The sequence below is a fragment of the Oncorhynchus masou genome, chromosome 5 (assembly GCF_036934945.1).
Source record: "Oncorhynchus masou masou isolate Uvic2021 chromosome 5, UVic_Omas_1.1, whole genome shotgun sequence".
NCBI lineage: Eukaryota > Metazoa > Chordata > Actinopteri > Salmoniformes > Salmonidae > Oncorhynchus > Oncorhynchus masou.
The window spans coordinates 72548564-72831800 of NC_088216.1; the positions used below are offsets into that span (position 1 = coordinate 72548564).

Genomic DNA, 283237 nt, shown 5'->3' on the forward strand with positions numbered 1-283237 from the left:
AGCGGTGCGTTTTCTGTTGTCCTTGGCAGAAGCTTGCTGTGACGTGGTGAGGTTGGACCCAGGTGCAGAGAAGAGACCAGACGAGGAATCAGTGGTTAAGGATAAATGTAATCCTTTACTGAGAAACAGTAGCCGCAGGATCACAGTACACCTGAAAAACAACAAACACTAAGGCTCGAAAATTCACTCACTCACAAAACGAAACGAACACACACGGTAAAAAATTCAAGCTTCAGCAAAAGAAAACAGAAAAGACACCTCTTTTAACAGAGAAATCATAACGAGTAAATAGGACACACCTGAGTGTCGTTAATGTCTCTCGGACGGTCTCTGCTGTCCTCTTGTGACAGGTGGAACCATGACACTCAGTCTGTGTAGCTATTTTGTTAGCTATTTATCAATCTTATTGCTTGGGGATATAAGCTGTTCAAGAGCCTGTTGGTGCCAGACTTGATTCACCTGTACCACTTGCCGTGTGGAAGCAGAGATAAGTCTATGGCTTGGATGGTTGGAGTCTTTAACAATTTTCTGGGCCTTCCTACCTTATGTAGATGTCTTGGATGGCAGGGAGCCCCAGTGATGTACTAGGCTGCCTGCACCACCCTCTGTAGCGCCATGCGATCGAGGGCGGTGGTATTGCCATACCAAGCCATGATGCTGCCAGTCAATATGCTCTCAACGATATAGTTGTAGAACTTTTTGAGGATTTGCGGGTCCATGCCAAATTTTTTCAAACCTCCAGAGGGGGAAAGGCGCTGTCTTCACGACTATGCATGTGTCTTTGAACCCTTTTAAGTCTTTAGTGATTTGGACACAGAGGAACTTGAAGCTTGTCATTAATACCAGGAAGTATCTAGAGTCAGTCATCAGTTCGGGCCTCATCACCTTTATATATACTGTAAATGCTAAAGATATAGGACCTTAATTTGATCACTCTCCTGCATGAGAACTTTACTTTTAGTGTATTATTTTAGATTTTAAACAGCTTCTGAAGTTCTTCCACTTAGAAATTTCAGACCAGATTTCCCCTTACGGAAAATGTATATACACCTATAAAGCTTCAATGCCATACAACACTCCTTCCGTGTCCTCCAACTGCTCTTAAACTCTAGTAAAACTAAATGCATGCTTCTCAACCGATCGCCATCTACCACAGTGCCATCCGTTTTGTCACCAAAGCCCCATATACCATCCACCAATGCGACCTGTATGCTCTCCTCGGCTGGCCCTCGCTACATATTCGTTGCCAAACCCACTGGCTCCAGGTCATCTATACGTCTTTGCTAGGTTAAGCTCCGCCTTATCTCAGCTCACTGGTCACCATAACACCCACCCGTAGCACTCGCTCCAGCAGGTATATCTCACTGGTCATCCCCAAAGCCAACACATCCTTTGGCCACCTTTCCTTCCAGTTCTCTTCTGCCAATAGCTGGAATGAATTTCAAAAATCGCTGAAGTTGGAGACTTATAGCTCCCTCACTAACTTTAAGCTTCAGCTATCTGAGCAGCTCACCGATCGCTCACCGATCGCTGCAGCTGTATACAGCCCATCTGTAAATAGCCCATCCATCTAGCTACTTCATCCCAATATATATATATTTTCTTTGCTCTTTTGCACACCAGTATTTCTACTTGCACATCATCATCTGCACATCTATCACTCCAGTGTTCATTTGCTAAATTGTAATTACTTCGCTACTACGGGCCTATGTATTGCCTTACCTCCTTACTCCATTTGCACATACTGTATATAGATTTTTAATATTTTTATTGACTGTACTTTTGTTTATCCCACGTGTAACTCTGTGTTGTTTTTTGTCGCACTGCTTTGATCTTGGCCAGATCGCTGTTGTAAATGAGAACTTGTTCTCAACTGGCCTACCTGGTTAAATAAAGGTGAAATACATCTTTTTCATATATATAAAAAATGTCCATCAGTTATAATCCACATAATAAGTAACACTTCCTGTTGCTGCAGGATTACTTTCCTGCTGTAGCAAACTGGTTCAAATTAAGATCCTACAACTGTATGAGATGTGCTATTGCTTCTGTCATGAATAGGTGCTTCATAGTGAAAATATATTTATCCTTTCTCTCTGGACAGCATCCATTTCCTCACAAAAGCACAAAGTATGACAATTTTACTTGTCTGAAATTCCAGACAGCACACTATGAAACACTTACTTTCTCATTTTTTTAATACAGCTCCTCACATGTCACATTAGGCAGCACTGTGTGGTGGAGTAAATGAATGTATTCATGTTACAAAATATTAACTCATATCTGTAATGAACTCTTGACAGAAATGTCATCAACTTAACTTCTCTGAGTGTCGGCGCAATATGAAGCAACATTAACAGCACATCCATAATTAAGAATTATAGTACTGCTCGATCCAATACACAAAACAAACATTTAGGAGAATGCAAATCTCCATATAAATATTTATGGATCTGTGTTATAGTAAACAGCAGAGCAGAGAAATGATGTGAATCAGCAAGTCTAATGTTGTTGGTCTTGCTCTGAATTTTCACACAATTGTTGACTTGAAAACATAGGAAGTTGTTTGTTTAGCCCCACAGCAGGGGAGCGTTGCTCAATGAATAGAAAACTTTTTCTCCTTATCTGATCAGCTTTCCTGTTACAAAAAAACTGTAATTGATGATGGGGACTTGTTCTCTGCAGCAAATCAGTTTAAGAGGAGATGATTGATGGTGAGAGCAGTTGCTGGGAATAGGCAGCACATCCGTCTTGTCTCTGCCAGGGGATGGGGAGTTATGGAGCTGTCATTTCAATTCACTCCATCACTCCTCTTCTCATCTCTACTCTGCCCAGCTCTATACTGAACTCCTCTGATATCTTCCCCTCTTTTCTGCTTCTCACTACCCTGCACTCCCTCTCATCTCAACCTCCTCTTGTCCTCCTCTGCTCCTGATAGTGAGTGACAGCTGATGACATGGAGGAGTTGAGAACAGAGGCGGCCACTCAGAGAAAACACATAAACCGTGACATTCACTAAAGGTCAACCACTCACTCTGCCAATGAACAGCACTCACTGCACAATGAACAAAGACGGCATAGGTCAGGGTCTCCCAAACTCGGGCCTCAGGAACCCAAAGGGTACATGTTCAGTTTTTTGCCTTAGAACTACATAGCCGACTCAAATAATCAACTAATCATCAAGTGTTGATCATTTGAATCCGCTGTGTAGTGCTAAAACAAAAAACAAAATGTTCACCCCTTAGGATCCCGAGGACTGAGTTTGGGAAAAGCTGGCATAGTTGTAGATATACACATCAAGTACTCACAGACACACTCACTGCACACACACACACACACACATTCACGCACGCATGCACACACACCTACACAAGTTTGCACACACTCACACTGCATATCTTATTGATTGACTTCAGTGACACAGTGCAGCTTTGTCAGGTTCTTTGTAGTTCTTCTGCATGGCAGAGGGATACTACAGTGAACACTGTGCTTATCTAGAATTAACCCCAGACTTCCAGCATTAGAAAGAGCTTGCATCATTATCTTTATATGGAAATGTATGGCATGGAGGTTTGCTCCACATACAAATGGACATACACTACATAGCCAAAAGTATGTGGACATACAAATGGATGGAAGGTGGATTAGGATATTTCAGCCACACCTATTGCTGACAGGTGTATAACAATTGAGCACACAGCCATGCAATCTCCATAGCCAACCATTGGCACTAGAATGGCCTTAGTGAAGAGCCCAGTGACTTTCAACATGGCATCGTCCTTGGATGGCACCTTACCAACAAGTCAGTTCGTCAAATGTCTGCCCTGCTATAGCTGCCCCGGTCAACTGTAACTGCTGTTAAGTGGAAACGTCTGGGAGCTCAACTGCGAAGTCGTAGGCCACACAAGCTCACAGAACGGGACTGCTGAGTGCTGAAGCGCGTAGAGCTTAAAAATCGTCCTCAGTTGCAACACTCACTACCGACTTCCAAACTGCCCCTGGAAGCAACGACAGTACAATAACTGTTCCTCTGGAGCCTCATGAAATTGGTTTCCAATAGCTGCACACAAGCCTAAGAGCACCATGTGCAATTGAACTCTGGAGCAGTGGAAACACGTTCTCTGGAGTGATGAATCCCACTTTACCATCTGGCAGTTGGATGGACTAATCTGGGTTTGGTGGATGCCAGGAGAATGCTGCCTGCCCAAATGCATAGTGCCAACTGTAAAGTTTGGTGGAGGAGGAATAATGGTATCGACTTTTTCATTGTTCGGGCTAGGCCCCTTAGTTCCAGTGAAGGGAAATCTTAATGTTACAGCATACAATGACATTCTAGAGACAATACTGTACTTCCAAACTTGTGGCAACAGTTTGGGGAAGGCCCTTTCTTGTTTCTGCATGACAATACCCCCGTCCACAAAGCGGGTTCCATACAGAAATGGTTTGCTGAGATCAGTGTGGAAGAACTTGCCTGGACTGCGCAGATCCCTGACCTCAATGCAATCGAACATATTTTGGATGAATTGGAACACTGACTGTGAGCCAGGCCTAATCGCCCAACATCCGTGCCCGACCTCACTAAGGTGAGCAGGTGTCCATGTAGTGTGTCATGATGTTGGCCTGTGGGTGGGGTTTATGACCCCCCCCCCCTAAATAGCTTTCTCCCTTTCCTCTCTCTTGACTCTACAGAAGAACTCTTGAAAAGCCTTTGTTAAACATATAGAGTCTGGGAACATCAAAAGGTGGGGGGAAAGGAACCATATTTCGGTAATACAACCAGTTGAAAATATGCGTTGGTACTTAATGAATATGATGCTAGATCAGTTGGAAAGTCTACACATTATCAGATTCACATGACATTGTTGTGCAATTTAAATGTTTAAATATGAAATTATTTGTGAAAAGATGAAATGTCATTCCAAATGAGAGAATTGGTTTTTCATAAAGTTATAGCTCTGCTCACTCAGTGGCCCCGCCCATGTGAAGAGGCATTGGTTATAAACTATGAAACATGCCCTTCTCTCCCCTCCTATATAAAGACCTTGACGAAAATGTAACTTTCTGTTCCAAAGACGTGAGGACGTGAAAGAACAAAAATCACCTAAAGAACTAAAACAACCTCAGCGTGAGCTCTGGTTGAACGACAAGAACCTAACGAAATTAGCATCGAATCTCAATAGGAAGGTGACAGCCTACACCCCGGATGGATGAATTTCACCTATACCAGTCAGAATATAGCATGAGCTTAAAGTATGGCAACTTGGTATGAACTTTGAACTCTTATTCACTCGAGAAGTGATACCTCTTAGCCGTTGAGTTAGCAGCAGTCGCAAAACGTGGGCTAGGAGAGGATGGACAGAGTATCCATCCTACCACGCTCCAGTTCACCACTAGACATTCTTCAGAGGACCAGAGATCCATAAAGGACAAACCGGCCTTCCATCGACAACCAATCTAACGAAGCGCAGCTCAGAGTAAATATTTATTGCATTCTCCTTTTTCAAATAGAATGCATAAGATTCTGTATTTATGATAGCATAGCTTCTCCCTTTGTTACTCAGTCTTCCCGCTCTTTCACTCAAACCCAACTCCCTCTCTTTGTGTAACCAGCCGTCGTATCTGTTACGTCCACCAGGGAAGTTTTCTTTATGACATAATAGGTCCATCAATGTATGATTCATTCTGTGTTTGTAATTCTGTGTGATTCGTTAGGTATATAGTAAATAAATAATTAAACCAAATTTTGTATTGCTGATTCAACTTGTTAGCCAGAGTTTGTGAAGTAACCAAGAATTTACCACTTTCAGATGAGACTAAACAAGGTGACGATTAAATATTGACTGCTATTGATGTAAAAGATTACCAGGTCTTTAAGAGTTTATTCGGAAGATAACAGCTCTATGAACATTATTTCGTGGTGCCCCGACTTTCAAGCTCCGCCTTCTCAGTTCACGATGGCAACACCCACCCGTAGCACGCGCTCCAGCAGGTGTCTCACTGATCATCCCTAAAGCCGACACCTCATTTGGCCGCCTTTCCTTCCAGTTCTCTGCTGCCTGTGACTGGAACGAATTGCCAAAAATCACTGAATTTGGAGACTTTTATCTCCCTCACCAACTTCAAACATCTGCTATCTGAGCAGCTAACAGATCGCTGCAGCTGTACATAGTCCATCGGTAAATAGCCCACCCAATTTACCTACCTCATCCCCATACTGTTTATATTTATTTACTTTTCTGCTCTTTTGCACACCAGTATCTCTACCTGCACATGACCATCTGATCATTTATCACTCCAGTGTTAATCTGCAAAATTGTAATTATTCGCCTACCTCCTCATGCCTTTTGCACACACTTAGACTCTTTTTTTTATTTCTACTGTGTAATTGACTTGTTTATTGTTTACTCCATGTGTAACTCTGTGTTGTTGTCTGTTCACACTGCTATGCTTTATCTTGGCCAGGTCGCAGTTGTAAATGAGAACTTGTTCTCAACTAGCCTACCTGGTTAAATAAAGGAGAAATAAAAAATAAATTTAAAAAATAGTTAATTATTTACCTGATTAGCTTAATCAGGTAATATTAATTACAGAGAAATTATTTTATAGAATAGCATGTCATATCACTTAATCCGGCATAGCCAAAGACACGACAAGTGTATGTCAGAATTAAAGAACAGAGTGTATAAAAGTATAGTATCAAAGATGATCTTAAAAGAAAGAAGGATAAAAAGTGATCTTACAGGGATGGATAGTAATGAGGACATGTAATGAGCAGTGCTCCCTCTACCTAAGTATCTCTCCAATCAGGAATTATCTATGTTGGACCAGACTACAGAGGCTAATGGAGTTATGCCTGCTCTGTCAAAGGGGATTATTAGCATTGGCAGTTCAGTGAGAGTCGCAGTTAGGTTAACTTCAGAGCGGAGCTCTACAATATGATTCCTGTGGATGAATAATGTAAGGTTCAGCGGTGCTGTGTCAGTCTCTGCCTGTCAGCTAAGAGCCTCCTCAACATCCACTGTGCTGTAGGTGGTGGGGGGCTGATTGCGTTGCTGAGTTACGCACTGCATGTGTTGCACAGGTGCATGGTCCACATGCTGTGTGTGATGCTCGTCGCCCATATGTGTCACATAGTGCAAACTTGCCAAATAGGAGATGAGAGAGAGACCCAGCCAAATCATGAGGAAACAAAAAGATAATTATTTTCAATGTGTCAAGTAATTAACAGAAAATCAGAGCAAACTGGAATGCTATTTGGCCCTAAACAGAGAGTACACAGTGGCAGAATACCTGACCATTATGACTTACCCAAACTTAAGGAAAGCTTTGACTATGTACAGACTCAGTGAGCATAGCCTTGCTATTGAGAAAAGCCGACGTAGGCAGACCTGGCTCTCAAGAGAAGACAGGCTATGTGCACACTGCCCACAAAATGAGGTGGAAACTGAGCTGCACTTCCTAACATCCTGCCAAATGTATGAACATAGAGACACATTTTTCCATCAGATTACACAGATCCACAAAGAATTCAAAAACAAACCCGATTTTGATAAACTCCCATATCTACTGGGTGAAATACCACAGTGTGCCATCACAGCAGCAAGATTTGTGACCTGTTGACACAAGAAAAGGTCAACCAGTGAAGAACAAACACTATTGTAAATACAACCCATATTTATGCTTATTTATTTTCCATTTTGTACTTTAACCATTTGTACATTGTTACAACACTGTATATATACATAATATGCCATTTGTAATGTCTTTATTCTTTTGGAACTTCTGTGAGTGTAATGTTTACTGTTCATTTTTATTGTTTATTTCACTTTATATTATCTACCTCACTTGCTTTGGCAATGTTAACATATGTTCCCATGCCAATAAAGCCCCTTGAATTGAGAGAGAGTTGTTAAACAACATAGTTGTTGTCAGGATTTGGCCAGGGTTGTTCCGGTTTTTGGTCACTAGATGCCCCCATTGTGCTTTTTGACCTTTTGCTTTCCCTTGATCCCCATTATTATTTGCACCTGTGCCTCGTTTCCCCTGATTGTATTTAAACCCTTTGTTTCCCTCAGTTCTTTGCTCTGTGTTTGTATGTTAGCACCCAGCCCTAGTATTCTGTGTACTCTTGTTGATCCCGGTGGACGCTCTTGTGGAATTCTGTTTTTTGTTCTTGTTTATTTCTTTTTGAGTATCTTTTGAGGCTTTTTATGCTATTCCTACCACCTTGTGGATTTACTATTTTGTCTTGGAGGATTACCTTGTGGATTACCTTGTTCTTGTGAAATTCATTTTGAGCTTGTGGAGTTACATGTTTTCCTGAAGGACTTCACTTTTTACTTTATTAAATACACCGTCTCAAGTACTGGTGTGTCTGCCTCATCTTCTGGGTTCTGCTGACTATTCATGGCTCAGTTGGTTAAGTGACTGTTTCTCACTCCGGAGACCCGGGTTCGTAACCGGGTCCTGACAGTTGTTTACTTTAGTTGTTTACATGGTGAAGCCCCAAAATTGCCCTCGCATGTGTTTCAGACATAAGGAAGTGGATGGCTGCAAACGTTCTACTTTTAAACTCGGACAAAACAGAGAGGATTGTTCTAGGTCCCAAGAAACAAAGAGATCTTCTGTTGAATCTGACAATTAATCTTAATGATTGTACAGTCGTCTCAAATAAAACTGTGAAGGACCTCGGCGTTACTCTGGACCCTGATCTCTCTTTTGAAGAACATAAAGACCATTTCAAGGACAGCATTTTCCATCTACGTAACATTGCAAAAATCAGAAACTTTCTGTCCAAAAATGATGCAGAAAAATTAATCCATGCTTTTGTCACTTCTAGGTTAGACTACTGCAATGCTCTACTTTCCGGCTACCCGGATAAAGCACTAAATAAACTTCAGTTAGTGCTAAATACGGCTGCTAGAATCCTGACTAGCACCAAAAAATTTGATCATATTACTCCAGTGCTCGCCTCCCTACACTGGCTTCCTGTCAAAGCAAGGGCTGATTTAAATGTTTTACTGCTAACCTACAAAGCATTACATGGGCTTGCTCCTACCTATCTCTCTGATTTGGTCCTGCCGTACATACCTACACGTACGCTACGGTCACAAGATGCAGGCCTCCTAATTGTCCCTAGAATTTCTAAGCAAACAGCTGGAGGCAGGGCTTTCTCCATTTTTATGGAACGGTCTGCCTACCCATGTCAGAGACACAAACTCGGTCTCAACCTTTAAGTCTTTACTGAAGACTCATCTCTTCAGTGGGTCATATGATTGAGTGTAGTCTGGCCCAGGAGTGGGACGGTGAACAGAAAGGCTCTGGAGCAACGAACCGCCCTTGCTCTCTCATACCGTCCCTGGGAGGGGTGCGTCACCTGAGTGGGTTGAGTCACTGATGTGGTCATCCTGTCTGGGTTCTCTCTTTCTTTCTCTCTCTGAGGACCTGAGCCCTAGGACCATGCCTCAGGACTACCTGACATGATGACTCCTTGCTGTCGCCAGTCCACCTGGCCGTGCTGCTGCTCCAGTTTCAACTGTTCTGCCTTATTATTATTGGACCATGCTGGTCATTTATGAACATTTGAACATCTTGGCCATGTTCTGTTATAATCTCCACCCGGCACAGCCAGAAGAGGACTGGCCACCCCACATAGCCTGGTTCCTCTCTAGGTTTCTTCCAAGGTTTTGGCCTTTCTAGTGAGTTTTTCCTAGCCACCGTGCTTGTACACCTGCATTGCTTGCTGTTTGGGGTTTTAGGCTGGGTTTCTGTACAGCACTTTGAGATGTCAGCTGATGTACGAAGGGCTATATAAATGCATTTCATTTGATTCGATTAATGTATTACCTGTTGTGCAGTTATCCAACTCTATATTACTGGAAGTACATTCATATTATTATAGTTGTTTTAGAGCAGGGTAGCTCAATTCCGGTTCATCGAAGGCCCAAAACATTTCTGTTTTTTGTTTCCACCTGGTAGTTAATTGCACTCACCTTGTGTCCCAGGTCTGAATTAGTCCCTTGTTAGAAAGAGAGGATGAAAACCAGAAGTGTTTTAGCCCTCCAGGACTGACATTGAACAGCCCTGTTTTAGAGTAACGACAACGTAAAAGGGCAACGCAAACGTGTTGATTTGAGCACACAATACTGTAGCAACCCAGTCCATCTCCCAAGCTTCAACAATGCAAAAGCCCATGCTGTTATAAAAGAGAACTAGTGACATCTTCTGGACTTAGACCGAACTGTCACAAATAAGAGGAAAGCATGGGAAAAGGAAAATGTAGTAAAGTATACATTTACCCATCAGTTCTAGTAGTAGAAAGATATACATTTTTCTTATATGAAATCCAACCAGTTAACCATTGTCAACCCCATCAAAGTGACTGAGTGATTTGAAAATGGAAGAGCAGCAAGATTTTTAAGCAAGAATTTTTTCTATATCAGTAGATTTTTTTTTAAGCATCTGTTGATGTAATCATTCATTTATACAGTTGTTTGAAGAGCACTAAACATTTTCAACATGACTTAAAGGTTGCTGGATAGACTCCCCGAGCTGACAAGGTAAAAATATGTCGTTCTGTCCCTGAGCAAGGCAGTTAACCCAGGGCGCCGAAGACGTGGATGTCGATTATGGCAGCCCCCCACACCTCTCTGATTCAGAGGTTGGGTTAAATGCAGACGACACATTTCAGTTGAATGCATTCAGTTGTACAACTGACTAGGTATCCCCTTTCCCCTTTCTTGTCATGTAAGACCAGAACAGCAAGAATACTGACCAGCTAGCACCACTAGAGATCACCATTTCTTAATTTTTGTTCTCTTATATTTTCACATCCAGTGTGCCTTTTTACCAATAAGCACAGAGGATGATTTCAGCAGTCCGGGAATAGGGTGAAGTCCAACGCTTCTGTCAAACCAAAACAAATACATGCTGATCCCTGAGAAAACGCTGGTGTCTTTGTTTCTATCATGTCCCCATAAGGAGAAGGAATCTAAAGCCACAGGATCAACTATGACCCTATGATATTATGGTTCATAGCACAGGTCTTACCTTAACCCTAGAATGGTATAACAAGTTCTCTACAGCTGTAATGATTACCACAACCCGAGCCTTCACCCAAGTGGCAGGTCAGTCAGTCACATTTAATGGACGCTATGACAACATAACAACATTCCAGGTTCTATGATTTCCAGTGGCTAAAATACTTTTTCATGAAGCATGTACCACCACTCTGGACCACTGGGTGGTGAAACCTCTCCATCATTATTAAAAAAAAATCTGTGATGCTTGTTGGGGTGGCAGGTAGCTGAAAAATATGTTGGTATGAGCAACGCACTTAAGCCTAATTTACTCCAGGGGCGCCGTACAAAAAAATACAAGTTTTATTGTCAAATACACCGCATTGCTGTTATCTGAGAATGTTAAGGACAACAAACCACTTTTCAGAGTCCTTTTGTTTCACAAGAAGTCTATCTGAACTGTCATAAAGCCTGGTTCTCTATTGTGTTGCCTCTACTCCTGTTCCGGCCTTGTCCTGTGTGTCTCCATTAACGCTATAACCCTGCTCAGGGAGGCTACTTTGCCTCCAGTCACAGATGCCAAGGTAACAGAGAACCATATGGAAGGGTGGACTCATTTTCCTAAAGAATACAGCAATACAGGACAAAATGTGATACTGCTGTGATAGTTTTTTTGAAAGGCATTCAGATTTCATCAACGCTCATCCAATGAATAAGCTCTTGAAAGCAAACTAGCCTTATCAACAGCCATATTTCCATAGTTATGTGTGTTTCTCTCCCCCACCTCTCTCTGTCTCTCTCTGTCCCCCCCTCTATCCCTCAGTACTGCAGGTTCCTGTTAATAGATGTGATTGTCAATGTCTTCCCCTCTTTTATTAGTGGCACTTTTGCAGCACATAGTTTTCATATGTGACGTGTTTGTGTGTGTGGGCGAGCAAGGAGGGTGTGTGTGTGGGCGAGCAAGGAGGGTGTGTGTGTGGGCAAGCAAGGAGGGGGTGTGTGTGGGCGAGCAAGGAGGGGGGGTGTGTTGGGGGCGAGCAAGGAGGGGGTGTGTGTGTGGGCGAGCAAGGAGGGTGTGTGTGTGTGGGCGAGCAAGGAGGTGTGTGTGTGTGGGCGAGCAAGGAGGGTGTGTGTGTGTGGGCGAGCAAGGAGGGTGTGTGTGTGTGGGCGAGCAAAGGAGGGTGTGTGTGTGTGGGCGAGCAAGGAGGGTGTGTGTGTGGGTGAGCAAGAGGGTGTGTGTGTGTGGGCGAGCAAGGAGGGTGTGTGTGTGGGCGAGCAAGGAGGGTGTGTGTGTGTGGGCGAGCAAGGAGGGTGTGTGTGTGTGGGCGAGCAAGGAGGGTGTGTGTGTGGGCGAGCAAGGTGTGGGTGTGTGTGTGGGCGAGCAAGGAGGGTGTGTGTGTGGGCGAGCAAGGAGGGGTGTGTGTGTGGGCGAGCAAGGAGGGTGTGTGTGTGTGGGCGAGCAAGGAGGGTGTGTGTGTGTGTGTGTGTGGGCGAGCCAGGAGGGGTGTGTGTGTGTGTGGGCGAGCAAGGAGGGTGTGTGTGTGTGGGCGAGCCAGGAGGGTTGTGTGTGTGGGCGAGCCAGGAGGGTGTGTGTGTGGGCGAGCCAGGACGGTGTGTGTGGGGGGAGCAAGGAGGGTGTGTGTGTGTGGGCGAGCAAGGAGGGTGTGTGTGTGGGCGAGCAAGGAGGGTGGTGTGTGTGTGTGGGCGAGCAAGGAGGGTGTGTGTGTGGGCGAGCAAAGGAGGTGTGTGTGTGGGCGAGCAAGGAGGGTGTGTGTGTGGGCGAGCAAGGAGGGTGTGTGTGTGTGGGCGAGCAAGGAGGGTGTGTGTGTGTGGGCGAGCAAGGAGGGTGTGTGTGTGTGGGCGAGCAAGGAGGGTGTGTGTGTGGGCGAGCAAGGAGGGTGTGTGTGTGTGTGTGTGAGCAAGGAGGGTGTATGTGTGTGGGCGAGCAAGGAGGATGTGTGTGTGTGGGCGAGCAAGGAGGGTGTGTGTGTGTGGGCGAGTGTGGGCGAGCAAGGAGGGTGTGTGTGTGTGGGCGAGCAAGGAGGGTGTGTGTGTGTGGGCGAGCAAGGAGGGTGTGTGTGTGTGGGCGAGCAAGGAGGGTGTGTGTGTGTGTGGGCAAGCAAGGAGGGGTGTGTGTGTGTGTGTGTGGGCGAGCCAGGAGGTGTGTGTGTGTGTGGGCGAGCAAGGAGGGTGTGTGTGTGGGCGAGCCAGGAGGGTGTTTGTGTGTGGGCGAGCCAGGAGGGTGTGTGTGGGGGCGAGCCAGGAGGGTGTGTGGGGGCGAGCAAGGAGGGTGTGTGGGCGAGCAAGGAGGGTGTGTGTGTGTTGTGGGCGAGAGTGTGTGTGTGTGTGGGCGAGCAAGGAGGGGTGTGTGTGTGTGTGTGAGCAAGGAGGGTGTGTGTGTGTGTGTGTGTGGGGCGAGCAAGGAGGGTGTGTGTGTGGGCGAGCAGGGTGTGTGTGTGTGGGCGAGGAGTGTTTGTGTGTGTGGGGCGAGCCAAGGAGTGTGTGTGTGTGGGCGAGCAAGGAGGGGGTGTGTGTGTGTGGGCGAGCAAGGAGGGTGTGTGTGTGTGGGCGAGCAAGGAGGGTGTGTGTGTGTGGGCGAGCAAGGAGGGTGTGTGTGTGTGGGCGAGCAAGGAGTGTGTGTGTGTGGGCGAGCAAGGGTGTGTGTGTGTGTGTGTGTGTGTGGCGAGCAAGGAGGGTGTGTGTGTGTGGGCAAGCAAGGAGGGTGTGTGTGTGTGGGCGAGCAAGGAGGGTGTGTGTGTGTGGGCGAGCAAGGAGGGTGTGTGTGTGTGGGCGAGCAAGGAGGGTGTGTGTGTGGGCGGCAAGGGGTGTGTGTGTGTGGGCGAGCAAGGGGGGTGTGTGTGGGCGAGCAAGGAGGGGTGTGTGTGTGGGGGCGAGCAAGGAGGATGTGTGTGTGGGGCGAGCAAGGAGGAGTGTGTGTGTGTGTGTGGGCGAGCAAGGAGGGTGTGTGTGTGTGGGCGAGCAAGGAGGTGTGTGTGTGTGTGGGCGAGCAAGGGGGTGTGTGTGTGTGCAAGCAGGGTGTGTGTGTGAGGTGTGTGTGTGTGTGTGGGCGAGCAAGGAGGGTGTGTGTGTGTGTGGGCAAGCAAGGAGGGTGTGTGTGTGTGGGCGAGCAAGGATGTGTGTGTGTGTGGGCGAGCAAGGAGGGTGTGTGTGTGTGGGCGAGCAAGGAGGGTGTGTGTGTGTGTGGGCGAGCAAGGAGGGTGTGTGTGTGGGCGAGCCAGGAGGGTGTTTGTGTGTGGGCGAGCAAGGAGGTGTGTGTGGGGGCGAGCAAGGAGGGTGTGTGTGTGTGGGCGAGCAAGGAGAGTGTGTGTGTGTGGGCGAGCAAGGAGGGGTGTGTGTGTGTGGGCGAGCAAGGAGGGTGTGTGTGTGTGTGGGCGAGCAAGGAGGGGTGTGTGTGTGTGGGCGAGCAAGGAGGGTGTGTGTGTGGGCGAGCAAGGAGGGTGTGTGTGTGGGCGAGCAAGGAGGGTGTGTGTGTATGTGGGCGAGCAAGGAGGGTGTGTGTGTGTAGGCGAGCAAGGAGGGTGTGTGTGTGTGTGTGGGCGAGCAAGGGGGGTGTGTGTGTGGGCGAGCAAAGGGTGGTGTGGGTGTGTGTGTGGGCGAGCAAGGAAGGGGTGTGGTGTGGGCGAGCAAAGGAGGGTGTGTGTGTGTGGGCGAGCAAGGAGGGTGTGTGTGTGTGTGGGCGAGCCAGGAGGTGTGTGTGTGTGTGTGTGTGTGGGCGAGCAAGGAGGGTGTGTGTGTGTGTGTGGGCAAAGGAGGGTGTGTGTGTGGGCGAGCAAGGAGGGGTGTGTGTGGGCGAGCCAGGAGGGTGTGTGTGTGGGGGCGAGCAAGGAGGGTGTGTGTGTGTGGGCGAGCAAGGAGGGTGTGTGTGTGTGGGCGAGCAGGAGGGTGTGTGTGTGGGCGGCAAGGGGTGTGTGTGTGTGGGCGAGCAAGGAGGTGTGTGTGTGTGGGCGAGCAAGGAGGGTGTGTGTGTGGGCGAGCAAGGAGGGTGTGTGTGTGTGGGCGAGCAGGAGGAGGGTGTGTGTGTGTGGGCGAGCAAGGAGGTGTGTGTGTGGGCGAGCAAGGAGGGTGTGTGTGTGTGTGTGTGTGGGCGAGCAAGGAGGTGTGTGTGTGTGTGTGTGTGGGCGAGCAAGGAGGGTGTGTGTGTGTGTGGGCGAGCGAACAAGGAGGGTGTGTGTGGGTTTGGTGGGCGAGCCAGGAGGGTGTGTGTGTGTGGGCGAGCAAGGAGGGTGGTGTGGGGCGAGCAAGGAGGGTGTGTGTGTGTGTGGGCGAGCAAGGAGGGGTGTGTGTGGGCGAGCAAGGAGGGTGTGTGTGTGTGCGGGCAAGGAGGGTGTGTGTGTGGGCAAGGCAAAGGGGTGTGTGTGTGGGCGAGCAAAGGGTGTGTGTGTGTGCGAGCAAGGAGTGTGTTTGTGTGTGTGTGGGCGAGCAAGGGGGGTGTGTGTGGTGTGTGTGTGTGGGCGAGCAAGGAGGTGTGTGTGTGGGCGAGCCAGGAGGGTGTGTGTTTGTGGGCGAGCAAGGAGGGTGTGTGTGTGTGTGTGTGAGCAAGGAGGGTGTATGTGTGTGGGCGAGCAAGGAGGGTGTGTGTGTGTGTGGGCGAGCAAGGAGGGGGTGTGTGTGTGTTTGCGAGGGTGTGTGTGGGCGAGCAAGGAGGGTGTGTGTGTGTGGGCGAGCAAGGAGGGTGTGTGTGTGTGGTGGGCAAGGAGGGTGTGTGTATGTGGGCGAGCAAGGAGGGTGTGTGTGTGTGTGTGTGTGGGCGAGCCAGGAGGGTGTGTGTGTGTGTGTGTGGGCGACCCAGGAGGGTGTGTGTGTGTGTGGGCGAGCCAGGAGGGTGTGTGTGTGGGCGAGCCAGGAGGTGTGTGAGGGTGTGTGTGGGGGCGAGCCAGGGGGTGTGTGTGGGGGCGAGACAGGAGGGTGTGTGTGGGGGCGAGCAAGGAGAGTGTGTGTTTGGGCGAGCAAGGAGGGTGTGTGTGTGTGGGCGAGCAAGGAGGGTGTGTGTGGTTGAGCAAGGAGGGTGTGTGTGTGTGGGCGAGCAAGCAGGGTGTGTGTGTGTGGGCGATCAAGGAGGGTGTGTGTGTGGGCGAGCAAGGAGGGTGTGTGTGTATGTGGGCGAGCAAGGAGGGTGTGTGTGTGTGTGTGGGCGAGCAAGGAGGTGTGTGTGTGTGTGGCGAGCAGGAGGGTGTGTGTGTGTGGGAGCAAGGAGGGTGTGTGTGTGTGGGCAAGTAGGGGTGTGTGTGTGTGTGGGAGCAAAAGGAGGGTGTGTGTGTGTGTGTGTGTGTGTGTGTGTGTGTGTGTGTGCGAGCAAGGAGGTGTGTGTGTGTGTGTGGGCAAGCAAGGAGGGTGTGTGTGTATGTGGGCGATCAAGGAGGGTGTGTGTGTGTGGGCGAGCAAGGAGGGTGTTTGTGTGTGGGCGAGCAAGGAGGGTGTGTGTGTGGGCGAGCAAGGAGGGTGTGTGTGTGTGGGCGAGCAAGGAGGTGTGTGTGTGGGCGGCAAGGAGGGTGTGTGTGTGTGGGCGAGCAAGGAGGATGTGTGTGTGGGGCAAGGAGGGTGTGTGTGTGTGGGCGAGCAAGGAGGTGTGTGTGTGTGGGCGAGCAAGGAGGTGTGTGTGTGGGCGGGCAAGGAGGGTGTGTGTGTGTGGGTGAGCAAGGAGGGTGTGTGTGTGTGGGCGAGCAAGGAGGGTGTGTGTGTGTGGGGCGGAGCAAGGGTGTGTGTGTGTGTGTGGGCGAGCCAGGAGGGTGTGTGTGTGTGGGCGAGCAAGGAGTGTGTGTGTGTGTGGGCGAGCAGGAGGGTGTGTGTGTGTGGGCGAGCAAGGAGGGTGTGTGTGGGGGCGAGCCAGGAGGGTGTGTGTGTGTGGGCGAGCAAGGAGAGTGTGTGTTTGGGCGAGCAGGAGGGGTGTGTGTGTGGCGAGCAAGGAGGGTGTGTGTGTGGGCGAGCAAGGATGGTGTGTGTGTGTGGGCGAGTGTGGGCGAGGAGGTGTGTGTGTGTGGGCGAGCAAGGAGGGGTGTGTGTGTGGGCGAGCAAAGGAGGGTGTGTGTGTGTGGGCGAGCAAGGAGGGTGTGTGTGTGTGGGCGAGCAAGGAGGGTGTGTGTGTGTGTGGGCGAGCAAGGAGGGTGTGTGTGTGGGCGAGGTGTGTGTGTGTGGGCAGGAGTGTGTGTGTGTGGGCGAGCAAGGAGTGTGTGTGTGTGTGTGGGCGAGCAAGGAGGGTGTGTGTGTGTGGGCGAGCAAGGAGGGTGTGTGTGTGTGGGGGCGAGCCAGGAGGGTTTGTGTGTGGGCGAGCCAGGAGGGTGTGTGTGGGGGCGAGCCAGGAGGGTGTGTGTGGGGGCGAGCCAGGAGGGTGTGTGGGGGCGAGCAAGGAGGGTGTGTGTGTGGGCGAGCAAGGAGGGTGTGTGTGTGTGTGGGCGAGCAAGGAGGGTGTGTGTGTGTGGGCGAGCAAGCAAGAGGGTGTGTGTGTGTGTGTGGGCGAGCAAGGAGGGTGGGTGTGTGTGTGTGTGGGCGAGCAAGGAGGGTGGTGTGTGTGTGTGGGCGAGCAAGTGTGTGTGTGTGTGTGTGTGTGTGGGCGAGCAAGGAGGGTGTGTGTGTGTGTGTGGGCGAGCAAGGAGGGTGTGTGTGTGTGGGCGAGCATGGAGGTGTGTGTGTGTGGGCGAGCAAGGAGGGTGTGTGTGTGTGGGCGGCGAGCAAGGAGGGTGTGTGTGTGGGGAGCAAGGAGGGTGTGTGTGTGTGGGCGAGCAAGGAGGGTGTGTGTGTGGGCGAGCAAGGAGGGTGTGTGTGTGTGTGGGCGAGCAAGGAGGTGTGTGTGTGTGTGGGCGAGCAAGGAGGGTGTGTGTGTGTGTGTGTGAGCAAGGAGGGTGTGTGTGTGTGGGCGAGCAAGGAGGGTGTGTGTGTGTGGGCGAGCAAGGAGGGTGTGTGTGTGTGGGCGAGCAAGGAGGGTGTGTGTGTGTGGGCGAGCAAGGAGGGGTGTGTGTGTGTGTGGGCGAGCAAGGAGTGTGTGTGTGTGTGTGTGGGGCGAGCAAGGAGGGTGTGTGTGGGCGAGCCAGGAGGGTGTGTGTGTGTGGGCGAGCAAGGAGGGTGTGTGTGGGGGCGAGCAAGGAGGGTGTGTGTGTGGGCGAGCAAGGAGGGTGTGTGTGTGTGTGGGTTGAGCAAGGAGGGTGTGTGTGTGTGGGCGAGCAAGGAGGGTGTGTGTGTGGGCGAGCAAGGAGGGTGTGTGTGTGGGCGAGCAAGGAGGGTGTGTGTGGGTGTGCAAGGAGGGTGTGTGTGGGCAAGGAGGGTGTGTGTGTGGGCGAGCAAGGAGGGTGTGTGTGTATGTGGGCGAGCAAGGAGGGTGTGTGTGTGTGGGCGAGCAAGGAGGGTGTGTGTGTGTGTGGGCGAGCAAGGAGGGTGTGTGTGTGGGCGAGCAAGGAGGGTGTGTGTGTGTGGGCGAGCAAGGAGTGTGTGTGTGTGTGGGCGAGCAAGGAGGGGTGTGTGTGTGTGGGCGAGCAGGAGGGTGTGTGTGTGTGTGTGGGCGAGCAAGGGAGTGGGTGTGTGAGGGTTTGTGTGTGGGCGAGCAAGGAGGGTGTGTGTGTGTGTGGGCGAGCAAGGAGGGTGTGTGTGTGTGTGTGTGGGGGCGAGCAAGGAGGGTGTGTGTGTGTGGGCGAGCAAGGAGGTGTGTGTGTGTGTGGGCGAGCCAGGAGGAGGGTGTGTGTGTGTGGGCGAGCAAGGAGGGTGTGTGTGTGGGCGAGCCAGGAGTGTGTGTGTGTGGGCGAGCCAGGAGGGTGTGTGTGGGCGAGCAAGGAGGGTGTGTGTGGTGGGCGAGCAAGGAGGGTGTGTGTGTGTGGGCGAGCAAGGAGGGTGTGTGTGTGGGCGAGCAAGGGTGTGTGTGTGTGAGGGTGTGTGTGTGTGAGCAAGGATGGTGTGTGTGTGTGGGCGAGCAAGGAGGGGTGTGTGTGGGCGAGCAAGGAGGGGGTGTGTGGGCGAGCAAGGAGGGTGTGTGTGTGTGGGCGAGCAAGGAGGGGGTGTGTGTGTGTGTGGGCGAGCAAGGAGGGTGTGTGTGTGTGTGTGTGTGTGGGGCAAGGAGGGTGTGTGTGTGTGGGCGAGCAAGGAGGGTGTGTGTGTGGGCGAGCAAGGAGGTGTGTGTGTGTGTGGGCGAGCAAGGAGGGTGTGTGTGTGTGTGTGGGCGAGCCAGGAGGGTGTGTGTGTGTGTGTGGGCGAGCCAGGAGGGTGTGTGTGTGGGCGAGCCAGGAGGTGTGTGTGGGGCGAGCCAGGAGGGTGTGTGTGGGGCGAGCAAGGAGGGTGTGTGTGGGGGGCGAGCAAGGAGGGGTGTGTGTGTGGGGCGAGCAAGGGGTGTGTGTGTGTGGGCGAGCAAGGAGGGTGTGTGTGTGTGGGCGAGCAAGGAGGGTGTGTGTGTGTTGAGCAAGGAGGGTGTGTGTGTGGGCGAGCAAGGAGGGGTGTGTGTGTGTGGGCGAGCAAGGAGGGTGTGTGTGGGCGAGCAAGGAGGGTGTGTGTGTGTGGGCGAGCAAGGAGGGGTGTGTGTGTGTGTATGTGGGCGAGCAAGGAGGGTGTGTGTGTGTGGGCGAGCAAGGAGTGTGTGTGTGTGGGCGAGCAAGGAGGAGTGTGTGTGTGGGCGAGCAAGGGTGGTGTGTGTGTGTGGGCGAGCAGGAGGGTGTGTGTGTGTGTGGGCGAGCCACGGAGGGTGTGTGTGTGTGGGCGAGCAAGGAGGGTTTGTGTGTGTGTGTGTGGGGGCGAGCCAGGAGGCAAGGAGGGTGTGTGTGTGGGGCGAGCCAGGAGGGGTGTGTGTGGGGGCGAGAGGAGGGTGTGTGTGGGGGCGAGCAAGGAGGGTGTGTGTGTGTGGGCGAGCAAGGAGGGTGTGTGTGTGTGGGCGAGCAAGGAGGGTGTGTGTGTGTGGGCGAGCAAGGAGGGTGTGTGTGTGTGGGCGAGCAAGGAGGGTGTGTGTGTGTGGGCGAGCAAGGAGGATGTGTGTGTGTGGGCGAGCAAAGGAGTGTGTGTGTGTGGGCGAGTGTGTGTGGGCGAGCAAGGAGGGTGTGTGTGTGTGGGCGCGCAAGGAGGGGTGTGTGTGTGTGGGCGAGCAAGGAGGGTGTGTGTGTGTGGGCGAGCAAGGAGGGTGTGTGTGTGTGGGCGAGCAAAGGAGGGGTGTGTGTGTGTGGGCGAGCCAAGGTGTGGTGTGTGTGTGTGGGCGAACCAGGAGGGTGTGTGTGTGTGTGTGTGTGGGCGAGCCAGGAGGGTGTGTGTGTGGGCGAGCCAGGAGGGTGTTTGTGGGGAAGAGCCAGGAGGGTGTGTGTGGGGGCGAGCCAGGAGGGTGTGTGTGGGGGCGAGCAAGGAGAGTGTGTGTTTGGGCGAGCAAGGAGGTGTGTGTGTGTGGGCGAGCAAGGAGGGTGTGTGTGTGGTTGAGCATGGATGGTGTGTGTGTGTGGGCGAGCAAGGAGGGTGTGTGTGGGGGCGAGCAAGGAGGGTGTGTGTGTGGGCGAGCAAGGAGGGTGTATGTGTATGTGGGCGAGCAAAGGAGGGTGTGTGTGTGTGGGGCGAGCAAGGAGGGTGTGTGTGTGTGTGTGGGCGCGCAAGGAGGGTGTGTGTGTGTGGGCGAGCAAGGAGGTGTGTGTGTGTGGGTGAGCAATGAGGGTGTGTGTGTGTGTGGGCGAGCAAGGAGGGTGTGTGTGTGTGTGGGGCGAGCCAGGAGGGTGGTGTGTGTGTGTGTGGGCAGGAGCAAGGAGGTGTGTGTGTGTGGGCGAGCCAGGAGGGTGTGTGTGGGCGAGCAAGGAGGGTGTGTGTGTGGGCGAGCAAGGAGGGTGTGTGTGTGGGGCGAGCAAAGGAGGCAAGGAGGGTGTGTGTGTGGTTGAGCATGGATGGTGTGTGTGTGTGGGCGAGCAAGGAGGGTGTGTGTGGGCGAGCAAGGAGGGTGTGTGTGTGTGGGCGAGCAAGGAGGGTGTATGTGTATGTGGGCGAGCAAGGAGGGGTGTGTGTGTGTGTGGGCGAGCAAGGAGGGTGTGTGTGTGTGTGTGTGTGGGCGAGGTGGTGTGTGTGTGGGCGAGCAAGGAGTGTGTGTGTGTGTGTGTGGGCGAGCCAGGAGGGTGTGTGTGTGGGCGAGCCAGGAGGGTTTGTGTGTGGGCGAGCCAGGAGGGTGTGTGTGGGGGCGAGCCAGGAGGGTGTGTGTGGGTGTGTGTGGGGGCGAGCCAGGAGGGTGTGTGTGTGTGTGTGTTTGGGCGAGCAAGGAGGGTGTGTGTGTGGGCGAGCAAGGAGGGGTGTGTGTGTGGTTGAGCAAGGAGGGTGTGTGTGTGGGCGAGCAAGGAGGTGTGTGTGTGGGCGAGCAAGGGTGTGTGTGTGTGGGGAGGTGTGTGTGTGTGGGCGAGCAAGGGGTGTGTGTGTGTGTGTGTGGGCGAGCAAGGAGGGTGTGTGTGTGTGTGTGGGCGAGCAAGGAGGGTGTGTGTGTGTGTGGGCGAGCAAAGGAGGGTGTGTGTGTGTGTGTGTGGGCGAGCAAGGAGGTGTGTGTGGGCGAGCCAGGTGTGTGTGTGTGGGCGAGCCAGGAGGTGTGTGTGTGTGGGGCGAGCCAGGAGGGTGTGTGTGGGGGCGAGCAAGGAGTGTGTGTGTGTGGGCGAGCCAGGAGGGTGTGTGTGGGGGCGAGCAAGGAGGGTGTGTGTGTGGGGAGCAAGGATGGTGTGTGTGTGTGTGTGTGTGGGGCGAGCAAGGAGGGTGTGTGTGCAAGGAGGGTGTGTGTGGGCGAGCAAGGAGGGTGTGTGTGTGTGGGCGAGCAAAGGATGTGTGTGTGTGTGGGCGAGCAAGGAGGGTGTGTGTGTGTGGGCGAGCAAGGAGGGTGTGTGTGGTGTGTGTGTGTGTGGGCGAGCAAGGAGGGGTGTGTGTGTGTGGGCGAGCAGGTGTGTGGTGTGTGTGCACGGAGGGTGTGGTGGGCGAGCAAGGAGGGTGTGTGTGTGGGCGAGCCAAGGAGGTGTGTGTGGGGGCGAGCCAGGAGTGTGTGGGGGCGAGCCAGGAGGGTGTGTGTGTGGGCGAGCAAGGAGGGTGTGTGTGTGTGGGCGAGCAAGGAGGGTGTGTGTGTGGGCGAGCAAGGAGGTGTGTGTGTGTGGGGAGGTGTGTGTGTGGGCGAGCAAGGAGGGTGTGTGTGTGTGGGCGAGCAAGGAGGGGTGTGTGTGTGGGCGAGCAAGGTGTGTGTGTGTGTGTGTGTGTGGGCGAGCAAGGAGGGTGTGTGTGTGTGGGGCGAGCAAGGAGGGTGTGTGTGGGCGAGCAAGAGGGGTTTGTGTGTGTGTGTGTGGGCGAGCAAGGAGGGTGTGTGTGTGTGGGCGAGCAAGGAGGGTGTGTGTGTGTGGGCGAGCAAGGAGGGTGTGTGTGTGTGGGTGTGGGCAAGGAGGGTGTGTGTGTGTGGGCGAGCCAGGAGGGTGTGTGTGTGTGTGTGTGGGCGAGCAAGGAGGAGCAAGGAGGGTGTGTGTGTGTGTGTGGGCGAGCAAGGAGGGTTTGTGTGTGGGGCGAGCCAGGAGGGTGTGTGTGGGGCGAGCAAGGAGTGTGTGTGTGTGTGTGGGCGAGCAAGGAGGCAAGGAGGGTGTGTGTGTGTGGGCGAGCAAGGAGGGTGTGTGTGTGTGGTGTGTGTGTGTGTGGCGAGCAAGGAGGGTGTGTGTGTGTGGGCAAGCAAGGAGGGTGTGTGTGTGTGTGGGTGTGTGTGTGTGTGTGTGTGTGTGTGTGGCGAGCAAGGAGGGGTGTGTGTGTGTGTGGGCAAGCAAGGAGGGTGTGTGTGTGTGTGGGCGATCAAGGAGGGTGTGTGTGTGTGGGCGAGTGTGTGTGTGGGCGGCAAAGGAGGGTGTGTGTGTGGGCGAGCAAGGAGGGTGTGTGTGTGTGTGTGTGTGTGGGTGGGCAGCAAGGAGGGTGTGTGTGTGTGGGCGAGCAAGGAGGGTGTGTGTGTGGGCGAGCAAGGAGGTGTGTGTGTGTGGGCGAGCAAGGAGGGTGTGTGTGTGGGCGCGCAAGGAGGGTGTGTGTGTGTGGGCGAGCAAGGAGGGTGTGTGTGTGTGGGCGAGCAAGGAGGTGTGTGTGTGTGTGGGCGAGCAAGGAGGTGTGTGTGTGTGGGGCGAGCCAGGATGGTGGTGTGTGTGTGTGGGCGAGCCAGGAGGGTGTGTGTGGGCGAGCCAGGAGTGTGTGTGTGTGGGCGAGCCAGGAGGGTGTTTGTGGGGGCGAGCCAGGAGGGTGTGTGTGGGGGCGAGCCAGGAGGGGTGTGTGTGGGCGAGCAAAGGAGAGTGTGTGTTTGGGCGAGCAAGGAGGGAGTGTGTGTGTGGACGAGCAAGGAGGGTGTGTGTGTGGTTGAGCAAGGATGGGTGTGTGTGTGGGCGAGCAGGGAGGTGTGTGTGTGGGCGAGCAAGGAGGGTGTGTGTGTGGGCGAGCAAGGAGGGTGTGTGTGTATGTGGGCGAGCAAGGAGGGTGTGTGTGTGTGGGCGAGCAAGGAGGGTGTGTGTGTGTGGGGGCAAGGAGTGTGTGTGGGCGAGCAAGGAGGGTGTGTGTGTGTGTGTGGGCGAACCAGGAGGGTGTGTGTGTGTGTGTGTGTGGGCGAGCAAGGGGGTGTGTGTGTGTGTGGGCGAGCCAGGAGGGTGTGTGTGTGTGTGTGTGGGCGAACAAGGAGGGTGTGTGTGTTTGTGGGCGAGCCAGGAGGGTTTGTGTGTGGGCGAGCCAGGAGGGTGTATGTGGGGGCGAGCCAGGAGGGTGTGTGTGGGGGCGAGCCAGGAGGGTGTGTGTGGGGGCGAGCAAGGAGGGTGTGTGTGTGTAGGCGAGCAAGGAGGGTGTGTGTGTGTGTGTGGGCGAGCAAGGAGGGTGTGTGTGTGTGGGCGAGCGAAGGGGGGTGTGTGTGTGTGTGTGTGTGTGTGTGTGCGAGCAAGTAGGGTGTGTGTGTGTGTGGGCAAGCAAAGGAGGTGTGTGTGTGTGTGTGTGTGTGTGTGTGTGTGTGTGTGTGTGCGAGCAAGGAGGGGTGTGTGTGTGTGTGGGCAAGCAAGGAGGGTGTGTGTGTATGTGGGCGATCAAGGAGGGTGTGTGTGTGTGGGCGAGCAAGGAGGGTGTTTGTGTGTGGGCGAGCAAGGAGGGTGTGTGTGTGGGCGAGCAAGGAGGGTGTGTGTGTGTGGGCGAGCAAGGAGGGTGTGTGTGTGTGGGCGAGCAAGGAGGGTGTGTGTGTGTGGGGCGAGCAAGGAGGATGTGTGTGTGGGCGAGCAAGGAGAGTGTGTGTGTGTGGGCGAGTGTGGGCGAGCAAGGAGGGTGTGTGTGTGTGGGCGCGCAAGGAGGGTGTGTGTGTGTGGGCGGGCAAGGAGGGTGTGTGTGTGTGGGTGAGCAAGGAGGGTGTGTGTGTGTGTGGGCGAGCAAGGAGGGTGTGTGTGTGTGTGGGCGAGCCAGGATGGTGTGTGTGTGTGTGTGGGCGAACCAGGAGGGTGTGTGTGGGCGAGCCAGGAGTGTGTGTGTGTGTGGGCGAGCCAGGAGGGTGTTTGTGGGGGCGAGCCAGGAGGGTGTGTGTGGGGGCGAGCCAGGAGGGTGTGTGTGGGGGCGAGCAAGGAGAGTGTGTGTTTGGGCGAGCAAGGAGGGAGTGTGTGTGTGGACGAGCAAGGAGGGTGTGTGTGGTTGAGCAAGGATGGTGTGTGTGTGTGGGCGAGCAAGGAGTGTGTGTGTGTGTGTGTGGGGCGAGCAAGGAGGGTGTGTGTGTATGTGGGCGAGCAAGGAGGGTGTGTGTGTGTGGGCGAGCAAGGAGGGTGTGTGTGTGTGTGGGCGAGCAAGGAGGGTGTGTGTGTGGGCGAGCAAGGAGGGTGTGTGTGTGGGCGAGCAAGGAGGGTGTGTGTGTGTGTGTGTGGGCGAGCAAGGAGGGTGTGTGTGTGTGTGGGCGAGCCAGGAGGGTGTGTGTGTGTGTGTGTGGGCGAACAAGGAGGGTGTGTGTGTGTGTGGGCGAGCCAGGAGGGTTTGTGTGTGGGCGAGCCAGGAGGGTGTATGTGGGGGCGAGCCAGGAGGGTGTGTGTGGGGGCGAGCCAGGAGGGTGTGTGTGGGGGCGAGCAAGGAGGGTGTGTGTGTGTGGGCGAGCAAGGAGGGTGTGTGTTTGTGGGCGAGCAAGGAGGGTGTGTGTGTGTGGGCGATCAAGGAGGGTGTGTGTGTGTGGGAGAGCAAGGAGGGTGTGTGTGTGTGGGCGAGTAAGGAGGGTGTGTGTGTGTGGGCGAGCAAGGAGGGTGTGTGTGTGGGCGAGCAAGGAGGGTGTGTGTGTGGGCGAGCAAGGAGGGTGTGTTTGTGAGCCAGCAAGGGGAGGGTGTGTTTGTGGGCGAGCCAAGAGGGTGTTTGGGTGTGGGCGAGCCAAGAGGGGGTGTGTGTGTGGGCGAGCCAGGAGGGGGGGTGTGTGGCGAGCCAGGAGGGTGTGTGTGTGTGGGCGAGCATGGAGGGTGTGTGTGTGTGGGCGAGCAAGGAGGGTGTGTGTGTGTGGGCGAGCAAGGAGGGTGTGTGTGTGGGCGAGCAAGGAGGGGTGTGTGTGTGTGGGCGAGCAAGGAGGGTGTGTGTGTGTGGGCGAGCAAGGAGGTGTGTGTGTGTGTGGGCGAGCAAGGAGGGTGTGTGTGTGTGGGCGAGCCAGGAGGGTGTGTGTGTGTGTGTGGGCGAACCAGGTGGGTGTGTGTGGGCGAGCCAGGAGGTGTGTGTGTGTGGGCGAGCAAGGAGGGTGTGAGTGGGGGCGAGCCAGGAGGGTGTGTGTGGGGGCGAGACAGGAGGGTGTGTGTGGGGGCGAGCAAGGAGAGTGTGTGTTTGGGCGAGCAAGGAGGGTGTGTGTGTGTGGGCGAGCAAGGAGGGTGTGTGTGTGGTTGAGCAAGGAGGGTGTGTGTGTGTGGGCGAGCAAGGAGGGTGTGTGTGTGTGGGCGAGCAAGGAGGGTGTGTGTGTGGGCGAGCAAGGAGGGTGTGTGTGTATGTGGGCGAGTAAGGAGGGTGTGTGTGTGTGTGGGCGAGCAAGGAGGGTGTGTGTGTGTGTGGGCGAGCAAGGAGGGTGTGTGTGTGTGGGCGAGTAAGGAGGGTGTGTGTGTGTGGGCGAGCAAGGAGGGTGTGTGTGTGTGTGTGTGTGTGGGCGAGCAAGGAGGGTGTGTGTGTGTGTGGGCGAGCCAGGAGTGTGTGTGTGTGTGGGCGGACACGGAGGGTGTGTGTGTGGGCGAGCCAGGAGGGTTTGTGTGTGGGCGAGCCAGGAGGGTGTGTGTGGGCGAGCCAGGAGGGTGTGTGTGGGGGCGAGCCAGGAGGGTGTGTGTGTGTGTGTGGGGGCGAGCAGGAGGGTGTGTGTGTGTGGGCGAGCAAGGAGGGTGTGTGTGGGCGAGCAAGGAGGGTGTGTGTGTGTGGGCGAGCAAGGAGGGTGTGTGTGTGTGGGCGAGCAAGGAGGGTGTGTGTGTGTGGAGCAAGGAGGATGTGTGTGTGTGGGCGAGCAAGGAGAGTGTGTGTGTGTGTGTGGGCGAGCAAGGAGGGGTGTGTGTGTGGGGGCAAGGAGGGTGTGTGTGTGTGGGCAAGGCAAGGAGGGTGTGTGTGTGTGGGTGAGCAATGAGGGTGTGTGTGTGTGTGGGCGAGCAAGGAGGGGTGTGTGTGTGTGTGTGGGCGAGCCAGGAGGGTGTGTGTGTGTGTGTGGGCGAACCAGGAGGGTATGTGTGGGCGAGCCAGGGTGTGTGTGTGTGGGCGAGCCAGGAGGGTGTTTGTGGGGGCGAGCCAGGAGGGTGTTTGTGGGGGCGAGCCAGGAGGGTGTGTGTGGGGGCGAGCCAGGAGGGTGTGTGTGGGGGCGAGCAAGGAGAGTGTGTGTTTGGGCGAGCAAGGAGGGTGTGTGTGTGTGGACGAGCAAGGAGGGTGTGTGTGTGGTTGAGCATGGATGGTGTGTGTGTGTGGGCGAGCAAGGAGGGTGTGTGTGTGTGGGCGAGCAAGGAGGGTGTGTGTGTGGGCGAGCAAGGAGGGTGTGTGTGTGGGGGCAAGGAGGGTGTGTTTGTGAGCCAGCAAGGAGGGTGTGTTTGTGGGCGAGCCAAGAGGGTGTTTGGGTGTGGGCGAGCCAAGGGGGTGTGTGTGTGTGTGTGTGGGAGAGCAAGGAGGGGGGGTGTGTGGCGAGCCAGGAGGGTGTGTGTGTGTGGGCGAGCATGGAGGGTGTGTGTGTGTGGGCGAGCAAGGAGGGTGTGTGTGTGTGGGCGAGCAAGGAGGTGTGTGTGTGTGGGCGAGCAAGGAGGGGTGTGTGTGTGTGGGCGAGCAAGGAGGGTGTGTGTGTGTGGGCGAGCAAGGAGGGTGTGTGTGTGTGGGCGAGCAAGGAGGGTGTGTGTGTGTGTGGGCGAGCCAGGAGGTGTGTGTGTGTGTGTGTGGGCGAACCAGGAGGTGTGTGTGTGTGTGGGCGAGCCAGGAGGGTGTGTGTGTGGGCGAGCAAGGAGGGTGTGAGTGGGGCGAGCCAGGAGGGTGTGTGTGGGGGCGAGCCAGGAGGGTGTGTGTGGGGGCGAGCAAGGAGAGTGTGTGTTTGGGCGAGCAAGGAGGGTGTGTGTGTGTGGGCGAGCAAGGAGGGTGTGTGTGTGGTTGAGAAAGGAGGGTGTGTGTGTGTGGGCGAGCAAGGAGGGTGTGTGTGTGTGGGCGAGCAAGGAGGGTGTGTGTGTGGGCGAGCAAGGAGGGTGTGTGTGTATGTGGGCGAGCAAGGAGGGTGTGTGTGTGTGTGGGCGAGCAAGGAGGGGTGTGTGTGTGTGGGCGAGCAAGGAGGGTGTGTGTGTGTGGGCGAGTAAGGAGGGTGTGTGTGGGCGAGCAAGGAGGGGTGTGTGTGTGTGTGTGTGGGCGAGCAAGGAGGGTGTGTGTGTGTGTGGGCGAGCCAGGAGGGTGTGTGTGTGTGTGTGTGGGCGAACACGGAGGGTGTGTGTGTGGGCGAGCCAGGAGGGTTTGTGTGTGGGCGAGCCAGGAGGGTGTGTGTGGGGGCGAGCCAGGAGGGTGTGTGTGGGGGCGAGCCAGGAGGGTGTGTGTGGGGGCGAGCCAGGAGGGTGTGTGTGGGGGCGAGCAAGGAGGGTGTGTGTGTGTGGGCGAGCAAGGAGGGTGTGTGTGTGTGGGCGAGCAAGGAGGGTGTGTGTGTGTGGGCGAGCAAGGAGGGTGTGTGTGTGTGGGCGAGCAAGGAGGGTGTGTGTGTGTGGGCGAGCAAGGAGGATGTGTGTGTGTGTGTGTGTGTGGGCGAGTGTGGGCGAGCAAGGAGGGTGTGTGTGTGTGTGGGCGCGCAAGGAGGGTGTGTGTGTGTGGGCGAGCAAGGAGGGTGTGTGTGTGTGGGTGAGCAATGAGGGTGTGTGTGTGTGTGGGCGAGCAAGGAGGGGTGTGTGTGTGTGTGTGGGCGAGCCAGGAGGGGTGTGTGTGTGTGTGGGGCGAACCAGGAGGGTATGTGTGGGCGAGCCAGGGTGTGTGTGTGTGGGCGAGCCAGGAGGGTGTTTGTGGGGGCGAGCCAGGAGGGTGTTTGTGAGCCAGGAGGGTGTGTGTGGGGGCGAGCCAGGAGGGTGTGTGTGGGGGCGAGCAAGGAGAGTGTGTGTTTGGGCGAGCAAGGAGGGTGTGTGTGTGGACGAGCAAGGAGGGTGTGTGTGTGGTTGAGCATGGATGGTGTGTGTGTGTGGGCGAGCAAGGAGGGTGTGTGTGGGCGAGCAAGGAGGGTGTGTGTGTGGGCGAGCAAGGAGGGTGTATGTGTATGTGGGCGAGCAAGGAGGGTGTGTGTGTGTGTGGGCGAGCAAGGAGGGTGTGTGTGTGTGGGCGAGCAAGGAGGGTGTGTGTGTGTGGGCGCGCTAGGAGGGTGTGTGTGTGTGGGTGAGCAAGGAGGGTGTGTGTGTGTGTGGGCGAGCAAGGAGGGTGTGTGTGTGTGTGGGCGAGCCAGGAGGGTGTGTGTGTGTGTGTGGGCGAACCAGGAGGGTGTGTGTGGGCGAGCCAGGAGTGTGTGTGTGTGGGCGAGCCAGGAGGGTGTTTGTGGGGCGAGCCAGGAGGGTGTTTGTGGGGGCGAGCCAGGAGGGTGTGTGTGGGGGCGAGCCAGGAGGGTGTGTGTGGGGGCGAGCAAGGAGAGTGTGTGTTTGGGCGAGCAAGGAGGGTGTGTGTGTGTGGACGAGCAAGGAGGGTGTGTGTGTGGTTGAGCATGGATGGTGTGTGTGTGTGGGCGAGCAAGGAGGGTGTGTGTGGGCGAGCAAGGAGGGTGTGTGTGTGGGGCGAGCAAGGAGGGTGTATGTGTATGTGGGCGAGCAAGGAGGGTGTGTGTGTGTGTGGGCGAGCAAGGAGGGTGTGTGTGTGTGTGTGGGCGAGCAAGGAGGGTGTGTGTGTGGGCGAGCAAGGAGGGTGTGTGTGTGTGTGGGCGAACACGGAGGGTGTGTGTGGGCGAGCCAGGAGGGTTTGTGTGTGGGCGAGCCAGGAGGGTGTGTGTGTGGGGGCGAGCCAGGAGGGTGTGTGTGGGGGGGCGAGCCAGGAGGGTGTGTGTGGGGGCGAGCCAGGAGGGTGTGTGTGGGGGCGAGCAAGGAGGGTGTGTGTGTGTGGGCGAGCAAGGAGGGTGTGTGTGTGTGGGCGAGCAAGGAGGGTGTGTGTGTGTGGGCGAGCAAGGAGGGTGTGTGTGTGTGGGCGAGCAAGGAGGGTGTGTGTGTGGGCGAGCAAGGAGGATGTGTGTGTGTGTGTGTGTGTGGGCGAGTGTGGGCAGCAAGGAGGGGTGTGTGTGTGTGGGCGCGCAAGGAGGGTGTGTGTGTGTGGGCGAGCAAGGAGGGTGTGTGTGTGTGTGGGCGAGCAAAGGGTGTGTGTGTGTGTGTGGGCGAGCCAGGAGGGTGTGTGTGTGTGTGGGCGAACCAGGAGGGTGTGTGTGGGCGAGCCAGGAGTGTGTGTGTGTGGGCGAGCCAGGAGGGTGTTTGTGGGGGCGAGCCAGGAGGGTGTTTGTGGGGGCGAGCCAGGAGGGTGTGTGTGGGGGCGAGCCAGGAGGGTGTGTGTGGGGGCGAGCAAGGAGAGTGTGTGTTTGGGCGAGCAAGGAGTGTGTGTGTGGACGAGCAAGGAGGGTGTGTGTGGTTGAGCAAGGATGGTGTGTGTGTGGGCGAGCAAGGAGGGTGTGTGTGGGCGAGCAAGGAGGGTGTGTGTGTGGGCGAGCAAGGAGGGTGTATGTGTATGTGGGCGAGCAAGGAGGGTGTGTGTGTGTGTGTGTGGGCGAGCAAGGAGTGTGTGTGTGTGTGTGTGGGCGAGCAAGGAGGGTGTGTGTGTGGGCGAGCAAGGAGGGTGTGTGTGTGTGGGCGAGCAAGGAGGGTGTGTGTGTGTGTGTGGGCGAGCAAGGAGGGTGTGTGTGTGTGTGTGCGAGCCAGGAGGGTGTGTGTGTGTGTGTGTGTGGGCGAACACGGAGGGTGTGTGTGTGGGCGAGCCAGGAGGGTTTGTGTGTGGGCGAGCCAGGAAGGTGTGTGTGGGGGCGAGCCAGGAGGGTGTGTGTGGGGGCGAGCCAGGAGGGTGTGTGTGGGGGCGGCAAGGCGTGCAAGGAGGGTGTGTGTGTGTGGGCGAGCAAGGAGGGTGTGTGTGTGTGGGCGAGCAAGGAGGGTGTGTGTGTGTGGGCGATCAAGGAGGGTGTGTGTGTGTGGGCGAGCAAGGAGGGTGTGTGTGTGAGTAAGGAGGGTGTGTGTGTGTGGGCGAGCAAGGAGGGTGTGTGTGTGGGCGAGCAAGGAGGGTGTGTGTGTGGGCGAACAAGGAGGGTGTGTGTGTGAGCGAGCAAGGGGAGAGTGTGTTTGTGGGCGAGCCAAGAGGGTGTTTGTGTGTGGGCGAGCAAGGAGGGTGTGTGTGTGTGGGCGAGCAAGGAGGGTGTGTGTGTGTGGGCGAGCAAGGAGGGTGTGTGTGTGTGTGGGCGAGCAAGGAGGGTGTGTGTGTGTGTGGGCGAGCCAGGAGGGTGTGTGTGTGGGCGAGCAAGGAGGGTGTGTGTGTGTGGGCGAGCAAGGAGGGTGTGTGTGTGTGTGTGTGTGTGTGGGCGAGCAAGGAGGTGTGTGTGTGTGTGGGCGAGCCAGGAGGGTGTGTGTGTGTGTGGGCGAACAAGGAGGGTGTGTGTGTGGGCGAGCCAGGAGGGTTTGTGTGTGGGCGAGCCAGGAGGGTGTGTGTGGGGGCGAGCCAGGAGGGTGTGTGTGGGGGCGAGCCAGGAGGGTGTGTGTGGGGGCGAGCAAGGAGGGTGTGTGTGGGGGCGAGCAAGGAGGGTGTGTGTGTGTGGGCGAGCAAGGAGGGTGTGTGTGTGTGGGCGAGCAAGGAGGGTGTGTGTGTGTGGGCGATCAAGGAGGGTGTGTGTGTGTGGGCGAGCAAGGGGGTGTGTGTGTGTGGGCGAGTAAGGAGGGTGTGTGTGTGTGGGCGAGCAAGGAGGTGTGTGTGTGGGCGAGCAAGGAGGGTGTGTGTGTGGGCGAGCAAGGAGGGTGTGTGTGTGTGTTTGTGGGCGAGCCAAGAGGGTGTTTGTGTGTGGGCGAGCAAGGAGGGGTGTGTGTGTGTGGGCGAGCAAGGAGGGTGTGTGTGTGTGGGCGAGCAAGGAGGGTGTGTGTGTGTGTGAGCAAGGAGGGTGTGTGTGTGTCGGTGAGCAAGGAGGGTGTGTGTGTGTGGGCGAGCAAGGAGGGTGTGTGTGTGTGGGCGAGCAAGGAGGGTGTGTGTGTGTGTGGGCGAGCAAGGAGGGTGTGTGTGTGTGTGGGCGAGCCAGGAGGGTGTGTGTGTGTGTGTGTGTGGGCGAACCAGGAGGGTGTGTGTGTGTGTGGGCGAGCCAGGAGGGTGTGTGTGTGGGCGAGCCAGGAGGGTGTGAGTGGGGCGAGCCAGGAGGGTGTGTGTGGGGGCGAGCCAGGAGGGTGTGTGTGGGGGCGAGCAAGGAGAGTGTGTGTGTGGGCGAGCAAGGAGGGTGTGTGTGTGTGGGCGAGCAAGGAGGGTGTGTGTGGTTGAGAAAGGAGGGTGTGTGTGTGTGGGCGAGCAAGGAGGGTGTGTGTGTGTGGGCGAGCAAGGAGGTGTGTGTGTGGGCGAGCAAGGAGGGTGTGTGTGTGTGGGCGAGCAAGGAGGTGTGTGTGTGTGTGGGCGAGCAAGGAGGTGTGTGTGTGTGTGGGCGAGCAAGGAGGGTGTGTGTGTGTGGGCGAGTAAGGAGGGGTGTGTGTGTGTGGGCGAGCAAGGAGGGTGTGTGTGTGTGTGTGTGGGCGAGCAAGGAGGGTGTGTGTGTGTGTGCGAGCCAGGAGGGTGTGTGTGTGTGTGTGTGTGGGCGAACACGGAGGGTGTGTGTGTGGGCGAGCCAGGAGGGTTTGTGTGTGGGCGAGCCAGGAGGGTGTGTGTGGGGGCGAGCCAGGAGGTGTGTGTGGGGCGAGCCAAGAGGGTGTGTGTGGGGGCGAGCCAGGAGGGTGTGTGTGGGGGCGAGCAAGGAGGGTGTGTGTGTGTGGGCGAGCAAGGAGGGTGTGTGTGTGTGGGCGAGCAAGGAGGGTGTGTGTGTGTGGGCGAGCAAGGAGGGTGTGTGTGTGTGGGCGAGCAAGGAGGGTGTGTGTGTGTGGGCGAGCAAGGAGGATGTGTGTGTGGGCGAGCAAGGAGGTGTGTGTGTGGGCGAGTGTGGGCGAGCAAGGAGGGTGTGTGTGTGTGGGCGCGCAAGGAGGGTGTGTGTGTGTGGGCGAGCAAGGAGGGTGTGTGTGTGTGGGTGAGCAATGAGGGTGTGTGTGTGTGTGGGCGAGCAAGGAGGGTGTGTGTGTGTGTGTGGGCGAGCCAGGAGGGTGTGTGTGTGTGTGTGGGCGAACCAGGAGGGTGTGTGTGGGCGAGCCAGGAGTGTGTGTGTGGGCGAGCCAGGAGGGTGTTTGTGGGGGCGAGCCAGGAGGGTGTTTGTGGGGGCGAGCCAGGAGGGTGTGTGTGGGGGGCGGCCAGGAGGGTGTGTGTGGGGGCGAGCAAGGAGAGTGTGTGTTTGGGCGAGCAAGGAGGGTGTGTGTGTGTGGACGAGCAAGGAGGGTGTGTGTGTGGTTGAGCAAGGATGGTGTGTGTGTGTGGGCGAGCAAGCAGGGTGTGTGTGGGCGAGCAAGGAGGTGTGTGTGTGGGCGAGCAAGGAGGGTGTATGTGTATGTGGGCGAGCAAGGAGAGCAAGGAGGTGTGTGTGTGTGTGTGTGGGCGAGCAAGGAGGGTGTGTGTGTGGGCGAGCAAGGAGGGTGTGTGTGTGTGGGCGAGCAAGGAGGTGTGTGTGTGTGTGTGGGCGAGCAAGGAGGGTGTGTGTGTGTGGGCGAGCCAGGAGGTGTGTGTGTGTGTGTGTGTGGGCACACGGAGGGTGTGTGGGCGAGCCAGGAGGGTTTGTGTGTGGGCGAGCCAGGAGGGTGTGTGTGGGGGCGAGCCAGGAGGGTGTGTGTGGGGGCGAGCCAGGAGGGTGTGTGTGGGGGCGAGCAAGGAGGGTGTGTGTGGGGGCGAGCAAGGAGGGTGTGTGTGTGGGCGAGCAAGGAGGGTGTGTGTGTGTGGGCGAGCAAGGAGGGTGTGTGTGTGTGTGGGCGAGCAAGGAGGGTGTGTGTGTGTGGGCGCGATCAAGGAGGGTGTGTGTGTGTGGGCGAGCAAGGAGAGTGTGTGTGTGTGGGCGAGTGTGGGCGAGCAAGGAGGGTGTGTGTGTGGGGCGCGCAAGGAGGGGTGTGTGTGTGTGGGCGAGCAAGGAGGGGTGTGTGTGTGTGGGCGAGCAAGGAGGGTGTGTGTGTGTGTGTGGGCGAGCCAGGAGTGTGTGTGTGTGTGGGCGAACCAGGAGGGTGTGTGTGGGCGAGCCAGGGTGTGTGTGTGTGTGGGCGAGCCAGGAGGGTGTTTGTGGGGGCGAGCCAGGAGGGTGTTTGTGGGGGCGAGCCAGGAGGGTGTGTGTGGGGGCGAGCCAGGAGGGTGTGTGTGGGGGCGAGCAAGGAGAGTGTGTGTTTGGGCGAGCAAGGAGGGTGTGTGTGTGTGGACGAGCAAGGAGGGTGTGTGTGTGGTTGAGCAAGGATGGTGTGTGTGTGGGCGAGCAAGGAGGGTGTGTGTGGGCGAGCAAGGAGGGTGTGTGTGTGGGCGAGCAAGGAGGGTGTGTGTGTGGGCGAGCAAGGAGGTGTATGTGTATGTGGGCGAGCAAGGAGGGTGTGTGTGTGTGTGGGCGAGCAAGGAGGGTGTGTGTGTGTGTGTGTGGGCGAGCAAGGAGGGTGTGTGTGTGGGCGAAAGCAAGGAGGGTGTGTGTGTGTGGGCGAGCAAGGAGGGTGTGGTGTGTGTGTGTGTGGGCGAGCAAAGGAGGGTGTGTGTGTGTGTGTGCGAGCCAGGAGGTGTGTGTGTGTGTGTGTGGAACACGGAGGGTGTGTGTGTGGGCGAGCCAGGAGGGTTTTGTGTGGGCGAGCCAGGAAGGTGTGTGTGGGGGCGAGCCAGGAGGGTGTGTGTGGGGGCGAGCCAGGAGGGTGTGTGTGGGGGCGAGCAAGGAGGGTGTGTGTGGGGGCGTGCAAGGAGGGTGTGTGTGTGTGGGCGAGCAAGGAGGGTGTGTGTGTGTGGGCGAGCAAGGAGGGTGTGTGTGTGTGGGCGATCAAGGAGGGTGTGTGTGTGTGGGCGAGCAAGGAGGGTGTGTGTGTGTGGGCGCAAGGAGGGTGTGTGTGTGTGGGCGAGCAAGGAGGGTGTGTGTGTGGGCGAGCAAGGAGGGTGTGTGTGTGGGCGAACAAGGAGGGTGTGTGTGTGAGCGAGCAAGGGGGGGAGTGTGTTTGTGGGCGAGCCAAGAGGGTGTTTGTGTGTGGGCGAGCAAGGAGGGTGTGTGTGTGTGGGCGAGCAAGGAGGGTGTGTGTGTGTGTGGGCGAGCAAGGAGGGTGTGTGTGTGTGTGTGTGGGCGAGCAAGGAGGGTGTGTGTGTGGGCGAGCAAGGAGGGTGTGTGTGTGTGGGCGAGCAAGGAGGGTGTGTGTGTGTGTGTGGGCGAGCAAGGAGGGTGTGTGTGTGTGTGTGTGTGCGAGCCAGGAGGGTGTGTGTGTGTGTGTGGGCGAGCACGGAGGGTGTGTGTGTGGGCGAGCCAGGAGGGTTTGTGTGTGGGCGAGCCAGGAGGGTGTGTGTGGGGGCGAGCCAGGAGGGTGTGTGTGGGGCGAGCCAGGAGGGTGTGTGTGGGGGCGAGCAAGGAGGGTGTGTGTGGGGGCGAGCAAGGAGGGTGTGTGTGTGTGGGCGAGCAAGGAGGGTGTGTGTGTGTGGGCGAGCAAGGAGGGTGTGTGTGTGTGGGCGATCAAGGAGGGTGTGTGTGTGTGGGCGAGCAAGGAGGGTGTGTGTGTGGGTGTAAGGTGTGTGTGTGGGCGAGCAAGGAGGTGTGTGTGTGGGCGAGCAAGGAGGGTGTGTGTGTGGGCGAACAAGGAGGGTGTGTGTGTGAGCGAGCAAGGGGAGAGTGTGTTTGTGGGCGAGCCAAGAGGGTGGTGTGTGGGCGAGCAAGGTGGTGTGTGTGTGTGTGGGCGAGCAAGGGGTGTGTGTGTGTGGGCAAGGAGGGTGTGTGTGTGTGTGAGCAAGGAGGGTGTGTGTGTGGGTGAGCAAGGAGGGTGTGTGTGTGTGGGCGAGCAAGGAGGGTGTGTGTGTGTGGGCGAGCAAGGAGGGTGTGTGTGTGTGTGGGCGAGCAAGGAGGGTGTGTGTGTGTGGGCGAGCCAGGAGGGGTGTGTGTGTGTGTGTGTGTGGGCGAACCAGGAGGGTGTGTGTGTGTGTGGGCGAGCCAGGAGGGTGTGTGTGTGGGCGAGCCAGGAGGGTGTGAGTGGGGCGAGCCAGGAGGGTGTGTGTGGGGGCGAGCCAGGAGGGTGTGTGTGGGGGCGAGCAAGGAGAGTGTGTGTTTGGGCGAGCAAGGAGGGTGTGTGTGTGTGGGCGAGCAAGGAGGGTGTGTGTGTGGTTGAGAAAGGATGGTGTGTGTGTGTGGGCGAGCAAGGAGGTGTGTGTGGGCGAGCAAGGAGGTGTGTGTGTGGGCGAGCAAGGAGGGTGTGTGTGTGTGTGGGCGAGCAAGGAGGGTGTGTGTGTGTGTGGGCGAGCAAGGAGGGTGTGTGTGTGTGTGGGCGAGCAAGGAGGGTGTGTGTGTGTGGGCGAGTAAGGAGGGTGTGTGTGTGTGGGCGAGCAAGGAGGGTGTGTGTGTGTGTGTGTGTGGGCGAGCAAGGAGGGTGTGTGTGTGTGTGGGCGAGCCAGGAGGGTGTGTGTGTGTGTGTGTGGGCGAACACGGAGGGTGTGTGTGTGGGCGAGCCAGGAGGGTTTGTGTGTGGGCGAGCCAGGAGGGTGTGTGTGGGGGCGAGCCAGGAGGGTGTGTGTGGGGGCGAGCCAGGAGGGTGTGTGTGGGGGCGAGCCAGGAGGGTGTGTGTGGGGGCGAGCAAGGAGGTGTGTGTGTGTGGGCGAGCAAGGAGGGTGTGTGTGTGTGTGGGCGAGCAAGGAGGGTGTGTGTGTGTGGGAGAGCAAGGAGGGTGTGTGTGTGTGTGAGCAAGGAGGGTGTGTGTGTGTGGGCGAGCAAGGAGGATGTGTGTGTGTGGGCGAGCAAGGAGAGTGTGTGTGTGTGGGCGAGAGTGGGCGAGCAAGGAGGGTGTGTGTGTGTGGGCGCGCAAGGAGGGGTGTGTGTGTGGGCGAGCAAGGAGGGTGTGTGTGTGTGGGTGAGCAATGAGGGTGTGTGTGTGTGTGGGCGAGCAAGGAGGGGGTGTGTGTGTGTGTGGGCGAGCCAGGAGGTGTGTGTGTGTGTGTGGGCGAACCAGGAGGGTGTGTGTGGGCGAGCCAGGGGTGTGTGTGTGTGGGCGAGCCAGGAGGGTGTTTGTGGGGGCGAGCCAGGAGGGTGTTTGTGGGGGCGAGCCAGGAGGGTGTGTGTGGGGGCGAGCCAGGAGGGTGTGTGTGGGGGCGAGCAAGGAGAGTGTGTGTTTGGGCGAGCAAGGAGGGTGTGTGTGTGTGGACGAGCAAGGAGGGTGTGTGTGTGGTTGAGCAAGGATGGTGTGTGTGTGTGGGCGAGCAAGCAGGGGTGTGTGGGCGAGCAAGGAGGGTGTGTGTGTGGGCGAGCAAGGAGGGTGTGTGTATGTGGGCGAGCAAAGGGGGTGTGTGTGTGTGTGGGCGAGCAAGGAGGGTGTGTGTGTGTGTGTGTGGGCGAGCAAGGAGGGTGTGTGTGTGGGCGAGCAAGGAGGGTGTGTGTGTGTGGGCGAGCAAGGAGGGTGTGTGTGTGTGTGTGTGTGGGCGAGCAAGGAGGGTGTGTGTGTGTGTGGGCGAGCCAGGAGGGTGTGTGTGTGTGTGTGTGTGGGCGAACACGGAGGGTGTGTGTGTGGGCGAGCCAGGAGGGTTTGTGTGTGGGCGAGCCAGGAGGGTGTGTGTGGGGGCGAGCCAGGAGGGTGTGTGTGGGGGCGAGCCAGGAGGGTGTGTGTGGGGGCGAGCAAGGAGGGTGTGTGTGGGGGCGAGCAAGGAGGGTGTGTGTGTGTGGGCGAGCAAGGAGGGTGTGTGTGTGTGGGCGAGCAAGGAGGGTGTGTGTGTGTGGGCGAGCAAGGAGGGTGTGTGTGTGTGGGCGATCAAGGAGGGTGTGTGTGTGTGGGCGAGCAAGGAGGGTGTGTGTGTGGGCGAGCAAGGAGGGTGTGTGTGTGGGCGAGCAAGGAGGGTGTGTGTGTGGGCGAGCAAGGAGGGTGTGTGTGTGAGCGAGCAAGGGGAGAGTGTGTTTGTGGGCGAGCCAAGAGGGTGTTTGTGTGTGGGCGAGCCAAGAGGGGGTGTGTGTGTGGGCGAGCCAGGAGGGGGTGTGTGTGGGAGAGCAAGGAGGGGGGTGTGGGCGAGCCAGGAGGGTGTGTGTGTGTGGGCGAGCAAGGAGGGTGTGTGTGTGTGGGCGAGCAAGGAGGGTGTGTGTGTGTGGGCGAGCAAGGAGGGTGTGTGTGTGTGGGCGAGCAAGGAGGGTGTGTGTGTGTGGGCGAGCAAGGAGGGTGTGTGTGTGTGGGATAGCAAGGAGGATGTGTGTGTGTGTGGGCGAGCAAGGAGGGTGTGTGTGTGTGGGCGAGTGTGGGCGAGCAAGGAGGTTGTGTGTGTGTGGGCGAGCAAGGAGGGTGTGTGTGTGTGGGCGAGCAAGGAGGGTGTGTGTGTGTGGGCGAGCAAGGAGGTGTGTGTGTGTGTGGGCGAGCAAAGGAGGTGTGTGTGTGTGGGCGAGCCAGGAGGTGTGTGTGTGTGTGTGGGCGAGCCAGGAGGGTGTGTGTGTGTGTGTGGGCGAGCCAGGAGGGTGTGTGTGTGGGCGAGCCAGGAGGGTGTGTGTGGGGGCGAGCCAGGAGGGGTGTGTGTGTGGGCGAGCAAGGAGGGTGTGTGTTTGGGCGAGCAAGGAGGGTGTGTGTGTGTGGGCGAGCAAAGGAGGTGTGGTGTGAGCAAGGAGGGTGTGTGTGTGTGGGTGAGCAAGGAGGGTGTGTGTGTGTGGGCGAGCAAGGAGGGTGTGTGTGTGGTGTGTGTGTGTGGGGCGAGCAAGGAGGTGTGTGTGTGTGTGGGCGAGCCAGGAGGGGTGTGTGTGTGTGTGGGCGAGCCAGGAGTGGTGTGTGTGTGGGGCGAGCCAGGAGGGTGTGTGTGTGGGCGAGCCAGGAGGGTGTGTGTTGTGGGGCGAGCCAGGAGGGTGTGTGTGGGGGGAGCCAGGAGGGTGTGTGTGGTGGGCGAGCAAGGAGGGTGTGTGTGTGGTTGAGCAAGGAGGGTGTGTGTGTGTGGGCGAGCAAGGAGGGCGTGTGTGTGTGGGCGAGCAAGGAGGGTGTGTGTGTGGGCGAGCAAGGAGGGTGTGTGTGTATGTGGGCGAGCAAGGAGGGTGTGTGTGTGTGTGGGCGAGCAAGGAGGGTGTGTGTGTGGGCGAGCAAGGAGGGTGTGTGTGTGGGCGAGCAAGGAGGTGTGTGTGTGTGGGCGAGCAAGGAGGAGTGTGTGTGTGTGTGGGCGAGCAAGGAGGGTGTGTGTGTGTGTGGGCGAGCCAGGAGGGGTGTGTGTGTGTGTGTGGGCGAACACGGAGGGTGTGTGTGTGGGCGAGCCAGGAGGGTTTGTGTGTGGGCGAGCCAGGAGGTGTGTGTGGGGGCGAGCCAGGAGGGTGTGTGTGGGGGCGAGCCAAGAGGGTGTGTGTGGGGGCGAGCCAGGAGGGTGTGTGTGTGTGGGCGAGCAAGGGAGGTGTGTGTGTGTGTGGGCGAGCAAGGAGGGTGTGTGTGTGTGGGCGAGCTAGGAGGGTGTGTGTGTGTGGGCGAGCAAGGAGGGTGTGTGTGTGTGGGCGAGCAAGGAGGGTGTGTGTGTGTGGGCGAGCAAGGAGGATGTGTGTGTGGGCGAGCAAGGAGGGTGTGTGTGTGGGCGAGTGTGGGCGAGCAAGGAGGGTGTGTGTGTGTGGGCGAGCAAGGAGGGTGTGTGTGTGTGGGCGAGCAAGGAGGGTGTGTGTGTGTGGGTGAGCAATGAGGGTGTGTGTGTGTGGGCGAGCAAGGAGGGTGTGTGTGTGTGTGGGCGAGCCAGGGGGTGTGTGTGTGTGTGTGGGCGAACCAGGAGGTGTGTGTGTGGGCGAGCCAGGAGTGTGTGTGTGTGGGTTTGTGGGGCGAGCCAGGAGGGTGTTTGTGGGGGCGAGCCAGGAGGGTGTGTGTGGGGGGAGCCAGGAGGGGTGTGTGGGGGCGAGCAAGGAGAGTGTGTGTTTGGGCGAGCAAGGAGGGTGTGTGTGTGTGGGCGAGCAAGGAGGGTGTGTGTGTGGTTGAGCAAGGATGGTGTGTGTGTGGGCGAGCAAGGAGGGGTGTGTGTGGGCGAGCAAGGAGGGTGTGTGTGTGGGCGAGCAAGGAGGGTGTATGTGTATGTGGGCGAGCAAGGAGGGTGTGTGTGTGTGTGGGCGAGCAAGGAGGGGTGTGTGTGTGTGTGTGGGCGAGCAAGGAGGGTGTGTGTGTGGGCGAGCAAGGAGGTGTGTGTGTGTGGGCGAGCAAGGAGGGTGTGTGTGTGTGTGTGTGTGTGGGCGAGCAAGGAGGGTGTGTGTGTGTGTGGGCGAGCCAGGAGGGTGTGTGTGTGTGTGTGTGTGGGGGCGGAGGGGTGTGTGTGGGCGAGCCAGGAGGGTTTGTGTGTGGGCGAGCCAGGAGTGGGTGTGTGTGGGGGCGAGCCAGGAGGGTGTGTGTGGGGGCGAGCCAGGAGGGTGTGTGTGGGGGCGAGCAAGGAGGGTGTGTGTGGGGGCGAGCAAGGAGGGTGTGTGTGTGTGTGTGTGTGTGGGCGAGCAAGGAGGGTGTGTGTGTGGGGGCGAGCAAGGAGGGTGTGTGTGTGTGGGCGATCAAGGAGGGGTGTGTGTGTGGGCGAGCAAGGAGGGTGTGTGTGTGTGGGCGAGCAAGGAGGGTGTGTGTGGTGTGTGTGGGGCGAACAAGGAGGGTGTGTGTGTGGGCGAGCAAGGGGAGAGTGTGTTTGTGGGCGAGCCAAGAGGGTGTGTGTGTGGGCGAGCCAAGGGGGTGTGTGTGTGGGCGAGCCAGGAGGGGTGTGTGTGGGAGAGCAAGGAGGGTGTGTGGGGGCGAGCCAGGAGGGTGTGTGTGTGTGTGGGCGAGCAAGGAGGGTGTGTGTGTGTGTGGGCGAGCAAGGAGGGTGTGTGTGTGTGGGCGAGCAAGGAGGGTGTGTGTGTGTGTGTGGGTGAGCAAGGAGGGTGTGTGTGTGGGATAGCAAGGAGGTGTGTGTGTGGGGCGAGCAAGGAGGGTGTGTGTGTGTGTGTGTGTGGGCGAGCAAGGAGGGTGTGGTGTGTGTGTGTGTGGGCGAGCAAGGAGGGTGTGTGTGTGTGGGCGAGCAAGGAGTGTGTGTGTGTGTGTGTGGGCGAGCCAGGAGGGTGTGTGTGTGTGTGTGGGCGAGCCAGGAGGTGTGTGTGTGGGCGAGCCAGGTGTGTGTGGGGGCGAGCCAGGAGGGTGTGTGTGGGCGAGCCAGGAGGTGTGTGTGGGGGCAAGGAGCGAGCAAGGAGGGTGTGTGTGAGGGGGTGTGTGTGGGCGAGCAAGGAGGGTGTGTGTGTGGGGCGAGCAAGGAGGGTGTGTGTGTGTGGGCGAGCAAGGAGGGTGTGTGTGTGTGTGGGCGAGCAAGGATGGGGTGTGTGTGTGTGTGGGCGAGCAAGGAGGGTGTGTGTGTGTGGGCGAGCAAGGAGGGTGTGTGTGTGTGTGTGTGTGTGTGTGCGAGCAAGGAGGGTGTGTGTGTGTGTGGGCAAGCAAGGAGGGTGTGTGTGTATGTGGGCGATCAAGGAGGGTGTGTATGTGTGGGCGAGCAAGGAGGGTGTTTGTGTGTGGGCGAGCAAGGAGGGTGTGTGTGTGGGCGAGCAAGGAGGGTGTGTGTGTGTGGGCGAGCAAGGAGGGTGTGTGTGTGGGCGAGCAAGGAGGTGTGTGTGTGTGGGCGAGCAAGGTGGATGTGTGTGTGGGCGAGCAAGGAGAGTGTGTGTGTGTGGGCGAGTGTGGGCGAGCAAGGAGGGTGTGTGTGTGTGGGCGCGCAAGGAGGGTGTGTGTGTGTGGGCGAGCAAGGAGGGTGTGTGTGTGGGTGAGCAAGGAGGGTGTGTGTGTGTGGGCGAGCAAGGAGGGTGTGTGTGTGTGTGTGGGCGAGCCAGGAGGGTGTGTGTGTGTGTGTGGGCGAACCAGGAGGGTGTGTGTGGGCGAGCCAGGAGTGTGTGTGTGTGGGGGCGAGCCAGGAGGGTGTGTGTGGGGGCGAGCCAGGAGGGTGTGTGTGGGGGCGAGCCAGGAGGGTGTGTGTGGGGGCGAGCAAGGAGAGTGTGTGTTTGGGCGAGCAAGGAGGGTGTGTGTGTGTGGACGAGCAAGGAGGGTGTGTGTGTGGTTGAGCAAGGATGGTGTGTGTGTGTGGGTGAGCAAGGAGGGTGTGTGTGGGCGAGCAAGGAGGGTGTGTCTGTGGGCGAGCAAGGAGGGTGTGTGTGTATGTGGGCGAGCAAGGAGGGTGTGTGTGTGTGGGCGAGCAAGGAGGGTGTGTGTGTGTGTGTGGGTGAGCAAGGAGGGTGTGTTTGTGTGGGCGAGCAAGGAGGGTGTGTGTGTGTGTGTGTGGGCGAGCAAGGAGCGTGTCTGTGTGTGTGTGGGCGAGCAAGGAGGGCGTGTGTGTGTGTGGGCGAGCAAGGAGGGTGTGTGTGTGTGGGCGAGCAAGGAGGGTGTGTGTGTGTGTGTGGGCGAGCAAAGGAGTGTGTGTGTGTGTGTGTGGGCGAGCAAGGAGGGTGTGTGTGTGTGTGTGGGCGATCAAGGAGGGTGTATGTGTGTGTGTGGGAGCGAGCCACGAGGGTGTGTGTGTGTGTGTGGGCGAGCAAGGAGGGTGTATGTGTGTGTGTGGGTGAGCAAGGAGGGTGTGTGTGTGTGTGGGTGAGCAAGAAGGGTGTGTGTGTGACTGATGCAAGCAGTAGAATCAAATCAAATTGTATTTTTTCACATGCACCGAATACAAAAAGGTGTAGACTTTACAGTGAAATGCTTACTTAGAAGCCCTTAACCAACAATGCAGTTAAGAAAATACCTTTAAAAAAGTAAGAGATCAGGAAAACTAATAATTAAAGAGCTTCCTAGGGATAGCCCCTTTTTTCAATTTTCACCAAAAATGACATACCCAAATTGAACTACCTGTCGCTCAGGCCCGGAAGGGTATGCATATTCTTGGTACTATTTGAAAGGAAACACTTTCTGGAAATGTGAATTGAATGTATGAGAATATAACACAATAGATATGGTTGAAGAAAATACAAAGAAAAAAAAACACCATTTATTTTATGGCAACAGAAAGGTCCCACATCTAGCCATCAAGCTGGTTGTAATTCCGATGGTGTCCACAAGATGGCAGCAGTGTATGTGCAAAGTTTCAGACAGATAACTTGAAGTATGAGCAAACTACATGACATTTTTGTTTGAACTCACCCAGGTACATTTGGGCAAATTGTAAAGGAGACATTTACATTCACATTCCATTTTTCTGCAAGAATATTGACAAATCTGTATACTTGGACTTTGATTTAGCTTTTCCAGTAATAGTAGCCATATTATAAATTCAACATTTGCAAACAACCAGTTTAAGACTTCATAACGCTCCATATTCTTAGCATTTCTATCCAAAAGGAAAAGCCTTGCTGTCGCACAAGGTTAGCAGCTACATTTTGCAACATATATGGGGTTTCCTGTGAAGCCCAGCTCATTGGCTATCTAGCTAGCTTTGTTTGACCCAGAGTGGTGGTTATTTGACAAAGTTACAGTCGATCGAGTGAAGTACGGCCGCGTCATCGGTGTAACATGAAGGCGTCGCTCTCTGACCAAATTTGGTGTCCTATAGGATATACTACACCCCTAATGATATAGTGAAGTCTGGTTACGTTCTAGGCTCTGAGAAAAAAATACGAACATGATTTGACTGGTTGAAACATTGTTTAGGGTTAGATTTTCACAGCTTCCTTCTTTTTAAACTGAACGAATGGAAATACAAAATCGATCGTGCATGCTATATGGACCTTTTTAGAATATGAAAAAGGATTTTATCTAACAAAACGACACTTTGTGTTATCTCTGGGACCCTTTGGTTGATAAATCAGTGCAAGATTTCAGAATGTAAGTAAGTTACACATTACATCTTCAGAGGTGAATTTATCAAACCTACCGCGGTGAAAAAAAGTGTTGTGGTTAGGAGCTCTCCTCAAACAATAGCATGGCATTTTTACACAGTAATAGCTACTGTAAATTGGACAGTGCAGTTATACCTTTCGTGACTCCCAAACCCGCATGCGGGAGCGTAATCATCGGCTGAAACTAATTAGCATAACGCAACAGACATAAATATCCCTAGAAAATATTCCTATTCATGAAAATCACAAATGAAATATTGAGACACAGCTTAGCCTTTTGTTAATCACCCTGTCATCTCAGATTTTCAAAATATGCTTCACAGCCAACGCTAGACAGGCATTTGTGTAAGTTTATCAATAGCCTAGCATAGCATTATGCCTTGCTAGCAGAAGGCAACCTTGTCACGGAAATCAGAAAAGCAATAAAATCGTTTACCTTTGATGAACTTCGGATGTTTTCACTCACGAGACTCCCAGGTAGACAGCCAAAGTTCATTTTTTTCCCAAAATATTATTTTTGTAGGCGAAATAGCTCCTTTTGTTCTTCACCTTTGGCTGAGAAATCGCCCGGAAATTGCGGTCACCACAACGCTGAAAAATATTCCAAATTAGCGCCATAATATCGACAGAAACATGGCAAACATTGTTTAGAATCCATCCTCAAGGTGTTTTTCTAATATCTATTCGATAATATATCCGTTGGGACAATTCGTTTTTCACTAGGACCGATTGGAGTACTGGCTACCTCTATATTTTATGCGAGAATCTCTCTCGGAGCCACCATGTGACCACTTACGCAATGTGGCCGCCTACGGCTATTCTTCAACAGAAACTACGTAACAATGCTGTAGACACCTTGGGGAATACGTAGAAAGCGTAAGCTCGTGGAATGTACATTCACAGCTGAATAGGGAGTCATTGGAACGCAGCGCTTTCAAAATCTGGGGCACTTCCGGATTGGATTGGTTCTGTTATACTCACAGACAATATATTTACGGTTTGGGAAACGTTAGAGTGTTTTCTATTCAAAGCCGTCAATTATATGCATATTCTAGCATCTTTTCCTGACAAAATATCCCGTTTAAAACGGGAACGTTTTTTTTCAAAATATAAAGACACTGCCCCCTAGTACCAACAGGTTTCAAGAAGGAACATCTGTTATTGAAATGAATTCCAGGTGACGACCTCATCCTCATGAAGCTGGTTGAGAGAATGCCAAGAGTGTGCAAAGCTGTCGTCAAGGCAAAGGTTGGCTATTTGAACAATCTCAAATATAAAATATATTTTATATTTTTTGTTTACCACTTTTTTGGTTACGACATGTTTCTATGTGTTATTTCATAGTTTTGATGTCCTCTCTATTATTCTACAATGTAGAAAATAGTAGAAAAAGAAAACCCTTGAATAAGTAGGTGTTCTAAAACTTTTCACCGGTAGTTTAGGTTGTTAACTTTAATTCATAGGCTAGGATGTAGCAACCTCATGATGGGTATAGGGAAAATGTGAGTATCATGAAGTAGACTTAACCCATCAATGTTACATTCAGCTGGCTGAATGGACTGTGAATGACAGTCATCCAATATGCTGTAATAGAAATAATGCCATGATCATGAAAAATAGTCTTCCCTCATCTTAAATGTCATGACTGCCACTGTCCTACATAATACCGGGTGATGCGAACTCCTGGGAATGGTAGGTTGGGGGTCACTGCTTACCAACATTGTTCCTCTATTGACTTTCTGTGCCATCACTCCGGTATAAGATTGCAGGCTTGAATGCAATCAGCCTAGAAAGGGAGGCTGGCTGGCAGATTTACTTTCCCAGAAGAGCGGACCTGCAGGTTTGGCCACAGTCAATCATTTTCCCTCCCACAGGCTATCTGGACCAGGCAGAGACTCTGATGACAGCAGTATTAGTCATGCTGATTTCCATTCATATGAGTTTTTGACAGTGCATATTATTATGGAATATATTACGTTGGCTACTCAGCTTTGTAAAGTCAAAATTCATTAGTGTCCTTTTTCTTTGCTGCCGTTTTGTGATTGTATGCATTACTTACTATATAGCATTTACAGTCTGTGGGGAGCTAACATTGAATAGTCAAATGCTGTTAATTGAGGACTGTCATAATGATGTTGTTAGTATCCTAGAAACCATCCCGAGTTTCTCGTGTCGTTTTTTGTAAAAAGCCTCTGTTTATCAAACAGATTTTCACCGGGTCAAATTATGTCTATCCTGAAATGAACTTGCTATAAATAACATCTCACTTCAACCCACACTTCTACCTCCAGAGGAATGCCAAAGGCTTAATTTGATTTTAAATATAGTTTGCTTAATCCATTAGGCTAACACCCACCTAGATATCTGCTCTGCTATTAACTTGTGGCTTTTGATGTGTTGTGTCATTGCTATAGCGAAGTTGTGCCATGGATCCTCCTTCGTGCACATCATTAGTTGTATGAGGGGCAACGAGGGCACATACAGTGCCTTTGCGAAAGTATTCGGCCCCCTTGAACTTTGCGACCTTTTGCCACATTTCAGGCTTTAAACATAAATATATAAAACTGTATTTTTTTGTGAAGAATCAACAACAAGTGGGACACAATCATGAAGTGGAACGACATTTATTGGATATTTCAAACTTTTTTAACAAATCAAAAACTGAAACATTGGGCGTGCAAAATTATTCAGCCCCTTTACTTTCAGTGCAGCAAACTCTCTCCAGAAGTTCAGTGAGGATCTCTGAATGATCCAATGTTGACCTAAATGACTAATGATGATAAATAGAATCCACCTGTGTGTAATCAAGTCTCCGTATAAATGCACCTGCACTGTGATAGTCTCAGAGGTCCGTTAAAAGCGCAGAGAGCATCATGAAGAACAAGGAACACACCAGGAAGGTCCGAGATACTGTTGTGAAGAAGTTTAAAGCCGGATTTGGATACAAAAAGATTTCCCAAGCTTTAAACATCCCAAGGAGCACTGTGCAAGCGATAATATTGAAATGGAAGGAGTATCAGACCACTGCAAATCTACCAAGACCTGGCCATCCCTCTAAACTTTCAGCTCATACAAGGAGAAGACTGATCAGAGATGCAGCCAAGAGGCCCATGATCACTCTGGATGAACTGCAGAGATCTACAGCTGAGGTGGGAGACTCTGTCCATAGGACAACAATCAGTCGTATATTGCACAAATCTGGCCTTTATGGAAGAGTGGCAAGAAGAAAGCCATTTCTTAAAGATATCCATAGAAAGTGTCGTTTAAAGTTTGCCACAAGCCACCTGGGAGACACACCAAACATGTGGAAGAAGGTGCTCTGTTCAGATGAAACCAAAATTGAACTTTTTGGCAACAATGCAAAACGTTATGTTTGGCGTAAAAGCTACACAGCTCATCACCCTGAACACACCATCCCCACTGTCAAACATGGTGGTGGCAGCATCATGGTTTGGGCCTGCTTTTCTTCAGCAGGGACAGGGAAGATGGTTAACCTCTTGAAACTCCCCATCCCGGATCCGGGATTGTGACTAAGCCTCAGGCTCATTAGCATAACACAACGTTAACGATTTCTGAAAATCGCAAATAAAATTAAAATAATGCGTTTGCTCTCAAGCTTAGCCTTTTCTTAACAACACTGTCATCTCAGATTTTCAAAATATGCTTTTGAACCATAGAAATTGACTAATTTGTGTAAGAGTATGCAAAGCTAGCATAGCATTTTGTGTAGCATGTAGCACGCAACATTTTCACAAAAGCCAGATAACCAAATAAATAAAATCATTTACCTTTGAAGAGCTTCTAATGTTTTCAATGAGGAGACTCCCAGCCACATACCAAATGCAGTGTTTCCTGAAAGCGTCTGTGTGTAGGAGAAATCGTTCCGTTTTCTGTTACCGAAACGAACTGAAAATGCAGTCACCTACAACGTGAAACTTTTTCCGGATTAACTACATAATATCGACCGAAACATGGCAAACGTTGTTTGGAATCAATCCTCAAGGTGTTTTTTCACATATCTCTTCATTGACATGCAGTTCGTGGAAGCTTGCTTCTCTCTCTGTGCCCCATGGAAAAATACTGGCAGGTGACTTTTGCGCACCAATTTCGGCGCAGGACACCGGGCGGACACGTGGTAAATGTGGTCTCTTATGGTCAATCTTCCAACGATCTGCCTACAAATACGTCACAATGCTGCAGACACCTTGGGGAAACGACAGAAAGGGCAGACTCATTCCTCTTGCGTTCACAGCCATATAAGGAGATCATGAAAGACAGAGCCTCAAAAATCCTTGTCATTTCCTGGATGCCAAGTCATCTTGGTTTTGCCTGAAGCTCACGTTAAAGGGCACGCACAGAGAAGATATTTGTATTTCTTCAGAGAACAGTAGCAATTATATGCATAGTCAGCATCTTTTTGTGACAAAATATCTTGTTTAAAACGGGAACGTTTTTCTTCCAAAAATGAAATAGCGCCACCATAAGTGTAAGAGGTTAAAATTGATGGGAAGATGGATGGAGCCAAATACAGGACCATTCTGGAAGAAAACCTGATGGAGTCTGCAAAAGACCTGAGACTGGGACGGAGATTTGTCTTCCAACAAGACAATGATCCAAAACATAAAGCAAAATCTACAATGGAATGGTTCAAAAATAAACATATCCAGGTGTTAGAATGGCCAAGTCAAAGTCCAGACCTGAATCCAATCGAGAATCTGTGGAAAGAACTGAAAACTGCTGTTCACAAATGCTCTCCAACCAACCTCACTGAGCTCGAGCTGTTTTGCAAGGAGGAATGGGAAAAAATGTCAGTCTTTCGATGTGCAAAACTGATAGAGACATACCCCAAGCGACTTACAGCTGTAATCGCAGCAAAAGGTGGCGCTACAAAGTATTAACTTAAGGGGGCTAAATAATTTTGCACGCTCAATTTTTCAGTTTTTGATTTGTTAAAAAAGTTTGAAATATCCAATAAATGTCGTTCCACTTCATGATTGTGTCCCACTTGTTGTTGATTCTTCACAAAAAAATACAATTTTATATCTTTATGTTTGAAGCCTGAAATGTGGCAAAAGGTCGCAAAGTTCAAGGGGGCCGAATACTTTCGCAAGGCACTGTATATCTGACCTTGCAACAAGCATTTGTTTTCCTATTCCTTGAATAGGTTATGCAGTGGCCAGCTCACATATTTTGTTATTGTGGGCGGATGTTGAACAGATAGCTGGATAGGGAGTTTAGGGATTTGATAACTATTTGTTATGGGGGCTGAAGTACTTTGAACTCAATAGCCTGGCCTCTGTGTGGTGGAGGTGATTAGGAATCATGCTCTCATGATGGAGGTAGCCTATTCTCCTGTCCTGGGTTCACTAGCCATGGGAGAGCTATACAGTATCTGCATGATTGGGGTGTTTAGTAGTAGACAAGAAAAAAGACCCTTGGTTTCAACCTCTTGAAAAACATTGACTGTCACGGGTTGTAAATCAATTAAAGATCTGAGACATTTGAGTGATGTGGATGAAAGGATAGAACATCAGTGGTGGGGGAAAGTACCCAATTGTTATACTTGTTTAAAAGTAAAATACCTTAATAGAAAATGACTCAAGTAAAAGTCAGCCAGTAAATTACTGCTTGAGTAAAAGTCAAGAAGTATTTGGATTTAAATATAATTGCTAAAATATACTTAAGTATCAAAAGTAAGTATAAATCATTTCAAATTCCTTATATTAAGCAAACCACATGGCACCATTTTCTTGTTGTGTTTTTATTTACAGAGAGCCAGGAGCACACTTCAACACTCAGAAATATTTACAAATTAAGCATTTGTGTTTAGTGAGGCCGCCAGATCAGAGGCAGTAGGGATGACCAGGGATGTTCTCTTGATAAGTGTGTGAATTTAACCATTTTCCTATCCTGTTAAGCATTCAAAATGTAACAAGTACTTTTGGTTGTCAGGGAAAATGTATAGAGTAAAAAAAAATATTTTCTTCAGGAATGTATTGAAATATAAATAGTAAAGTTAAGTACAGATACCCCAAAATAACATCTTAAGTAGTACTTCAAAATATTTTTACTTAAGTACGTTACATCACTGCAGAACATAATCTCCTCCTTCATGTATTTTGAATGTATTTACAGTAAAAGTAGGGAAAGAGGATTTCTAGAAGTGTTCTCTTATATTTTTATCTACCTCTAAAATAACTATGCTGTGTTTTTTCATATGAAGAGGTACCTCGTAAAATTTTGCAAGACCTATATTTTGATTCATTTTTAAGTGTTTTTTCCCCAAAAGCAATATTTTTTGAATGTACCAATCCATGTTGGTTCCTTGAAATTGCAGGGAAATTGCTATATACTGTGATAGAAAAATTACATACTTACCTGATTTGTTTGATATTAATAGTAAACTGTAACGCTCGTCGGAAGAAGTGGACCAAGGTGCAGAGTGGTACGTGTTCATGATTCTTTATTAAATCTGAACACCAAACAAAACAACAAAGAATAACAATGACAATGAATTTCTACGACAAAACACATTTTTTGTATTTAACAGAAGGCTTTCCTTCCAAAATGTGAGTTTTGAAACAGCCATCATCTTTGATTTTAAGTTCAGTATCACTTTAAATGATCACTTATGTGTCACTTTAAATGTGATTTCCCCCACAATAACAATCTTAATGCTCTTGGCTTCTGTGATTTCACCAGACTTTGATGGCACATAGCAGTACAGAATATAGAAATTGCTCAGCTCCTACATTTGCCTTGAGAAGGCCATCACTGTGGAAAAGAAATAGGGAAAGCAGTAGAAATAGTAACATCTTTAGCAGCCATAGGCTGAAACATAATGTAATACTTTGACTCCTTGGATGTTCACATTTGATAAGGATTTGGTAACGTTTAGGCTTTGAAAGAGAGTGGATAAAAGCTCCACTGTTCCCCGGGCGATTAAGACAGCCCTCCGCACCTCTCTGATTCAGAGGGGTTGGGTTAAATGCAGAAGACACATTTCAGTTGAAGGCATTCAGATGTACAACTGACTAGGTATCCCCCTTTCCATGTTAGGCTATTCTATATTTTTTGTACACTTCAACTGTTACCTTATTTTTGAATAATGCTTAAGAGTAAAATACAAATTGAATTTGAACTTAATGCCTCAAGAATTGTCCTAATAAATGCTATTACTCAAGTGAAGTAGTTTTTGTCAAAGTACAATATATTGAGACCAAAGAAAATATTAACGAGACTATATAAAAGTACTTACAATTTTTAGGGCCTTCCTCTGACACCACCTGGTATAGAGGTCCTGGATGTGTGAAAATTCTCAGGTTTATTATGACACCACACACTCTGAGAAATGTGAACAATGATGAAAAAGGACATAGGCTGAGACAACTCTGCTAACATGTCTTTTTGCCACTCAGGATCCCCATGAACTTGTTGCAAAAGAGCTCTGAGTCTGGAAATACTTGTATATTATGTGTGAAAAAGTAATCTTACCAGCCACACATATTCATAACTTAATTATTTTCAATGGTATTTCTGTAATGAGAGGGAGTGAAAGGTATTTGATTTATCTCCATATACATTCATTAACATGATGCAGCTAATGTAAATTCCATTTATGTCCTGCTGTATGACTGGATCTAGTTACAAAGCCTTCAAAAAGTATTCACACCCCTTGACTTATTGCAAATGTTGCTGTGTTACAGCCTGCAATTAAAATGGATTACATTTAGATGTTGTTTTACTACCACAATACCATAATGTCTAAGTTGAATTATGTTCTTGGAAATTAATACAAATTAAAATCTAAAATGTCTTTAGTCAATAAGTATTCAAACCCTTTGTTATGGCAAGCCTAAATAAGTTCAGGAGTAGAATATGGTTGACAAGTCATATAATACTTGTTGGAGATGGACTCACTCTGTGTAAAATATTAGTTTTTAACATGATTTTTGAATGATTACCTCATCTCTGTACCCCACACATACAATTATCTGTAAGGTCCCTCTATCAAGCAGTGAATTTCAAACACAGATTCAACTACAAAGACCAGGGAGGTTGTCCAATGCCTTGAAAAGAAAGGCACCTATTGGTAGATGGGTAAAAAAAACTGACATTGAATATCCCTTTGAGCATGAGGACGTTATTAACTACACTTTGGATGGTGTATCAATACACCCAGTCACTACAAAGATACAGGCGCCATTCCTAACTCAGTTGCCGGAGAGCAAGGAACCGCTCAGGGATTTCACCATGAGGCCAATGGTGACTTTAAAACAGTAACAGAGTTTAATGGCTATGATAGGAGAACACTGAGGATGGATTAACAACATTTTAATTACTCCACAATATTAACCAAAATGACAGTGAAAAGATGGAAGCTTGTACATAATACAAATATTCCAAAACATGCATCCTGTTTGCAATAAAGCACTGAAGTAAAACTGCGAAAACAAATGTGGCAAAGAAATTGACTTTATGTCCTGAATCCAAATTGTTATGTTTGGGGAAAATCACTGAGTAACTCTCTTTATATTTTCAAGCATGGTGGTGGCTGCATCATGTTATGGGTATGTTTGTCATCGGCAAGGACTAGGACGTTTTTTAGGATAAAAATAAACCAAATAGAGCTAAACACAGGTAAAATCTTAGAGGAAAATCTGTTTCAGTCTGCTTTCCAACAGACACTGGGAGACAAATGTACCTTTCAGCAGACCAATGACCTAAAATACAAAGCCAAATACACAGTTGCTTACCAAAACTGTTTTGACTTAAATTTGCTTGAAAATCTATGGCAAGACTTGACCATGTCTGTTTAGCAATGATAAACAACTAACTTGACAAAGCATGAAGAATTTAAAAACTAATATACAATCCCAGTGTGCAAAGCTTTTAGAGACTTACCCAGAAAGACTCACAGCTGTAATCTCTGCCAAAGGTGACTTTAAAATGTATTGGCTCAGGGGGTTGAATACTTAATTAATCAAGATACAGTATATTAGTGCTTTAATTTTTATATGTATTTTTTTTACAAATGTTCAAATTTGACTTCCACTTACACATTACAGCGTATTTTGTGTAAATAATTGACAAAAAATGACAATTCAATCAATTTGTGGCGGGAAAAAGACAAGGGGTGTGACTACATTCTGAAGGCACTGTAAGTGTTTGTGGAATGCCTTTCGTGCAGCCCATGGCAGGTGTCTGTGACTTACATGGGTAAACCAAGATGGAAAGGAAAGCACTGATTAGGGCTGCTGGAGCGACAAGGCAGCCTGATGGTGCTTCTGATGATGACTCCTGGCACTTTCTGTTTCTGTTGTAATTCCCTGAATGTATCAGTTCGCATCATGGACTGTTGCTTTTTAGAGTGTTGTTGTTGTGTAAACAGTTTTCACCCAGACAAAACTGATATGTTCGAACAGCTCTCAAAGACATGATTGACCTTTACCAGACGCAATGTGACCATATCCTGCTTCCCTTCTATTAATGTTTAGCAGAGGTAAGCCTAATGTACCTGTAATGGTATAAACACAAACTACTTCCTCCATCTTCACTTACCTCACTTTCAAACATCTAGTCTACTTTAGAACTCCCCTGCAATTATCAAAAAGTTCACAGAGGATTCTGCTCTATTGTAGATACTGGACAGTTGACATTCTGGAAGGCTCACTTCTGGGGTTCTAGTAAAAGACATGGGGCTGATCATAGATATACAGTGCATTCGGAAAGTATTCAGACCCCTTGACATTTTACACATTTTGTTACCTTACAGCCGTATTCTAAAATGCCTTAATTATTTATTTTTCTCATCAATCTACACACAATACTCCATAATGACAAAGCAAAAACTGTTTTGTTGTTGAAATATTTGCAAAAAGAATAATACAATAAAATGAAATATTTACATAAGTATTCAGACCCTTTACTTTGTACTTTGTTCAATCAACTTTGGCAGTGATTTTCTCCCATTCTTCTCTGCAGATCCTCTCAAGCTTTGTCAGGTTGGACAGGGATTTGATTCTTGTTTTGATTTGTTTTGGATCTCTTTTAGTCCCCATTTGGACTAATCTTCTAAGAGTCCTTAAACATTAAAATACAATTTATAATACAAACACACTTTCACATATAACACACTATTACAAACATACATAATACTAGCATAATGACCCATTAAATACTCAATCTAAAAAAATATTGATTCTTCATCAACTATAATCCCACAACATTTCCATATACTATATTTAAATTGTTTTAAAATAATGTTTAAATGTATATATTGAAAGGTTTCTAGATTGCTCAGTTAATTTATTCAATTTCTGTATTGCTCTAAATCTAAATGTTATTTTGCCTATTTCTCTTTTCTGTCTGGATAACGCATAGATGGTGGACAATCTATTCCTAGTATTTACGGAATGTCTGTCTCTTACCAACTGAATACCGTTGTGAATAGAACTTGGCCGTTTTAAATGATGTATATTATAAATAAAATAAGCATGTTTTTTTCAATTACCTTGTCGATTGATGACCAACCAAGAACACTGCGCATGACTACAACAGAAGAACCATATCTCCACCTTAAAACAATCCTTGCTGCTTTATTCTGTGCATTCTGCAGTCTCCTAACTTCACTTGATGATGCATTTCCCCAGACCACCGAACAGTAGTTCACCTGACTCTCAATAAATACTTGTGTTATTTGCTGAATAATATTTCCTGGTAAATATTTAGCTATCCTTCTGATTATGCATGCTGTATTGATATTATTTTTTACATAGATTAGTTATTTAAGACGACCATGATAAGCAGTTATCTAGCTGCACTCCCAATAATTTGGTTTCTGCCACTTCTTCAATTTATACTCCTCCCATACTTAATTGTATCCCATGCTGTTTTGGCCTTTTCCTAGTTGAACAGACCCACATAACTTTGGTTTTATTGGTGTTTAAAACATGTTTGTTTTGGCAAACCCACTTCCTGTTATTCTCCAAATCTCCTTGTAATGCCTGCTGTACCTGTTGAACCGATTGTCTTGCTGCATAAATTGTAGTATCATCTGCAAATATAGTAGATTGAGTTTCAACCAAGGCATAGGGAAGATTGTTGGTATATATTAAATAAAGAAGTGGCCCAATGCAGCTGCCCTGCGGTATTCCACAGTTTAACACATTTTGGGAAGACAAATAGCCATTGATATAGGTGGACTGTTTCCTGTCAGTTAGATATGACTGTACCCAATTCAATGCTACCTCCTTAAAACCATAATGCATTAATTTTGTCAAAATGATTTCATTATCCACTAAATCTAAAAATAGTACACCTACAAATGTGCCATTATCCATAGCATTGAGCCACTGATCAGTCATGTCAAACAATGCAGTGGTAGTGGAATGGTTTTTGCGATAAGCATGCTGATTGGCTGTAATCAGATCATTCTTTTCCATGTACTCCCACATTTGTCTACTCACAATACCCTCCAATATCTTACTGCGTGTAGGGAGTAGACTAATTGGTCGACTATTAGCAGGAGTAATGGGTTCTTTGCTGTCTTTCGGAATATGACACAGTTTTGCATGCTTCCATACATTTGCAAACATCCCCTTTTCCAGTGACCAATTAAATATGTATCTCAGTGGAACTGCAATCTGGGGAGCAGCACAGTGAAGCAAAAAATTGTCCATAAGACCATAACCTGTAGATTTAACATCAGGTAATGACTTCAATAGGTTTAACACCTCCTCCACTGACACCGTTTGTAGACTAAAAGAACAGATCTTATTGCTCATAATATGATCATCAATCCATTGGACAATAACATGTTTGAAATAATGTATGTCTACATTGTTGCTCAGTAATAAAATTTTCTGTGTAAAAAAATTGCCAAAATGATTGGCAATATCAACTGGTTTTGTTATTATTCTCCCGTCAACCTCCACACTAGATGGGCATGATGAGATAGATGTACCAAGTAAGCCCTTAACTGTGTTCCATACCTTTTTAGAATCATTTTTACAATCAATAAAAGCATTGTTGTAAAATAACTTTTTTTTCCTTCGATTCAATTTAACTGCATAATTACGTAATGTTCTATAATTCTGTTCATCAATTTCTAATTTTGACTTGGCTGCTAAGACTTTTGTCATATTTCTTTGAGAAAAAGCCTCACCCAGTTCATCATCAATCCATGGAGATGGACGGGCACCAACTGTACTCTTTCTTATAGGGGCATGATGGTCCATTACCTCCATGAGAAAATCAATAAAACATTCTGTAGTGATTTAAATGATTTAAATCATCCTCTAGATAAATCAGCTCCCAGGGTACAGCTGCCAAATCATTTAGAAATAACTCATGATTAAATGTTTTAAAATTTATTTTGACCACAATCCTAGTGGTTTTCTTTGGAACCTTGGTGTTCATGGTTATGGTTACAATATTATGGTCTGTCCAGCCCACTGGCATTGATCTGGCTTTTAAGCATTGCAATGGTATATTACAGAAAATCAGATCAATGCACGTGTCTGAACGATTGCACAACTTAATTGAAGATCTAGTAGTATCATTAACCATTTGTTTCAAACCACAGTTCTTAGCATATCTCATCAATTTTGTTCTATTTTAATTATTGTGATCATTCCAATTTATATTAGAATCCCCCAAGATAAATACATCTCTGTTGCTATCTGTGGCCTTGTCAAACCCAGTACATAAGTCATCCAGACAGGACACCGTAGAGCTAGGAGGTCTATACACACATCCTACCAATATGGGTGCCTGGTGAGGCAGATGTACTTGAGCCCATAGTGCCTCTATTTGACATACATTAAGGTCATCCCTCCTCTTAAAAGGTATATGATTCTGAATATACAGTGCAACACCCCCACCATTCCTATTCCTGTCCCTTCTCAGTAGACAATATCCTTGAATGTTAATTTGCCCATTATTTACAGGTGCACCTTAACGTGTTTCGGTCAAAGCCAAAATATGAATATTATTTAGGTTGACCAAGTTAAAAACATCATGTATTTTGTTAGGAAGGCTACATACATTAACCTGAGCTATATGCAGCCCTTTCCTTATCAAGTGGAGATCAATATAGCATGTATTCATTATAGTTGAAGTTGTCATGATACACTACAACACACAAACTCAGTTTTAAACATTAAATTAAAATAACCAGGGAGTTACTCTAGAGTCCTGATACAGTTGCCCATTGATTTTAAGTTTATCCATCACCATGGAGACTCGTTGATTCAGGCAACGCTTTTCCTTCATGATGGGATATAGTTTTTTTCTCCTTTCATTGATCTCGGTGGGGAAGTGATCATTCATTCCAAAATCAGTGTTTCTGAGTTCTCTCCCCATGTAAGTCGCTCTGGATAAGAGCGTCTGCTAAATGACTTAAATGTAAATGTAAATGTCCTTCATCATTTCCTTTTGGTTAAATTGATCAAAACATGCAATAATAGCCCGTGACCTATTTCCAGAGGCCTTACCTATTCTGTGGACTCTGGAGAAAGTGGCATTACGCACAACATCAGTGGGCAGTTTTAGTTGAGTTGACATAAAGTCTCGGACTGTGTCCTCACAGCCTCTGCTGTTGTCATTCTCCTTATCCCTGAAAGTATTAGATTGTTCCGCATTGATCGACGCTGTACATCAAGCAATGTTTCTTTAAGTTGTTTGTTCTCCCTTTGCACCACCTCCACCTTGCTGTGAATAGAGTCTACAGTACTTTTCAGCTCCGTGTTCTCTTTCCTTAGATCATCAATCTGACGTTGGCTGAATTCGAGACTAGCACATAATGCATTGATGTCCTCTCATAATATATCCAAGATATGAAGTTTGGCAAGCCTTTCATTGATGGATTTTAACAAGTCAACATCCATATCAGTAAACCTCTCCCCACTCGCCACACGCGCCTCCCTCCTACTAGGGCATGGTTTGGTTCCATCGTTGATACCTATTGGCCAACCTGGTTTTGTTGATTTGGTTGGTTGTCCTTAACAACGCTTGAATCCTCCGAAACCAGCGACATGTTTCTTTGAGTTGGTAAGTATCTCTCGTTAATGAATCGCTCAAGCTCTTCAATGGATTCTGAATCATCCAGTGTGTTTACAGACAGAGTTAAGCACACAAACAAACTGTTCAGCCACAGCGGCAGTCACGGAGAGTGCGCTGCGTATTGGAATTTAAATTCTTTCATCTAAGAATTTAAATTGAAGGAACGGCAAAAGCTCAGAGAGAGAAGGTTGTTAACCACAATACATTGTTTTACCCCATATCCCCCACTAAAGCCCACACCGGCTGTCTCTAGCACAAATTCACTACTTGAGCAATATTTCTAAGAATACCAATCTCAATTTCTCTTATCACAACAGAAGAGCAAGTACCTCTGTTACAGAGGTACTGGGGAGTGTCGCTGCACAGCTATTTTCAGGTCTCTCCAGAGATGTTCGATCAGGTTCAAGTCCGGGCTTTGGCTGGAACACTCAAGGACATTCAGACACTTGTCTCGAAGCCACTGCTGCGTTGTCTTGGCTGTGTGCTTAGGATCATCCTGAGGTCCTGAGCTCTCTGGAGCAGGTTTTCATCAAGGATCTCTCTGTACTTTGCTCCATTCATCTTTGGTTTCTTTGGTTTGGTTTCCAGATTTCCTCTAAATGTGACGCTTGTCATTCAGGCCAAAGAGTTCAATGTTGGTTTCATTAGACCAGGAAATCTTGATTTTCATTGTCTGAGAGTCTTTAGGTGCCTTTTGGCAAACTCCAAGCATGCTTTTACTGAAGAGGGGCTTCCGTCTGGCCACTCTATCATAAAGGCCTGCTTGATGGAGTGCTGCAGAGATGGTTGTCCTTCTGGAAGGTTCTCCCATCTCCACAGAGAAACTCTGGAGCTCTGTCAGAGTGACCGCCGGGTTCTTGGTCAACTCCCTGAGCAAGGCCCTTCTCCCCCAATTGCTCAGTTTGGCCCGGGCGGCCAGCTCCAGGAAGATTAATGTGGTTCCAAACTTTTTCCATTTAAGAATGATGGAAGCCACTGTGTTCTTGGGGACCTTCAATGCTGCAGACATATTTTGGTACCCTTCCCCAGATCTGTGCCTCGACACAATCCTGTTTTGGAACTTTACAGACATTTCCTTCGACCTCATGGCTTGTTTTTTGCTCTGACATGCACTGTCAACTGTGGGACCTTACATAGAAAGGTGTGTGCCTTTTCAAATTAATTTTCTACGAGACTCCACAGCTGGAGTCCAATCAAGTTGTATAAACATCTCAAGGATGATCAATGGAAACAGGATGCACCTGAGCTCAATTTCGAGTCTCGTAGCAAAGAGTCTGAATACTTATATAAATAAGATATTTCTGTTTTTTATTTGTTTATTCATTTACAAGAAAATTCTAAAAACCTGTTTATGCTTTATTATTATGGGTCATTGTGTGCAGATCGATGAGGAAAATGTTTTATTTATTTTATAATAAGTCTGTAATGTAACAAAATGTGGAAAATGTCTATTTCCAAATGCAGTGTACAAACGTTACATTATGCATCTGTAATAGAGTGTATAATTAGTTACTGCTTTTTATATGGGAACTGCTCTCAGTCTCCAGAGGCGCTGTAGCTTCACCTCAGGATTCAAGCCAGGGTGAACCTAATAGCTCCAAGAAACGTTCCAGCGAATGACTGCCATGGCTATCGCTGTTAATCCTGACATTAAAGTCTCCAGCATGTCCTCTGTGAGAACAGACATTTTGATCTGTCTCAGAATAGTCTGTTATCATCTGGCCTTAGTGGCCTGTCCTCTCTCCCATTCATACTGAAGCCACCTTCTGATAGGCCTAAGGGGCTGATAAAATGCGTTGGATGTATTCACACATTATCAGATCCGATATTGCCCCCTGCCAGCTTACATGCAGCAGCTCTACCCCTTAGCCTCATAATGGGTTATTGGAGTTTGGACTTAATGGCACTTTCTTGACAAAGCTGTCTTACATGTGTCAGTGTTTTCCATCAGGATTTGGCAGTCTATCATCTACAGTATATATGTTTGCGCAAAATAATAATTCTGGATGTGTAATTTCATTATCATCGACCACAGGGGCTGGGAGAAGTGGGGGAGAGGTCCAAAGTAAGACTACACAGTACAATAGGAACTGCTCTCAATTGACCTTAACCAGACGCAATGTGACCATATCATACTTCCCTTCAATAAACCTTCACCAGAGGTAAGCCTAATATACCTGTAATGGTATAAATCGAGACTACTTCCTCCATCTTCACTTCCTTCACTTTCAACCATATAGTGTACTTCAGGACTCCCCTGCAAATACTTTAAATGGGCAAAAGCTAAAGGAAAAATAAAAAAGTAAAAACTATGTCTAAGTAAATTCAGCTTGAATGTTTTACTTGAATTTGAGTCACCACTAAAGAAAGATCGAACGGACCTTGTTTAGTTGTAAGTGGCAAAGAACTTAGTGGAATTTGATGAAATGGTCTGAGACCCAACCATCTGCTTTCTTTTCTTTCTGTCGATAAAACTGAAAAGGGGACAGAAAACTATTATCAGCAATCTTCTATACTAAAAAATACCAGTCAAGAAGATCCTAGCTTAAGGTAAATTGGAGGGAAAATGTAATCGATTTCTTATTAACCGGCTCTAACCCTTAGCCTCACAATGGGTTATTGGAGCTTGGACTCAATTGTACTTTCTTGGCAAAGCTGTCTTACATGTGTCAATGTTTTACATCAGGATTTAAATACTACAAGTGCTGGGACAGATTGTTCGGAGAGGGAAATTTACATTTACATTTTCACCATTTAGCAGAAGCTCTTACCTAGAGCGACTTACAAATCAGATCACAAATCCAGCAACAAACTGGGTAGATGGATGGTGCCACAAGTTTCAACCAAACCAGTTCCACCTCAGGTGAAGCATTTTATTTTTGCGTGTCTTGACAAGACCTTAGATAAATGGTTTTCTGTCCAGCCAAGAAACCCATTACTTTCAGTGAGCACAGGTGTGGTAAAAGCTAAATGGGCTATGTAGGTGTTTGTACATTTGAACTAAATGAATGAAGAAACGTCCCAGTTAGCACATAACATTTTGGGCATATGTTTCTTAGAGCTTGGTGAGAGCGTGGTTGTCCTATGGCTATTTTGCATACAAACTTCTCACAACTTTCTGGGAATGTTTGGCCTCCTGAGTGGCGCAGAGGTCTAAGTCACTGCAGCGCTTGAGGCGTCACTCCGGGTTCGATCCCAGGTTGTGTGGCAGGTGGCCACGACCAGGAGACCCATGAAGCGACGCACAATTGGCCCAGCGTTGTACGGGTTAGGGGAAGGTTTGGCCGGCATAGATGTCCTTGTCCCATCGTGCTCTAGTGACTCCTGTGGTGGGCCGGGCGTATGCACGCTGACACAGTCGGAAGTTGTACAGTGTTTCCCCCAAAACTTTGGTGTGGCTGGGTTCCGGGTTAAGCAAGCAGTGTGTTAAGAAGCTTGGCAGGGTCTTGTTTTGGAGGACACATGGCTCTCTCCCGAGTCCGTACGGGAGATGCAGTGATGGGACAGAATGTATCTACCAATTACAAATCATGAAAAAGAGGTTAAAATATATCTATCTATCTGGGAATGGTGCATGATAGTTGCTTGGCTTTGGAACATTCTCAGCAGATTTAAGGCACTCGACCCACGAAATATATTTTCTTGGTATTTTATTACTTTAACAGAATGGTTCCTAAAAGTTGACACATGGTTACATTTCATTTTAATTTTAGGAATGCTTTAAGAATGTTCTCCAACTTGGTTTGACATTGAGAATGTTCTCAGATGGTTCAGAGAACGTTAAGACACAACGTTCTTCTGTGAGAATTTCAGTACTTCAGCATAAGGTTTCCTACAGATTTCCTCATGGTTCTACTTAAAGGCATGTTCTAAAAGTGGAAATGTTCCATGAAAGCCACAATAAAACCACATAAAAACCACATTTCCTCACTGCGTCACTTCAGACCTGGGTTCGATCCCGTGCTGTATCACAACCATCCGTAATTGGGAGTCCCATAGGGCGGCGCACAATTGGCCCAGCATCGTCTGGGTTAGGGGAGGGTTTTCCCGGGGGGACTTTACTTGGCTCATCGTGCTCTAGCGACTCCTTGTGGCGGGCCGGGTGCCTGCAGGCTGACCATGGTCGTCAGTTGAACAGTGTTTCTTTTGACAAATTGGTGCGGCTGGCCGGCGAAAGTTAAGAAGCGCTGTTTGGCGGGTCATGTTTCGGAGGACGCATGACTCGACCTTTGCCTCCTGAGCACGTTGGGGAGTTACATCAATGAAACAAGGTCGAAATTGAAGAGAAAAAGGGGAGAAAAAATATATATAATACAAAATTATAATAATAATAACATGTACGTTTCATTCTAAGCATCAACAATGCTCTTTCTATCCTCTATCTTGATCAGTGTGTTCATGTTTGTCAGCCACACCTGATCTTAAAGAGTGCTTGTTCCTTTTAAATGGGGTCTGTTTGAATAGACTAAAATGAACAGCTTTGTATGCATAAAATAACATGGATTGCTAGCTCCATCCTTGTGCCGCAGTGGACTATTTCTATGGACAGAGAACAGGGGTTTATAGGTTTGATGATGCCATGTCACAATAAAAATGTAATGTGTTTATATGATTAATACCTGTCCTTAGAGTTCAACAAAGTTTACCAAAATGAGCTAGCAGTGTAATTTAAAGTCTTATTGAAACATACAGTGAACGTTTTACGGAAGTTATTCAAAAACCTCCAAATAACCTAGAATTTCCATTCTCAGAGCATTAATAAAACCTCCTGGGAAAAATGTTCAAGAACCAGAGAAAAAAACATTCTTAGAGCCTCCCTGCAACTTAAAAATAAACATTCCCAATATAGGCTGAATTTTAAATTCTGTTCTCAGAATGTTTAAAAACTGTTCAATTTTACCAGTCAGGAAACGTAAGCCTTCGTTCCCACAACCAATGTGAAACCAAAAACATACATTCCCACAACTTCCAAGGAATCAAAAGTGCTAGCTGGGTAAGGATTGGGGCCATATGAAAGAGACAAATAATTTATCCACTTGAGAAGCTCTCCAGGCGCCACTCACAAAGCAGGTGGACATGTGATTTTATGTGAGCAGAGCTCTCCTCAAGCTCAAGAGGAATACGCCATTAGTTAATTTCTCAATTCAGCCTAAGGAATGAATTCTCATAATACTGTAATGGGTTACCACAGTACTACGATTATAGGAGAGGTACTGCATTCCTCCTCAAAGTCTTTCACAGACATTTAATGTGTGGTAATTATTGGGTGCCATTTGAACAAAGTTGGCTTTAGTCTTTTGAGCAGACCCCTTTGTATTGAAGCAGCAGAAGTAAGAAAAAAGTACACATCTCATATTGATTCCTCCAGAAAGCATCTGTCAGATCTTTTTTCTCTTTGAATGTCCTTGATTTTCTTTTTCATCTTTTTTTCTTGTTGAATGTTTTCTTGATTTTCTTTTTGACAAGTGTCTCTAGACTAGAATGAGGATTTTCATTAACAACATTGATTGTGGAAATATTTCCGTGCAGACTCACTCATCAAAAACACATGTTGAAATAAAACCTGTGTGTCAAATGTTTGGTACATCCGTATTTGAAGGGCAGTCTGAACAGAGTCCATATATGTTTCAGTTGCTGAGTCTTGAAAGAGCCAGGACAAACTAATCATGCATTACGCTGCAGTATGTCTACCTGATTGATAGGTTCGTATCTTTACATCCTATCTACACCAGACAAGATCAAAGCCGAACAGGAGAGTTGAAAGCAATGGATTATTAAGATGACAACGCAATTTTCTTTGAAAAGTAGCCTTGATGTCAGAGACAGAATGCCTCAAAGTGTGGATCTTTTCATCCCAATCATCAATAATTCCCAACCTTTACCTCTGAAGCTACGGAGATTTAGCTGTAGGTGGATCACTGATGGCTGGAGTTTAAAAATCAAAGTTTATTGCAGTGAAGTGCTTGTGTTACTAGCTCCAGTAGTGCAGTAGAATGTCTCGCAAATACAATACAAATAGACAACAACAAAAAACATATTCCAGAGTAGACACTCCAGAGTAGATATATTAGAGTGAGCATGTGTCACAATCCAGAATAGAAATAGGTGGTGTGTATGTAATTTGGAAGGAAAGTGGTATGTACAGTAGTAAGTACAGTACCAGTCAAAAGTTTGGACACTCCTACTAATTCAAGGGTTTTTCTATATTTGTGCTATTTTCTACATTGTAGAATAATAGTGAAGACATCAGAACTATGAAATAACACATATGGAGTCATATAGTAACCTACCTTTTAAACAAATCTAAATATATTTGATATTTGAAATTCTTCAAAGTAGCCACCCTTTGCGTTGATGACGTCTTTGCACACTCTTGGCATTCTCTCAACCAGCTTCATGAGGAATGCTTTTCCAACAGTCTTGAAGGAGTTTCCCCATATGCTAGGCACTTGTTGGTTGCTTTTCCTTCACTCTGCGGTCCAACTCATCCCAAACCATCTCAATTGGGTTGAGGTTGGGTGATTGTGGAGGCCAGGTCATCTGATGCAGCACTCCATCACTCTCCTTCGTGGTCAAATAGCCCTTACACAGCTTGGAGGTGTGTTTTGGGTCATTGTCCCACTAAGATAGTCCCAATAAGCGCAAACCAGATTGGATGGCATATCGCTGCGAAGACATGAAAACTATGAAATAACACAGGAGGTGTGATGGTTTGGGTGTGCTTTGCTGGTGACACTGTCTGTGATTTATTTAGAATTCAAGACACACTTAACCATTATGGCTAACACAGCATTCTGCAGCGCTATTATTCTACAATGTAGAACATAGTAAAAAATATAGAATAACCCTGTAATGATTAGGTGTGTCCAAACTTTTGACTGGCACGGTATTTGTGACCAGCAGATGAATATCTGTATTCCCAGTCATGTTAAACTCATACATTAGAGTCTGATGAATTTATTTCAATTGACTGATTCCCTGATATTTAATTGTACCTTTATTTAACCAGGCAAGTCAGTTAAGAACACATTCTTATTTTCAATGACGGCCTGGGAACAGTGGGTTAACTGCCTGTTCAGGGGCAGAATGACAGATTTGTACCTTGTCAGCTCGGGGGTTTGACCTTCCGGTTACTAGTCCAACGCTCTAACCACTAGGCACCCTGCCGCCCCTAACCACTAGGCTACCCATATGAACTATAAGTCAGTAAAAACGTTGACATTTTTGCATGTTGTATTTACATTTTTGTTCCGTATATATGATCTGCATATGATAATAGAAAATACACATTTTATTAACCTTTGCATTAATTTGAATTCTTATTTTTAATATTTTTTTTGCTGAACACATTTACTTAATGAAAATATATAAATGGCAAGGAACATGACTGACGTGGACTTGTGCTTTGTGATAATAATCGCTCATTAAAGAGGGATTCAGCAGTCGACACCTGAATAATAAAAATATGATACATGAACATGAATTCTCATTTAGCATGCATAATCTCCAGTCCAATTCAAATGCCATCCCACGGCTCTCCCTCTCCTTTCATTTGTGGACTCCATGTTTCCAAGCTCCTCATGCATTTCATGCATTGGTTATTCATTTTCTTGCTGGTTTTCCTTATGGCGGAGTCTACTCTTCATATTAATGTAGGGTAGGTGTACCCATTAAGCCCACGTAACCATGATTAAGCCCACATGCATCATTGGTTAAAACTTCTTCGGGATCGGTGTTCTGTCCACGGGACAGTTGAGCTAACATAGGCTAATGCGACTAGCATGAGGTTGTAAGTAACAAGAACATTTCCCAGGACATAGACATATCTGATATTGGCAGAAATATTAAATTCTTGTTAATCTAACTGCACTGTCCAATTTATAGTAGCTATTAAAGTTAAAGAATAACCTGATATTGTTTGAGGAGAGTGCACGGTTTTGAACATGAAAAAGTTATTAATAAAAAAATTAGGCACATTTGGCCAGTCTTGATACAAAATTTTGAACAGAAGCGCAATGGTTTATTGGATCAGTCTGAAACTTTGCACATACACTGCTGCCATTTAGTGGCCAAAATCTAAATTGCAACTGGTCTGGAATAATACATTATGGCCTTTCTCTTGAATTTCAAAGATGAATTTTTGTTTTTATTTAATTTATTTTTTTCTTTCTATTATATTTTATCAGATCCATTGTGTTATATTATCCTACATTCATTTCACATATACACAAACTTCAAAGTGTTTCCTTTCAAATGGTACCAAGAATATGGATATCCTGGCTTCAAGGTCTGAGTTACAGGTAGTTAGATTTGGGTATGTCATTTTAGACAAAAATTGGGGAAAAAAGGGCGTATCCTTAAGAAGTTTTAAGAATGATGGAGGCCACTGTGGTCTTGGGGACATTCAATGCTGTAGAAATGTGTTGACTCTTCCCCTGATCTGTGCCTCAACACAATCCTGTCTCGGAACTCTACGGACATTTCTTTTGACCTCATGGCTTGGTTTTAGCTCTGACATGCACTGTTAACTGTGGGACCTTATTTAGACAGGTGGGTACCTTTCCAAATCATGTCCAATCAATTGAATTTAGCCCAGGTGGAGTCCAATCAAGTTGTAGAAACATCTCAAGGAGGATCAATGGAAACAGGATGCACCTGGGCTCAATTTCGAGTCTCGTAGCAAAGAGTCTGAATACTTATGTAAATACGGTATTTCTGTTTTTCCTTTTTAAAACATTTACAAAAATGTCTAAAAACCTGTTTTCCCTTTGTCATGTCATGTGTGCAGCCCGATGAGGAAAAAAATAATTTAATACATTTTAGAATAAGACTGTAATGTAACAAAATGTGGAAAAGGGAGGGGTCTGGATACTTTCTGAATGCAATGTAAGGGGAAAACATTGAGCCCACAAGTACTTTGTGTGCTAGCTAGCCAGCTAGTTAACTTTAGCTAATGTACAGTATCTAACAAGCCAATCAAGGTGCCTAACTAGCTAGCCCACCAGGCGATATTTAGCTAGCTAGCTAGTTAACATTAGCTCACCATTTGTGTAGTCAGACTTTTCTAAGCAGTGACGTGCTAGCTTACCAACTGTCCTTGCCATGGTGCTGGCCTAACATTAGCTGGCAAGTCTGCCTACATGAACAGTGAGTTAACGTTAACTAGCTAGCTAAATATCCCTTCCCTGGTGGGCTAAGGCTAGCTAGGATGTCACCACATGAAAAAGTATGACTAGACAAACAATGAGCTAATGTAACAGTTGTTTAAGTACTATGTGAATTTCACCAGGTTCATATATTAATATGTTGTGTTGATTTGTTATTATGCATGCCTGCATCCTGGGAGAAGGGGAGTGTGTACTTACGTTTTGCCCTGCGTGCTCGTGCTCAAATCATTTTGATGCATTGAAAGGTTGGCAAGCTTTTTCTGTCTTCAGAAAAGTTTGATTCTTTTAAGTACAAAGTCATACACACAGTGTTTTGTTCATGAATAATGATGTATATTTAGAGGTTACTCATAAGTGGATGGTATTGTTAATAAGATGTAATTGTACTTTTTAGGATGCTATCAACATTCCGAATTCAACATGTGGTTAATAGCTAGCTAAAGTATTATCAGGCTATTGTATGTGTGAACGATGGCTAGCTCCTCGGATGATCCCAGTCCCTCCTATTGTGCATCTGTTGTAGAAAGAGTCGACTATTTGCTGAACATATGTGCTCTACAGATGTTTTATTTCCTTTTGGAAGCAGGTATGTTTTATCTATGTAAAACATGTTATGTATAATAAGGAGAGACTGTACTAATTTTTGTATTCAAAAATCATTTTGATGCACTGAGAGAAAGAGTCGACGATTTACTGAACATATGTGCTCTACAAATGTTTTATTTCCTTTTGGATGCAGATGCAAGATGCAGAGAGTGAGTTCTGCTTAATTAAAACTACCTGATCTCCAAAGTCCATGTCTATAGTTTCAATCACCAACACACAACGCAGAGTTACAGTGGTGCCGTATAGCACCAGTTACACTAACATTAACTAGCTGGCTTGCTCACTAAAGACTTGTCAATAAAAAGGTCACACCAGTCATTATGCTAGCCTATGCTGGTTTTCCTTTTACTTGTAAGGAAGGGTAACGTGTGTTGTAAATCTAAATACATTCGGTGGTTATCTAGAAAGATTTCATAAGCACCTAGCTAACCACAGATCTTTACCGGAACCAAAATAGCTTGTTAGCACCTAGCAAACAGAGCTTACCTTATCACATGGCTCCAGCAATGCGTCTAGCTTACAGAGGTCGGAAAATGATAAAACGCACGTGTGCTTATCAGAGTAGTATTTACAATCTGGTAGATAGCACAAAATCATCCTTGCTTCTGATCGACAGAGAGACCTAAGGTTAGCTAGTTAGTTACAAAGGCCGGGGTAATTAAAACAATTACAGTAATTAAGAAAATGCTAAGGTAGGTCATTTGAAAGATGTAAAACAACAACACACGTGATAAATACATGTTATTAATTATTTAAACGAGAAAAGGCTATAATATCTACTAGTTATTCTATTTTACTTTACTTACTAGTTTACTTGCTACTTGTTGCTGAGAGTTCTTTGTGGAGAAATTAGTAGGCCTTTCCCATTTTGCAACGCTGCGTTGAGTGATGACGTCAAAGCTGGCAACATGATGTGTAATTCTGTAGGATAGCCACATTAGCGGCTAATTAGAATTACATTTTGTGGGGGTAATTACAGGCGAATATATTGATTAAAGTTACGTTTTCCTAGAGAAATCTACGTGGTTATCAAAATGTCACGCCATGTTAAGCATGCACGAAACACAGGCCTTATATGAAGTCGTTATAATGTCCCCTATGGAAAAATGTATGGTGGAAAAATGATTGGAACCATTACCATGTTTGACCACTAGGTTTTATGGGTATTTTGACTCATACTGTGGTACTCAATAGACAATAATATTATACAAAGTTAACATTGATGATATTGAGCAATATTTATTTCCATTTACATTCTGTATAAATGGGGTGCTTTTTGTGCTACTGTACCCTTTAAGACCACTTAAGCCCACTTGAGAAATTTACAAAAAAGGCATCTACGTATAACAATGCAAGGATCATTTAACAGTAAATAAGACAAAATTAGATGTGACTTCTTGATATCTTTTATATTGTTGTGGCTCACTAAGCTATGTTGCTACTGTATTGATTGTTAGTACATTACATTTACATTATATTTAAGTCATTTAGCAGACGCTCTTATCCAGAGCGACTTACAAATTGGTGAATTCACCTTCTGACATCCAGTGGAACAGCCACTTTACAATAGTGCATCTAAATCATTTAAGGGGGGTGAGAAGGATTACTTATCCTATCCTAGGTATTCCTTGAAGAGGTGGGGTTTCAGGTGTCTCCGGAAGGTGGTGATTGACTCCGCTGTCCTGGCGTCGTGAGGGAGTTTGTTCCACCATTGGGGGGCCAGAGCAGCGAACAGTTTTGACTGGGCTGAGCGGGAACTGTACTTCCTCAGTGGTAGGGAGGCGAGCAGGCCAGAGGTGGATGAACGCAGTGCCCTTGTTTGGGTGTAGGGCCTGATCAGAGCCTGAGGTCAAGCACTGCGGTGCCGTTCCCCTCACAGCTCCGTAGGCAAGCACCATGGTCTTGTAGCGGATGCGAGCTTCAACTGGAAGCCAGTGGAGAGAGCGGAGGAGCGGGGTGACGTGAGAGAACTTGGGAAGGTTGAACACCAGACGGGCTGCGGCGTTCTGGATGAGTTGTAGGGGTTTAATGGCACAGGCAGGGAGCCCAGCCAACAGCGAGTTGCAGTAATCCAGACGGGAGATGACAAGTGCCTGGATTAGGACCTGCGCCACTTCCTGTGTGAGGCAGGGTCATTACTCTGCGGATGTTGTAGAGCATGAACCTACAGGAACGGGCCACCGCCATGATGTTGGTTGAGAACGACAGGGTGTTGTCCAGGATCACGAAAGGTTCTTAGCGCTCTGGGAGGAGGACACAATGGAGTTGTCAACCGTGATGGCGAGATCATGGAACGGGATGTCCTTCCCCGGGAGGAAGAGCAGCTCCGTCTTGCCGAGGTTCAGCTTGAGGTGGTGATCCGTCATCCACACTGATATGTCTGCCAGACATGCAGAGATGCTACACTCAGTGACGATTCGCCACCTGGTCATCAGAAGGGGGAAAGGAGAAGATTAATTGTGTGTCGTCTGCATAGCAATGATAGGAGAGACCATGTGAGGTTATGACTGAGCCAAGTGACTTGGTGTATAGCGAGAATAGGAGAGGGCCTAGAACAGAGCCCTGGGGGACACCAGTGGTGAGAGCGCGTGGTGAGGAGACAGATTCTCGCCACAACACCTGGTAGGAGCGACCTGTCAGGTAGGACACAATCCAAGCGTGGGCCGCGCCGGAGATGCCCAACTCGGAGAGGGTGGAGAGGAGGATCTGATGGTTCACAGTATCGAAGGCAGCCGATAGGTCTAGAAGGATGAGAGCAGAGGAGAGAGAGTTAGCTTTAGCAGTGAGGAGCGCCTCTGTGATACAGAGAAGAGCAGTCTCAGTTGAATGACTAGTCTTGAAACCTGACTGATTTGGATCAAGAAGGTCATTCTGAGAGAGATAGCGGGAGAGCTGGCCAAGGACAGCACGTTGGAACTAGGAAGTCTTATTCACTACAAAAGTGAATGGTAAGGAACAGCAAGAGTTTTGGAGAGAAAAGAAAGAAGGGATACTGGTCTGTAGTTGTTGACATCGGAGGGATCGAGTGTAGGTTTTTTCAGAAGGGGTGCAACTCTCGCTCTCTTGAAGACGGAAGGGACGTAGCCAGCGGTCAGGGATGAGTTGATGAGCGAGGTGAGGTAAGGGAGAAGGTCTCCGGAAATGGTCTGGAGAAGAAGAGAGGGGGATAGGGTCAAGCGGGCAGGTTGTTGGGCGGCCGGCCGTCACAAGAAGCGAGATTTCATCTGGAGAGAGAGGGGAGAAAGAGGTCAGAGCACAGGGTAGGGCCGTGTGAGCAGAACCAGCGGTGTATTTGACTTAGCAAACGAGGATCGGATGTCGTCGACCTTCTTTTCAAAATGGTTGACGAAGTCATCTGCAGAGAGGGAGGAGGGGGGGAGGATTCAGGAGGGAGGAGAAGGTGGCAAAGAGCTTCCTAGGGTTAGAGGCAGATGCTTGGAATTTAGAGTGGTAGAAAGTGGCTTTAGCAGCAGAGACAGAGGAGGAAAATGTAGAGAGGAGGGAGTGAAAGGATGCCAGGTCCGCAGGGAGGCGAGTTTTCCTCCATTTCCGCTCGGCTGCCCGGAGCTCTGTTCTGTGAGCTCGCTAAGACAGAGAAAGGGGATGTAAGAAGTTCAACACTTTATTCAATTCATTTCAATACACCACATGGATTCATCATGGATTGGGCACAGAAGTTCTCTGATTGCTCTGGTGAATGATAGCTGACAGTGTTGGTTAGAGATGACATGCAAGAGCTTTCTGCAGGAATCTTTAGTCTTAGTGAGGTCTTCTCTGTTGCTAATTAGCATTTCAATTTAGAGTAAATTTAGGTAAATATATTGATAAAACTCACTTTGTCCGAGAGAGAACTACACGGTTATCAAAACATAGGCCTACACCAGACACATACTTAATTTGAAGTGTTTGTAAAATTCACAATGAATGATGGAAACGTGATTGAGCGCTAGGTTTAATGGGTGTATTATGACCGTCCACTATGGAGGACTATAGTGTATATTTACACACCAGACCATTGGTTTCCAAATATTTTATGAGTAAACTTTGATATGCTGTCTTTTTTATCATAAATCACTGTTGTTCCAACTAAGCACAGTATGCTCATATTAAGCCAGGTTTGCATTAAAACACATGGGGATTTTGTGTTGATATCACTAATATTTAATTAATCTGAGCATAAATGTTTTATGCATCTATACATGGTGCCTTTACAAAGATTGAAAAACAATTAACCTCGTATGGCTGCATCCCTTATTAAGAAAATTTAAAGGTCACCAGGCTACACATTACTAAGCACAACTGTCACCATCGTTACGCGCGCCAGCGCCTCATCAGACTCACTTGGACTCAATTACCTGCCTGATTACCTTCCCTATACTGTATATGTCACTCCCTTTAGTTCCTTCTCCAGTTGTTATTGTTCCTGTTTCAATTTCATGTCTGTGCTTTGTGTTGTATCATGGTTCTTGTTGTTAGTTTATTAATTAAATGATTCACTCCCTGAACTTGCTTCCCAGCGCACAGTGTTACACTCTGATGCAGAGAGAGAGAAGAATAAGATCAAATTTCTTTACAAATGAGGGACAAGAAAATGACTATTAGATAACTACTCATACAGTTAGGGCTGAGGAAATGTCATTTTGTTGTCCCTCTTTTATCCGTGTTTACATTTTTGGGTTCACCGCATTCATCTTTGAAATACAACAGAGGGAGATATAAAACTGTCTTCAGACAGGCTTTAAGGAGATAAGTTGAACAAATAAACAAAAACAGTACAGCAAAATGCAAACCAGTTTTGCGATAATTCAGTATAAATGGTTTGCGGTATGGTCTATGTGCATGGTGTCTTATCCACAGAAGTGTGGGTGCAGGTTTTGTTCTAATTAAGCAGTAGCACACCTGATTCAACTAATCAAGTCGTGATTGAAGAATATGATTAGTTAGTTGAATCAGGCGTGCACTGATTGCCAATAACAAAAGTCTAGGCCTAGATTGATCTCTGCAGATACAATTGGACACCCCTGTTATGAGTGCTACTTCCATGATGAATAATAATGATACATAGATTTTAATAACTTTGGGGAGAGGATTATAATTTAAGCATAAATGTCAGTTTAAGTTTTCAACATCTGGAAATTAATTACAAATTGATCATTTAAGAGGTGGGCTTCTTTGTAACACCCATAGGCTTAAAGGGTTCATTCAATACCCATTAAGCCCAATGTGGATTTTCACATATTTTATCAAAGATTTTTCTCTTACATAACAAATATGGCGTATGTCTAGTCATAAAATTTCACATGAAAGATTCATCTCTCATTTGATCTCCAAAAAGTAGAGCAGTATATGTTAGAAATGTCTAAAGGTGTCACGGTCTTCCTCCTCTTCATCTGAAGATGAGAGGCAAGAAGGATCAGAAGACCAAAATGTGGCGTGGTATGTGTTCATGGTGAATATTTAATTAAAGAAAGTACTGAACACTGCATACAAAAACAATAAACCAATAACGACCGTGAAGCTACATATGAGACCTGTGCTGACACAAGCAACTAGCATAGATAATCACCCACAAACAAACAGTGCAACCCAGGCTACCTAAGTATGATTCTCAATCAGAGACAACTAATGACACCTGCCTCTGATTGAGAACCATACTAGGCCGAAACATACAAATCCCCAAATCATAGAAAAACAAACATAGACTGCCCACCCAACTCACGCCCTGACCATACTAAATAAATACAAAACAACGGAAATAAAGGTCAGAACGTGACAAAAAGTATATTTTGGTGGGCTTAATAGGTCAACTTACCCTGCACACTACATATCATTTAAATTCTCCAGTCCTTATATATACAGGTCAATCAACATAGGTAAGTCATGACACTTGTGGTTCAATGAACAGTCCTCATTTAGCTTTTTTTCATAGGGAGTGTTTGCTATGTATGATAATACCATATGTTTTGTAAGCTACATATTTACACAACTTTCCTTCATTACCATTGTCCCATTCTGGTCTTAGTCACTGTCCGCTCCCACGTTGAGATGCATTGACACTGACTTGTTATTTCTGGGATAGCTGGTCATATTCTTCTCTCCTCCTGCTCTCTCAGTATAGTCACTCACTATCAGATCTGAAGTATCATTGACATCAATGTGATACCTTTGTGGTATAATCATGTCACAGAGATTATGTCAGATATGACAGATGTAAAAATAGAGCCTCAAAATACAGCTGTACACTTTAATAGACCAACCTTATGTAAGGCCTCAGAGACACATAACAAAGCAAATCCAGAGCTTCCATAGTCTAGGCTACTATTAAATAACACATAACCTTCCTGTCAATCTGAGCTTCCATAGTCTTGACTACTATTAAGTAACAAATAACCTTCCTGTCAATCTGAGCTTCCATAGTCTTGACTACTATTAAGTAACAAATAACCTTCCTGTCAATCTGAGCTTCCATAGTTTTGACTACTATTAAGTAACAAATAACCTTCCTGTCAATCTGTGCTGCCTCCGCTCCCCTCCAGCTCCCATCACTTTGACGCAAGTGATTGTTTCAATAACAATGATCAGAGAGGCACTAGCTATCTACCTGCTCTCTGGCAGAAGCACCATCTTATTTAAAATCACAGAATGCAGAGTAACTTGACAACTCTCTCCCACATAATCCCATGTCTGCACCTGAGTTTGGGGGCTTGTCTCTTTAGATTGTCTCCTGAGGATGCCAGTGTACCACTAATTAACAATGAGTGGAAGCCATAAGGCAGAGGAGGCAACAGGATTCCAGCACCGGTTTTGATTCTTCTCTTCTTAGTGTCACACAGTTTTCAACCGTTCAGTGTGTGGTACTCAGAGATAGCGTATGTATTAACAGTGCACTCCGTGCCTTATCTGTATTGTGCCTTATGAGTTTAGCTATGACTCTGTTACTGTTGCATCCCCTGTTAAGTTATTGCAATGAGAAACTCGACAGTATAAAACATTATCACAAAGAAGGTTTATTTCCAACATGACAGAGGATATAACTTACCGGTTCCAAGCTGAGTCCATCTGCACCTGCTCAAAGGTAGCACACTTGAATACCATGGCCAACAACCAATGAGGACCTGTCAATAAAGCTATGCACATCCAAACAGATGCACATTTCCAAAACCACGCACTGAACACCAGCATACCATTTTAACCAGGTGTGCATAATAACATGCTGCTTATCTCTCAAACACTACAGTTACTTGTACCTTTCCTTCACTCAGTATTATGCAGTTATAACAAATCTCTAGGGGCACAGCTCTCAGACGTATCTCAACCCTCACACATGGAAACGCCAACATAAAGTGTTTTAACGGGGCGTTGGGCCACCACGTTCCGCCAGAGACATTGATAATGTATGATAATTTGATTGTATTGTTATGGTAGGGGAATAGCTAACTTATTTCAATTTGATGGGAGAGGGGTGCCAGGTAGCCTGCTAGTGGTTAGGGCGTTGGACTAGTAACCAAAAGGTTGGAAGATCGAATCCCCGAGCTGACAAGGTGAAAATCATTCTGCCCCTGAACAAGGCAGTTAACCCATTGTTCCTAGGTCGTCATTGAAAATAAGAATTTGTTCTTAACTGACTTGCCTAGTTAAATAAAGGGAAAAATAATAATAATTTGGAACATAGTAACAACCCACTGGGCAAAACAGGTTGAATCAACATTGTTTCAATGTCATTTGTCAAGATATTGGTGACATGGGATCTATGTGGAAAATACATTGGATTTTCAAAAAGTCATCAACTGGATAGCTGTGGATAGGTGGTGTTTTGAGGAGGAACACACAGCATTATGTCATCATGGTAACCAATTTTCAACATAGACAAACCTTATATATAATATGTTGAATCCAACCTTTGGAACAACGTCATATCTTCAACGTTATATCTACTATCAGAAAAAATAACAATAGGCTGGGCAGCACCTGGAGAGTTGAATAAAATCTAACTTGAAATGCACTTTAAATAAAGTTTGATTTGGTTTTGTCCTATTCTTAAACTTTTTTTGGTTGAGACGGAGATGTAAATCCAAACCGAACTGGAGTTAAAGCCAGACTAAGTCTGTGGCACAGATGGAACTATACAAGCAGAATTTCCATTCCTTCGAATTGTTAGGTTCTAATTCTCAGAGTAAAACAGTCAATAGACATTATGAAAGCTTAACCAAGTTTATTCTTCCCAGAGGATGAATACAGCTACATTAGACAAAAAAAACACCACAAGTATATATACTCCAATTTAGGCACTCTTCCTCTCCAATCCTTACATGTATTATGGTTTGACAGGAAGACGAAGTAATAGTGTAATAAACCATCATTTCTCCCTCAAGGGGATCTGACCTTACCTCAACTTTGACTTATAAATGAACAAACAATCATAATAAAACATGAACAAAAAATAAATAAAACATGATTATAAATGAATGAACGATGGTAACAAAACTTTTACCGGGAGGTTTACAAACTCAGAGACTTATGGCCTCTGATCTATGATCACACCATACACAATCTTATTTCCATCTCTCATCACACAACAGAATGACATTCCAGCTGAAGCTGGTGGCTTCCTCCACTTCAGCTGGAACTGCTTTTAGTTTCTCCACTTTCTGCTTCTGGTTCCTAAGAGAGTGACAGCACAAGACTTGGAAAGCAACAAAAAGACACACAAGGCATAACATTATTAACAATGTGGTAAGCTATGCATAATTATATATGCATGAAAACCAAAGTTTGAGACCATGACAATTTCCACTCTGTCTTCACCTGACTGTATGCCTCCAGGATACTTTTCTGCTGGATTCCACAAAAATGAAAGACCTAAAAGCCTCCTCATGCTTTCGCCCAGTCTTCCCCTTTCTGGCCACAGGTTCTGAGAGGTGTTCCCAAGTCATATCATTTTCACTTTGTTCCCCATCTCCTCCATTTCCACCTGATAGGCACTACATCCTCTTGAGGTAACTCAGCACTGTATATGCTTTCACATCAATGCCTTCAAAATGTTGTTTAGAGTACAATTACCCCCAACGTTTATTCTCTTTCATATGATGCATTAACCAACAAAGCAGCTAACCCAACTAAACAATGATGTTTATAGTAGCTCCCAGCCCCAACCCATTTGCATGTCTTACAGTGGAATCTAGCCTCTCTTTCTCTCCACTTCATCTGTCATGGTGTCTTCAAGCTCACCCATTATGAGCAATGCTCTCACTTCACATGAGAAACTATGCACCCACTGAGGAGAGACATGATCATTACCATTGCAGGTGCTGTAAGGAGTACTGACCAGACCAAAGCTGTCCCAACACCCCCGCCTGGTTTATCTTGATGTAACAGTATAGCTTCCATCTCTCTCTTCACCCCTACCTGGGCTCGAACCAGGGACCCTCTGCACACATCGACAACTGACACCCTCGAAGCATCGTTACCCATCGCGCCACAAAAGCTGCAGGGGGAACAACTACTTCAGGTCTCAGAGCAAGTGATGTCACTCGATAGAAACGCTATTAGCGCGCACCACCGCTAACTACCTAGCCATTTCACATCGGTTACACTGATGTACACTCAATCTCCAGAATTCAGCCCCTTATCTCCTGCTCCTCATGTGCTACTTTAACCTGAGGATAAACACACTGCAACACATGGGTCATTTCCTGACAACATAGACTCTCCTCTTATGGCAAGATGACTAGTTTGTGACATTTGAATAACAACCCCCCTCTGTACTCCCATCGGTAACCCAGTTACCAGTTACCAAGCCATGTGGCATGAGTCTTAATAAACTGATATGCCAACAATGCTACGAAAGTAACCCCTGCTACTACTAACATGGCCCATGACTATAGCCTCTTTTAAGTACAGTCCCTGTAGCAACTGCCATGAGAATAACTACTGCATGTGAAGTGTTTTCTGGCTGTTAGAAATTGGGATAGAATGAATGAGTTGGAAGAATATCCAACCTAACACAACTCATAGTCACAGGTTGCTTGAAAGTTTACCATAGTGTCTGAAATGCCACCACTATTTCGTCTGCTCTCACCATGATCTGGGTATGTTTAATGTTCAATTTAACTTCATAATAGTCCCTATATTGTGCACAGTTAGCTGTCCTCCCTCTCCTATCAGCTTTCTCCTGCAACAATATACATAGTCTCTGGAAATTATACCCCTCTACCACCACAACCTTAATTTATGAATTTATGAGCCCCCACAGATCTCCACTGCAGTCACGTTCCATCCCATTTAACAGCCCTATGTAAACATTCTGTGTCAAACACCTCACCTCCTGCTACAGATACATTTGTACATATAACATTCAATCTAACCCATAACACACTAGTCACTACTCCTAATGCAATTCTACTGTCACGACTTCCGCCGAAGTCGGTCCCTCTCCTTGTTCGGGTGGTTTTCGCCGGTCGACGTCACTGACCTTCTAGCCATCATTGATCCATTTTTCATTTTCCATTGGTTTTGTCTTGTCTTCCTACACACCTGGTTCCAATCCCATCAATTCCATGTTATGTATTTAAACCTCTGTTTCCCCTCATGTCCTTGTCGGAGATTGTTTGTTGTAAGTGTTTATTGTTAATTCTGGTGCGCGTAGGGGTTTTGCCAAATCCAAAACAACAGAAATCCCATAACTAAAATTCCTCAAAACATACAAGTATTATCCACCATTTTAAAGATAAACTTCTTGTAAATCTAACAACAGTGTCCGATTTCAAAAAGGCTTTACTGCGAAAGCACACCATGTGATTATGTTAGGTCAGCACCGAGTTACAGAAAACCATACAGCCATTTTTCCAGCCAAAGAGAGGAGTCACAAAAAGCAGAAATAGAGATAAAATGAATCACTAACCTTTGATGACCTTCATCAGATGGCACTTATAGGACTTCATGTTACACAATATATGTATGTTTTGTTCGATAAAGTTCATATTTATATCCAAAATTCTCAGTTTACATTGGCGCATTATGGTCAGAAAGGCATTGTCTCAAACAAACATCCGGTGAAAGTGCAGAGAGCCACATCAAATTACAGAAATACTCATCATAAACATTGATAAACGATACAAGTGTTAAACATACGAATAAAGATAAACTTCTCCTTAATGCAACCCCACATGTCCGATTTCAAAAAGGCTTTACGGAGAAAGCACAATTTGCAATTATGTTAGGTCTGCACCTAGCCACAGAAATCCATACAGCCATTTTCCAGCCAAGGAGAGTGTCACAAAAGTCAGATATAGCATTAAAATTAATCACTTACCTTTGATGATCTTCATCTGGTGGCACTCCCAGGTCTCAATGTTAGACAATAAATGTTTGTTTTGTTCAATAATGTCCTCTTTATGGCCAAATACCTACTTTTGGTTCGCGCATTTTGTCCAGTAATCCGAATGCTTAAGGCGTGCACTAAGTCCAGACGAAAAGTTTTAAAAAGTACAATAAAAGTAAGTATAGACATGCCAAACGATGTTTAAAAACAATACTCCGGTTATATTTCAACCGGACAAAAGCTTTGTCAATAGGAAAGGAGAAACAAGAAAGGCACATTCCCGAATAGGCGCATGGCTGATGAATGGAAATTTCCACTGGAAACTGATTGAAAGTGCTGTATCTCCTCTTTTTTCAGAGTAAAAGCCTGAAACTGTTATGAACTTGAGTGAAGACCCAAAAGCGGTTTTAACAGAAAACAGAGTTCTTTAATGAAAATACAGGAATGGCATAAATCCTCTTCCAACGTTGTCAGCGGAACAAAAGAACGTTAGTATAGTGCAGGATGCTCCAGCCAGGCAGACTCCGACAGGACAGGACAAGGTGGAAGCAAACGAGACGACAGCTTGCTTCTGGCATCAAAAAACACAAATAAGAATCAGACACTGAAAGTAGCAGGAACAGAGAAAGAAATAGAGACCTAATCAGAGGGGAAGAGAGAACAGGTGGGGAAGAGTGAAAGAGCTAGTTAGGGCAGATGTAGAACAGCTGAGGAATGAGAGACAGAGAAGGTAACCTAAAAAGACCAGCAGAGAGAGAGAATGAAGAGAAAGGACAGGAACAGACATAACAAGACATGACAATACCCCCCCACTCACCGAGCGCCTCCTGGCGCACTCGAGGAGGAAACCTGGCGGCAACGGAGGAAATCATCGATCAGCGAACGGTCCAGCACGTCCCGAGAGGGAACCCAACTCCTCTCCTCAGGACCGTACCCCTCCCAATCAACTAGGTACTGATGACCACGGCCCCGAGGGCGCATGTCCAAAATCTTACGAACCCTGTAGATGGGTGCGCCCTCGACAAGGATGGGGGGGAGGGACGAGCGGGGGCGCGAAGAACGGGCTTAACACAGGAGACATGGAAGACCGGGTGAACGCGACGAAGATAGCGGGAGAAGAAGTCGCACTGCGACAGGATTAATGACCTGGGAAATACGGAACGGACCAATGAACCGCGGGGCCAACTTGCGAGAAGCTGTCTTAAGGGGAAGGTTCTGAGTGGAGAGCCATACTCTCTGACCGCAACAATATCTAGGACTCTTGGTCCTACGCTTATTAGCGGCCCTCACAGTCTGCGCCCTATTACGGCAAAGTGCCGACCTGACCCCTTCCAGGTGCGCTCGCAACGCTGGACAAAAGCCTGAGCGGAGGGGACGCAGGACTCGGCGAGCTGAGATGAGAACAGCGGAGGCTGGTACCCGAGGCTACACTGAAAAGGGGATAGACCGGTAGCAGACGAGGGAAGCGAGTTGTGGGCGTACTCTGCCCAGGGAGCTGTTCTGACCAAGACGCAGGGTTACGAAAAGAAAGACTGCGTAAAATGCGACCAACAGTCTGATTGGCCCGTTCGGCTTGACCGTTAGACTGGGGATGAAAGCCGGACGAGAGACTGACGGAAGCCCCAATCAAACGGCAAAACTCCCTCCAAAATTGAGACGTGAACTGCGGACCTCTGTCGGAAACGACGTCAGACGGAAGGCCATGAATTCGGAAAACATTCTCGATAATGATCTGAGCCGTCTCCTTAGCAGAAGGGAGCTTATCGAGAGGAATGAAATGAGCCGCCTTAGAGAATCTATCGACAACCGTAAGAATAACTGTCCTCCCCGCTGATGAAGGCAGTCCGGTGACAAAATCTAAAGCGATGTGAGACCACGGTCGAGAGGGAATGGGAAGCGGTCTGAGACGGCCGGCAGGAGGAGAGTTCCCAGATTTAGTCTGCGCGCAGACCGAACAAGCGGCGACAAATCGACGCGCGTCACGTTCCCGAGTGGGCCACCAGAAACGCTGGCGAATGGAAGCGAGCGTACCCCGAACGCCGGGGTGGCCGGCTAACTTGGCAGAGTGGGCCCACTGAAGAACGGCCGGACGAGTAGGAACGGGAACGAACAGAAGGTTCCTAGGACAAGCTCGCGGCGACGGAGTGTGAGCGAGTGCTTGCTTTACCTGCCTCTCAATTCCCCAGACAGTCAACCCGACAACACGCCCCTCAGGGAGAATCCCATCGGGGTCGGTGGAGACCTCAGAAGAACTGAAGAGACGAGATAAAGCATCAGGTTTGGTGTTTTTGAGCCCGGACGATAAGAAATAACAAACTCGAAACGAGCGAAAAACAGAGCCCAACGAGCCTGACGCGCATTAAGTCGTTTGGCTGAACGGATGTACTCAAGGTTCCTATGGTCAGTCCAAACGACAAAAGGAACGGTCGCCCTCCAACCACTGTCGCCATTCGCCTAGGGCTAAGCGGATGGCGAGCAGTTCGCGATTACCAACATCATAGTTACGTTCTGACGGCGATAAGCGATGAGAGAAAAACGCGCAAGGATGGACCTTGCCGTCAGAGAGAGAGCGCTGAGAAAGAATGGCTCCCACGCCCACCTCTGACGCGTCAACCTCAACAACAAACTGTCTAGAGATGTCAGGTGTAACAAGAATAGGTGCGGATGTAAAACGATTCTTAAGAAGATCAAAAGCTCCCTGGGCGGAAACGGACCACTTAAAGCACGTCTTAACAGAAGTAAGGGCTGTGAGAGGAGCTGCCACCTGACCGAAATTACGGATGAAACGACGGTAGAAATTAGCGAAGCCCAGAAAGCGCTGCAGCTCGACGCGTGACTTAGGAACGGGCCAATCAATGACAGCCTGGACCTTAGCGGGATCCATCTTAATGCCCTCAGCGGAAATAACGGAACCGAGAAAAGGGACAGAGGCGGCATGAAAAGTGCACTTCTCAGCCTTCACATAAAGACAGTTCTCCAAAAGGCGCTGGAGGACGCGTCGCACGTGCTGAACATGAATCGAGAGAGACGGTGAAAAAATCAGGATATCGTCCATGTAAACGAAAACAAAAATGTTCAGCATGTCTCTCAGGACGTCGTTAACTAGTGCCTGAAAGACAGCTGGAGCGTTAACGAGGCCGAAAGGAAGAACCCGGTATTCAAAGTGCCCTAACGGAGTGTTAAACGCCGTCTTCCACTCGTCCCCCTCCCTGATGCGCACGAGATGGTAGGCGTTACGAAGGTCCAATTTGGTGAAAAACCTGGCTCCCTGCAGGATCTCGAAGGCTGAAGACATAAGAGGAAGCGGATAACGATTCTTAACAGTTATGTCATTCAGCCCTCGATAATCCACGCATGGGCGCAGGGACCCGTCCTTCTTCTGAACAAAAAAAAACCCAGCTCCGGCGGGGGAGGAGGAGGAGACTATGGTACCGGCGTCGAGCGAAACCGACAAATAATCCTCGAGAGCCTTACGTTCGGGAGCCGACAGAGAGTATAATCTACCCCGGGGGAGTAGTTCCCGGAAGGAGATCAATACTACAGTCATACGACCGGTGTGGAGGGAGAGAAGTGGCCTTGGAACGACTGAACACCGTGCGCAGATCGTGATACTCCTCCGGCACCCCTGTCAAATCGCCAGGCTCCTCCTGTGAAGAAGAGACAGAGGAAACAGGAGGGATAGCAGACATTAAACAGGTTACATGACAAGAAACATTCCAGGATAGGATAGTATTACTAGACCAATTAATAGAAGGGTTATGGCGTACTAGCCAGGGATGACCCAAAACAACAGGTGTAAAAGGTGAACGAAAAATTAAAAAAGAAATGGTTTCGCTATGATTACCAGAGACAGTGAGGGTTAAAGGCAGCGTCTCACGCTGAATCTTGGGGAGAGAACTACCATCTAAAGCGAACAAGGCCCTGGGCTCCCCAAACTGTCTGAGAGGAATGTCATGTTCCCGAGCCCAGGTCTCGTCCATAAAACAGCCCTCCGCCCCAGAGTCTATCAAGGCACTGCAGGAAGCAGATGAACCGGGCCAGCGGAGATGGACCGGAAAGGTAGTGCGTGATCCAGAAGGAGAGGCCTGAGTAGTTGCGCTCACCAGTAGCCCTCCTCTTACTGATGAGCTCTGGCCTTTTACTGGACATGAGGTGACAAAATGACCAGCGGAGCCGCAGTAGAGACAGAGGCGATTGGTGATTCTCCGTTCCCTCTCCTTGGCCGAGATGCGAATACCCCCCAGCTGCATAGGCTCAGCATCCGAGCCGGCGGAGGAGGGTGGCAGTGATGCGGCAGGTGGCAGTGATGTGGAGAGGGGAGCAACGGAGAACGTGAGCTCCTTTCCACGAGCTCGGCGACGAAGATCAAACCGTCGCTCTATGCGAATAGCGAGAGCTATTAAAGAGTCCAGACTGGAAGGAACCTCCCGGGAGAGGATCTCATCCTTAACCTCGACGTGGAGACCCTCCAGAAAACGAGCGAGCAAAGCCGGCTCGTTCCAGTCACTAGAGGCAGCGAGAGTGCGAAACTCAATAGAATAATCCGTTATGGATCTATTCCCCTGACAAAGGGAAGACAGGGCCCTGGAAGCCTCCTCGCCAAAAACAGAACGGTCAAAAACCCGTATCATCTCCTCCTTAAAGTCCTGATACTGGTTAATACACTCAGCCCTCGCCTCCCAGACTGCCGTGCCCCACTCACGCGCCCGTCCGGTAAGGAGAGAAATGACGTAGGCGATGCGGGCTGCGCTCCTGGAGTAAGTGTTGGGCTGGAGAGAGAACACCACATCACACTGAGTGAGGAATGAGCGGCACTCAGTGGGCTCCCCAGAGTAACACGGCGGGTTGTTGATCCTGGGCTCCGGCGACTCGGAAACCCTGGAAGTGGGCGGTGGATCGAGGTGGAGTTGGTGAACCCGTCTTGTGAGGTCGGAGACTTGGACGGCCAGGGTCTCAACGGCATGTTGAGCAGCAGACAATTCCTCCTCGTGTCTGCCTAGCATCGCTCCCTGGATCTCGACGGTGGAGTGAAAAGGGTCCGGAGCCGCTGGGTCCATTCTTGGTCTGATTCTTCTGTTATGAACTTGAGTGAAGACCCAAAAGCGGTTTTAACAGAAAACAGAGTTCTTTAATGAAAATACAGGAATGGCATAAATCCTCTTCCAACGTTGTCAGCGGAACAAAAGAACGTTAGTATAGTGCAGGATGCTCCAGCCAGGCAGACTCCGACAGGACAGGACAAGGTGGAAGCAAACGAGACGACAGCTTGCTTCTGGCATCAAAAAACACAAATAAGAATCAGACACTGAAAGTAGCAGGAACAGAGAAAGAAATAGAGACCTAATCAGAGGGGGAAGAGAGAACAGGTGGGGAAGAGTGAAAGAGCTAGTTAGGGCAGATGTAGAACAGCTGAGGAATGAGAGACAGAGAAGGTAACCTAAAAAGACCAGCAGAGAGAGAGAATGAAGAGACTCACATCATGATTCAAAAACAACATGTTAAATATAAAATAAACATATTTGAATAACCAATCAACTTATCCCATAAGGCAATGGTAGAACAAAAAATTGTGTTTATCATTCATTTTATAATTAAATCCCACCTGTTTCTATAATTTCTGGTGAGATTGAGCAGGCCTCACCAGAAAGTCAGGATACAGGAAATATATATTTATTAATATTTCCTCTCCCTTTTCTTTCCCTGTCCTTCAGAAACCATTTCAGAACCTTCCAAATATTTCCATCCTCCTGCATACCCAATTTAAAACTAAATTGAAAAGACCACATAAATCCCACAGTATCAACACCACTAACGCATATTTGTAACTGGTAAATTGTGTGTGCTTGCTGGTGTGTGTGGTAAACCGTAGGTATAAAACACACATGAACAGGCCTTACTTATCTGGGAACTCTGTTTATGGCCTAATCCAGATACTTTTATACTTAATATCACTAACTGCTCTCCCCAATACCACAGTCTAAGGGGACATTCCAAAGAGAGATATCTTCCTCTTCTGGAAAAGAAAGTGTACATTTCATTAGCATTCACTATGCTACATTTTAATCAGCATTCCAAAAGTGTTAAATATAAACCAAATCAATTTTTTATTTGTCACATACACATGGTTAGCAGATGTTAATGCGAGTGTAGCGAAATGCTTGTGACCAAACATGATAATGGTGAATCCACTGTCCTTACTCCAATCATTAAATGGTTGTTTTCAATCCACCCCATAGTATATTTAGCACATTATCTCACCACCGAGTCTAACGATTCACTGCTCTCTTTTCCCCATGATTCTCCATAACCACTTTTTATTTTTTATTTTTTTACCTTTATTTTACTAGGCAAGTCATTTAAGAACAAATTATTTTTTTCAATGACGACCTAGGAACAGTGGGTTAACTGCCTGTTCAGGGGCAGGATGACAGATTTGTACCTTGTCAGCTTGGGGATTCGAACTTGCAACCTTTCGGTTACTAGTCTAACGCTCTAAACGCTAGGCTACCCTGTACCACCATGTTCATGAACTAACTAAAAAAATTAAAAGTTCATTTTAGGATTGGTAACCCTTCGCTAATTCCTCGTGACCCCTCCACTCTTTCTTCCATTCTAGAAAACTATTTCAGAATTAGATGACATAAACTGGAAATCTATTTAATAATAAAACCACATAAAATGTCTCATGAGATAGAAAAAAGTTTGCAAGGAGTGTTTGGCCAGATAATTTAATTTTGTTACCTCTAGAATCCATTCCCCTGGCATTTCGCCTAGATTCTACAACCCAAAATAAAAAAAATTGTGGCAAATGTAGCCAACATCTCATCATATGGAATCTGCAATATATGTTCCCTGGCATCTATTAACAACTTGTGTAACACGTGATCTCGTACATCTTCCTTCACATAGAACTGTAATCTCTATGAACCACTATCGATCGTACCAAGGCTATACACCGATATGTGACATTTCCTCTCCTGCTACTCTCAAAAGGACTTGTTGTTGCTCTTTTGAAAAAGATGCATATGCTTGAATAGAGGCATTTCCTTCGAATGCAGCAGGTTTCAGTATCACCTTACACTCATTCTTCCAATGTCTGATAGTCCCACATCTAAAACAGGGAGCTATCTCCTTACGCTTTGATGTTCCTCGCTACATTTCTTTGTCTTACCTTGGCCATTGAAACTATAGTTAGTGACGTTCCCTGTGGCCCTATTAACCCCTCGTACGTCTGCGAAGTGAGTGGAGTTATATTCCACTCTCACAACATCCTGCTCTATTTCATCCACTACCCCCGCAATTACCGTTTTGATCACAGGGTTCAAACCTGCCAAAGCAGATGTGCCAAAGCAGATGTGCACATTTTATCAATACACTACCATACACAGTCTTTCTGTGGCTGAGTACTCCTACTAATTCCGGGTTTATCAGTTTGTATTTTTTGTTGATAGAATGCTTCATTAAAATCCTCTAGCTCCATATTACATGGAGAAACGGGGCCGTTTGTCGACATTTTATTAGTTATTATTCCCAAACCTCTCCCTTCTATAATACACACCTTCTATTAACTATTCACTTCCCCGGAGAATGGTAATGTTAATTATTAATTTGTCACGGCACTTAATGCCTTGCATTAGAACCTATACTATAGTGTCTGCAAATGTATTACTGGAGAATACAGATGACTTAATGTCATATTCCAGTATTGTGTCTGAAATATCACTGTTGTTGATAAGCCACATTACCAAAATTCTTCACACTTGTCTTCCTATTTCCACATAATCTTTCATGGTTCCCCCTCCCAACCAACCTCTCTCCGTATTGCTACTGCTACTACACGTAACTCAAACAGTGTTTAATTTTTATTTTTTACTCACTAGCTTCTAGAACTCTCATCTTCCTAAAACTCACTAGCTTCTAGAACTCTCATCTTCCTAAAACTCACTAGCTTCTAGAACTCTCTGTCACGGCTGATTTCCTCCTCTTCATCTGAAGAGGAGGTGTAGCAGGGATCGGACCAAAATGCAGCGTGGTAAGTGTCCATAGTTGGTTTTAATGAATAAACTGAAACACTACAAAACAATAAACGAAACGTGAATAAACGAAACGTGAATAAACGAAACGTGAATAAACGAAACGTGAATAAACGAAACGTGAATAAACGAAACGGTACCGTGTGGTGAAACAAACACATACACGGAAACAATCACCCACAAAGTACCCACAGAATATGGCTGCCTAAATATGGTTCCCAATCAGAGACAACGATAGACAGCTGCCTCTAATTGAGAACCAATCTAGGCAACCGTGGACATACAATATACCTAGAAAGGAAACAGCCAGAATAAACATACAAAAAACCCTAGACAAGGACACAAAACATACATTACCCATGTCACACCCTGACCTAACCAAAATAACAAGGAAAACAAAGAATACTAAGGTCAGGGTGTGACACTCTCGTCTTACAAAAACTCACTGCAGCTGGGACTTATGTCCCTTTAAGAGATCTCGCAGGAGAATACCCACACTAGGGACCTATCCTAATATGGAACCTACCCTACACTGTATTGTCACTCCTGGATCTCGCAGAGGAAATTCTCCACTCGGGACCTATCCTTGAAGGAACCCACCCTACACCTTTTTTTTTACCTGGATCTTTCATAGGAAAACCTACACTCAGACCTATCCTTATGGAACCTTCCCTACACCAGATATTTATGACCGGTCGTTACACAATGGGCCTACCGAATAAACTCAGGCTCTCTAGGTCCATATCCTATTTATTTATTTATTTATTTTTTATTTCACCTTTATTTAACCAGGTAGGCTAGTTGAGAACAAGTTCTCATTTACAACTGCGACCTGGCCAAGATAAAGCATAGCAGTGTGAACAGACAACACAGAGTTACACATGGAGTAAACAATTAACAAGTCAATAACACAGTAGAAAAAAAAGGGGAGTCTATATACAATGTGTGCAAAAGGCATGAATGAGGAGGTAGGCAAATAATTACAATATTGCAGATTAACACTGGAATGATAAATGATCATGTACAGGTAGAGATATTGGTGTGCAAAAGAGCAGAAAAGTAAATAAATAAAAACTGTGGGGATGAGGTAGGTGAAAATGGGTGGGCTATTTACCAATAGATTATGTACAGCTGCAGCAATCGGTTAGCTGCTCAGATAGCTGATGTTTGAAGTTGGTGAGGGAGATAAAGGTCTCCAACTTCAGCAATTTTTGCAATTCGTTCCAGTCACAGGCAGCAGAGTACTGGAACGAAAGGCGGCCGAATGAGGTGTTGGCTTTAGGGATGATCAGTGAGATACACCTGCTGGAGCGCGTGCTACGGATGGGTGTTGCCATCGTGACCAGTGAACTGAGATAAGGCGGAGCTTTACCTAGCATGGCCTTGTAGACGACCTGGAGCCAGTGGGTCTGGCGACGAATATGTAGCGAGGGCCAGCCGACTAGAGCATACAAGTCGCAGTGGTGGGTAGTATAAGGTGCTTTAGTGACAAAACGGATGGCACTGTGATAAACTGCATCCAGTTTGCTGAGAAGAGTGTTGGAAGCAATTTTGTAGATGACATCGCCGAAGTCGAGGATCAGTAGGATAGTCAGTTTTACTAGGGTAAGCTTGGCAGCGTGAGTGAAGGAGGCTTTGTTACGGAATAGAAAGCAGACTCTTGATTTGATTTTCGATTGGAGATGTTTGATATGGGTCTGGAAGGAGAGTTTGCAGTCTAGCCAGACACCTAGGTACTTATAGGTGTCCACATATTCAAGGTCGGAACCATCCAGTGTGGTGATGCTAGTCGGGCATGCGGGTGCAGGCAGCGATCGGTTGAAAAGCATGCATTTGGTTTTACTAGCGTTTAAGAGCAGTTGGAGGCCACGGAAGGAGTGTTGTATGGCATTGAAGCTCGTTTGGAGGTTAGATAGCACAGTGTCCAATGACGGGCCGAAAGCATATAGAATGGTGTCGTCTGCGTAGAGGTGGATCAGGGAATCGCCCGCAGCAAGAGCAACATCATTGATATATATAGAGAAAAGAGTCGGCCCGAGAATTGAACCCTGTGGCACCCCCATAGAGACTGCCAGAGGTCCGGACAGCATGCCCTCCGATTTGACACAGTGAACTCTGTCTGCAAAGTAATTGGTGAACCAGGCAAGGCAGTCATCCGAAAAACCGAGGCTACTGAGTCTGCCGATAAGAATATGGTGATTGACAGAATCGAAAGCCTTGGCAAGGTCGATGAAGACGGCTGCACAGTACTGTCTTTTATCGATGGCGGTTATGATGTCGTTTAGTACCTTGAGTGTGGCTGAGGTGCACCCGTGACCGGCTCGGAAACCAGATTGGGATTCGAGATGGTCAGTGACCTGTTTGTTGACTTGGCTTTCGAAGACCTTAGATAGGCAGGGCAGAATGGATATAGGTCTGTAACAGTTTGGGTCCAGGGTGTCTCCCCCTTTGAAGAGGGGGATGACTGCGGCAGCTTTCCAATCCTTGGGGATCTCAGACGATATGAAAGAGAGGTTGAACAGGCTGGTAATAGGGGTTGCGACAATGGCGGTGGATAGTTTCAGAAATAGAGGGTCCAGATTGTCAAGCCCAGCTGATTTATACGGGTCCAGGTTTTGCAGCTCTTTCAGAACATCTGCTATCTGGATTTGGGTAAAGGAGAACCTGGAGAGGCTTGGGCGAGGAGCTGCGGGGGGCCGGAGCTGTTGGCCGAGGTTGGAGTAGCCAGGCGGAAGGCATGGCCAGCCGTTGAGAAATGCTTGTTGAAGTTTTCAATAATCATGGATTTGTCGGTGGTGACCGTGTTCCCTAGCCTCAGTGCAGTGGGCAGCTGGGAGGAGGTGCTCTTGTTCTCCATGGACTTCACAGTGTCCCAGAACTTTTGGAGTTGGAGCTACAGGATGCAAACTTCTGCCTGAAGAAGCTGGCCTTAGCTTTCCTGACTGACTGCGTGTATTGGTTCCTGACTTCCCTGAACAGTTGCATATCGCGGGGACTGTTCGATGCTATTGTAGTCCGCCACAGGATGTTTTTGTGCTGGTCGGGGGCAGTCAGGTCTGGAGTGAACCAAGGGCTGTATCTGTTCTTAGTTCTGCATTTTTTGAACGGAGCATGCTTATCTAAAATGGTGAGGAAGTTACTCTTAAAGAATGACCAGGCATCCTCAACTGACGGGATGAGGTCAATGTCCTTCCAGGGTACCCGGGCCAGGTCGATTAGAAAGGCCTGCTCACAGAAGTGTTTTAGGGAGCGTTTGACAGTGATGAGGGGTGGTCGTTTGACTGCGGCACAGTAGCGGATACAGGCAATGAGGCAGTGGTCGCTGAGATCCTGATTGAAGACAGCGGAGGTGTATTTGGAGGGCCAGTTGGTCAGGATGACGTCTATGAGGGTGCCCTTGCTTACAGAGTTAGGGTTGTACCTGGTGGGTTCCTTGATGATTTGTGTGAGATTGAGGGCATCTAGCTTAGATTGTAGGACTGCCGGGGTGTTAAGCATATCCCAGTTTAGGTCACCTAACAGAACAAACTCTGAAGCTAGATGGGGGGCAATCAATTCACAAATGGTGTCCAGGGCACAGCTGGGAGCTGAGGGGGGTCGTGTCAGGCGGCAACAGTGAGCGACTTATTTCTGGAGAGATTAATTTTCAGAATTAGTAGTTCGAACTGTTTGGGTATGGACCTGGAAAGTATGACATTACTTTGCAGGCTATCTCTGCAGTAGACTTCAACTCCTCCCCCTTTGGCAGTTCTATCTTGACGGAAGATGTTATAGTTGGGTATGGAAATCTCAGAATTTTTGGTGGCCTTCCTGAGCCAGGATTCAGACACGGCAAGGACATCAGGGTTAGCAGAGTGTGCTAAAGCAGTGAGTAAAACAAACTTAGGGAGAAGGCTTCTGATGTTGACATGCATGAAACCAAGGCTTTTTCGATCACTATAAATGTTCAGCCTACGATTCTCATCTCCCCAAGATGTCAAAATGAGTGGACACAGGTGTAGGAACAGTGCCTACCTTGTTGTTGCCAGTCCACTGATCTGGACTCTCTGGTTTGACTACAAATCGAAGTGAACCCTGCTCCCAGCGCCAAGTGTTGAGTAAAACACTCAACAAACATTATGAAAGCTTAACCAAGTTTATTCTTTCTAGAGGATCGATACAGCTGCATTAGACAAAACATGTTTCTACCACCACAATATATATACTCCAATTTAGGCACTCCTCCTTCTCTCCAATCCTTACATCTATTATGGTTCGACAGGAGGACAAAGTAATAGGGTAATAAACCATAAATTCTGACCTGACCTCAACCCCTCATTTGCCTAATCCACAGATGTCCACCCGTATTCCCTATATCAATCCTATGACTTCCTCCCGTCCACCCAGCACATTCCAAAGTCATCTGGCTCCTACAGATAACCATTAACTTCTGATGTAAAAACAGGTCTCTAGGATAGCAATGTTCCAAGTTTAACCCATAATCCAACAAAATGTTGATATTTGGTTGCGTTGACAACCAAACACAATTCAATATCACTTTTGCAATAACCTGTTGAATTGTTGACAAGTTAACAAATTATATGTCCGATTCATGTCTCCAATTCAACCAAAAATGTAAGTTCAAGAATAGGACCAAGGCAGTGGCTCAGAAAGAATTATCCAAGCACTAGATATGTCCTTTAATTTTTATATTTGGTTGGGTTCTCAACCAAACACAATTCAATATTACTTGTGTAATACAATAAATAGCCTAAAGTTAAGGCTATCTTACAAACTAATGTAAGTGTCACGTTCTGACCTTGATTTCCTTTGTTTTGTCTTTATTTAGTATGGTCAGGGCGTGAGTTGGGGTGGGCAGTCTATGTTTGTTTTTCTATGTTTGGTTTCTGTTTCGGCCTAGTATGGTTCTCAATCAGAGGCAGGTGTCGTTAGTTGTCTCTGATTGAGAATCATACTTAGGTAGCCTGGGTTTCACTTTTGAGTGGTGGGTGTTTGTTTCCGTGTGAGTGTTTGTTGCCACACGGTACTGTTTCGGTTTTCGTTCATGTTCACGTTTATTGTTTTATATTTCATAGTGTTCAGTTTATATCTTATAATAAACGTTATGGACACTTACAACGCTGTGCATTGGTCCTTCTCGCTACACCTCCTCAGAAGAGGAGGAGGAATGCCATTACAGTAAGAGTACTTATTCAACCTTAAAATGAGCAACACATCCATGGCCATATTTTGAGGTTACTGTAACTATAAATGTCTTATGTAATCATAGAAAGTGTGCATGTTCAAGATTGCATGCATAGGTCGCAGGTCTGTGGAGATCTTCACAATAATATAATAATCTGTGCAGAATCACTTGGACCATTAATGTTTAATGTAATCTCAACTGCAATCAAGGTCATTTGGTTGTGCTATTAGTTGAAGCACAATGATAACACATTCAGTTGCATAAGTTGTAACGGCATTCAGAGGAAGAAGGTGAAGACCAAGGTGCAGCGTGGTACGTGTTCATATTATTTATTCTTTCTGAACACTGAATACAAAATAACAAAAAAATAGCCGAAACAGTTCTGAAACAGTTCTGATAGTTCTGGATGGGTATTACTCCGCGGTGGCGGTTCTGTTGAGGGACGTGGACCCCGCTCCTCTTCTGGCTCGGCCCACTTTAGTAATGCCTCTGGAGCGGGAACCCTCACCGCCGACCCCGGACTAGAGGACGCCACTGGACTGATGGGCGAGTCTGGAGTGGGTGGCGCCTCGGGACTGAAGGGCGGCTCTGGCGCATCTGGACTGACGGGCAGCTCTGGCGCATCTGGACTGACGGGCAGCTCTGGCGCCTCAGGACTGACGGGCGGCTCTGGCGACTCAGGACTGACGGGCGGCTCCGGCGTCTCAGGACTGACGGGCGGCTCTGGCACCTCTGGACTGACGGGCGGCTCTGGCGACTCTGGACTGACGGGCGGCTCTGGCGGCTCCGGACTGACGGGCGGCTCTGGCGGCTCCGGACTGACGGGCGGCTCTGGCGGCTCCGGACTGACGGGCGGCTCTGGCGGCTCCGGACTGACGGGCGGCTCTGGCAGCTCCGGACTGACGGGCGGCTCTGGCAGCTCCGGATTGACGGCGGCTCTGGCAGCTCCGGATTGACGGCGGCTCTGGCGGCTCCAGAATGACGGCGGCTCTGGCGGCTCCGGACAGGAGGACGGCTCTGGACTGACGGGCGGCTCTGGCGCCTCCGGACAGCAGGGCGGCTCTGGCGGCTCCAGACAGGAGGGAGACTCTGGCGGCTCCGGCCTGGAGGGAGAACCTGGAGGGAGGAGACGGAGAGACAGCCTGGTGCGTTGGGCTGCCACAGGGCCCACCAGGCTGGGGAGACCTACAGGAGGCCTGGTGCGCAGAGGAGGCCCCGGATGGACCGGGCTGTGGGGGAGCACTGGAGCTCTGGTGCGCAGCTTTGGTACCACTCCAGGCTGGATGACCACTTTAGCCCGGACCCTCCAGAGTGCAGGCACAGGTCGAACCGGGCTGTGGGGGAGCACTGGAGATCTGGTGCATACCACTCATAACTCTCCCTTAGGCTCCATGCCCACATTCGCCAGGCACGGGTGGCGCGCAGGCATAGGGCAAACTGGGGACTTGGCTCAGGTCTCTCCCCTGACTCCGCCAATCTCCTCGTGTGCCCCCCCCAAAAAACATTTTTTTGTGGCTGCCTCTCGTGCCTGATGCGCTACCGTGCCAACTCCTCGTAGTGTTGCCGCTCAGCCTTAGCTGCCTCCAGTTCCTCCTGCGGACGGCAATACTCCCCAGCCTGTGCCCAGGGTCCCTTGCCTTCCTGTATCTCCTCCCACGTCCATTTCTCCAGATAGCGCTGCTCCTCCTTACCACGCTGCTTGGTCCTTTGGTGGTGGGTGGTTCTGTAACGGCATTCAGAGGAAGAAGGTGAAGACCAAGGTGCAGCGTGGTACGTGTTCATATTATGTATTCTTACTGAACACTGAATAAAAAATAACAAAAGAATAGCCGAATCAGTTCTGACAGGTGCAACAAACACTAAACAGAAAATAACCAGAAACATACAAAGCAATCTACGGTCAGGGCGTGACATAAGTACAAAATATCTGCCATTAAATTCCCATTTGGACTTTCTTGTGCTTTTAAATGGTGGACAGCTCAGTGATAACACATTCTAGGGGACCTTCAAAGCTGCAGAAATGTTATGGTAGCCTTCCCCAAATCTCTGCCTCGAACACAATCCTGTCTCGGAGCTCTACAGACAATTCTTTCAACCTCATGGCTTGGTTTTTGATCTGACATGCACTGTCAACTTTGGGACCTTAGATAAACAGGTGTGTTTCTTTCTAAATCATGTCCAATCAATTGATTTTACCACAGGTGGACTCCAATCAAGTTGTAGACACATTTCAAGGATGATCAATGGAAACAGGATGCATCTGAGCTCAATTTCGAGTCTCAGAGGAAAGGGTCTGAATCCGTATGTAAATAAGGTATTTCTGTTTTTATTTTGAATACATTTGAAAACATTTCTAAAAATCTGTTTTTGCTTTGTCATTATGGTGTATTGTGTGTAGATTGAGGGGGAAAATGATTTCATCCATTTTAGAATAAAGCTGTAACACAACAAAATGTGCAACAAGGAAGGGGTCTGAATACTTTCAGAATGTACTATAGATAAGTATTCATCCCAAGTATTCAATACATGTTAGAATCACCTTGGGCAGCAATTACAGCTGTGAGTCTTTCTGGGTAATTCTCTAAAAGCTCTCTACACCTGGATTGTGCAACATTTGCCAATTATTCTTTGCAAAATTCTTCAAGTCTGTCAAGTTGGTTGTTGATCAATGCTCGCCAAAGATTTCCAAGTCTTGCCATAGATTTTTAAGCCGATTTAAGTCAAAACTATAGCTCGGCCATTGTCTTCCTGGTAAGCATCTCCAGTGTAGATTTTGCCTTGTGTTAGGTTATTGTTCTGTAGAAAGGTGAATTAATCTCCCAGTGTATGGTGGAAAGCAGACTGAAACAGATTTTCTTCAAGTATTTTGCCTGTGCTTAGCTCCGTTCTTTTTTATCCTGAAAAACTCCCCATTCCTTAACAGTTACAAGCATACCCATAACATAATGCAGCCCCCACTATTCTTGAAAATATAGAGAATGGTACTCAGTGATGTGTTGTATTGGATTTGCCCCAAACATAACACTTTGCATTCAGAATAAAAAGTTAATTGCAAACAAGATGCATGTTTTGGAATATTTTTGTTGTGTATGAGCTTATTTTCACTCAGTCATTTAGGTTTGTATTGTGGAGTAACTGCAATGTTGCTGATCCCTCCTCAGTTTTCTCCTATCACAGCCATTAAACTCTGTAACAGTTTTAAAGTCACCATTGGCCTCATGGTGAAATCCCTGATTGGTTTTCTTCCTCTCTGCCAACTGAATTAGGAAGGACACCTGCATCTTTGTAGGGATTGGGTGAATTGATACACCATCCAAAGTGTAATTAATAACTTTACCTTGCACAAAGGGATATTCAATGTCTATTTTTTTTTTTACCCATCTACCAACAGGTGCCCTTTGCGAGGCATTGGAAAACCTACCTGGTCTTTGTAGTTGATTCTGTGTTTGAAATTCACTGGTCGACTGAGGGACCTTATAGATAATTATATGTGTGGGGTACAGAGATGAGGTAGTTAATCAATAATCATGCAAAACACTATTATTGCACACGGAGTCCATGCAACTTATTATGTTACTTGTTAAGCACATTTTTACTCCTGAACATATTTAGGCTTGCCATAACAAAGGGTTTGAATACTTATTGACTCAAGACATTTCAGCTTTTCATTTTTTATTAATTTGTAAACATTTCTCTAAACATAATTCCACTTTGACATTATAAGGTATTCTTTGTAGGCCAGTGACCCAAAATAATCTCCATTCAATCTATTTTAAATTCAGGCTGTAACAAAACACATTGTGTAAAAAGTCAAGGAGTGGGAATACTGTATGCTTGAATTCTCCTGTGAAATTTCCATTACATCTTAGTAATATTCATACCTACCCTTATGCAATGAATGGCATAATTTGAACGTAGTAAACATGAGGCATTTCTTATTAGAAAGAATCCTGTCTGACAAGTGGTTGTTGTTAAAAAACATATATTTCACAAATATCAGTGTGATGGTAATGGGTCCAACATGAGCAATGCATTTCTGTCTCATTAATGATCCGATTAAATATGGAGAAGGGAACATTGGAACACCAACAGATGACATCCAACATTGATGAACCAATCTGATTCACAAAGTAGCCTGCGTATGTCATACATCAAGAGATGATTGCTATTCCCTGCCATTTTCAAGACATTGTGTGCTTTGTCTGTGTCGCACAACCATGGAATCGATCATACGTTATTTGTCTTTGTTCGTTTGTTCGTTGTATTTCTAAAAATAAATCACTTTCAGCTGTCCTATTTTGCCTGGGGATCTTAAATTTATATCTCATTGCATTATACAACCATCACCTCAACGGGTCATGGTACAGTCAGCTACTGTATTGTGTTTAGCTGTGCTCAGTCCACTGTGTTCAGTCCACTGTGTTTAGGCCACATAATTGATTTAGCTTTCAACTTTCAGTTTCAGATTAAACAATTACCTCCTAACTGTGCAATGACACCTGTACATTGCCCAAAGTGATGTTATTTACCTATCACAATACTCTGTTCATATGTATTTGATAAAGCAAGTTTGTCATAAAAATAATAGAATTGGTAGAAGATATTGAGAAAATAACATTTTGTTGGAGATATTTAAGACAATAAAGATTTGATACAAGGGTGTTAGACAGTGTGAAATGTAATGTTACAAATATTCTGAAAATGTTTGTTTTATATTATTTTTGTCTTTCATTATATCACATACTCTAACAAAACCATACAAATTAAACCAAATGTAATGAATACATCTCGTTAACACTAACACTATCTATCAGTCAGTGCTACACTCCCCATGTTCCCACTTCTCCACTGGTTTTGTTTTCATGCGGTACTCATGATTGTTATCACAGCATGGAAATACACCTCTTTGGAATTGCAATGAGATACATTAGTGGAGCCTAAATACAAAGTAAATCTAAAACACTGTGTTTAAAGGCACTCATTAGAGCTAGCTAGTCTTACTTTACTATGTTGACGATTAGATTTGTTTGGGGTTAATTAAGCCATCTATAATAACCTTTGTACACATGCAATCATTGGTATTTACAAATTACTATTGCATTTTAGCAAATAACGGTGATTGTTGGTTTAATTTGTATTTCTAATCAAATATATTCTGTGCAGCAGATTTTAATGGAATAGCTTTCAACCATAATGTGTGAGTCATCCCTTTTACACGCTTACTTTTGTAAGGTGGCTGGTGTGAGTGAGTGAGTGAGTGACTGAGTGACTGAGTGACTGAGTGACTGAGTGACTGAGTGAGTAAGAGAGACCAACAGACAGACAGACACAGACAGAAAGAGAGAGAGAACATTACGAACGTACATGTGTGTACTGCAGTATGTGGTTTGATTTCTAATACAGCTTTGATTCCACTCCCCAGGACGTCTTCCTGAAGGAACAGACTGATTAACAAAGTAGTCTGTTTGTCAGGAAGCTGGATGATGATGGACGGTGTGAATGCTTTAGCAGAAAAGGTCAAAGCTGAGACCTGAGACAGCTGCCACACTGGAGAAATAACAGATCACAGGACACTGGGCTCAACACACACCCTACTGCTCAAAGGCTTTTAATGCACCAGTCTTCCAGTGTTATGAAGTGGGACTGGACTAGATTCATTGAGCATCCTTAATTCAGGATATTGAAACATGATGAGAACCTCATTCTCTTTTAGATTATAATGTGCTGTGCATGATCGTTTTCAAAACATCTCAGAGAATGGACCATGGTATGGTAAAATAACAGTTCCAGAATATTATAATCATGACCATGGACCATACTATATTTTCAACACACCTTCAATGCACGACTACAACAACAATATTTTTTTATTAAGCTAGGCCTACTGAGTCAGTGTCAGATTTAGCTGAAGAAAACAAACGGCTCTCATCATACTGTCCAAATTCAGTATTTAAGTTCATGGTACATCGCTTAACTTCAGTTTAGAAGAGCTAAGGCATTGGTTAGGTGATGGCTGAGTTATTCATATGTGGCTAGTTGCAGGGGGAACATTTAAAATGAGAAAATGCCCCGATTCATTATTAAATTAAATCAATTTTTGCTCCATGAAGTAATCCAACAATGTATACATCATCTTGTTTATTTTTGATCCTCTCTCATTAATAAAGCCAGGTGAGTGACATTCAAAGCAACGCTTGATTTCTTAGTTTCGCTCATGATGTGCAGCCCTTTGGGCTGGACACCCACCTGTCTCGGACTTCGAGAGAATATCAGAAATGGACAAGAGGATGGCGTATACATTGTTGGATTACTTCTTGGAATTTTTTTAAATTTAGTAACAGAGCATTTTCTCAACTCAAGTGGTTCCCCTGCCACTAGCCATGGGATTTCAGAAAACACAGGTGACTTCCGAATTGAGAACAAAGAAAGTATCACCAAGTAAAGGTTGGTTAAGAATCTGCTTACTGTTAAATAGCAGCGTTTTGAACAGCCATCACAGCTGATGATGAGAGCCGTTTCATTAGAGAGCCATCAACTAGATAGAATTGTGGATGGGCCATAGTGAGAAAAAAAGTTTAGTGCCTAGGTCCATCACAATTTTAATAATGTGGGAACCAAAGAGCTGATCAGACATTACATTGAGGATTAGTTTGAATCCATATTAGGTTTTCAAATGCCATGTGAATGCTCAGCAGGGACTCCAGTTAGACCGTGATTTGGCAGAATAGGCAATTCATGTCTCAACCATATCCTCTGGAGCTCATTACAGAAACGTTTAGTATATTTTCTATGCCTTTGAGTAATTATTAATGGTTCACAGAAAATCTGTGAAACCTATTGTTATTGTTAGATTTTTTTGGTCAAATAACTCAACTATAGATAGGTAAAAAAAAAAAATGGGGGGCACACAAAAACAAGAGGCCATGAGTAACTTGGTAAAAAATAATAGCCTATAGGTGACGCTGTTATAAGCATTCTCAGTTCGACCCTTTATATCCACCACCCCGTTTTACCTAGAGACTTGAAACTTTGTATGTACAGTTGAAGTTGGAAGTTTACATACACTTAGGTTGGAATCATTAAAACTGTTTTTTCAACCACTCCACAAATTTCTTGTTAGCAAACTATAGTTTTGGCAAGTCAGTTATGTCATGGCTTTAGAAGCTTCTGTCAGGCTAATTGACATCATTTGAGTCAATTGGAGGTGTATCTGTGGATGTATTTCAAGGCCTACCTTCAAACTCAAAGCTTCTTTGCTTGACATTACGGGAAAATCAAAAGAAATCAGCCAAGACCTCAGAAAAAAGATAGATAGATAGACCTCCACAAGTCTGGTTCATCATTGGGAGCAATTTCCAAACACCTGAAGGTATCATGTTCATCTTTACAAACAATAGTACGCAAATATAGGCACCATGGGACCACGCAGCCGTCATACCGCTCAGGAAGGAGACGTGTTCTGTCTCCTAGAGATGAACGTACTTTGGTGAGAAAAGTGCAAATCAATCCCAGAACAACAGCAAAGGAACTTGTGAAGATGCTGGAGGAAATAGTTACAAAAGTATCTATATCCACAGTTATACGAGTCCTATATTGACATAACCTGAAAGGCCGCTCAGAAAGGAAGAAGCCACTGCTCCAAAACTGCCATGAAAAAAGCCAGACGGTTTGCAACTGCACATGGGGCCAAAGATGGTACTTTTTGGAGAAATGTCCTCTGGTCTGATGAAACAAAAATAGAACTGTTTGGCCATAATGACCATCGTTATGTTTGGAGGAAAAATGGGGAGGCTTGCAAGCTGAAGAATGCCATCCCAACTGTGAAGCACGGGGGTGACAGCATCATGTTGTGGGGTTCCTTTGCTGCAGGAGGGACTGGTGCACTTCACAAAATAGATGGCATCATGAAGGTGGAAAATTACGTGGATATATTGAAGCAACAATTCAAAACATCATTCAAACTTAATTTGAGAAGAGCTAAAGCATTGGTTAGGAGATGGCTGAGTTATTCATACATTAGTAAATCTGATATTATGTGTCCATTTAAATCTTTTGTAAATCCACTTCACAATGGTCTCCACTCTAAATGTTTTAGCATCATCAAAGGGGATCCCGAGTGGCGCAGCGGTCTAATGCACTGCATCTCAGTGCTAGGGTTAGGGTTAGTGCAAACTGGCTCCTATGGTTAGGATTAGCGTAAACTGGCCCTCTAGGCAGAGTTCCTCTGTCCAGTGTCTGTGTTCTTTTGCCCATCGTAATCTTTTCTTTTTATTGGCCAGTCTGAGATATGGCTTATTCTTTGCAACTCTCCCTAGAAGGCCAGCATCCGGGAGTTGCCTCTTCACTGTTGATATTGAGACTGGTGTTTTGCAGGTACTATTTAATGAAGCTGCCATTTGAGAAGTTGTGAGGCATCTGTTTCTCACACGAGACACTCTAATGTACTTGTCCTCTTGCTCACTTGTGCACCGGGGCCTCCGACTCCTCTTTCTATTCTGGTTAGTGCCAGTTTAGGCTGTTCTGTGAAGGGAGTAGTCCACAGCGTTGTTCAAGATCTTCAGTTTCTTGGCAATTTCTCGCATGGAATAGCCTTCTATTTCTCAGAACAAGAATAGACTGACGAGTTTCAGAGGAAAGTACTTTGTTTCTGGCCATTTTGAGCCTGTAATCGAACCCACAAATGCTGATGCTCCAGATAATCAACTAGTCGATAGAAGGCCAGTTTAATTGCTTCTTTAATCAGCACAACAGTTTTCAGCTCTGCTAACATAATTGCAAAAGAGTTTTCTAACCTTTTAAAATGATAAAATTGGATTAGCTAACACAACGTCACATTGGAACACAGGAGTGATGGTTGCTGATAATGTGCCTCTGTACGCCTATGTAGATATTCCACTATCAATCAGCCGTTTCCAGCTACAAATAGTCATTTACAACATAAACAATGTCGACACTGTATTTCTGATCAATTTATGTTATTTTAATGGACAAAAACAGTGCTTTTCTTTCAAAAACAAGCACATTTCTAAGTGACCCCATACTTTTGAACAGTAGTGTATGTTGATTTTACTGTGTATATATCATGTAACCAGCTCAATGATTGGATGTTAAAATTCATGCCATGAGATTTAGAACATCTCTGAATCATCATTAGCCTTATCTCTATGTTCAAATGTACACGTGCAACAAGGTTTCTTAACATTGTCAGTAGGCCTATTTACATATTTGTACACAGCTCCCAGTCTATATTCATTTTTCAGAGTTAAAAAAACAAACAGATGTGCAACAATATTTTGTTGTGTATGACATGTACATAAATAATTATATTTTTTCCCTAAGATATGGATGATCTTAGAATGACCTGTATATGGAATATGCTCTTTATATCTACAGTTGAAGTCAGAAGTTTACATACGCCTTAGCAAAATACATTTAAACTCAGTTTATAACAATTCCTGACATTTATTCCTAGTAACAATTCCCTGTCTTATGTCAGTTAGGATCACCACTTTATTTTAAGAATGTGAAATGTCAGAATAATAGTAGAGAGAATTACTTATTTCAGCTTTTATTTCTTTCATCACATTCCCAGTGGGTCAAAAGTATACATACACTCAATTAGTATTCGGTAGCATTGCCATTAAATTGTTTAACTTGGGTCAAATGTTTCGGGTAGCCTTCCACAAGCTTCCCATAATGAGTTGGGTGAATTTTGGCCCATTCCTACTGACAGAGCTGGTGTAACTGAGTCAGGTTTGTAGGCCTCCTTGCTCACACACGCTTTTTCAGTTCTGCCAACAAATGTTCTATAGGATTGAGGTCAGGACTTTGTGATGGCCACTCCAATACCTTGACTTTGTTGTCCTGAAGTCATTTTGCCACAACTTTGGAAGTATGCTTGGGGTCATTGTCCATTTGGAAGACCAATTTGTGACCAAGCTTTAACTTCCTGACTGATGTCTTGAGATGTTGCTTCAATGTATCAACATAATTTTCCTCCCTAGTGATGCCATCTATTTTGTAAAGTAGACCAGTCCCTCCTGCAGCAAAGCACTCCCACAACATGATGCTGCCACCCCGGGGGTTCACGGTTGGGATGGTAGTCTTCAGCTTGCAAGCCTCCCCATTTTTCCTCCAAACATAACGATAGTCATTATGACCAAACAGTTCAAATCAAATCAAATTTTATTTGTCACATACACATGGTTAGCAGATGTTAATGCGAGTGTAGCGAAATGCTTGTGCTTCCAGTTCCGACAATGCAGTAATAACCAACAAGTAATCTAACTAACAATTCCAAAACTAATTTCTTATACACAGTGTAAGGGGATAAAGAATATGTACATAAAGATATGAATGAGTGATGGTGCAGAGCAGCATAGAGATACAGTAGATGATATCAAGTGCAGTATATACATATGAGATGAGTATGTAAACAAAGTGGCATAGTTAAAGTGGCTAGTGATACATGTATTACATAAGGACGCAGTAGTTGATAGAGTACAGTATATACGTATACATATGAGATGAATAATGTAGGGTATGTAAACATTATATTAGGTAGCATTGTTTAAAGTGGCTAGTGATATATTTTACATCCTTTCCCATCAATTCCCATTATTGAAGTGGCTGGAGTTTAGTCAGTGTGTTGGCAGCAGCCACTCAATGTTAGTGGTTGCTGTTTAACAGTCTGATGGCCTTGAGATAGAAGCTGTTTTTCAGTCTCTCGGTCCCAGCTTTGATGCACCTGTACTGACCTCGCCTTCTGGATGATAGCGGGGTGAACAGGCAGTGGCTCGGGTGGGTGTTGTCCTTGATGATCTTTATGGCCTTCCTGTAAGTTCTATTTTTGTTTCATCAGACCAGAGGACATTTCTCCAAAAAGTACGATCTTTGGCCCCATGTGCATTTGCAAACCGCAGTCTGGCTTTTTCATGGCGGTTTTGGAGCAGTGGCTTCTTCATTACTGACTGGCCTTTCAAGTTATGTCGATGTAGAACTCGTTTAACTGTGGATATAGATACTTTTGTACCTATTTCCTCCAGCATCTTCACAAGGTCATTTTCTGTTGTTCTGGGATTGATTTGCACTTTTCTCACCAAAGTACGTTCATCTCTAGGAGACAGAACGCGTCTCCTTTCTGAGTGGTATGATGGCTGCGTGGTCCTATGTTTATACTTGCGTACTATTGTTTGTACAGATTTACGTGGTACCTTCAGGCATTTGGAAATTGCTCCCAAGGATGAACCAGACTTGTGGAGGTCTACAATTCTCTTTCTGAGGTCTGGCTGATTTCTTTTGATATTCCCATAATGTCAAGCAAAGAGGCTTTGAGTTTGAAGGTCGGCCTTGAAATACATCCACAGGTAGACCTCCAATTGACTCAAATTATGTCAATTAGCCTATCAGAAGCTTCTAAAGCCATGACATAATTTTATGGAATTTTCCAAGCTGTTTAAAGGCACAGTCAACTTAGTGTGTGTAAACTTCTGTCCCACTGGAATTGTGATACAGTGAATTATAAGTGAAATAATGTGTGTGTAAACAATTGTTGAGAAAAATAACTTGTGTCATGCAGAAAGTATATGTCCTAATCAACTTGCCAAAACTATAGTTTGTTAACAAGAAATTTGTGGAGTGGTTGAAAAATGAGTTTTAATGGCTCCAACCTAAGTGTATGTAAACTTCCGACTTCAACAGTATACATCAAGCTCTATCAGCCAGAGAGAGCGCTGTGCCGCTTGTTTCATCTGGATATGGAAAGGCTTTTAAAACTGATGTACAAGGAGCTGACCACAGTGGCTTCTTCTTGTATGGAGTCCTTAATGTCCGACTGGCTAACACACACCGCCATGAGCCTCTTGGGGAGCTTCCCGCTGAAGAGCAGGTAGATGCAGGGGTTTGCACAGCTGTTCAGACTTGCCAGAAGCATCAGGATAGAGAAAGTTGCAGCTGAAATCGATATTAAAACACAGAACACTATTATCAAGTAGCAGCATCCTGATTTAATGTAATTCTATACATTTTAGCATAGGCCTACCCCAATAGAAGATAAATAAATTAAACCTATGTTGTAAAGTTTTAATTCAGGCATTAAAACATTTGACAATATGATTGAATTCTAGTAGAATTGTAATTTTTTCTGAATATTGAAGAGCACTTACTCTCAGTGGGTGCTTGGACATCCCAGACAGACCACAGCTGGACAGTGAAGAAAGGAGTCCAACAGATAATGTAGACAAAAACAATAACCACAGTCATCTTCACGGTCTTAATCCTGGCTTTGGACACTCCAGCAACACTACTGGTCCTGGAGTGCAGAGGTTTGTTGACAATTTCCGATGCTTGATGTGTTTTCATGTGAAAGTTGATTTGAACAGCTCGGCAAATACGCACCTGGCAAACGATAACAGTTAAGACTGGCAACACAAATATCACCAGAGTGGTCCAGGTCACGTAAGCTTTTAGTCCCCAAGGTTTGATGAAGTCAGCCCAGCAGTCATAGACACCAGGCGCAATTTGAACTCGGGAGAAGATGAACAGTTGAGGGAGACTGCCGAAGAGGGACACGGACCATGCAACGCACACAGGCACGTTCCAGCTCGCTCTGCGCCTTTGGAAAGTCACCATGGGGTTACAGATGGCTTGGTAGCGATCAATGGTCATCACTACAATCATGTAAGTGGAGGCAAACATGCCAACAATCTGCATGTATTTCACCAGGCGGCACATTATGTCAGGACCAATGAATCTGTCCGTTACATCCCACATCAGCTGCGGACAAACTTGGAAAAAGGTGACCACCAGGTCTGCCAGGCAAAGGTGAAAAACAAAGACGCGCATCCTCGACAGCTGCTTCCTCCGCTTCCACAGCACCAATAGCAGTACAAAGTTTAACATTGCGGCACTGAAAAATATGATGCTCAAAAGGGCTATTTCAACTCGAGCCAAGCGCTCATCACGAGGCACATCTTCTGCCAATTCCGTTTCCAAACTTATATTACTATTGTTTGAATTAAAGAAAGTCATAATTTATCTACAAAATGACACAATTTTAAGATAAAAACTCAAATAATTCGGTCCTTAAGTTAATGTTCACGAATAGTTCAAATACAACCTATCAACTGCACAGCATATCACAATAACCAAAATCTGCCTTGGAAAATGTATGCAACTGAATTACAAATTTCCTTGTGAAAATGTACTCATAATTATTAACAGACAAAAGACGTTAACTGTTCTACAGCAATTGTTTAAAGGATAGACCTAGAAAACGTCTTGACGCGCGAAAACTTTGGAGGTGGAAGTCACCAAGTGCGCGCAACGATGTGAATAGAGGAGAGTCGGCAGCAGCAAATTATTTATATATATTGGATGCGCAGCAGGAGGGAGGGGCTATGCTTCTGCGTCTTTACAATAACGCCTTCTATACATTTTATAAATAAATTATACATCTGGAAATGTTATACCGGTACTCACTGCAAAAGGCAGAAAGTGGCATGCAATAGTGCAACATGATAGGACTAATAGGCATCACACAGTAAGCAGCATATATATATATATATATGAATATCAAAATTAAGTAGAATACCATTTGTATTTTAGTTCAAGTCAAGCTTGGGCTTTATTATATGTGTCACTTAAGTATCATCCTTTCAAAGTTAGGCTATAGTTTAACCTTTTACACACCATCTGCTTTATCTATGAAACATTAATTAAATAGACTAAATATTTAATAAGAGAAAACACACAAAGAAACCACACTATACACAAACTGATTTCACCCTCAAGCCATTTGATGAGTTGTCAAAAAAAAAAAATCTAAATTCCTGGAGTGATGTTTTTTCTCAGCCCATGAAATACAGATTTATTCAGTTCACTATATTGGTCAAAGAAGACCGGCTTTCTGAGATATGATTATAGGGCATTTAAAACAATTACACATTGCTCATTAGCCTTTCATTGCTCAAATCTCTCCAATCACCGTTGAGAATTGGCAAAATATCCAGTTTTCCACTTAATCGTATTGACTGAATCCCAACAGCAGACTGGCCAATCTCAAAGGAATTGCGGGGCAGGAAATGTACAAAATAATAGTTCTGATATCAATAATGCCACAGATGTTGAGATACTGCAGTGGCTTAGGTTGATTACAAACTTTCTTCATAAGGACAGCGGTGCAGCTGAGAGCATAATACCTAAACTAAGTGCCTGCACTGGGCTAAATTAGTTGAACACAGTAAATATGATTCAGTCCTTGTGGGGTTTCTTTCTCATTCTCATATTCAACACTGTGTATGAGGGGGTAACACCTGATACACACTGGAATTATGTCTTGTTAACATGACAAAGCAGTTCGTCTTTGTCCATCTGGTAACGGCTCCTTTTCCACACGTCTCGTAGGTTCTGTAGGGTAGTACCGATCTCCTTGCCTGAGGTGATGCCCATCTTCCTCAAGTCATGCCCACTCACGGGGAAGCGAGGAATGGACCATCTGCTCATCTCTGCCAGTAACTTGTCCTCTCCCTGGTACTTGAGCAGTTCACATACTTTACTCTGAGCATCCACCTCCCGACTCTGCAAACAAGATACATTGAAATGATCTATCAGACCATGTGGTTCTGTCAAGATTGGGCTTCATACACTCAGTTCCAAAAAGGACACCATCTTGACAGTCTTAATTTAAATACAGTAAGTGGTATTACATCAACTCATTTTGACTGTGCTTACATCGATGATAAAGTCAGTGTAGGGCTTCAGGCTGTCTGGATCATCCTGGGACTTATGGAGGTCATGTCTGTGTTTGACCAGGAACAGACCCAGGTTCTTCTCCTCCCTGGAGACCTTCAGCCTCAGGTCCATCTTCTCCACATCCTGGGAGCAGCGGAACAGGGCTGACAGAACAGTCACGGGCTTGGGGGAATGGTCCTTCACATGCTGCCAGATCCGCTTCATCTCCTCCACGTCGCCCTCTGCAGGTAAACCTTGGAATAAAAGTATAACTCTTACACAACTACAATAACATCTAAAAATACCTATGCTCTAGCTGAGAACATATCTAGTGGTCTGTCAACGGGACGGCCTAAATATAGTGCTTTGAGGTATGCTTTATGTAGTTGGTTGCATGGTTACTATAATTGGTTGCATGACTCCCCATAACATTGTTCTTAGCAAACAGGGCTTTCTCCCTCACCTATGTACTGAGCCAGGCCCAGCTCATACATGACCTTTAGTAGGTGGGCAGCATGGTTACCCACCACCATCTTCTTCAGCTCAACCCAGATGCGCTCCCCTGATATGGCTGCCAGGCCACGGGCGTTTTCCCTGATGGCCTCCAAGGTGGCAGGGTCATGTTCCGCTGCCTTCACTGACACCCGGCCATAAAACCTGGGGGCAGACCGGGGGATATACACAAGTAAGGACAGAAATAACATGCAGAAACCCTCACATACTAAAGTTTAATTTGTTAATAGCCATAGTCAAGTCCAACAAACACCAGCCCCATTTATACCCCAGACAAGTCTAGATTACCTGAAGTATCGTAGTATTCTCAAGTAGTCCTCCTGAATCCTTTGCTCAGCACAGCCAACAAACTGAACCTTTCGGTTCTTGAGGTCCTCATATCCTTGGAAGTAATCATATAGGGTCCCATCTAACCCTGTTTGGTCAGAAATCAAATAAGACATGTTTTATCCCCCCTTCTAATGTCAAGTTTGGCATTCATTTCAGAAGGGGTGAAAATATACTATAAACACACCTAAAAACATGGAGTTGATGGTGAGGTCTCTACGCTCGGCGTCTTTTTGCCAGTCTGTTGTGAACTCTACCTCTGCATGACGTCCATCCGTCTCAACATCTACACGCAGTGTGGTCACTTCAAAGTTCTCATTGTGAAGCTAGAGATGAAAAGACAAATGTCATGTGTTTTAAAGCAACAAACACACAGACCTACTGTACAGCAGAATTCACGCTACATTGACTTTTAACACTTCACCCCATCGTAACAAAATCAGACTGTAGAAAGAAATGTAGTGTAAGAGAACATTTCAGCATCCAAAATGTGAGACTGATGTGATCTGGAATATTTGTGTATAGCTGGTGAAACTGCACATCAATCTTGGGTACTCTTACTCGAGCAGTGATGGTCCCATGCTTCTCCCCTTTATTGTTGATCATCCTGATCCCTGCATTCTGGAACATGCTCTTCATCTCCTCTGGTGTTGCTGTGGTTGCAAAGTCCACATCCTCTGGCCGCTTCCCAGACAAGAGGTCCCTCACAGCACCCCCTGCTATCCTCAGCTCAAACTTGTGCTTCTCAAAGATCTCTATGGAGAAATACAGTGGGGCAAAAAAGTATTTCGTCAGCCACCAATTGTGCAAGTTCTCCCACTTAAAAAGATGAGAGAGGCCTGTAATTGTCATCATAGGTACACTTCAACTATGACAGACAAAATGAGAAAAAAAATCCAGAAAATCACATTGTAGGATTTTTAATGAATTTATTTGCAAATTATGGTGGAAAATAAGTATTTGGTCACCTACAAACAAGCAAGATTTCTGGCTCTCACAGACCTGTGACTTCTTCATTAAGAGGCTCCTCTGTCCTCCACTCGTTACCTGTATTAATGGCACCTGTTTGAACTTGTTATCAGTATAAAATACACCTGGCCACAACCTCAAACAGTCACACTCCAAACTCCACTATGGCCAAGACCAAAGAGCTGTCAAAGGACACCAGAAACAAAATTGTAGACCTGCACCAGGCTGGGAAGACTGAATCTGCAATAGGTAAGCAGCTTGTTTTGAAGAAATCAACTGTGGGAGCAATTATTAGGAAATGGAAGACATACAAGTCCACTGATAATCTCCCTCGATCTGGGGCTCCACGCAAGATCTCACACCGTGGGGTCAAAATGATCACAAGAACTGTGAGCAAAAATCCCAGAACCACACGGGGGACCTAGTGAATGACCTGCAGAAAGCTCAGACCAAAGTAACAAAGCCTACCATCAGTAGCACACTACGCCGCCAGGGACTCAAATCCTGCAGTGCCAGACGTGTCCCCCTGCTTAAGCCAGTACATGTCCAGGCCCGTCTGAAGTTTGCTAGACAGCATTTGGATGATCCAGAAGAAGATTGGGAGAATGTCATATGGTCAGATGAAACCAAAATATAACTTTTTGGTAAACAACTCATCGTGTTTGGAGGACAAAGAATGCTAAGTTGCATGCAAAGAACACCATACCTACTATGAAGCATGGGGATGGAAACATCATCCTTTGGGGCTATTTTTCTGCAAAGGGACCAGGACAACTGATCCGTGTAAAGGAAAGAATGAATGGGGCCATGTATCGTGAGATTTTGAGTGAAAACCTCCTTCCATCAGCAAGGGCATTGAAGATGAAACGTGGCTGGGTCTTTCAGCATGACAATGATCCCAAACACACCGTCCGGGCAACAAAGGAGTGGCTTCGTAAGAAGCATTTCAAGGTCCTGGAGTGGCCTAACCAGTCTCCAGATCTCAACCCCATAGAAAATCTTTGGAGGGAGTTGAAAGTCCGTGTTGCCCAGCAACAGCCCCAAAACATCACTGCTCTAGAGGAGATCTGCATGGAGGAATGGGCCAAAATACCAGCAAAAGTGTGTGAAAACCTTGAGAAGACTTACAGAAAACTTTTGACCTCTGTCATTGCTAACAAAGGGTATATAACAAAGTATTGAGAAACTTTTGTTATTGACCAAATGCTTATTTTCCACCATAATTTGCAAATAAATTCATAAAAAATCCTACAATGTGATTTTTCTGGATTTTTTTTCTCCTCATTTTGTATGTCATAGTTGAAGTGTACCTATGATGAAAAATACAGACCTCATATTTTTAAAGTGTGAGAACTTGCTGACTAAATACTTTTTTGCCCCACTGTACAGGGCTCCCTTGTGCAAGCGTTCTCTCAATGTCCCGGTTTAAATAAAGGTTCATAATATTACAAATCACTAAGTAGAGAAAGGGGTTATTTTGAAACTCCTGAGGATAAACTTATTCTGAGCAGTTCTCATCTTCCACTTTCTGCTTGTGAGGTTAAGTGCCACTGACCTAGACTTTGATATAGCCAAATTGGTTGGTAGTAAACATGTACCTGCTCTCACCTGCTATGCCATTCAGTCCATCGCTGAATAAGGACTTGAACTCTGTAGTCTTCAGCTGCATGGTGAAGAGACTTCTGACACTCCAAGTGAGACGACCTCTGCTAATCACCACAGAATTCAGGATTCTCCCCCACATCTAGATACTGTCGTTGAGCAGAGCAAGTCAATGTTAGCTATAGCTAGCTGTGGTTAGCTAACTAACGTTAAATATTATTGTGCAATTGCAGTGAATTCACTTGTGGGGGTTGCCACACACATTCAGCTAGTTTAGAGACCAAACAACTATCGTAATATTATTATTACAGCTAGTAGCTGGTTAGCACAGAAATTTGATTCCATGTTCCACTAGCTATTGCTAGATAATTTAGCAAACTGAAGCGAGCATATCGGCTCTTGTAAGCGACATATATTTAAAAGTACATCTGGTAAAGTATAATTGTATCATCATGCAGCTGGCTATTAATCTCATATGGACAGACCTGCAATAAAATATGAATAATTGCCCTTCTTTGGGGATGTTGGTAGAAACATTATTCCCGTTCCATACTTGTTCTGCTACAGCAGGAAGTGTACTTACTTTCACCACAGGAAGTCGCTGACTGTGACCAATAAGAGTGAGATTCGTCATAAAAAAGGGCGGGGTACAGAAGAAACAACGCGCGATTTCATTCGAATAATTTTTTGTTTGAATTACTGTTACTTTGTTGCAATTTATTTGACACTTTTGGCCTCATTCACTTTGTTACTACAGTTGCGCAATGTCTAGTAGCGTAGAACATTCCCCCCCTAAGTACTAATGCCATAATTCCACTTGTCAGCTCATTTTGACTGAGCGAGAGAGAGATGAAAATACTGTAAATACATGTTTTTTATTTCACCTTTATTTAACCAGGTAGGCTAGTTGAGAACAAGTTGGTTGATGTATGGTTGATAACTATTTTAAATTGATTCAATATATTACTCTAAAATCAATTAACTGTTATCAGAGAGATTATAAAACGCATTTTCAGCACGCTAGATAAATGACTCCGTAGCCTCTGATCAGACCATTCATTGATCTATGGGTTCTACAGGGTGGTACTTCGAAAGCTATCGCGAGAAACGGAACATTTTTTTATTTAGTGACTGTTGAATCTGATCTTCTGTATGCTGTAGCCTACAACAAGCCAATATTAGACGCTCTTCACACAGTAGCCACATGGCTAGGGTAGAACTCACACCGCTGAAACCCTGGGACGATTTCTTCCCAGGTTCCGACCGATTTGCTAAACCAGACGCGAGAGATTTACCTAGATGGAACAACAGGGTTGTCAACAACTTGCTTTATTATCAGACAAACTATTTTGCAATGGCTATCATTGTTTTCCTTATTGTGGGGTAAGTAGCATGAGACACTGTCCACAATTTGTATCGAGAACATTAAATATCTGGTGTGTCATACTACACTCAGGTTAAAATGGGCTGGGTGGTATATTAAACGTGCAGAAATCACGCAGCCATTTCCTGTTTGCTAAAATTTTAATAGTTTGCCTAATTTCAGTTTATGTGATTAATAAACAAGCAATGTATAGTGTCGAGAATCATTGTAGCTTCAAAACTGCAGTATAATATATTTTCAATACCAGGAAATAGTATTTTCAGCTGTTTGGAGCTAGTTTACAAAATCGAAAGTAAAAAGACAAACTAAACATAAGGACGGGAAGCATATAAATACTGAACATTTAATAGATATACTGCTTCTTAGACTTGCTCTATAACTTTCATTTTTATGTGAATCTGGTCAGTCGCCCAAAAAGTTACATATTGCAGCTTTAAGTGTTGGGAAATCTGATTTACTGTAGTTCACCATCACTAGTTCTAACAGTTAACATCAATTAAAATTACAGTCTTGGATTCGTTTATCAGCTAAATGACAGCCGCTCCTTGTTTTGGTATACATTGTTAGGTTTTTCTTGTTTGTGTGTGTATGAACAATAGAGTATTATTTGGGATATGATAGGGTAAAACAGTTGTGCTATTGAGCTGAGCCATTTATAAGTTCTTAAAGAATAATTTTATCTATGGCCATTAAACAGATTCTCAGATCCCAGATTGCACCTTTAACTAATGCCTGAAATTAAAGTTGGGTCTCATTAGCTAATTATGGATGCAGGGACTCACTTTAAAGTCAAAACATAGGAGCTGCCCATAGCAGCTGTTATGGCACTATGTGGCTACTATGCATGATGTTGATGTTCCTCCAAACGTCACTCTGTAGGTACTGATCCTCTATTGCCAAACACGTAGCTCCCACCTGGGTGATGCAATGGCTGCTGAAAAGCACACAAAAAGCCACTACATCTTGGCAGTGGTTAATCTCTGGATGCAGCATGCAGTCCTTGTTGTGGTTATTCCCAACAGATGAAAGCCGGGACTGCATTATTTAAATTCAAACAGCCATCTAGCTAGCTATTGCAAATGCAATGCTTTTCTATGTATGCTATCACATTAACATTTCATTTATTTAATTTCACAATGCTTTTAGAAAATTAATATAAACCCTTGCTAGTGTCTAATTTGTTATTTTTTTCTAGAATTGCTCAGATTTACAATGTGTAATTTCACAAATGGTGGTATCCTGTCATGACTGCATAACTAACAATTGATCACCAAAATCACTATAGAGGAAGAATTTTTACTTTAAAAATGTGGATTCAGTTTTTCAAAAAATTGTCATCTTTTGGCAAGGCCTACTTGGTTATGATGACACACCGCTGCTATGGTGGTCAACTACTAGACACCTAATCCCTGCTCACTTATCAGCTGCTGTTCTAGATCACAGGGATATGAGAAACAGCTGTCGTTATTCACTGGAGGTTGGGCAAAGTTCACTATTGGAGTCGGAAGACATAACGTCCAGGAGTCATATTATCTTAAACAACACTCTTGAATGAAGTTTGAGACAAACCATTAGAAATGATAACATTCCTAACATTGCACCATAGGGCTATGTCAAAACTACTTGCTGTGTAAATGTCCCACTCATCCTTCAGTGGGTTATTCTTTTGTAGATTCACTTCTGTAACATGTCATCATAATCTTTGAAATTGCTCTCATTGTGGTTGTTATTGAAACATCTTTTGTATAAATATTTGCATTTGGGCTAAAAAAAAGTCACGTTGATGTGTTGACAACCTATCACCACTAGATGGTATCCATGACTACATGAAATATCAACTGTTCCACCCACCCAGTCCTCTCATTATGTTGTGATATGTGTTTCCCTGCAGGTTTCTCAACCCTATGGGGATGTTCATGGGCATGGCAGTGGTGTCGCTGGTCTTCCTGGGCTCAGTGTGGGCTGGAGAGAATAAGGCCATGATCAAAGACTTTAAGAGGCAGAACCCCACATTATTTGTCATGGCAGTGATGGTAGCCAGCTACTTTCTTATGTCTCTCTTCGATGGTGTCATGGTCTTCATGTTTGGGATCACATTTCCTATTCTCTGTAAGTTTAACGGTTTGGTATTAAATGTTTCTTTAAGTTACACCACAATTATACCATTGGTAAATAAATAGGCAAACTTGAATTGAAGCTATTCCAATTTGAAAATATCCTGGAGTTATTACTTACATTGGTGTTTTTACATTAGTGCAAATTAAGGGTATTAATCTGCTTCTATATATTTTGACTTCAGTGATCTTTGGACACGCCTCACTTCGACTTCGCAACATGAAGAATAAACTGGAGAATAAGATAGAGGGGGCGGGCCTGAAGAAGTCACCAATGGGTATTCTACTGGAGGCGCTGGGCCAGCAGGAAGAGAGCCTGCAGAAGATCCAGGAGTTCCTTGAGGGGAAACCCAAGGAAGGATGAACTCTACACAGAAAACCAACAACACACACGCCACAGTCCCTATATGTTGTCATAGGTCCCCTATCACATCCCTGGCCTCTGATTAATGGGAACGCGTTCCTTTGCACACCCCCTTTTAATGTGCAGTCTCAATGCATTCAATCAATGTTGGATAGAAATCATTGTAATACATGTTTGAACACTTCAGCTACAAACCGTATAGCCTATCTCGCATGCAGGTGTTTGTGTGTTTGTTGGCTTAGTCTAGAGAACATGTGTTGAAAACCAAAGCTTTCATTTTACTTCAGAATATTTGTTCCTCTACCCAGAACTTGTCAGAACCCTTCTTTCAAGTAGTGATGACAGCATCTCGATACTGGCTCACATCCTTGCTATGCAATGTTGCAAACAAGTTGCAAATTACTATTCCTTGTTGAATGTATTTGTGTGTGTAGGTGGGCAAATGTTTCCAAATCCCACATGCAATATTTACTCAACCTGTTCATGCTTTTTGACTTTTGTAAATATAACAAGAGTGAAAACATTGTGGTGTTAAAAGCACATCTGTGACCTGACAGATTGAGGTCACTTGGTTTGAAAAAATAAACAAACAGAACTATGTTTTATTGTTCCATTAATGAATTCAGTTCTCGCAAATGAAGTGGTAGTGAATTAGGTTTTTTAAACGCTGTGGATTCTCTCTCTGAAGTGTATACAAACATTGTAATGTGAAAATTCTGATTTGTGGAGAGTAGAACTTTACTACCTTTATTTCTAAGCTTTACTGCTTTTTTGGTTACCGTCTTCAAAGGATCTGAATTATTTAATTAATGCTTAATTATTTTGAATTAAGAGAATCTGACAGGCTTGCCTATGAGAGGCTGTGAAATCACTGTGGATGATTAATTATTGTGAAAAATAAATATATCACTGCCAAACTATTCTGAAGGCAAGAAAGTATCAAGTGTTTTATTTTATACAGGGTATTTTTCCTCACTAAATTCAAAGGTGTATTTAACTACAACATTGGATGGAAAGTAGCCCTACATTTTACTCTTATAAAATAAGAACCGGACTAAAGAACCAAGCCAATGCTTTGTGTCCTGGTGCATATGAGAGAGATGTAGAACTTTAATGTGGTGTATTTCATAATCACATCAAATGGTCTTTAAACAAGAATATGATTTTAGAACTTCAAAGTAATAAGGGGTACTAACCTATGTCCATCAGCATTCACTCAGCACCTCACACTATCTAATCTCCATAGTACCTCCAAGGTTATGGATGACCTAACTTCTCCCTCCTCCCCACTTGTCCCAATGCTAATCAATAGACTGCAGTAGATTATAGTGAAGAGCAGAGTACTGCACAGTCAGTGACAGAGTGGATTCATCTGCAGTCACTCGCTTCCCAACCCCTAAACCTTCTCTGGATTGCGGTGTCAGCTACTTCAACCAGGCTCACATTGGAAATGTATTACAAATCCCAAAGTGGGCTCTCTCTATTGCACTCTCCACTTAGACATCTTGCACATAAAGTTTTTAAGAAAGGTTTATGATTTACAAAACAATAGTCTTTGGGGGTGTGTGTGCATATGGGGGAGAGAGAGATAAAGACAAAGTAGAGGGCAGGAGCTGATGACCTCAGGTGCAGTGCTTTAAGTTCATGTTCAGCTGCAAAGCCTTATTTGAGCTCTCAGAGAACTGATTCATGTCCCCTCCTGCAGTACTATTCCTTCATGCAGACTACATTGATCAACCTGGGAGCACACGAACGCACACGGCCCAGCGGCAGTAAACCCAAGTAAAGTCTAGTCTCAGAGCAGAAAATACAGTGGAGGCCCTTGTTCTCTCTCTCCCCTGCAGCTGTTGTACTTATCCACACAAACATAAGTGTCTGTTGTGTGCAGCAGCTCACCCAACAGGCATGTGTCTTTGGTCTATTGCCTCCTGATCTGAACAGACGTGAAGTGTGAGGCTTTAAGAACAGACACATTACTCTGGCAAGGAGCCTGGTGAGGAAACATCCTTTGTGCTGCAGAGACTCTCAAAAAACACAGGAATCTTTGTTGTAGTGTGTTTGGAATATTTCAACCTGGACATAGGGGTAGACGTAACATAGTAAATGTAAATCTGGGAAACTACAATTAGAATGATATGTTATGTTTCATATGGTATGTATTAATTTGAGGATTTCCATTATCCATTTTGTATGATATATTACAAATTGCAATTCTTACAATCTGTTAAGAATTTCTTGTGGCTAATATTAGCTAGATGGCTAACGCTAGCTCAGTGGATAATGTTAGCTCGACTAGGGGTTAGGGGTTAGGTGTTAAGGTTGGGGTTAGGTTAGGTTAGGAGTTAGGTTACATGGTTAGTTTTAGGGTAAGGGTTAGCTAACATGATAAGTAGTTGCAAAGTAGGTAAAAAGTAGTAAGTAAAGTTGTTAAATAGCAAAGTTGTTAAATAGCTAAAATGCTAAACTTGCCCGTGATGAGATTCAAGCACGCAACCTTTGGGTTGCTTGACGTTCATGTTATACGCCCACCAATCCATCCACCACGACCAACCACCCTACTTTTGTTTTTGCCTTAAGTAACCTTCTGTCTTATGTAACCATACCAAATGTTACATATTGTACTAATTTGAATGTCCCAGATTTAGGTTTACTATGTTATGTCTACTCTGAGACCTGGATGAATAATTTCAACTTGGATTCAACAGTGTTATCTAATTGGTCATCACTGTCAGACCATGACCACACCAACAGGTGTCTTTTAATTTCCTGTATGAATATATTTGACCACAGTTGGCTGGCATGTAGTTTGTATTTAGCATTTTGACACACTGTGTTTTCCTCATGTGCTGTTACTGGTTTGAAGATTACATCTGTCTCTTGTTCTCTTTGTTGCAACAACTCAGTCGTTGGCATGAAAGGTAGTAATCCAGCATAACGCAACATTCATTAAGTGTCAGCTAATCCAGGCACACTTCAACCCTGTGAGCTGGCTGTGCATCCGTTGACCCATCATGCTCCCCGGCATGCTTGGCTTGCCTTGCCTGGGGGCTTTGGGATGGTTAAGCTGGTTAGCCTCATCATCAGTCCAACAAACAATCTGTCATTCACCAGCTTTGTGCTATGGGGTCTCTCATCGTAAAGCGTGATGTTCACTGTACAACACAGAGATGATGACCATAACAATCCTGTCAGTCTGTTATATCCTGATGAGAACACTTTAACCTGCAGAGGAGATATCTCTACCCTATATTACTCATGGGAAGGTTATACATGATCTCATGAACAATGAACTCCAAGCTCCAGCTATCCACTCCAGCTATCCACTCGTCAACTATAAGGAGTATACCACTGGGCAAAAACTGGTTGAATCAATGTTGTTTCCATGTCATTTCAACAAAAAAATGTAATGTGATGATGAAACAACATGAAAAACAGATTGGATTTGAAAGAAATTCATCAAAGTGAGGGAATTTTGTTTTTTTTCACCAAATGTTTAACCTAAATCCAATGACATGGTGAATTTTTTGATGATTTCACATTGAATTCACATTCGTTGATAACTCAACCAAATGCAAATCAAGGTCTGTGCCCAGCGGGATTGTTCCCTGAGCAGAGATAGGATCTGCTGCCCTGAGGCATGATGACTTACCATCCTGACTTATAGTTGCTTTAAGCTGAGCAGGGTTAGCAGCAGGCACGGTCTAGCCAAACGTGGGACACATACCTGCATTTGACATCGGGGGAGTGTGCTTGTGGTGTATAGACATACAGAACATAGGGAGCCAATTGTTTGTGTAGTTGTGTGTCAGCTGGAACAGCAGTAGTGATATTCTAGTGCAGCTGGTGTCTGGGGATGAAGCAGAGAGAGACTGGGGAAGACAGCTGCAGAAGAATGTCTGTCTCTCCCTCCCTTTCTCTTTCTCCCTCTCTGTCCAGGGTAAACTCAAGGACTTGGAAACCTCTGAGACCTACCCAGAGTTCACTGGAGTTTAGAAGCATAACACTGTGAGGAGATAAGAGTTGAAATCGGAAGTTTACATACACTTAGGTTGGAGTCATTAAACCTTGTTTTTCAACCACTCCACAAATTTCTTGTTAATTAACAAACTATAGTTTTGGCAACTTGGTTAGGACATGAAACTTAATTTTTCCAACAATTGTTTACATACAGATTATTTCACTTATAATTCACTGTACCACAATTCCAGTGGGTCAGAAGTTTACATACACTAAGTTGGCTGTGTCTTTAAACAGCTTGGCAAATTCCAGAAAATAATGTCATGGCTTTAGAAGCTTCTGAAAGGCTAATTGATATCATTTGAGGCAATTGGAAGTGTACCTGTGGATGTATTTCAAGGCCTACCTTCAAACCCAGTGCCTCTTTGCTTGACATTATGGGAAAATCAAAAGAAATCAGCCAAGACCACAGAAAGAAAATTGTAGACATCCACAAAGTCTGGTTCATCCTTGGGAGCCATTTCCAAACACCTGAAGGTACCACGTTCATCTGTACAAACAATAGCACGCAAGTATAAACACCATGGGACCACGCAGCCGTCATACCGCTCAGGAAGGAGACGCGTTCTGTCTCCTAGAGATGAACGTACTGTGGTGCAAAAAGTGCAAATCAATCCCAGAACAACAGAAAATGACCTTGTGAAGATGCTGGAGGAAATAGGTACAAAAGTATCTATATTCATAGTAAAACAAGTCCTATATCGACATAACCTGAAAGTAAGCTCGGCAAGGAAGAAGCCACTACTCCAAAACAGCCATAAAATAGCCAGACTACGGTTTGCAACTACACATGTGGACAAATATCGTACTTTTCGGAGAAATGTCCTCTATTCTGATGAAACAAAAATAGAACCGTTTGGCCATAATGACCATCATTATGTTTGGAGGAAAAAGGGGGAGGTTTGCAAGCCGAAAAACACCATCCCAACCGTGAAGCACGGGGGTGGCAGCATCATGTTGTGGGGGTGCTTTGCTGCATGAGGGACTGGTGCACTTAACAAAATAGATGGCATCATGAGGGTGGAAAATTCTGTGGATATATTGAAGCAACATCTCAAGACATCAGTCAGGAAGTTAAAGCTTGGTTGCAAATGGGTCTTCCAAATGGACAATGACCACAAGCATACTTCCAAAGTTGTGGCAAAATGGCATAAGGACAACATAGTTAAGGTATTGGAGTGGCCATCACAAAGCCCTGACCTCAATCCTATAGACAATTTGTTGGCAGAACTGAAAAAGCTTGAGCGAGCAAGACGGTCTACAAACCTGACTCAGTTACATCAGCTCTGTCAGAAGGAATGGGCCAAAATTCACCCAACTTGTGAATGTGATGAAATAAATACAAGCTGAAATAAATCATTCTCTCTAATATTATTCTGACATTTCACATTATTAAAATAAAGTGGTGATCCTAACTGACCTTTTTAAATGTCAGGAATTGTGAAAAACTGAGTTTAAATGTATTTGGCTAAGGTGTATGTAAACTTCAGACTTTAACTGTACATACAACCCAAGCTGTTGAACCAGAGTATTTATAAACAGCACAGGAATTAAATCTTCCACATGTATTGATCACATATTTTGCTTTAAAGCAGTATCGAAATACATCGGATGTAGTGATTACAATTTGGTGGCCATATCTAGGAAAACCAAACGTTCAAAAGGCTGGACCTAATATTGCGTATAAGAGGTTCTGCAAGAGGTTTTGTAGTGATTCCTATGTTGATGATGTAAATAATATTTGCTGGTCTGTGGTGTGTATTGACGAGCAATCAGATGCTGCACTGAACACATTTATGAAATTGCTTACTCCAGTTACTAATAAACATTCACCCATTAAGAATATGACTGTAAAAACTGTTAAATCCCTGTGGATTGCTCAGGAATTGAAAAATGTTGTGGTTGAGAGGGATGAGGCAAAAGGAATGGCTGCATAAGCTTTTGGCAAACCTACTCCAAATTGAGAAATCATGTGACTAAACAGAACAAAAAGAAGAAGAAACTATACTATGAAACAATGACAAATCATACAGTATATAAACCCAGCAAAAAATAAACGTCCTCTCACTGTCAACTGTGTTTCTTTTTTTGCTGAGTTTAGTAGCACAGTAAAAAGCTTTGGAGCAGCTTAAATTAAATTTTGGGCAAAAAGGCAAACTCAGCTCCATCATTTATTGAATCAGATGGCTCATTCATTACAAAGCCAACTGATATAGATTTTTTTCATTGGCAAGATGAGCAAACTCAGGCATGACATGCCAACAACAAATACGGAACCAACACATCCAAGTAAAACCGACCAAATTATGAAAGACAGAAACACATTGTGATTTTGAATATTGTAAAGTGAGTGTGTGAGTGTTGTCTATCAATAATGACAAGCCACCTGGGTCTGACAACTTGGATGGAAAATTGCTGAGGATGATAGCGGACGATATTGCCTCTCCTTTCTAACATCTCTTCAATCTAAGCTTACAAAAAAGTGTGTGCCCTCAGGCCTAGAGGAAAGCAAAAGTAATTATGCTACCTAAGAATAGTAAAGCCCCCTTTACCGGCTCAAATAGTTGACCAATCAGCCTGTTATCAACCGTTGGTAAACCTTTGGAAGATGTGTGCTTTACCAGATACAATGCAATTTTACAGTAAATAAATTAACAACACACTTTCAGCACACGTATAGGGAAGCTCATTCAACATTCACGGCACTTACACAAATGACTGATGATTGGCTGAGAGAAAATGATAACAAAACGATTGTGGGAGCTGTTTTGATAGACTTCAGTGCGGCTTTTGACATTATCGGTCATAGTATGTTGCTGGAAAAATGTATATGTTATGGCTTTACACCCCCTACTATACAGTGCCAACGGAAAGTATTCAGACCCCTTGACTTTTTCCACATTTCATAACGTTACAGCCTTATTCTAAAATTGATTAAATGAAGATAAAAAAGCCTTAGCAATCTACACACAATACCCAATAGTGACAAAGCAAAAACAGGTTTTATATAAGTATTCTTGAGATGTTTCTTCAACTTGATTGGAGTCCACTTGTGGTAAATTAAATTGATTGAACAGGATTTGGAAAGGCACACACCTGTCTGTATAAGGTCCCACAGTTGACAGTGTATGTCAGAGCAAAAACCAAGTCATGAGGTGAAAGGAATTGTCTGTAATGCTCCGAACAGGATTGTGTCAAGGCACAGATCTGGGGAAGTGTGCCAAAACATTTCTGCAGCATTGAAGGTCCCCAAGAGTGGCCTCCATAATTCTTAATTGGAAGAAGTTTGGTACCACCAAGACTCTTCCTAGGGCTGTCCGCCCGGCCAAACTAAGCAATCGGGGGAGGAGGGTCTTGGTCAAGGAGGTGACCAAGAACCCGATGGTCACTCTGACAGAGCTCTAGAGTTCCTCTGTAGAGATGGGAGAACATTCCAGAAGGACAACCATCTCTGCAGCACTCCACCAATCAGGCCTTTATGGTAGAGTGACCAGACGGAAGCCACTCCTCAGTAAAAGGCACATGACAGCCCGCTTGGAATTTGCCAAAAGGCACCTAAAGACTCTCAGATCATAAGAAACAATATTCTCTGGTCTGATGAAACCAATATTGAACTATTTGGCCTGAAAGCCAAGCGTCACGTCTGGAGGAAACCTGGAACAATCCCTATGGTGATGCATGGTGGTGGCAGCATCATGCTGTGGAGATGTTTTTCAGCAGTAGGGACTAGGAGACTAGTAAGGATCAAAGCAAAGATAAACAGAGCAAAGTACATGAAGTCTTGAGCACTCTGTAGCAGGTTTTCAGACTGGGGTGAAAGTTCTCCTTCCAACAGAACAACGACCCTAAGCACACAGCCAAGACAACTCAGGAGTGGCATCTGGACACATGGAACTCTATTCCACATCAAGTAACTCACTCAAGCAGTAAAATAAAAATTATAAAAATACACCTAATGGAACAGAGAGGACTGTGAAGAGTCACACACACACATACTATACACCTAGATGGTGTGTTGTAGTACAGTGTCATGACGTTGCCTCTTTGGGTGTGGCGAGACCCATCCCCCTCTCCCTGCCTCCCCCTTTCCTCCATCAACTAGGCTGCTGTTGCCAGAGAGACGTCGTAAATTCCTGAGGATTTCCTCATGGACACACAGTATAGAGAGAGTACATTTTCATAGAGAACAAAGGAATTACTTCCACCTCACAGAACTTGAGGTACGAACAAATTTCATGTTCCGGAGAAAGTATAAAAGATCGGTGAAGAATCCAGCTACGAACTGGTCCGTTTGTTACAACTTGGGGAAGCTCATGGGAGACGGTGTGGCCACATTACCATAACGATGTTTATATAATAGCCTCAGATATGAGGTTTACATCTAATTGTTGTATAAGATGAATGAGTGAGTATGATACTGTTTACACAATTGTACAATGTGATTTTGGACTGTTTAATGAATGAAAACTCAAAAAGGGAATTGGATTGAACTAAATCAGAGGACCGCCCCTGAGCCTAGTTAGGGACAGGCGTCCTGGGACAGCCCCTTTCTGCAATTCCGAATAAAACCCAACTTTGAGAAATTATCACCAGACCATGTATTTCTCCATTAGGAGGGGACAAAGGTTGTAGACCATTGCTGAATCTTTAAGCCATACTACGTGGTTAAACTCTTAGACAATCGATACCGACAGAATAAGAACAAGTCTTTGATATGAATTACTAGTCTGCAGCTAGGAATTTGGTATCAATGAACGCGAAGAACGACAACCGCTGAAACATGCATTCTATAAGAAATGAATGCATGTCATTCTGAACTATCCCCTCTAACCAAGTCACAGAGAGAGATATGAAACTCTCCAACAGAAACAAACTTTTCACCAGCGATCAAGACGACACACTGAGCGTGAATATATATATTGATTGCAATTGTTCCCAAATGAGTGAGCGTTCATGTGCAAAGGATTAGTATTTCAATTGTTATAATTATCACTCTGTAGTGACTTCTTAGTCGACCCCCACTTCCCCTTTTGTCTAACAAGCCGCCATGCCCGTTTAGCCCACTAGGGCACATTCTCTTATCATTTCTTGTAACTATATTTACTGTTTGTTTGTGCATTTCTGTGAATTACTTAGTTAGTAATAAATAAATGATTTAAGACAATTGATGTATGGATGACTCATAGTGAAGACTGGGGTTGTGCAGTTTACTACGTTTACAATTTACTACGTTTGGAATGAGACTAACGTGAGGTAAAGTAAATAATTAATTAATTCGAAGACTAATTGATCAGATAAAATATCTGAAAAGTTATTTTAGGAAATTATAACTTTAATCTGAATATTTTTTACCTTTGTGCCCCGACTTCCAAGTTAATTACAGTTACGTGATTAATCAGTTGATCGCGTAATACTAATTACAGAGAATCTTTGATAAAAAAACTATAAGTCTTCAATTTAATGATAGTAAAGACACAACAACAGTAATGGCCAGTAGGCACACACTTAATGTATTGTGATATCTGTTGTAAAAATGTATGTTTACATTATTATTTTTAAATAATGTATGTTACGTTCCCCAGCAAGAAACCAAATAACGTCACTCAAACAGAAGGGGGAACTAACAAAAAGTCATTGACAACAAACAAAACAAAACAGATGGAGTTTTAGGAGGGGTTCTAAAAGACACTCATGGGAGTCTCCACTGACAGATGACTAGCAACAACAACTGGAACCTGAAAGACACCCACCATGAGTGCCCACTGAATTTGCCCAAGAGGCAAACAAAAGAAAAACCCACAACTTAAAGATAAGAAGCAAACCAAAACGGTGGAGCAAAACAAAATCAGATAAAATATTGTTTGTCTAGAAAAATACGGCGAGTCAGCTAAAGGTGTTAACCCTCCGCATCTATCAAGACAACTTAAATAGCACCTGGGCCAGCACAGGTGAAACACCTTTCCACTAACGAGATGGCAAATAGCACAGGTGTAACACATACTGACAAACAAGCTGACATCAATCAGTGCGCCCTACGTGCTATACGTGCTAACAAGCTATACGTGCTAATGCTAACGGGCTATACGTGCTAAAGTCCAACCTTGAAACATAAATGGAAAAACCAATGCTTGTAACAGTATATTACTGCCTTCATTTTTGCTGGACTCCAGTAAGAGTAGTTGCTGCCTTGGGGTCACATACTCATCCACACGGAAGAGTAGAGGCTCCATGTTCAGGAATCACACTCTCACTACATGGAGTATTGACTATCCAGTGAGGTGAAACCTTCAGAATGTAGAAAGAAATGTGATAAATAGAGCCGAAACATTTCCGCAGGTTGGCATTATTGGAATGACTCATGTACTGGAGGAAGCTCTGCAAGGTAGTCACTAGCTGCCAGTCATAAAATATTATTTAAAACCTAACCACACTGCTAACCTTATGCCTAACCCTTATCTTAAATTAAGACCAAAAAGCACATTTTTCTTTTCATTCATCTTTACAATATATAGCCAATTTTGACATTGCAGCTGGCCCATCTAGTGGAAATTGCTCAGTTCAGCCTCCAGGACAAGATCAAATCAAATTAAAGTTTACTGGTTGTGTACAGTTTTGCACATTTTATCACAGGTGCAGCTAAACTCTTATGTTTCTAGCTGTGTACAGATTCACCCCAATAAATGTCAATCTGCCTCATTTCCCAATGAGCATGACAATCATATGTACATTTCTATCTGAATGTTCTTCAATGTTGCACCCTCCTAAACGGGCCCAGGTTTAGTGCGGTTGACTTTAGCTTGTCATACGTGGGAAGGACAGAGTGGGCGTCTGTCTTTAAACAAACTGGTTTTGTCTGGTTTACAGCTTATGCAGAGACAAAACTAGTTTGACTACACAGAGGTGAGAAAATGGAGCCAAAACCTGAGGCTAGCAACAGGTGCTTACAGCTATGCCACTTTATACTCTGCTACTCTGATATAGGTCAATCAAATGTATTTATAAAGCCATTTTTACATCAGCAGATGTCACAAAGTTCCATACAGAAACCCAGCCTAAAACCATAAACAGCAAGCAATGCAGATGTAGAAGCACGGTGGCTAGGAAAAAAACCCTAGAAAGGCAGGAACCTAGGAAGAAACCTAGCGAGGAACCAGGCTCTGAGGGGTGGCAAGTCCCCTTCTGACTGTGCCGGGTGGAGATTAGAACAGTGTGTGGCCATTAAGGCCAGATTGTTCTCCAAGATGTTCAAACGTTCATAGATGACGAGCAGGGTCAAATAATAATCACAGTGGTTGTAGAGGGTGCACCTTGTCAGAACATCAGGAGTAAATGTCTCTTGGCTTTTCATAGCCGGGCATTCAGAGGTTGAAATTGCAGGTGTGGTAGAGAGGTAGCACGTCCAGGTCAGGGTTCCATAGCCGTAGACAGAAGAATGAAGCGGCAGCACAACCAGGTGAACTGGGGACAGCAAGGAGTCATCAGGCCAGGATGTCCTGAGGCATGGTCCTAGGGTTCAGGTCGAGAGAGGGGAGGGAGAGAGAATTAGAGGGGGCCAACACAGGGGCCCCTCAGGGGTGCGTGCTCAGTCCCCTCCTGTACTCCCTGTTCACTCATGACTGCACGGCCAGGTACGACTCCAACACCATAGTTACATTTGCCGAAGACACAACAGTGATAGGCCTGATCACCAACAACAACGAGACAGCCTATAGGGAGGAGGTCAGAGACCTGGCCGTGTGGTGCCAGGACAACAATCTCTCCCTCAACATGATCAAGACAAAGGAGATGATCATGGACTACAGGAAAAAGAGGACCGAGCACACCCCCATTCTCATCAACGGTGCTGCAGTGGAGCAGGTTGAGAGCTTCAAGTTCCTTGGTGTCCACATCACCAACAAACTAACATGGTCCAAGCACACCAAGACAGTTGTGAAGAGGGAACGACAAAACCTATTCCCCCTCAGGAGACTGAAAAGATTTGGCATGGGTCCTCAGATCCTCAAAAGGTTTAAAGCTGCACCACCGAGAGCATCCTGACCGGTTGCATCACTGCCTGGTATGGCAACTGCTTGGCCTCCGACCGCAAGGCACGAGAGGGCAGTGCGAACGGCCCAGTATATCCCTGGGGCCAAGCTTTCTGCCATCCAGTACCTCTATACCAGGCGGTGTCAGAGAAAGGCCCTAAAAATTGTCAAAGACTCCAGCCACCCTAGTCATAGACGGTTCTCTCTGCTAACACATGGCAAGTGGTACCAGAGTGCCGTCTAGGTCCAAGAGGCTTCTAAACAGCTTTTACCCCAAGTCACAAGACTCCTGAACATATAGTCAAATGGCTACCCAGACTATTTGCTTTGAACCCCCTCCCCTCTCCACACCGCTGCCACTCTTTTGTTATCTATGCATTGTCACTTTAATTAACACAACCTACATGTACAGTGCCTTGCGAAAGTATTCGGCACCCTTGAACTTTGCGACCTTTTGCCACATTTCAGGCTTCAAACATAAAGATATTAAACTGTATTTTTTTGTGAAGAATCAACAACAAGTGGGACACAATCATGAAGTGGAAGGACATTTATTGGATATTTCAAAGTTTTTTAACAAATCAAAAACTGAAAAATTGGGCGTGCAAAATTATTCAGCCCCTTTACTTTCAGTGCAGCAAACTCTCTCCAAAAGTTCAGTGAGGATCTCTGAATGATCCAATGTTGACCTAAATGACTAATGATGATAAATACAATCCACCTGTGTGTAATCAAGTCTCCGTATAAATGCACCTGCACTGTGATAGTCTCAGAGATCCGTTAAAAACGCAGAGAGCACCATGAAGAACAAGTAACACACCAGGCAGGTCCGAGATACTGTTGTGAAGAAGTTTAAAGCCGGATTTGGATACAAAAAGATTTCCCAAGCTTTAAACATCCCAAGGAGCACTGTGCAAGCGATAATATTGAAATGGAAGGAGTATCAGACCACTGCAAATCTACCAAGACCTGGCCGTCCCTCTAAACTTTCAGCTCATACAAGGAGAAGACTGATCAGAGATGCAGCCAAGAGGCCCATGATCACTCTGGATGAACTGCAGAGATCTACAGCTGAGGTGGGAGACTCTGTCCATAGGACAACAATCAGTTGTATATTGCACAAATCTGGCCTTTATGGAAGAGGGTCAAGAAGAAAGCCATTTCTTAAAGATATCCATAAAAAGTGTTGTTTAAAGTTTGCCACAAGCCACCTGGGAGACACACCAAACATGTGGAAGAAGGTGCTCTGGTCAGATGAAACCAAAATTGAACTTTTTGGCAACAATGCAAAACATTATGTTTGGCGTAAAAGCAACACAGCTCATCACCCTGAACACACCATACCCACTGTCAAACATGGTGGTGGCAGCATCATGGTTTGGGCCTGCTTTTCTTCAGCAGGGACAGGGAAGATGGTTAAAATTCATGGGAAGATGGATGGAGCCAAATACAGGACCATTCTGGAAGAACCTGATGGAGTCTGCAAAAGACCTGAGACTGGGACGGAGATTTGTCTTCCAACAAGACAATGATCCAAAACATAAAGCAAAATCTACAATGGAATGGTTCAAAAATAAACATATCCAGGTGTTAGAATGGCCAAGTCAAAGTCCAGACCTGAATCCAATCGAGAATCTGTGGAAAGAACTGAAAACTGCTGTTCACAAATGCTCTCCATCCAACCTCAAGGAGCTCAAGCTGTTTTGCAAGGAGGAATGGGAAAAAAATTCTCTCAATGTGCAAAACTGATAGAGACATACCCCAAGTGACTTACAGCTGTAATCGCAGCAAAAGGTGGCGCTACAAAGTATTAACTTAAGGGGGCTGAATAATTTTGCACGCCCAATTTTTCAGTTTTTGATTTGTTAAAAAAGTTTGAAATATCCAATAAATGTCGTTCCACTTCATGATTGTGTCCCACTAGTTGTTGATTCTTCACAAAAAATACAGTTTTATATCTTTATGTTTGAAGCCTGAAATGTGGCAAAAGGTCGCAAAGTTCAAGGGGGCCGAATACTTTCGCAAGGCACTGTACATACTACCTCAACTGACCGGTGCCCCCGCACACCGACTCTGTACTGGCAACCCACTGTATATATTGTTCATTTTTACTGCTGCTCTTTAATTACTTGTTAATTTAATTTCTTATTCTTGTCCGTATTTTTTGAAACTGCAGTGTTGTTTAGGGGCTCGTAAGTAAGCATTTCACTGTAAGGTCTACACCTGTTGTATTCGGCGCATAGCCCACAAAGATCTCCTTCACCGTACAAGCTTAAGGGGTTAACATCTTTTGTGTCAGGCATATTTAATCCCTCTAACTTGTCCCTAGCAAGTGTAGGGAGATACTGTGGTGATGGTTAGAACAGAAGTAGTAATTACATAGTCTGGTGGGAAAGAGGTTGAAAATGTTTGTCACAGTCACATTGAAAAACATCCCAATCCAAAGCCATTCATCTGACACATACTGAAACTGATTTATTTAGGGGGGGGGGGGGGATAATAGCAACGTAAAATAGTCATTATCGTCCTGAGCTCTTTAAGTTCATTATCTTAAGTTAAAAAAAGCATTGTACTTTCTTTACGGCTCTCGATCCTGTGTTTTACTGAATCAGTTACAGGAGATTTGTTTTTCAGTTCTTCTCAGATCCTCAACAGACAGTCATCACAACCATTTTATAGACTAAAACATGAATAAACTGAGGACGTAGCTCAAAATATTTGTTTTAATTCAAACGCATTTCAAATTATACAAACGACTAAGAACCAGCTTGACAAAGGTGATGGTTTACTATTCATAACATGCTTCTTAAAATATATAAAAAATGCTCCAAAAACAGTTCTGTACAATCTATTTACATTATCAACATGTACATACAAATTCCTTATTGAGAGAAATCGAAAGCACCAGTCCATGGATTCCAGCATGGGATGCAATAAGCATTTAAAACTGTCATTTTGTCTCACTGCATTGAGCAATAAAATGAAGCCATGTAATAGAGTGGACACATTACATAACTGGCATTGATAGTGTTAACATGGTCTTTGAAAGTAAAAAAGCTGACATGGTTGAGTCTAGACCTTAATGGTTAGACTGAAGCATTTGGCAGTAAAGATGATCAAATTACTGAGAACAAGAGAGAGGTCCAAATACTGTGTTAAATGGCTGGGGCAAAAAGACTGACAACCTAAGAATAGCACAAAGTGCTGTACAGTATCTACAAACACTATCATAGAATGGGCTCTAGAAATCAGTAGTGACTGGAGAACGTTTCAGCAGGTCGCCATTGCTAGTCATCTTTACACTCAAAATCCAATTTCAATCCTTCATTTCAACATTTAAAAGTGTCAATATTGGAGAGGTCTGTCATTGTAATGGTGAGCATAAAGCTTGCCCAATTATCGATCTTGCAGGACAAGTCATGTTCATTATCCTCCATCCTCATGCCAGCCTCTCAGGCTAACCCAACCAGCCACAGCACCAAGTGCAACTCAGTGCACAGACAAACACCCCCCCTAGCAATCCAGAACATTCAGATCAGGTGACCGTGTTGTAATTCTGCTTTCAGAGAGCGTACGCAGGTGGACCTACTTTGTTTGGCAATTCCTTGTATGAGAACTCAAATCAGCTGTACTTAGACTTAAGGTCCTCCCCTGTGTGAATTCCACAGTGGTTGATATTTGATTCTTTCCATACAGAAAAACAGGTAAGTGCAGTCCAAGGCACATGTTAGTGTCACAAAGTGGAAGTTGAGAAAGTTGATGGCCCTGACTGCTACACTATAGTTCCAGGTTTGGAGGAGCCCTCATGCCAGTAAAGTCTCTGGTCATCTGGATCCAAGCTGCAGTTCGTTTGGCTGTTGATGTAGGTTTCTGTTTGGTTCACATCTACATTGGGTCTGCAACACATACAGGATGTATACAGGTTAGGCTAGCAACAAAAAACTGATAATACAATCCAAGAAAAGAGACATCTCCACTGGTGAAAAGTTATTTGAGTAATTTAACCCTGGGCTGTTACTTCATTGGAACACAGCACTGGAGAAATTAAATGGAACACTCCACCTTTAAGAGAGTTATATCCCAGTTTCAAAATGGCAGGTGTTAGTTAGTGTGTTCCACCAGGATTAAACTATTCACACACCTTAAAACAAAGCAGATGGACAGATGAACAACAAGCATCAAACACACGCAGCATTCAAATATCCAAAATGCAGGCTCACTTGCCTTCTTCCACAGATACCACCACTTCCAAAGCTGCTGCCCCACCACCACCAGTGTACACCACCATAGAGTAAAGAGTACTAGGACAACCAAAGCAGTCTTGTGTTGTTGTTTTTTTACTGCCACGCACAAAATGAGTCACCACCAACACCATATAATCTGTGGCGGTAGTTTGTTTCTTCTCTCACCCTTTATTTAGCGCGGGTGTTTAATTTCGGTGGTCAGAACTCAGTACCATGACAGGCACCAGCATTAAACCTCTCTAATGACCCTGTAGCCACTGCTGGCCCCGGCACCAGTCTATCACAGCTCCTCCACCCATACCCTGCTGTGGGACATCTGTGCACGAGAGGGTCAAAGGTCAGTGATAGTGATAATGGGGTGGGAGAGGAGACAGCGGGGGTAACTGACAGTCTAAGTGGTGTATGTCTATGCACACCCCTTAAGAGGTGACCGCTGGATGACAATTTGGTATGGCAGCTGAAAGAGATGGCAGAAATGAACAACAATCATAAAAGCCATGCAGTTCCCTTATCATAGAGAGGGAGAGAGAGACAGCCCAAACAAACAGCTTTGATACTAATTGAAAAAGAGAAGCCCAAAGCACAGACCAGGACATTGTTTAAGCTCACTTTTTTTTTTAAAACAAGCAAGCAATGAAGTCACGCTGAGGACAGACTGGTAGCTGGTTACTTACTACTATCGTGGGCTACACTTAGCAAAGGAGACTTTACTAAGCTTCTGGCTTCTGTAGCTGTGGGACTGCTGCAGGGGACTGGAGCCCTGGCCCCGGGCCCAGCCGGAGCCCACAGCCAGGGGAGGAGGAAGGAAAGGAGGAGAGGTGGTGGAGGATAAAGAGCTAGCAGGGACAAAGGCACAGTACCTCTGGCCATCAGGGATGTACCAAGAGCCCTTAGAGTGCTGGTAGGAGGAGCAAGAGGAGCCATATCTATGAAGAGAGCAGCCCAGTGGACAGTTAAAGCAGGAGAAGAAGAAGAACCATTCCTAAGGCCAGTAAGATGAAGAGCTAACCACTGGCTGCACAGACAGACGCTATAATCAATTTCAAGCAGCCATGCTAATTGGCCTGCAAGTGAGTGAGCACCAACTATCAAACTGTTTCCAACACTTCTGGGACATATCATGGTCAGCAAGGGAATGTCAGACACACAGGTCACAATGGTGTGTGGCCGATAAAACCAAAGAGAAGCTTCATTTTTTCCAGCGAGCATCCATTCTCCACAATGACACAGTAGTGTTTAGCTCCATTGTTAATTAAGTAGGATCAGGGACAGCCAATCAGATACGGAGCTGAATTGGGACTAAGAATAAATTCCCTCACCTGTTGTGGGCGTGCTGGCTGTAGTGAGCGGTGCCGTAGGAGGGGTAAGGCGGCTGCACCGGTAGGGGCATGTGGAACTCTGACATACCCCCTCCTAGGTGACCGCGCCAGCCTCCTGCTGTGGAGGACTGCTGTGATGAGACTGGAACAGAAACCACAACAAAGAAAAGTTACAATAGGATAATTTATCTCTGAGATATAGAACGCAAATGAGTGACTGAATGTTAGCATTCATTGACATGCTGGAATGCAGAGAAGGCTGATGCGTGTCGTTTTGCATTCCTCATTTAAGTGAAACCAAATAATTGCCTTTGACGGACAGACAGGAATATCATTCTGTTTGCATGTGAGATGAGGGAGTTTGCAGGCTGTCTGTACCTGAGGAGTAGGATGTGTTCCTGCTGTAGGGAGCTGGCATGGTCTGGTAACCCAGGCTCTGCTGGGAACCCCTCTGGTTGTAGTCGTAAGTCTGTGGTTGCTTGTGGCTTGCACTGCGCTGGTACCAGCCTTTCAGGTGCTCTGCCACCAGCGCCTTCTGGATGTTCTTGGTCAAATGTTCCGTCCTGGGCAGAGCTTGACGGTTCCTGGGCGGCCTCAGGGTGGCGTAGGGGTTCTGAGCCATACTGTCCATCTCGTCGTCACCATAGCGACTGCTGTACACATCATGCCCGTGGTTGGCCGGCGCGGCGTGGTATGAAGGGTTAACGTTGTAGTGACCCTCTAACTCGTTGTTGTACATGTAGACTCCATTAGAGTAGGGCTCTGGCTCTGTGTAGCTGGGGTAGCCCGTCACATAGTAGGCCGTGGTGGTGGGTCGTGGTGCCCGGGGGGGCTGGTATGTGTTGTAGCAGGCATCAGCCTGTGCCAAGTTGGGCATGCTGCCCGTGTTGGCGTAGATGTTGCCCTTCCTGCCACGCCAGCGGTCCCTGGGGCGGTGGGTATGGTTCCCAGGCACTGTATACTCCGCGCTGGATTGGCTGGTGTAGGATGAGCCATCGTCCAGGACCTCTGTGCTGTTGCTGCGGCGGAACGGGACGAACGCTGGCGCCGGGGGTGTGGTCTCTTGAGACTGGGACTCCAGACTGCCACTCCGCTGGCGGAAATGCTGGGGGTCGTCATCTGACCTGGAAACAAACAACATCATGATGAACAACATGATCCTCCTTCTTATATACAGAGTTAGATTGATCACTACCTGACATAGGGTTAGAAATCCCATCCAGAAGTTATACAGAGGACAAAGGTCTAGACAGGACGCTAGTCTAATTGGGGCTCTGTATGTGAGGGGTGTACGGAGGTCATGGAGGCCAGGGCCTGTATTCACAAAACATCTCAGAGTAGAACATTGGTGCTGAGAACAAACATTTTACTCCTACTCTTATGGGTAAAAATAAAAGCTATACATGAAGCCTCTTTAGTAATAAGAGTCCCACCTAGTCGACATATTTAGGACACTTCATGAGCTGTCCTAAACAGTTAAGAGTTACCAGCAGGTGTCTTGATAACGGAAAAATGCAGCAAGTCAGTGGTTCCTGTTTTGATATTTCTACATGATCAACTCATAAATAATCTAAACCTACATGCAACAGTACCTCTTCCACTTTTGATAATGATTTCTTATGAGGCCTATTTCACATGATACACCTAAATAAATAATGTTTTTCTTTCACTTATTGAATTACCTACAATATGTCATTTGAAGTTATCCCTTTGGAGCGCAACATGTGTTGTTGAAACAGTCTGAATTGGGCATGCTTTAACGTTTGGCAGTTGAATTCGTCTTGATCCTAGGGTTATGTTAACTTGATTGTGTTCAATGAAAGTTAGACCTTTTAAACGCTGTATGCGACATTATCGGCAAGTGACTTGATGCCCACTGTGCCAAAAAGATTTAGAGTCGTTAGACAGGAGTGACAAGTGTATTGATAAAACAGTTTTATTGTGAACATTCAGCTGTTAACAACAACCGGAATTTGTTAAAAAAGCCTTATGCATGCCAACATATTAGGCAATAATAAAGAGTAGGCAAAGTGATCGTGTCAGGCTAAAATTACAAGCATTTTGACCAATGCAAAATTGGTTGTCTGAATGGTGCTATATAGTTCACAGAGGACTATGTCTCATCGCGATTGGCTATTCCCCATCATTTGCAACATGTCAATGAGCGTCATCACTATCTTTACTTTGCGGTACCTTGAACTGTTGTGATTAAAGTTTAATCATTTTTACAAGCTGATTTTACTCCTGGCTCAGAGTTTGTCTGAGCAGTCTTTTAACATTGTCCTAAAATCTGCTCTGAGCTGGGAGATTCTTTGTCTTAAAACAGGTTTGAATAGGATTCCTAGGACCTTTCTGAGATGCTTTGTGGATACCGGCCTGACCTACCTGAACTGGATGCTGCTGTAGGCATTGCGGGTGAGGAGGGGGGTGGGAGGCATGCTGTGTGCAGAGGCAGGCTTGTGGCTCGATAAGGCATCTTGGTGATTGTAGTGGAAAGGTTCCTGGACTTCGCCATAATTTAATCTGAAACACAGATAAGAACCATGCTTTTCACAGACTTGACTTCCTCAGGGTTGAGCTTCTACCTTGATTACACGGCCTCTCCCTCTCCTCACCACTCAAAACATAATATTAAAGCTGTATCCTTGTGTGCAGGGATTTCAGTCATCATTTTCACCTGGATGACTGTGATTTCATAGGTCATTGATCTTTCTCTTCATGGAACGGTAAACAAATAACATTACCAAACAGTAGCAGTAGAACTCCTGCTCTCCTCTCTCCCAGCAGCATATCATCCAAGTCATTTGGTAAATGTTCACGCAGTGAGCGAATACGTTCAAATTCAGAGTTTCCAGAGCAGCTTTCCGGTCCCAGACTATTTTCCCCTCCTTGGGATTGTGGTTTCTTCCTTAGCAGGCAGAGACATGCTTACTGCTGTCTATTTCTTTTTTTACATGGAGCGTGTTGGGGCTGATAAGAGAAGGTTGTGGGGGCAGCAGGAGAAGAGGCTGGTAGGAATGCAGGCAGCTCTCCCTGGTTCTCCTCTACAGGTCTATACACGCTGCTGCTCCCTGGGCCCCAAGAATAACAGTCTGAAACAGACTGGGTAACAAAACAACCCAGAGCCAGGAGAGCTGTAGCCAGTGGCCAGGCCCGTGCAAGAGCTCTTACCTGTTGTTGGGGCTGAGGTCCTGGGACTGCTCGTGGGCTGAGGCCAGTCGGTCAGACTGGTAGTGGAGGCTCAGGGTTTCTGAGTGGTGGGGCCGGGGAGAGTACTGCACAGAATGGGACTGTTGCTTTTGGCCTCCCAGATCCTCGTCTAAAACACACAGGTGAACAGAAGGAACTGTCATTGTCACAGCCTGCTAAAAGCTATGGGGATGCTACAGATGTGAACAGAGAATTTAGCTAATGTATGTATGATATAACCTCCGCAGCACTCACCATCGTCCAGAGTAAGACTGTCGGACAGTGAGCTGAGTTCTGCAAGGTTCACATCATCTGAGAAAAGGGGAGAAATGGAGGTTAACACATGCTTGTGTTGGGCTTTTCATTAGAGGCCACATCTGATAAAAACCCATGTCCTGAAGTCTTCTTTCTTTCAGACTAGTACAGACAAGGTGTTTCTGACAGGAATTGTGATTCCTCAGTATGCTACAGTCAATCTAAACTGTGTTATCACTATGACTGTATGCAATGTCTGGCTGTTGGTATGGTGTGGTGTAGGCTACCTGCTATGATTATTGATGCTCTCTGGGTAGGCTTTTTGCCCATCTTGATCCTGTATTTGTTGATCTCCTCCTCAATCTCCTGCAGCTTCCTCATGGCGTCCAGGCAGTTCCTCATCCTCTTCTTCTTCACCGTCTTACAGAGCTCAGCCTCGTTGGCTAGTTTCTTGGCCGCTTCCACGATCTTCTGCTGCAGGGCAAACCTGCTCTCCAGGTTTCTGAGATGGGGATCCTGCAGGACAAGAAGACACAGTAGAAACAGATGAGATTAGTAACTTGCACACAGGCACGCAGATCAGTGCAAAAGGGATTTTCACAGAATAAAAGAAGCATATTCATCACTAGACTTCCTTATCCTGGTCGTATATAGAGAATGTCCTCCACACACACACACACACACACACACACACACACACACACACACACACACACACACACACACACACACACACACACACACACACACACACACACACACACACACACACACACGCGCGATTAAAATGTTGCATTACAATGTCAGTCAAGTCTAAGATTTATTAGCCAAAAGAACACATAATATTTATGACAGCCAGTGCTCCCATCCTGTGACTCCTATACTAACCGCATCATAGGGAAAGAGGTCGTCCAGTTTGAAGGCTGTCCCCATGCGCCGACGCACCACGGGGGGCTTTTCACCCGAGTCCAGAGGGTACTCTTTAGGCAGCCTGCCTGTCAGCTCCTGGAAAAACAAAATGAGAACAATCAGCAGTGATATAATCTAATTGAAATTATTTAATTCAAGTACCGATGAAGATGCTTACAGCTTCTCGCAGGCAGATCTTCTTGAGCTCCTCTAGTTTCTGAGTCAGAGAGTCCTGCAAGTCCTTCTCTTTATTCTTCAGGTCAGCAATCTTCTCCTTCTTTAACTCCTCGCTCACATCAGAGTCTTCTGACCCTGCATCAGGCAGACATTCTATTAAAACCATTATGATCACTTTAATCTCATCTAATCAGCATTTGTCTTTTTGAAGTCAATAGGACCGATATGTCCGTCAAGCATTGTCCATTGTTAGCTCATTGTCTACCTGCTGAGATGAGGGATCTGTTGCTGGCCATGATGAGCTGGTCTTTACTCTCCATGCTGGACAGCTTACTGATCCTGGGCGCTCCAATCTCCGTCAGGTCCATGGCGATGTCACCCAAACGTCTGGCCGTGGTAACTTTGGACTGGAGAGAGAGGGGGAGGGGAAGAAGGAAAAAGAGGGAGACAGTAACAGTCACACACCAGTATTTATTCTTAAATGACTTCACAGAGAGATAAGAGCCCCATTTGATGCTTCAGCCCAGGCTGGGAACGAAGCCCTCTCTCAGCACAATTCCTGGATGAGCACCATCTGCTTCTGAAAGGCTGAAACCCACCTGACTGCAGCCACACACTCATTCACCCCTCGGAGCAACTATCATAACTCACACTCAGCTTGTGTAACGACAGTAATGTAAAATAACCCACCAAAATATGCATCATCAAAACAAACACGTAAAAAAATGTCCTTCTGTGCTGATTCATCAAATAGAGCAGCAAGGAAAGTCGACATGAAATCAAGAATCCACACAGCTATGCTTAGGCTATTCTAAGAACACTATAATATACATCAATTAAAATGATACATTAGGCCTGTCCCAGACAAAAAAAATCTTGGTCGATCAAGAGTCGTCTGTTCTTTCGACCAATCGATTGGCTATTCAGTAGACTATTCTTTTGACCAATCGATTGTGCTGGGCCTGGCTCAGACTTGCTGCACTGTGTTAAAAAAATAAAATAAACAGTGAGTGACTAACTAGCACCTGTTGTCTCCCTCTCCTCCCTGCTGCAGTCACCCCCACAGAACATCAGTGTTTATAGTGTTGTCTCCCTCTCCTCCCTGCTGCAGTCACCACCACAGAACATCAGTGTTTATAGTGTTGTCTCCCTCTCCTCCCTGCTGCAGTCACCACCACAGAACATCAGTGTTAATAGTGTTGTCTCCCTCTCCTCCCTGCTGCAGTCACCACCACAGAACATCAGTGTTAATAGTGTTGTCTCCCTCTCCTCCCTGCTGCAGTCACCACCACAGAACTTCAACAGTGTTTATAGTGTTGTCTCCCTCTCCTCCCTGCTGCAGTCACCACCACAGAACATCAGTGTTTATAGTGTTGTCTCCCTCTCCTCCCTGCTGCAGTCACCACCACAGAACTTCAACAGTGTTTATAGTGTTGTCTCCCTCTCCTCCCTGCTGCAGAACATCAGTGTTAATAGTGTTGTCTCCCTCTCCTCCCTGCTGCAGTCACCACAGAACATCAGTGTTTATAGTGTTGTCTCCCTCTCCTCCCTGCTGCAGTCACCACAGAACTTCAACAGTGTTAATAGTGTTGTCTCCCTCTCCTCCCTGCTGCAGTCACCACCACAGAACATCAGTGTTAATAGTGTTGTCTCCCTCTCCTCCCTGCTGCAGTCACCACCACAGAACTTCAACAGTGTTTATAGTGTTGTCTCCCTCTCCTCCCTGCTGCAGTCACCACCACAGAACTTCAACAGTGTTTATAGTGTTGTCTCCCTCTCCTCCCTGCTGCAGTCACCACAGAACTTCAACAGTGTTTATAGTGTTGTCTCCCTCTCCTCCCTGCTGCAGTCACCACCACAGAACTTCAACAGTGTTTATAGTGTTGTCTCCCTCTCCTCCCTGCTGCAGTCACCACCACAGAACATCAGTGTTTATAGTGTTGTTGCTGCAGTCCAGTGTTAATAGTGTTGTCTCCCTCTCCTCCCTACTGCAGTCACCACAGAACTTCAACAGTGTTTATAGTGTTGTCTCTGCCTCAACTGTGTTAATAGTGTTGTCTCCCTCTCCTCCCTACTGCAGTCACCACAGAACCCAGTGTTTATGCTGCAGTCACCACCACAGAACTTCAACAGTGTTTATAGTGTTGTGTCCCTCTCCTCCCTGCTGCAGTCACCACCACAGAACTTCAACAGTGTTTATAGTGTTGTCTCTCTCTCCTCCCTGCTGCAGTCACCACCACAGAACTTCAACAGTGTTAATAGTGTTGTCTCCCTCTCCTCCCTACTGCAGTCACCACAGAACTTCAACAGTGTTTATAGTGTTGTCTCCCTCTCCTCCCTGCTGCAGTCACGACCACAGAACTTCAACAGTGCAGTGTTGTCTCCCTCTCCTCCCTACTGCAGTCACCACAGAACTTCAACAGTGTTTATAGTGTTGTCTCCCTCTCCTCCCTACTGCAGTCACCACCACAGAACTGCAGTCAACAGAACTTCAACAGTGTTTATAGTGTTGTCTCCCCTCCTCCTACTGCCAGTGTTAATAGTGTTGTCTCCTCTCCTCCCTACTGCAGTCACCACCACAGAACTTCAACAGTGTTTATAGTGTTGTCCCTCTCCTCCCTACTGCAGTCACCACAGAACTTCAACAGTGTTAATAGTGTTGTCTCCCTCTCCTCCCTACTGCAGTCACCACCACAGAACTTCAACCGTGTTTATAGTGTTGTGTCCCTCTCCTCCCTACTGCAGTCACCACAGAACTTCAACAGTGTTAATAGTGTTGTCTCCCTCTCCTCCCTACTGCAGTCACCACCACAGAACTTCAACAGTGTTTATAGTGTTGTGTCCCTCTCCTCCCTACTGCAGTCACCACAGAACTTCAACAGTGTTAATAGTGTTGTCTCCCTCTCCTCCCTACTGCAGTCACCACCACAGAACTTCAACAGTGTTTATAGTGTTGTCTCCCTCTCCTCCCTGCTGCAGTCACCACCACAGAACATCAACAGTGTTTATAGTGTTGTCTCCCTCTCCTCCCTGTGCAGTCACCACCACAGAACATCAGTGTTTATAGTGTTGTCTCCCTCTCCTCCCTGCTGCAGTCACCACCACAGAACACAGTGTTAATAGTGTTGTCTCCCTCTCCTCCCTGCTGCAGTCACCACCACAGAACATCAACAGTGTTTATAGTGTTGTCTCCCTCTCCTCCCTGCTGCAGTCACCACAGAACTTCAACAGTGTTTATAGTGTTGTCTCCCTCTCCTCCCTACTGCAGTCACCACAGAACTTCAACAGTGTTTATAGTGTTGTCTCCCTCTCCTCCCTGCTGCAGTCATCACCACAGAACTTCAACAGTGTTAATAGTGTTGTCTCCCTCTCCTCCCTGCTGCAGTCACCACAGAACATCAGTGTTTATAGTGTTGTCTCCCTCTCCTCCCTGCTGCAGTCACCACCACAGAACATCAACAGTGTTTATAGTGTTGTCTCCCTCTCCTCCCTGCTGCAGTCACCACCACAGAACTTCAGTGTTAATAGTGTTGTGTTTAGTGTTTATAGTGTTGTCTCCCTCTCCTCCCTGCTGCAGTCACCACCACAGAACTTCAACAGTGTTGATAGTGTTGTCTCCCTCTCCTCCCTGCTGCAGTCACCACAGAACATCAGTGTTAATAGTGTTGTCTCCCTCTCCTCCCTGCTGCAGTCACCACCACAGAACTTCAACAGTGTTTATAGTGTTGTCTCCCTCTCCTCCCTGCTGCAGTCACACCACAGAACTTCAATAGTGTTTATAGTGTTGTCTCCCTCTCCTCCCTGCTGCAGTCACCACAGAACTTCAACAGTGTTTATAGTGTTGTCCTCCCTGCTGCAGTCACCACCACAGAACTTCAACAGTGTTTATAGTGTTGTCTCCCTCTCCTCCCTACTGCAGTCACCACCACAGAACATCAGTGTTTATAGTGTGTCTCCCTCTCCTCCCTGCTGCAGTCACGACCACAGAACTTCAACAGTGTTAATAGTGTTGTCTCCCTCTCCTCCCTACTGCAGTCACCACAGAACTTCAACAGTGTTTATAGTGTTGTCTCCCTCTCCTCCCTGCTGCAGTCACCACCACAGAACTTCAACTGTGTTAATAGTGTTGTCTCCCTCTCCTCCCTACTGCAGTCACCACAGAACTTCAACAGTGTTTATAGTGTTGTCTCCCTCTCCTCCCTGCTGCAGTCACCACCACAGAACTTCAACAGTGTTTATAGTGTTGTGTCCCTCTCCTCCCTGCTGCAGTCACCACCACAGAACTTCAACAGTGTTTATAGTGTTGTCTCCTCTCCTCCCCTGCAGTCACCACCACAGCAGTGTTAATGGTGTTGTCCCTACTGCAGTCACCACAGAACTTCAACAGTGTTTATAGTGTTGTCTCCCTCTCCTCCCTGCTGCAGTCACAGTCACCACAGAACTTCAACAGTGTTAATAGTGTTGTCTCCCTCTCCTCCCTACTGCAGTGAACTGCAGTCACCACAGAACTTCAACAGTTTATAGTGTTGTCTCCCTCTCCTCCCTACTGCAGTCACCACCACAGAACTTCAACAGTGTTTCCCACTGCAGTCACCACAGAATAGTGTTAATAGTGTTGTCTCCCTCTCTCCCTCTCCTCCCTGCTGCAGTCACCACCACAGAACTTCAACAGTGTTAATAGTGTTGTCTCCCTCTCCTCCCTACTGCAGTCACCACCACGAACTTCAACAGTGTTTATAGTGTTGTGTCCCTCTCCTCCCTACTGCAGTCACCACAGAACTTCAACAGTGATACTGCAGTCACCACCACAGAACTTCAACAGTGTTTATAGTGTTGTCTCCCTCTCCTCCCTGCTGCAGTCACCACCACAGAACTTCAACAGTGTTTATAGTGTTGTCTCCCTCTCCTCCCCTGCAGTCAACAGTGTTTATAGTGTTGTCTCCCTCTCCTCCCTGCTGCAGTCACAGAACTTCAACAGTGTTTATAGACTGCAGTCACCACCACAGAACTTCAACAGTGTTTATAGTGTTGTCTCCCTCTCCTCCCTGCTGCAGTCACCACCACAGAACTTCAACAGTGTTTATAGTGTTGTTCCCTGCTGCAGTCACCACAGAACTTCAACAGTGTTAATAGTGTTGTCTCCTCTCCTCCCTGCTGCAGTCACCACCACAGAACTCAACAGTGTTTATAGTGTTGTGTTGTCTCCCTCTCCTCCCTGCTGCAGTTGAACATCAACAGTGTTTATAGTGTTGTCTCCCTCTCCTCCCTGCTGCAGTCACCACCACAGAACATCAGTGTTTATAGTGTGTTGTCCTCTCCTCCCTGCTGCAGTCACCACCACAGAACTTCAACAGTGTTTATAGTGTTGTCTCCCTCTCCTCCCTGCTGCAGTCACCACCACAGAACTTCAACAGTGTTTATAGTGTTGTCTCCCTCTCCTCCCTGCTGCAGTCACCACCACAGAACTTCAAACAGTGTTCAACAGTGTTTATAGTGTTGTCTCCCTCTCCTCCCTGCTGCAGTCACCACCACAGAACTTCAACAGTGTTTATAGTGTTGTCTCCCTCTCCTCCCTGCTGCAGTGTCAGTGTTAATAGTGTTGTCTCCCTCTCCTCCCTACTGCAGAGAACTCAACAGTGTTTATAGTGTTGTCCTCTCCTCCCTGCTGCAGTCACTTCAACACCACAGATAGTGTTGTCTCCCTCTCCTCCCTGCTTCACCACAGTGTTTATAGTGTTGTCTCCCTCTCCTCCCTGCTGCAGCAGTCAGTGTTTATAGTGTTGTCTCCCTCTCCTCCCTGCTGCAGTCACCACCACAGAACAACATGCAGTGTTCAACAGTGTTTATAGTGTTGTCAGTGTTTATAGTGTTGTCTCCTCTCCTCCCTGCTGCAGTCACCACCACAGAACATCAGTGTTTATAGTGTTGTCTCCCTCTCCTCCCTGCTGCAGTCACCACCACAGAACTTCATCAGTGTTTATAGTGTTGTCTCCCTCTCCTCCCTGCTGCAGTCACCACCACAGAACATCAGTGTTTAATAGTGTTGTCTCCCTCTCCTCCCTGCTGCAGTCACCACCACAGAACTTCATCAGTGTTTATAGTGTTGTCTCCCTCTCCTCCCTGCTGCAGTCACCACAGAACATCCAGTGTTTATAGTGTTGTCTCCCTCTCCTCCCTGCTGCAGTCACCACCACAGAACATCAACAGTGTTTATAGTGTTGTCTCTCTCTCCTCCCTGCTGCAGTCACCACCACAGAACATCAACAGTGTTTATAGTGTTGTCTCTCTCTCCTCCCTGCTGCAGTCACCACCACAGAACATCAACAGTGTGTATTGCGCTGTCCATGTTGCTGAAGTTACAACATAATTACAGATATTTCTGACTGAAAAGTTATATTCTCAAAATGCCTAATTTGTTTAGGAAAAACATTCCCTATTCCCTCAACACTTGCTCTCCTTACATGACACATGTTTGCATCACATGCACGTGACCAATAGGGTCTGACTTATAGCATATCATAATATGTAGGCCGTCATTGTAGTAGGCCGTCATTGTAAATAAGAATTTGTTCTTAACTGACAAGCCTAGTTAAATAAAGGTTAAATACAAAATAATCACATCAATAAATTGGTTACAACAAACTCCTAACACAGAATGGATGCAGAGGAAGTGACAAATAAACTCGATACCAGGGAATGTTCACCCGTTGCTTATTAGGAAAGGGAAATTCAGACGTGTGGAATAAATTTGACTTGTTTTTGGGACAATTTGGAAGAGTGTAAACAACACTAAATAAGTTATAAATAATACCAGAGGCTGGTCTAACAAACAAATATTGTAAAGCATTTAATACAGCATAGTAAAGATTTTTTAAAGCAGAATCTTTGAAATTGCTTATCTAACATGGTTGCGTGAGGCTTGGTGCACACAGAATCAGTAGGCTATTAACATAAACATCCAGCAGAAGAAGGATCAGTCTTATTTCACATTTAACAGCTAGGCTGTTGATTATAGACCTAATTAAGTTGGGGTTTCCTTTCTCCTCACTTTTCATAGACAATTAAGTCAAGGGCTGTTTTTCTGTCTCCTAACCACTGCTGCCTCCGCCGCATTGTTCTCAACACCAATATGCTGGTTAGCTTTGCAATTATGCACATAGCAACATGGCTAGGAAGCGCACTGATATTTTTCAAAACCACGGACAGCGACCACTATCCAACGTGGGAGAAAGCGCATTTGTTAGAAAATACATTTATTTTTTTGTGTTGCACCATTATTCTTACATAATATAACCATCATTTCAGTAGCATGTCTTACACTGATGGACTGTGCCATCCCAACAATGGATCAGTCCACTCAGACAGGTGTCTTGTACTCCATGATTTAACAAAAACATTTTTTGCTACTGCTCGACTAAAGAAATCTTGGTCGACCAACAGCCGATCGACCAAACAATCGACCAGTCGACTAAATTGAGTCAACCATAAGAAACATGTTAGCAAACAGAGGAGTAAAGGTTAAGACAAGGACAGTAGCACTCAGATGTGGAGTGGAGTGAGAAGGAGCGTGGTGGGGGTGACAAGGCCCTGATAAGGCTGGGAACAGCACAGAGGCACAGATGCAGGTAAGGGGATGAGGGTAGGAGAAGAGCAGTAGTGCTGTGCTGCTGACACACTCACTTTGCTCTGCTTCCTGTCCAAATAGAACTGATGCTGACTGATGGCCATCACCCAGATGGTCTTAATCAGAGAGTGGCTGGCATACCACGTGTGAATGACCAATCCAGTCTGCCCGAAAGTACGCCTGGAAACTATCCTTCTGCGGATAAAAAGAGAGACAGACACAATTGTAATCCCTCATGTTACTGCTAGGTAGGTTTAATTTCATCTCTTTAATCCAAACTCACAACACAACAACTGAATACCTGGATATCTAACTATAGATACACTTTTATAACATGATGGGTACTGATATCAGAATCATACACAATCAGAGATTAGAAAACAATTCCTTGCATAAACTAATCTCATGACTGGTTCTGTAATTCAATACATTGATGGGGGAGAGATGCAGTGTTGGAACAGAGATGTTTAATTCTAACCAAGGTGGCTAGCAGCACCATATTAAACATGTGATACAGCACTGAGGCTGGACGTGCTGTAATGTCCTGAGAACACTGACTGCAGCAGTCCTTTACAGCAAGAAGGAAGGCCTTCATTCGACACTAGCAAGATATTGTATTGGAGTCAGCTCATTGACACTAGGCTCTGAAATTACGCCTGTTATGATTCAGAAAGGCTAGGATCAGAATAGAAGACAACAGATTCCTGGGTTGAGTTCAGTAGGCACTGAACATTTTGAGGTGCTAAAGAAACTGACCCTACAGAACACAACCCAGGATGACTATATGCATCCAGTGTCTGTTCCAGCTCACCTGTCAGGGTCGTTCACCTCTACAGCAAATTTCTTCTCACGGAAATACAAATTCTCCAGCTGCTTCCACTGAAACAACTGCAGAGAGAGAAAACAGGACACACCACTTAGTAAATAGTCCACTGGACCATGCCCTGTTTGAGTGAGTGGCAGACCTGGAGAGATGTGCTTTGATACATCCGTATTTATTCCAAGCGGCTTGAGGCATCCGATGTGTGGACCATCTAAACTCAAACACAATGCCACTAGCATGGAAAGACACTTGTTTAGTCCCAGATACACCAGCCTTTCTCAACGTTAACAATAACAGTAGCAGCTGTGCACAGAGGACAGCCACTCAGTCAGGTGGAATTTACTTACTACTCATTAATGAAGCCAGTGTAGAGAGCAAGACTTGCCTAGCAAGAAGCCTCTCATTTCATTCTGTCCTGGAGGGAGAGCACTGAAAACAGGAGGAGGAGTGGGGTGAAACATCTGCATACAGCAGAACCGGGCTTTCTTTAGAGAGATTTGGAGCTCTTTTCTCTGAGAGCGATGGACTCTCCCCTGGTCTGGCTGTGTGAGAATCCACCACTGGCACCAGGGTCTGGGGTGTAGATTTATGGCAGAGGGACTTAATAAACATTCTCTACCAGGTACTGGCAAGCCAGGCAGATAGCCATAGCTCTAAATAATAAAACACATGACCCTTGACTACAGTCCTCAGCGAGAAATCTAAACGATATCACAAGCAATCCAGCCCATGATACTGTGTACTGCTCTTTTTTTTTACCCCTCATCCCCTATGGACTGAGAACTGATTTTAGTACATTGAAGTCTTGGTAAAAATGTTAATAACACAATAGGGAATCGTATTCTTCTAAACAGGTTCTACATGTTTCCAGTATAGTATACACCGCAGTCACTGCTTTACAACTGTGGATTATACAGCACATTAACATACAATTACTTACAGGTAACCCAAAAACAGAATGACAACAGCAACTCAACTGAATATATCCTGAACTACCTAGTCTGGTAAAAGGGGGCTTACCAGGGCAGGTTTTAGTGCTTTTTAAATCCCGGGTGAATTATCAGGGTGGTATTGAATCCCCTGGCCAAGTTTCCAACAGGGCTAGAGCGTCCTTGAACAATACATTCATCTGTTCTCAGGCAGCCAGATAGGTGTTGCAAGAGTGTCAGCTGAGCAGGCTCCGCCTCTCTCCTCCCATTCCCTCTGACATCACAGACACCTCACTCTGACCTCGCCCACCTTGCACTGCTCTGCTCTCTCTCCTTTCCTCATGAATTCGCTCTGTGTAACTCACTCCTTCTCTCCCTCTATCACAATCTTCCTCCTCAGTCAAACCAGATGGACAAGTTGTGCATAGAGAGGTATTCAACCTCCTCTCCTCTTCAGGGAAAATACCATTATGACCCCCTTTCTTTCAGTGTGTTTCCCTTCATCCACAGATCTTAGATTAGCCCTCCACAGTCATAACCCTTTGTGATGTGTTATCTGGGTTCTAAATACCATTCCAACCCCTGTTGTTCAGAGTGCTATCAATTCCAGCCTCCCACCGCTCCCCAAGACAAATATTTCAGGAATCTACTACTTTGGTCTAATCATTAATAGCGGGCCCCTCTTCACCTCCATGTGAATACAGGACAGCTCTCAGTCAGCTCTCAGAACTGGGCCCAAGCTGACAAGGAAGAATCTCTCACTACACCTATAAAGTCCGTTATTAAAACCAAAGGAAAATGTAAAACTAAATTTCTGCAACTCACAAAGCAAATGCTGTAGCCAATAACAGTGTATTAGATGTCAATATTTCATAAGATGTTATTTCATGCTTCAAGTAAAGTGATCCAGACCATTTCTACATTGCTGCTCCAGCCAATACTGTAGGCCTAGCCTAATCAATTAGATCCCCAGTATAACTGTGGATTGGGAGCATGGTAATTACTGAACAATGGGAACCAGCAGGCTCCACACTTCCCACAGACTCACCCCATTGTGTGGGACACCCCTCTCTAATTCACAAACCCCCTGGATACTTACTACAGCACATTCAGAAAATAAACAGATAACACACATTTACATAACTAGATCATTAGACAGTTTCAAAACACCACACATACACACATAACCATTTTAATGAGTGCTCATGTATGGCCGAAGGTAGTAAGTGCCAAAATATATCAAGGATGTGTGACACACCTTTAACTCTGATCACAAGAACCCACTTACTATTTGGACAGAGGAAACAGTCCAAGCCAGTGCTGCCAAATTGCATTGCAGAGAAACCACCACCAAAACTAAACATGAGGTGAATGGTAGAGAGACAGTCCAGTCATCTGGAGAACAGAACAGTAGTTCCCCATTTCAATCTCGTTTATTTCAGATGTTAGCGGTTTCACTTCTCATTAGAGCCCATGCCAAAATACCTGTGGTTTGAGATATTCCCAGAACATTCTGATGCAGACCCAACCCTGAACCCACAACAACCTCCCCAGACTACCCCAGGCCCTGTGACGCGATGGAGGAATCCTCTGAGGAAGATAAATAAAGTGTGTCAAAGGTCGGGACTTACACGCAGGAAGAGAACCACCACACCCTTCTCATACAGTCACATGGCACGCTGGTTCACTGAACATTTCCAGCAGAGGCATGACGAGAGAGAATGCTACAGTCCACTACAAACACACACATTAATTAAGGCTCTGGTTTTAACCTATTATATACCTATTGTATATTTTAGCACCCGTATAAATATTTGAGCAGCCTTTTATTGTTCCAAGATAAAAAATTAATGGTCTAATCACATATGATTATTACCATTACAGAAATTATTTTACCCTTAATGAGCTGTGCTTACATTGGTCTTATTGGTTGACCATATAACTGGACCTGCAAGTGATTGTAATACAAGTAAGTGTTAAATTACTTGCTGATAAGAGGAAGAGAGAGATGGACTGAAACAGACAGAGACACAGAGAGAAAAAGAGAGATAGAGTGATAAAGCCCTTTGAATTGAAATTGAGAGAAAGAGCGAGAGACTGAAACAAACAGACAGAGACACACACAGAGAGCCAGAGCAAGAGAGAGAGCACTCTCTATATCACAGCCATTTGCTCCTCAGACCATCTTAGAAATAACTTTTAATTTAATGTACGGCCTTTGTATAAAATGTGGTGCTCTAGCATACATTTTATTCTCCTGTTGGTTACTATTGAGATTTTGGAAAAAGCCCCAGTTCTCTTTTACCCAACAGACAGGGATAGGAAGTTGTGGTTCATCCCATCCATTAAGTTGTGATAAAGCTGACAAGAGGTTAAACTACAGTAGCTTCTTTCAGCGCATGTCACTGAAGTCTGGGAAAACGTCAAGAATCCCAAGATCCCTCACAGGACGATTGGAGTGCTGCAGTGGGATTCCTTTTCTGCAGCCCCCACTTCAAGACCTCCTCAACCCCCCCACCCTTCAAGACCCACTCAACTCCCCTTCCAAGCCCCTCACACCCTTCCAAGCTTCTCACAGACCCCCTGACAAGGTGATTGTGTTTTATTGCTTGATCAATTGTTTGCTCTCTGAGAGAAACACACACACAATGACAGGCAGCTTTGCATAATGAGCACAGCATGCTTGGAGAAGGGCAGACGGGGGCTGCGATGAATACAAAGGTCGCCAGCCTTGATAGGAAGCACTATCAATATTCTACCATATGACAGGCCCCTCTAGAACAGCAACAAGAGTTGTGCACTTTAAAAAAAGCATATGTCAAAAGTCCACCGTTTCACCAGGGGTCTGCTACGGAGGAGTTTTGGCATGAGTGCTCCCTCCCTCCATGTGTGGTTGGTGGGCCTGTGTAGAGCATAGCTCTCTCTCAGAGCTGAGCCCCTCACAGAGACCGCCCAGGCTGGCTTGGTGCCGGCTCATCCAGCCCCAGAGCCCTGCCTGCTCCCCATCCTGCACCATAATTACACCTTCCACTGGAAGGGCTGCTGAGAAAGGAGCAGGGATACGCTGGGTTTAATATATGGGACACACCCAGTAATGCCTTGGCATTCACTGGAACAGCATTCCCAGCTGTGTCAACATGGATCCAACATGTGAACAGGTAAGAGACATAGTAATGAAGTGGGCGGAGGAAAACACACAAGAATAAATTGTAACTTTTTTACATTTAAGGCCAAAACTGTAACTTTAGGTTTCATATTGGGAATCACAGTCGTGATTATTTCAATCACACCCTAAATGAGGAATGCCACAATCTTATCACCATAATCCAGATACTATCACACCCACGTTGATCTCAACTTTCCCTCCCTTTACCTTGGCCAAGAACACAAGCTTTTTGTTGCCATTATTTACAGTTTGGTGGATTATTAACCAGAGTGGAGCTGGTTGTTCAGTTAGACCATAAGGAGAAACAAGTCACAGAAGGCCAACCTACCTTCCGAGGTTTCAACTTGTCCTGTAAATCGTACTGTCCAATGCCTTTATAGCTGACTCCCAGCCACCACGGCAGACCCTGCTTGTCCTGTTGGGAAGGCAAGGCAAGGCACACCAGTCATTAGGAGCAGCTTAAGTGGTACATTTTTAAAAGAAGAACAGGCCATTACTGTGACAATTACCCCATTAGGCTAGCAGCACTAGCAACACAAGGAGAGATCAAATGCATTGAAGCAGCTCTAAAAAGCTACAGACCGAGTCATTTTAACAGCAGCGTTTGATGTGCTCAGACACCCTGCTTTAATGAGTGAGGTAGGAGAGCGGGGCTGGTGGGGCTGAGGCTCTGGGAGTGAGAGAGTTTCTGAGAGAAGGATCACTCAATCATTATTTAACTAAGCACAGAGCCTGATAAAACAGCCAGCTAAGGTCCCTGCCCAGCCTCCAGAGGGAAAACGGCTGTATTTCTATCTGAACACACAACTTTTTTATATTTTAAAAATGCTAGCTAGATGGGAAAGCAAACATGAAAACAAATGTACAGATGTTTGATGTCCTACTGTAAGATACAGGGTTGATTTCTCTCTTACCTTTACTGGATAATAATGAACTCCATATGTAGGGAGGGACTCCACTAAGGCCAAATACCTTCAAAACGGAGAGGGACGCGTAAGCAGGAATTCAGGCAGTTACACTTCATCACCGTCTGTGAGTGGCTGCTCTACAGAAGTTTGAATGGGCTTTAAGACCCAGTCAGTCATTCACCAGACAGTCATTTACAGTGGAGAAGCCATCGATTTCTTTACAGGGCCTTGGAGAATAAATTGATCAAGTCAAGGGCACAAATCATACAGCCGTGTGTAAATGACCTCGCTAGGCTAAGCCCTCCCAGGGAAAACAGAGTGGACCTCTGTCACACATGGCTGCCCAAAGCATAGTAAAAGTTTGCTGTCCCCTAATTAATGACACATTCTGGCAGTGTGACAGCAACCCCTTTTAAACAAAAAACAGGAGTAGACGCTACAGAGGACTGCAGAGTGTGTTGGACTGATGAACGTGCTAAACTAGAGGTCCACAGCAGCTCATTTCCTCCATGCACTTGACTTACCGCACAATTGCTTGCCCTCTGCTGAGGCCCTTCAGGTTCTCATAGTGCTCGATCACTCGGTCTTCACTGTAATAGAGAAAAATAAAAGCCGAAATGAATAAGCCATTACTGATTGTAACATATCCCCAAACAGAGACAAGTGGTGAGACAGTCCTTCCCTGACACACATCGTTCCTGTTCGTGGAAGAATTCTGTCTGGCCTACTGGCCTGACCATGGTTCTTATCTCCTCTCAACTCACACACACAGCCCTGTAATTCCAATCTGCCCATTAATCCATACAGCTGCTGTTCATCAGTGGGCTGGGCTGCAGCCTCAGATGAATGCTGAGGCAGAAGAACAAGATGCAGCAGCATACACTCAGACAGACACAGGAGCTGTTAACAAGCGGCTGGCCCTGCCGTCTCGTTCTCTCCACCTCCTGTCTAGCCCAGCTCCCATGAAGACATGATGAAGTCGGCACCACCCTGGCTGTTCATGATGCAGCCAGACGTAATTAACACAGAGCACTAATTAATACAGCCCATCTGAGATAAACAGCCTGGCAGGACTCTGGGTGTACCTCCACCTCGCTGCCCACACCAGCTCATCTGCATGGGAAAATAATTGCTTTGTGCATCCAGGTGTTAGCTACAATTAACAAGCCATTTGATGAGGATAGGGACGGGTTGAGGGGAGGATTGGTATTGACAGGACTGCGGTCTGATATCTATGGAACTGTGTGTAATCCAATTGGATTAATACCCCTTGTGCATTTGTGGTTAAAGTGTTGTTAATGTGGCACTGCTTACCAGTATACCAGGGAGGGGTGCTCCCTCAGGACTCTAGTGGGTAAAACCGGGAGCTTGTTCAGGTCCGACCTGGAGCTTTCAACACTGTAAATACAGAAGGATTGAGACATAATGATCAACTGAATTAATTCACAGCAACAGTAACAGTTGTATCTTAAAAAGGCTCATTTACATCTCCAATAGGACCAGGGGGCATTTTAATGCTCCATAATAATAACACTGCTGATTGATCAAAAGTTCTTATTACTGTCATTACGCCTTTATTAGACTTTCATTACACTAGTAGACTGTCATTACACAAGTAGACTGTCATTACACTAGTAGACTGACATTACACAATTAGACTGTCATTATTACACCAGTAGACTGTCATCACACAATTAGACTGTCATTACACTATTAGACTGTCATTACACTAGTAGACTGTCATTACACAATTTGACTGTCATTACACTCGTAGACTGACATTACACTATTAGACTGTCATTACACTATTAGACGGTCATTACACTAGTAGCCTGTCATTACACTATTAAACTGACATTACACTATTAGACTGACATTACACTAGTAGACTGTCATTACACTATTAGACTGTCATCGCACTATTATACTGGCATTACACTATTATACTGGAATTACACTATTATACTGGCATTACACTATTATACTAGCATTACACTATTAGACTGGCATTACACTATTAGACTGGCATTACACTATTAGACTGGCATTACACTATTAGACTGGCATTACACTATTAGACTGGCATTACACTATTATACTGGCATTACACTATTATACTGGCATTATACTATTATACTGGCATTACACTATTATACTGGCATTACACTATTATACTGGAATTACACTATTACACTGGCATTACACTATTATACTAGCATTACACTATTAGACTGGCATTACACTATTATACTGGGATTACACTATTAGACTGGCATTACACTATTAGACTGGCATTACACTATTAGACTGGCATTACACTATTAGACTGGCATTACACTATTATACTGGCATTACACTATTATACTGGCATTACACTATTATACTGGCATTACACTATTATACTGTCATTACACTATTAGACTGGCATTACACTATTATACTGGCATTACACTATTATACTGGCATTACACTATTATACTGGCATTACACTATTATACTGGCATTACACTATTATACTGTCATTACACTATTATACTAGCATTACACTATTATACTGTCATTACACTATTATACTGTCATTACACTATTATACTGGCATTACACTATTAGACTGTCATCATACTAGTAGACTGTCATTACACTATTAGACTGACATTACACTATTAGACTGTCATTACACTATTATACTGTCATTACACTATTATACTGTCATTACACTATTAGACTGGCATTACACTATTATACTGTCATTACACTATTATACTGGCATTACACTATTAGACTGTCATCATACTAGTAGACTGTCATTACACTATTAGACTGTCATTACACTATTATACTGTCATTACACTATTATACTGTCATTACACTATTATACTGGCATTACACTATTATACTGGCATTACACTATTAGACTGTCATTACACTATTATACTGGCATTACACTATTAGACTGGCATTACACTATTAGACTGTCATTACACTATTATACTGTCATTACACTATTATACTGGCATTACACTATTAGACTGTCATCATACTAGTAGACTGTCATTACACTATTAGACTGACATTACACTATTAGACTGGCATTACACTATTATACTGGCATTACACTATTAGACTGTCATTACACTAGTAGACTGGCATTACACTATTATACTGTCATTACACTATTAGACTGTCATTACACTAGTAGACTGACATTACACTATCATACTGTCATTACACTATTATACTGTCATTACACTATTAGACTGTCATTACACTATTGGACTGTCATTACACTATTATACTGTCATTACACTATTAGACTCTCATCATACTATTAGACTGTCATTACACTATTATACTGTCATTACACTATTATACTGTCATTACACTATTAGACTCCCATCATACTAGTAGACTGTCACTACACTAGTAGATTGTCATTACACTATTAGCCTGTCATTACACTATTATACTGTCATTACACTATTAGACTATCATCATACTAGTAGACTGTCATTACACTATTAGACTGTCATTACACTATTAGACTGGCATTACACTATTATACTGACATTACACTATTAGACTGGCATTACACTATTATACTGTCATTACACTATTAGACTGTCATTACACTATTATACTGTCATTACACTATTAGACTCTCATCATACTAGTAGATTGTCATTACACTATTATACTGTCATTACACTATTAGACTATCATCATACTAGTAGACTGTCATTACACTATTAGACTGTCATTACACTATTAGACTGGCATTACACTATTATACTGGCATTACACTATTAGACTGACATTACACTATTATACTGGCATTACACTATTATACTGGCATTACACTATTATACTGGCATTACACCATGTAATTACTACTCTAGATCTCCATGATAACCATCTCTGAGTTCAATAAACCCCTATATCCAATAATAACCCCAAATTAGTTCTACAGAGCAGAACACAGGGGACAGAGATCATGTGAAATATCAACATTAAAATGTTTTACAAATTGTCATTGATGCGTTGTACAGAACAGGTCAAGTCCCACATCATATAGGAAGAAAGTGATAACCAAATCAAAATAAAAAAGTGGACTGGACATTTTTCATATTTTTATCTGGCAGACTATTGATGCATTCCAACAGACTAGGCTTAATATCCACTTTGGTCTTGTCAAAGTGTCTCAATAGAAACAGATAAAGGCCCTTTTAATTAACAGAGGAAATTGAAATATAGTTCTATCATGTCAAGGCACAGTTCCAGAATGGGATGGTAATTATGACTCACGAGTAAATGTTTTTCAATGTTATCACACGTGCATTCTTTGAGGTGTGTGTGTACAGTACAGGCGTTGACCTCAATCTTTGCATGCCAGTGTAAAGAGTGTGAGATAGTCCTACCATAAGTCATTTACCATACAATTTCATAAACACACAATTAAGAACTCATGTAATCATAAATGCCACAGGTACCTCAAGTCTGGAGGTGATCTCATACACAGCAATAGAAAATGACCTCTCTGTATTAACTGTGTTGTATGTCACTGTCAAGGTCTGAGATAGTGAACTATGAGTCACTCCAACACAAGATGGGGAGCATTTGCTCTACAATTACTGATCGACAAAGAGGGCTATGACTTGGCAGGCCAGAGCACTGGAGCCCGGAACAAAAGCCATTCACCAGTTTTGGCAGCCCATGCAGTGTTGAAAGGTAGTGTACAACTCACAGAGGAGAGCTTTTCAAAAATAGGACTTGGCCTCTCAGACAGGACTCAGACCAGTAGATCCTTCATATCTGTATCATGTTCTAAACTACTGGGACAACATAGTATTCTTATGTTTTGGTATTTTTTCATTGAAACTATTTAATGTAATAACTACTGAAGAAAATCAACAAAAGAAACTACAAAGCAGGAGCTGAACTTTTTAAAATATGTCAATTGCAGTTTCTCAATGATCTCCAAAGTGAAATGAAAAGAACTAAACCATCCTTAGAATGCAGAGGCCATAATGATCTAGTAATATGAACCTGCTCACTCAGTAGAAAGGTAAAACACTACAGAGAGAAAGCCACTTGAATCATTGTTCCCTAGATAGCTGCCTCCTGGAGGTTCACTAGTCTCTGCTGCTATGGCAGTTAGTTCACTGCTGTGGAGTTGGATGGCATACATTTTATAGGGCGCTGGGGATGGTGTTGTTAGGGTGATCTACTATGTAGCCACATTGCACTGTCAGCTATCTGGAATTCATTACATGTCCTGTGACGTGGGCTGGGGGCAGCTCCTCCACCCTGCCAGCCAGCAAGGGGGTTGGCTAAACACTCATACAGTAGGTCAGCTATTTCAGTGGGCTGATAGTAAGTCCCTGTTAAGGAAATGCAAAGAAAGAGACCAGGATATCCCCATTGCTGTGAAATTCCCAGTAAAAGCAGGTTGGGTCTACATTTGAGTGAGTAAATTGACAGTGTCAGGGGTGCTGTAGCCTATAGGCATAATGGTTTATACTAACAACATTTAACTGGGATGTGACCGTTATCAGCTGAAAAGCTGAAATTACATGGTGATATTACACTGCATGTCATCTAGGCTACTACATTAACACTGCATAACATCAAAGGTAAAATGATAACCCCTAGAATACATGTTTTTATTCCCCTATATGCACATAATCCCAATGAACATGCAAAGTCAATCCAAGACTAGAGGCACAACAGGAAACTATAAAGTGATAACTCAGCAGGGGGGCCGGCTTTGACTACAGAGAAATGACATCACAATGGTTAGTATTTGACGCCCAGCAGTCTACTGTGGCCTAGTGCGGACTGCACTCCTGAAGCTCATCCCTTTTAGAACAGGCAGTACATTTGAGGAGTGGGTTCTCCCTAACTCCTACACATCTAATCTCAGAGCTGCAGGGCCCTTTGCAATGTGTGTCTAGAGCTGCACATGTTTTATGAGAGGATTTGCCAACCTTCCTTATCCAAAAAGGTAGAAATTAAAACCATCAGAGAGGAAAAATATGTATTACCGTAATTGCTGGACTATTAAGCGTACCTGAATATAAACCGCACCCAGTGAATTATTAAAAAATATGTATTTTGTACATAAATAAGCCGCACATGTCTATAAGCCACAGGTGCCTACCGGACATTGAAACAAATTAACTTTACACAGCCTTTAAACGAAACACGGCTTGTAACAAAAATAAATAGGCTTTAACGAAACACGGCTTGTAACAAAAATAAATAGGCTTTAACGAAACACGGCTTGTAACAAAAATTAAAACAGTAGCCTACCAAGAAAGTCATTGGTCACTATCTTCCTCCTCCTGTGAACTGAAACCACTGAAGTCATCTCCTTCGGTGTCGGAGATGAATAGCCTCAGAATTGATTCATCCGATGTTGGATCGTTTTCATTGTCGCTCTCGTCACTTTCATCCGGAGGCAAATACCCCTCTGAGCTCATGCTGCCCCTTCAACACGCAGCAGTCCAGCCTTTCGAAACCCGTTGATGACAGTGGATTTTTTGACAATGTTCCACGCTGTCAGGACCCACTGGCAGACTTGACCATAAGATGCTCTTCGCCTGCGGCCCGTTTTAGTGAAGTATTTCTCCCCACTTGTCATCCAAGACTCTCACTGAACACGGAGCGCCACCTTAAATGCACGATTTACACTGATGTCGAGTGGCTGCAAATACTTTGGGCCATCTGCTTTTCGTCCCTCTGAAAGCTTTTATTGTCTTTTTGCACTGTCAGTTCCTCACGCTGCTGTTTCCAACGTCTTATCATCGACTCATTAAGGCCAAGCTCCCGTGCAGCAGCTCTATTTCCTTTTCCAACAGCCAGATCAATCGCCTTCAACTTGAAAGCTGCATCATATGCATTTCTCTGTGTCTTTGCCATGATGAGGGTGACAAAATTACTACCGTAATCAGAATCATGGGAAGTTTGAGAGCGCTCGATTTACATCACATTATGTGACGGTGCTCAGTTTTTTGGCGGCATGAATCTTGTGAAAGCGGGAAAAATCCATAAATTAGCCACGACATTGTATAAACCGCGAGGTTCAAAGTGTGGGAATAAAGTAGCGGTTTATAGTCCGGAAATTACGGTAGTCTAAAAACAACCCAGGAGAGAGTAGGCTGGGATATATAGTTGGACAGGCTCCCATCCACACTAATTTTACAGACTTTGTTGGCAGGGTCTGTTTTGTTGTGCTTTCAGACAAGACAAAGTGCAACTGAAACATTAACTGACGAAGCTGCCTGACACCTCAGGGCTAAACAATCGGAAAACGCACCCTTAATATACTGCAACACAAGGCCGTGAAGGGCTCCACTGGGCATCCTGAATACTATACAATGAACTGAAGCTTGCCCGAGAAGTGGGATATAAAAAACAGGTGCTGCTGAAATTAGAGTTTTGCGAGTACAAAGATAAGACCTTGATGTAGAAACAAACTGCATTTTAAGCATCAAATATCACAGTGTGCATTTACACAATACATTTCCTTACAGAGCAGATCAATGCTTCTGTGTTCAGATAGGCCTGATTCCCAGCGGTCTCTAGGAGACCCAAGCTGGGGATAACACCCAACAGGTTCAACCTGCACAGTGCTCGTTCACTTTGACAGACAGGACAATATTTCCTGATTACCTCAGCCCTCTCTTCTCCACCTGATGACTAAAATAACAAACCTTATCACCAGGTCAAGCCTTTCAGTGCTTTATCTCTCCACCAAAACACATTAGGCTTTGTAAAATATACATATATATATATATATATATATATATAGATACAGTTGAAGTCGGAAGATTACGTATACCTTAGCCAAATACATTTAAACTCAGTTTTTCACAATTCCTGACATTTAATCCTAGCAAAAATGCCCTGTCTTAGGTCAGTTAGGATCACCACTTTATTTAAGAATGTGAAATGTCAAAATAATAGCAGAGAGAATGATTTATTTCAGCTTTTATTTCTTTCATCACATTCTCAGTGGGTCAGAAGTTTACATACACTCAATTAATACTTGGTAGCATTGCCTTTAAATTGTTTAACTTGGGTCAAATGTTTCAGGTAGACTTCCACAAGCTTCCCACAATAAGTTGGGTGAATTTTGGCCCAGTCCTCCTGACAGAGCTGGTGTAACTGAGACAGGTTTGTAGGCCTCCTTGCTCGCTCAAGCTTTCTCTGTTCTGCCAACAAATTGTCTATAGGACTTAGGTCAGGGCTTTGTGATGGCCACTCCAATACCATGACTTTGTTGTCCTTAAGCCATTTTGCCACAAATTTGGAAGTATTCTTGGGGTCATTGTCCATTTGGAAGACCCATTTGCGACCAAGCTTTAACTTCCTGACTGATGTCTTGAGATGTAACTTCAATGTGTCCACATAATTTTCCTCCCTCATGATGCCATTTTTTTGTGATGTGCACCAGTCCCTCCTGCAGCAAAGCACCCCCACAACATGATGCCGCCACCCCGTGCTTCACAGTTGGGATGGTGTTCTTCGGCTTGCAAATCTCCCCCTTTTTCCTCCAAACATAACGATGGTCATTGTGGCCAAAAAGTTTTATTTTTGTTTCATCAGACCAGAGGACATTTCTCCAAAAAGTACAATCTTTGTCCCCATGTGCAGTTGCAAACCGTAGTCTGGCTATTTTCATGACGGTTTTGGAGCAGTGGCTTCTTCCTTGCCGAGCGGCCTTTCAGGTTATGTTGATATAGGACTTGTTTTACTGTGGATACAGATACTTTTGTACCTGTTTCCTCCAGCATCTTCACAAGGTCCTTTGCCGTTGTTCTGAGATTGATTTGCACTTTTCTCACCAAAGCATGTTCATCTCTAGGAGACAGAACCCGTCTCCTTCCTGAGAGGTATGACGGCTGCGTGGTCCCATAGTGTTTATACTTGCGTACTATTGTTTGTACAGATGAACGTGGTACCTTCATGCGTTTGGAAATTGCTCCCAAGGACGAACCAGACTTGTGAAGGTCTACAATTGTTTTCAGAGGTCTTGGCTGATTTCTTTTGATTTTCCCACAATGTCAAGTAAAGAGGCATTGAGTTTGAAGGTAGGCCTCGAAATACATCCACACGTACACCTCTAATTGACTCAAATGATGTCAACTGGCCTATCAGAAGCTTTTAAAGCCATGACATCATTTTCTGAAATTTTCCAAGCTGTTTAAAGGCACAGTCAACTTAGTGTATGTAAACTTCCGACCCACTGGAGTTGTGAAACAGTGAATGATAAGTGAAATAATCTGTCTGTAAACAATTGTTGGAAAAATTATTTGTGTCATGCACAAAGTAGATGTCCTAACCGACTTGCCAAAACTATAGTTTGTTAACATGAAATTTGTGGAGTGGTTGAAAAGCAAGTTAATGACTCCAACCTAAGTGTATGTAAACTTCTGACTTCAAATGTATATATATATATATATATATATATATATATATATATATATATATATATATATATATATATATATATATATATATATATATATATATATATATATATATATATATATATATATTTCTGGGGGGGATGAATGATTGTTATCGGTATCTTGTGCAGGCAACAACAATCTAATTCAAGCCATATTTAGACTGAACAAGATAGGAGGGGGAAAGGAAATTCAATAGCCAGGACAAACAGAAAGCAATTGAGGTCAGGTTTGCCAGAGTATAGAGCCTATAGCTTTTGGCTACTGAGGAATGGACTTGAAAACAATAAAACACTGACCAGGAAAACCGGATCTAGATACATCACGTTGTATGTTCTAAAGATGCCGTTATCGTTGAGTAATACATCATTATAATATATAAACAGTCACAGGTAAAGCAGATATGTACAGTGGTTCGTCCTTTAAAAAGTTGCAGCGTCCAGCAGCACAGCAGAATTCTATGGCACGTTTTTTAAGTGCCAACCACTGGTACCATTAATGCTAGTTAGTGCTAGTTTGACCACCAGAGGGCCTCTTTCAGAAGCATTTGATAGCCTTCAATAGTGGCTGTAATAGAGAATTTAAAGCATTTTTTGTAAGAATATAATATATGGGACTGATTGAGAAATTTGGCTTAATTAGTTTGATTAATATTATGGTGTTTCTATTCCCCAAAAAACTAAAAACCCTCTGGGTTTCCATTAGGATGGAATGGAAAATATGGCGATGTAAAACGTGACAGTCGGGAGTAGGCTACAGTGCTGGGCTATTTAGCTAAAGAATCCCCATGTCGTAAGGGCACGTGGGAGACCGGGGTTCAATTCCCTGATGGGGAGGAAGGAGTAGGCTGTCCTTGTAAATAAGAATTTGTTGTTAACTGACTTGCCTAATTAAATTAAGGTTACACTAAGCGCATAACATTTCTACACAATCATTTTAGTCTAACCAATACCCAAACGGAGATTCAGTCCCCCAAAAAATCTCATTGATTTATAAAGACCAGTCCCCATGCTTGACACAAAACGGTGATAAAATAGTTGAAGGCTATTGCTTCAAATCCTATTGCTTCCAAATTCAATATGCTCTTTAAATAAGACCTACACCACATTTACCAGCAAATTACTCAACACTAGTGAGACTCATGTCGCCTATGGTGGGCCTACAATACATCGAAAAATATGACGTGACTCTCCGTCGATAATTACATATAGAGGATTGGAGGATTCTAAATTAAACCATAAGCCGCCTCATGGGTATCAAAATACAGAGAGGTGTTGGTAAAGGTATATTGTCCTGATAATAGCTCATAAATGGGCTATTATAATACTGTACATGGTGTCCAGGTCACGATAACCAAAACATGTATTTATTAAAGACCATCAGAAAGACTCAGCTTTATGTAGGTGCCGGCTATTTATTGATCCGTTATTTTACCAGGTAAGTTAACTGAGAACACATTCTCATTTGCAGCAACGACCTGGGGAAAAGTTACAAGGGAGAGGAGGGGGATGAATGAGCCAAATGTAAACTGGGGATTATTAGGTGACTGTGATGGTTTGATGGCCAGATTGGGAATTTAGCCAGGACACCAGGGTTAACACCCCTACTCTTACAATAAATGCCATGGGGTCTTTAATGACCACAGAGAGTCAGGACACCCGTTTAACATCCCATCCGAAAGACAGCACCCTACACAGGGCAGTGTCCCCAATCACTGCCCTCAGGCATTGGGAAATTTTTTAGACCAGAGGAAAGAGAGCCTCCTACTGGATCTCCAACACCACTTCCAGCATCATCTGGTCTCCCATCCAGGGATTGACCAGGACCAACCCTACTTAGCTCCAGAAGCAAGCCAACAGTGGTATGCAGGGTGGTATGCTTCTGGCTATATGACTGTGCCATCAACTTGATAATATATAACGATATTTTGGAGGTTATTTCATTTTCAAAAAAATGAAAGTCAGCGATTATAATCTGAATAAAGACCAAAATAATATTTGTAAAGGCCAAAACATTTATTTCTGTTTTTAGAGGGAGAAAAACGCTGGGCCAATTGTGCGCCGCCCTATGGGACTCCCAATCATGGTTGGATGTGAGACATAATAATAATAATACTTAACTTAGGACCTAACTTAGAAATACATTTGACGATAGAATTCTCCCCCTATCCTCCATCTAGGTAAGTTATTATCCAGCTACCTGCTAGAACGTTTCCCAGGTCAGTGCCATTATTAGTGCAATTCCCCTAAAATTGTTGCTCTATGCTGCCCAGTGTGGTGGGGTGGGGGTCCACCACCCTTTCCTAGGTCAGGGCTAGGTCTGTCTTCTGTGTGCGGATCTGCGGCGCATCCCGTGCCTTGAACCTTGTGCGCTTTCAGTGGATACAGCTGAGAACTGCAAGGCAGTCCCATTGTGCTTCACTCGGGAGCCATGACCAATATATATTGTCCTGCTAATAACAGGGTTAATATCATATCTGTGAGAATATCCAAGGGGCTTTTATATCATTCTAAATTAATAATAATCGCTTTGTTTAAAAAAATAACAATATTTTGGAGATGATAACGTAACATTAGCAAGAAAAAGGACATTCTTGAACATGGGGTGACACATTGTTACTCATTTGTAAATAAATATGTTATTCAGAATGATGAATTTCTGTTTTTAGAGGGAGAGAAACCAAAAACCTAGAGTCATCTCAGTTGAGGCCAGCACAGGTATTGAACCTGCATCTGTAGCAACACAGCTTGCACAGCTATGCAGTGTCTTAGACCATTGCGCCACTCAGGTGCTGTACAATGTGACTGGTCAGGAGTGGCCTACAGTACTACAGTAAGAGGAAAATAATCCTAACAAAATAAAATAAAAACCTTAGTGTAACAACAGTTTTAGTAAGTAATACTGAAGTCGTGCACAATTAACAGTTTCTATTTAGTTTTATGTCGCCCATTCATTGTCCGTCAGAGACACAGTAGGACCCAAAAGCATAATCAGTGCTCTAACTCCCCCTTGCACTGGTCTGGAGCAATGAAGTGGTGACACAGGGTACCGTACTAAACCACAAATTACCTCCAATACTGCAGCATAATTGCATAACTTTTAGTGGAGCAACCACTGTAGAGATTTTGAATATCAGATTCCAGCTCAGTTGAATGTCAAAAGAAAAACATCAAGGCCCTCATTTATTTATTTTTTTACCTTCATTTAACTAGGCAAGTCAGTTAAGAACGAATTGTTATTTACAATGACAACCTACCCTGGACGACACTGGGACAATTGTGTGCCGCCCTATGGGACTCACAATCACAGATGAGTGTGATACAGCCTGTGATTGAACCAGGGACAGCAAGGACTTGCACTAAGATGCAGTGCCTTAGACCACTGCGCCCTCGGGAGCCCACTAAGATAAAAAAGAAGATAAACTAAGATTAAAAAATAAAAAACGAGCCAACGTGGTAAAACAACCTGGACCCTTTTTTTCAATTTTCCCTAAATTGACATACCCAAATCTAACTTCCTGTAACTCATGCCCTGAAGCAAGGATATGCATATTCTTGTTATCATTTGAAAGGAAACTAGAGTTCGACCGATTAATCGGCATGGCCGATTATAATTAGGGCAGATTTCAAGTTTTCATAACAATCGGTAATCTGCATTTTTGTACGCCAAATACATTGCACTGCACGAGGAGACTGACCACCTGTTACGCGAGTGCAGCAAGGAGCCACGGTAAGTTGCTAGCTAGCATTAAACTTATCTTAGAAAAAACAATCAATCTTAACATAATCACTAGTTAACTACACATGGTTTGATGATATTACTATTTAACTAGCTTGTCCTGCGTAGTATATAATCAATGCAGTGCCTGTTAATTCATCATCGAATCACAGCTTACCCGCCAAACGGGTGATGATTTAACAAGCGCATTTGCGAAAAAAGCACTGTCGTTGCACCAACGTACTTAACCATAAACACCAATGCCTTTCTTAAAATCAATACACAAGTATATATTTTTAAACCTGCATATTTATTTAAAATAAATTCATGTTAGCAGGCAATATTAACTAGGGAAATTGTGTCACTTCTCTTGCGTTCAGTGCAAGCAGAGTCAGGGTATATGTAGCAGTTTGGGCCGCCTTGCTCGTTGTGAACTGTGTGAAGACCCTTTCTTCCTAACAAAGATGTAATTAATTTGCCAGAATATTACATAATTATGACATAACATTGAAGGTTGTGCAATGTAACAGCAATATTTAGACTTGTGGATGCCATCCATTCGAGAAAATACGGAACGGTACAGTATTTCACTAAAAGAATAAACGTTTTGTTTTCGAAATGACAGTTTCCCGATTTGACCATATTAATGACCAAAGGCTCATATTTCTGTGTGCTATATTATAATTAAGTCTATGATTTGATATTTGATAGAGCAGTCTGACTGAGTGGTAGGCGGCAGCAGGCTCGTAAGCATTAATTCAAACAGCACTTTCCTGCGTTTGCCAGGCAGTTCTTCGCAATGCTTGAAACACAGCGCTGTTTATGACTTCAAGCCTATCAACTCCCGAGATTAGGCTGGTAATACTATAGTGCCTATAAGAACATCCAATACTCAAATGTATATAAAATACAAATAGTATAGAGAGAAATAGTCCTATAATTCCTATAATAACTTCAACCTAAAACTTCTTAACTGGGAATATTGAAGACTCATGTTAAAAGGAACAACCAGCTTTCATATGTTCTCATGTTCTGAGCACGGAACTTAAACGTTAGCTTTTTTACATGGCACCTATTGCATTTTTACTTTATTCTCCAACACAATACTAAAGTGCCTATAAGAACATCCAATAGTCAAAGGTATATGAAATACAAATGGTATAGAGAGAAATAGTCGACACGTCCTAATTCCTATAATAACTACCACCTAAAACTTCTTAACTGGGAATATTGAACCACCAGCTTTCATGTGTTCTTTGTTCTGAGCAAAGAACTTAAACGTTAGCTTTGATATATGACACATATTTCACATTTACTTTCTTCTCCAACACTGTGTTTTTGCATTACTTAAACCAAATTGAACATGTTTCATTATTTATTTGAGACTAAATATATTTTATTCATGAATTATATTAAGTTAAAATAAAAGTGTTCATTGTTCATTCAGTATTGTTGTAAGTGTCATTATATATATAAAAATCATCCGATTAACCGGTATCAGCTATTTTTGGTCTCCAATAGTCGGTATCAGCGTTGAAAAATCATAATTGGTCGACCTCTAAAGGAAACACTTTGAAGTTTGTGGAAATGTGAAAAGAATGTAGGAGAATATAACACAATAGATCTGGTAAAAGATAATAAAAAGGAGAAGAAAAAATAATAATAATTGTACCGTCATCTTTGAAATGCAAGAGAAAGGCCAACATGTATTATTCCATCCAAACTGCAATTTAGGTTTTGGCCACTAGATGGCAGCAGTGGACGTGCAACGTTTTAGACTGATCCAATGAACCATTGTATTTCTGTTCAAAATGCTGTGCACTCTCCTCAAACAATAGCATGGTATTCTTTCACTGTAATAGCTACTGTAAATTGGACAGTGCAGTTAGATTAACAAGAATTTAAGCTTTCTGCCCATATCAGATATGTCTATGTTCTGGGAACCTCGTGCCAATCGCATTAGCCTACATTAGTACAACGTCCCGCTGGGGACCCACCGACCCTGAAGAAGCTTTTAAGGTCATTCCACCTCAGAAAGCTGAAGAGGATTTCGACACCCATTTCAGATTGTTCTGAAAACGTTCTCTAGTTGGAAATATATAAGATTAGCATTCCTGAAACATTATTTTGTTGAAATACTGGACTATTCAAGGAAAATTGGTTTGAAGAATTAGGTTGCTAAGAGAAGAACAAACTGAATTGCTTTCATGGAGGACTGGCTTGACCACACTATTTATTTTCATCATGAGAAAAAGCTATCGGTTTCTACCAAAGGTTGCAAAAAAACGTCGAGTCCTATTTATTAAAAACAAGATACCAGCAAAATTGATCAAATGATGTGGTGGCAGTAGCAGGAACAGTGGCATCTAGTGGGCAGAACTTGGTACTTTCAAAGTCATTTATGGTACAGAATGTAAGCGACTTCAATGGCTAATTTCTTTGAACAGGGGAAGAAAACCATCACCAGATTACAGGGAATACATTACAAAGGTTGAAGAAGCAATACACCAAGCAGCAGCTCCATACTACTTATCAGACAGAGAGCTGATACTTTATACATTAGGTACTATATTTATTGAAGATGATAAGAATCCTATGAATTAAAATGGCCAATTTGGGTGAAATCAATTTGCTTAATTTCTCATAGAGCAAATGATATTTCAACAAAATAATATTTCAGGAATGCTAATCTTATGGGTTTCTAACTACAGAAACCATTTCAGAATAATTTGAGATGGTGGGTGACATGGCTTGCTGAATTGACACAGAATGACCCTGAAACTTTCACAAAAACATCTTTAATGAGTTAGCCCCAGTAGCATACCAGTTGTACTCTTCCATAGGCCTACATGTTTTAGAATGTCCTTTTGTAAGTAGCCTACTGTGGCTGACAAATGTGACAGAGTGAGTAACTTAATGGTGCAAGCTGAAGCAATTTATGATATTTAACTAAATATGTATGCAGATAAGTGATCATTTTGATCTAATAATAATAATAATCTATTAGTGTGAGTGACTTACCTTGTGTAGTCTCCTTTGGCCTCCTGGGAAACAAAATAGTACCGTTACATGTTAGAATAATTAATATGCATCAAGTACTAGCCTGGAGGACTTATTAAAACATTATCAATACGTCATCAAATCAAATTGTATTGGTGACATACGCATGGTTAGCAGATGTTAATGCGAGTGTAGCGAAATGCTTGTTAATAAATCATTAATAAGTCTTCAACGATATTTAGGACCACGGTAACACTTTTCAAGCTTACTCAGCTTTGAATAGTATTGACAACAAAACATCTTATTGCACACTATAAGAAGTACAATGATTTCAATATTGAAGTAAAAACGTAGCTGCACATCACTCACAAGACGATTCCTGAAATTAACTTATTTTAACAGCGTGCATGACAGTGTTGATTCAGTTTATATTCAAATCGCTGATGAATTACCAGTCACACAAGCTACAAAAATGCACTTACCTGCAAAGCATATGCAGCTAATTTGAAAACATTTTCACTCTCAACTTCGATGATCCCCTGTCGTTAAAAAATGAGAAAATGTGTTATAGTGTAAAAAAAAAACAAAGGTACCACGTTCGAACAGTAGCACTTGACTTAACATAAATATCATTCCCACCAGTACGTACCTCAACGCCACAGTTACCGTCTGAACCAATGTCAATGAAAAACGGTTGTACGTATTTAAGGTTGATTCGGAATCTTAAAAGTTATTCATATTCTTCATCGACGTTCGGAACTAAATATTGTTGCGTAGACTACATAATAAAGTACATACAATAGCTACACAAAGCCTCTATAACCACAGTTATTTATACATTTAACCACCTAATCATCAAAATGGTACATTCTACGAGCAAGTTCACGCTCCTCCAGTGTTGAAAAAAAATCGTCCTGGGCACTGATCTGTATGGTCCTGGAGCGTATTCATTACGCCAAATCTGTCTCAAACCATTTCCTAAACGGAAGCAAACGGGACGAAACGAGGAGATACCTACCTGAATTTGTCCAACAGAATCTCTCGTTTTGCTCTGTTTGCTTCCGTTTAACATCCCTGGGGGTCCAAAACGGAAACAAACAGAGCAAAACAAGAGTATATATTGGATACATTCAGGTAGGTACATCCCCGTTTTTCAACAGAATTAGCACAATGAATGCACCCCTGGCAAGTTGTCAGCATTATATCTAAGATGGTGGATAAATGAAGATAATTCACTCAAGTCATTTACAATTTAAAAAAATAGTTAGTTCCTGTCTACCTAACGGTGTGTGTCTCCCATAGACAACAACGCAATAGTAGCTGGGTGTGGTCTTCTTGGTTCTTACGCTGCGTTCAAAACAACTGGGAACATGGAAAAATAAGAGGTCAAATCATAACGTCATAACAAAGTAACTTTGTGTTGTTGTTTTTGTCGAACTGCTTTGCTTTATCTTGGCCAGGTCGCAGTTGTAAGTGAGAACTTGATCTCAACTGGCCTACCTGGCTAAATAAAGGTGAATAAATTACATTTTTTTAAATCAGGTCAGAGAGTTGGAAATATAGAAAGAAGCCTGAGTTCCTGAGTTGTAATGACCGTTCAAATAGATTTTTCCCAGTCAGAGCTTATTTTTCTTCAGAGTTCCCAGTTGTTTTGAATGCACTGAAGTTGGAAGTCTGAGATTGACTAGTTCTCAGTTGTTTTGAAAGTGGCGATTGAGCCCCATAGTGGAGGTGTCATTGTAAAAGAAAGTATGTCCTGCTTCTCTCCTCTCTCCTCTCTACCTAACTTGCCCTCGCAATCCCTTCAGTTTCCCATTCGTTTGGCTGCTCAGCCTACCTTAGTTATACCTCACCCATCATAGCCCTGCTATTCCTAAACAATCAGAGAGCTTGGAAATGCACATCTGGACACTGCATCCGCCCACTCAGTTCAGAGTGTTATCATCAATCGAAGAGAGAAGATGCACATCTGAGGACTTTTTATTATCGACAGTAACATGAATGTCATAGTGGTGTGCATGCATCGAAATAAACACAACAATAAGACTTCAAGTCATTCAGATTACCCCAATCATATAAACATCTTCAAATGGAAACAGCTGTGTGTGTGTGTGTGTGTGTGTGTGTGTGTGTGTGTGTGTGTGTGTGTGTGTGTGTGTGTGTGTGTGTGTGTGTGTGTGTGTGTGTGTGTGTGTGTGTGTGTGTGTGTGTGTGTGTGTGTGCGGTGGTGACTATCAAATCAAGGGTACAGTGATGGGCCTCAACATCATGTTCTAACCGGACTGCACTCTAGTTGGCAGAACCAAACCAAACAACATTAAGTACAGTTGAAGTAGCCAAATATATTTAAACTCAGTTTTTCACAATTCCTGACATTTAATCAGAGTAAAAAAAATCTCTGTCTTAGGTCAGTTAGGATCACCACTTTATTTAGGAATGTGAAATGTCAGAATAATAGTAATAATAATTTATTTCTTTCATCACACTCCCAGTGGGTCAGAAGTTTACATACACTCAATTAGTATTTGGTAGCATTGCCTTTAAATTATTTAACTTGAGTCAAACGTTTCGGGTAGCCTTCCACAAGCTTCCCATTCTTCCCGACAGAGCTGGTGTATCTGAGTCAGGATTGTAGGCCTCCTTACTCGCACACGCTTTTTCAGTTCTGCCCACACATTTTCATTTTCTATAGGATTGAGGTCACTCCAATACCATGACTTTGTTGTCCTTAAAAGCCATTTTGCCACAAATTTGGAAGTATTCTTGGGGTCATTGTACATTTGGAAGACCCATTTGCGACCAAGCTTTAACTTCCTGACTGATGTCTTGAGATGTTGCTTCCTCCCTCATGAAGCCATCTATTCTTTGAAGTGCACCAGTCCCTCCTGCAGGAAAGCACCCCCACAACATGATGCTGCTTCATGGTTGGGTGGTGTTTTCGGCTTGCAATCCTCCCCCTTTTTCCTCCAAACATTATGGCCAAACAGTTCAATTTTTGTTTCATCAGGCCAGAGGACATTTCTCCAAAAAGTATGATATTTGACCACATGTGCAGTTGTAAACCGTAGTCTGGCTTTTTTATGGTGGTTTTGGAGCAGTGGCTTCTTCCTTGCTGAGCGGCCTTTCATGTTATGTCGATATGTTGATATAGGACTCGTTTTACTGTGGATGTAGATACTTTTGTGCCTGTTTCCTCCAGCATCTTCACAAGGTCCTTTCCTGTTGTTCTGGGATTGATTTGCACTTTTCACACCAAAGTACACTCATCTCTAGGAGACGGAACGTGTCTCGTTCCTGAGCGGTATGACGGCTGCGTGGTCCCATGGTGTTTATACTTGCATACTATTGTTTGTACAGATAAACGTGGTACCTTAAGGCGTTTGGAAATTGCTCCCAAGGATGAACCAGACTTGCTGGTGAAGTGTGCCTTAAATTCTAAATAAATCACTGACAGTGTCACCAGCAAAGCACTCCCACACCATCATACATCCTCCTCCACACACATTGGGAATCACACACGTAGAGATAATCCGTTCACCTTACTCTGTGTCTCACAAAGACATGGCGGTTGGAACCAAAAATCTCACATTTGGACTCATCAGACCGAAGGACAGGTTTCCACCAGTTTAATGTCCATTGCTCGTGTTCCTTGGCCAAAGCAAGTCTCTTCTTCTTATTGGTGTCCTTTAGTAGTGGTTTCTTTGTAGCAATTCAATGAAGGCCTGATTCAAGCAGTTTCCTCTGAACAGTTGATGTTGAGATATGTTGAGATATGAACTCTGTGAAGCATTCATTTGGGCTGCAATTTCCGAGGCTGGTAACTCTAATGAACTTATCCTCTGCAGCAGAGGTAACTCTGGGTCCTCCTTTCCTGTGGCTGTCCTCATGAGAACCAGTTTCAAATCAAATCAAGGTCCTGGACGGCAGGAGTGATAAACTGGGCTGTACGCACTATCTTCTTTCGTGCCTTGCAGTCGGAAGCCGAGCAGTTGCCATACCAGGGGGTGATGCAGTCAGGATGCTCTCAATGGTGCAGCTGTAGATATTTCTGAGGACCTGAGGACCCATGCCAAATATTTTCAGTTTCCTGAGCGGGAATAGGTGTTGTTGTGCCCTCTTCACGACTGTCTTGGTGTGTTTGGACAACAATAGTTTGTTGGTGATGTGGAAACCAAGGAACTTGAAGCTCTCATCCTGCTCTACTACAGCCCCGTTGATGAGAATGGGGGCGTGTTCGGTCCTCCTTTTACTGTAGTCCACAATCATCTCCTTTGTCTTGAGGGTGAGGTTGTTATCCTGGAACCACATTGCCAGGTCTCTGACCTCCTCCCTATAGGCTGTCTCATCGTTGTCGGTGATGAGGCCTACCACTGTTGTGTCGTCGGCAAACTTAATGATGGCGTTGGAGTTGTGCTTGGCCAGTCATGGGTGAAAGGGAGTACAGGAAGGGACTGAACATGCACCCCAGTTTTGAGAATCAGCGTGGCAGATATGTTGTTACCTACCCTTACCACCTAGAGGCGGCCCATCAGAAAGTCCGTGATCCAATTGCAGAGGGAGGTGTTTAGTCTGGTCCTTAGCTTGGTGATGAGCTTTGAGGGCACTATGGTGTTGAACGCTGAGCTGTGGTCAGTTAACAGCATTCACATAGGTGTTCCTTTTATCCAAGTGGGAAAGGGCAGTGTTGAGTGCAATAGAAATTGCATCATCTGTGGATCTGTTGGGGCGGTATGCAAATTGGAGTGGGTCTACAGTTTCTGGGATAATGGTGTTGATGTGAGCCATGACCAGACTTTCAAAGCACTTCATGGCTACAGACGTAAGTGCTACGGGTCGATAGTAATTTAGGCAGGTTACCTTGGTGTTCTTAGGCACAGGAACAATGGTGGTCTGCTTGAAACATGTTGGTATTACAGACTCGGTCAGGGACAGGTTGAAAATGTCAGTGAACACGCTTGCCAGTTGGTCAGTGCATGCTCAGTGTACATGTCCTGGTAATCCGCCCTGCGGTCTTGTGAATGTTGACCTGTTTAAAAGTCTTACTCACATCGGCTACGGAGAGCGTGATCACACAGTCATCCGGAACAGCTTAGCGCTTGATGGTTTTTGCAACTGCACTTTAAGAAACTTCCTAAATTCTGAACATTTTCCAGATTGACTGACCTTCATGTCTTAAAGTAATGATGGGCTTTCGTTTCTCTTTGCTTATTTGAGGTGTTCTTGCCATAATATGGACTTGGTCTTTTACCAAATAGGGCTATTTTTTGTATACCAACTCTACCTTGGCTCAAACGCATTAAGAAGGAAAGAAATTCCACAAATTAACTTTCAACAAGGCACACCTGTTATTGAAATGTATTCCAGTTGACTACCTCATGAAGCTGGTTGAGAGAATGTCAAGAGTGTGCAAAGTAATCCTCAATGCAAAGGGTGGCTACTTTGAAGAATCTATAATATATTTAACAACTTTTTGGTTACTACATTATTCCATATGTGTTATTTAATATGTTTGATGTCTTATTATACAATGTAGAAAATATTACAAATAAAGAAAAACCTTGGAATGAGTAGGTGTCCAAACTTTTGACTGGTACTGTAGATGGGAGGCATTGAGGGGAGCTAACAGCTGGGACTAAAAACAAATAAAAAAAGATACTAATGTAAAATATAATGTGTCAGTAAAATGTATATAGTAAGCTGTAAGTAGAAGCCTAAGTATTGTTGTCCATTAATTTTACTCCAATTAGGGGAGGGGAGGTAGGGTTAGGGGAAAAAAATTAAGAAGGAAAATATATGTGTTTTAAATACAGTATATATAAAAAATATTCTTAATTAATATTCTTATTTATATTAAAATGGATCTACCCCCTAAATAGCAGCAGCGAGTCAAATAAGTTAGTGCAAAAAGGGTCAATGCAGATAGCCCGGGTAGCTAGTTTAACTATTTAACAAGCTATATAGCAGTATTTTGGCTTGTGGGTAGAAGCTATTCAGGCTCCTGTTGGTTCCAGACTTGGTGCATCGTTACCACTTGACGTGGGGTAGCAGAGAGAACAGTCTATGACTTGGGTAGCTTGAGTCTTTGACAATTTTAAGGGCCTTCCTCTGACAATGCCAGGTATAGAGGTCCTGGATGGCAGGGAGCTTGGCCCCCATGATGTACTGGGCCATACACACTGCCCTCTGTAGCGCCTTGCAGTCGAATGCCAAGCAGTTGCCATATCAAACGATGATGCAGCCCTTCAAGATGCTCGCAATGGTACAGCTGTAGAGGGCCCCTGCCAAGTATTTTCAGCCTCCTGAGGGGGTAGAGGCGCTGTCGTGCCCTCTTCACAACTGTGTTGGTGTGTGTGGACCATGATAGATCCTTAGTGATGTGGACACAGAGGAACTTGAAGGTCTCGACTCGCTCAACTACATTGGCCGTGCTCGGTTCTCTGATTCCTGTAGTCCACAATCAGCTCCTTTGTCTTGCTGACGTTGAGGGAGAGATTGTTGTCCTGGCACCACACTGCCAGGTCTCTGACCTCCTCCCTTTAGGCTGTCTCATTGTCGTCGGGGATCAGCCTACCACATAGTATCGTCAGCAAACTCAATGATGGTGTTCGAGTCGTTCGTGGCCATGCAGTTGTGGGTGAACAGGGAGTACAGGAGGGGACTAAGCACACACCCCTGAGGGGCCCCCGTGTTGAGGGTCAGCGTGGAGGATGTGTTGTTGCCTACCCTCACCACCTGGGGTATAATTGTGTAATTACACAAATATAAATGTATGTTCATGTAATGACAAACAGTATGAGTGCTATTGATCATTAATCAATCAGTCTGCCAAAATCAAATTGCAATAAAACATTGTAGATGGTCAAAAGTCAGCTTTCAAAAGTCAGACTAATAAGGAAAGTGAAGGGTGGGTGCACCACTCAACCCATTACAATCACTGCTGTGTGTGTGTGTTTGTGTGTGTGTGTGTGTGTGTGTGTGCACGCATATGTGTAAGTATAGGCTAATATGTGATGTATGTGTAACGGCTGTCGTGGGTTGAAGGTGAGGACCAAGGTGCAGTGTGGTACGTGTTCATCTTTTTATTTTGAACTGAACACTGAATAATAAAACAACAAAGCGCATGAACGAAACAGTTCTGTCTGGTGCAGACACAAAAACAGAAAACAACTACCCACAAACACAGGTGGGAACAGGCGACCTAAGTAAGGTTCTCAATCAGAGATAACGACAGCTGCCTCTGATTGGGAACCATACCAGGCCAAACACATAGAAATACAACACACAGAACAAACATAGAAATGAAAAACATAGTGAATGCCCACCCCAACTCACGCCCTGACCAAACCAAAATAGAGACATAAAAAAGGAACTAAGGTCAGGATGTGACAGTATGTGTGTCTGTATGTGTTTGATATGTAAGACCTGTTTCTCCAGCTCCATCATCCAACATGTATGGTAGATGATTTCCTCCTGTTAATTATCACAAATAGTATCTAATATTTTACAACAATACAGTTCATTTCTGCTACTCTGGCTGTGTGTGGCATGCGAAATATACACAGGTTTCTGAGGGGAGGCAGTGAATCAAGATATTGTTCTTGTTCATGTTGTTAAAGTGAAGCGTTTCCAAAATAAAGCCCTGACTCAAATTATATTTTGGAGGATTAGGGAACTATTTGATGCTCATTGTGTTGAAGAATGTAGAATTAGAGTACATAAAACAAAAGTGGGAAGTTTCTGTGAAGTCAGCAAGTGAAGTGAGTTTAGCCCCATGAGTAATGAACTATGTACAGAACAATTACTCTTAAGACTGTTTTTGAAAGAGCTTGAAATAATGAATTGTAATGGCCTTCAATTTAATAGTGTCCAGTCAAACAGGCACTCCTTACAAAACAACTGTCTTCTGTAAATGATGTGTAGACAAAATAACTCTGGCCACCAACTGTGTTTTGGGCCCACCTTGCTTGTTTTAAGATGTTGACATCTGGAGCCAACTTTCAGTTCCAGCAGCAACTCATCCTACCAACTAGAATGCCCCACAATGATTCCACAGCAGGAACTGTTGTCTTGTAATTCCATTTATGGGATTATATTTTCACCCAAATGATCACAGGTCACATAATTGGTTTATGTCTGTGCATGCAGTGGATGAGCCCAAACAGAGTAAGCACATTATTTGTGCAATGGCATGGAAATTGAAGGACAGGCTATGGAGGGCTGATTCGTGGCATGCTCAATACAATCATATTGAATAACAAATGTAAGAAAAATGAGTTACATCCACTTACATTGAAGACTGACGATTTGGCATTTAGGAAAAACAGCTCCACTGTTGTATTCTCTTTCAAAAATGTTATCTTCTCAATATAAAACCTGTAAAACACATAATGTAAATCATATGGAGTACTTGAATAAGGGTATATAGTGCCCCCCTTCCAATTTCAGAACATCTTCTTATTGCAGATTGTCACATTAGTGCCATCTACTGGACATGAGTCTCTACATATGATCCAGGTTACAAGTTTCATTTAATTTAACTAGGCAAGTCAGTTAAGAACAAATTCTTATTTTCAATAAGAGCCTAGGAACAGTGGATTAACTGCCTTGTTCAGGGGAAGAATGACATATTTTTATTATGTTTTATTATTTTTTATAACCTTGTTAGCTTGGGGGACCTGATCTTGCAACCATTTCAGTTACCAGTCCAACGCTCTAACCACTAGGCTATCTGCCACCCCTACAATAACTGTACCTCCGATTAACGCTGATTAACACTGGGGGTAGTCACTTTAGTAGCTCTTTGAGCCTTCTCTTGGGCAACATTGATAGATACCTCACATTTTCAGATGGATTTTCAAATAAACTATATGTAGTCTAGCTCTCAAAGAGGAAGGGTTGTCTATGGATTAAAGTGTGTAAGATACACTGTAAGATACACAAGATACACTGTCAACGTCTAAGACGGATGCTATGTTTTTGATAGAGTACACTTTGGGTAGCCGGCTACTACAGTATGGTGGTTCATAATGTAGGCTACCAGCTGAGAGGCAGTGAGAGAGATCACTCACCTGACCAGGAACTTGAGCTCCAGTGGACCAGTCTTTTTCGTGAAGTCATGATCCAGGACCCTGCGATCCAGCTGGAGCCATTTACTCTGACCACTGGGGAAGAATACGAGCAGATGCTACACCGTTAACTATGATGTCAACTGCTAGACGGATACAGAGTTGTCTCACTTGTGTCATGGAGATGCATGCAATCAGCAGCAGGAAAAGGAGCTAAACCGGTTTGCACCCATTCACAGTATTTTGTACCTGACACCACAAGATTGAAAATACATCAATGAACTAGAATGTAGTTACAGATGTACTATCTTAATTTGATCTGTTTCTCACAGCAGGAAAATAATACTGCAGCAACAGGAATTGTGAATTATTATGTGTATTATAATGAATGGACATTTATGTAGGGGTTGATACATATTTTGTTAGAATGAATAAAGTCTGACATGTTAAAGTAGAAATTACAAACTTTAGAAACATTTTTTAAACTTTGAATACACTACAATTTGCATTTCCTTCGACAACAGAGTGATCAAATTAAGATAGAACATCTGTAGGACTTGTACGTACGTGTCATTAATGAAGGATATTCCAAAATACTCCTTCTCCTTCAGGTTAAAGTGTGAGGACACCAAGTCTAACAGATCCCGGGACAAGAGCTTCGGCTAGGAAAATGAAACCAGTATAAATGAACACAAATTTATGAAGTGTCCACACTAGAGTGTAACATCACAGTGAACAACATTAGAAGTACGGAGGTTGAGGATGTGTGAAGGGTGGGTACCTGGACCATTAGGTCCAGCTTCCTGTCGTCCAGGAGGTGCACCTGACACAGCCGGCCCTCTGTCATCTGTGGGAAGGGAACAGACATGATGAGATCCCCTGGAATAGAGATGGGCAACTTGCGGCATGCCCCCTGTTGAAGGCCCGCGCATCAATCCCCCCTACCAGGGAAAGACACTGCACAGGATTCATGTCAGTGTTGACTCTCAAGGCTGCTTGATTATGGCAAAGGGTTGTGTTGAGGGAAAAACATGTGGCTCCCAACTGGTTAGGCTGGCCTGGCCTCTGTGGTGGAAAGTGACCACAGGGTGGAAATAGAAGTTCTGGGCTGGTGTTAACTGCAGTCTACCAGGATATTATATAGACTACTTTTTTGCTTTGGTTTTGAACACATTAAATCTAATTGAAATTACTGACTTATGGGCATGTCTGGACAAAGTATTTTATTTACTGTCACTCACTTAAGCGGATGACATGGTTCTGGTAGGACTCTTTTTTAAAGATGCTACGTCAGATGGGGACAGCTATTTTAAACAGACCAACAACCTTAAAAAATGGTGCTGGTCAAGTGCCTGTGGTCGACCAAAGTAATTGGTAATCGACCAAAGGCACATTTGAGCAGTCTGTTCCACAACCAAAAAGAAGGCACTGGTGACCCCACCCACCCTCTACCACCTCAGTTCGAGAGGATTGCCTCTGGCCGGCACTTCAGAATGCCCTTGGCCAAGAAGAATGTGTTTATACATTAATTCGTTCCTTGTGCTGTTGGACTACTAAATGCCAAGTAAATTGTATCATTGCATTTGGGACAGGGGTCGGTTGTGAGTGAATGTATCAGTATCCTTCATGTTTTTAGTGTATACAACATAATGGTCTGACTGGTTTAAATGTGTATGATGTGAGAATGTTTGCATATGTGATCCTTTTAATGGAAGGTGATGCCAAAGAAAGTTTAATTATATTCTATTATGTAAACTCTATTTTTCTGAAGTCAAACTGTAGTTTCTAGGCATTTCAAAAGCAAGTTGAATCTCTAGAGATGATTCTCTTGAGAATTCAAGCCCTTTCGGAATGGTTCAATAGCCCACTTATATAGCAAAGACCAAGAATCTTAATCAGAAACACAAGCATTGATTACTAGATGACAAGTTTTTATAACACAGAGAAAAAAAACTATAAGACTTGTCTTCACAGAACAACATAGGATTGTGTGTCATCCGTATTAATAGAGAATTTTTATAGCTGTTCATTACACAATCTCCATTGTCTAAACAGGGATTAGTCACTATAGTGATTGTGGGGGTTGTCAAGTGCATGATCCACACTACGGTGCATTTATCAATGCTGCATTGTTACGGACAAATGACATCCAAGCATACAAAGAGGCCAGTAGATCCATGGTCTAAAATGTGTTAGTCTTCCAACATTGTTTCATGGGATGAAGTGAGACAATATTAGTACAAATTTTGAGTTAAAGTATTTTTAAAAATCAAGTATCTCCAACATGCTGCTTTCCTGAGGACGGCTCACCTCTCACAGTCCTGGGCGACTTTAACCTCCCCACGTCTACCTTTGACTCATTCCTCTCTGCCTCCTTCTTTCCACTCCTCTCCTCTTTTGACCTCACCCTCTCACCTTCCCCCCCTACTCACAAGGCAGGCAATACGCTCGACCTCATCTTTACTAGATGCTGTTCTTCCACTAACCTCATTGCAACTCCCCTCCAAGTCTCCGACCACTACCTTGTATCCTTTTCCCTCTCGCTCTCATCCAACACTTCCCACACTGCCCCTACTCGGATGGTATCGCGCCGTCCCAACCTTCGCTCTCTCTCCCCCGCTACTCTCTCCTCTTCCATCCTATAATCTCTTCCCTCTGCTCATACCTTCTCCAACCTTTCTCCTGAGTCTGCCTCCTCAACCCTCCTCTCTTCCCTTTCTGCATCCTTTGACTCTCTATGTCCCCTATCCTCCAGGCCGGCTCGGTCCTCCCCTCCCGCTCCGTGGCTCGATGACTCATTGCGAGCTCACAGAACAGAGCTCCGGGCAGCCGAGCGGAAATGGAGGAAAACTCGCCTCCCTGCGGACCTGGCATCCTTTCACTCCCTCCTCTCTACATTTTCCTCCTCTGTCTCTGCTGCTAAAGCCACTTTCTACCACTCTAAATTCCAAGCATCTGCCTCTAACCCTAGGAAGCTCTTTGCCACCTTCTCCTCCCTCCTGAATCCTCCTCCCCCTCCCCCCCCCTCCCCTCTCTGCAGATGACTTCGTCAACCATTTTGAAAAGAAGGTCGACGACATCCGATCCTCGTTTGCTAAGTCAAACGACACCGCTGGTTCTGCTCACACTGCCCTACCCTGTGCTCTGACCTCTTTCCCCTCTCTCTCCAGATGAAATCTCGCTTCTTGTGACGGCCGGCCGCCCAACAACCTGCCCGCTTGACCCTATCCCCTCCTCTCTTCTCCAGACCATTTCCGGGGACCTTCTCCCTTACCTCACCTCGCTCATCAACTCATCCCTGACCGCTGGCTACGTCCCTTCCGTCTTCAAGAGAGCGAGAGTTGCACCCCTTCTGAAAAAACCTACACTCGATCCCTCCGATGTCAACAACTACAGACCAGTATCCCTTCTTTCTTTTCTCTCCAAAACTCTTGAACGTGCCGTCCTTGGCCAGCTCTCCCACTATCTCTCTCAGAATGACCTTCTTGATCCAAATCAGTCAGGTTTCAAGACTAGTCATTCAACTGAGACTGCTCTTCTCTGTATCACGGAGGCGCTCCGCACTGCTAAAGCTAACTCTCTCTCCTCTGCTCTCATCCTTCTAGACCTATCGGCTGCCTTCGATACTGTGAACCATCAGATCCTCCTCTCCACCCTCTCCGAGTTGGGCATCTCCGGCGCGGCCCACGCTTGGATTGCGTCCTACCTGACAGGTCGCTCCTACCAGGTGGCGTGGCGAGAATCTGTCTCCTCGCCACGCGCTCTCACCACTGGTGTCCCCCAGGGCTCTGTTCTAGGCCCTCTCCTATTCTCGCTATACACCAAGTCACTTGGCTCTGTCATAACCTCACATGGTCTCTCCTATCATTGCTATGCAGACGACACACAATTAATCTTCTCCTTTCCCCCTTCTGATGACCAGGTGGCGAATCGCATCTCTGCATGTCTGGCAGACATATCAGTGTGGATGACGGATCACCACCTCAAGCTGAACCTCGGCAAGACGGAGCTGCTCTTCCTCCCGGGGAAGGACTGCCCGTTCCATGATCTCGCCATCACGGTTGACAACTCCATTGTGTCCTCCTCCCAGAGCGCTAAGAACCTTGGCGTGATCCTGGACAACACCCTGTCGTTCTCAACCAACATCATGGCGGTGGCCCGTTCCTGTAGGTTCATGCTCTACAACATCCGCAGAGTACGACCCTGCCTCACACAGGAAGCGGCGCAGGTCCTAATCCAGGCACTTGTCATCTCCCGTCTGGATTACTGCAACTCGCTGTTGGCTGGGCTCCCTGCCTGTGCCATTAAACCCCTACAACTCATCCAGAACGCCGCAGCCCGTCTGGTGTTCAACCTTCCCAAGTTCTCTCACGTCACCCCGCTCCTCCGCTCTCTCCACTGGCTTCCAGTTGAAGCTCGCATCCGCTACAAGACCATGGTGCTTGCCTACGGAGCTGTGAGGGGAATGGCACCGCAGTACCTCCAGGCTCTGATCAGGCCCTACACCCAAGCAAGGGCACTGCGTTCATCCACCTCTGGCCTGCTCGCCTCCCTACCATTGAGGAAGTACAGTTCCCGCTCAGCCCAGTCAAAACTGTTCGCTGCTCTGGCCCCCCAATGGTGGAACAAACTCCCTCACGACGCCAGGACAGCGGAGTCAATCACCACCTTCCGGAGACACCTGAAACCCCACCTCTTCAAGGAATACCTAGGATAAGATAAGTAATCCTTCTCACCACCCCCCTTAATGATTTAGATGCACTATTGTAAAGTGGCTGTTCCACTGGATGTCAGAAGGTGAATTAACCAATTTGTAAGTCGCTCTGGATAAGAGCGTCTGCTAAATGACTTAAATGTAAATGTAAATGTAATGCTCCCTGCTTTTCTGCTCCTTTTCTGTGCCTGTCTTTGTCTACCCCAAAAGCCCCCTTTACCTACAGTAACTCCATTTCAAATTCACCTTAGCAAGACATCTAATGAGCTACTGCTCAGTCTGAACCCTATCCCAAAATCATTACACCACAGTTCACTGCAAAACAATTCATGTTCCTTACTTTAGTAGCGTGGAAGTAAAAGAAGACCCACTGGGCACAGACATTGGTTCAATGTCATTTTCATTGTAAAGACTTGGAAACAATGTTAATTCAACCAGTCTGTGCCCAGTGGGAAGTTATGTTGGTGACTACCTATCCTAACTAGAGGTCGACCAATTAATCGGCATGGCCGATTAATTAGGGCCGATTTCAAGTTTTCATAACAATCGGTAATCGCCTTTTTGGACGCTGATTATGGCCAATTACATTGCAATCCACGAGGAAACTGCATGGCAGGCTGACCACCTGTTACGCGAGTGCAGCGTCAAAACAACCTTGTGGCTGCAAGGAGCCAAGGTAAGTTGCTAGCTAGCATTAAACTTATCTTATAAAAACAATCAATCTTCACATAATCACTAGTTAACTATACATGGTTGATGAAATTATTAGTTTAACTAGCTTGTCCTGCGTTGTATATAATCAATGCAGCACCTGTTAATTTATCATCAAATCACAACCTACTTCAACTTCGCCAAATGACTGATGATTTAAGCACATTCGCGAAAAATGTACCCAAACTATAAACATGCCTTTCTTAAATGCCTTTCTTAAAATCAATACACAGAAGTATATATTTTTAAACCTGCATATTTAGTTTTTTTTTAAATCATGTTAGCAGGCTATATTAACTAGGGAAATTGTGTCACTTCTCTTGAGTTCAGTGCAAGCAAAGTCAGGGTATATGCAACAGTTTGGGCCGCCTGGCTCCTTGCGAATTGTGAACTAATTTTCCAGAATTTTACATAATGACGACAATACATTGAAGGTTGTGCAATGTAACAGCAATATTTAGACTTATGGATGCCACCCGTTCGAGAAAATACGGAACGGTTCCGTATTTCACTGAAAGAATAAACGTTTTGTTTTCGAAATGATAGTTTCTAGATTTGACCATATAATGACCAAAGGCTCATATTTCTGTGTGTTATATTACAATAAAGTTTATGATATGATATTTGATAGAGCAGTCTGACTGAGTGGTGGTAGGCAGCAGCAGGCTCGTAAGTATTCATTCAAACAGCACTTTTCTGCATTTGCCAGCAGCTCTTAGCAATGCTTGACCCACAGCGCTGTTTATGACTTCAAGCCTATCAACTCCCGAGATTAGGCTGACAATACAAAAATGCCTATAAGAACATCCAATAGTCAAAGGTATATGAAATACAAATGGTATAGAGAGAAATAGTCAACGCATCATAATTCCTATAACATCTACCACCTAAAACTTCTTAACTGGGAATATTGAATAACTGGGAATATTGAACCACCAGCTTTCATATGTTCTTTGTTCTGAGCAAGGAACTTAAACGTTAGCTTTTATATATGACACATATTTCACTTTTACTTTCTTCTCCAACACTGTGTTTTTGCATTACTATTATGTTAATTTAAAATAAAATATTTCATTGTTCATTCAGTATTGTTATAATTGTCATTATTGCATATACATATATAAAAAAATTGGTCGATTAAATCGGTATAGGCTTTTTTTGGTCCTCCAATAATCGGTATCGGTATCGACGTAGAAAAATCATAATCGGTCGACCTCTAATCCTAACCATTTTTTTAACAAGTGTCAGGATGGACCGCTGAAGAAAGCAGTGTTTTGGAACATTTTCCAAATTTGACAGAAATATACATAGTTAGAACATGTCTCATTTGTTCATGAACAAGATCCAATAAATTACTGGACGCTTATATATAACGTGCAACTCTAAACATTTTGGGTGTGCACCAGCTCATGCTTTTCACTAGACTATGGGTGTGTTCATAAATTCCCTCTGCCAGAGAACGAATTCAGAGTGTAGTCAGATTGTCAGTTCGTTAATTCAGAGCGTTCTGACCTCACAACGGCAGTCAAGCACCCAATCTAACTGGCTAAAGTTAGCTAGCATGCTAGCTACTTCCAGACATAAATGAGAGAACACCTCACTCTGACAATTTTTCCTAACAATTTTTTAACAAGTGTCAAGATGGACCGCCCCTCACATAAGGCAGAAAGGCTAGAGGCCATGGCTTTAGAGAGAGGTTGACCCGCAGGTTTAAAGGAAGATAATGTGATGTGTAATAGCCATGCCAGAGAGGTCATCCCCCTAAAGGCCTGTCATTGGGGCGGGGCGTTCCAGCCGTGGCCTCTTCACACGACCTCCAGCCACTGACCTACATAGGCTTAGCTCCAACTCTGCAGCATTAGGCCATGCCTGTAATTGACTGCTTATCAGGCTTATTGACATATTCTCACTGATTACCATCTCCTAACACCAGCTATCTTCACTGACAATGTAATTTAGCTTTTAATGGTAGTTCATAAACAACCTTCCTAATTTGAATTCTTGACATTTTTTTTTACATTTGGAACGAAAATGTATATAGTCAGAGGATGTCTCATTTGTTCATGAACAAGATCCCATTCAGGTGCTCCAACAAAAGACAGCACTTCAAAGACAACCTTCAAAGATCAAAAGACTGGCCGTGCTGCTTCCTGATGACTTCCATATGTGCAATGAGACCCATGTTAAACCTGTCTCTGTGACTCATAAAGAAACACCCTGTCCTGAGTCCTCACAGGCACAAACAGTAAACTTTCACCCAACAGACAATCTATCAAATACAATATGCAATTCTAAAAGTCCAATTAAAAAGTGGTACCCTTTGGATATGCTTCATAGTTATAGCCACAATGTGATGGTTATTCTACAGACTCCAGACAACTCCTGACAGATATATACATATACAGAAAGCAAGGTGTAAAACAGTATCAACAAGACAGGTCAAATTAGAATATATATTAGTTCATGATCTTGCTCCAGCCACCAGTACATCCCAGTCAGCAGCTGGCACAGTAGCTGTCAACATAGTTGTCAATAAAAACCACATTGATTAGAGCTGCATGTACAGAACAACTTTTCCCCTGGAGTAAAGGGACTGATTGGTAACACAGTCCCAGCGTACCTGATAGAACTCCCCGAGCTGCCACCATGTCTGTAGGAAGCGGCGGGTTGGCATGATCCCCTGAGAGGACCACCTTCTGAGGTTCTGCTCTGCCAAGCTCCACACAACCTTGCAGGTTGATGCCAGCAACTCCTCCACTCCAGACATGAAGCCCAGAGCCATGGCTGTCACTTCACCGCTCACTCACTCACTCCCAGAGACCAGACTGAGATACCCTGTGCCCGGCACAGTCTCTCTCTACTGATGAAGTTGTAGAAAGTCTGTGATGCTTGAGAGATGCTTGAAAGGTAAGCACACTACTCTGTCTTCTTGGCCCAAGAGAATGTACGCTGCTGAGTAAAACACCAACTTCACTCTGCGTCTAGAGGATGTTGTGACTCAGAATGTCAATGCCCTGGAGGAACATCAGTAGTAGTCTACTACTACACACACGCTTTACTATGTCTCCCTGCTGATGTAATCTGTGAGAGTCACAGCTCTGGTCTAGAGAGACTGGAGTTGTAGAGCTGGAGTGGAGTGACACGCCATAGGGTGAGCTCCCAGCCTTCTGCCCTGGGCCCTGGTCCAAGACAGCCTGACTCTCACTGAACAGAGCCACAGAGAATCAGAAGCTTGGTCTGCAGTGCACACCACATAAACACACTTTACACATACATGCTGTACCTACACTCACAGGCAGACTGACAGACAGCTCAGTCACTCCATCCCCGCCTCATAAACACTCTATTTTCTTTCTGACTTACAGCTTAGTCTTTTTCTTGAGGTTTTCCACTCTGTTGGTAGCTTCATTTTAGACTCTAGTTGTTCCTTCATTAGGGAAATGGATCACCTGTAATGCTAGTGTTACACGCCATTTGGAAGGTTCAGAGAGTGGAACGTCAACCATATGACAGTTAAGACCAAATAGAGGCAGCATACAGGAGTTCCAGAAGCTGTGATTTTTTTTTTGCCAGGCAACCGCCATCTCAATGATCTTGCTTGACACACACCAATTTATAGGCACTCGCCAGACATTACAAATCAATCACTAACATCCAATTCCTATCCTTTATCTAATAATGGTATTAGATATATAATATCACATTAGATATAAGATATTGCTATATAATAGTGTGAAATAGCGTGTGTAGATTTGAGTGATTCAGGATGGTTTCTGAAGGTCATTCATTTTCTCTGTACAGTACTCTGGGTGCAATTTCCCGAGGACAGTAGCCGTCTACACCCATCATATTCCACACTACTCCACATATTCCACACTACTCCACATATTCCACACTACTAAAAATACTAAAACTAAAACAGTCATTTTTTGGAAATGGTTTAATGTTGGAACCTACATGTGACATCAGAATGTAACGGATATAGCTTAGGTGTCACGTCCTGACCTTAGTTCCTTTTTTATGTCTCTATTTTTGGTTTGGTCAGGGTTGGGGGTTGAGTTGGGGTGGGCATTCTATGTTTTTGTTCTATGTTTTGTATTTCTGTGTTTGGCCTGGTATGGTTCCCAATCAGATGCAGCTGTCTATCGTTGTCTCTGATTGAGAACCATACTTAGGTAGCCTGTTCCCACCTGTGTTTGTGGGTAGTTGTTTTCTGTTTTGTGTGTCTTCACCTTACAGAACTGTTTCATTTCGTTCACTCTCTCTCTTTGTTGTTTTTTGGTTATTGCAGTATTCAGTTTATTTATTAAAATTAACATGGACACTTACCACGCTGCGTTTGGTCTGATCCTTCCTATTCCTTATCCGAGGAGGACAACGATCGTTACAGAACTACCCACCAAAAAGGGACCAAGCAGTGTGGTAAGGATGAGCAGCGCGATCTGGAGAAATGGACGTGGGAGGAGATATTGGACGGCAAGGGACCCTGGGCACAGGCTGGGGAATATTGCCGCCCCAAAGAAGAACTGGAGGCAGCTAAAGCTGAGCAGCGGTGATATGAGGTAAGGCAGCGTAACAGGCACGAGAGACAGACCCAAAAAAATGTTTTGGGGGGTGGCACACGGGGAGATTGGCAGCGTCAGGCAATAGACATGAGCCAACTCCCCGTGCTTACCGGAAGAAGCGTAGTACTGGTCAGGCACCACGTTATGCAGTCAAGCGCACGGTGTCGCCAGTACGTGCTCATTGCCTGGAGCGCTATAGGCCAGCCCCCCGCAAGTGACATGCGAGAGTGGGCATCCAGCCAGGGCGTATTGTGCCGGCTCAGCGTGTTGGTCTAGGGTACGCCGTTTCGGCCCAGGGTATCCTGCACCGGCTCTGCGTGCTGTGTCTCCGGGGCGCTGTTAGGGTGCAGTGCGCCCTCTGCCTGCGCTCTGCCCGTACCAGGCGAATGTGGGCATTGAGCCTAAGGGAGAGGTGCGAGTGGTATGCACCAGATCTCCAGTGCTCCCCCACAGCCCGGTTCAACCTGTGCCTGCACTCTGGTGGGTCCGGGCTAAAGTGGTCATCCAGCCTGGAGGGGTGGTGCCAAGGCTGTGCACCAGGGCTCCAGTGCTCCCCCACAGCCCGGTCTATCCGGTGCCTCCTCCATGCACCAGGCCTCCTGTAGGTCTCCCCAGCCTGGTGGGTCCTGTGGCAGCTCCACGCACCAGGCTGTCTCTCCGTCTCCTCCCTCCAGGTTCTCTCTCCAGTCCGGAGCCGCCAGAGCCGCCCGTCAGTCCGGAGCCGCCCGTCAATCCGGAGCCGCCAGAGTCGCACTTCACCCCGGAGCCGCCAGAGTCGCCCTTCACTCCGGAGCTGCCAGAGTCCCCCTTCACTCCGGAGCTGCCAGAGTCGCCCTTCATTCCGGAGCTGTCAGAGTCGCCCTTCACTCCGGAGCTGCCAGAGTCGCCCTTCACTCCAGAGCTGCCAGAGTCGTCCTTCACTCTGGAGCTGCCAGAGTCGCATCCCCTCAGTCCAGAGGCGCCCCTAGTATGGAGGGTCTTCAGTCCGGGGCCCGCACCCGAGCCGCCGCCGTAAAGAAGGCCCACCCAGACCCTCCCCTTTAGAGTCAGGTTTTGCGGCCGGAGTCCACACCTTTGAGGGGGGTACTGTCACGCCCTGGCCATAGGGAGGCTTTTATTCTCTATTTTGGTTAGGCCAGGGTGTGACTCGGGTGGGCATTCTATGTTCCTTTTTCTATGTTTTTTTGGATTTCTTTGTTGTTTGGCCGGGTATGGTTCCCAATCAGAGGCAGCTGTCTATCGCTGTCTCTGATTGAGAACCATACTTAGGTAGCCTGTTCCCAACTGTGTTTGTGGGTAGTTGTTTCCTGTTTTGTGTTTTGTCACCTGATAGGACTGTTTCGTTTTTTCGTTGTTTCACCTTTGTTATTTTGTGTTCAGATTAATACCATGCTGCATTTTGTTACGATCCTTCATGTTCCTCATCAGACGAGGACGAGAATCGTTACATTAGGAAAAGTGGGGAAAGATTTCCATAGTGTAGTTACTTTTGATATCAAACATTGAAATTTGAAATACCTTGGGAAAAAACATACTCATATTCTTTAATTTATTTTGAATATTTTTACATTCCTTTTAGCAAAGAAGGATGTGCATATTTCCCCAAAGAGCCATACACCATTCTGACAGAAACTGAAGAAAACAAGTGAAAAGAGATAAAATGTGTGGACCTATACGTTTTTAGTTGAGTCAAACTAGCGGTGTCTCATCTGGCAACAATAGCTTGCTGTTTGTTTGTGCGTTCTGAGTCTCATAAAACCTTAACACGTTTGCAGTGAGCACGTACAGAACATGTCGCAAAGCCCTCTGAACAACATCCGAGGGATTATCTGAATTAAACAAAGCTGAATCATGGAATACTCGTAACAAATAAAGCATTTAAATAACAAATAGTTAAAGAGCAGGCATCTATTAACTCATCTATGGAAAATGTATCTCGTATCATCTATTCCCACTGCCAATTGTCCTGACTGGAATGACATGCATGATTGTTGAATCTTTTGGACTTCATGTGTACAGTCTGATAATTTATGGTAGTTTCCTAGCGCAGTAAAGACAAACACTTATTGAACTAAACAATCACCCAGGGTAAAATCCAACTGCCATTTTTGCAATAACATATCTATTGCAGATGAGACACAAAGTATGGCACTGCGGTCTAGCTTTAACATATACAGTAGCTGCATTATGACAAGACCTTCAGAAGGAATTCAATGATTCTATTTCGAGGTGACAACCATAAATTATTTTGTATTTAAGATTTCAAATAGTTTAATCAAAAAGTTGTTTGATAAAAACATCTAATGACAAAACCTAGGTATTGATGATTGAATGTGTGTATTAGGGGATGACTGGATTTGGATAGATCCATTTCAGGTTCTGACCTTCCTACCTGTCCTGACCCTGTACCTGCCTAACATCCTGTACCTGCCTGACTCTGATTTGGATTACGACGCTTTGCCTGCCCCTGTAATAAACTCTAAGACTTGTACTATCTGCCTCCTGTGTCTGCATCTCGGTCTTAGCCTGAGCCATGATAGATATAATTCACTAGAGGCCCACATTGAAGCTATACAAGAGTGCAGTGGGGGAGGGGGGTGTATTCAATTAATCATGTTGCTTATGACACACACACAGAGTGGTAACAACTATGAAGACCACAGCTGTGGTGGACACAATACCATCGTTATCACCAATATGCTGTATGTCACCATATTTAGCAACAAAAAACAAAGAGTACAGAGTTTTTGCCTGTGTCCACTAGACAAAGTAAGCACTTACAACATAAAACCAGTGCAGAAGCTATAGATGGCATCCTTAACTGTCAATAGAGTGGAGGGTTCCTGTGATATTACATGAAAGTGTGATATCACATTCCCTCTGGCCATGTCTCCTGTCCCATTCTATCCAGAGACTTGGACCAGGCAGTAGCCAGATGATTCCCTCCACAGGGAGAGGAGTAAAGGTCTGTTTGCTTGTATAACACACACGGACATGCAGGGGCTGTCTTCCATAGAGAGACAAAGGAACAGCCAAAACACACACATGTGCACACAGCAACCCGAGAACACAGAAACGCACACATACACACACCCACTCACCCACACACCGCCCGCGGGTGCCTGCTATTCACAACTGATATCCATGTGTGATGTGTTTCATTGGGCGGTGGTGGGGTAGAGGTAGGGGTGAGACCAAAACAAGAAACCGTTTGTGAATTTGCAGACAGAGGTGATCCCAGGGGAATGAGAACCGTCGAACACTCTCACCTCTCATAGGGAGAACCACTCTTTATCTATTCCTAAAATCATCTGTCTGCAAGAATCCATGTCTCAAGAGGATATTCTATTCAGCTCTGTAAATGGATGCCCCAGGCCAGTTTGACATTTCCCCTCACACTAGTCTTGCTTGGCCGATCTTACAGTGCAGTGCAGGGGAATGAGACTACCCTCACACAAAATCCAAACCGTCAGTTAATCTGGGCCTTTTGAAGAATGGCGGTGATACAATGCAGAGGTGTGTAGGATATTTTCTGCCACAGATCTGTGAAACCTTAAATATTTCCTTATATTCCCTGATGAGAAAGAAAGAATAGATCTATCCTCTCCTCTCACTCCTCTGGTTGTTGATACATTGTGAGGGGACACAGGTGCTCCAGCTGTCTCTCTCACTCTGATTCACCCATCTGTTTCCATAATGAGAGACCCGCTAGAGAGGCTGGTAACACTGACTGCAACTCTGCTCTCAGCTGTAAACAGCATGACCTCACACTCTGGCCCACTCTCCTCTCTGAGGTCACTCTCGTAAACACTTCACTGACAAGCCCCCTCCAAGTCATCTGCTCCACAGAGGAATCCATTTATTTGAATGATGATTATTGTTGTCATGACTTCAAGAGTGTGCTTTACCATCAATTGCATTTTTTTTCTCCTAATGAGTAGAATACAATCAATTGCGGAGAATGAAGTCACTGCTGACTTGTAATTCATACTGCAGTTGCCAGACAACACCAGTAGGCAGAGTAACATCACACTACTAGACCAGACTCCACTACTGAATATCTATAAGGCAGTGGTCAGTCTACAACTTTCGTCCTTTTGTTTTAGCCCACTGAATCAGGTGTGTTAGTCCTGAGCTGGAACAAACCCCTGCACATCCTGTCGTTCTTTAAAACAGGTGTTTGAGTTCCCTGATTTGTAAGGAGTACATTTAGTGCTGAGAATGTTCAGCCAATCATGTCCTGGGTGTTACCTTTATGACAATCATGTCCTGGGTGTTACGTTTATGATAATCATGTCCTGGGTGTTACCTTTATGACAATCATGTCCTGGGTGTTACGTTTATGATAATCATGTCCTGGGTGTTACCTTTATAACAATCATGTTCTGGGTGTTACCTTTATGACAATCATGTCCTGGGTGTTACGTTTATGATAATCATGTCCTGGGTGTTACCTTTATGACAATCATGTCCTGGGTGTTACGTTTATGATAATCATGTCCTGGGTGTTACCTTTATGACAATCATGTCCTGGGTGTTACGTTTATGATAATCATGTCCTGGGTGTTACCTTTATGACAATCATGTCCTGGGTGTTTATGACAGTCATGCCCATCCTCCTCTCATGTTCCTAAAGCGTTCTCATCTGATTAGTGAGTCCTTTGAGGAGATGATTACACACCACAGGCATGCTCTGGTTCTGGTACTGAGGCAGCGGATGTCTGTTTCAATATAGATACCTCTCAGTCCAATTCCATAACTCATCAGTTTTAATAGGCTTGGGTCTGTAGAGAATACAATGAGAGCATGACAGTACAGCCGGTGCTACCGAGATCATCACACGTCTGTGTCCCCGAGCTAATTTCATTAGAATGTCAATTACCATGTGCAGTAAACGCTCAGTTAATTGTCTAAAAGAGGATGGCCTCCTACAGTAGCAGACACACAGCTCCAGCACAGGGCAGGGTAACATCTGTTAACACACAGCTACAGCTGACAGGCAGGCAGGCTGGGACAAGAACACACAGAGCACAGTACGGCTGACAGGGCACAGCCCCATGCCACATACAGAGATACAGCTGTCAGGCAGGCTAGGACACAGACACATATAGTACAGTAGGACTGACAGGGCACAGGCCCATGCCACATACAGAGATACAGCTGTCACGCAGGCAGGCTAGGACACAAACACATATAGTACAGTAGGACTGACAGGGCACAGCCCCATGCCACATACAGAGATACAGCTGTCAGGCAGGCTAGGACACACAAACACATATAGTACAGTAGGACTGACAGGGCACAGCCCCATGCCACATACAGAGATACAGCTGTCAGGCAGGCTAGGAAACGAACGCATATAGTACAGTAGGACTGACAGGGCACAGCCCCATGCCACATACAGAGATACAGCTGTCACGCAGGCAGGCTAGGACACAAACACATATAGTACAGTAGGACTGACAGGGCACAGCCCCATGCCACATACAGAGATACAGCTGTCAGACAGGCTAGGACACAAACACATATAGTACAGTAGGACTGACAGGGCACAGCCCCATGCCACATACAGAGATACAGCTGTCAGGCAGGCTAGGACACAAACACATATAGTACAGTAGGACTGACAGGGCACAGCCCCATGCCACATACAGAGATACAGCTGTCAGGCAGGCTAGGAAACGAACGCATATAGTACAGTAGGACTGACAGGGCACAGCCCCATGCCACATACAGAGATACAGCTGTCACGCAGGCAGGCTAGGACACAAACACATATAGTACAGTAGGACTGACAGGGCACAGCCCCATGCCACATACAGAGATACAGCTGTCAGACAGGCTAGGACACGAACACATATAGTACAGTAGGACTGACAGGGCACAGCCCCATGCCACATACAGAGATACAGCTGTCAGGCAGGCTAGGACACAAACACATACAGTACAGTAGGACTGACAGGGCACAGCCCCATGCCACATACAGAGATACAGCTGTCACGCAGGCAGGCTAGGACACAAACACATATAGTACAGTAGGACTGACAGGGCACAGCCCCATGCCACATACAGAGATACAGCTGTCAGGCAGGCTAGGATACGAATACATATAGTACAGTAGGACTGACAGGGCACAGCCCCATGCCACATATAGAGATACAGCTGTCAGGCAGACAGGCTAGGACACAAACACATATAGTACAGTAGGGCGAAGGCAAGGCAAGGGCCGCATGGTGGACAGTGTTAGCATTCCATTTATTCGCAGAGATGACACCCATGACATGCCTTCAGTGACAGGGACAGTCCCATGGCTTTACACGGACTCCTGACTGCTGCCTCTGTTCCAGGATATCACATTCCAGTAGTGGCATTTTGTAGTTATAATTCAAATATGAGTGGATTAAAATAAATAAATACAATAATGTAAAATAATCAAGTCTAGTTATGCATAAGTGATTGATTATTATTATGCTACGTCTCATACGCTGTAGTGTTTGTGTTTACCAAATTAAATGGATTTTGATCACTTTTACTCTTCCTCACTGCTTTAATATGCTCTTCCTATTCAGACGGGTGGCTTCATATGCACACATTCTGCATTTAATCAACAGGGATGAACCTATAGATTCTGAGAGGGCTGTATCTTCTCCCCTCTGTGAGCTCTTAAAGTCACACCACCATGTCTGTGAATGAGAGGTCCACATTATACTCCTTGATGAAAGTAGTCAGTACATCTTTGTAATACACACACAGGACATACCCGATTATACCCAATTAAAGCCATGTGATTAAGCTCTAGTTGGTGAATGTGGAGAGAGAGAAAAGCTTTTTGTGTACTGCCGGGCGGTAGAGTCAAGCCCGGCTTTGTGCAGCATGGCAGGGGTTGGAGGAGAGGGGCCTGGGGGTCTGGACTGCCACCACCGTCCCATTGAGATGTCTGATGTGGGGCCTGGTTCTCTGCACCCTAGGACACTGCTCTGGGGCCTGCGGAAGGCCCTGGCCTGTGACAAACATTGTGCGTGCATAACCCAGATGCCACTGAGCTGAAGGGGCTGAGGGGGTGAGACAGTGCCCATGGTGTCAGTCGCACACTGTCTGACCCTATCAAATAAGCCCATGGCCCCAAGGGATTGTGGGTGCTGCTGAGATTTTCAAAGGCAGCAGTGGTGGAAAAACTATCCAATTGTCATACTTGAGTAAAAGTAAAGATACCCTACTAGAAAATGACTCAAGTAAAAGTGAAAGTCACCCACTAAAATATTAATTGAGTAAAAGTCTAAAAGTATTTGGTTTAAATATAGTTAAGTATCAAAAGTAAATGTAATTGCTAAAATATTCTTAAGTATCAAAAGTAAAAGTAAATAATTTCACATTCCTTAAATAAGCAAACCAGACAACACAATTTTCTTGATTTATTATTTTACGGATAGTCAGGGGCACACTTTATTTTATTTATTTATTTTATTTCACCTTTATTTAACCAGGTAGACTAGTTGAGAACAAGTTCTCATTTGCAACTGCGACCTGGCCAAGATAAAGCTTAGCAGTGTGAACAGACAACAACACATAGTTACACATGGAGTAACAAATAAACAAGTCAATAACATAGTAGAAAAAAGTATCTATATACATTGTGTGCAAAAGGCATGAGGAGTTAGGCCATAGGAGTGAATAATTACAATTTAGTAGATTAACACTGGAGTGATAAATGATCAGATGAACATGTGCAGGTAGAGATACAAGTGTGCAAAAGAGCAGAAAAGTAAATAAATAAAAACAGTATGGGGATGAGGTAGGTAGATTGGGTGGGCTAAATACCGATGGACTATGTACAGCTGCAGCGATCGGTTAGCTGCTCAGATTGGTGAGGAAGATAAAAGTTTCCAACTTCAGAGATTTTTGCAATTCGTTCCAGTCGCAGGCAGTCCACCATGCGGCCCTTTCCTTGCCTTGGCCCTACTGTACCATTCACACACTGATGACATAATTGACAAATGAAGTATTTGTGTTTAGTGAGTCCGCCAGATCAGTGTGGGAATTGAAAAAATTATGTCTGCTAAGCAATCAAAATGTAAAGCATGCTTTTGAATTTCAGAGAAAATGTATGGAGTAAAAAGTACATTATTTTCTTTAGGAATGTAGCGGAGTAAAAGTAAAAGTTGTAAAAAAATCTATAACTTAAGTAGTACTTTACTTAAGTCGTACTTTAAAGTACTTTACACCACTGAAAGGCAGAGCTGTTAGAGAGAGAAAAAATGACCTGGAGCTGCAGGGTTTTAATATGATTTGCAAGAGATGGAGTACATGAATGGCTGCTCTTAACATCTCTGCGGGGGTCCTAAGAGACAGACAAAGAGAGGGGGGAAGAGAGAGAGAGAGATAGAGAGAGAAAGAAAGAGATTCATATAACATGTATGCTGATATCTCATGCTTGATTGTCTAGCTCCTCTAACGTACTGTTTCTGTTTAGCTTGTCTACGTATTCATGATTGAGGAATTTACTTTATTCTATAAATGACATGAGTGTCACGCTATGCCTGTTCAACAACACATCACTGTTCAGTCATGTTTAAAATCTCTTTTTCTTTTTTCATTTTAGTCAACACAAAAACAAAAAAAAATCTGTGGAGAAACTTAATTTTCCTTTGAGCCAGCCCTTGTTAAACAAGTTTGTGCTGCCTGGTTTTTATTTAAAGCTATATATTCAGCAATAACATTGTCCTTGTTCAGTAAATATAGATGAATTACCACCACCATGCATCCAATTTCCAGAGTAATGTGAATGGTGCCCAGGGGAAGGTCTTTAGGGACTTTAGTGAAAAGGTTATTCTGAATGCTACACCAACTGTCGAGAACGCAGTGTTGTAGACACACACAGTGGACGTGTGTCGCATTATCAATGCAAAATATCTATACTTCGAAGACCTATAAAACCAAATATCTCGCTCCAGTTAAATCCTACAACCCAACCCAGTCTTATCACTCACTGACTTATTTGATGCACTTTCTTGTACATCCTTTAGAGAGTGTTTGTCAGTTGATAACTACCATAACTACTGGATAATGTAATGAGACCCTCTGGTGACTTAAGCTGATCACTGTCAAACAATCCTCTAACACTACATAATCAGAACAATTGCACAGCTTTATCAAGCCAGCAAAACAGTTGTTGGGAAGACCTCCCTGACTTAGAGGGACAATGAAAACCTCAGAACTCTACCACTACAAATTTGATAAGGAGTAAGGACTTTTCACTATGTGTGGATTTTATAGACAGAACAGACCCTGAGGCATTATGGGAAAAAGGCTAGTGGATACCCAGCAGTCACTGTGGATTACTCACCATTGGTCCATTGGAGCAAACCACCAATGTGACAGAGGACCTCTCAATATGTCATAGTGTGAACACTTATGCCAGGGTCTGTCTATTCCACTTAGGAGGCAAACTGAGCTCATGGAAAGTCAGGATTTGGCATTGAGTTGTGCTTTGGTGGGGGTTGTATATGCAATGGTGTGTATTCATGGATATAAAAGGAAGCCAGGCTACCACAAATATTTGACCAATAATAACATTTAAATTATAAAATAATGTATCTTTTGTCTCTCTGGATTGTCATCATTTTTCTGTAAATTCGCAAGTGGTTGAATCTCACCTGAGAAATCATCAGAGCAGGGGAAACAGCACCCCTCTTTCTTAGTATGTGTAGACCATGTATCTGATGCTGTCTGGAATAAAAGAGTATGACATGTTGGCGCCGTAGTATTTCAATAATTGATGCCAGCAAGTATTTGGACTCCCTTGATCATTTTTAAAAAATAAAGTAATTAGCCAATCAGAGTTGAGCTGAGCTCAACTGTAGGTTGTTCTGGGGCAGCAAAACACCCACCAAGGGTGGCCAGTTTGGATTTGGCTTCCCACCAATAAAATCACATCCTGAGCAAAACGTACATCATTGTCAGTGTCTGTTTCTTGTCTGCTTGTGTTGATGTCCTGCAGTAGCGAGCTTGTGTTGATGTCCTGCAGTAGCTAGCTTGCTAAATCAACCCTTTCCTAAGCCATGGACGGTAATGGGGATTTGGACTTGTGGTTATGACTTAATTCTATGTAGAGGCCAATGATTATGATGGTGATTCTGATTTAACCATATATTAAAATATTGTGCCACTGGTCTGAGATGATTGAAGTTCAATATGTAGCCTACTGTAGATGTAGCCTAGTTGGCTCACATTAGCTAGCTAGCTAAACTAGTTGGTTCATTGTTGCCCATGGGAGGAAGTTAGGCTTGCAAGCAATTTAGTTAGATTGCCTATGGGAAAAAAACTAAAGGCTTACAGAGCCATAGACCATTTGCCAACATGAAAGAAATTAGGACAGCATTGGTGTTCAACAAGTCTACAAGTAGGGTGAGTGCCCCAAAATATTTTTTCTTGCGCGAGCACGCACACATAGACAGACAGAAGTACCATGAACAGCCACATGATATTTTGGTATCTTTAAGTTTGTTTTCAGTGTATTGAAGTAAACATATATTGCCTTGTTGATTTGATGATGTGTACGTTGAAATGGTGCTGGAATAGCAGAGGCAGTACTCCTGTTGTCTTTGTGCTGACTTGCGGTAACGCCATGGTTCTAAATCAGTAGTTAGTAAACTGTTACATGCAATATTCGCTTTGTGACCGTCACTGGACAGATGTTGGTCTTCGGTTTTGTGATGAAACAAACGTATGTGTAGTTGAATTTATTCCACCACTGGGTCACTGTTGTCTTTTTGTTGTCACAGACTTATTGTATATCACAGTGGCGTATGAACAAATGGGTTATAAAACAAACAATGCAAATATCACAACATAGGTTTCTTTACAGTGGTGTAAAGTACTTAATTAAAAATACAGTACTTGAAAGTACTATTTAAGCAATTTTTTGTGTATCTGTAGTGTACTATTTATATATTTTTTTTACTTTTACTTCGCTACATTCCTGAAGAAAATAATGTACTTTTTACTCCATACATCCCTGACATCCAAAAGTACTTGTTACACTTAACATGTTTAGCGAGCCTGGAAAATTGTCCTATTCAAAAACTTATCAAGAGAACATCCCTGGTTATCCCAACTGCCTCTGATCTGGTGGACTCACTAAACAGAGAACATCCCTGGTTATCCCAACTGCCTCTGATCTGGTGGACTCACTAAACACAAATGCTTTGTTTGTAAATTATGTCTGAGTGTTGGAGTGTGCCCCTGGCTATCCGTAATTATAAAAAATAATAATAATTGTGCAGTCTGGTTTACTTCATTAATATAAGGAATTTGAAATGATTTATACTTTTACTTTTACTTAGATACTGTATATGCCGATGACATGCTGAGACATCGACATGCATTTCTTTATGTCAGATGGCTTTTGGGTCTGCTTTACAGATAGACGTACAGAAAGAGGGTAAATTGTACATTTTCTATCAGAATATTTTGCATGAAGATAAGCATTATCTTGTCAGATTATAGGAGAAACTCTGGTAGGCCTGAAACAGTCTTCCTCACCTCTTGTGCACGATCCAGCTTTACAGCCGAGCACACTGCCACTGTATCAGGTTTGTTTCAATGTCCAGGTCACAATATCAGGGGCTGTACTCAACAGCATTGACTGAAAACATTCATTTACACTGTAAGCCAATTATTGTACGTGACTAAAGTGTATTGCCATTTAGAGACCAATGCACACTGATGGAAGAGGTGAGTGATAACAGGCCATGGTGCTATGAAGGTGACTGACTGCTGCTGGCTACCTGCTCAGTGGCTTGCTGTGTGGAGGGGAACAGGACAGGTGGCCTCTAATGAGGGAGGGAGGAGGGCTCATATAACACAACATTAATGATGCAGGGCTCATCCACTCATGGATGACACATTGTCTTCGATCTGCCAGACAGCACTGAAATGACTTCTAAATCCTCAACATATGGCCTACACCTTTAATGAAAAGTGCCAATATGAGCAAACACAGAATATAGAAAATAAGAATAAAGAGGACACTTTAGGCTTTAGACAAGCTATTGAGGAGAAAACTAATATATATATTCAAGCAATAAGGCCCTATGAGGTGTGGCAGTGTATATGTAGAAGAAAAAGAAACGCACACCTATTTAGGCGAGGTGCTGGCTAGCGGAGTAGAAAACTTGAAAATAAAAGAGAGCCGCACACTCTAGGAGCTCAGATGCAAAAATGTAATTACCAACGTCGTTGGTAATTACATTTTTGCATCTGAGCTCCTAGAGTGTGCGGCTCTCTTTTATTTTCAAGTGGTACTGTATATGGCCAATATAGCAAGGCTAACGATTGTTCTTTGCACGACGCAACTCGGAGTGCCTGGACACAGCCCTTAGCTATAGTATATTGGCAATATGTAACAAACCCCCGAGGTGCCTTATTGCTATTATAAACTGGTTACCCAAAGTAATTGTAGCAGTAAAAATAAATGTTCTCATACCTGTGGTATACGTTCTGATATACCACGGCTGTCAGCCAATCAGCATTCAGAGCTAAAAAAAACCAAGGTTATAAATGTATATATATCACAGGTTCAGAAGGCTCTTTAGCAAGCGAACCATCTCTTTACCAAGCCATCCCCTCCAGCTGTAGCTCTGTGAAACACACACTTGGGGGTTGAATCACTGAGCAGTATTGATTACTCTGGTCTCATGGCTGTGGGATATGTCTGCTGCCTGAACACGGCTGCTTCCATGCTCTACATACACATCACTATTGCTGCTTCAGTGAGAGAATAATAGCTGCTCATCTCAGGTCTATCCGTCCATTACCATCCCCCCCATTCAGCACAGTCCTCTCAGTGGTCATTATAATTCAGGCCCTCAAACACAGCTCCTAAATAAGCACTCCAGCTCCTCTGGTGTGTGATGTGTGTGTCAAATTAAATAGTTTTTGTCACATGCTTAGTAAACAACAGGTGTAGACAAATAGTGAAATGCATACTTCCAGACCCTTCCCAACAACTCAGAGAGAAAAATATTGAAAAAAAGAATAGGACAAGGAGTAAATAAACAATGTTTAATAATAACAGATACATATACAGTGGGGTAAAAAAAGTATTTAGTCAGCCACCAATATTGTGCAAGTTCTCCCACTTAAAAAGATGAGAGAGGCCTGTAATTTTCATCATAGGTACACTTCAACTATGACAGACAAAATTAGAAAAAAAAAGAAAAAAAAATCAGAAAATCACATTGTAGGATTTTTAATGAATTTATTTGCAAATTATGGTGGAAAATAAGTATTTGGTCAATAACAAAAGTTTATCTCAATACTTTGTTATATACCCTTTGTTGGCAATAACAGAGGTCAAACGTTTTCTGTAAGTCTTCACAAGGTTTTCACACACTGTTGCTGGTATTTTGGCCCATTCCTCAATGCAGATATCCGCTAGAGCAGTGATATTTTGGGGCTGTTGCTGGGCAACACAGACTTTCAACTCCCTCCAAAGATTTTCTATGGGGTTGAGATCTGGAGACTGGCTAGGCCACTCCAGGACCTTGAAATGCTTCTTACGAAGCCACTCCTTCATTGCCCGGGCGGTGTGTTTGGGATCATTGTCATGCTGAAAGACCCAGCCACGTTTCATCTTCAATGCCCTTGCTGATGGAAGGAGGTTTTCACTCAAAATCTCACGATACAGGCCCCATTCATTCTTTCCTTTACACGGATCAGTCGTCCTGGTCCCTTTGCAGAAAAACAGCCCCAAAGCATGATGTTTCCACTCCCATGCTTCACAGTAGGTATGGTGCTCTTTGGATGCAACTCAGCATTTTTTGAGTTGAGTTTTTACCAAAAAGTTATATTTTGGTTTCATCTGACCATATGACATTCTCCCAATCATCTTCTGGATCATCCAAATGCTCTCTAGCAAACTTCAGACGGGCCTGGACATGTACTGGATAAGGCAGGGGGACACGTCTGGCACTGCAGGATTTGAGTTCCTGGCGGCGTAGTGTGTTACTGATGGTAGGCTTTGTTACTTTGGTTCCAGCTCTCTGCAGGTCATTCACTAGGTCCCCCCGTGTGGTTCTGGGATTTTTGCTCACCGTTCTTGTGATCATTTTGACCCCACGGGTTGAGATCTTAGATCAAGAACAGCAAGGAAATGACTTTGTCAACAGTGGCCAGGAGTTGATATTGCTTACTTGATTTAAAAACTATTGTTAGAAAACTAGCCATGTACATATGTGAATATTTTAATATTTTGCTTCTCATTCCAGATCGAGGGAGATTATCAGTGGTCTTGTATGTCTTCCATTTCCTAATAATTGCTCCCACAGTTGATTTATTCAAACCAAGCTGCTTACCTATTACAGATTCAGTCTTCCCAGCCTGGTGCAGGTCTACAATTTTGTTTCTGGTGTCCTTTGACAGCTCTTTGGTCTTGGCCATAGTGGAGTTTGGAGTGTGACTGTTTGAGGTTGTGGACAGGTGTCTTTTATATTGATAACAAGTTCAAACAGGTGCCATTAATACAGGTAACGAGTGGAGGACAGAGGAGCCTCTTAAAGAAGAAGTTACAGGTCTGTGAGAGCCAGAAATCTTGCTTGTTTGTAGGTGACCAAATACTTATTTTCCACCATAATTTGCAAATAAATTCATTAAAAATCCTACAATGTGATTTTCTGGATTTCTTTTCTCATTTTGTCTGTCACAGTTGAAGTGTACCTATGATGACAATTACAGGCCTCTCTCATCTTTTTAAGTGGGAGAACTTGCACAATTGGTGGCTGACTAAATACTTTTTTGCCCCACTGTACATGTAGTAAGGTGAAGCGACTGTGTGTGTGTGTGTGTGTGTGTGTGTGTGTGTGTGTGTGTGTGTGTGTGTGTGTGTGTGTGTGTGTGTGTGTGTGTGTGTGTGTGTGTGTGTGTGTGTGTACGTGTGTGTACGTGTGTGTATACATGTTTGTGAGAGAGAAAGATGGAGAGGTATAGTGAGAAAGAGAGTAGGATAGTAATAAAAAGGAGAGGGAAACAGACAGGGTAATTACAGGAAGGATCATCGACAGCTCTCACAGCTTGCAGGCAAAGCAGCAGGATAGCATTCACAGCCAGCACAGAGCAAGAGCTAAACATGGGTTCTGCTTTGCTGTTATTCTCATTTTCTAAGCCTCAGAGCAATTGAGTGCTGGTCTGCAACGCAGAGGAAGAGACCAAACATAACCAAATGATGGTAATGTGCTTTCTACACTGTGGTGTGGCTCTTAAGGGAACTACAGTAGATACAGCCTCAGGGCATTCCTCACAGCACAACCATTGCCTACTGGGACACAGGTTGCTCTATAGCTCAGGCTCCATCTTAGATCTGCTAGAAACAGTCTTCCTATACAACACAATATCCTCTGAGAGGTGAAAAGTGACCAGAATTTACACAAACAATGGTTTGCCAACAAAGCTAGCTACATTGATCATTCTCAGAGTTCCCCTGCAATGACAGATTTCCTCTTCTTCGTCTGAAGAGGTGTAGCAAGGATCGGACCAAAATGCAGCGTGGTAATTGTCCATGTTTTAATAGTATATACTGAACATGACAGAATACAAAATAACAAACTTCATATAACCGAAACAGTCCCGTGTGGCACAAGCACTGACACAGGAAACAAACACCCACAAACCAACAGTGAAACCCAGGCTATCTAAATATGGTTCTCAATCAGGGACAACGATAAACAGCTGCCTCTGATTGAGAACCATATCAGGCCAAACACAGAAATAGAAAAAACATAGAAACACAAACATAGACTGCCCACCCCAACTCACGCCCTTACCATACTAAATAAAGACAAAACAAAGCAAACAAAGGTCAGAACGTGACATCCCCATAAATAGAGGGAAACTTAAATCAGTTCTAAATCAAATCTCTATCAACCCTAGACCTACTCCAATTTGCATGTGTAACCAGAGGAAAAAAATTCTAGATCACCTGTACTCCACAAAGTACAGACGCGTACAAAGCTCTCCCTCGCCCTCCATTTGGTAAATCCGACCACAACTCTATCCTCCTGATTCCTGCTTACAAGCAAAAATTAAAGCAGGAAGCACCAGTGACTCGGTCTATAAAAAAGTGGTCAGATGAAGCAGATACTAAACTACAGGACTGCTTTGCTATAACAGACTGGAACAGGTTCCGGGATTCTTCCGATGACATTGAGGAGAACACCACATCAGTCACTGGCTTTATCAATAAGTGCATTGAGGACGTCATCCCCACAGTGACTGTACGGACATACCCCAACCAGAAGCCATGGATTACAGGTAACATTCGCACTGGGCTAAATGGTAGAGCTGCCGCTTTCAAGGTGCGGGACTCTAACCCGGAAGCTTACAAGAAATCCCGCTATGCCCTGCGACGAACGTTCAAACAGGCAAAGCATCAATACAGGACTAAGATTGAATCATACTACACCGGCTCCGACGCCCGTCGGATGTGGCAGGGCTTGCAAACTATTACAGACTACAAAGGGAAGCACAGCCGCGAGCTGCCCAGTTACACGAGCCTACCAGACGAGCTAAATCACTTTCTATGCTCGCTTCGAGGCGAGCAACACTGAGACATGCATGAGAGCATCAGCTGTTCTGGACGACTGTGTGATCACGCTCTCCGTAGCTGACGTGAGTAAGAACAGGTCAACATACACAAGGCTGCGGGGCCAGACGGATTACCCGGATGTGTGCTCCGGGCCTGTGCCGACCAACTGGCAGGTGTCTTCACTGACATTTTCAGCATGTCCCTGATTGAGTCTTTAATACCAACATGCTTCAAGCAGACCACCATAGTCCCTGTGCCCAAGAACACAAAGGCAACCTGCCTAAATGACTACTGACCCGTAGCACTCACGTCCGTAGCCATGAAGATCAGCGTCAACTCACCATCAGTACGACCAAGAATATGTTTTTCGCGACGCGGATCCTGTGTTCTGCCTTACAAACAGGACAACGGAATGGATCGCATGCAGCGACCCCAAAAAACGACTCCGAAAAAGAGGGAAACATAGCGGTCTTCTGGTCAGACTACGGAGACGGGCACATCGTGCCCCACTTCCTAGCATTCTTCTTGCCAATGTCCAGTCTCTTGACAACAAGGTTGATGAAATCCGAGCAAGGGTAGCATTCCAGAGGGACATCAGAGACTGTAACGTTCTGTGCTTCACGGAAACATGGCTCACTGGAGAGACGCTATCCGATGCGGTGCAGCCAACGGGTTTCTCCACTCATCGCGCCGACAGAAACAAACACCTTTCTGGTAAGAAGAGGGGTGGGGGTGTATGCCTTATGGCTAACGAGGCATGGTGCGATGAAAGAAACATACAGGAACTCAAATCCTTCTGTTCACCTGATTTAGAATTCCTCACAATCCAATGTAGACCGCATTACCTACCAAGAGAATTCTCTTTGATTATAATCACAGCCGTATATATCCCCCCCCCAAGCAGACACATCGATGGCTCTGAACGAACTTTATTTAACTCTTTGCAAACTGGAAACCATTTATCCGGAGGCTGCATTCATCGTTGTTGGGGATTTTAACAAGGCTAATCTGAAAACAAGACTCCCTAAATTTTATCAGCATATCGATTGCGCAACCAGGGGCGGAAAAACCTTGGATCACTGTTACTCTAACTTCCGCGACGCATATAAGGCCCTGCCCCGCCCCCCTTTCGGAAAAGCTGACCACAACTCCATTTTGCTGATACCTGCCTACAGACAAAAGCTAAAAAAAGAAGCTCCCACGCTGAGGTCTGTCCAACGCTGGTCCGACCAAGCTGACTCCACACTCCAAGACTGCTTCCATCACGTGGACATGTTTCGTATTGCGTCAAATAACAACATTGACGAATACGCTGATTCGGTGTGCGAGTTCATTAGAACGTGCGTTGAAGATGTCGTTCCCATAGCAACGATTAAAACATTCCCTAACCAGAAACCTTGGATTGATGGCAGCATTCGTGTGAAACTGAAAGCGCGAACCACTGCTTTCAATCAGGGCAAGGTTTCTGGTAACATGACTGAATACAAACAATGCAGCTATTCCCTCCGTAAGGCTATCAAACAAGCTAAGCGTCAGTACAGAGACAAAGTAGAATCCCAATTCAACGGCTCAGACACAAGAGGCATGTGGCAGGGTCTACAGTCAATCACGGACTACAGGAGGAAATCCAGCCCAGTCACGGACCAGGATGTCTTGCTCCCAGGCAGACTAAATAACTTTTTTGCCCGCTTTGAGGACAATACAGTGCCACTGACACTGCCTGCAACGGAAAAATGCGGTCGAGGTGAGTAAAACATTTAAACGTGTTAACCCTCGCAAGTCTGCAGGCCCAGATGGCATCCCCAGCCGCGCCCTCAGAGCATGCGCAGACCAGCTGGCTGGTGTGTTTACGGACATATTCAATCAATCCCTATACCAGTCTGCTGTTCCCACATGCTTCAAGAGGGCCACCATCGTTCCTGTTCCCAAGAAAGCTAAGGTAACTGAGCTAAACGACTACCGCCCCGTAGCACTCACTTCCGTCATCATGAAGTGCTTTGAGAGACTAGTCAAGGACCATATCACCTCCACCCTACCTGACTCCCTAGACCCACTCCAATTTGCTTACCGCTCAAATAGGTCCACAGACGATGCAATCTCAACCACACTGCACACTGCCCTAACCCATCTGGACAAGAGGAATACCTATGTGAGAATGCTGTTCATCGACTACAGCTCGGCATTCAACACCATAGTACCGTCCAAGCTCGTCATCAAGCTCGAGACCCTGGGTCTCGACCCCGCCCTGTGCAACTGGGTACTGGACTTCCTGACGGGCCGCCCCCAGGTGGTGAGGGTAGGTAACAACATCTCCTCCCCGCTGATCCTCAACACTGGGGCCCCACAAGGGTGCGTTCTGAGCCCTCTCCTGTACTCCCTGTTCACCCACGACTGCGTGGCCACGCACGCCTCCAACTCAATCATCAAGTTTGCGGACGACACAACAGTGGTAGGCTTGATTACCAACAACGACGAGACGGCCTACAGGGAGGAGGTGAGGGCCCTCGGAGTGTGGTGTCAGGAAAATAACCTCACACTCAACGTCAACAAAACTAAGGAGATGATTGTGGACTTCAGGAAACAGCAGAGGGAACACCCCCCTATCCACATCGATGGAACAGTAGTGGAGAGAGTAGCAAGTTTTAAGTTCCTCGGCATACACATCACAGACAAACTGAATTGGTCCACTCACACAGACAGCATCGTGAAGAAGGCGCAGCAGCGCCTCTTCAACCTCAGGAGGCTGAAGAAATTCGGCTTGTCACCAAAAGCACTCACAAACTTTTACAGAGGCACAATCGAGAGCATCCTGGCGGGCTGTATCACCGCCTGGTACGGCAACTGCTCCGCCCTCAACCGTAAGGCTCTCCAGAGGGTAGTGAGGTCTGCACAACGCATCATCGGGGGCAAACTACCTGCCCTCCAGGACACCTACACCACCCGATGTTACAGGAAGGCCATAAAGATCATCAAGGACATCTACCACCCGAGCCACTGCCTGTTCACCCCGCTATCATCCAGAAGGCGAGGTCAGTACAGGTGCATCAAAGCTGGGACCGAGAGACTGAAAAACAGCTTCTATCTCAAGGCCATCAGACTGTTAAACAGCCACCACTAACATTGAGTGGCTGCTGCCTACACACTGACACTGACTCAACTCCAGCCACTTTAATAATGGGAATTGATGGGAAATGTTGTAAATATATCACTAGCCACTTTAAACAATGCTACCTTATATAATGTTACTTACCCTACATTATTCATCTCATATGCATACCTATATACTGTACTCTATATCATCGACTGCATCCTTATGTAATACATGTATCACTAGCCACTTTAACTATGCCACTTTGTTTACATACTCATCTCACATGTATATACTGTACTCGATACCATCTACTGTATCTTGCCTATGCTGCTCTGTACCATCACTCACTCATATATCCTTATGTACATATTCTTTATCCCCTTACACTGTGTATAAGACAATAGATTAGGAATTGTTAGTTAGATGACTTGTTGGTTATTACTGCATTGTCGGAACTAGAAGCACAAGCATTTCGCTACACTCGCATTAACATCTGCTAACCATGTGTATGTGACAAATAAAATTTGATTTGATTTGATTTGATTTGAAAGGCTGGTAATGGCTCACATCAACACCATTATCCCAGAAACCCTAGACCCACTCCAATTTGCATACCGCCCAAACAGATCCACAGATGAAGCGATCTCTATTGCACTCCACACTGCCCTTTCCCACCTGGACAAAAGGAACACCTATGTGAGAATGCTGTTCATTGACTACAGCTCAGTGTTCAACACTATAGTACCCTCAAAGCTCATCACCAAGCTAAGGATCCTGGGACTAAACACCTCCCTCTGCAACTGGATCCTGGACTTCCTGACAGGCCGCCCCCAGGTGGTGAGGGTAGGTAGCAACACATCTGCCACGCTGATCCTCAACACTGGAGCTCCACAGGGGTGCGTGCTCAGTCCCCTCCTGTACTCCCTGTTCACCCACGACTGCATGGCCAGGCACGACTCCAACACCATCATTAAGTTTGCTGACGACACAACAGTGGTAGGCCTGATCACCGACAACGACGAGACAGCCTATAGGGAGGAGGTCAGAGACCGGGCCGGGTGGTGCCAGAATAACAACCTATCCCCCAACATAACCAAGACTAAGGAGATGATTGTGGAGTACTGGAAAAGGAGCACCGAGCATGTCCCCATTCTCATCTACGGGGCTGTAGTGGAGCAGGTTGAGAGCTTCAAATTCCTTGGTGTCCACATCAACAACAAACTAGATTGGTCCAAACTAGAGGTCGACCGATTATGATTTTTTTCGACGCCGATACCGATACCGATTATTGGAGGACCAAAAAAGCCGATGCCGATTAAAAAAATATGTATTTGTTATAATAACAATTATAACAATACTGAATTAACACTTATTTTAACTTAATATAATACATCAATACAATCAATTTAGCCTCAAGTAGATAAAAAAAACATGTTCAATTTGGTTTAAATAATGCAAAAACAAAGTGTTGGAGAAGAATGTAAAAGTGCAATAGTGCTATGTAAGAAAGCTAACATTTCAGTTCCTTGCTCAGAACATGAGAACATATGAAAGCTGGTGGTTCCTTTTAACATGAGTCTTCAATATTCCCAGGTAAGAAGTTTTAGGTTGTAGTTATAATAGGACTATTTCCCTCTATACCATTTGTATTTCATTAACCTTTAACTATTGGATGTTCTTATAGGCACTTTAGTATTGCCAGTGCAACAGTATAGCCTCGGTCCCTCTCCTCGCTCCTCCCTGGGCTCGAACCAGCAACACAACGACAACAGCCATCACATCGAAGCAGCGTTACCCATGCAGAGCAAGGGAAACAACCACCCCAAGGCTCAGAGAGAGTGAAGTTTGAAACGTTATTAGCACGTGCTAACTACCCAGCCATTTCACTTCGGTCACACCAGCCTCATCTCCGGGGTTGATAGGTTTGAAGTCATAAACAGCGCAATGCTTGACGCACAACGAAGAGCTGCTGGCAAAACGCACGAAAGTGCTTTTTGAATGAATGTTTACGGCCTGCTTCTGCCTACCACCGCTCAGTCAGATACTTAGATACTTGTATGCTCAGTCAGATTATATGCAACACAGGACACGCTAGATAATATCTAGTAATATCATCAACCATGTGTAGTTAACTAGTGATTATGATTGTTTTTTATAAGATAGGTTTAATGCTAGCTAGCAACTTACCTTGGCATACTGCATTTGCGTAACAGGCAGTCTCCTTGTGTAGTGCAACGAGAGAGAGGCAGGTCGTTATTGCGTTGGAATAGTTAACTGTAAGGTTGCAAGATTGGATCCCCTGAGCTGACTAGGTGAAAATCTGTCTTTCTGCCCCTGAACGAGGCAGTTAACCCACCGTTCCTAGGCCGTCATTGAAAATAAGAGTGTGTTCTTAACTGACTTGCCTAGTTAAATAAAGATTAAATAAAGTTGTAAAAAAATATATATAATAATTTGTTTTTAAATCGGCGCACAAAAATACAGATTTCCGATTGTTATGAAAACTTGAAATCGGCCCTAATTAATCGGCCATTCCGATTAATTGGTCGACCTCTAGTCCAAACACACAAAGACAGTCGTGAAGAGGGCACGACAAAGCCTATTCCCCCTCCGAAAACTAAAAAGATTTGGCACGGGTCCTGAGATCCTCAAAAGGTTCAACAGCTGCAACATTGAGAGCTTCCTGACCAGTTGCATCAAGTTGCATCGCCAACAAGGAAAAGGTCCAGAGATGCACTGCCTGGGGACTGCTTGTAAACCGCCAACAAGGTAAAGGTCCAGAGATGCACTGCCTGGGGACTGCTTGTAAACCGCCAACAAGGAAAAGGTCCAGAGATGCTCTGCCTGGGGACTGCTTGTAAACCGCCAACAAGGAAAAGGTCCAGAGATGCACTACCTGGGGACTGCTTGTAAACCGCCGACAAGGAAAAGGTCCAGAGATGCTCTGCCTGGGGACTGCTTGTAAACCGCCAACAAGGAAAAGGTCCAGAGATGCACTACCTGGGGACTGCTTGTAAACCGCCAACAAGGAAAAGGTCCAGAGATGCTCTGCCTGGGGACTGCTTGTAAACCGCCAACAAGGAAAAGGTCCAGAGATGCACTACCTGGGGACTGCTTGTAAACCGCCAACAAGGAAAAGGTCCAGAGATGCTCTGCCTGGGGACTGCTTGTAAACCGCCAACAAGGAAAAGGTCCAGAGATGCACTGCCTGCGGACTGCTTGTAAACCGTCAACAAGGTAAAGGTCCAGAGATGCTCTGCCTGGGGACTGCTTGTAAACCGCCAACAAGGAAAAGGTCCAGAGATGCTCTGCCTGGGGACTGCTTGTAAACCGCCAACAAGGTAAAGATCCAGAGATGCACTGCCTGCGGACTGCTTGTAAACCGCCAACAAGGAAAAGGTCCAGAGATGCTCTGCCTGGGGACTGCTTGTAAACCGCCAACAAGGTAAAGGTCCAGAGATGCACTGCCTGCGGACTGCTTGTAAACCGCCAACAAGGTAAAGGTCCAGAGATGCACTGCCTGCGGACTGCTTGTAAACCGCCAACAAGGAAAAGGTCCAGAGATGCACTGCCTGCGGACTGCTTGTAAACCGCCAACAAGGTAAAGGTCCAGAGATGCACTGCCTGCGGACTGCTTGTAAACCGCCAACAAGGTAAAGGTCCAGAGATGCACTGCCTGCGGACTGCTTGTAAACCGCCAACAAGGTAAAGGTCCAGAGATGCACTGCCTGCGGACTGCTTGTAAACCGCCAACAAGGAAAAGGTCCAGAGATGCACTGCCTGCGGACTGCTTGTAAACCGCCAACAAGGTAAAGGTCCAGAGATGCTCTGCCTGCGGACTGCTTGTAAACCGCCAACAAGGAAAAGGTCCAGAGATGCTCTGCCTGGGGACTGCTTGTAAACCGCCAACAAGGAAAAGGTCCAGAGATGCTCTGCCTGTGGACTGCTTGTAAACCGCCAACAAGGTAAAGGTCCAGAGATGCTCTGCCTGCGGACTGCTTGTAAACCGCCAACAAGGAAAAGGTCCAGAGATGCTCTGCCTGGGGACTGCTTGTAAACCGCCAACAAGGAAAAGGTCCAGAGATGCTCTGCCTGTGGACTGCTTGTAAACCGCCAACAAGGTAAAGGTCCAGAGATGCACTGCCTGCGGACTGCTTGTAAACTGCCAACAAGGTAAAGGTCCAGAGATGCACTGCCTGCGGACTGCTTGTAAACCGCCAACAAGGAAAAGGTCCAGAGATGCACTGCCTGCGGACTGCTTGTAAACCGCCAACAAGGTAAAGGTCCAGAGATGCTCTGCCTGCGGACTGCTTGTAAACCGCCAACAAGGAAAAGGTCCAGAGATGCTCTGCCTGGGGACTGCTTGTAAACCGCCAACAAGGAAAAGGTCCAGAGATGCTCTGCCTGTGGACTGCTTGTAAACCGCCAACAAGGTAAAGGTCCAGAGATGCTCTGCCTGGGGACTGCTTGTAAACTGCCAACAAGGAAAAGGTCCAGAGTTGCTCTGCCTGGGGACTGCTTGTAAACCGCCAACAAGGAAAATATTCCTGTTTACACAACTGACATTGTGAACCATGTTCACAACAGTTGCCTTCTCAGTGAGACTGGGAGCACAGAGGGCAATATGTACAAATAATTTGAGATTTTTCTGTTTGCATTGTACAGTGGCAAGAAAAAGTATGCGAACCCTTTGGAAATACCTGTATTTCTGCATAAATTGGTCATATAATTTGATCTGATCTGCATCTTGGTCACAACAATAGACAAACACAGTCTGCTTAAACTAATAACACAAACAATTATACATTTTCATGTCTTTATTGAACACACCATGTAAACATTCAGAGCAGGGTGGAAAAATTATGTGAACCCTTGGATTTAATAACTGGTTGACCCTCCTTTGGAACCAATAACCTCAACCAAACTTTTTCTGTAGTTGTGGATCAGACCTGCACAACGGTCAGGAGGCATTTTGGACCATTCCTCTTTACAAAACTGTTTCAGTTCAGCAATATTCTTGGGATGTCTGGTGTGAACTGCTCTATTGAGGTCATGCCACAGCATCTCAATCGGGTTGAGGTCTGGACTCTGACTGGGCCACTCCAGAAGGCGTATTTTCTTCTGTTGAAGCCATTCTGTTGATTTCCTTCTGTGTTTTGAGTCGTTGCCCAAAGCAGCCCCAAACCATGATGCGCCCTCCACCATACTTTATAGTTGGGATGAGGTTTCGATGTTAGTGTGCTGTGCCTTTTGTTCTCCACACAGTGTTGTGTGTTCCTTCCAAACAACTCAACAGTAGTTTCATTTGTCGACAGAATATTTTGCCTGTAGCGCTGTGGAACATCCAGGCGCACTTTTGCAAACTTCAGACAAGCAGCAATGTTTTTTTGGACAGCAGTGGCTTCTTCCGTGGTGTCCTCCAATGAACGCCATTCTTGTTTAGTGTCTTTTGTATCGTAGATTCATCAACAGCGATGTTAGCATGTTCCAGATGATTTCAGTTAGACTTTAGCTGACACTCTAGGATTCTTCATTACCTCATTGAGCATTCTGTGCTGTACTCTTGCAGTCATCTTTGCAGGACGGCCACTCCTAGGGAGAGTAGCAACAGTGCTGAACTTTCTCGATTTATAGACAATTTGTCTTACAATTTGATGAACATCAAGGCTTTTAGAAATACTTTTGTAACCCTTTCCAGCTTTTTGCAAGTCAACATTTATTCATCTTAGGTCTTCTGAGATCTCTTTTGTTCGAGGCATGGTTCACATCAGGCAATGCTTCTTGTGAATAGCAAACTCAAATTTTGTTAGTGTTTTCTATAGGGCAAGGCAGCTCTGACCAATATCTCCAATCTCGTCTCATTGATTGGACTCCAGGTTAGCTGACTCCCGACTCCAATTAGCGTTTGGAGAAGTCATTAGCCTAGGGGTTCACACACTTTTTCCAACCTACACTGTGAATGTTTCAATGATGTATTCAATGGAGACAAGAAAAATACTACAATCTGTGTGTTATTAGTTTAAGCACACTATGTTTGTCTATTGTTGTGACTGAGATGAAGATCAGATCAAATTTGACGACCAATTTATGCAGAAGTCCAGGTAATTCCAAAGGGTTCACATACTTTTTCTTGCCACTATATGTACACTGAGTGTATAAAAAATAGAGAACATGTAACAGCGTTCTTCGTTTGTCGCAAGAAAGTCGGACCGAAATGCAGCGTGTTGGTTACTCATGTCTTTAATGAAACAAATGACGATACATGAAATAACTTATAAATACAAAAACAACAAACGGAACGTGAAAAAACCTATACAGCCTGTCTGGTGAACACTAACACAGAGACAGGAACAATCACCCACGAAATACAAAGTGGAACCCAGGCTACCTAAATACGGTTCCCAATCAGAGACAACGAGAATCACCTGACTCTGATTGAGAACCGCCTCAGGCAGCCAAGCCTATACAACACCCCTACTCAGCCGCAATCCCAAATACTACAAACCCCAATACGAAAATACAATATATAAACCCATGTCACACCCTGGCCTGACCAAATATATAACGAAAACACAAAATACAATGACCAAGGCGTGACAGAACATCTTCCTAATATTGAGTTGCACCCCCCTGCAACATGTAAAGTGTTGGTCCCATGTTTCATGAGCTGAAATAAAAGCTCCCAGAAATGTTCCATACGCACAAAAAGCTTATTTCTCTCAATTCTTTCACTGTTAGTGAGCATTTCTCCTTTGCGAAGACAATCCATCATTATGGCATATCAAGAAGCTGATTAATCAGCATGATCATTACACAGGTGCACCTTGTGCTGGGGACAATAAAAGGCCAATCTAAAATGTGCAGTTTTATCACACAACATAATGCTACAGATGTCTCAAGTTTTGAGGGAGTGTGCAATTGGCATGCTGAGCTCAGGAATGTCCACATGAGCTGTTTCCAGATAATTTCATGTTCATGCCTCTACCATAAGCTGCCTCCAATGTAATTTTAGAGAATTTGACAGTACGTAAAACCGGCCTCACAACCGCAGACTATGTGTAACCATGTTAGCCCAAGACCTCCACATCCCGTTTCTTCACCTGCGGGATCGTCTGAGACCAGCCACCCGGACAGCTGATGATTTTCACAACCAAAGAATTTCTGCTGTCACAAACCATCTCAGGGAAGCTCATCTGAGTGCTCGTTGTCCTCATCAGGGTCTTGAACAGTTCGGCGTCATAAACATCTTCAGTAGACAAATGCTCACCTTCGATGGCCAGTGGCATGCTTGTGAAGTATACTCTTCACAGATGAATCCCGGTTTCATCTGTACCAGGCAGATGGCAGACAATGTGTATGGCTTAATGGGGGCAAGCAGTTTGCTGATGTCAACATTGTGAACAGACTGCCCCATGGTGGTGGTGGGGTTATGGCATCGGCAGGCGTAAACTACGGAAAACGAACACAATTGCATTTTATCAATGGCAATTTGAATGCACAGAGATACCATGACAAAATTCCACAGGCCACAATCAACAGCCTGATCAACTCTATGTGAATGAGAGATGTCGCACTGCATGAGGTAAGAGATGGTCACACTAGATACTAACTGGTTTTATGATCCACATCCATAACTTTTATTTTAAGGTATCTGTGACCAACAGATGCATATCTGGGAGTTTTTAGTATGCCTCGCCAAGAAGGGCACCTACTGCTAAAAAAAGTCAGACATTGAATATCCCTTTAAGCATGGTGAAGTCATTAATTACACTTAGGATGTTGTATCAATACACCCAATCACAACAAAGATACAGGCGTCCCTCCTAACTCAGTTTTTGGAGAAGAAGGAAACCACTCAGGGATTTCACCATGAGGCCAATGGTGACTTTAAACAGTTACAGAGTTCAATGGCTGTGACAGGAGAGAACTGAGGATGGATCAATAACATTGTAGTTACTCCACAATACAAACCTAATTGCCAGAGTGAAAAGAGGGAAACCTGCCCAGAATACAAATATTACAAATATATGCATCTTGTTTGCAACAACACAAATAATACAAGTAACACAGCAAAACATTTGGCAAAACAAATAACCTTTTGTCCTGAATACAGTGTACATTTGGGGCAAATCCAATACAACACATTACTGAGTACCACTCACCATATGTTCAAGCATGTTATGGGTATGCTTGTAATTTTTAAGGACTGGGGTATTTTTCACTATAAAAAAGAAACAGAATGTAGCCAAGTACAAGCAAAAAACCTGGTTCAGTCTGTTTTCCAACAGACACTGGGAGATGAACTCACCTTTCAACAGGACAAAAATATAAAACACAAGCCCAAATCTACACTGCTTACCAAGAAGACAGTGAACGTTCCTGAGCGTTGAAGTCTTGACTTAAATCAACTTGAAAATATATGGCACGACCTGAAAATTGTTGTCTAGCAACGAACAACAATCCATTTGACAGTTGAAGAATTTTGAAAAGAATAATGGGCAAAAGTTGCACAACCCAGGTGCAACATTTGCCCTTATAGACTTACCCAGAAACATTCATAGCTGTAATCAATGCCAAAGGTGCTTCTACAAAGTATTGACTCAGGGGTGTGAATACGTATGTAAATTAGATATTTATGTATTTAATTTTCAATAAATCTGCAAGAATTTCGAAAAACAATTTTTACATTGTCATTAGGGAGTATTGTGTGTAGATGGGTGATAATGTTTTTATTCAATCCATTTTGAATTCAGGTAGTAACACAACAAAATGTGGATTAAGTCAAGAGGTATGAGTACTTTCTGAAGACACTGTACATATGAAGTGGGTAAAACAGTATATAAACATGATTAAAGTGGCCAGTGTTCAATGACTATGTACTGTATATAGGGCAACAGTGACTAAGGTTCAGAGTAGAGTACCGTGTGTAAATTGTTAAAAGGCATCCTTGTGCATAGAGTTGCATGTTTTTTTAAACTTTGCAATCATTGGTTTCTGTTTGGCATGCATTTTAAAGTGAAAAATCGGAGTCTCCGGATTACTTTGTTACCGTGGAATTGATTAGCACTGCTTTGGGGCATAAACTTACATTAGAACCCACCATAATCAAGTTGAGTAGCCACACTATTAGGCCTATTCATAAAAGTAAGCATACTGAAGCACAGACAAACTATTTCAAACTCTAACAAAGTACAGAATTTTAAAAAGAGAGATGCCATCAATTTAATGCATCATTCCTTTTCTTTCCTATTTTGTCTTTTTGTGAAAATCTGTACGCAGTAAGGGGTTTAGAGTATATCCTGTAGACTGGGTGGAAAACCTGTTCAACAGGACCTGCTCACTCTGTCAGATGACACCTGCATGACTACAGAATCTAATAACTACCAATCCTCCTGCTCTATGTGCATGAAAAACATTCAAATGATATGTGTGTGAAAAACAGAAAAAGCTGATAACCAAATCTCAAGACAAAAGAAAGGCTGGGTCTAAAGGTGGGAAATTATAATAACCCTATTCTCAGACCCAGGTTTCTGCATGTGTCACCTTTGTAGGCTAAGTTACATATAGACAGAAAAGGTTTCTACTGTTTACTCTATGAAAGGCTGGTTTGTTTGAATGGCTCCGTGAATTAATGTATTCTGATGAGCAAATAACTCTTATCTGTGCTGGCTGAGCACCCAGCCTGGTCTCATAGACTAGACGTAACATAGTAAATGTAAATTCAGATACTCAAATTAGGGAAAGGGGGATACCTTGTCAGTTGTACAACTGAATGCATTCAGCTGAAATGTGTATTCCGCATTTAACCCAACACCTCTGAATCAGAGAGGTGCAGGGCCTGCCTTAATCAACAACCACGTCTTCAGCGCCCAGGGAACAGTGGGTTAACTGTCTTGCTGGGGGCAGATGACAGATTTTTACCTTGTCAGCTCGGGGATTCGATCCAGCAAGCTTTGGGTTACTGGCCCAACGCTCTAACCACTAGTATGATATGTTATGTTTGGTATGGTTCCAGAAGACAGATGGTTACTTAAAGCAAAACTAAAGTAGGTGGTTGAACGGGGTGGATAGGTGGGTGTATAACGCACATTTCTATCAACCCAAAGGTTGCGAGTTCGAATCTCATCACTGCAACTGTTCAACTACTTAATACTTTTGAGCTACTTTCAAACTACTTAGCATGTTAGCTAATCTTTATCCTAACCCTAACCCCAACCGTAACCCTTTTAGCTAACCCTTCCCCTAACTTTAACCCTTTAACCTAACTCCTATACTTAATCTTAATCCTAACTCCTAACTCTAACCCCTAGCCTAGCTAACGTTAGCCACCTAGCTATAATTTGTAACATATTGTTCATTGTGCAAATACATAACACATAGTACGTTTTGCAAATTTGTAACATATAGTTCATTGTGCAAAATCATAACACATAGTACGTTTTGCAAATTTGCAACATATAACACAAATTGGGCGATGGACATCTACAAATTAATACATAACATACGAAATGTAACATAAAATAATAAAGGGAGTGTTTTAGATTTTAAGTACAGAATAATACAAAATGCTCTGAGACCAGGTTGGAGCACCAGCAATGGAATCTTAGGTGACAGTTAATAGCTTTATTGAATTGGAAGCACTGACCCCATTAAAACCAACTGAACATCCCAGACTGAAGTAAACAAAATGCTGTCCTGCTTTTGTACTCTAATGTAGTGTGTGCGTGTGCGTGTGTGTGCGTGTGTGTCTGTGTATATCTGTGTGTAACACTTATTTTATGAGCCTCTAATTTAATATTGTCCCCTTTACAAACCAGACCCATGCAGTGTAGTGACAGGGACAGGACAGGCACATTAGCACTGCCTGTCCTCAGCATGTACAGCTATTTAAACTACCTTAGGTAACTGAGTGAACTGAGCTGCTGAGGTAAACTGAGGTTTATTAATCAAACTTTGTAGGCTACCAATCTATCTTGTTCACAGTTAGTTGTGGCTTTTCTGTCCTATAAAGTTGATGCTTTGAGTAGCCTATCTGTAGCCTACAATTCATTACAGTCTAATTCCTCTTATGGGCCTATTTTGGTACTTGAGTCCAGAGTGACACAAACCCCATACAGGATATCACATTCTTTCTCCCATTGTTTGTCTTTCCCAGGAAACAGGAAACTCAGGCAGAAGTTGTGAGTCTGTGACTTTAAAACCTGTTTGTTTGTGTCTCAGCCTGTGTGTGTGTGTGTGTGTGTGTGTGTGTGTGTGTGTGTGTGTGTGTGTGTGTGTGTGTGTGTGTGTGCGTGCGTGCGTGCGTGCGTGCGTGCGTGCGTGTTTGTGTGTGTGTGCGTGCGTGCGTGTATGTGTGTTTGTGTGTTGTCTGTTATGTCTTTATTGTCCCTCTGGATGAGGTATTGACATAATCAACACCCTGTGTGCATGTTAGCAGCAGCATGTCTATTAGAAAACAAGCGTACACTTGTTTTGGTTTGATACCTCAGTCGGTCATCACCTGAGAGCAGCTGTGGGAGTAAGTAAATGAAGGTGATGGAAAGAATTGCATCTTATCTCTTTCTTGAGATAAAGAAATAAATGAACATTACTTCCAATGATGAAATGGCAAAAACTAAATACAACCTATAAACTAGGGAATACTGATTACTGTATAAGTGTCTAGGTACAATAGGTAGGCATATTCATGCTGTTGGCTACCAGAGTGTTTAAAATAGTTTTAAGTGCATAACATGTGCCAAGTAATGCACAATGCAACAAGATAAAGGATGAGAACAGAGTGAGATATCAGAACAATTACGAGCTTGTTTTACATAGGTTTACTTATTGTTGAAGAAAACAATAGTGTAGATTACAATGCAGATGAAAATATAACTTATACCATACATCATATGATATGGGCATGGCACAATTACAGATGGTTGCCAGCCCAATCAGTATTGCTTTTGATAAACATAGCTTCAGTTACCATCAAAAGCATGATTGATTCGTTTTGAAAAGAAACTGGATAGTTCCTTACCTTTTTTTTATTGTCGCTGTTATGGTCGAATTGAACTTTTTGTATGAACAGAAGGTTTTTTTTACCGGCAGCGATAAAAACAAATCATTCCACCGGCGTTCTCTCCGGCTGTAGCCCACCAAAACGAATAAAGAACGTAAAATTAACCGCTGCTCTTTCGCTAGTGATCCATGGGGCCAGAAAGCGAAGCTGTCTACTAGGTCCGCATATCCTTATCGTCCACAGTCCCATCCATTCACTCTCTGCCTCCTCCCCTGTATCCTTCAGCCAATTCAGAGAAGACGAATTTCCCACTATTTATTCTGTGCCAGTGCTGGCATGACCTGAACAAATGCACGGTCCACGTACAAGCGATGCGGGACCTGCTGAACTATAGTCCATATAAACAAAGCTCTGTCAGTCTCTGCTCTGCAAACGTAGCTCTACATTTGTATTTTATATTTATTAATGGCAGCAACTACTCTTCCTATGGACCAGCAAAATTAAGGCAGTTATAAAAACAATTAAACATTACAATACATTTACAACAGATTTCACAACATATTAAGTGTGTACCCTCATGCCACTACTCTACTACCACATATCTACAACACAAAATCCATGTCTACCTGTGCATAGTGAGTATGTTATTTTGGGTTTGTATGCATGTGTCTGTGCCTATGTTTCTGTTGCTTCACAGTCCCCGCTGTTCCATAAGGTGTATTTTTTATATATTTTTTTACTTCTAATTGTACTGCTTGCATGAGTTACTTGATGTGGAATAGAGGTCCATAGTCATGGCTCTATGTTGTACTGTGTGCCACCCATAGTCTGTTCTGGGGACTGTGAAGAGACCTCTGGTGGCATGTCTTGTGGGGTATGCATGGGTGTCCGATCTATGTGCCAGTAGTTCAAACAGACAGCTCGTGCATTCAACATGTCAAGACCTCTCACAAATAGAAGTAGTGATGAAGTCAATCTCTCCTCTGCTTTGAGCCAGGAGAGATTAATGTTAGCTCTCTGTGTAAATCTAAGGGCCAGCCGTGCTGCCCTGTTCTGAGCCAATTGCAATTTTCCTGTTCCTCTTTGTGGCACCTGACCACATGACTGAACAGTAGTCCAGGTGTAACAAAACTATGGCGTGTGGGACCTGTCTTTTTGATAGTGCTGTTAAGAACGAAGAGCAACGCTTTATTATGGACAGACTTCTGCACATCCTAGCTACTGTTGTATTAATATGTTTTGACCATAATAGTTTACAAAAGTTTTATATTTTTTTATTGTATTTATTTAAACTTTAACTAGGCATGTCAGTTAAGAACAAATTCTTATTTATGATGACAGCCTACCCAGGCCAAACCCTAAACTGGATGACTCTGGGCAAATTGTGTGCTGCCCTATGGGACTCCCAAACACAGCCAGTTGTGATACAGCCTGGAATTGAACCAGGGTCTGTAGTGATGCCTCTAGCACTGAGCCACAGTGCCTTAGACCACTACGTCACTCGGGAGCCCCCCACCAAGTAGTTTAGGCGCCCTCAACTTGCTCAATTACCACATTATTAATTTCAAGATTGAATAATGTTTTAATTGAATGTAGGATAGCTAGAGGGGTTTAAATATTTACGGAACTGTAAAATGTATTCATGCTGGACATTCAAACTAGTTAACGTTGGAACAAACATTGCATTCATCCTTCAGTTGTCGGAGAAATAGCAAGCCCACTTGATGAAAACAACCTTGGGGAGCCAACCTCTCAAGGTATTGATGCTAAAGAGATGAATATGTATTTTGGTAACCAATTCAGGCCACCATAGACCTACACATAGCTAGACATACCAAAACCCCATAGAATACAAAAAACCCTAGACAAGACAAAAACACACATACCACCCTTGTCACACCCTGACCTAACCAAAATAATAATGAAAACAAAGATAACTAAAGTCAGGGCGTGACTATGCTGCTGTTCTCTCTTGAGCACAGTGATAGTCTAACCAATGGGGTAATACGTTTTTTAGACTAAGTCTGCAGAAAGTTCAATTTTTATGATGATTAATCTATTAGTCAAAAAAGGAAGCTACTAGAGTTATCATGAAAATTATAACATTGTTAAAATGATGAACAGGCCCATTACTAAAAATAGAAATTGATTGAGTAGTACTTGGTCAGTAGAATTTATGGGAATGTGCAAAATGCATATCTTTCAACTGACAGAATTGTGGAACAAGTTGTATGGGAAAGGAAGGGAGTGCCAGATCATTGTGGAGTCACTGGAAACTGAACAATGGAAAAACTCTGAAATCCCCAGAAACTGCAGGACTAGGAAATGGGAGGAATTGAAAAAATGACTAGGTTTACTGTAAGGTAGCTCAACCAGGTCAAAGCGTTAACAGACAAACTAAAGGTGGGTGGTGCCCTGTTCTCAATCTCACCCTTGCATACCCATTTAAAACAAAAGATTATCATTTGTGTCTAGGCAACCTACTGGTGTGTACGGAGACAAAATGTTTAGTTCAAAGCCTAAATTAGTCACACAGGGGACTGCCTCACCCCCATCCCCCATTTTGGGGGATTTCTGCTTGCGAGTGATTAGGCTTAACCCAGTGCCATGTGTGCACTAAGCATCTCTACCCCCAAATCTCAGCCTGGCCTCAGGTCCCATGGCGATTACCACAGAAGGCCTTGTCACTTTGACACTTCCTATATCTGTCCTATTCATGATACACAAAATAATATATAGGTTGCAAAACAATTTTCTTTGTATAAGGATGGAGCCAATTTTCCAAAAGAAAAAGAAAATCAGTCTGGTCATTGATGAGAAAGAAGGTATTGGCTACAGAGTAAAACCTCTATTAAATTCATATTGTACATAAATAAGAATAAGACCTATTTGTCCAGGTATGAACAACCAAAAGCCTCACCATACAAGTATTTATTTATAAGCTAAAAATGTACAGGTCCCTTGAGATGAAAAACAAAACAAATAGAAAACTGAATATAGATAAATAACTTGTACAGTAAGTCATATTTTGATAGTTATTCTTCTCAAAATAACTAGCAGAGATATCAACCGCTGAAGTGGAGGGATCATTGTTTTAGGGGAGATTAACACCATGAATATTAAATAGAGGGGATTATGTTCCATCAGTGACCCTCATGGAGCAGATGTTAACATGGAGAGGAGGGATAACCTCCTGGGACATGATGGGGGCAGGAGAGACCCGGAGCTGATCCACACTATGCCAATCTCCTTCGCAGGGCCGTTGTCAGTGTGTCAGTGTGCATCCCATCACCATGCATCTCCAAGTATCTGTCTCCTATTACAGGCCTCAGGCCAGATTAACTCTGTCAGCCACTGCCATTAGACTTGACCTTGGTTAACTGGTAATATGATATTTGATGCTCAGACATCACCTCTCATTAACTTTGCAAATCACATTGTTTTCTGTGTTTTGAACTTGTTTACATCCTTAATATAAAACAAAGGACACAAGAAGAATTGCGGGTGTGGAACCATATGGGCTAGTGTCTATATGGGCTATAGACATCCCATCTCATACAGCAGAGCAGCCGAAACAGGTCGACTATATAATGGTATTGTATTAATACAGCCACCAGCACTCATTCTGCTTGTTAATTTCTTTGGAATGAAAGGACAATTTTAGTATTTTCCAGGTCACAGTGAAATAATCCACCATTAGTCTCTCTCAGTTTTGTTCGCCCATCCCCTATCCCCCATCCCTCATTTAAAGATGAGGTGTCATGTGACTGGGGGATACTGTGGAGGAAGCTTGGGGGATTTTTGTTTGTGAATTTCCAGTTTTTCTTCCGTGTGTCTCTCTGTAACTCTTGTTCCACATTTTCTTAGCTAAAGCCATATTAGCATATTAGCATATAGTTGGATATCATTGTAAAATGTATTATTAATTAACTGACTTGCCTAGTTAAATAAAGGTTAAATAAAAATGAAATACAAAAACAACAGCACTGTTCATTTCCTGCATATATTTCATAACGAAAGTTAACAAAATGCAATATTAGAAAAAATATATATTTAAGACCAGACCATGTGACATAGGAAGAGTTCGTTTTTGTGTTAATTTGGAAAAAGTGCAAACATTCTTACTCTAGAAAACACTTTCAAATACAATTTTAACATTAACGACTATTCTAAAACATTAATAGATTTTTTATAATATTTTCAAGCTACGTTTTTATCCTGGTTTTGATGACATCAGTTTGTTCAATATTTGTACAGCGATAACAGACTTGAGTGGATAATCCTGGACTTCCTCTTGATTTACACTACCATCTAGTGGATTTAATGCACAGTCTGTATGTACACTAATTGGCACAGTAGCCTAATATCTTAATTTATGCCAGAAACATTTTGGTATAGTATTCTAGATATTAAAATAACAATATTGTAGAATATCTTTTGTTTGTAACGTGTATAAATTGCATTATTTTAGCTGGCTTTCGTTTTCTCTGTATATGCCTAATCATCACCACTGAGGAACGTCACAGAAAACAATCAGCTGTTTATTTTATTTGGCGCCATCTAGAGTGTTCAGAGTACATGACTGCGGAAAATAACATGTTTTCAAATGACAGTTTATCAAATTTGTTTAGGATATTTGTATTTTAGCCATTGTCGATACGTGCGAAAGTTTCACGGGGAAAGAATGCCATCAGACTCAGGAATTGTTCCAGATGTTGAGGTCGACGAAGATTTTCAGGACGAATCCAAAACGTTTAACGAGTTGAAAAGCAAGTCCTTGAAAAACAGGTCAGTCCAGATGTTTACAACCTACTGCCTGCCCTGGAGCTGGATGAGTATGATGATGATTCATTTATGAATGTTCTTTATAATTGCTGATAGACAGATCTGCACATTCAGACAAAATGTTTCACCAGAAATGTGAGATTTTATCTCTAAACCTTTCAAGCAACTTTCCTGACATTTGAGCAACATCTTGTGCAGATACCATGCTACTTAAATAAAACATCATAACCCAATAATCCATTGCATTTGGGGCCACCAGGTTTAAGACTAAAGCAAAACAGATATGTATCCCTGTATGCATATTTCCCACTCTGGATTTTCAGTGCAGATTAAGCTAAATTTGTCAACACCGTGTAGTGCAGTAAATCTGACAGAGAGGCTCATTAAAGTGCACATGGTTTGTTGATGTTTTCAAATATATAAATGTGTCTAATTAGCTACAATTGTGATGGATCATCAGAGTAAGTCTATTATGTCCCTCTGGGCACAGACGTCAGTTCATGTCTGTGCCAAGTTCACGTACATTTGGTTGAGTTGTCAACTAACGTGAATTCAACATGAAATCAACAAAAAATGTCACTATGTCATTGGATTTAGGTTAATAATAGATGTCTGTGGAAAAAAACAATGAGTTTTCCATGTTTATTCAATGTCATCAGATTTTTGTGTTGAAATAACGTGGAAACAAAGTTGATTTAACCAGTTTTTACCCAGTGGGTGTAACATGTACATCATGGGCCATTCTCTGTTTGGACTGTAGGTAGCACCAAAGTGGAGACAACATGTGACTCATTTACTGAACTGCATTACCCCTGGAATGAAGACCTTGTCTGAACACTGCTCTCCAGTGTTCATCCAATTCAATGCTTCAAGCACTGGAGCTGAGCATGTTTCACATTTCTTTCTCCCTCTCCTTTCTCTGTAGTAAATGTACATCACTGAAGTGTAGCAAGTGTATAATTCTGTCCAGCAGAATTGCTGAAACCTTATTGATATACATGAATCTTTATCATGATAAAATAATGAATATGGCCGTTGTGTGCTTATCAGGTTTGTACCTTTGTCTTAAGATTGACCAGAAGTGTGCAGAAAGTAAAATTGGCACCCATAACCAAATCTCACATGGCCACAGATGTTAAAAGACTGGTATTGTCATGTGGTATCTCAGATTGTTCTGGGAGGAAGGATGTTTGACATGCACAAATATTTTCAGAATATCCTGGCATAGAATCACCTTTTTATCAGAGCAGACGCCCTTTTTGCAGAGACAGTTATCCCTGTTGTGAATGGGCCCTTTTTGCAGAGACAGTTATCCCTGTTGTGAATGGGCCCTTTTTGCAGAGACAGTTATCCCTGTTGTGAATGGGTCCTTTTTGCAGAGACAGTTATCCCTGTTGTGAATGGGTTATCCCCCTTTTTGCAGAGACAGTTTATCCAGAGACAGTTATCCCTGTTGTGAATGGGTCCTTTTTGCAGAGACAGTTATCCCTGTTGTGAATGGGTCCTTTTTGCAGAGACAGTTATCCCTGTTGTGAATGGGTCCTTTTTGCAGAGACAGTTATCCCTGTTGTGAATGGGTCCTTTTTGCAGAGACAGTTATCCCTGTTGTGAATGGGTCCTTTTTGGGTTATCCCCCTTTTTGCAGAGACAGTTATCCCTGTTGTGAATGGGTCCTTTTTGCAGAGACAGTTATCCCTGTTGTGAATGGGTTATCCCCCTTTTTGCAGAGACAGTTATCCCTGTTGTGAATGGGACAGTTATCCCTGTTGTGAATGGGTCCTTTTTGCAGAGACAGTTATCCCTGTTTTGAATGGGCCCTTTTTGCAGAGACAGTTATCCCTGTTTTGAATTTTTGCAGAGACAGTTATCCCTGTTGTGAATGGGCCCTTTTTGCAGAGACAGTTATCCCTGTTGTGAATGGGCCCTTTTTGCAGAGACAGTTATCCCTGTTGTGAATGGGCCCTTTTTGCAGAGACAGTTATCCCTGTTGTGAATGGGCCCTTTTTGCAGAGACGGTTATCCCTGTTGTGAATGGGCCCTTTTTGCAGAGACAGTTATCCCTGTTGTGAATGGGTTGTCCCGTCCGGCACCTTATTGTAATCGCTATTCAACTGATCCCACAGTGATGCTAACATAATGCTTTGTGTTGTCAAGCTTGCTCTGACAGGCCTCCCTGTCTGGGTGGTGTATGAAGGTGTGGTCCCTTATAGGAAAGATGCAGATTGAGAGAGCAGGAATTTGCCCCAAGGGATTGAGATGACATGTCTGTGAGCTGTACAAACATGTGACATGGATTCACTGAACGGGAAGTGTCTGTATACTCACCTGAGGCAGTCAATGAAACTGAAAATGTTCAATGAGATCAGTCATGTAACTACTTTCAAAATGTACATGTTTGCTATTTAAGGCTATGCAATTTGGTTACATGAATGCAGAAATGTGAGTGAGATCTTCTGTACATGTAGTGTATACAACACAGAATGTCTTGATGATTTTGTATGGATTCAATTTGGTTGATTATAATTTCTACTCAATCATATTCCCCTCTAAGGTAAACTGTACTGAACCAGTATGCTATCTGATACTCTCCTGGGTTTTTGTAATATTACAGCATTTTATACATTAACGTAAATGTATTACAGTATATTATCTGTGTACTTGTGAAGTGAACACAAGATGGTGCTTTAACTCCCATTACTAAAGTGTTCCAAAAACACATTTTCATGTAATCACGTGATCTTGTCTGGCGTTAATTTGATAACATGTGATAACATGAAACTATACATGTGATAACACGTGATCACATGTGAAGTGTTCCAAAAACACGTTTTCACATGTTTTCACATATGATGTTGCATCTGAAATCATGTGATTTCCCACATGTGAAATCAGACGTAGATTTTCATGCCTCATAAAGTAGTGAACAGATATTCTAGTACACTAAAATATCTAATTAGTTACTTCCTTCAGAGATACTGTGCATTTGCTATGAACCAAATTGATATGCCAATGCGAAGACTGGTGTTACTTGGCGTCTTGTGTATGTGTTGCGCAACAATCTTGGTTTGGTTTGTGTTATGGCATTACCTTCCACTCCTTGCTTTATTTAACTGCTAATGATTACCTTATTTTGCTGGGATTTCCTTTAGAATAATATCCTTGAAACAAATGTTATTGCAAGAGAGATACTATATAGGCTCGGGCCTATTCAGTATTCACCCACTGCATTTGGATACATGCAATAGCACTTCTGTGTACCTCTCCATAACTTAAGACCCTACATGCCATTAGCTTACTTATTTGGCAGGTTTACATGTTGTCATCTGTGATATTGTGAAATGGCATGTGAATTATGAAATGGATGGCAATGCACTGATAATAATAAGTTGTGGACCAGGATCCTACAGAGTGATTCATTTTTATCTCAAAGTTATTGAACTATAGTAGAGGACTTTACTATAGTAGAGGATTTCCACTCATGCAACAATAGGAAGGTGAAACATTTTACTAGAGTCTGGAACAGAGAACATTTTATTTTTATACTGTTACTACATGGAAACAGTTGAATCACAGCCCATCCTTCCTGTTATTCTGTGACCACAGGCTGTACTAAATATATTGAAATAAGTGTCTTGGAAAATGTGTACTTTGAGATGGAGACTCAGATATTTTAGTAAAAATCACAAGGTCTTCCAAAGATATCTTTAGGATTGTTTTGCAGCAATTATTTAGAAACACCATGTATTTTTATGAGTTTAGTGTCTCAACATGTATTTTTACGAGTTTAGTGTCTCAACATGTATTTTTTTTACGAGTGTTTTGTGTACGGCTGTGTGTTTTATTGTGTGCATGTGGTGTGTATCTGAGACAAACTGATCATTTACTAGGTCAGAATGATGAACAGTCATATTTCAAAAGAAGCAAGTCAATACATTTGCGCTGCAGGATACAAACTGTTTGCGTTTACATGTTTTTACAGACATGTATGTTATTGCAATAAATATAGTGTTACCCAAATTTTTCCCAACGTGAAATATGGTTGGAGGGAGTGTATCTGGATTTATTTAACATGTTTAGTGTAAATAATCAACATTATCAATGAAAGTATCACAGCTAATTGCATGTAAGGCGTATTACCTCTAGACATTCAACGATACTTCAGAAAGCAGAGTGGGGATCTGAAAGTGAGACATTATTGTGTCATAACCGGAAGTACTGCCATCCTCTTGTCCTTTAAAAGGACCCTAGGTTTTAAACCACATACATATTGATGTTAGTCTCAAAAGAGCCACTGCCAATCATGATAATAAAAAGGTAGGACATTATCAACTGTCTTTCATGAAATACATTATGATACCTAATCTACAGAGTGTAATCTGCTCATACTTAACAATATTTAGGCTATCTGACACATTATTATACCTTGCTTTGTAATTGCTTTGAGAGTTTACTTCTTCCAGTTTCGATTCAACATAACTTCTGGGGTTATCTAGTTTTATTGGTTGGAACCACTTATTGATGCATGCATGCTTAGTGCTAACACTTTCACCATTGCCATATCTACCCAATTGGCAACACTTGATGATTTGTGGCCAAGCCACGCGCACACAGGGTAATCGTTTACTCTGGTTTACTATTGTTTACTATGGAGGAAATGGCTGGAGAACATTGTGTTTTATCTAGCGGCATGGGACATTGAGGTCAGTCCTCCCCTAGTTGTCATGCATGCTTGTTTTTCTTTGATATTTTATGGGAAGAAACAACTTCGTCAATTTTATATTTGAATACTGAATTGGTATCCCCAGTGTTAGTTGCATGTGCTCCCAAATTCTTCTTGCTACGTGCTTTTACCAATATTATGATTCTTTAAATATATATATATATATATATTCCAGGTGTAAATCTATGATATTGCCCGAGCATATTTGGTTCTCTTCAACCAGCCTTTTGAAGGATTGTCCCTGGCTGCAATTTGATACTTTGTAACTGCTAACCAGACCAGAAAATGTATGTTAGTGAATTGGCAAAAGCCACTCTAGTGATATATGGAACAATAACTGCATTGTTGCATATCTATACATTTCACAGTGTCTCAATACATTTCAAATATCTCAATTAACATGTTGTGCTATTTAAATGTATTACGATTAGGAAGTAGATTAAACATTGAGACATTATTGCATTGTGATGTGCTTAATTGGATCATTCTGTCACCAGACCTTTTTATTAGCTTAGCATCCATAATTAGCATCCATAATAATTATTATTATTTAATGTGTGGGACACACTGCTTTTACAACCTATTCTATAATTATAAATGAATCGACTGATCAGTTCAACCTAATACTACATGGTGGCCTTGCTAATTTAGCAACAACAACAAAAACTATTAAGCAGTTTCAAAAGACTTCTGGGTTTTTGCTCTATGGAAAGCTGGGACTTTTAAGAACACTCTCTACGATGCCCACGCACTTCACAGGACTCGTGAAAAAGTCACTGTAACTGTGAGGTAAGAAATGACTGAATATGATTTTTGGGGACCAGGGTTACATATGTAACTTTTTTTTTTTTTTTTTTTTAGCTTTCCTATATCTCTCAGACACCTCAAACCATACTTCCTTTTGATACGTTTTGGGATTTAAAAAAAATAGCAATGTATGAATGTTATTCAGTGCGTTTCTATGGGATAATAGCAGTAAAGCCAAATTCAATGTTTCATCAAAAACATTTATTTTATTTATTAATGGATACCTACAGAGTTCCTAAAACTCAAAATCAAATAGCTAAATGGTCCAGCTTACTAGATAACACCATCTAGAGGCTTAGACTCTTAGGGGTTAAGGTTTTGTGGCTATGGTCAATGATGAGGTCAGTCAATCACAGCCTGAAGATTACCCTATATATGCTAGTATGATAAATGTTTTGTTCGGAAGGAACGGACCAGTCAGGCCATACAGAATGCTGTTGTCCCCATAAGGCACAATGATGATTTGATATTTGGTTTGGTAAATTTCTGTACCCTCTCCCTGATGTCTCTCTGTACCTTAAGTGGCCACAAACTACACAAACTTCATGTCTTTGGAAAGGCCTTTATCAACGTATGTATAGTTACTTTAACTGTATGTCCATAGACGAGAGCCAGAGGACTCTTGAATTCTGTGTGAATAGTAGGGCGGGAATTGCCCGGGAACTCACGATGCGATATTATCACGATACTTAGATTCCGATACGATATGTATTAATTGCCAGGGACCTCACGATGCGATATTATCACGATACTTAGGTGCCGATACGATATGTATTAATTGCCAGGGACCTCACGATGCGATATTATCGCGATACTTATGTGCCGATACGATATGTATTAATTGCCAGGGACCTCACGACGCGATATTATCGCGATACTTAGGTGCCGATACGATATGTATTAATTGCCAGGGACCTCACGATGCGATATTATCGCGATACTTAGGTGCCGATACGATATGTATTAATTGCCAGGGAACTCACGATGCGATATTATCGCGATACTTAGGTGCCGATACGATATGTATTAATTGCCAGGGACCTCACGATGCGATATTATCGCGATACTTAGATGCCGATACGATATGTATGTATTAATTGCCAGGGATCTCACGATGCGATATTATCGCGATACTTAGATGCCGATACGATATGTATTAATTGCCAGGGACCTCACGATGCGATATTATCGCGATACTTAGGTGCCGATACGATATGTATTAATTGCCAGGGACCTCACGATGCGATATTATCGCGATACTTAGATGCCGATACGATATGTATTAATTGCCAGGGACCTCACGATGCGATATTATCGCGATACTTAGGTGCCGATACGATATGTATTAATTGCCAGGGACCTCGATACGATGCAGGGATCACGATTATCGCGATACTTAGTATTAATTGCCGCGATATTATCGATATGTATTAATTGCCAGGGACCTCACGATGCGATATTATCGCGATACTTAGGTGCCGATACGATATGTATTAATTGCCAGGGACCTCACGATGCGATATTATCACGATACTTAGATGCCGATACGATATGTATTAATTGCCAGGGACCTCACGATGCGATATTATCGCGATACTTAGGTGCCGATACGATATGTATTAATTGCCAGGGATCTCACGATGCGATATTATCACGATACTTAGATGCCGATACGATATGTATTAATTGCCAGGGATCTCACGATGCGATATTATCGCGATACTTAGATGCCGATACGATATGTATTAATTGCCAGGGATCTCACGATGCGATATTATCACGATACTTAGGTGCCGATACGATATGTATTAATTGCCAGGGATCTCACAATGCGATATTATCACGATACTTAGATGCCGATACGATATGTATTAATTGCCAGGGACCTCACGATGCAATATTATCACGGTACTTAGGTGCCGACACAATATAATTCTCGCGATTCTTGCGTTTCGATCCTACAATTTTATTGCGATTTGATGTTTCAAACATATTACTCACTATATGTCTGCTGCAGCGAGACAAGAGAGCACATGAGAACATTTGTTTTGATCAGTCATCGAAATAAAATTGCTGAAAACATGTTGGCTCACGATTTAAAAAGAAGATGGAGAACAAGCTATAGGATGGAAAATACCTGCTTTTGGCACAGGAACAGCTGACTAGCGCTAGCTAACACTGCCTAGCATATATATCTTTTTTTTTTACAAATCGATACTTGAAATCAAATTATCTATATTATAATGCAAAAGTAGTATTGTGATCTATAACTGTTGTCTAGACATTTATGTTGGGGCTATAAGATGATGAAGCCTCCACTGTGCTGTAGTATGTGCATGGTAATGCTAAGTGATAGTTGCAGACCGTGGCTAGATTTGACATGACTTGCTAATTAGTGCGATTATCACACAGATGCACGGGCTGAGAGGCTTTGCAGTGGTTTTATCAAAAGAATCACTTACCTAGGGAATGCCTCGTCCTGACAGCGCATGCACTGCCACATCCATTTAGGTTTGGGATGGGCAGAGTCCGTCTTGAGAAACATATTGTACATGTATTTCATAGGGGAGATGAGAGTGGATGGAGATTATAGTGATAGATGGAGAGGAATGACTTATTGCTCATATATGCAATGGTCGAGTCTAATCTTAAAATGCTGATTGGTTAAAACATTTGTATTTATGCCTGTGAGTAAGAGTGCATTGTTTTATTAAACTAGATGTGGAGTCTTGTTCCAAGCCAGTCTGCTGTTGCCACTTGCCAGGTCTCTGAGATTATATGAGCATGTGTTGGAAGCATGAGAAGGAGGATATGTGAAAGAGGTACAGTGCCTTACGAAAGTATTCGGCCCCCTTGAACTTTGCGACCTTTTGCCACATTTCAGGTTTCAAACATAAAGATGTAAAACTGTATTTTTTTGTGAAGAATCAACAACAAGTGGGACACAATCATGAAGTGGAACGACATTTATTGGATATTTCAAACTTTTTTAACAAATCAAAAACTGAAAAATTGGGCGTGCAAAATTATTCAGCCCCTTTACTTTCAGTGCAGCAAACTCTCTCCAGAAGTTCAGTGAGGATCTCTGAATGATCCAATGTTGACCTAAATTACTAATGATGATAAATACAATCCACCTGTGTGTAGTCAAGTCTCCGTATAAATGCACCTGCACTGTGATAGTCTCAGAGGTCCGTTAAAAGCGCAGAGAGCATCATGAAGAACAAGGAACACACCAGGCAGGTCCGAGATACTGTTGTGAAGAAGTTTAAAGCCGGATTTGGATACAAAAAGATTTCCCAAGCTTTAAACATCCCAAGGAGCACTGTGCAAGCGATAATATTGAAATGGAAGGAGTATCAGACCACTGCAAATCTACCAAGACCTGGCCGTCCCTCTAAACTTTCAGCTCATACAAGGAGAAGACTGATCAGAGATGCAGCCAAGAGGCCCATGATCACTCTGGATGAACTGCAGAGATCTACAGCTGAGGTGGGAGACTCTGTCCATAGGACAACAATCAGTCGTATATTGCACAATTCTGGCCTTTATGGAAGAGTGGCAAGAAGAAAGCCATTTCTTAAAGATATCCATAAAAAGTGTAATTTAAAGTTTGCCACAAGCCACCTGGGAGACACACCAAACATGTGGAAGAAGGTGCTCTGGTCAGATGAAACCAAAATTGAAATTTTTGGCAACAATGCAAAACGTTATGTTTGGCGTAAAAGCAACACAGCACATCACCCTGAACACACCATCCCCACTGTCAAACAAGGTGGTGGCAGCATCATGGTTTGGGCCTGCTTTTCTTCAGCAGGGACAGGGAAGATGGTTAAAATTGATGGGAAGATGGATGGAGCCAAATACAGGACCATTCTGGAAGAAAACCTGATGGAGTCTGCAAAAGACCTGAGACTGGGATGGAGATTTGTCTTCCAACAAGACAATGATCCAAAACATAAAGCAAAATCTACAATGGAATGGTTCAAAAATAAACATATCCAGGTGTTAGAATGGCCAAGTCAAAGTCCAGACCTGAATCCAATCGAGAATCTGTGAAAAGAACTGAAAACTGCTGTTCACAAATGCTCTCCATCCAACCTCACTGAGCTCGAGCTGTTTTGCAAGGAGGAGTGGGAAAAAATTTCAGTCTCTCGATGTGCAAAACTGATAGAGTCATACCCCAAGCGACTTACAGCTGTAATCGCAGCAAAAGGTGGCGCTACAAAGTATTAACTTAAGGGGGCTGAATAATTTTGCACGCCCAATTTTTCAGTTTTTGATTTGTTAAAAAAGTTTGAAATATCCAATAAATGTCGTTCCACTTCATGATGGTGTCCCACTTGTTGTTGATTCTTCACAAAAAAATACAGTTTTATATCTTTATGTTTGAAGCCTGAAATGTGGCAAAAGGTCGCAAAGTTCAAGGGGGCCGAATACTTTCGCAAGGCACTGTACATATTATGAAGGTAGCAAGCAGGTGCAGTTATATCTAGGAACTACATGTATAGGATCTTAATTTGATCACTCTTTGGTTGATAAGAATTTTCCTGCAAGATGAGCAGAAATGCAGATGAGCTTCGTGATTTACATAAATTCACTAAGAACCCGCACTAACTTAAAAAAAATATATTTATTTAACCTTTATTTAACCAGGTAGGCCAGTTGAGAACAAGTTCTCATTTACAACTGCGACCTGGCCATGATAAAGCAAAGCCGTGCGACAAAAACAACAACACAGAGTTACACATAAACAAACGTCTAGTCAATAACACAATAGAGAAATGTACGTACAGTGTGTGCAAATGGAGAATATTAGGGAGGTAAGGCAATAAATAGGCCATAGAGGCAAAATAATTACAAATGAGCAATTAACACTGGAGTGATAGATGTGCAGATGATGATGTGCAAGTAGAGATACTCGGGTGCAAAAGAGCAAGAAGATAAATAACAATATGGGGATGAGGTAGTTGGGTGTGCTATTTACAGATTGGCTGTGTACATGCACAGTGATCTGTAAATTGCTCTGACAGGTGATGCTTAAAGATAGAGAGGGGGATATAACTCTCCAGCTTCAATGATTTTTGCAATTTGTTCCGGTCATTGGCAGCAGACAACTGGAAGGAAAGGCAGCCAAAGAGGGTGTTGGCTTTGGGGATGTCCATTGAAATATACCTGCGGGAGCGCGTGCTACAGGTGGGTGTTGCTATAGTGACCAGTGAGCTGAGATAAGGCAGAGCTTTACCTAGCAAAGACGTATAGATGACCTGAAGCCAGTGGGTTTGGAGACGAATATGTAGCAAGGACCAGCCAACGAGAGCGTACAGGTCACAGTGGTGGGTAGTATATGGTGCTTTGGTGACAAAACGGATGGAACAGTGATAGACTGCATCCAATTTGCTGAGTAGAGTGTTGGAGGGTATTTTGTAAATGATATCGCCAAAGTCAAGGATCGTTAGGATAGTCAGTTTTACGAGGGTATGTTTGGTAGCATGAGTGAAGGAGGCTTTGTTGCGAAATAGGAAGCCGATTCTAGATTTAATTTTGGATTGAAGATGCTTAATGTTAGATTGGAAGGAGAGCTTACAGTCTAACCAGACACCTAGGTATTTGTAGTTGTCCACATATTCTAAGTCAGAACCGTCCAGAATAGTGATGTTGGTTGGGCGGGCGGGTGCGGGCAACAATCGGTTGAAGAGCATGCATTTAGTTTTACTTGCATTTTAAAGCAGTTAGAGGCCATGGAAGGAGTGTTGTATGGCACTGAAGTTCGTTTGTATACAGAATGTATACAGAATGGTGTCGTCTGCATAGAGGTGGATCAGAGAATCACCAGCACCAAGAGTGACATCATTGGTAAATACAGAGAAAAGAGTCAGCCTGAGAATTTAACCCCCATAGAGACTGCCAAGGGTTCGGAAAACAGGCCCTCAGATTTGACACACTGATCTCTATCTGAGATGTAGTTGGTGCAGGGGGTGCAGAGCTGTTGGCCCGGGGTAGGGGTAGCCAGGTGGAAAGCATGGCCAGCCATAGAAAAATGCTTATTGAAATGATCGATTATCATAGATTTATCGGTGGTGACAACGTTTCCTTGCCTCAGTGCAGTGGGCAGCTGGGAGGAGGTGGTCTTATTCTCCATGGACTTTACAGTGTCCCAAAATTTTGGGAATTAGTGCTACAGGATGTACATTTCTGTTTGAAAAAGCTAGCCTTAGCTTTTCTAACTGACTGTGTATATTGGTTCCTGACGTCCCTGAAAAATTGCATATCGCGGGGGCTATTCGATGCTAATGCAGAATGGCACAGGATGTTTTTGTGCTGGTCAAGGGCAGTCAAGTCTGGGGTGAACCAAGGGCTAAATCTGTTCTTAGTTCTACATTTTCTTCAAGGGCATGCTTATAGATGGTGAAGAAAGCACTTTTAAAGAACAACCAGGCATCCTCTACTGAAGGAATGAGGTCAATATCCTTCCATGATACCCGGGCCAGGTCGATTAGAAAGGCCTGCTCGCTGAAGTGTTTTAGGGAGCGTTTACGGACGCAGGCAATGAGACAGTGATCGTTGAAATCCTGGTTGAAGACATTTGAGGTGTATTTAGAGGGCAAGTTGGTCAGGACAATATCTATGAGGCTGCCCATGTTTATGGATTTGGTGTTGTACCTGGTAGGTTACTTGATCATTTGTGTGAGATTGAGGGCATCTAGATTAGATTGTAGGACAGCCTGGGTCTTAAGTATATCCCAGTTTAGGTCACCTAACAGTACAAACTCTGGAGATAGATAGGGGCAATCAATTCACATATGGTGTCCTGGGCACAGCTGGGGGCTGAGGGGTTCTATAACAAGCAGCAACAGTGAGAGACTTATTTCTGGAAAGGTGGATTTTTAGAAGTAGAAGCTTGAATTGTTTGGGCACAGGCCTGGATAGTATGACAGAACTATGGAGGCTATCTCTGCAGTAGATTGCAACTCCACATCCTTTGGCAGTTCTATCATGTCGGAAAATGTAGTTGGGGGTGGAAATTTCAGTATTTTGTGGCCTTCCTAAGCCAGGATTCAGACACGTCTAGGACATCCGGGTTGGCAGAGTGTGCTAAAGCAGTGAATAAAACAAACTTGGGGAGGAGGCTTCTGATGTTAACATGCATGAAACCAAGGCTTTTACGGTTACAGAAGTCAACAAATGAGAGCGCCTGGGGAATTGGGGTGGTATTGGGGGCTGCAGGGCCTGGATTAACCTCTACATCACCAGAGGAACAGAGGAGGAGTAGGATAAGGGTACAGCTAAAGGCTATAAGAACTGGTTGTCTAGTGTGTTCGGAACAGAGAGTAAAGGAGCAGATTTCTGGGCTTGGAAGAATAGATTCAATGCATAATATACTGACAAAGGTATGGTAGGATGTGAGTACAGTGGAGTTAAACCTAGACATTGAGTGACGATGTGAGAGGTTTGTCTCTAGAGGCACCAGTTAAGCCAGATGAGGTCACCGCATGTGTGGGGGGTGGGACAAAAGGGCTATCGAAGGCATATTGGGTAGGCCTGGGGGCTCTACAGTGAAATAAGACAATAATCACTAACCAAAACAGCAATAGACAAGGCATATTGACATTAGGGAGAGGCATGTGTTGCCGAGTGATCATAGGGTCCAATGAGTAGCAATAGGTGAGTCAGGGAGCCGATTCAGTAGTCGCTACTATGCTAGGCGAGCTGGAAACGCGGCGATTCACACAGCTAGCGGGTCGGGGATAGCAGATGGGCTTTCGGCGACATCGCAACGGAAGAGCCTGTTGAGACCACCTCGGACGATTACGCCGGCATACCAGTCATGATGGATTGGCGGGGCTCCGTGTTGGCAGTAAAGGGTCCAGGCCAATTGGCAAAAGAGGTAGCCCAAGAATTAGCTGGTTAGCCTTCTTCGGCTAGCCGGGAGATGGGCCTAGCTCGAGGCTAGTTCAAGGCTTACTGGTTCTTGCTTTGGGACAGAGATGTTAGCCAAGAGTAGCTACTCTGATTGCAGCTAGATAGCTGCGATGATCCGGTGTAAATGTTCAGAGCTTGCGGTAGGAATCCGGAGATGTGGTAGAGAAAAAGCAGTCCGATATGCTCTGGGTTGATATTGCGCTGTGCAGACTGGCAGGTTTTGACCGAGCTGAGGCTGGCTGGTGTCCGAGTTAACGGTGAAGACCGCTAGCAGTGGCTAACTGACAACTAGCTAGTAGCTAGTTCGCTGGCTAGCTTCTGATGGGGGTTCCAGTTCTAAAGTACACTGCTCAAAAAAATAAAGGGAACACTTAAGCAACACAATGTCAATCACACTTCTGTGAAATCAAACTGTCCACTTAGGAAGCAACACTGATTGACAATACATTTCACATGCTGTTGTGCAAATGGAATAGACAACAGGTGGAAATTATAGGCAATTAGCAAGATACCCCCAATAAAGGAGTGGTTCTGCAGGTGGTGACCAGACCACTTCTCAGTTCCTATGCTTCCTGGCTGATGTTTTGGTCACTTTTGAATGCTGCCGGTGCTTTCACTCTAGTGGTAGCATGAGACGGAGTCTACAACCCCCACAAGTGGCTCAGGTAGTGCAGCTCATCCAGGATGGCACATCAATGCGAGCTGTGGCAAGAAGGTTTGCTGTGTCTGTCAGCGTAGTGTCCAGAGCATGGAGGCGCTACCAGGAGACAGGCCAGTACATCAGGAGACGTGGAGGAGGCCGTGAGAGGGCAACAACCCAGCAGCAGGACCGCTACCTCCGCCTTTGTGCAAGGAGGAGCAGGAGGAGCACTGCCAGAGCCCTGCAAAATGACCTCCAGCAGGCCACAAATGTGTATGTGTCTGCTCAAACGGTCAGAAACAGACTCCATGATGGTGGTATGAGGGTCCGACGTGCTTACAGCCCAACACCGTGAAGGACGTTTGGCATTTGCCAGAAAACACCAAGATTGGCAAATTCGCCACTGGCGCCCTGTGCTCTTCACAGTTGAAAGCAGGTTCACACTGAGCACATGTGACAGACGTGACAGTCTGGAGACGCTGTGGAGAACGTTCTGCTGCCTGCAACATCCTCCAGCATGACCGGTTTGGCGGAGGGTCAGTCATGGTGTGGGGTGGCATTTCTTTGGGGGGCCGCACAGCCCTCCATGTGCTCGCCAGAGGTATCCTGACTGCCATTAGGTACCGAGATGAGATCCTCAGACCCCTTGTGAGACCATATGCTGGTGCGGTTGGCCCTGGGTTCCTCCTAATGCAAGACAATGCTAGACCTCATGAGGCTCCAATTCCAGACCTCCATGGGTTGATAAATTTGATTTCCATTGATAATTTTTGTGTGATTTTGTTGTCAGCACATTCAACTATGTAAAGAAAAAATATTTAATAAGAATATTTCATTCATCCAGATCTAGGATGTGTTATTTTAGTGTTCCTTTATTTTTTTGAGCAGTGAATAAAAATAGCAGATCCGTACCGCATTTTAGTGAGGTGGGTTGCAGGAGAGTATATTCAGTCCCTAAATGGAAAGTATGATTGAAATATATATGAAAAAAACAGAGGAAAACAGGACACAGGCCGGGACAAGACAAAACACACGTCTGACTGCTACGCCATCTTGGAACACAATGAACACACAGAAATATTAATATTCCGCTTTGCATGAAGCCTCAGTTCATTAATAGCCTAACCTCTGATCAAGCAACATTGTGGACTCAACATTTAAATCCTGTTGCTGCAGGATTATTTTGCTGCAACAATAAAGGTCAAATTAAGGTACTACATCTGTAACTGCACCTGCTTGCTACCTTTATACTATTTACCTCTTTCACATATCCTCTTTCTCATGCTCCCAACACATACTCATAATGCCTCTCTCTACCTCCCTCTATCATTGAATTGTATTCTAATATGATGTTTGTTTAAACCTGGATGGCTCAGAATAATGCAATCAGCCTATCACTGTGTGTGTCCTGATTGACTGTGACTTCCTCCCCACCACTGCCCTGCTCTGGTTGGGCCGTGGCCTGCAGTGATCCTCTGGACCAACATGGGTTCCCCAAGCCCCCCCAGAGCCCCACAGTGCTCCCCGCAGTGACTTCACGTGTCCTGCTCCACCAGCAGCTGATGCGGGACCAGGTCCAGGAGCAGGACCAGCGGGAACAGAGAGAACAGAGAGAGAGGAGCACCAGGCACCCCTCACACCATCTCCTGCACCCCAGCTGCCCCCAGACCTCTTCCATCAATGTCACACTGCCCTCCAACCTGCCCACTGTGACCCATGTGCCCATGGAAGTCCTCAAGGTAAGCCGTCTATAGTGCCAGGCAGGTAATTTTGGACACTCTCGTTCACCCCTCACTAGAGGAGCTGCCAGAAGGTAGGGGTTCTCATCTGAAACTTTTACTGATAAATTCCTAGGTACATGGGTTCCTATTGTTAGTGCTGCAGTGGAATTGTCTTTCAGTGGCCAGTTTTTCTGAATTTCATTTAGATCCTTGATTAAACGTGATTACAAACAGATTACAGTTTATAGCATTTTGTTTAGATTGTTAATTTAACTAGGTTATGCTACAGAAATTCTGGTGACGGTGCCACTTTAAAACTAAAAATTATAGCTCTTTAAGACTGAACTGTGTTAAATCCATAGCGGGGATTATCTCTTGAAAGAATTCCTCTGTTTCCAGACATTCAACATGTTTAATCCTATTTGCTCCACTACATTGACATATTTTCATTGCTTTGATTTCTGGTATGTCCGAGTGGATTCTAAAAACTGATATTATGTTTCTGTAATGAGACAGAGGATGTTACTGATGTAGAAACCAATGTTTTCCCAAGCCAACTCTTAGGAATCAACAACGGGTAAGATTTGATATTCTCTACATTGCATGTATTCGTTGTTTTATTTGACTGTCACCAATCGTCGTGATAAATGATTTTACAAAGATGATCCTTGTAGATTTACAACCCATTGTTATTTGTTGCCAAATTCTCCTGATCAAACGAACCTACTGCATGGACAATGTACAGTATGTGATTGTTATAAACAGGAAAGGGGGTCAAGCAGGAACTCTCTGCGTTTCAAATGTGTCAAATCATAACATCCTAGCAGAATAAGATTGGCTCAGTATTGGACACTAATAGCATGTATTTGTCTGCCATATGTCTAAGTAGTTATAAACTGTATGTTTATTTTTGCTTATGCTGGTTGACTGATTGTTTGGCAGTGTTTCCTCTTCTACTAAATGCTCCACCAGAGATGAATATTCAGAGATATGCATGTGCTGCTGTTGTGGCTAATAAGATATTTGAGTAAAGAATCTAGCAATGTTATATAGATGTAGGATCTTAATTTGACCTATATTGTCACAGCTAAATAATCCTGCAGCAACAGGATTTTAATATTTACTCCATAATGTTGCTTGAGCGGTAGTTAGGCTATTAGCTGGACAAAATTAGGCTATATGAAAAGTGCAATACTGTTAATATAGCTGTGTGTTGGTGTGTGTTTTCAGTAAATCACAAAGCTCATCTGCACTTCTCAGCAACAAAAGAGTGATCAAATTAAGATCCCACATCTATAGGTGTTCTGATCGAGGTGCTATTGGTAAACAATGAGAGATCTACTGTATGTGAGCAAAGTATCCCCTACTAACTGCACACGTGGCACACAATCGTTTTTAGGAGAAATTATGTGCAAGTTTTTGATCTGGAAGTATTTTTTAAACATTTGTATATTCTACTTACATTCTGATTATCAGTGTAGTCTGAGTAGTGACCAACAGAATTTGCCCACATTTGATAGCCTTGTATCTCCATTCTGCTGCAGACTTACCAGACGTCTTATTTCTATTTGAGTCACACAGTGGTTGTGGCCCCACCCTACTACAACCTTGCAAAACACGTTGGTTCATGTTTTGTTTTGATAAATGTTGTTTTTTCAAGTTTCTTTGGTTTTAAGATGGTTGTAATATATTCTGAAAATATTGTACATTTTACATTCAATAACGTTAAAACTGAGCTGTGAGGCTTTACTGGAGCATCAAACTGTTTCCAGGAAAGCTTTGGGGTTACTAACTGGAGAAATAATTAACATTAAAGAGGTTATTAGATGTGTAGGGTTTTCTTTCATTGTAAAAATTACCAACCAGAATCTAAAGACCTTGGTAAATGCATTGTGGCAGTTTGAACTTGACCTGGCTATGCTTAGATTAACAGGGTCCCACCAAAACTATGCAGGCAGGCAAAATTAGCTTAGAGAGGTACCAGGCAGAGCCGCTGGGCCATGAAAGTGAAAACATTAAGCTCAGATGAGTTTGTCTAAAGACCGAGGAGACCCTTAATTAGCAAAGTTACCTCTGACCCCGCAAGAAACTAGTAAGAACTCAGTTCAGGGATCAAGACAATGGCAGGCACAGAGTTTTACCACACAGAGACCACTAAGTCAGCAAAGAATGCTCGTAATTAGGCCCAATACTTTCATTCTTGAGCTTGTTTAAGAAGAAAAAACTACTGCATTGAAATAATGATCATAGGTTAGTATCCAATGAGCTCAAAATTGTCAGACACATTATCACAGTTAATGTTTGAAATTTCAGGTAGCACATACCAATAATACAATTTCCTAGTTACTATATGAGTGACCCTTAATAAAATTGTTAATGTCATGAAAACCTGGTGGTTCATAAGTCCTCTCCCCTAGGCTGTGTTTAAGCAGGCAGCCCAATTCGGTTATTTTTTCCATTAATTGGTCTTTTGACCGATAACATCTGATCTTTTCACATGAGATATTGTTTTTCTTCACAAAAATATTAGAATTGGGCAGCCTGTCTAAACACAGACCAAGAAGACTACAATCCTACTTATTGGATTCCAAGTGAATATTACAGGAGTCTTAAAAACCCAACTGCTCACTAGCCACTATAAATACAATATTTCATAGGTACATATAGCCATTTGGGTACAGACTTACAATAAAGTCTAGCTTAACCTCGGTACTGTACACAGTACATTTGCTTGTTGATTCTCAGTGGTTAATGTGATTTTCAAACTTATCTGGTGTTGGGTACTCAAGAAAACACATTCATCACTCCAGAGAATGCTTTTCCACTGCGCCAGAGTCCAATGGTGGCGAGCTTTACACCACCAACCAACTCTTGGCATTGAGCATATTGATCTTAGGCTTGTGTGTGGCTGCTCGGCCATGGAAACCATTTCCTCAAGCTCTCGAGGAACAGTTATTGTGCTGACATTGCTTCCAGAGGAAGTTTGGAACTCGGTAGTGAGTGTTGTAACTGAGGAAAAACGATTTTTACGCCTTTCAGCACTCAGCGGTCCTGTTCTGTGAGCTTATGTGGCCTACTCCTTTGCGGCTGAGCCGTTGTTGCTCCTAGACATTTCCACTTCACAATAACAGCACTTACAGTTGACGGGGAAGCTCTAGCAGGGAAGAAATTTGACAAACTGACTTGTTGGAAAGGTGGCATCCTGTAAGGTTTGCATGTTGAATGTCACTGAGCTCTTCAGTAAGGCTGTTCTACTGCCAATGTGTTGACTATGGAGATTGCATGGCTGTGTGCTTGATTTCATACGCCTGTCAACAACGGGTGTGGCTGAAATAAGGGGTGTCCACATACTTTTGTATATATAGTGTATGTACACACATATATATATATATATATATATATTATCATATGGCATCCACTCAGCTCCTCAATTAATGTAAGACCATTCTGAAAAAATATCTACTCTTGTCTTTTTTCAAATCAGTTATCGGGCAAAAGGGAACATTCCAATTTCTTTCATACACAAAAGCAAGTGTAAGTACTGTAAGTTAATAGTTAAATTAGGAGAATCACTTGAAACTAGAACAGACAAACACGAACAGACAAATGAGAAAAAAAAACTAAAAGCAACAATTGTTCTTATAGACATTATCTGTGTTCCAAGGGATCTTCTACAGAATGTTCAATCAAACCTGTGCTGCAGTTATACAGACTGAGGAAAGATCACATTGTTCATGTGGGCTGAATATGTACACTTAGTACAATAACAATAACAATGTGTACAATAACAATGGGGGTTTTATTAGGGCTTATCACTTGAGAGTCATATTTTCTGTTTGGTTCTGACCTGTAGAGGCTATGGTAGTGCTGTGGTGGTTAGTGGTGGGTCGTGGCGGGTAGTGCAGAATTAGGATTAGGGGCTTTTAGGATGATTATCACAGCTTGACATCAATAAGGTATTTTGTAACCATTGAGCTCCACAAAGCTTCACCTGGGTGGGCACAGTAGGAGTCGTAGAGGGCTGAACTGGAAGGGGACTCAGTCTAAATACTCGAAATTCATAAATCATCTAAATTCATAAACTATATTGATTACATATCAGATGAAGTTGGCCAGACTGCACTAAGTGGAGATGCTTTCCATACAGTTGACTTTTAAATACCATCAGATTTAGCTCCACGTGCAGAGTAGACTTGCTGTCTTTTCCCTCCCTCTGATAGTTGGTAGTCGGGTTGAACTTTGGAAATGTTCAGCTTGGGGCCTAGTGTGGAGCTGCATAATGCTTTATCATTGTGCTCCTCATTTTGGTGAGCCCAGCTCTGAGGTTTAATGCTTTGTCAAAATCCAGCAATGTGAAAAAGGTCTTTGTTTCAACATAGTTCAGTAAGAAGACCAACATAACTCTGGATTTCTGAGGACTTTCTTCCTACAGATTTTGGATCTTAATTTGATCACTCTTTTGTTGCTGAGAATTTTCCTGCACCACAGGAAATGCAGATGGGCTTCGAGATTTACATAAATTAGCTGAAAACCTGCACTAGCACACGGTTATATTAACAGTATTTTAGCCTACTTTTGTCCAGCTAATAGCTTTACCACCGACCAAGCAACATTATGGGCTAAACATTTAAATCCTGTTGCTGCAGGATTATTTTACTAAAACAATACTGGTCAAATTAAGATCCTACATACAGTATATTGGATCTTAATTTGATCCCTTTGGTTCCAGGAGGAAAATAATCAGTGCCATTTATTCAAGGAGGCCAAAGGAAGCCAGGCTTCCCAAAAATTTGACCAATGCATTTTTTTAAATTATAAAACCATTTCTCTTTCGTCTCTATGTGTTTTCATAATTTTCCTTCAATTAGCAATTGGGTGTATCTATAACACAGGAGAAATCATCAGAGCGAGTGAAACAGCGCCCAAAAGTATGTGTAGCCCATGTATCTGATGCTGTCTGGACAAAAAGAGTATGACATGTTGCCGCTGTAGCATTTGATGGATGGATGCCAGCGAGCATTTGGCTTCCATTGATAAAACATTGAGAAACAATTTAACCATTCAGCGTTGCATTGAGCTAAACTGTGGGTGATCTTGGTGAAGCAAAACGTCCCCCAAGGGAGGCCTGTTTGGATTTAGCATCACACCAATCAAATCACATCAAAAGCATATGTTTCTGGTAGCATTTGATGTGTTGATGTCCTGCTGTAGCTAGCTAGCTAAATCTTTCTTTTCCTAAACCATGAATGGAGATGGGTATTTGGACTTAGTGTTTTTACTTAATTCTCTGTACAGGCCAATGATTATGATAGCCTGGCCTGAGATGATTGAAGTGCAATATGTAGCTTAGATGTAGTAGGTACACGTTAACTAGCTAGCTATCGAACTTAGCTGGTTTTTGCCCATGCAAGGTAGTTTGGCTAGCAAACATTTTGGCATGGGACTAGTATTACTATATAACGTTATGTAATTATTATCCCAGCATATTCCTTTTTCCAGTGGATTATTCGGAAGGGATCAGTTTTACCAAACTAACCCTGTAATATTGTTTTTTTCCTCATTCAAAATTGATCGTTATGATGAAGCATGGAGTGTAATGGCGTTCTTCGTTTGTTGAAAGAGAGTCGGACCGAAATGCAGCGTGGTGGTTACTCATGTCTTTAATGAAGGAAAAACGGAACGATACATGAAATAACTAATAAATACAAAAAAACAACAAACGGAACGTGAAACCTATATACAGCCTATCTGGTGAAACTACACAGAGACAGGAACAATCACCCACGAAATACACAGTGAAACCCAGGCTGCCTAAATACGGTTCCCTATCAGAGACAACATCAGAGACAACAAGAATCACCTGACTCTGCCTCAGGCAGCCAAACTTAAACTAAACACACCCCTAATCAACCACAATCCCAATGCCTACAAAAACCCCAATACAACAACACAATAACATAAACCCATGTCACACCCTGGCCTGACCAACTAATTAACTAAAACACAAAATACTAAGACCAAGGCGTGACAGAACCCCCCCCCCCCTAAGGTGCGGACTCCCGGACGCACCTCAAAACCATGGGGAGGGTCCGGGTGGGCGTCTGTCCATGGTGGCGGTTCCGGCTCGGGACGTGGACCCCACTCCATAAATGTCATAGTTCCTCCCCTTCGCGTCCTGGGATAATCCACCCTCGCCGCCGACCATGGCCAAACATGGTCTTCACCCAGAACCCCACTGAACTGAGGAGTAGCTCGTGACTGAGGGGCAGCTCGGGACTGAAGCAGCTCGGGACTGAGGGGAAGCTCGGGACTGAGGGGCAGCTCGGGACTGAGGGGTAGCTCGGGACTGAGGGGCAGCCCAGCACTGAGAGGAAGCCCAGCCAGGCAGTAGAATCCGGCAGATCCTGGCTGGCAGTTCTGGAAGAGTCTGGTTGACTGGCGGATCTAGAAGAGTCTGGTTGACTAGCAGATCTGGAAGAGTCTGGTTGACTAGCAGATCTGGAAGAGTCTGGCTGACTGGCGGATCTGGAAGAGTCTGGCTGACTGGCGGATCTGGAAGAGTCTGGTTGACTGGCGGATCTGGAAGAGTCTGGTTGACTGGCGGATCTGGAAGAGTCTGGTTGACTGGCGGATCTGAAAGAGTCTGGCTGACTGGCAGATCTGGAAGAGTCTGGCAGATCTGGAAGAGTCTGGTTGACTGGCAAATCTGGAAGAGTCTGGCCGACTGGCAGATCTGGAAGAGTCTGGTTGACTGGCAGATCTGGAAGAGTCTGGCTGACTGGCAGATCTGGAAGAGTCTGGCTGACTGGCAGATCTGGAAGAGTCTGGCTGACTGGCAGATCTGGAAGTGTCTGGCTGACTGGCGGATCCTGGCAGACTGACGGCTCTGGCTGCTTCATGCTGACTGATGGCTCTGGCTTTTCCATGCTGACTGGCGGCACTGGCTGCTCCATGCAGATTGACAGCTCTGGCGGCGTCTTACAGACTGACAGCTCTGGCTGCTCCATGCAGACTAACAGCTCTGGCAGCTCCTTGCAGACTGGCAGCTCCTTGCAGACTGGCAGCTCCTTGCAGACTGGCAGCTCTGGCTGCTCCATGCAGACTAACAGCTCTGGCAGCTCCTTGCAGACTGGCAGCTCCTTGCAGACTGGCAGCTCCTTGCAGACTGGCAGCTCCTTGCAGACTGGCAGCTCCATGCAGACTGGCAGCTCCATGCAGACTGGCAGCTCTGGCTGCTCCAAGCAGACTGACAGCTCTGGCTGCTCCATGCAGTCTGGCAGCTCTGGCTGCTCCATGCAGACTGGCAGCTCTGGCTGCTCCATGCAGACTGGCAGCTCTGGCTGCTCCATGCAGACTGACAGCTCTGGCTGCTCCATGCAGACTGACAGCTCTGGCTGCTCCATGCAGACTGGCAGCTCAGGCTGCTCCGAACAGGCAGGAGGCTCCGGCAGCGCTGTAGAGGAGGAAGGCTCTAGAAGCGCTGAACAGGCGGGAGACTCCGACAGCGCAGGAGAGGGAGAAAGCGCTGGCTGCGCTGAACAGGCGAGGCGCACTGAAGGCCTGGTGCGTGGTACTGGAACTGGTGGTACTGGATCGAGGACACGCACAGGAAGCCTGGTGCGGGGAGCCGCCACCGGAGGGCTGGTGTGTGAAGGTGGCACAGGATGGACTGGACCGTGAAGGTGTACTGGAGAGCCTGAGAGCAGATCTGGCACAGGACGTGCAAGGCTAGGTAGGTACACAGGAGGCCTAGTACGTGAGGCTGGCACATTTTTCACCAGCCGACTAACACGCACCTCAGGACTAGTATGGAGCGCTGACCCAGGTGCCATTAAATCCCCGACACGCTCCGTCGGACGAATCTTGTACTTAAAGCACCAAACTAGCAACTCCCTCATTACTCTCTCCTCCAATTTCCCCATTAACTCCTTCACAGTCTCTGCTTCGCTCACCTCCACCACCGGTTCTGGTCTCCTCCTTGGCTCCTCACGATAAACAGGGAGAGTTGGCTCAGGTCTGTCTCCTGACTCAGCCACTCTCCCTCTGAGCCCCCCCCCCCCAATACATTTTTTGGGCTGATTCACGGGCTTTCCTCTGCGCTGTCGTGATTGCCTCTCCAACTCCATTCTCCTATAGCCCTCTTCGCACTGCTCCAGCGAATCCCAGGTGGGCTCCGGCACTCTCTCTGGGTCGACCGCCCACCTGTCTATTTCATCCCACGTCGTATACTCCATGCTTCTGCTGCCTATAACGACCTCCCTTCGCTGCTCCTGCTGTCGCTGCCTGCTAACACGCTGCTCGGTCCGTGTGTGGTGGGTGATTCTGTAACGGCGTTCTTTGTTTGTTGAAAGAGAGTCGGACCGAAATGCAGCGTGGTGATTACTCATGTCATTAATGAAGGAAAAATGGAACGATACATGAAATAACTAATAAATACAAAAAAACAACAAACGGAACGTGAAACCTATATACAGCCTATCTGGTGAAACTACACAGAGACAGGAACAATCACCCACGAAATACACAGTGAAACCCAGGCTACCTAAATACGGTTCCCTATCAGAGACAACAAGAATCACCTGACTCTGATTGAGAACCGCCTCAGGCAGCCAAACCTAAACTAAACACACCCCTAATCAACCACAATCCCAATGCCTACAAAAACCCCAATACAACAACACAATAACATAAACCCATGTCACACCCTGGCCTGACCAACTAATTAACTAAAACACAAAATACTAAGACCAAGGCTTGACATGGAGGCTCTTTATTTTTATTTCACTTTTATTTAACCGGGTAGGCTAGTTGAGAACAAGTTCTCAATTACAACTGCGACCTGGCCAAGATAAAGCAAAGTAGTGCGACAAAAACAACAACACAGAGTGACACATTGGATAAAGAATCATACAGTCAATAACACAATAGAAAAATCTGTATACAGCGTGTGCAAATGAATTAAGGAAGTAAGGCAATAAATAGGCCAATAGTGGCGAAGTAATTACAATTGAGCAATTTACACTGGAGTGATATATGTGTAGATGTGGATGTGCAAGTAGAAATACTGGTGTGCAAAAGAGCAGAAAAACAAAAACAAATATGGGGATGCGGTAGGTAGTTGGTTGGATGGATGGGCAATTTACAGATGGGCTGTATACAGCTGCAGCGATCGGTAAGCTGCTCTGACAGCTGACGCTTAAAGTTAGTGAGGCAGATATAAGTCTCCAACTTCAGTGATTTTTGCAATTCGTTCCAGTCATTGGCAGCAGACAACTGGAAGGAAAGGCAGCCAAAGGTGGTGTTGGCTTTGGGGATGTCCATTGAGATGGGAGTGTTGTATGGTGTTGAAGCTTGTTTGGAGGTTTGTTAACACGGTGTCCAAAGAAGGGCCAGATGTATACAGAATTGTGTCATCTACTTAGAGGTGGATCAAAGAATCACCCGCAGCAAGAGTGACATCATTGATAGATACAGAGAAAAGAGTCGGCCCGAGATTTGAACCCTGTGGCACCCCCATAGAGACTGCCAGAGGTCCGGACAACAGGCCCTCCGATTTGACACACTGAACTCTATCTGAGAAGTAGTTAGTGAACCAGGCAAGGCAGTCATTAGAGAAACCAAGGCTGTTGAGTCTGCCGATAAGAATACGGTGATTGACAAAGTTGAAAGCCTTGACCAGGTCGATGAAGACGTCAGCAGGGCAGGATGGATATAGGTCTGTAACAGTTGGGTTGTGTCTAGAGTGTCTCCCCCTTTTAAGAGGGGGATGACCGCAGCCACTTTCCAATCTTTATGAATCTCAGATGATACGAAAAAGAGAGGTTGAACAGGCTATTAATAGGGGTTGCAACAATGGCAGCAGATAATTTTAGGAAGAGAGGATTCCAGATTGTCAAGCCCAGCTGATTTGTAGGGAACCAGATTTTGCAGCTTTTTCTGATATCAGCTGTCTGGATTTGGGTGAAGGAGAAGCGGGGGGGGGGGGCTTGGGCCAGTTTCTGCGGGGGTGCAGAGCTGCTTTCCGGGGTTGGGGTAGCCAGGCGGAAAGTATGGCCAGCCATAGAGAAATGCTTATTGAAATTCTCGATTATCATGGATTTATCAGTGGTGACAGTGTTTCCTAGTCTCAGTGCAGTGGGCAGCTGGGAGGAGGTACTCTTATTCTCCATAAGAGAATACAGTGTCCCAAAACTTTTTGGAATTAGTGCTGCAGGATGCAAATTTCTGTTTGAAAAGCTAGCCTTTGCTTTCCTAACTGACTGTGTGTATTGGTTCCTGACTTCCCTGAAAAGTTGCATATCGCGGGGACTATTAGAAGTTAGTGCAGTACGCCACAGGGTGTTTTTGTGCTGGTCAAGGGCAGTCAAGTCTGGAGAAACCTAGGTATATCTGTTCGTAGTTCTACATTTTTTGAAAGGGCCATGCTTATTTAAGATGGTGAGGAAAGCACTTTTAAAGAACAACAAGGCATCCTCTACTGACGGGATGAGTCCAAAATCCTTCCAGTATACCCGGGCCAGGTCGATTAGAAAGGCCTGCTCACAGAAGTGTTTTAGGAAGCATTTGACAGTGACGAGGGGTGGTCATTTGACCTCGGACCCATAACGGACACAGGCAATGAGGCGATGATCGCTGAAATCCTGGTTGAAAACAGCAAGAACATGTTTACGGATTTTGGGTTGTACCTGGTAGGTTACTTGATAGTTTGTGTGAGATTGAGGGAATCTTGCTTAGATTGTAGGACTGCCGGGGTGTTAAACATATCCCAATTTAGGTCACCTAGCAGTATGAACTCTGACGATAGATGTGGGGCAATCAATTCACATATGGTGTCCAGGGCACAGCTGGGAGCTGAGGGGGGTCTATAACAAGCGTCAACAGTGAGGGATTTTTGTCTGGAGAGATGGATCTTTAAAAGTAGAAGCTCGAATTGTTTGGGCATGGACCTGGATAGTAGGACAGAACTCTGCATGCTACTTCTACAGTAGATTGCAATTCCGCCCCCTTTAGCAGTTCTGTCTTAAGCCAGGATTCAGACACGTCTAGGACATCAGGGTTGGCGGAGTGTGTTAAAGCTGTGAATAAAGAAAACTTAGGGAGGAGGCTTCTGATGTTAACATGCATGAACCCAAGACTTTTACAGTTGCAGAAGTCAACAAATGAGAGCGCCTGGGAACACACAAGGCCTGGGTTAACCTCTACATCACCAGAGGAACAGAGGAGTAGGATGAGGGTACGGCTAAATGCTATAGGAACTGGTCGTCTAGTGCTTTGGGAACAGAGAATAAAAGGAGCAGATTTATGGACGTGGTAGGATAGATTCAGGGCATTGTGTACAGACAAGGGTATGGTAGGGTGCGAGTACAGTGGGGGTAAACCTGGGCATTGAGTGACGATGAGAGAGGTTGCATCTCAGGAGGCGCCACTTAAGCTAGGTGCGGTCTCCCCATGTGTGGGGGGTGGGACAAGGGAGCTATCTGAGGCATGTTGAGCAGGACTGGGGGCTCCACAGTAAAATAAAACAAAAAGCTGCCCTAAACCACAGTATATTAGAGAAAGTAGAAAGGCGTAAGGCAATCACAGGTGTTGATTGGGAGAGCTAAGACAACAACGGGTGAGACAACAACTGGTAAACAGCTAGGACAACAACAACTGGTAAATGGCGATGAATGGACAGAGAGGGTCAGATAGCTACACACAGGGCCTGAGTTTGAGGCTGGGGCAGACAGATAAACAAAATGAAGTACCATGTTAATGAACAGTCCAGCAGGCATCAGCTGTGTAGCAGAGTGATCATTGGGTCCTTCTAGGCGTAAAGATATTTAAAATGTCTAGTGAAAGCCTAATATTGGCCTAATGACCTTCAGTTTGGAGAAAGTCAAAATAATAATCCATATCAATAAGAACCATGAACTGTAACCATTTAATTCAAATTAAATCAAATTGTATTTGTCACAAAGCCAAATACAACAAGAGTATACCTTACAGTGAAATGCTTAACCAACAATGCAGTTCAGAAAAATAAGTATTCATAAAGTATTTACTAAAATAAACTGAAGTAAAAAAAAATAAAAAAAAATAGAAAAATAGAACAATAACAAATAATTAAGGAGTAACAATAAAATAACAGTAGCTAGGCTTTTGATTAGCTGTTCTTATGGCTTGGGGGTAGAAGCTGTTAAGAAGCCTTTTGGACCTAGACTTGGCGCTCCGGTACAGCTTGCCGTACAGTAGTAGAAAGAACGGTCTATGACTAGGGTGGCTGGAGTCTGGCAATTTTTAGGGCCTTCCTCTGACACCGCCTGGTATAGAGGTCCTGGATGGCAGGAAGCTTGGCCCCAGTGATGTACTGGGCTGTACGCACTACCCTCTGTAGTGCCCTTTTGGTATCTTTAAGTTTGTTTTCACCGTATTAGACCGTATCACCGTATTGTAGATTTGATGTTTAAATGTTTAAGTTGAAATGGTGCTGGAATAGCTGAGGAAAGACCTTAGGTTAAGTATAATTTGTCAACACAGCTAACTAAAAAAAGGGTACGAGCATCCACACTGGAGGAAAGTTTATTGTTCTACAGTAGGCCTACATCTGTCAATCGACTGATGGCCCAAATCAGTTCATCAACTCAGCCAGGGAAACACAAACAGTAGGCTAGCCAATTATAGGTTTTCACACCTTGCATTATGTGGATAGGCTAACGGGTAGCCTACAGAATATAGCCTATTGGAATATAATCAATTAAAAAGGGCCTATTGCAACCATTATTGGTCACCTCATTACTGCTCCAGATGATGTCAGTGTTACCTTGACATTAGTCCTGCTTTCAACCATTCTTTCAACATATGTTCACCCTCTGGTATTGTAATCGGACCAACTGAGTCCTTTTTTAACTATGGGTGATTTTTCTACTTGCCAAGCATTCCATACAATATAAATAAAGTATTTCCTTGTTTACCATGGCAATGTGTAAATAAATCAAGGGGATTGAGGTATTCATGCCAGAAGGATGTTGGCTGGAATCTAACCCACACCAGGCCTGTATGTGCAGGATGTAGGCAGTGGCCCTAATCATTAGACCACCCCAGGTCACAATTGAACAGAATATTGACCATAGCAAACACTTGACACTTGTATGTCATAGCCTATTGGAGACCAAAATATATCTTGTGTTATTAAGCTTCATAAAATGATGGTTGTTGAGAGTATGGCTGCATTTCAGATGTATTTTTGTACATTTGAATGTATCAGTAGGAGCTATGTTTAGCGTTTGAGCAAGAGAGAACATTATTTTGATTGCAAGCACTGATCCCAATGGTAGCATTGCCTTTTAATTTTTTTACTTGGGTCAAACATTTCGGGTAGCCTTCCACAAGCTTCCCACAATAAGTTGGGTGAATTTTGGCCCATTCCTCCTGACAGAGCTGGTGTAACTGAGTCAGGTTTGTAGGCCTCCTTGCTCGCACACGCTTTTTCAGTTCTACCCACAGATTTTTCTATAGGATTGAGGTCAGGGCTTTGTGATGACCACTCCAATACCTTGACCTTGTTGTCCTTAAGCCATTTTGCCACAAATTTGGAAGTATGCTTGGGGTCATTGTCCATTTGGGGACCCATTTGCGACCAAGTTTTAACTTCCTGACTGATGTCTTGAGATGTTGCTTCAATATATCCACATAATTTTCCTCCCTCATAAAGCCATCTATTTTATGAAGTGCACCAGTCCCTCCTGCAGCAAAGCACCCCAATACATGATGCTGCCACCCCCGTGCTTCACGGTTGGGATGGTGTTCTTCGGCTTGCAACCCTCCCCTTTTTCCTATAAACAACGATGGTCATTATGACCAAAAAGTTTGATTTTTGTTTCATCAGACCAGAGGACATTTCTCCAAAAAAGTATGATCTTTGTCCCTATGTGCAGTTGCAAACCGTTGTCTGGATTTTTTATGGTGGTTTTGGAGCAGTAGCTTATTCCTTGCTGAGTGGCCTTTCAGGTTATGTTGATATAGAACTTGTGTTACTGTGGATATAGATACTTTTGTACCTGTTTCCTCCAGCATCTTCACAAGGTCCTTTACTGTTGTTCTGGGATTGATTTGCACTTTTCGCACCAAAGTACGTTCATCTCTAGGAGACAGAATGCGTCTCCTTCCTGAGCGATATGACGGCCGCATGGTCCCATGGTGTTTATACTTGCGTACTATAGTTTGTACAGATGAACGTGGTAACTTCAGATATTTGGAAATTGCTTCCAAGGATGAACCAGACTTGTGGAGGTCTACAAAACAAAATTGAGGTCTTGGCTGATTTCTTTTGATTTTCCCATGATGTCAAGCAAAGAGGCACTGAGTTTGAAGGTAGGCCTTGAAATAGATCCACAGGTACACTGCCAATTGACTCAAATAATGTCAATTAGCCTATCAGAAGCTTCGAAAGCCATGACATCATTTTCTGGAATTTTTCAAGCTGTTTAAAGGCACAGTCAACTTAGTGTATGTCATTTTCTGACCCACTGGAATTGTGATACAGTGAATTATAAGTGAAGTAATCTGTCTGAAAACAATTGTTGGAAAAATTAGTAGATTAAGTAGATGTCCTAACCGACTTGCCAAAACTATAGTTTGTGAACAAGAAATGTGTGGAGTGGTTGTTAAACGAGTTTCAATGGCTCCAACATAAGTGTTTGTAAACTTTCAGACTTCAACCGTAACTTTGAAAGATTGAGTCTGTGATTTTGTTGTAGGCAGAGCCAGAGCGCAATGGAGTAGAATTCTATTGGCGGGGGTAGCACACTAACAGTCTTCCAATCACCAGCAAGTGAATGCGCTTTTCAGATCACAGTGCACAGTTTGTTTCTATTCTTTGCTAGTTAATGAGTTATTAGTTATAGATAAGTATAGGTCAGCAATGGGGAGTTACTGCTTCCTACAACAGTACAAAACCTGAAGGCTACATTTCATGCTGTCTTTGAAAAGCCAGTCAGGTAAAAAGCTTATGTCTTTAATTAAAGAGGCAGTTTTATATTTTGAGACAGACTTGAATTTGCAAATAAGCTAATAGGCAGATTTTCTGTATGGTAATAATAATACATTTTATTTTGTAAAGTGATTTCTTGCATCATACAACACAATGCAATTTACCGTCCCCTAGTTGGCCCATGGTGTTACAGACCAAGTAAAAAATTATGAATTAATACCAAGCCCTTCATAATGTAAAAACGTTTTTAGTATCATGCAATGTAGACGTGCAATGAACACCACATATAGGCTACTGTAGGCTATATCGTAAAAATCAAAAGCTATTTCCATTTGAAAATGTTATGGGATTTGCTCCATTGGTTTTGTTGGTAGGCCAACATTATACTCAAATAGCCACAATAGCCTATTGGCTACTGTCGAAAACTGTAAGGGTACAGCTCCAATGTTCACTGTAAACGCGCCGGAAGTTGCACAAAATTCTCTCAAGTTTCCGACCACAAGGCCTACAATTTGCTCAGTGCCCCCAAAAATTAGAGGGTACATTGCTCAAAATATATGGCATTTATCAGACACAATTTACAGTCATGCGTGCATGCGTTTTACGTATGGGTGGTCCTGGGAATTTAACCCAAAATCTTGGCATTGCACGTGCCATGCTCTACCAACTGAATTACAGAGGACCAGCTGAGGCGTGATGGGAGATATGGTTTCAGATTTGATAAATGCATTGCAGCCTCCACTTTTGATTCACCGAGTAGTTTAAAATATACAGTGGGACAAAAAAGTATTTAGTCAGCCACCTATTGTGCAAGTTCTCCCACTTAAAAAGATGAGAGAGGCCTGTAATTTTCATCATAGGTACACTTCAACTACGACAGACAAAATGAGGAAAAAATCCAGAAAATCACATTGTAGGATTTTTAATTAATTATTTGCAAATTATGGTGGAAAATAAGTATTTGGTCAATAACAAAAGTTTATCTCAATAATTTGTTATATACCCTTTGTTGGCAATGAGAGAGGTCAAATGTTTTCTGTAAGTTTTCACAAGGTCTTCACACACTGTTGCTGGTATTTTGGCCCATTCTTCCATGCAGATCTCCTCTAGAGCAGTGATGTTTGGGGCTGTTGCTGGGCAACATGGACTTTCAACTCCCTCCAAAGATTTTCTATGGGGTTGAGATCTGGAGACTGGCTAGGCCACTCCAGGACCTTGAAAGGCTTCTTACGAAGCCACTCCTTTGTTGCCCGGGCGATGTGTTTGGGATCATTGTCATGCTGAAAGACCCAGCCATGTTTCATTTTCAATGCCCTTGCTGATGGAAGGAGGTTTTCACTCAAAATCTCACGATACATGGCCCCATTCATTCTTTCCTTTACACGGATCAGTCGTCCTGGTCCCTTCGCAGAAAAACAGCCCCAAAGCATGATGTTTCCACTCCCAAGCTTCACAGTAGGTATGGGGTTCTTCAAATCAAATCCAATTGTATTTGTCACATACACATGGTTAGCAGATGTTAATGCGAGTGTAGCGAAATGCTTGTGCTTCTAGTTCCGACAATGCAGTAATAACCAACAAGTAATCTAACTAACAATTCCTAAACTACTGTCTTATACACAGTGTAAGGGGATAAAGAACATGTACATAAGGATATATGAATGAGTGATGGTACAGAGCAGCATAGGCAAGATACAGTAGATGGTATCAGGTACAGTATATACATATGAGATGAGTATGTAAACAAAGTGGCATAGTTAAAGTGGCTAGTGATACATGTATTACATAAGGATGCAGTCGATGATATAGAGTACAGTATATACGTATGCAAATGAGATGAATAATGTAGGGTAAGTAACATTATATAAGGTAGCATTGTTTAAAGTGGCTAGTGATATATTTACATAATTTCCCATCAATTCCCATTCTTAAAGTGTCTGGAGTTGAGTCAGTGTCAGTGTGTTGGCAGCAGGCACTCAATGTTAGTGGTGGCCTTGAGATAGAAGCTGTTTTTCAGTCTCTCGGTCCCAGCTTTGATGCACCTGTACTGACCTCGCCTTCTGGATGATAGCGGGGTGAACAGGCAGTGGCTCGGGTGGTTGATGTCCTTGATGATCTTTATGGCCTTCCTGTAACATCGGGTGGTGTAGGTGTCCTGGAGGGCAGGTAGTTTGCCCCCGGTGATGCGTTGTGCAGACCTCACTACCCTCTGGAGAGCCTTACGGTTGAGGGTGGAGCAGTTGCCGTACCAGGCGGTGATACAGCCTGCCAGGATGCTCTCGATTGTGCATCTGTAGAAGTTTGTGAGTGCTTTTGGTGACAAGCCAAATTTCTCCAGCCTCCTGAGGTTGAAGAGGCGCTGCTGCGCCTTCTTCACGATGCTGTCTGTGTGAGTGGACCAATTCAGTTTGTCTGTGATGTGTATGCCGAGGAACTTAAAACTTGCTACTCTCTCCACTACTGTTCCATCGATGTGGATAGGGGAGTGTTCCCTCTGCTGTTTCCTGAAGTCCACAATCATCTCCTTAGTTTTGTTGACGCTGAGTGTGAGGTTATTTTCCTGACACCACACTCCGAGGGCCCTCACCTCCTCCCTGTAGGCCGTCTCGTCGTTGTTGGTAATCAAGCCTACCACTGTTGTGTCGTCTGCAAACTTGATGATTGTGTTGGAGGCGTGCGTGGCCACGCAGTCGTGGGTGAACAGGGAGTACAGGAGAGGGCTCAGAACGCACCCTTGTGGGGCCCCAGTGTTGAGGATCAGCGGGGAGGAGATGTTGTTACCTACCCTCACCACCTGGGGGCGGCCCGTCAGGAAGTCCAGTACCCAGTTGAACAGGGCGGGGTCGAGACCCAGGGTCTCGAGCTTGATGACGAGCTTGGAGGGTACTATGGTGTTGAATGCCGAGCTGTAGTCGATGAACAGCATTCTCACATAGGTATTCCTCTTGTCCAGATGGGTTAGGGCAGTGTGCAGTGTGGTTGAGATTGCATCGTCTGTAGACCTATTTGGGCGGTAAGCAAATTGGAGTGGGTCTAGGGTGTCAGGTCGGGTGGAGGTGATATGGTCCTTGACTAGTCTCTCAAAGCACTTCATGATGACGGAAGTGAGTGCTGCGGGCGGTAGTCGTTTAGCTCAGTTACCTTAGCTTTCTTGGGAACAGGAACAATGGTGGCCCTCTTGAAGCATGTGGGAACAGCAGACTGGTATAGGGATTGATTGAATATGTCCGTAAACACACCAGCCAGCTGGTCTGCGCATGCTCTGAGGGCGCGGCTGGGGATGCCGTCTGGGCCTGCAGCCTTGCGAGGGTTAACACGTTTAAATGTTTTACTCACCTCGGCTGCAGTGAAGGAGAGACCGCATGTTTCCGTTGCAGGCCGTGTCAGTGGCACTGTATTGTCCTCAAAGCGGGCAAAAAGTTATTTAGTCTGCCTGGGAGCAAGACATCCTGGTCCGTGACTGGGCTGGATTTCTTCCTGTAGTCCGTGATTGACTGTAGACCCTGCCACATGCCTCTTGTGTCTGAGCCGTTGAATTGAGATTCTACTTTGTCTCTGTACTGACGCTTAGCTTGTTTGATAGCCTTGCGGAGGGAATAGCTGCACTGTTTGTACTCGGTCATGTTACCAGACACCTTGCCCTGATTAAAAGCAGTGGTTCGCGCTTTCAGTTTCACGCGAATGCTGCCATCAATCCACGGTTTCTGGTTAGGGAATGTTTTAATCGTTGCTATGGGAACGACATCTTCAACGCACGTTCTAATGAACTCGCACACCGAATCAGCGTATTCGTCAATGTTGTTATCTGACGCAATACGAAACATGTCCCAGTCCACGTGATGGAAGCAGTCTTGGAGTTTGGAGTCAGCTTGGTCGGACCAGCGTTGGACAGACCTCAGCGTGGGAGCTTCTTGTTTTAGTTTTTGTCTGTAGGCAGGTATCAGCAAAATGGAGTCGTGGTCAGCTTTTCCGAAAGGGGGGCGGGGCAGGGCCTTATATGCGTCGCGGAAGTTAGAGTAACAGTGATCCAAGGTTTTTCCACCCCTGGTTGCGCAATCGATATGCTGATAAAATCTTTGGTCTTGTTTTCAGATTAGCCTTGTTAAAATCCCCAGCAACGATGAATGCAGCCTCCGGATAAATGGTTTCCAGTTTGCAAAGAGTAAAATAAAGTTTGTTCAGAGCCATCGATGTGTCTGCTTGGGGGGGGGATATATACGGCTGTGATTATAATCGAAGAGAATTCTCTTGGTAGATAATGCGGTCTACATTTGATTGTGAGGAATTCTAAATCAGGTGAACAGAAGGATTTGAGTTCCTGTATGTTTCTTTCATCGCACCATGTCTCGTTAGCCATAAGGCATACGCCCCCACCCCTCTCTTTACCAGAAAGGTGTTTGTTTCTGTCGGCGCGATGCGTGGAGAAACCCATTGGCTCTCCAGTGAGCCATGTTTCCGTGAAGCAAAGAACGTTACAGTCTCTGATGTCCCTCTGGAATGCTACCCTTGCTCGGATTTCATCAACCTTGTTGTCAAGAGACTGGACATTGGCAAGAAGAATGCTAGGGAGTGGTGCACGGTGTGCCCGTCTCCGGAGTCTGACCAGAAGACCGCCTCGTTTCCCTCTTTTTCTGAGTCGTTTTTTTGGGTCGCTGCATGCGATCCATTCCGTAGTCCTGTTTGTAAGGCAGAACACAGGATCTGCGTCGCGAAAAACATATTCTTGGTCGTACTGATGGTGAGTTGACGCTGATCTTATATACAGTAGTTCTTCTCGACTGTATGTAATGAAACCTAAGATGACCTGGGGTACTAATGTAAGAAATAACACGTAAAAAAAACAAAAAACTGCATAGTTTCCTAAGAACGCGAAGCGAGGCGGCCATCTCTGTCGGCGCCGGAAGTACATTTGGACGCAACTCAGCATTCTTTGTCCTCCAATCACGACGAGTTGAGTTTTTACCAAAAAGTTATATTTTGGTTTCATCTGACCATATGACATTCTCCCAATCTTCTTCTGGATCATCCAAATGCTCTCTAGCAAACTTCAGACGGGCCTGGACATGTACTGGATAAAGCAGGGGGACACGTCTGGCACTGCAGGATTTGTGTCCCTGGCGGCGTAGTGTGTTACTGATGGTAGGCTTTGTTACTTTGGTCCCAGGTCTCTGCAGGTCATTCACTAGGTCCCCCCGTGTGGTGCTGGGATTTCTGCTCACCGTTCTTGTGATCATTTTGACCCCACGGGGTGAGATCTTGCGTGGAGCCCCAGATTGATGGAAATTATCAGTGGTCTTGTATGTCTTCCATTTCCTAATAATTGCTCCCACAGTTGATTTCTTCAAACCAAGCTGCGTACCTATTACAGATTCAGTCTTCCCAGCCTGGTGCAGGTCTACAATTTTGTTTCTGGTGTCCTTTGACAGCTCTTTGGTCTTGGCCATAGTGGAGTTTGGAGTGTGACTGTTTGAGGTTGTGGACAGGTGTCTTTTATACTGATAACAAGTTCAAACAGGTGCCATTAATACAGGTAACGAGTGGAGAACAGAGGAGCCTCTCAAAGAAGAATTACAGGTCTGTGAGAGCCAGAAATCTTGCTTGTTTGTAGGTGACCAAATACTTATTTTCCACCATAATTTGCAAATAAATTCATTAAAAATCCTACAATGTGATTTTCTGGATTTTCTTACCTCATTTTGTCTGTCATAGTTGAAGTGTACCTATGATGAAAATTACAGGCCTCTCTCATCTTTTTAAGTGGGAGAACTTGCACAATTGGTGGCTGACTAAATACTTTTTTGCCCCACTGTATATATGTTAGACACACTGAACAAATGTTCTGCCTTCTGCATTCATTAGTATTTTTAGTGTTAGTGCTATACAGTACATCGCTGAACTCATGACACATTTATAGATTCTGCGCCTCTTGACCCTACGGCAGGATGTACAGTATCAGACCTCCCTTGTTTAATGGACTTACATTGTCATATCAAGTTTATCTGAGATCTCCTAGTCCCATACCAGGCTATGATAAACCAGCTCTGTGAGTTTACGCTGCTGTACACATAAGCTCTTTTGTTCATAATTTAGGCAAGTGCATTTTCTTAATCCCTCATAAATTGGACAATGTTTGCCATTCTGGGCAGAGAAGGGTTACATTCTTGTTAACTTCTCTTGCCACAGGCCCAATAGCACACAGCACAACCCCTGGTCTAAGTAGAAGACGCCTCTTTGTCCGTTTGCCATCCTCTTAGCTGAGCAGCCCATGTCATCACAGCAGCTCCCACGCCTGCAATGTCAGAGGCTTGTAACTATGGGCTGGAAGGCTAGAGAGCAAGACCCAGTGCCTTGGGGCTTTGATGGAACCCAACACATAGTGGTCAATTAAACACTCACAAAGTCTCTCTTGTTTTCAATGAAGAGCTGTCTTTCACAGATACGCATTCAGTGTTTTGTCTGGTCTCAACAACTTCCACGCTGTATCTCTCTGCCACTCTGTTCACCAAATCTCTACCTCCTTGACACATATCTTAACCCTGCATCTAAGAAACAAAGTCCAAGGGAAGAAGGGGTGAATAAGAGTATATACATCCCATCTGTGAAATGGTTTAAAGGCACAATCTATAAGGCTTTCTGCTGTTGAAGATAAATACCCAATGATTTTTTTATGAATGTAATTTATACAGCACATGACTTATGAGCTTTGTACTTAGCTGTTTCTATGAATGTGAGATAAGCTCGGGTTTCCCCTGTCCCATCCCTCAACTGACCAAACAAGCTGGCAGTTGCAGGCGGTTTAAAATTCAGATTGGTCCTAAAAATGATTTAATAGTCACCTGTACAGTGGGGCAAAAATGTATTTAGTCAGCCACTAATTGTGCAAGTTCTCCCACTTAAAAAGATGAGAGAGGCCTGTAATTTTCATCATAGGTACACTTCAACTATGACAGACAAAATTAGAAAAAAAAAAAGAAAATCACATTGTAGGATTTTTGATGATTTTATTTGCAAATTATGGTGGAAAATAAGTATTTGGTCAATAACAAAAGTTTATCTCAATACTTTGTTATATACCCTTTGTTGGCAATGACAGAGGTCATTGCTGATGGAAGGAGGTTTTCACTCAAATTCTCACGATACATGGCCCCATTCATTCTTTCCTTTACACGGATCAGTCGTCCTGGCCCCTTTGCAGAAAAACAGCCCCAAAGCATGATGTTTCCACCCCCATGCTTCACAGTAGGTATGGTGTTCTATGGGTGCAACTCAGCATTCTTTGTCCTCCAAACACGACGTGTTGAGTTTTTACCAAAAAGTTCTATTTTGGTTTCATCTGACCATATGACATTCTCCAAATCTTCTTCTGGATCATCCAAATGCTCTCTAGCAAACTTCAGATGGGCCTGGACGTGTACTGGCTTAAGCAGGGGGACACGTCTGGCACTGCAGGATTTGAGTCCCTGGCTTCTTGTTGTATTACTGATGGTAGGCTTTGTTACTTTGGTCCCAGCTCTCTGCAGGTCATTCACTAGGTCCCCCCATGTGGTTCTGGGATATTTGCTCACTGTTCTTGTGATCATTTTGACCCCACGGGGTGAGATCTTGCGTGGAGCCCCAGATCGAGGGAGATTATCAGTGGCCTTGTATGTCTTCCATTTCCTAATAATTGCTCCCACAGTTGATTTCTTCAAACCAAGCTGCTTACCTATTGCAGATTTAGTCTTCGAAGCCTAGTACAGGTCTACAATTTTGTTTCATAGTGGAGTTTGGAGTGTGACTGTTTGAGGTTGTGGACAGGTGTCTTTTATACTGATAACAAGTTCAAACAGGTGCCATTAATACAGGTAACGAGTGGAGGACAGAGGAGCCTCTTAAAGAAGAAGTTACAGGTCTGTGAGAGCAAGAAATCTTGCTTGTTTGTAGGTGACCAAATACTTATTTTCCACCATAATTTGCAAATGAATTCATGAAAAATCCTACAATGTGATTTTCTGGATTTTTTTCTCATTTTGTCTGTCATAGTTGAAGTGTACCTGTGATGAATGATGATGAAAATTATTATGAAAATTACAGGCCTCTCTCATTTTTTAAGTGGGAGAACTTGCACAATTGGTGGCTGACTAAATACTTTTTTGACCCACTGTATGCATTTCATCCTTTGTGGCTCAGTTGGTAGAGCATGGTTATTGCAATGCCAGGGTTGTGGGTTCGATTCCCACGGGGGACATGTATGAGAAATGTATGCACGCTCTACTGTAAGTTGCTCTGGATAAGAGCGTCTGCTAAATGACTAAAATGGAAATAGTTTGCATTTACTTTTTTTTCTACCCCAACAACAGTATAACATTACCATTCTTATGATCACAATGTACAGACCACAACTTCAGCATAAAGTATTTAAAGAATGTGTCACTTCTGCTCCTGCTCCTCTCCTCCGGTGTACGACGTCGCCAGAGTACAAACCACCGGTCCTGGGATTCATCATTACGCACACCTGGCACTCATCATTATGCGCACCTGTGAATCATTATGATTCCTGGACTCCATTATCTTCATCATTTCCTCCCCTTTATACACTGCTCAAAAAAATAAAGGGAACACTAAAATAACACATTCTAGATCTGAATTAATGAAATATTCTTATTAAATACTTTTTTCTTTACATAGTTGAATGTGCTGACATCAAAATCACACAAAAATTATCAATGGAAATCAAATTTATCAACCCATGGAGGTCTGGATTTGGAGTCACACTCAAAATTAAAGTGGAAAACCACACTACAGGCTGATCCAACTTTGATGTAATATCCTTAAAACAAGTCAAAATGAGGCTCAGTAGTGTGTGTGGTCTCCACGTGCCTGTATGACCTCCCTACATCGCCTGGGCATGCTCCTGATGAGGTGGCGGATGGTCTCCTGAGGGATCTCCTCCCAGAACTGGAATAAAGCATCCGCCAACTCCTGGACAGTCTGTGGTGGTGCAACGAGGCGTTGGTGGATGGAGCGAGACATGATGTCCCAGATGTGCTCAATTGGATTCAGGTCTGGGGAACGGGCGGGCTGCTGACACACTCCAGCCACATGAGGTCTAGCATTGTCTTGCATTAGGAGGAACCCAGGAACAAACGCACCAGCGTTACAAGGGGTATGAGGATCTCATCTCGGTACCTAATGGCAGTCAGGATACCTCTGGCGAGCACATGGAGGGCTGTGCGACCCCCCCAAAGAAATGCCACCCCACACCATGGCTGACCCACCACCAAACCGGTCATGCTGGAGGATGTTGCAGGCAGCAGACCGTTCTCCACAGCGTCTCCAGACTCTGTCACGTCTGTCACATGTGCTCAGTGTGAACCTGCTTTCATCTGTGAAGAGCACAGGGCGCCAGTGGCGAATTTGCCAATCTTGGTGTTCTCTGGCAAATGCCAAACGTCCTGCACGGTGTTGGGCTGTAAGCACAACCCCCACCTGTGGACGTCGAGCCGTCATACTACCCTCATGGAGTCTGTTTCTGACCGTTTGAGCAGACACATGCACATTTGTGGCCTGCTGGAGGTCATTTTTCAGGGCTCTGGCAGTGCTCTTCCTGCTCCTCCTTGCACAAAGGCAGAGGTAGCGGTCCTGCTGCTGGGTTGTTGCCCTCCTACGGCCTCCTCCGCTTCTCCTGATGTACTGGCCTGTCTCCTGGTAGCGCCTCCATGCTCTGGACACTACACTGACTGACACAGCAAACCTTCTTGCCACAGCTCGCATTAATGTGCCATCCTGGATGAGCTGCACTACCTGAGCCACTTGTGTGGGTTGTAGACTCCGTCTCATGCTACCACTAGATTGAAAGCACCGCCAGCATTCAAATGTGACCAAAACATCAGCCAGGAAGCATAGGAACTGAGAAGTGGTATGTGGTCACCACCTGCAGAACCACTCCTTTATTGGGGGTGTCTTGCTAATTGCCTATAATTTCCACCTGTTGTCTATTCCATTTGCACAACAGCATGTGAAATGTATTGTCAATCAGTGTTTGCCTTCTTGAGTGGACAGTTTGATTTCACAGAAGTGTGATCAACTTGGGAGTTACATTGTGTTGTTTCAGTGTTCCCTTTATTTTTTTGAGCAGTGTATGTCACTCTCCCAGGTTCACTCACCAGTTGGTGTTGTTCTTGTGTATCAGCGTTATGCCTTATGTTAGTGTCGTGTTCTTGGTTTTGTTGTTTCATTAAAACATTTCACCTGCTTCCGACTCACCACCCCATCATTAAAGAATAGTCCAAAGAAAGTAAACATATGTTTTTTGGGGGAGATAAGGTTTTGCCAGGACTGGTGATATGAAGCCTGAAGTGTCATTTAGGATTTTATCATGGGGCATGAACCTCTCTTGTGTCCATTGACTGGTTTCTGGTCCAGTTTTATGCTCTAGACTGCATGGCACCAGGGCACCCTAATGTCAAATTTTCATGGAAATACAAGATTAGTGGCAGCCTGATGCATGTGAACACTTATGTCTCAAGTTCGGATAAGACCTCAGAGTATCCCATTTTAGGCAAAGGGGCTATCATCCAGACAACAGACAGTTTTAACATAGAGCAAGAAAGGGTCTGCAGGTCAATAGTAGGGCTATGATACCCTACAAGGATTTCTGAAATAAACATAATAGTTACATTGTCTCTCTGATTAGAAGAATGTGAGGTGGTAATGTATAGTAAACTATACTTTAAGTTACTTTAGTTGGAGAATAACATTTGTTCAATGCAGTTTGATAAATAGTCAAGAGTTTTTCCTCAGCAGTGTGTACAAGTAGTTATACAGGGGCCAAGGGATCATGGCAGCCAGTGGCTATAGCCATCAATGTAAGCCCATGTGCTCTCTGCAAGTAGGTGATAAACCTCCGTCTCGCGAAGAGGCTATAAATAAAAGAGGGGTAAAGTCGCTGTGGGGAGAGGAGGAATACTGCTCTTCTTCACGTATGTGTCTTAACCCAAAGGTTTGGCTGAAGGAAAAGGCCACAAAATGAGGGCGGAACAAAGACGTCCTCTACTATGTTAGCACAAAGAGATCTTTCTCTGGGTTATTATCGGTGAAGGTTCTGCCAGGCCGTAGGGCACTTCCCTTGCATGTGCTTCACCTCTCTATCTCTATCTGGAAGGCCGTTCCTCCACTCCAAGTCACGGTTTCCAGTAATCCCAACAAAGGCATGATACTGTTTAGGAGGGAATGGTAGACCTTTACGTTAGTTAGAGCGGCTATTGACATCGCTTTATCTCGTGTGAGGATCCTCATAAATTTGGACTCACTGTTGCGCAGTTCCTTCACCAACTTGTTCACCTCCCATCCGTGGAAGGGTTCACAGATTTGGCACTATCAGCACAGTCATTTTGTATACTTCTCTAGTCAATTAAATAAGTATGTAGTTGGGAGACATCCATGGGGAAATATGCATGTTCAGACCAGCAGTTTAGTGTGTTGTAATGACTGGGCTTCTATCCTCATCTCTTTTTTTCAGACAGAGAAAGACACATTTGATTTTTTTGGTTTACACTTTGACCCATTCAGAACAATGTTTGTCTCTTTGACATAATGGTGTACATCGCTGAACAGCTTAGTAAACAGAAGTTCCTAAATTAGAAAGGACATTCTATGTTAAAGATATTGAGCTCCATTTTTATTTTCAAGGGTTATTTCCAAGAATTATGTCTCGACTAGTGCAGCATATTATGGTGTGCATGGCTCGAAGGGCATGCAGAACTTAAAGATCCAATGCAGCTGTTTTTATCTCAATGTCAAATCATTTCTGGGTGACAACTAAGCACCTTAGTGTGATTGTTTTCAGTTAAAATGTTCAAAATAAACAAAATAGCTTCTTAGCAAAGAGCAATTTCTCAAGCAACACATTTGCTATGACTGTCTAGGAGTGGTTGGAGAGGGGAGGGGAATACTGAAAACCAGCTGTTATTGGCAGAGAGGTTTGGAACTCTCTTTCTTATTCTATTCTATTCTATGCTATTGGAATTATCTTTTTTATTATATTATATTGGAACTCTCTTTCTTATTCTATTCTATTCTATTGGGACTCTCTTTCTTATTCTAATCTATGCTATTCTATTGGAACTCTCTTTCTTATTCTAGTCTATGCTATTAGAACTCTCTTTCTTATTCTACTCTATGCTATTCTATTGGAACTCTCTTTCTTATTCTACTCTATGCTATTCTATTGGAACTCTCTTTCTTATTTCCTATTAGATAATTTTGCACCTGATGATAACACCAGGCAGGCCAAAATTCCATCCTACCAAAACAGGCAGAAATTTCAGGTGCTCTTTTTAAACAGCTCTTACACTAAAAGGGCATTATTATCATTTTTACAAATTCACAATATTATTACAACCTGTGGAAATATATACAGTGGGGCAAAAAAGTATTTGGTCAGCCACCAATTGTGCAAGTTCTCCAACTTAAAAAGATGAGAGAGGCCTGTAATTTTCATCATAGGTACACTTCAACTATGACAGACAAAATGAGGAAAGAAAATCCAGAAAATCACATTGTAGGATTTTTAATGAATTTATTTGCAAATTATGGTGGAAAATAATTTTGTATTTGGTCACCTACAAACAAGCAAGATTTCTGGCTCTCACAGACCTGTAACTTCTTCTTTAAGAGGCTCCTCTGTCTTCCACTCGTTACCTGTATTAATGGCACCTGTTTGAACTTGTTATCAGTATAAAAGACACCTGTCCACAACCTCAAACAGTCACACTTCAAACTCCACTATGGCCAAGACCAAAGAGCTGTCAAAGGACACCAGAAACAAAATTGTAGACCTGCACCAGGCTGGGAAGACTGAATCTGCAGCAGCTTGGTTTGAAGAAATCAACTGTGGGAGCAATTATTAGTAAATGGAAGACATACAAGACCACTGATAATCTCCCTTGATCTGGGGCTCCACGCAAGATCTCACCCCGTGGGGTCAAAATGATCACAAGAATGGTGAGCAAAAATCCCAGAACCACACGGGGGGACCTAGTGAATGACCTGCAGAGAGCTCGGACCAAAGTAACAAAGCCTACTATCAGTAACACACTATGCCGCCAGGGACTCAAATCCTGCAGTGCCAGACGTGTCCCCCTGCTTAAGCCAGTACATGTCCAAGCCCGTCTGAAGTTTGCTAGAGAGCATTTGGATGATCCAGAAGAAGATTGGGAGAATGTCATATGGTCAGATGACACCAAAATAGAACTTTTTGGTCAAAACTCAACTCGTCGTGTTTGGAGGACAAAGAATGCTGAGTTGCATCTGTAGAACACCATACCTACTGTGAAGCATGGGGGTGGAAACATCATGCTTTGGGGCTGTTTTTCTGCAAAGGGACAAGGACGACTGATCCGTGTAAAGGAAAGAATGAATGGGGCCATGTATCGTGAGATTTTGAGTGAAAACCTCCTTCCATCAGCAAGGGCATTGAAGATGAAACGTAGCTGGGTCTTTCAGCATGACAATGATCCCATCACACCGTCCGGGCAACGAAGGAGTGGCTTCTTAAGAAGCATTTCAAGGTCCTGGAGTGGCCTAACCAGTCTCCAGATCTCAACCCCATAGAAAATCTTTGGAGTTGAAAGTCCGTGTTGCCCAGCAACAGCTCCAAAACATCACTGCTCTAGAGGAGATCTGCATGGAGAAATGGGCCAAAATACCAGCAACAGTGTGTGAAAACCTTGTGAAAACTTACAGAAAACGTTTGACCTCTGTCATTGCGAACAAAGGGTATATAACAAATTATTGAGATAAACTTTTGTTATTGACCAAATACTTATTTTCCACCATGATTTGCTAATAAATTCATTAAAAATTCATAAAAATCCTACAATGTGATTTTCTGGATTTTTTTCTCTCTCATTTTGTATGTCATAGTTGAAGTGTACCTATGATGAAAATTACAGGCCTCTCTCATCTTTTTAAGTGGGAGAACTTGCACAATTGGTGGCTGACTAAATACTTTTTTGCCCCACTGTATAAAACACAAGAAAATCACACTTTGGACTGCACTGGGCCTTTAACAAACTTGTACAATGGTTAAATAAACCTGGAACAAACATATTATTGTGGTTTTTCGGATAAATCCAAGGGCTACAATGTATAAAGGACGATAAAGAAAGATTAATTACTGTATAGTGCTACTGGTCAAGCATGTGCCTTGTGGAGTCTTTCTAAGTTTTATTTATGTTTTGCTAAGGGTTCCTTCTTCATTCTCAGTATACACAGTCTTTGTCAGGTAGATCTGATTGGTCAGTGGTGAGGGTGTGGTGTTAGACTTTATTTAACTAAGGCAATAGACAGTGATATGTGCACAGTCTGCACACACATGTATCTACATTCTGTGTGATATTTTAAAGAAGTGCATTCAAGCAAAACAATACTTTAATGTATGACAACTTGATTACTATGACCTGTGTGAAAGCATGTATGTATAGGCATCCACTGTATGTGCTTAAGGGTGCAAGGAGTGGCAACATAATATACTGTTGACAGGTAGCTAGAGAAGAACTACATCTAATTACTAATAGTAGTGTGGAGAGAGAGAGCGAGAGAGAGAGATGTGTGCAACATCACACGTGTTGGCTCCAGGCATGACGCCTGCTGTATAACTCTAAATTACTGTCCCAGAATAATGGGCCAGCTTTGTTAGAATAGAATGGTCAGATGTGAGCTCAACATTTATGATAATAGATTTTGGAGGAAAGGGTGTTTCTAATGAGGATTTTTGGAACGATTTGTAGATTAATTGTTTTGATTTATTTTTATTCTACAAGTTTTGGTTGCATATTCCTCTATACTAAAAATGAATAGTTCTATAAATTAGCTAATATTTTCTTTGTTTTTTGCATAGTGGAAATCCCAGTGGGCATATAGACTCACACTTTGCTCATAGCTTCTATACACATGCAGAGACAGGCCAAAACCAGTCAAAACCAATGATCTTTCTATAGAAGGGTGTGAGAGTGAGAATATGCTGTTTATATGAATCTTAACTGATTCATTTATATACAGTACAGTTGCCCCTTGTGTTAGATACAACTACTTATATTGTCTTTATTTATTTATATTTGACATGGTTTTGGAACCATGAATGGCCATGTGTCTTCTGAAAACCAGATATAACAAATGTCACTAAGCAGTGTTGAACTTTATTAGCATACAAGCCTAGTGATCTGGATCAACTATTGAACTTTGGCATAGATTAATGTTCATGTTAATGTTCCTAATTACACAGTTATATTTGTTTCTGGTAATGTCATATTCCAGAGGTTTCAAGTCAGCAGTGATTCCATTATTGTGCCATGCCTGTGGCACATTTTTTGTATTTTTAACCCTAGTGGCCTCTTAAGTGGCAGACTAAGTAGGAACTGGCTATGACTTAGTTGACTAGTGGATCCTGGCACACCATTTGCGAACCACTCAGACTAGCGCTTAAATACTTAACACCAAAAGTTGGTAGGGGGATGGACAATCTGTTTAAAAATGCTGCTACATTTTGGGATTTATCTTTTCATATGCTCTATTTGTAATGGAACAGTGGTGTCAATTGTATTCCGTGTTCTCAGAACAAATTATGTTTTATACTAGATGAGCGGAACTAAAGATGAAACGTTAGTTAGCCGTGAGCGAGTTTCAGTTTGGAGACTAGTAACCCACCAGCAGAAAGGGTCCTTTGTGAGACAGAGATGTTGACGTCAAATGAACCCTGTGAAGACATAAATTCTCAGTTTGACTAGAACAACACAACACAGAGAGGATGAGCCCTGGTATCCTCCCCCTGTCTCCTAACTTACATAACTCATGAGGGGTTTTCCTTTAATAAGTTCAACTGACCAAGTCTGTCCTCTTATTTTCATGTTAGCCCTGTGTCCACACAGTTGACTGACCAGAACAAGGGAATATCTGATACATACTATCATACAAATTACAATATGTTGGAGATGCTTGAATACAGCCATTACCAGGTGAGATGTGCTACTGAACTGTTTTTTTTTGGTTTGGTTTTCTATCAGGATGCAGTATTATTATATTTATAGTATATTACAATACTATGTTTGTTCTGAGAATTTGAATAATATAACAGAAATGTTCACTAATCAATGACAATGTCCTAAGTGTGTTGTATAATTGACTGTCATTGAGTAATATAAATAAAGAGGCATATAACTGGAGGCGCTGATTGAAATGATTCCGTCCATTGTTTCTGATTGTGTCACATCCATGTGTGTTGATCTTCGGGCATGCATTCTAGTCTGAAAACCAACCCACACAATGTCAAAGATCTGTATTGTGAGACAACATTTTACAAAGCCACATTTCAGTGGATAACTATGTGTTTCCATAGGATAAGATGACTACCTCAATACTGACATTGAATAAAACTGACTTCTGAAAAATGTTAATCGCCTTCCATGTCTCTCCTTTTCCCCCACCAAGGTACAGACACATCTGGAGAACCCCACCAAGTACCACATCCAGCAGGCCCAGAGGAAGCAGGTGAGGCAGTACCTGTCCACCACCCTTGGGGGTAAGCCTGGCAGCCAGGCCGGAAGCCTGCAGTGCCCCAGCCAGCCCCCGGAGCACGGGATGCCCCCCGGCCCAGGCAGCAGTGCCCCCAACAGCCCCATGGCCCTGCTGACCCTCAGCTCCAACTGCGAGAAGGAGGTAGGCATAACAGAGATGCCACAGAGATCCAATGTACCATTCACCCTGGTTTCTCATTTGGATTTCACAGTGGATTTATAACTAACTTCATGAGAATGGCAAACTGATTACAAAATACATGTAGATTTCTGGTACATCTTTCAATGTTGTTTATCAGAACATTATTTTAATACAAATCTGGTACTACTATATAGGTTGGTTTCGAATGTGTTTTCCATCATTATTACAGATGGATGATGTCATCGATGACATTATTAGCTTGGAAACAAGTTATAATGAGGATATTTTTGGACTTATGGACCCAGGACTCCAGGTTACTAATACAGTAAGTTGACATCCTTTACAATTTAAACAACTTTTCAAGTGATGAGTGCAATAGCTACAGGCCCTACAACACATTTACTGAATAGGCTTTTTATGCTAGAATATATAGAATAGAATATAAATATATTTCTTATTTGTTGCATTGCAATCATTGAATGTTCTGTTAATTTCCTCAGCTCCCTGTATCTGGTAACCTTCTGGACATGTATGGAAATCAAGGGCTTCCCCCAAATGGACTTGCCATCAGTAACTCCTGCCCTGGTAGCTTATCCAACATCAAAAGGGAATTCTCAGGTTAATGTTTTTTGTCTAAAGGGTATAACACATTATAACACCCTCAGCAAAGCAGCTCCATGTTAATAATTTCAACCCTTTCAAATTAAAAAATATTTAAAGATGTTTATATTCAGTTTGTGAAACCATTGTAGTGATATACTAACAGTTAAAGAAGCAAAGATGCACAAATATTGTGTACAATTTGTAAAATGCATAAATATACTGTTAGCTATACATTAAATTGATCAAATAATTTATCAATACTCCAGCTCCTGGCATGATGCACGTACTGGACAATACTGGATCCTATGGCCAGTTTGACAACTACCAAAGGCCCGAGGGCTTTCCAGTTGGTACGTTGTCACTAGATTTTCAGATTTTTAAGCCATTGTCATTTGAATTATTTTAATACATTTATGAAACTATTTTCATGGCAGCTCACTAATGCAGCTGAACTAAAATGCCAATGGGAATCCATAATAATCTACCTCAGATTGGATCATTTGTGTATGTTATATGAAATGCAGCATTGGAGGCCTCTGTGAAGTATTTTGTGCATATTGAAAAATATAACACAATATGGATCTATATACTGTCTCAGTAAAATTGTTGCAAAGATAGCTAACATGAATGGTATTTAGCCAGAAATGGGTTGTAAAATCATCTTGAGTATGTATGGAATAGGACACCTTCTTTTGTCACTCAAAAGTGTTTCCCTTCCGCCCAAAAGCTGAGGTTCGAGCGATGGCCAAGGAGAGACAAAAAAAGGACAACCACAACTTAAGTGAGTTTCTATGGCAAAGAGGAGTAATCAGTTATTTGGGATACATTGATATTTTTCAAGAGTTGATTTGCAGATCCTCACGATATTTTAACTGATTCCTAATTTTTGTCTCTTCGCCCTGTAGTTGAACGAAGGAGAAGGTTCAACATCAACGATCGAATCAAAGAGCTTGGAACCCTGATTCCTAAATCTAATGATCCGTAAGTAGCACAGTTTATACCGCTTTTGGATATTCATCTTTTTTATCTACCAAAAATCTCTGGCTGCTTCCGGATGGCATAAAGGTTCATGTAGTTTAAGGATCTGCTTACTTGCTACATGTACACTACATGTATGCACTGACTGTTGTCTCCCGCGGTACCTAGGGACATGCGCTGGAATAAGGGCACCATTCTGAAGGCCTCAGTGGACTACATCAGGAAGCTGCAGAGGGAGCAGCAGAGAGCCAAGGAGGTGGAGCTTAGACAGAGAAGGCTGGAGCATGCCAACCGCCATCTGATGCTGCGCATACAGGTACGCCATTCCAGAGGGAGCCAGTGGGCATGGTACAAGGGCGCCTTGAGGGAAAACCTTTGTACTTCTGTACTTTAATACTCTTTGGAATGTGTACTTTAATACTCTTTGTGGGTTAATGTGTTTTGTGTGTGTGTTTCTGTGTAGGAGTTGGAGATGCAGGCGCGGGCTCATGGTCTTGCAATTCTGCCGTCGTCTTCCCTCTGCTCCTCTGAGCTGATAGCCCGAGCCATCAAGCAGGAGCCCATCTTAGGAGACTGTCCCTCAGACCTGTACCAGCAGCCAGGTCCCGACATGTCCCCTCCCACCACACTGGACCTCAACAACGGTACCATCCACTTTAACGACAGCCCTGTGGATGCAGGTGACCCAGGGGCATATGGCTCCAGCAAAGCATCCACTAAACTGAAGGACATTCTAATGGACAACACCCTGTCGCCCATATCATCCAATGACCCCCTTCTGTCCTCAGCTTCCCCAGACACCTCCAACAGCAGCAGCAGGCGTAGCAGCAGCTCAAGCATGGAGGAGAATGATCATGGTTGTTAGCACTGCCCACAAGCTCAAATCACACTGACATTTTATAAAGTAGCATTGTTATTACTGGAGCCAACGCTAGGTGCTGCTATGGCCTATTCCTTGAGATAAAGACAGTGGGATTTTCCCTCCCATGTTTTTGTTTGTTTTACAATATTGTGTCTCTTTCTGGAATCAAATCTGGTTGTTCAGATTAGGCTACCCTGCCTAAGGTGACTGCTGAGATTTCACTGTACTGTAGCGTTCACTTTTCATGTGAATTATTTGACAGGAAGTGCACAATAACATGGCAATAATGTATTTTATGTATAATATTTTGATATTTTTTTCATATCATGACCATTTGTTGAATTAGTTTAAAACATTTGTTTTGTGAGATATCATAGAGAAATATATATTTAGTTGAATACTTAAATTAACTGATAATAACATTTCACCCAGATTTTAAGATGAGATAAGACACATTTTTACCCTTAAATTTAGAAGCAATGGTTTGAAACCTACAATATTATTTGCGACTAGAAACAACTTTCAGGAACAATGAATACAATTTCAATGAATACAACCTGCTGATGAATTTTGTTTCTGACGTGGTGATATCTAAAGTGAAGATATTTGTACAAAACAACACTGTATATATACATATTTTGTGATTTAGTTTTTTGAAGTAGGCCTTTAATTAAGTATTAAATTGAAAGTGAATTCATTTTATTTTTATTCCCTTGGCTATCTCAACCATATTATTTAGATCGTTGCTCTTACCCCATAGAAAGTTGTAATGCACATGAAGATAACATTTTGTCCAGGTTAAACCAATGACACATATTTAGCTCAGGAGCACCTGCGACCATTGTTTTTGAATGTCAGACTGCTGAATTACTATCCCTAATATAACTTTATGATGACTAATATCAATTCCTAATATGACTTTCCATAAGACCACTACATGGTCCTCTGTGTATTTCGTATTTTATTAGGATCCCTATTAGCTACTGCTAAAGAGGCAACTACTCTTCCTGGGATCCACACAAAACATGACATAATAAATTTGTTATATTTTTATACATAACATAGGCTAACACTTTTTTGCTAAACTCCGCTGACTGGAATATAGCAACCTTGTTTTGCTAAACTCCCCTGATGTGAATATAGCACGTGAATGTAGCACCTCAGCTGACCTGTATCGCCGTTAACAGGTTAGCTGAGATTTTGTGTAACGCCTTACAGTACCACCCATGAAAGGTTAGCTGAGGTATTGTGCCAGGCTTTGGACCTGCTCATGAACAAGGTTCCTGTGAATCAGATGGAGTTGTTCGGCTCCTACTCATATAGAAATTAACCAGGATGAGATGGAGTTGTTCGGCTCCTACTCATATAGAAATTAACCAGGATGAGATGGAGTTGTTCGGCTCCTACTCATATAGAAATTAACCAGGATGAGATGGAGTTGTTCGGCTCCTACTCATATAGAAATTAACCAGGATGAGATGGAGTTGTTCGGCTCCTACTCATATAGAAATTAACCAGGATGAGATGAAGTTGTTAGGCTCCTACTCGTATAAAATTAACCAGGATCGGGAGTTGTTAGGCTCCTACTTATATCAAATTAACCATGATCAGATGGGAGTTTTAACTAAGGTCCTTGGATTCTGCTGTGGCTTTCAACTCAGCCACTGTGATCAGAATTAATAGACGTGATCTCAGCAACCTTGAATCGTGTAGTTTCCTCCCTCTAAAGTTTCAACTTGATGGTTTCCAATTTAGCAACTTGTCTAACATTTCCACCTTCATTCACCCACACCAGATTCAAACTCAGCAGCGTCCACCGGTACACACTTTATACACTTAAACCCAACATTCCATACATCAATAATACTTTGCTCTACTGAGGCAGGCCCTGATAACGTAATGTCACTGCACCAATGTTCTTTAAACAACCTGAGAGACTCTCACAACCTCAGTTAATCAGTGATCTGAGCAGAGTATCATATCATGCAGAGCATGACCGAAGTCCTTAATCTACTGGCTTTGTTTACATTATTTAAGCAGGACCTGATATCCTAATGCCAAGGGTACATCTTATCTTTAACTTGAATCCAAACACCAGATGTGCTCAGGAGGGAGATGCTATAAGCTATTTAGGTCAGATGTGTTGTTCCGTGATTCACTGTAAGAGATAGCCCTTTAGTAAATACTGTTGGTAATGTAACCCAACACGTCATATTTAATTTAGTTTTATTCATTTCTATGTCTATTAACCTAGTCCCCCCCAATTAAAAAAATTATAATAAATAAATACTATTTGCGTCCGAAATCTGGCTTGCCTACTACAGTGCCTTGCGAAAGTATTCGGCCCCCTTGAACTTTGCGACCTTTTGCCACATTTCAGGCTTCAAACATAAAGATATAAAACTGTATTTTTTTGTGAAGAATCAACAACAAGTGGGACACAATCATGAAGTGGAACGACATTTATTGGATATTTCAAACTTTTTTAACAAATCAAAAACTGAAAAATTGGGCGTGCAAAATTATTCAGCCCCTTTACTTTCAGTGCAGCAAACTCTCTCCAGAAGTTCAGTGAGGATCTCTGAATGATCCAATGTTGACCTAAATGACTAATGATGATGATTACACACAGGTGGATTGTATTTAAGTCTCAGTATAAATGCACCTGCACTGTGATAGTCTCAGAGGTCCGTTAAAAGCGCAGAGAGCATCATGAAGAACAAGGAACACACCAGGCAGGTCCGAGATACTGTTGTGAAGAAGTTTAAAGCCGGATTTGGATACAAAAAGATTTCCCAAGCTTTAAACATCCCAATGAGCACTGTACAAGCGATAATATTGAAATGGAAGGAGTATCAGACCACTGCAAATCTACCAAGACCTGGCCGTCCCTCTAAACTTTCAGCTCATACAAGGAGAAGACTGATCAGAGATGCAGCCAAGAGGCCCATGATCACTCTGGATGAACTGCAGAGATCTACAGCTGAGGTGGGAGACTCTGTCCATAGGACAACAATCAGTCGTATATTGCACAATTCTGGCCTTTATGGAAGAGTGGCAAGAAGAAAGCCATTTCTTAAAGATATCAATAAAAAGTGTAATTTAAAGTTTGCCACAAGCCACCTGGGAGACACACCAAACATGTGGAAGAAGGTGCTCTGGTCAGATGAAACCAAAATTGAACTTTTTGGCAACAATGCAAAACGTTATGTTTGGCGTAAAAGCAACGCAGCTTATCACACTGAACACACCCACTGTCAAACATGGTGGTGGCAGCATCATGGTTTGGGCCTGCTTTTCTTCAGCAGGGACAGGGATTGATGGGAAGATGGATGGAGCCTAATACAGGACCATTCTGGAAGAAAACCTGATGGAGTCTGCAAAAGACCTGAGACTGGGACGGAGATTTGTCTTCCAGCAAGACAATGATCCAAAACATAAAGCAAAATCTACAATGGAATGGTTCAAAAATAAACATTTCCAGGTGTTAGAATGGCCAAGTCAAAGTCCAGACCTGAATCCAATCGAGAATCTGTGGAAAGAACTGTAAACTGCTGTTCACAAATGCTCTCCATCCAACCTCACTGAGCTCGAGCTGTTTTGCGAGGAATGGGAAAAAATTTCAGTCTCTCGATGTGCAAAACTGATAGAGACATACCCCAAGCGACTTACAGCTGTAATCACAGCAAAAGGTGGCGCTACAAAGTATTAACTTAAGGGGGCTGAATAATTTTGCACGCCCAATTTTTCAGTTTTTGATTTGTTAAAAAAGTTTGAAAAATCCAATAAATGTCGTTCCACTTCATGATTGTGTCCCACTTGTTGTTGATTCTTCACAAAAAAATACAGTTTTATATCTTTATGTTTGAAGCCTGAAATGTGGCAAAAGGTCGCAAAGTTCAAGGGGGCCGAATACTTTCGCAAGGCACTGTACTTACGTACTTTCAAGACAACTGGGAACTTGGGAAAAAACAAGGTCAAATCATGTCGTCAGTGACCTTCATGTCGGAAAGTAGGAGCTCTAGAAAGATGCCCTCAACAAAGATTTTTCCCGGTCGGAGCTTGTTTTTTTTGCGAGTTCCCAGTTGTCTTGTAGTCAGAAGCCTGAGATTTCCGAGTTCTGATGACCAGTTGTTTTGAACAATGAATTTAACGGCATAATGCGTGCTAATTGTACTATGTACTACAGTTGAAGTCGGAAGTTTACATACACCTAAACCAAATTAATTTAAACTCAGTTTTTCATAATTCCTGACATTTAATCCTAGTAAAAATTCCCTGTCTTAGGCCGGTTAGGATCACACTTTATTTTAAGAATGTGAAATGTCAGAATAATAGTAGACAGAATTATTTATTTCAGCTTTTGTTTCTTTCATCACATTCCCAGTAGTATTTGGTAGCATTGCCTTTAAATTGTTCAACTTGGGTCAAACGTTTCGGGTAGCCTTCCACACAAAAAAATGGGTGAATTTTGGCCCATTCCTCCTGGCAGAGCTGAGCAATTGCCGTACCAGGCAGTGATGCAACCAGTCAGGATGCTCTCGATGTTGCAGCTGTAGAACCTTTAAAGGATCTCAGGACCCATGCCAAATCTTTTTAGTTTCCTGAGGGGGAATAGGCTTTGTTGTGCCCTCTTCACGACTGTCTTGGTGTGTTTGGACCATTCTAGTTTGTTGTTGATATGGACACAAAGGAACTTGAAGCTCTCAACCTGCTCCACTACAGCCCTGTCGATGAGAATGGGGTCATGCTCAGTCCTCCTTTCCCTGTAGTCCACAATCATCTCCTTAGTCTTGGTTACGTTGAGGGATAGGTTGTTATTTTGGCACCACCCGGCCAGGTCTCAGACCTCCTACCTATAGGCTGTCTCGTCGTTGTCAGTGATCAGGCCTACCACTGTTGTGTTGTCTGCAAACTTAATGATGGTGTTGGAGTCGTGCCTGGCCATGCAGTCATGGGTGAACAGGGAGTACAGGAGGGGACTGAGCACGCACCCCTGTGGAGCTCCAGTGTTGAGGATCAGCGTGGCAGATGTGTTGCTACATACCCTCACCACCTGGTGGCAGCCCGTCAGGAAGTCCAGGATCCAGTTGCAGAAGGAGGTGTTTAGTCACAGGATCCTTAGCTTAGTGATGAGCTTTGAGGGTACTATGGTGTTGAACGCTGAGCTGTAGTCAATGAATAGCATTCTCACATAAGTGTTCCTTTTGTTCAGGTGGGAAGTGTGGAGTGCAATAGCGATTGCATCATCTGTGAATCTGTTTGGGTGGTGTGCAAATTGGAGTGGGTCTTGGGCTTCTGGGATAATGGTGTTGATGTGAGCCATTACCAACCTTTCAATGCACTTCATGGCTACAGACGTGTGTGCTACGGGTCTGTAGTCATTTAGGCAGGTTGCCTTTGTGTTCTTGGGCAAAGGGACTATGGTGGTCTGCTTGAAACATGTTGCTATTACAGACTCAATCAGGGACATGTTGAAATTGTCAGTGAAGACACCTGCCAGTTGGTCAGCACATGCCCAGTGCACACGTCCTGGTAACCCGTCTGGCCCCGCGTCCTTGTGTATGTTGACCTGTTTAAAGGTCTTACTCACTTTTTCGCAAAACAGTCCTGTAGTTTAGCATCTGCTTCATCTGACCACTTTTTTATAGACCGAGTCACTGGTGCTTCCTGCTTTAATTTTTGCTTGCAAGCAGGAATTAGGAGGATAGAGTTGTGGTCGGATTTACCAAATGGAGGGCGAGGGAGAGCTTTGTATGCGTCTCCGTGTGGAGTACAGGTGATCTAGAATTTGTTTTCTCTCTGGTTGCACATTTAACATGTTGATAGAAATTTGGTAGAACTGATTTAAGTTTCCCTGCACTAAAGTCTCCGGCCACTAGAAGCGCCGCCTCTGGGTGAGTGGTTTCCTGTTTGCTTATTTCCTTATACAGCTGACTGAGTGCGGTCTTAGTGCCAGCATCTGTCTGTGCTGGTAAATAAACAGCCACGAAAAGTATAGCTGAAAACTCTCTAGGCAAGTAGTGTGGCCTGCAATTTATCACAATATACTCTACTTCAGCCAAGCAAAATCTAGAGGCTTCCTTAGGTTTTGTGCACCAGCTGTTGTTTACAAATATGCACAGAAAAATATGCATTTTACCGGAGTGTGCTGTTCTATCTTGCCAGTGCAGCGTATATCCCGCTAGCTGAATATCCATGTCGTCATTCAGCCACGATTCCGTGAAACATTGGATAATAAAGTTTTTGATGTCCCGTTGGTAGGATATTCGTGATGGTACCTCGTCTAATTTATTGTCCAATGATTGCACATTGGCGAGCTTCACATACAGTATGAACCGAAAAGGATAGTCTGTAGCCTTACTCAGTGATATTTCATGCTCTTGTTTTGGGCTAACATTAGCTAAGTATCTAGCATTTGGAACAACGTATTTTGGAGTAAACTTGAGTATACCCTAAGCCTACTGTAACGGGTTTCTTCTACCTCCTTCTCTGACGAAGAGGTGGAATAAGGATCGGACCAAAATGCAGCGTGATTCGTTCGATACATCTTTAATGATGAAAAAACACGAACAATACAAAACAACAAACGTCGAAAACCGAAACAGCCCTGACTGGTGTAAGAAACAGAGACAGGAACAATCACCCACAAACACACAGTGAAACTAGGCTACCTAAATATGGTTCCCAATCAGAGACAACAATAATCACCTGACTCTGATTGAGAACCGCCTCAGGCAGCCATAGACTAATCTATACACCCCACACAACCCCAAGACGAAACACACTACAAATAAACCCATGTCACACCCTGGCCTGACTCAATAAATGAAGATAACATAATAAATATAGACCAGGGCGTGACACCTACGCATGTATCAATTGAAGAGTTTTTTTTTATTTTATTTTTATTTATTTCACCTTTATTTAACCAGGTAGGCTAGTTGAGAACAAGTTCTCATTTGCAACTGCAACCTGGCCAAGATAAAGCATAGCAGTGTGAACAGACAACACAGAGTTACACATGGAGTAAACAATAAACAAGTCAATAACACAGTAGAAAAAAAGAGAGTCTATATACATTGTGTACAAAAGGCATGAGGAGGTAGGCAAATAATTACAATTTTGCAGATTAACACTGGAGTGATAAATGATCAGATGGTCATGTACAGGTAGAGATATTGGTGTGCAAAAGAGCAGAAAAGTAAATAAATAAAAACAGTATGGGGATGAGGTAGGTAAAATTGTGTGGGCTATTTACCGATAGACTATGTACAGCTGCAGCGATCGGTTAGCTGCTCAGATAGCAGATGTTTGAAGTTGGTGAGGGAGATAGAAGTCTCCAACTTCAGCGATTTTTGCAATTCGTTCCAGTCACAGGCAGCAGAGAACTGGAACGAAAGGCGGCCAAATGAGGTGTTGGCTTTAGGGATGATCAGTGAGATAAACCTGCTGGAGCACGTGCTACGGGTGGGTGTTGCCATCGTGACCAGTGAACTGAGATAAGGCGGAGCTTTACCTAGCATGGACTTGTAGATGACCTGGAACCAGTGGGTCTGGCGACGAATATGTAGCGAGGGCCAGCCGACTAGAGCATACAGGTCGCAGTGGTGGGTGGTATAAGGTGCTTTAGTGACAAAATGGATGGCGCTGTGATAAACTGCATCCAGTTTGCTGAGTAGAGTGTTGGAAGCTATTTTGTAGATGACGTCGCCGAAGTCGAGGATCGGTAGGATAGTCAGTTTTACTAGGGTAAGTTTGGCGGCGTGAGTGAAGGAGGCTTTGTTGCGGAATAGAAAGCCGACTCTAGATTTGATTTTCGATTGGAGATGTTTGATATGAGTATGGAAGGAGAGTTTACAGTCTAGCCATACACCTAGGTACTTATAGATGTCCACATATTCAAGGTCGGAATCATCCAGGGTGGCGATACTAATCAGGCGTGCGGGTGCAGGCAGCGAGCGGTTGAAAAGCATGCATTTGGTGTTACTAGCATTCAAGAGCAGTTTGAGACCACGGAAGGAGTGTTGTATGGCATTGAAGCTCGTTTGGAGGTTAGATAGCACAGTGTCCAAGGACGGGCCCGGAAGTATATAGAATGGTGTCGTCTGCGTAGAGGTGGATCAGGGAATCACCCGCAGCAAGAGCAACATCATTGATATATACAGAGAAAAGAGTCGGCCCGAGAATTGAACCCTGTGGCACCCCCATAGAGACTGCCAGAGGACCGGACAGCATGCCCTCCGATTTGACACACTGAACTCTGTCTGCAAAGTAGTTAGTGAACCAGGCAAGGCAGTCATCAGAAAAACCGAGGCTACTGAGTCTGCCGATAAGAATATGGTGATTGACAGAGTCGAAAGCCTTGGCAAGGTCGATGAAGACGGCTGCACAGTACTGTCTTTTATCGATGGCCTTAATGATATCGTTTAGTACCTTGAGCATGGCTGAGGTGCACCCGTGACCGGCTCAGAAACCAGATTGCACAGCGGAGAAGGTACGGTGTGATTCGAGATGGTCAGTGACCTGTTTGTTGACTTGGCTTTCAAAGACCTTAGATAGGCAGGGCAGGATGGATATAGGTCTGTAACAGTTTGGGTCCAGGGTGTCTCCCCCTTTGAAGAGGGGGATGACTGCGGCAGCTTTCCAATCCTTGGGGATCTCAGACGATATGAAAGAGAGGTTGAACATGCTGGTAATAGGGGTTGCGACAATGGCGGCGGATAGTTTCAGAAGTAGAGGGGCCAGATTGTCAAGCCCAGCTGATTTGTATGGGTCCAGGTTTTGCAGCTCTTTCAGAATATCTGCTATCTGGATTTGGGTAAAGGAGAACCTGGGGAGGCTTGGGCGAGTAGCTGCGGGGGGGGAGCTGTTGGCCGAGGTTGGAGTAGCCAGGCGGAAGGCATGGCCAGCCGTTGAGAAATGCTTGTTGAAGTTTTCAATAATCATGGATTTATCGGTGGTGACCGTGTTACCTAGCCTCAGTGCAGTGGGCAGCTGGGAGGAGGTGCTCTTGTTCTCCATGGACTTCACAGTGTCCCAGAACTTTTTGGAGTTGGAGCTACAGGATGCAAATTTCTGCCTGAAGAAGCTGGCCTTAGCTTTCCTGACTGACTGCGTGTATTGGTTCCTGACTTCCCTGAACAGTTGCATATCGCGGGGACTATTCGATGCTATTGCAGTCTGCCACAGGATGTTTTTGTGCTGGTCGAGGGCAGTCAGGTCTGGAGTGAACCAAGGGCTATATCTGTTCTTAGTTCTGCATTTTTTGAACGGAGCATGCTTATCTAAAATGGTGAGGAAGTTACTTTTAAAGAATGACCAGGCATCCTCAACTGACGGGATGAGGTCAATGTCCTTCCAGGATACCCGGGCCAGGTCGATTAGAAAGGCCTGCTCACAGAAGTGTTTTAGGGAGCGTTTGACAGTGATGAGGGGTGGTCGTTTCACTGCGGCTCCGTAGCGGATACAGGCAATGAGGCAGTGAGTCACCTGAAGCTTGAGAGGAATGGGAGATGCAGTAGACTGAAAAGAGGAATAAAACTACTTGCTAATCATGGCCTCTAAAATGGCCATAAGGCCTGCATGGCAGTCACCTCCTTCTTGCGCCTCCACATCTGGACCCTTCTGGGAAGGAGACAAGCCCACACTGCACCTTGGGAGGATGAGGAGATGATGATCGGTGGGGTGATTGAGTGGAAAGCCCTGCATTGCCTCATCCATCACAGTATACCACTTCCAGGCTGAGGCCTCTCCTCCCTCCGTGCTGACTCTGGTGGGGGGAGCGTTCAACTCCTGGAAAATATGGAAAAGGATAGCGTTCAGCGTCAAACACAATACTTTTTTTTCTCTCCTTTATTTATCTTGGCAAATCACGAAAGAACAAATTCTTATTTACAATGACGGCCTACCAAAAGGCCTCCTACGGGGACGGGGGCTGGGATTAAAATAATAAATAAAATAAAAATATAGGACAAAACACACATCAGGACAAGACACCACAACACTATATAAAGAGAGACCTAGGACAACAACATAACATGGCAGCAACGCATAACAACACAGCATGGTAGCAACTAGAGGTTGACCGAATAATCGGAATGGCAGATTAATTAGGGCCGATTTCAAGTTTTCATAACAATCGGAAATCTGTATTTTTGGAAACTGATTTGGCCGATTTTTACACCTTTATTTAACTAGGCAAGTCAGTTAAGAACACATTCTTATTTTCAATGACGGCCTAGGAACGGTGGGTTAACTGCCTTGATCAGGGGCAGAACAACAGATTTTTACCTTATCAGCTCGGGGATTCAATCTTGCAAACTTACGGTTAACTAGTCCAACGCTCTAACCACCTGCTTTACATTGCACTCCATGAGGAGCCTGCCTGTTACACGAATGCAGTAAGAAGCCAAGGTAAGTTGCTAGCTAGCATTAAACTTGTCTTATAAAAAAACAATCTATCACTCAATCAATCATAATCACTAGTTAACTACACATTGTTGATGATATTACTAGTTTATCTAGCGTGTCCTGCGTTGCATATAATCGATGCGGTGCACATTCACAAAAAAGGACTGTCGTTGCACCAACGTGTACCTAACCATAAACATCAATGCCTTTCTTAAAACCAATACACAAGTATATATTTTTAAACCTGCATATTTAGTTAATATTGTCTGCTAACATGAATTTATTTTGCCTAGGGAAAATGTGTCCCTTCTCTTGCAACAGAGTCAGGGTATATGCAGCAGTTTGGGCCGCCTGAGCTCGTTGCGAACTGTGAAGACTGTTTCTTCATAACAAAGTCAGCAACCTTCGCTAAACAGAGGATGATTTAACAAAAGCGCATTTGCGAAAAAAGCACAATTGTTGCACAACTGTATCTAACCATAAACATCAATGAATTTCTTAACATCAATACACAGAAGTATATATTATTAAACCTGCATATTTAGCTAAAATAAATCCAGGTTTGCAGGCAATATTAACCAGGTGAAATTGTGTCACTTCTCTTGCGTTCATTGCACGGAGAGTCAGGGTAAATGCAACAGTTTGGGCCGCCTGACTCGTTGCGGAAGGGTACCGTAATACGGAAGGGTACCGTATTTCACTGAAAGAATAAATGTTTTGTTTTCGAGATGATAGTTTCCAGATTCGACCATATTAATGACCTAAGGCTCGTATTTCGGTGTGTTATTATGTTATAATTAAGTCTATGATTTGATAGAGCAGTCTGACTGAGTGATGGTAGGCACCAGCAGGCTCGTAAGCATTCATTCAAACAGCAATTTTGTGCGTTTTGCCAACAGCTCTTCGAAATGCTTCAAGCATTGCGCTGTTTATGACGGAAGCTATACTGTTACACTGGCAATACTAAAGATCCTATAAGAACATCCAATAGTCAAAGGTCTATGAAATACAAATCGTATAGAGAGAAATAGTCCTATAATTCCTGTAATAACTACAACCTAAACTTCTTACCTGGGAATTTTGAAGACTCATGTTAAAAGGGACCACCAGCTTTCATATGGGGCGGTAGGGTAGCCTAGTGGTTAGAGCGTTGGGCTAGTAACCAGAAGGTTGCAAGTTCAAACCCCCGAGCTGACAAGGTACAAATCTGTCATTCTGCCCCTGAACAGGCAGTTAACCCACTGTTCCTAGGCCATCATTGAAAATAAGAATTTGTTCTTAACTGACTTGCCTAGTTAAATAAATAAAATATGTTCTGAGCAAGGAACTTAAACGTTAGCTTTCTTACATGGCACATATTGTACTTTTACTTTTTTCTCCAACACTTTGTTTTTGCATTATTTAAACCAAATTGAACACGTTTCATTATTTATTTGAGGCTAAATTGATTTTATTGATGTATTATATTAAGTTAAAATAAGTGTTCATTCAGTATTGTTGTAATTGTCATTATTACAAATAAATGTTATAAATCGGCCGATTAATCAGTATCGGCTTTTGGGTCCTCTAATAATCGGTATCGGTATCGGCGGTGAAAAATCATAATCGGTCGACCTCTAGTAGCAACACAACATGTTAACATGGTAGCAACACAACATGGCAGCAGCACAACATTGTAGTATCACAAAACATGGTTCAAACATTATTGGGCACATACAACAGCACAAATGGCAAGAAGGTAGAGACAACAATACATCATGTGAAGAAGCCACAGCTGTCAGTAAGAGTTTCCATGATTGAGACTTTGAATGAAGTGATGGATATAAAAAGGTCCAGT

The 283237-nt window shown here is 44.5% G+C and overlaps 5 protein-coding genes across 8 annotated transcripts; 2 read left to right on the forward strand and 3 right to left on the reverse strand.

Moving 5' to 3' along the window:
• Positions 1 to 103528: 103528 nt before the first annotated feature.
• On the reverse strand, positions 103529 to 104811 carry LOC135540218 (vasopressin V2 receptor-like). The gene is made up of 2 exons (XM_064966706.1): positions 103947 to 104811; positions 103529 to 103734 (listed from the first exon to the last, which is right to left on the reverse strand). The coding sequence occupies exons 1-2, from the start codon at positions 104809 to 104811 to the stop codon at positions 103529 to 103531; spliced, it is 1071 nt and encodes a 356-aa protein (XP_064822778.1).
• Positions 104812 to 105381: 570 nt separating this feature from the next.
• trnt1 (tRNA nucleotidyl transferase, CCA-adding, 1) lies at positions 105382 to 110507 on the reverse strand. Of its 2 annotated transcripts, XM_064966704.1 has the most exons (8): positions 110409 to 110507; positions 109930 to 110072; positions 107914 to 108107; positions 107540 to 107678; positions 107314 to 107440; positions 106976 to 107169; positions 106513 to 106766; positions 105382 to 106359 (listed from the first exon to the last, which is right to left on the reverse strand). In XM_064966704.1, exons 2-8 carry the CDS (start codon positions 110063 to 110065, stop codon positions 106111 to 106113), a joined length of 1293 nt encoding a protein of 430 aa, XP_064822776.1. In that variant the 5' UTR covers positions 110066 to 110072; positions 110409 to 110507; the 3' UTR covers positions 105382 to 106110. The 2 variants fall into 2 exon arrangements, with proteins under 2 accessions (XP_064822776.1, XP_064822777.1); XM_064966705.1 differs by lacking the exon at positions 110409 to 110507 and having other exon boundaries at positions 109920 to 110006.
• Positions 110508 to 110985: 478 nt separating this feature from the next.
• LOC135540219 (PRA1 family protein 3-like) lies at positions 110986 to 114705 on the forward strand. Its single transcript, XM_064966707.1, has 3 exons — positions 110986 to 111306; positions 113199 to 113416; positions 113607 to 114705. Exons 1-3 carry the CDS (start codon positions 111128 to 111130, stop codon positions 113783 to 113785), a joined length of 576 nt encoding a protein of 191 aa, XP_064822779.1. The 5' UTR covers positions 110986 to 111127; the 3' UTR covers positions 113786 to 114705.
• A 13826-nt stretch (positions 114706 to 128531) lies between these two features.
• Positions 128532 to 216582, reverse strand: LOC135540221 (FERM domain-containing protein 4B-like). Of its 3 annotated transcripts, none has more exons than XM_064966710.1 (23): positions 216301 to 216582; positions 175403 to 175468; positions 175189 to 175283; positions 174625 to 174717; positions 173845 to 173929; positions 166039 to 166095; positions 165578 to 165600; positions 150684 to 150767; positions 149894 to 149959; positions 149376 to 149433; positions 148790 to 148876; positions 144355 to 144431; positions 143600 to 143738; positions 136185 to 136326; positions 135921 to 136054; positions 135722 to 135838; positions 135121 to 135349; positions 134834 to 134890; positions 134561 to 134708; positions 133775 to 133912; positions 131768 to 132513; positions 131390 to 131531; positions 128532 to 129722 (listed from the first exon to the last, which is right to left on the reverse strand). In XM_064966710.1, the coding sequence occupies exons 2-23, from the start codon at positions 175466 to 175468 to the stop codon at positions 129599 to 129601; spliced, it is 2907 nt and encodes a 968-aa protein (XP_064822782.1). In that variant the 5' UTR covers positions 216301 to 216582; the 3' UTR covers positions 128532 to 129598. The 3 variants fall into 3 exon arrangements, with proteins under 3 accessions (XP_064822782.1, XP_064822780.1, XP_064822781.1); XM_064966708.1 differs by lacking the exon at positions 216301 to 216582 and adding an exon at positions 182667 to 183074; XM_064966709.1 differs by lacking the exons at positions 133775 to 133912; positions 216301 to 216582 and adding an exon at positions 182667 to 183075.
• A 51166-nt stretch (positions 216583 to 267748) lies between these two features.
• LOC135540222 (microphthalmia-associated transcription factor-like) lies at positions 267749 to 271646 on the forward strand. Its single transcript, XM_064966712.1, has 9 exons — positions 267749 to 267844; positions 268317 to 268544; positions 268774 to 268869; positions 269045 to 269162; positions 269414 to 269497; positions 269875 to 269928; positions 270053 to 270128; positions 270294 to 270441; positions 270589 to 271646. The coding sequence occupies exons 1-9, from the start codon at positions 267812 to 267814 to the stop codon at positions 270988 to 270990; spliced, it is 1239 nt and encodes a 412-aa protein (XP_064822784.1). The 5' UTR covers positions 267749 to 267811; the 3' UTR covers positions 270991 to 271646.
• Positions 271647 to 283237: the final 11591 nt, after the last annotated feature.

What these genes read in the sequence shown, in the direction of transcription:
- LOC135540218 (XM_064966706.1), bottom strand. Translation starts at nt 104,811, where the DNA reads ATGACTTTCTTTAATTCAAACAATAGTAATATAAGTTTGGAAACGGAA. An exon ending in TGTCCAAGCACCCACTGAGA is followed by an intron (nt 103,735 to 103,946) that starts GTAAGTGCTCTT and finishes TATCGATTTCAG; the next exon opens with CTGCAACTTTCTCTATCCTG.
- trnt1 (XM_064966704.1), bottom strand. Translation starts at nt 110,065, where the DNA reads ATGTGGGGGAGAATCCTGAATTCTGTGGTGATTAGCAGAGGTCGTCTC. An exon ending in TGGACTGAATGGCATAGCAG is followed by an intron (nt 108,108 to 109,929) that starts GTGAGAGCAGGT and finishes ATTTCTCCATAG; the next exon opens with AGATCTTTGAGAAGCACAAG. An exon ending in ATGGGACCATCACTGCTCGA is followed by an intron (nt 107,679 to 107,913) that starts GTAAGAGTACCC and finishes TTTCATCTCTAG; the next exon opens with CTTCACAATGAGAACTTTGA.
- LOC135540219 (XM_064966707.1), top strand. Translation starts at nt 111,128, where the DNA reads ATGGCTAGGGTAGAACTCACACCGCTGAAACCCTGGGACGATTTCTTC. An exon ending in ATTGTTTTCCTTATTGTGGG is followed by an intron (nt 111,307 to 113,198) that starts GTAAGTAGCATG and finishes GTTTCCCTGCAG; the next exon opens with GTTTCTCAACCCTATGGGGA. An exon ending in GATCACATTTCCTATTCTCT is followed by an intron (nt 113,417 to 113,606) that starts GTAAGTTTAACG and finishes TTTTGACTTCAG; the next exon opens with TGATCTTTGGACACGCCTCA.
- LOC135540221 (XM_064966708.1), bottom strand. Translation starts at nt 182,828, where the DNA reads ATGGCTCTGGGCTTCATGTCTGGAGTGGAGGAGTTGCTGGCATCAACC. An exon ending in AGCTCGGGGAGTTCTATCAG is followed by an intron (nt 175,469 to 182,666) that starts GTACGCTGGGAC and finishes CCCTTCCCACAG; the next exon opens with ATGACAGAGGGCCGGCTGTG. An exon ending in ATATCCTTCATTAATGACAC is followed by an intron (nt 174,718 to 175,188) that starts GTACGTACAAGT and finishes ATTCTTCCCCAG; the next exon opens with TGGTCAGAGTAAATGGCTCC.
- LOC135540222 (XM_064966712.1), top strand. Translation starts at nt 267,812, where the DNA reads ATGTTGGAGATGCTTGAATACAGCCATTACCAG. An exon ending in GCCCGAGGGCTTTCCAGTTG is followed by an intron (nt 269,498 to 269,874) that starts GTACGTTGTCAC and finishes TCCGCCCAAAAG; the next exon opens with CTGAGGTTCGAGCGATGGCC. An exon ending in ATTCCTAAATCTAATGATCC is followed by an intron (nt 270,129 to 270,293) that starts GTAAGTAGCACA and finishes CGCGGTACCTAG; the next exon opens with GGACATGCGCTGGAATAAGG.